Genomic DNA, 271,298 nt, shown 5'->3' with positions numbered 1-271,298 from the left:
GTAGAGAGAGATTATACAGTCCAGATTACAATTTGCAGGGGCAGCAAAGGTGACAGAGAAAGGGGGTGCACCATGCAACCCCCTCTCTCTCTGTCACCTCTGCTGCCCCTGGGTGACAGCAGGGGACTGGGTGACAGAGGACTGGGTGACAGGGGACTGGGTGACAGGGGACTGGGTGACAGAGGGCTGGGTGACAGAGGACTGGGTGACAGAGGACTGGGTGACAGCAGGGTACTGGGTAACAGGGGACTGGGTGACAGAGGACTGGGTGACAGCAGGGGACTGGGTGACAGAGGGCTGGGTGACAGGGGACTGGGTGACAGAGGGCTGGGTGACAAGGGACTGGGTGACAGGGGACTGGGTGACAGGGGACTGGGTGACAGAGGTCTGGGTGACAGAGGGCTGGGTGACAAGGGACTGGGTGACAGGGGACTGGGTGACAGCAGGCTGGGTGACAGAGGACTGGGTGACAGAGGAGAGAAAACCATACATTTTAAAGAAACATTTAAAGAGCGTATTATATAAAGATAAGACAGATATGAAAGCACATAGGGCTAGGGAGATTATATATATATATATATATATATATATATATATAATGTTACACAGTGGAACCTCGGATAACGAGCATAATCCGTTCCAGGAGAATGCTCATAATCCAAAGTGCTCACATATCAAAGTGAGTTTCCCCATTAAAGTTAATGGAAACGAAAATAATTTGTTCCGCATTGGGGGGCGCCGGAGAGCATCGGAGACACTCGGAAATGTCACTTGCCACCAGATTCAGCATGTCACTTGCCATCCGTCCCCTGCCACCAGATTTAGTGTGTCACTTGCCACCTATCCCGTCACCAGATTCAGCGTGTCACTTGTCACTTGGACTGGGTGACAGCAGGGGGACTGGGTGACAGCACGGGGACTGGCTGACAGCAGAGGACTGGGCGACAGCAAGGGGACTGGGTGACAGAGGACTTGGCGACAGCAGAGGACTGGGTTACAGAGGACTGGGTGACAGAGGACTGGGTGACAGCAGGGGGCTGGGTAACAGAGGACTGGGTGACAGCAGGGGACTGGGTGACAGAGGGATGGGTGACAGGGGACTGGGTGACAGCAGGGGACTGGGTGACAGAGGGCTGGGTGACAGCAGGGGACTGGGTAACAGGGGACTGGGTGACAGAGGACTGGGTGACAGCAGGGTACTGGGTAACAGGGGACTGGGTGACAGAGGGCTAGGTGACAGCAGGGGACTGGGTGACAGGGGACTGGGTGACAGAGGGCTGGGTGACAGAGGACTGGGTGACAGCAGGGTACTGGGTAACAGGGGACTGGGTGACAGGGGACTGGGTGACAGAGGACTGGGTGACAGGGGACTGGGTGACAGGGGACTGGGTGACAGAGGGCTGGGTGACAGAGGACTGGGTGACAGAGGACTGGGTGACAGCAGGGTACTGGGTAACAGGGGACTGGGTGACAGGGGACTGGGTGACAGAGGACTGGGTGACAGCAGGGGACTGGGTGACAGAGGGCTGGGTGACAGGGGACTGGGTGACAGAGGGCTGCGTGACAAGGGACTGGGTGACAGGGGACTGGGTGACAGAGGACTGGGTGACAGAGGACTGGGTGACAGCAGGGGACTGGGTGACAGAGGACTGGGTGACAGCAGGGGACTGGGTGACAGAGGTCTGGGTGACAGAGGACTGGGTGACAGGGGACTGGGTGACAGCAGGCTGGGTGACAGAGGACTGGGTGACAGAGGACTGGGTGACAGCAGGGGACTGGGTGACAGAGGACTGGGTGACAGCAGGGGACTGGGTGACAGAGGACTGGGTGAAAGAGGGCTGGGTGACAGAGGTCTGGGTGACAGAGGGCTGGGTGACAGGGGGCTGGGTGACAGGGGGCTGGGTGACAGCAGGGGACTGGGTGACAGAGGGCTGGGTGACAGAGGTCTGGGTGACAGAGGGCTGGGTGACAGAGGACTGGGTGACAGAGATCTGGGTGACAGAGGGCTGGGTGACAGGGTGACAGAGGGCTAGGTGACAGAGGGATGGGTGACAGAGGACTGGGTGACAGAGGGCTGGGTGACAGGGGGCTGGGTGACAGAGGACTGGGTGACAGAGGGCTGGGTGACAGAGCACTGGGTGACAGAGGGCTGGGTGACAGGGGACTGGGTGACAGAGGGCTGGGTGACAGAGGGCTTGGTGACAGAGGACTGGGTGACAGCAGGGTACTGGGTAACAGGGGACTGGGTAACAGGGGACTGGGTGACAGAGGGCTGGGTGACAGAGGGCTTGGTGACAGAGGACTGGGTGACAGGGGGGTGGGTGAGGGGACTGGGTGACAGAGGGCTGGGTGACAGAGGACTGGGTGACAGAGGTCTGGGTGACAGAGGGCTGGGTGACAGAGGGCTGGGTGACAGGGGACTGGGTAGAGAGAGATTATACAGTCCAGATTACAATTTGCAGGGGCAGCAAAGGTGACAGAGAAAGGGGGTGCACCATGCAACCCCCTCTCTCTCTGTCACCTCTGCTGCCCCTGCAAATTGTAATCTGGACTGTATAATCTCTCTCACCATTGCATTGTCAACCCTGCACCTACCTTTTCTGCCCCTGCTCCAAGGAAGGCCGGCGCCATACACTTCTTTTCCTCTGCGGCTCTCTGCCTTCACACGTGGAGAAACATAGTGGGCGGTGCTGGCGCCGCACGGGACGATGGGACGTTCGGTTCTCCTGCTCGGCTCCTCCCCTCCCTCAAACAGCATGATCGCGCCAGTCCACACTTGACAGCGGCGCGGGAAGGAAAGTGTCAGTGAAGCGGCGAGCATGGCGGCCGCAACGCGCCGGCGGGCGGCCCGCCGCTGCTTTTTATTAACATAACGTGATGTCATAGACATCACACTGGAGTAAATGCAGCTAATCATATCACACGCAGGGGTACAATTGTAAAGTGCGGCCGCGGCCCAGAGCTGACCTGATAAATTTGACTGACAGCAGGCGGCCTACCGGGAATTTTCCCAGTATCCCAGTAGGCCAGTCCGGCCCTGGCTGGTAGTGGTACTCTTATAGGCAGTACCAGTGGGGAAGCTAGACATTATTTCACCCGGGGCAAAGAATCAGTTTGGTGCCCCCCCTTATGGGACATGATTAGACAGAAGTGAGAAACTCCCAGGCCATAGCTGTTGAGTCAGCTGTCTGTCCCCTCCCCCCTGCTCCTCTGTCTTCCCCCTGCTTCTTTGTCCCCCCAGGTGAGTGCTGCAGGGAGGGAGAGACAGAGGAGCGGAGGGGGGCGGTGGTCCGCTGTCACTGAAGCCAGCCCACTGAGCCATCGGCCCACCGGGAAACTCCCTGTAGTCCCAATGGCAAGTCCATCCCTGAGTCCAATAACAATAAAATTAGCATCAAAATCCAAATAAAAGTGCTGGGGTGCAGATATAACCTGCTGACAATAATGAACAATGAGCATCAATTCAAAATAACAGTGCTGGTATGTGTACTAACATCATAATCCAAAATTAAAGTGCTGCAGTGCAACTCAATGATAAAATCGTGCACTGCTACCAAAAGTAAGCATACAACGTGAAATACACAACACACATCAGTGATCGTAATGGACTAGACTTTCATTTAAAAAATCTGGTCACCTTAGTGTAAAGGCAGATGTCCCAATACTTTTGGTAATATAGTGTAAAAGTAAATAAGGAAAAAATTCTGTATATACCCTGTTTCTCCGAAAATAAGCCCTACCCCGAAAATAAGACCTATCATGAGTTTCTGGGATGGCTGCAATATAAGCCCTACCCCAAAAATAAGCCCTAGTTAAAGTCCTTGTAAAAACATGTAATCCAGATTATATAATAATTATATAACTTTATTGTGGAAAATATCTTATTTACAGCACTGCTGGGCGCTCACGTGACCCGCCGGAGCTCTTCTTCTCTCCTCCCGGCTGATGTCAGCTGTTTTTTTTTTCAATAAAACTTTATTAAGCCCCTACCCACTGCAGTACTGAGAGTGGGGCTGACGTCATTGGGGATCTTGGCCCCTCCCTCTGCAGTATTTGGAGTAGGGAAGAAGAGCTCCAGCGGGTCACGTGAGCGGCAAGCGGCACTGTAAATAAAGTATTTTCCACAATAATGTTACACAAGGAGACACACTGCACATGATATCATCTTTTTACAGAACGGATTACATCATTTTATAAGGTCTTTAACCACTTACCCCCCGGACCATATTGCTGCCCAAAGACCAGAGTACTTTTTGCGATTCGGGACTGCGTCGCTTTAACAGACAATTGCGCGGTCGTGCGACGTGGCTCCCAAACAAAATTGGCGTCCTTTTTTTCCCACAAATAGAGTTTTCTTTTGGTGGTATTTGATCACCTCTGCGGTTTTTAGTTTTTGCGCTATAAACAAAAATAGAGCGACAATTTAGAAAAAAATGAATATTTTTTACATTTTGCTATAATAAATATCCCCCAAAAATATATAAAAAAACATTTTTTTTCCTCAGTTTAGGCCGATACGTATTCTTCTACATATTTTTCGTAAAAAAAATCGCAATAAGCGTTTATTGATTGGTTTGCGCAAAAGTTATAGCGTTTACAAAATAGGGGGTATTTTTATGTCATTTTTATTATATTTTTTTTACTAGTAATGGCGGCGATCAGCGATTTTTTTTTCGGTACTGCGACATTATGGCGGACACTTCGGACACTTTTGACACATTTTTGGGACCATTGGCATTTTTATAGCGATCAGTGCTATAAAAATGCATTGGATTACTATAAAAATGCCACTGGCAGTGAAGGGGTTAACACTAGGGGGCGGGGAAGGGGTTAAGTATGCCTGGGTGTGTTCTTACTGTGGGGGGGGGGGGTGGCCTCACTAGGGGAAACACTGATCCTCGGTTCATACATTGTATGAACCGAAGATCAGCATTTCCCCTGCTGACAGGACCGGGAGCTGTGTGTTTACACACACAGCTCCCGGTCCCCGCTCTGTACCGAGCGATCGCATGTGCCCGGCGGCGATCGCGCCCGCCAGGCACACGCACGGGAGTCGGGGGCGGCTGGGAGAGAGGACGTCATACTACGTGCTCTCGCCCAGCCGAGCCAACTTGCCGACGTATAACGGCGGTGGCCGGTCGGCAAGTGGTTAAACAAAGGTTTATTTTTGAGATTACAGAATTTCACAAGGCTGACTCCAGAGCTGACAGGGGGAGAAACTTTTTTGTACATATCGTAAATGAATAAGACATGCCCTGAAAATAAGCCCTAGTGTGTTTTTTGTAGCCAGACTTAATATAAGACCCGGTCTTATTTCCGGGGAAACACGGTAAAAGTAATCTTGGCAGAGTGAGGTTCTAAAATGTTGTGTGTCTATAAGCTCCAGTGATAGGATTTGGCCATGCACAGATATTGGAGTGAAGTCTAATGCCGCGTACACACGGTCGTTTTTTGTGATGAAAAACATAAACAAAGGCCCAGATTCAGGTACATTTGCGCTTTATTTGCGGAGGCACAGGGCAACGATTTTGCCCTGCGCCCCCGCAAATATTTTGCGCTGCCCTCGATTCACAGAGCAGTAGCTCCGTAAATTGCGAGGGCGCGCCGGCAAAATTGCCCGGCGTAAGCGCGTGCAATGTAAATGATCCCGCCGGGGGCGGGAATCATTTAAATTAGGCGCGCTCCCGTGCCGAGCGTAGAGCGCATGCTCCGTCGGGAAACTTTCCCGACGTGCATTGCGGCAAATGACGTCGCAAGGACGTCATTTGCTTCAAAGTGAACGTGAATGGCGTCCAGCGCCATTCACGATTCACTTACGCAAACAACGTAGATTTTAAATATCGCGACGCGGGAACGTGGGTATCCTATAGCATTGGCTGCGCCTGCTATTAGGATGTGTAACCTTACGCGAAACCCGACGTACGCAAACTACGTAATTTGCGTACGCAGGGCTCGCGCAACGTTGTGAATCGGTGTTAGTATGCAATTTGCATACTATACACAGATCACAATTGGAGCGCCCCCTAGCGGCCAACGCAAGAATGCAGCCTAAAATCTGCGTGGTATAAGAGCCTTATGCCACGCAGATTCTAGGCTGCAGTCGGCGTAGCGATGTTCCTGAATCAGGAGCATTCGCCATGCCGGAGCAAGTAAGCAATTGCGCTGTGTAACCTATGGTTACACAGGCGCAATTGCTTCTTGAATCTGGCCCAAAGAAAACGTTTTTTGATTTTTTCTCCCAAAATTCTGGTGGTTTTTCGTTTGTTCAGCAAAAAATTTTAAAACTCAGTGGTGATAAAATAGCAACAAAGAAATGCTATATCTATCTATGATAGAAATGTTTATTTGGGTACAGTGCTGCATGACTGCACAATTGTCATTTGACATGTGACAGCTGAATATTGGCCAGGGCAAGTCTAGGGTTATTGAAGTGGTCTAGTCCCATCATTCCCATAATACAAAGTATATGAGTCCAGCCTCTGAGCTGATGCTTAGTACTACACGTCACTGCATTCCCCATAGCTCTTCAGCTGCAACAAACACAAGTCCTAACCACGTGCACTGCCAAACAAGCACCACCTGATTAATAATTTAGAAGCCAACATTCGACCGCCTATTGGACGACGGTACACGCTGGGGGCGTGGCAGCTTTTACTCCCTGACAAGATCTTTAGGTTACACCCAGGGCTGGCAAGTGTGCTCATTGGACGGTCACCATTGTTCAGCGCTACCGTGCAATATTATTGGCTTGCTGAAAATAGTAGAGGCGGGGCCTCGCTGATAGACAGCCAGGGGGGCGGAGTATCCGGTTGATTGACAGCAGGAAGAAGCTTGGTAAGGGGCAGTTCGCGGGATACCAAACGTGTGGACGGTCAGTCTGGAGATGAGCGCAGTGCTGGTGGCTTAGATAGTGTACGTAAAGCAGCGTGTGGCGTTGTGTGAGTGCTTGTAGGGGGTGCGGCGTGCGAAATACACGCTTAGAGGGTTTCATCGTCATGTGTCTCCATTGCAATGATTGTTTTCCTTCTGTTACTTGCCCGGTGTGTGTGATCATTATGGAAGGACATGTAACCTATGGCAACCAGTCAGTGGTCTGTGAGGTGGGCTGATGGGTTAGCTAATGTTATGAGATGGGTCCTGATTGGTTCCCCAATGACTATCGGGGAAATGTAACCAAGTGCTGTTTCCTGCTTGTCGGATAATTTATTTGTATATCAGCATCTTCCCACGCCCACCATATACCCCCCCCCCCCCTAACTTTATAACTTGTCTTAGGACCGATCCACACTGCCACCTACATGGCACACCACCAAAAAAGTGAGCATGCAGAAATGGTGCTGAATGTTGTCCACTGTGTGCCCACAAGGTTCTAGAGACTAGGGTGTGTGTGTGCGCCCACAAGGTTCCAGGGATGTGTGTGTGTGCCCCCACAAGGTTCCAGGGATGTGTGTGTGTGTGTGTGTGTGTGTGTGTGCGCCCACCAGGTTCCAGGCATTGGTGTGTGTGCCCACCAGGTTCCAGGCATTGGTGTGTGTGCCCACAAGGTTCCAGGGATTGTTGTGTGTGTGTGTGTGTGTGCCCACAAGGTTCCAGGGATTGGTGTGCCCACAAGGTTCCAGGGGTGTGTGTGTGTGTGTGCGCCCACAAGGTTCCAGGGGTGTGTGTGTGTGTGTGTGTGTGTGTGTGTGTGCGCCCACAAGGTTCCAGGGACGTGTGTGTGTGTGTGTGTGCCCACAAGGTTCCAGGCATTGGTGTGTGTGTGTGCCCACAAGGTTCCAGGCATTGGTGTGTGTGTGTGTGCGCCCACAAGGTTCCAGGCAGGCGTGTGTGTGTGTGCCCACAAGGTTCCAGGGATTGGTGTGTGTGTGTGTGTGTGTGCGCCCACAAGGTTCCAGGGATTGGTGTGTGTGCCCACAAGGTTCCAGGGATTGGTGTGTGTGTGTGTGTGCGCCCACAAGGTTCCAGGGATTGGTGTGTGTGTGTGTGTGTGTGTGCCCACAAGGTTCCAGGGGTGTGTGTGCCCACAAGGTTCCAGGGATTGGGGTGTGTGTGTGTGCCCACAAGGTTCTAGGGACTGGTGTGTGTGTGTGTGTCCACAAGGTTCCAGGGATTGGTGTGTTTGCGTGCCCACAAGGTTCCAGGGACGTGTGTGTCTCCACAGGGTTCCAGGGGCTGTACCTTCAATGTGTGCTTTAAACTGCCTTCCTTGTCTCCCCCATCCTATCTATTGTATTGGGACACCTGTATTTACACGCACATGAACTTTAATGGCATCCCAGTCTTAGTCCTTAGGGTTCAATACTGAGTTGGTCCACCCTTTACAGCTTCAACTTTTCTGGGAAGCCTGTCCACAAGGTTTAGGAGTGTGTCTATGGAAATGTTTGACCATTCTTCCAGAAGCACATTAGTGAGGTCAGGCACTGGTTGTGGCAGGAGAAGACCTGGCTCGTACTCTCTACACTAGTTCATCCCAAAGGTGTTCTATCAGGTTGAGGTCAGGACTCTGTGCAGGCTAGTCAAGTTTCTCCACCCCTAACTTGCTCATCCATGTCTTTATGGACCTTGCTTTGTGCACTGGTGCGCAGTGATGTTGGAACAGGAGGTGGCCATCCCCAAACTTTTCCCACAAAATTGGAAGCATGAAATTATCCAAAATATCTTGGTATGCTGACGCCTTAAGAGTTCCGTTCACTGGAAATAAGGGGCCAACCCAACCCCTGAAAAACAACCCCACACCGTAACCCCCTCCACCAAATGATTTGGACCAGTGCACAAAGAAAGGTCCATAAAGACATGGATGAGCAAGTTTGGGGTGGAGGAACTTGACTGGCCTTCAGAGTCCTGACCTCAACACCTTTGGGATGAATTTGGTGTGAGGACTGTGAGACAGGCCTTCTCGTCCACATCAGTGCCTGACCTCGCAAATGTGCTTCTAGAAAAAATGGTCAAACCTTCCCATAGACACACTCCTCCTAAACCTTGTGGACAGCCTTCCCAGAAGAGTTGAAGCTGTTATAGTCATTTAAAGTGGCCAACTCAATATTGTACCCTACGGACTAAGACTGGGATGCCATTAAAGATCATGTGTGTAGAGGCAGGTGTCATGATACTTGGGTAATATAGTGCAGTGTTTTTCAACTCCAGTCCTCAAGGCATACCAACAGGTCATGTTTTCAGGCTTTCCATTATTTTGAACAGGTGATTTGATCAGTTTCACTGCCTTAGTAATTACCACAGTCGTTTCATCTAAAAGGAAATCCTGAAAACATGAACTGTTGGTGTGCCTTGAGGACTGGAGTTGAAAAACACTGATATAGTGTGTTATATTGGTAGCACCGACTGCTGGCACATATGATGGTTATGGACCATGACAATTGTAAACCCTTGACAGATCAAAACCAAAGCGGATGTGACTGTACCTGACAATGACCACTTGCTATCTCTATGGTGTGTGATTTATATATGACCCCTATAATGTTTGTCCATTCACTATCATGATTTGTGTATGACTATCAATGACCGGATTGGCACATCAAGATATGACACTGCTGCTCTTAAGTGCCCTGGCAGTTCTTGTGGTGTCACCTTTCTCCTAACTAGTCCTCTCCATGCTCTAACCCTGTGTACAGGAACAAATCTAGTAAGGATCACAGGGAAATCCTACTGGTTACTAAGGGTAGTTCTGGGATGTGTTTATTAAAAATATGAATTTATTAACCACTTCATTACTGGCCACTTAAACCCCCTCCGTGCCCAGACCAATTTTCAGCTTTCAGCGCTGACGCATTTTGAATGACAATTGCGCGGTCATACAACACTGTACGCAAATTATATTTTTACTCCCCCCCCCCCCCCCCCCACAAATAGAGCTTTCTTTTGGTGGTATTTGATCATCTCTGTGATTTTTTTTTTATTTAATTTTTTTTAATTTTTTGCACTATAAACAAAGACAAAATTTTGAAAAAAACACTTTATAATATCCCAATTTTTATTTTTTTATATTTTTTCCTCAGTTTAGGTCGATACGTATTGTTAAAAAATCGCAATAAGCGTATATTGATTGTTTTACGCAAAAGTTATAGCACCTACAAAATAGGGGATAGATTTATGATTTATTTCTCATTTTTATTTTGTTTTTACTAGTAATGGCGGCAATTTTGGGACCATTCACATTTATACAGCAATCAGCGCTATAAAAATGCACTAATTACTGTATAAATGTGACTGGCAGGCAAGGGGTTAACACTAGGGGGCGAGGAAGGGGTTAAATGTATTCCCTGGGTGTGTTCTAACTGTGTGGGGGAGGGGACGGACTGGGGGAGGTGACCGATGCTGTGTCCCTATGTACAAGGGACACGGCATCGGTCTCCTCTCTTCCTGACGGGACGTGGCGCTCTGTTTTCACACAGAGCTCCACGTCCCTGCTGTCACCGCCGATACCTGGCGGACATCGCGGCCACTAGGCACGCGCATCGGCAACTCATCGATGCGCCGGGCACAGTGTTTCCCCCGCTGTGCACCCCCAGCGACGCGCGGGGAATGCACATAAAAGGACGTCTACCCGGCAGTTAGAGAGCCGCGCTGTGGATGTCTTTCGTCTATAGCGCGGCTCTCTAGTGGTTAAACAAGCTTAAAAAGAACCATGTTCTACAATCAGCTTGGATTGCAGCTTTGCAGTTATCATCTGGAATGGAGCTCTCCTTGTTTTGTATGCAGTTGAGGGTTATGCTGACACCTTGTGTGGTGAGCGGTAGCTGGCTCTTCTATAATTCAGTGGACTTGACATGCCTGTATTTGTACTTTGTTACTTTGTACAGGGAAGCCTTCATTCACTCCATTGTTCAAGGCTTGGTGGCTAGGTTCTCCTGCTGCTGTCTTTTGTCATGTTTGCAGACCAGTCTGGGCACGTGATTTTAGTCCTGGCTCCCCTATGTCAGGGAGTTGTAACTGCAGGGGAGAGGAGGGAGCACAGATGGCAACGGAGCTTTGGGGGCTGTTGAGTGACCTCTTGGATCCCAGAATTCATAGATGTTAAAGGGGTTGTAAAGGAAATTGTTTTTTTTATTTTTCCCCTAAATAGTGTCCTTTATCTTAGTGCAGTCCTCCTTCACTTGCCTCATCCTTCAATTTTGCTTTTAAATGTCCTTATTTCTTCTGAGAAATCCTCACTTCCTGTTCTTCTGTCTGTAACTCCACACAGTAATGCAAGGCTTTCTCCCTGGTGTGGAGAAAGCCTCTTGAGGGGGCGAGCAGGAGTGTCAGGACGCCCACTAACACACGGCTCCTTTCTCTATCTGCAAAGTAGTGTCCCAAATTTCCCATTTGCATTTTGCGAGTGGAAAATGATTGCTTGCGAGTGTAGCTGCCTCAGGGGAGCTGTCTGGTTACACTGCATTGGTGGGCTTCCCCCCCCTCTTCCCCCCCTAATTTTTAAATATGGTCACATTGGCTGTTGGTGTTTCACTGACATGTGTATGTTAAAGGACTTCTTAAATGCCAAATGTCGTGTTTTTATTGGGCAAATGTATGAAAATATCTCGTATCTGGAATGTCTTTTCACAGCAGTCATGAAGACAGTGCAAGACAGCATCATTTGCATCACCATGCAGGAAGCTTTTGGCTGTGCGGTGGAGAACCGCTTCTTACAGCTTCAAGACGATGACTGTGACCCCTTGGATCTCCTGCATCAGGCGTCAATTGAGGTTACCAAGCGTAAGAAAAAGGAGACCCCAGCTGCCAAAAAGTCAGGTAACCAACAAGAAAAAAAAAAGGAATCTCAAAAGGAAAGGAAGATTCAAGTTGCTCCCATTACAGCACCCCCAGGTATGTTAACGGCAATAAATGAGACCTCGTGCTACTGAATGTTGGGGCATTCATTCATGTGTGAAATGTCTCCAATTCATTCTTGCTGATATTTACACTGCATGAATCCGTAGGTTACATTTCTTTTTGTCTTGGGTGAAATCAACAAAGCTTTTGCATTAAAGGCTATTTTTAAGTTCATCCTTTCAAGAAAATTGCCTATGTGGTAAAAAAAAAAAACTGTGCAGTTTGGGTAAATGTTTGATGTGTTGGCCATACCTGTAGACCAGTCGACATCCTGGTTGAGAAAATCAAGCTCTCACTTTGCAGATGTGGAGATCAACCCTGTATAGATGGACCGGCAAAGCTCCGAACTTTACATCTGCACACTGGCAACTCAATCTGGGGAATGTAAAGAGCAGTGGAAGGGGAGTCGTGTGTGTGTGTGTTTTTTTTTTTAACACAAAAGTGCGCTTGTAAGACCGCTGTGCAAAAACGGTGTGACAAAGTATTGCAACGGTGCCATTTTATTCTCTAGGGCAGGGGTGTCAAACTCAAATTCATCAGGGGCCGCATCAGCAGTTTGGTTGCCCTCAAAGGGCCGGTTGTATCTGCACTCCAGTTTTCTTGCGCTGCATAGGGAGCGCAGGGTTCAGGAGTGCGCTGCGTAGGGAGCGCAGGGTTCAGGAGTGCGCTTCCTCCCCCTCCTCTCTGGTGTCCCCCCCTTCTGTCTCTGGTGTCACTGGGGTCACCCTCCTCTCCTCTGGTGTCACCCTCCTCTCTGGTGTCACTGGGGTCCCCCTCTCAGTGACACCAGAGAGGTGGGGGACCCCAGTGACACCAGAAGTGGGGGACCCCAGTGACACCAGAGAGGGGGACCCCAGTGACACTGGTCCCCCTCCTCTCTGGTGTTATAGGTGTCCCCCCCCCTCCTCCGCTCAGAACAGACGGCCATGCTCCCCGGGTGATGGTGTCTCTCCTACCTGCAGGTGCAGATCTCGGATACCTTTTCCTCATGTCTGCTGTTGTGGTCCCGGGTCTAAAATCGGTGAGCTGAGGCGGTGCAGAGTGTCACGCCGTGCACTGGTTACTAGGCAAGCCTGGGGTGGAGCAAGATGGCGGCGGTGAAATGTTACTTCCTGACAAAACAGCCGCCGCCGGGTGTACCAAGATGGCCACTGCTCCGGAGCTAGGCCGAAGCCGGGGACTTTCCTATGGCCAAGGCTGCGGACCGGCTTGTGTGGTGTGCCGATCAGTGACAATCCATTGCACCTGCTGCGCGGGCCACATGGCAAGGCCTGGCGGGCCGGATTCGGCCCGCGGGCCTTGTGTTTGCCACCCCTGCTCTAGGGTGTTAGAATAAAAAATATATAATGTTTGGGGGCTCTAATTAGGGGCAAGGAGATGGCAGTGAAAACAATGAAACGCATTAGAATAGCTGTTTTACTTGTAATGCCAACGGCCAACCACAAGATGGTGCCAGATCACAGAAGGAAGCTTAGGCCTGCAGAAGGCCGCAAAGCCGTGGCCTCAATTACCGACCGGCGTGCCAGGGGCTACGGTCCTACTCGGGTGAGTCCAGTAGTGATCACTGTAGGCAATTGCTGGCTCTGAACAGCCACCTGTAGGTGGCTGAAGCGGCAGAAGGAAATGGCAAATTTTTGCCATGCGTTTCAAACTGGTGTTAATCGTCCATACTATTGTATCCTAATGCACTCATAGGAGATGCCAAGTCTTAAAATGTACTTTTCCTATTCACTGTAACTTCTTACCATCTCCCTACTCAGGTGCTGCGTGTCAAATTTGAATGATCAAAGGTTTAATTTTATTTTCAGTAATTCAATTCAAAAAGTCAAATTTTATATTGTATAGATTTATTCGCGTGATATATTTCCAAGCATTTCTTTTACTTTTTGTATGGCTTATAGCTATTGAAAACCCAAAATTCAGTATCTCAGAATATCTGAATATTGCATTACTTTTCATCTTCAAGTAGGTAACAAAATAAATATTGCACTGGAGATAAAATCGCTGTAGCTACATAAACTGTAAAAAATGGTGCGAGTAATACCAAACGGTAGAAAAAGCAGTCATAAAAACATTTAGTCAAGTATGATACTGGTATAAAAATGTGTGATGCCACTACTGAATCCAGATGAGGGGTTAACATCAGTCTGTCGGCATGTAGATGTCCCGTGAAGGTAACTATCACAACTCCCAGTGGATGGCTGTAGAATCCCAGGTTGATAGTGGCAGATGGTAAGGTTCCGTCGGAATGCAGATATGAAGGCACAGCAAAGGAGCCCTTCAGATGGACACGGCAAGCCCTGCTGGTGTCCGTGACATCACCGATGGAACTCCTGGAAGCTGGCGGAGAGGAGTACGATTAATCGAATACCGTATTTTTTCCCCCATAAAATCAGGGGAAATCGTGGGTGCGTGTTATACGCCGATGGCCTACCTTGGAGGGGAAGGGGGCAACGAGTGCCCGCTGGAAATCACCGAGCCATCATCTCCTCTCGGCTGTCACGTCACACACGCACAGTACCGCCTCCAGCATTGGACCAGTGTTCTGTCTATCACAGAAGATGGTCCAATGCTGATGGCGGAGGCGGGACTGTGCGTGTGTCATGTGACAGCCGAGTGGAGAGATGACGGCTCGGTGATTTCCAGCGGGCGCTCGTTCCCCTCCGAGGTAAGTGTACTCCGTACACTAAGATTTTACTAGGTGGACGGCCAATCCTTGCCACTGCGATCAAAACCTGCATCTGCAGAGAAGTGCCAGAACTCTAGTCTCATTACTGTCCTGTACTTTATGATTAAAGGGTTTTTAAAGCTTTAAGGATTTTTAACTTTAATGCATTAAAGTAAAAAAAAACTGTTACAGACCTGCCCCCTCACCCCCTTATACTTCCTGGACCCCATTGCGATCCTAGCTTTGTCCCTCCCATCTGTCAGGAAAGTCTGAGGGACACCCCAGAGACTGGCTTAGATTGCTTTTAAAGTTGTTAATTAAAAAAATTAGTTTTTCCAGAAAATACCCTCTTAAAATTGGGGTGCGTGTTATACACCGATAAATACGGTAGTTAATTTCCACAGCCCTAGTAATTATATTTATAAATTGTTAGTCAACCAACATTTGAATTCTTCTATAGCCTATGTGCCGAGCATTTGACCGGAAATGTAAGATTGCAGCGTCGTACAGTTTGGCTGCTTGTCGCAACTTCTTGGAACATCCGGACGCCATAAGCCTTAAGTGACAGATTCGTATGTTTTTTTTTTTTTCTCTGCTTTGTCGAATCTTCGTCCATGTTGACTGGTCTACCCCAAAACTGTCTCTAATGTCAAATCTTTTCTCTCTATGTAAAACAATCTTGGACTAATAGTTAATGTTGGGCACATTAAACCACAGATTGCTATTGTCGGCGCATGTCAAATCTTATATCTATATCAAACTGTTGTAGCAACGGAAACAAAGCCTTTTTTTTTTTTTTTCTTTTTTCGGATACTACCCTTTTTGTTTGTCCGCATGCATTTTCGTTATGACAAACTAATGCACCTGTACGGTTTTTCTGGACAGCTATCAAGTCGGCAGTCTTCCCCGTGATTGTGTAACCTACTGAACCAACAGACTGTTAAAGGCTCAAACTTTTACAGGTGTTTTGAGTTGGCTGATTAGTGACACCATGAGTCTACAATATTTCACTTTTTCAGAATATTCAAATTTTCTGGGATACTTTAATTTTGGGTTTTCACTAGTTGCAAGCCACAATTAAATTAAGAGAAATGCTTGAAATATCACTAATCTACAGCAAGTCTCACTTTTTGAATCTAATTACTGAAATGAACTTTATCTTTTGAGATGTGTATTTAATTTCTGCTAGATGAAGCCAAAAATTAACCGATGACAAATCTTGACAACGTCTGTGCTGTTGCTTATTTCTAAGAGTAGGGGGTCTGGTGCTGTCTTGCGTTGACCACACTGCTCCTCTGTAGATTGCCTAGTGAGTGTTTATCACCTTATGACAGGGCTTGACAAATTTGCTTTGAATCCTAGGAGCCAACTCGCAATCATTGTTGTTGCCCCTCCGTTACATAACACTTTATTATTTTCAAATTGATTGTTTCATTGTTCGCTGTGAACATTCGCTAAACCTTTCACCTCATTCAGAGTCCCAGGGCTGACCCCTTTGTCTTTTTGTGTACTACTAGGGTTGGCGGGTTCACCCCAGACCTTTCTTTTCATTTTGCCAGTCCTGGGCCTGCAGATGGGCAAGTGGAACCTGGGCTAAATGGCTGGGAGGGAGCATGCAGGCTGCAGCCCAGGTGCCAGGTTGAATCTTCTGGGTGACCTGGTGTGTTTTCACACCCTGCCTTGGGACAAAGTGGTAGTATCACTGGGTACAAATGTGTAAAGCCTGCAAAAAATGCAGCTACCAAATCAGGACTGCTAGGCTGCACTATTGCATTAGTTTTTGGGTGTTTAGAAATGCTTTGTCTAACTAGTTCACCCCCCTCTAGACCAGAAGCGTGCTCCAAAACCAACTTTACAGAAGGTAACTCAGAATGAAAACAACGGCGCTGAAGTGAAAGTGGACAGAACAGAACGCAGGATGGCATTCAGGGAATTTCGTCCAAATATCATTGAAAAAAACATGGATTACAGCAATGACAAGTATGTTAAATGTGGGAGGGTGGGTGATTTTTTTTTTTTTGGGGGGGGGGGGGGGGAATTCTATGCATGTTTGCAAAATTTTGAAGTGGAACTTTTAAGATTATCATTTTTAGCTCCTTTAAGCTGAGATTTACCCAAAGGTGAACCTCTGCTTTTCAGAACCCCCCCCCCCTCCGGTGTCACACTTGTCACCTTTCAGGGGGGTTGCGGATACCTGTATTTGCACCACTTCCGGGTATAGACTCCTGCGGGAGTTCCACCCCTTTGCGTCACCCCCCCCCTATTGTGTTCTGGGAAACGCGGCTCCAAGAACACAGCGGGGACCAGTGAGGATGGTGCAGCACGACTCGTGAATGCGCAGTACAGAACCGGGCAGTGAAGCCGCAGTGCCTCACTTCCCGACTCTCTCACCGAGGGCGGCGGGGAGAGCCGAGCGGTAGCCCGGCTTCGCGGGCGACCTGGACAGGTAAGTGTTTGTTTTTTTGTTTTTTTTTGGCAGCTGCCATATTTGTAGCTGCTGGCTTTTAAAAATAAAAATTTCCGGTGAACCTCCGCTTTTAAGAAGCTTGATCTAGTATGTCTACTAGTGCCAGAGGTGGAAGACTACTAAAGCAGACCTAATATTTTAAATTAAATATAAGCCCTACTTTGTGTTATGCCACCTAGGCAGAGCTTTCTTCTATCTGGAAACTTTGGCATGACTTTCTTCACTAACCTCACATAAAGGAGGTTATAGATTGGCATTTGGTCTGTCTCTCTGTAAATGCTGGTTGCCTGGTTAACTATTTTACCACGGTTTTCATTTTGAGCAAGCTTAAATTCTGAGCCCCCTTTTTTTTTTTTTTTTTTTTAGCACTTTGTAATGCAGCTATGGTGCTTACAGGTTGATCCTCATGACTGTAAATTGGCAGCTTATTTTGTTAAAATAACTGAACATAGAGTAGATGGCTTATTTTTCTTTTCCTTTCCTTCTCTCCCTTCCTCTTTTCCAAACAAAGCTTTGAGAAAGAAAGGCAAGTCAGAAGTTGGGTTTCAAACCAGAGAGGGGGCTCACGTGGCAGAGGAAGAGGTGGATTCCCAAGGAACATGGAAATTGATAACCTAAGAGGCAAGCGCGAGTTTGATAGACACAGCGGAAGTGACAAGGCGTAAGTATGCTGTAAAATTTGCTATCATATTGGGCACTATGTTCACCTTTTTAAAGGAATTTACATTTTCTGATTATACTGTATCAGAATTTGAAGCAAAATATGACCTGTGCAATTGATTCACCTCCTGCCATATAGTTTTGTGGCTGTGGAATGTTTTCCTTAAAAAAAAAAAAAAAAAACTTTGAGCCTACAGGAAGAACTTTTTTTTTTTTTTTTTGCACCCATCCATAAGGTACACATGGTAGGGCTAACTCTGTGTGTGTGTGTAAACTTCTTGTTAATAGTGCTTTTAGGCCCAGTATATGCACCTTGCTAGATGCACACCCATGCATCTACTGAGGTGTAAAGTGCTAAAGGCCCAGTATACATCATGTTGGGTGTACACTTGTGCAACTCTGACAGAACAACCATAGGATTAGCTCGGCCTTTATGAATAAACTTGGGTGTTTTGTAAGGGTTGTATGCACACCACTTGTTCAGTGGGTGCATTTGGAATTTGACTTGCTGACTTTTTTATTTTATTTTTTTAACCTTGCTTTTAAACTGAGCTTCTACTGCATGATACACTTGTAGAATACGAGTATATTTGCCCTCTTGATAGAAATTGGTTCACTGACCTACCCAAGTTGCCAGGAATGTACCCCTGTGGGAAGTGTAGCTATGTTGACTGTTCAAAGGTCTTTACCGACTCTTAAACATGACATGCATATGAGATTAGTTTATCAACTGTGCTACAATGCAAGTCCTCTTTATCCTGGAATGCCTGTGCAAAAACACTATAGGTAAAACTAAATGCCCACTCCAGGGGTCATGTTTGAACACTTTACAAGCATTAAGCAAAAGGAAGATATTCCTATAGCACAACAATACTTTGTTGTCATGGTGGGACATCTACTGGTCTGAAAGTAAAAAAAAAAAGTGTTTTTTTTTTTTTGTTTTTTTTTTTTTGTCCTAAACTTAACTGACTGTAAAGGTAAATGGGACTATTACTTGGGAAAGACAAATCCTGGATATTTGGGCTTGGAACTTTTCAGCTTAAAAATTAAATGAGCGAAGTCTTAAGATTTTCCTAGAGCCCTAGAATAATGTGCCATATGTGGTTCTCAAATAAGGAGCACTGATGGTTTGGCTCCACCTTGTGTGGGAACAAAAAACCTTGACTTAACCTCATTCCAATATCCTCTTATCTCATCTTTTAACTTTTTGTCAGACAAGCCCTTGGTGACATGTTATACCATCCCCATGCTGAACTGTAAAACATATCAAGGTATTATCATACTGATGGCCATTTTCACATACGATCAGATTGAACCATCTTCTATACACTGATACCTTTTCTCATTTCATTGCATGGCCTTTGGTAAATCTGTTCCTCAGCCTTTTTTTGAACAGGACATTCTCTGCCCCTGTATAACCATTTTTACTCCAGCTAGCATTCCTAGGTACCGTAATAATTTTCTAAATCAGGTGTGTGTGTCCCCCTTCTCTAGATGTTCTCCCAAGTTGTTGTTTCTATCTATTTGCTGATGGTCGCTGTGGCTTCTGAATCAGTGGACTCCTCAAAAGAACCTGGAGGGGACTGAACCTGCTAAAAGATGTGGGGCTGTCCCGTGGTGTTGCTTTGACCTGGATTCTGCTGTGGGTGCTCTCCTTGGCCACGTAGTGCAGTGCCCGGAGTTGGCTGCAGGGTGCTTTTACAGGGTGGTGCTCTGCTGAATAAGGAGAGATGTCAGAAGGGGTTAATTTCCATATACAGAATGGAAGCCATTTTTAACATTTAAGTCTAGGGTGCCTTTTGGTCTAGATGTCTACTTTTGGCTACATTGAAACTGCTGTCCACCCCTTCTGGTGGTCCCTTTAGAAAGCAGGGTTAAAGGGGTTGTAAAGGTATTTCCCCACCCCTAAATGGTTTCCTTTCCCTTAGTGCAATCCTCCTTCACTTGCCTCATCTATCAATTTTTTTTTTTTTTAAATGTCCTGAGAAATCCTCACTTCCTGTTCTTCGGTCTGTAACTCCACACGGTAATGCAAGGCTTTCTCCCTGGTGTGGAGTGTCGTGCTCACCCCCTCCCTTGGACTACAGGAGAGTCAGGACGCTTTCTGTTGCAGATGGAGAAAGGAGATGTTGGTGGCTGTCCTGACTCTCCTCTGCCCCCCCCCCCTTAATACTGAAATCCAGAAGTTTTGAGAAAATTCAAGTCTAAAAACGCAACTTTCTAATCATGCCGCACTGGCTCAGGAGACTGTGGTTTTCCATCCTGAATGGTCTGGCTGTGGAGCCTCCATCCCTATCTGTTGTCCCCAGGTGGAGTGGTGGAATCTTGCAGCCTGGTTAAAGGACATGCTGAAGGGCAAGAGTTTCTTGCATTGTTTAGTGGCAACCCTCCTAAGTTGCAGTCGCAGGCTATTTACCAAAGGTGTGGAGACTCTTTGCTGGCTGGTGCGCAGAAAGCGCCTTTGTCTTATGCAGCCCAATGGCAGTGTTGGAATTTCTGCAGTCGGGCGGACAAGAGGCTAGCCCTTATTGCTTTGAAAGGACGGCTATCCGCCTTGTGTGTTCCTGGAAAAGCCGCTAGCAACAGATCCATGGATAGTCGGATTTTAAACTTTAGGCAGATGGAACCCCCTCCCCATGTCCCCATGTAAGATATCTTCTAGGTGTTGCAGGCCTGGGGAGCCCCTTAAGCTGCTGGAGTCTTGTGCGTTTAAAATTGGTCACACTCAAGGCAGTATTTTTGGTGGTGTTCACTACTGCAGGAAGGGTTGGTGAACTCTAAGCTCTCTCTCCATTGGGAATTTTTTATTTTTCCTTGACGCTGGTTTTTAAAATGAATCCGGCCTTTTTGCCAAAGGTGGCCTCTAAGTTTAATGGAGGCAAGGAAACTATTTTGCCTACTTTTTTTTATTTTTTATTCCTGTGAGAAAAAAACCTTTAATAAATTGGATTTTAGATGTGTTCTTCAATACTTGGTATGAAACAGTTTAGGATATCTAATTCATTTTTTGTTTTCAGGGGGCTAGCAAAGGGTCCAGAGCCTCTAAAGTAGTGATGGGGAAACTTGGCATCCCAGATGTTTGGGATGCCAAGGTTCACCATCACTGCTCTAGACGTACGATGGCTAGATGCATGAGGTTGGCTTTTTATTCAGGCCTATGGGGGGTGGAGGAGACCCCAGAAGGTAAAAGGCACATTCCACCAAGGCGATGGCAACCTCTCAAGCAGAGTGGGCTGGTGTTTCTCCAGAGCACATCTGTAATGTGGTCCAGCTTTGCCACCTTTGTGAAGCACTACAGGTTAAATATCAGAAAAGGACCAGGCCTTTGGGTGTAAAGTGCTGCAAGCAGTGGTCCCACTCTAAGGCGCTAGCTTATCCTCTGTTGGCTTTCCTGAGTTACTTACCGGTAACCTCCTTTTCCCAGAGTCTTTCAGGACAGCACCCACCCAAAATATTGGTCCATCTCCCCAGCTGGCCGACGGTACCCTTGATTGTGTATTAAGGATTTGACTAAAAACATAGCTTTTTGTTTAAATACAATATCTTTTGGGTTTTTCTAGTAATTTGTCATCCAAATAAACCTTTAGGTGGACTCTGCACTGTCAAAATGCACCATAACATTGAGTTAAAATGTACGGTAGGCTCCATGGCTGTTGCCCTGAGCCAAGATTACTACCTGGCGACTCTGCTTACCTGTTAAAGCGGGGGTTCACCCTGTTAAAAAAAAAAAAAACTTTTTTTTTTTTTTTTTTTTTTTTATTATACCATTACATTCGGCATCGTAGCGCGAGCTACGGTATGCCGGTCTTACATTTTTATCCCCGTACTCACTGTGCTATGGCTCATTGAAGATTCCGGGGAATGGGCGTTCCTATGGTGAGAGAAGGTGATTGACGGCCGGCCCTGGCACGTCACGCTTCTCCGGAAATAGCCGAAATAGGCTTGGCTATTCACGGCGCCTGCGCATAGCCTGTGCGCAGGCGCCGTGAAGAGCAGAGACCTACTCCGGCTGTCTTCGGGGAGCGTGACGTGCCAGAGCCGGCCGTCAATCATCCTCCCTCTCCATAGGCACGCCCATTCCCCGAGGGAGTCGGATTCTTCAATGATCGATAGCACAGTGAGTACGGGGATTAAAAATTTAAGACCGGCATACCGTAGCTCGCGCTACGATGCCGAATGTAATGGTATAATGATGTGAAGGAGGGTGAACCACCGCTTTAAGTCAGTTACTCACTAGGTGGTGAAGCCATAGGCGGGTCTTTTGTTTAGACTTAATGCTGAATGGAAGAAATATAACAAATTCCCTTACAGATTGGATAGATAAATCCCCTGGTGTGCCTGTTGAATTTTGACAGCCAACCGACATCTGATTGAAGGCTGCTGCTGTTTAAAGTCTACCATCTAGCCCCTCTATTTTTTTTTAAATCAAGGACTGCCAGGTGGGAGGCAGTTGAAAGTGTGAATTCAAGTAGGTTAATTGGACCTTCTCTTTTTAACACCGAATGGGGGTTTCTCTCGCTTTTGAAAAAACCTAAAGGGGGGTTTCTCTACTACTTCAACAGAAGTCTATTGTTAGACCGATCCAACGCTTTTGGATGGATAAGGCAGCTTGTTCTCATGAAGCCTTCTAAAAAGTTATTGCCTTTTTAAAAAGCTCACAAATGGTCCTAGTGCTTCTGTAAACAAAAATAAATTTTAATGAACCTTTAAAAAAAAAAAAAAAAAAAAAATGCAGACTGTTGCAGTGGAGGAGATGCATGTTCATGGGTGTCAGGCTGCATTCACACCTCCGCGACAAGATACGCGGCGTATTTTGCCGCGAGTGTGACTTTTTTTTTTTTTTCTCAACAAAGCCTTCCCATTGCTTTGTATGGCCGAACGCCAATGCCGCCTGAAAAAAAGGGTCCGGGACTTTTTTTCAGGCGTACGGCGTCTATGAGATGTGAACCATCTCATAGACAGCAATGGGAATTCACCCCTCCAGCGGCACGAGCGTCGGGCGTTTTATCGCGGAGGTGTGAATGGGCTCTCAAAGTGCCAGTTGGGCTAACAATGTCTAATAGTGGAGAGCAGAGATCTGACAGGGACCACCTGTCATCTGCCGGCTCAGCAGGGATCAACGGAGCAATCGCTGCTGATCAAGTGGATGAGACATGTACAGATCCTCATGGGATCCGTACATGTGAAAGGGGCTTAAGAGTATTAAAAAAATAAATCATCCAGGATTATTCTGGTTGCATGGTTCCTTGATTTAGTGTTGACTCACTTTAGGGCAGACTCTCCTGAGTCCCTTTAGCAGTTCAAGCTACTTGTGGTGTGTGTGTGTGGGTTTTTTTTTTTTTTTTCTTTCAAATGTCAAGCAAAAATTCACATGCCTCCTAACCTAATAAAGAGGGTACATTTGCACAAAATGCCCATTGCAAACCCAGATATTAACTGGACGCATCACTGTTCTGTACGTAACCTGTGGAGAACTGTGGGTGGGACACATGTCCTACACTACAGGCTGCCTTTAGAAAACTGGGGAGGTGGGCCTGAATAGTCTCTAGGGGAGAGCAGTAGTGACTGGTCTTTAGTACAGAAAGCCCCTGTGCAAAAACAGTCCAGGAGGAGTTTCACATTGGCTTACTGCATATTTCTGGAAGAAATACAAGATACCCACCAGGATTTCAAGTAAGAATACCACACAGCTCTTGTATTTTTGTTTTGTCTAATTTCAGCGCTAAAATGTGACATGTAAAACATTACCTATGATGTACTGGAGAAAACGCACCCATTTCTTACACGACAGTTCCTCCTTCTGCTCTGCTGATCATGTGATGTCAATCTTCCTTTTGCACAAACCTCTATGTAAATACCTAGGTTGGGTTGCATACTCTGTATATTGATCTTTGTCATGTTGCTTATTTCACACTGAGACTGACCATTAGCTTAAAGTCAATGTTTTCTGTCTGTAGTAGAGTAAAAGCAGAAGACAAGAGGGGTGGAAGTGGACCTCACAACTGGGGCTCAATTAAAGATGCTATCAGGTACAGCATAATAATCACACTATTTGGTCAGCTTCAGATCCGCAACCCTCTGTTTAAGTTCACTAATAGAAAATGTATACCTTTTTTAGCTGTTGAGGTACAAATCCAGTGCACCTTGTAGACCAGGGGTGCCCAACCAGTGGCCCACGACCTGCTCTGGAATGGCGGGTTAGCAAGTCCAGACCTGCCATCCCTGAGCATCAGTGTTGTGAATGAACCCAGCAGTAAAGGTAGCGATACCATATGGACTCTGCCTGGGACAGCAACAGCCAGCGATGCAAAATGGAAGAATGTTATTTAAAGGTAAGTTTTTATTACTAAAATTGGTGTGTGTGTGTGTGTGTGTGTGTGTGTGTGTGTAATATATAGGCATATCTATATATATATATATATATATATATATATATATATATATATATATATATATATATATATATATATATATATATATATATATATATATATATATATAGGCATATCTATATATATATATATATATATATATATATATATAGGCATATCTATATATATATATATATAGGCATATCTATATATATATATAGGCATATCTATATATATATATATATATATATATATATATATATATATATATATATATATATATATATATATATATATATATATATATATATATATATAGGCATATATATATATATATATATATATATATATATATATAGGCATATCTATATATATATATATATAGGCATATCTATATATATATATATAGGCATATCTATATATATATATATATATATAGGCATATCTATATATATATATATAGGCATATCTATATATATATATATATATAGGCATATCTATATATATATATATATATAGGCATATCTATATATATATATATATATATATATATATATATATATATAGGCATATCTATATATATATATATATATAGGCATATCTATATATATATATATATATAGGCATATCTATATATATATATATATATATATATATATATATATAGGCATATCTATATATATATAGGCATATCTATATATATATAGGCATATCTATATATATATAGGCATATCTATATATATATAGGCATATCTATATCTATATATATATATAGGCATATCTATATATATATATATATAGGCATATCTATATATATAGGCATATCTATATCTATATATATATAGGCATATCTATATCTATATATATATAGGCATATCTATATATATATATAGGCATATCTATATCTATATATATATAGGCATATCTATATATATATATAGGCATATCTATATCTATATAGGCATATCTATATATATATATATATAGGCATATCTATATATATATATATATATATATATATATATATATATATATATATATATATAGGCATATCTATATATATATATATATATATATATATATATATATATATATATATATATATATATAGGCATAGGCATATCTATATATATATATATATATATATATATATATATATATATATATATATATATATATATATATATATAGGCATATCTATATATATATATATATAGGCATATCTATATATATATATATATATAGGCATATCTATATATATATATATATATATATATATATATATATATATATATATATAGGCATATCTGTTCTGCAGTGGTTAACGGGCTGCTTTCAAACTGATCTGCAGGTGCGGCGCAAAACGCCTGCGGGTTACTTGCACTGAGCCCTAGGCTTCTGTTATTGCCTGCAGGTTTGGTGAGCTTTCAGAAAGTACACACCTGCAGGATATATTGGAGGTCTATGGCAAAGTGCAACTAAGCCACAGGTGCACTACGCCCGCGGTGTGAGTAAACTGCAGCCCATCAGTGTGAAAGTAGACTTGGGCCCCCTTCAAACCCTTGCTTCACTTCTAAGGAACAGCAGACTTGTCCATTTACACCCACCTACCTTCAATCCTCTGAAGTAAAAAACATCCATCCCCCCCTTCCATCTGAGCAGATCGGATTAGAGGGCCTATAGAGTAGAGTGGGCTGTGTCTGCTCTGCATATGCAGAGTATATGCAAACCTTTCATCCACCCGCTTCGCTCCTTGTGGCCCTCGCTCTTCCAAAGGTTGGGCACCCCTGTTGTAGACCATAGGCCTCAGAACAGCTGGAGAGCCACAGATCATCTGGCTCTAATCTCTCTAAATCAGGCGTCTCAAACTGGCGGCCCTCCAGCTGTTGCAAAACTACAAGTCCAATGAGGCATTGCAAGAATGACAGTTACCAGCATGACTCCCACAGGCAGAATGGGACTTGGAGTTTTACAACAGCTGGAGGGCCACCAGTTTGAGACCCTTGCTCTAAATGTATACCGTGCTAGTGTTCCTATAAACAGCAGGTGGCACTGCACTATGGACAATTTGTGTATATGGATAAAAATTGCAGCGCTAATCACATATGAAAATTCATGTAAGTGCAAAATTTGTGTAATGATACAGGAAAATGTAAGTTTGTGTATATGGTAAAACACAAAAATGGTTATCTATATCATAAACAAGTGAAGGATATGCGTTCACAGGGTAAGTGAGCTGGTAATTGTGTCCATGTGTGTTGGATGTTCTAAAAATAATAAATCAATAAATTCTGAGGTTAAAGCTTCACCAAAGGGGTGTGCCACTAATTGGATGAGGGGGCTTACCGGAACATATGAACCCAATTTGGCTTGTATCAAATGGGTAAATACAGGCGGTGGTTTTTAAACACCTGGTAAATCGCCACTTTATCAGAAGAATTGTAGCTGGGGGGGGGGGGGGGGGGTTGCCATCGCTACAGTAAAGTTACACACTGCTATACAGGACCAGCAAAGTCGATTTGAGAGGTGGAATCTTCTCACCATCACTCGATTTAGCAAATGAATCCAAGGAGGGAAGATGGAACAATCAACATGGTGTAAAATTATAGGCAGGTGTTTTATTAAATGTAAAACGCTCACATTTCAGCAGACATGAAAGCACATATTGAGTAATTCCTTGTAGATGGTAGACAAGATGTAATGGTGTAGATGCGTTTCGTGTTGGACATCTAGTGTGTCAAACTGGCTGTCATTGCGTTTATAAAATGACCCCAAAGTGGATAACCAGCCTATTACATGCGTGGGTTCCCAATGCACTTCCTGGATCCTGGTAAAATGGCACAAGTGCATGCGGGTCAAGCCTCACTCTGATACCAAAGCAAGACCACGCGCTATGTGCCTTGCCCTAAAATCGAGGCAAACGGCTAGCAAGATGTTTGCAGTTCAAATCTAGTTATGGTATCGGGGGCAGACAAACTGCTACGTCATTGCCAATTGTAAAGATATAACAAATGTAACGGATCTATGGGATTCAAACCTCGTTTTTATGATATTGGTCACATAACTAGGCTATATTGTCTCTATAAAGGAGATGGTAGTTCCACAGGACTTGGAAAAAATGTAATCTCAGGTTATTAACAGCAGGTCAATCCACAAATGAAAAATAGAAATGATCATTAAATTATAGACATTACAATTTTAAATGGTAAACGGACAATATATGTAAAAAAACTAATATAATTTATTTATATTAATGTCCATCAGTAGATTCATGCTTTATTAATAAAGGCATTAAATGTCATTTTATTTTCTCTGCAATGATTGGGCTCCTATAGGCTCAATGCTGGTGAATTGACCTGTTAACCTGATTTGTTTTTAGAGAAAATACATGACTTTTGTTCTGTGTACAACGTTGCATGACCATGCAATTGTCAAAACGACGCAGTGCCGTATCGCGAAACAATGACCTGGTCATTAAGTGGGTAAATGCTTTCGGGGCTGGAGTGGTTAAACACCACTGCCTGTATTGACTCATTTGGCATAGGCGAATTTAGGTCCATATGTTTCGTTAACCCCCTCATATCCTATTGGTGGTGATCCTTAAACCTTGGGCTTTATTCATCATATTGGATTATTTTCAACCCTCTAACCAAATGCTTGATTGGACTTGTTCACTATACACTTTTTTTTTTTTTTTTTTGAACCAACTTTTTTCAGCTCACTTATCCTGTGAACATGTGTCATTCGTTTTGTTTATGGTATAGCTATTCACTTTTTATTTTATCTATAATTTTAGCACCCTTTTAGACCCCAGTGAAACATTTAACTGCAGTGCTCTCCCTTTTTGTTCTGGGCATTCATCCCTGAGTGATATGGCCCTAAAAGTACTGCACTGTGAAAAGCATTCAGCTCCATCTATCCACTGCCTGCCTTAGACTGACAGGTTGAAGGCAGTGGGGCCGGGTGTGCTAAAACGTAAGGGGACCCACTGCAGCTAGATGGCCCTGTGTGCTAGGGGGTCTCGATGTTCTGTGTAAAGCTGCTAAACACTTAAAGGTTTACATTGGGTTTGATGATAAAATTGTCAGATGTGCAACAAATCTGAATTTGCTTGTGAAGAGCGAGTTGCTCTGTGGCTTAAATTGACAATGGTATGCAAGTTTGAAAACTTTGTAACCTCCTGTGGCAAGTGCTTATTAATAATGCACCAAGAATATAGTATACCAATTGGCATTAGTCATACCTCAGGCTTGTTGGAGTTCATACATTTTTGACACAAACCTATATAGCCTTTTGTATTGCCCATATTGTGTCTTAAAATTTTTGCACAAACTATTTGGGCATCTATAATATACCTGCTCTGAATGTAGTATTGTATGGTGAACTTGCATGAGCATACCATATTTAGCTACATTTTGGTATTGTGTTTAATCTATTATACTATTCTGCTCTACACCTTTATTTTTTTTTATTTTTATTTTTTTGTAACTCCTTTTACATGTTTAAGCTTCTTTGTAAAACTTTAATTTAGTCAGTCTAAAATGACTACAACCAGCTTTGGTGACCTAATGAAAAAGCTGTTAAGTGTCCTTTTTTGTTTTAGGCATAAACCATGCCTCTTGGCATTTTGAATAACTGGCTATATAAATATTGGCATGCTTGTGTTCAATAGGTGGAATGTCTCCTGAAGCTTTCATGAGGTTTTAACTTTATAATTCCTAATCTTCTCTTAGTGAGGAAGAACCTGTGCCTGTAGAGCATGTAGAACATGCTGAACCCCTTGAGGCATCAGAGGAGGAACAAGATGTCAAGTAAGGAAGAAATGTATGACTGCTAATGAGTTTTTCCTTTTAGACCTATGGAGCACTCCATGTCTGTATGTGTATTTGTAGGGTCGCTGAAGATGGCTCTGAAGAGCCTCCTAAGGAGATGTCGTTGGATGAATGGAAATCTATGATGCACCAAAGCAGGCCAAAGGCTGATTTCAACCTCCGCAAGCCTGAAACTTCCATGCCGTCTAAAGCTGTGGTGATCCACAAGTCTAAATTTTCTGATGTAAGTTGTGCAATTCTGTTAACCGCATATCTTTCCAAATGTAAATGGGGCTAATAAGGAAATGGGATTTTCACATAGTTGGCCTTTACTGATCACCTATTGATGGGCAGCACTCTTTTGGCTTACAGAAAATGGAGAAAGTAGTTGCTAATGTGCTTACATCCCCCCCCCCCTAAAATATGGAAAAATCCTCATAATGGGACTCTAACAACTTGATGCCTTTAAAGTCCCAAGTAGAAAAAGGTTGAAGAGGTTTTAAAAGTTGAAAAATTCTTAAACTATACAAAAATTGGAATACATATTAAAATTGGGCTGGAGAGTTTGTACTCAAGAGGAATCGCCAAACTGAAAATGACTATGGAAGACACAATGTGTTTCTAAATAGATTTTTCTTCACGGATGCATAGACCTTAAGAGCAGATTGCCTTTGGAGTAGTGAGCACATCTAGATATAATACCCAAAATTAAAAATGGTCTGCATAACTTCCTCTGGGCATCAATGCCCAGCCATGATCCACTGGGGTCGGATGATTCAACACGAGTATTGGTCCAATTGATTTCAATAGGCTGCACTACAAAGCTTATGGGATATTTTGGCTTCTTGCATGCTTTTTACTGTTTCACCACATTTGCCGCCCATTTTTTCACACAGCGCAATGTGTGTTTGCTTCAGAATTTGGGGAATGGAAATATCCACATGTTTTTTTTTTTTATTGGGCTCTTTTGCATAACTTTTCTTAGAAAAACATCTTTCCTTGCAGTTGAGAAGCAGGTGGAGGCAGATTTGCTGTGGGACAAGCCTATAGAGTCCCAGCAAAGGCAGTCAAAATCCTGGGTGTTGAGTTTGTAAGGCAATGGTTACACAGCACCTTTTCCCATCAGGTCCCTCTCTCCCAATTCTAATCGGAGCATTGCACAAGGATGAACTTTTTATTTTCCAATTCTTATGAATATTCTGCTTGTCCTGCTTTAAGCCCCATACACCTGGGCTGAATATTTGCCAGTTCAATAAAAGAACAGCTGACATTCGGCCAGTGTATGCCAGACAGAAGCCAGTCAAAAAAACAGCTGTCTTGCCTGGATCCTTAAATGGCTGGTGACCGCTCTGTGTGGACAGCTGTGGCTTTCCTAATGGTGCTCGAAACTTGTGAACTCCCACGTGTTTTTTTTTTTTTTTTTTTTTTTTCAGTTGACACTAGTCTCAACTCATAAGGTATAAAGCAAGTTGAGTACCAGAAACATGAGATTGAGAAAAGTTGTCTTTGCAGGACGATGCTGTATTTTAAAGGCTCTAGGTAGATTTGTCAGCAGCTGTGGCCCAGACCTCCAAGAAAAAAATCTTGGCTTGCCGTAAAATAGTTTTTGTGGAGTTCACTAAGGGAGATGTGAGTGTTTAAATTTAATAAAAGCTGACCATTATAAACAACCCTTTCAGAGAATTGGGACAAACCAGTCCAACGCCAGTTTTGCTGTACAGCTTAGTCTGTTGAAGTTGTAAAATAGACTTGGATGTTATGATGTAGCCACCACATACGAGAACTGGTAAACTACAATATTTTTGTTGTGGGGTTTAAGACCGCTATTTCTAAATGTTATGGTATGTCAATTGTGTGTGTTTTAGAATGTTTGGTATTGTGTATCTCCTGTATACGGTTTGCAATAAAATTTACAGAGAAGCCTTTTTGCTAAGATGTTTGTTACCTGGAGAATCCTGCCCATAACGGCACTTCTGCTGCAGGCGCTAAACCACTGCCACGCAATTAGAAACAGTTGTCACCCTGGCATGTGAGTATGTTGGCTAGGCATCCCAAGGCCAACTGATGGGGTGAACATGGCAGGCTGACAATGCTGCGTTTATTGGCATTCGCCAAGTAAACTTTACAGATTTCTTAAGCAAATAATTTTGTGAATCAGTTCTACAGTGACTTAAAGCTTAAGTGTGTGTGTGTGTGTGTGTGTATGTATATATGTGTGTGTGTGTGTGTGTATATATATATATATACACATACACATACACATACATTACTAGGGATGCACTTAAAGGTTTTTTAATAGTTTAAAGTTTTAGGAATATTTTATGGTTTTGATTGTAAAGTGTACAAAACCTTTGTACATTTCCCTGGGTGTGCACTAATTTTTCTATACTTTCAGTACAGGCTCAACTGTTTACTGCTCTAGGATATCGTGTGCCTGTACAATGCCCTTTTTTAGTGGATTATTATTATTTTTTTTTATTTTTTTTTACAGGATATGAAGCATGATGAAGATTACCAGGTTGGCTTCCGCAAACCTGTGAATGATATCACATGCCAGCTGGATATCAATTTTGGAAGCCTTCCCCGACCAGGCCGTGGGGGAAGAGGTGGAGGACGAGGCCGCGTTAGAAGAGAAGAGGCATTTACACATGAAATCCTAAATGTATGTGGAGCTCATCATTGTGGTGTTCTGCTAGATGTAAGAACTTTCCTGTTCTAGGTTTTTGTATCTTTAGAGTAGGTAATGGGTGCATTTCTGCAATGGAAGGATCAGACCTAGAAGGGTGGACTTTCCTGAATCTGGGGCAGTCTTGTTCATATCATCCTAAATCTGGTTTTAGACCGATTGAAAATTTTGCCCAGTTCAGCAGGGACTGTTCCACCCACTTGATCATTAGACAAGCTGTAAAATTGTTAAGGGTGTCTACAGCTGCTGATTACTCATAAAAGGGGCTTGGGGGAACCCTGCCAGAATACAGTAAATTGGTACTTTCTAATTTCTATACAGTATGTTGAATAGTCTTTCACTTTAAGTGTGGAGAAGCACTTGTATTTCCTGAACCAGTCTACAATTTCATAAACCGAACTACACAAACTAGTAGAGTGGTTGTAATGCCAAAAAAGCCTCCTTAAAGCGGGGTTCCAACCACAGTTATCATTTTTTTAAATGTATGTCCTTTCATCATGCGTTTTTTATAATATAAATCCGGTCACTTACTATTTTACAATCCGCCGCCGCTCTGCACAGTTATTCAAAAAAGATTTATAAAACTATGTCCACACTGTTGTAATTTTGCTTGTGGGCATTGTGAAGCCCACAAGCACTTCCTGGAAGTCTTGGATGGGGAGTGATAATTGGGTAGCGCACTGCATCCTGGGAAATTATGACACGCATTTCCCAGGAGCATTAGAGGGAGATGATAGAATCCTAGGTGATTCCAAAGGCAGATTTCATGGGACTGCATAGCAACAGGCATTTCCAGATGAGTAAAACATTTATTTTAATTTTTTTTTTAGGTCTAATGAGCACAATAATGCAAAAAAAAAAATTTGGGATGGTTTATTTTTAGATTTGACAAGTGCACGAATATGATTTTCATAATGTTTGAAAGCTTGGTGCCATCTAAATGTGTTTTGCATCCTCCTAGGTGAATGACTTTGCTCTGAATCCAGAAGATCCTGACCACTTTCCTGCTTTGTGTTAGTCGGACTTCTCTGAAGTTGTTCTGCTGTTCCAAAGACAAGAAATAACAATTGATGTGGGGGAAAAGGTGTGTCCAAGTCTACAGGATGACCGTTTTTTTAGTGTGAACTCCTGAAGCATAGAATATCGGTCTATAGACTACATTGTGCTATAGTTATATTTGGGTCTGGATTGTAAGATATTTAAGGCTTTGATAGAACACCAGGTGTCCACTTGTTTAAGAGGTTGTAAAATATTGTGTATGTAATATATAAAAATTACTGTATGGAACATTTAATAACCAAAGACCTTTTAGAATTCCTGTAGATATGCAAGCAATGCTGCTTTCCCCTGCCTCAGTTTAAAGAACCTATTTTATGCCACTATGCAGCAGTTTTCGATTGTTGGAAAAATAAACTTGCTTATTATGCAAATTGCTTGTGTGTCTTTTTTGCAAGGCCATAGTCCATCCCTTAACCACTTGCCCTTTCTGAAGATTTACCCCCTTTTTGCGATCCAGCACTGTTATTTTAACTGACAATTGCATTTCGTGCAATACTGTACCCAAATGAAGTTAATTTCCCCCCGCGTGTGTGTGTGTGTGTGTGTCAAAATGTCTTCATAAATTTAGGCAAATATGTGTATATATTGATTTACGCAAACGTTATAGCATCTACAGACTATGGTATAGATCAGTGTTTCGCAACTCCAGTCCTCAAGGCGCCTCAACAGGTCATGTTTTCAGGCTTTTCATTATCTTGCAGATTTGATCAGTTTCACTGCCTTGGTGATTACCACAGGTGTTTTATCTCAGGGAAATCCTGAAACACGACCTGTTGTGGGGTGCCTTGAGTACTGGAGTTGAGAAACGCTGGTAGGATTTATGGATTAAAATTTTTTTTATACTAGTGAGATTGGCAACTTTCAGTGGGACTGCAATATTGTATCAGACACTTTGCAGGAACCAGTGACTGCATACATTTTTGGCACTGATCATTGTATTGGTGTCGCTGTACTAATGACACTGGTTGGGAAGGGATTAAACGTGTGCCTAACCAGTGTTTGTGTACTGTGTGCTGCTTTCACTTAAAGACGGACCTCCCTTTTTATAAATGCCATTTGTTATTCCAGACCCCAGGCTAACGATGTGGACTACCTTATCACAGCCTGGGATGAGAAATGGCAATCTCCTGTTTCTTAGTGGAGTATGCAGACGCATACCCTGGCTAATGGCATAAGCTCTGCATTTGCCATTTAAGATTCTTGCTTTTAATAAATCCCCCTTGACAGGTGGCAGTTATTCTCCAAATAGGCTTTGGTCCCTCACTGGCCTGAAATGCTGCATAATCACACTTGTGAGGGAGCAGTGATGGTGTTTTTCAAGCAAGGGAGTGAACATAAGGCTGGGTTAACTTTTTCAGTGTGCTGGGTAATGTTGCAGTGCCATTCATTTGTTACCATGTGCATTGCAGCACAAAACATGGTGTACTAACTAAATGTATTACACCAGAAAAGTGAACTCGGACCAAGTCCTGGAGTTGCCAGAGGAGAGAGATTGTGCTTTACCCTAAGGGCTTTCACAAAAGCATTCATTATGTATACATCTGTCCATTGTTTTCAGATGTTTCTAGACTGAACCACAATGTGAATGTCAGGCTTGGGTCGATCAGTTTGTCAATGGATAAAGAAAATTTTTTGCCAAAAGACCGAATTCAGAGTAGTGGTCTGGGGGGGGGGGAAAGACAAAGCACAGATGCTGAGGACAGGGTTGATGACCACTGCTTTAGGTCTATACTCATTAAATTGGCAGGTACATTGTCCAACAGGTATGGTAATGCAACTCGGTGCACATCTTGTGACATGCGTTCCTCGAGCATCCGATCAAGGGCAAAGGGCAAATACTGCTGCGCAAAATGTGAGCACTTTGCTTCCTTGGAAGCTGAATCTAGGGAAGTGGCTGTTAACACTGCAAAGCCCCTCCAACCTGAAGTGAGCTTGGAACATACCAGACAGGTACTGGCAGGAGCCAACACAGTGGTGGGTAGAAATACAGCCATCAGAAGTTGGGTGACATTTAGGTGGGGTAGAGAAGCGAGGAGGCTGGAACATCCCAATAAGTTTGCCTGGTTTTGTGATGGAGAAACCAGTAACTAAGCGGCATTGCTGGAGCAGAGTGACGTCCCTAGCTGCCAGGGGAAAAACTACAGTGGGGGCAAGGAAAGACAGATCCTGGTGGTAGGGGATTCAATTAAGACAGAGGGGCAATCTGTCTCAAAGACTAAGCGCTGAACTGTATGTTTACAGGGTACTCAGGTTCAGCACATTGCCGATTGGGTGCAACAATTAATGGGTGGGGCTGGGGAGGACCCAGCTGTCATGGTACAACTGGGTACCGCTGACAAAGTTAGAGGAAGAGCTAAAAATTCTGGGTTGCTAAACTCTACTGTAAAATTGCATATAAAACAAAAGGCCGGGTTCACGCTGCAGGAATGAAATTGTGTAAGTTCAACTTGTCGGTCCAGAATTCAACATCTGTGTGGGTTTCTGCACAGATGTCAATGGAAATTGCCAAAAGTAGTACAGAAACCACTTTTGGAAATCTCTAAGTGGCGCTGTAATTGCTGCCGATTTGGCATGCCAAATTGCATTTCTGTGAACCAGGGCCAAAAAAGGCTGAGGGGTCATTTGTCAGCATTTCAACAATCGGAGGATGCAATAAGAAATGAGTGCGCAATCGGGGAGGCTAAAATAGACCACGAAAGGCACATGGCAGAAGAGTTGTATACATTTAAAGAATTTATTTATTTTTTTGAATACCACTGGACTAGAGGATCTCTGCTATGGGGAAAGACTACAATGTATTCTCTTTGGTGAGGGGATATATCAATGTACACTGCTCAAATTAAAGGAACACTTTTGAATCAGAACTCCTGGGAAAATTGATCTGGTCCGTTAAGTAGCAGAGGGGTGTATACAGAGGGGGTTGTTGATTTCAATTAACAGCAAAGCAGCTGAAACTGATTAAAAGGTGCACGACAACAATAAGATGACCTCCAAAACAGGAATGTTTCATATGGATGTGTCTTGACTCCCCCCCCCCCCATATTTTCTGACTGTTTTTTCACTGGTTTTGCATTTGGCTAGGGTCAGTGTCACTACTGGTAGCACAAGGCAATACTTGGACCCTATAAAGGTTACACAGGCACTCCAACTCCTCCAGGATGGCACATCAATTGCCAGAAGGTTTGCCGTGTCTCCCAGCACAGTCTCGAGAGCATGGAGGAGATTCCAGGAGATGGGCAGTTACTCTAGGAGAGCTGGACAGAGCCGTAGAAGGTTCTTAACCCATCAGCAGGACTGGTATCTGCTCTTTTGTGCAAGGAGGAACAGGATGAGCACTGCCAGAGCCCTACAAAATGACCTCCAGCAGGCCACTGGTATGAATGTCTCTAACTAAAACAATCAAACAGACTTCATGGGGGTGGCCTGAGGGCCAAACGTCCTAGTGTGCTCACTGTGGAGCTCGATGTGGAATTTTCCATTGATCACCAGAATTGGCAGGTCCGCCACTGGTGCCTTTTTTTCCTCCTCCCAGATGAGAGCAGGTTCACCCTGAGCATATGTGAAAGGGTCTAGAGAAGCTGCGGAGAACTGTATGCTGCCTGTAACATCGTTCAGCATGACCAGTTTGGTGGTGGGTCAGTGATGGTCTGGGGAGGCATATCCATGGAGAGACGCACATACCTCTACAGGCTACACAATGGCACCCTGACTGCCATTAGGTATCGAGATGAAATCCTTGGACCCATTGTCAGACCTTATGCTGGTGCAGTGGGTCCTGGGTTCCTCCTGGTGCACAACAATGCCCGGCCTCATGTGGCGAGGGCATGCAGCCAGTTCCTGGAGGATGAAGAATTTGATACCATTGAATGGCCCCCACGCTTACCTGACAAATCTAAAAGAAGACCTCTGGGACATTATGTTTTGGTCCATCCGGTGCCGCCAGGTTGTACCTCAGTCTGTTCAGGAGCTCAGTGATGCTCTGGTCCAGATCTGGAAGGAAATACCCCAGGTCGCCATCCGTCTTATTAGGAGCATGCCCTGATGTTGTCAGGCATGCATACAAACTACTGAGGACTATTTTGAGTTGTTGCATTGAAATTTCAGCAACATGGACTAGCTTGCTGCATAATTTTTTCACTTTGATTTTTGGGGTCCATCAAATTATGTGTCATCCTTTTATTCCTAACACATTACCCAGTCCATATCAGTATAGATATCCTGTTGAGAACTGATGTTTTCAAAGTGTTCCTTTAATTTTTTTTGCGCAGTGTACACTTTTCAGGGAAAGGGAATTTAAAAAAGGCATGTGACCATTCACTGAAATTGGAAGAGAAGTGGTTTAACTTTAAACTGTGTAGAGAGTTCTTTACTGTCAGAGCAGTAAGTATGTGGAAAACTCTTCTCTTCCACAAGCAGTGAGTGTCGATCGTTGCACCTTAACGATTGTAAACATACAGGTTATCAATGATGTACCCCTAGGTTCAGTGTTGGAACCCTTACTTTTTTAATATATTTATAAATGATATGGGACTGTCTCCAATTTGCAAGCTGACGGCAATGCACTGTGTAATTGGGCAACTATGTGGCAAATGAGGTTTAATGTTAATAAATGTAAAGTTATGGACTTTGAGGCTAAGAATATGCATCCATCATACATACTATGGGAAGTACAACTGGGAGAATCCAGAGTGGAGAAGGATCTGAGGGTTTTGATAGATCATAAGCTTAATTGCTTGCTTTGGAAACCGCAGCTTGGCATTGCATGCCAAGTCTTTACTTGTATTGAGAGGTATGGACTCCAGAGAGAGATGTCAAGTTGCTCCTGTACAAATTATTAATATGTTCTCATCTGGAATAAGCAGTTCAGTTTTGGGTACCAGTTCACAAAAAGGATATTGGAGAAAGTGCAAGGAAGGGCAACCAAACTGATAAGTGGCATGGAGGAGCTTGGCTACAAGGAGGAATTGAATTTACTCTCTCGATAAGAGATTAAAAAAAAGGGGGGGGGGAGAAGATATGATCAACATGTATAAAAACCATAAACGGTCCATTTAGGGAACTTGGTGTTATTCACTGTAAGCCCATCAGAGAGGACAAGGCGGGCACTCTCTAAGTCTGGAGGAAAAAAGATTTAAATCTCCAAACACAGAAAGGTTTCCTCACAGTAAGAGCTGTGAAAATATGGAACAGACTCCCTCAAGAGCTGGTTCTGTCCAGCTCTGTACAGTACATTGCTTTAAAAAAAAAAAAGGCCTGCGTTATTTCATAAATGTTCATAATATAACTGGATACTAATATTAACCCAGTCATTCTGTGATATAATTTGTGTTCAGTTTGAAGGTCTACCATAATTGCCAAAACTCCTAAAGAGTAGCAAAACTTGAACATTTTTTGTCCAGTGTAACATCTAGAGCAGGGGTCTCAAACTTAAATTACCTGAGGGCCACAACACAAGTTTTCATATCCCATGGGGGGCCGCATACAAACTTTAAAAACAACAGTACTGGTGTCAGTGAATGCATTAATAACCCCCAGCACTGGTGTGAGCGGACGCATTATTTTTTTTTTTTTTTTTTTTTTTCTGATTATTTTGTTTTATTTAGATACCCATTAATAAAACATTATACATTATACAATTATAGCAGTGCTTATTACTTTTAAGATACTGTTGTTGTACACATCTTCATTATATATATATATACAATTCACATAGGTTGACCTTGCCACTGCGTTCTGTAGCGTATCCCCTCTAACCTATGGATGTGATCCTAAACACTCCTACCCATCTGTTAGAGGAGCAAAGAGAAGAAAAGAAAGAGAAAAAAAGATATATAAACCAGAAAAGAGAACAAAACCATAAAGAAAAGGAGGAAAAAAAAAAAAAATTCGCCCATACTCTCTCCATTATCCCACACCCCCATTCCCCCCCCTCAAGCCCTGGAGTCTATAAAAGATTTCCAGGGTGTCCAAATTCTTAAATATCTTTCCTTTTGGTGTTGTGCTGTTTGTATTAATTCTTCTAATTTACTGATTTCTTTTACTTTATTTATCCACATCTCTATTGTGGGTGATGTTGAGGACTTCCATTTTTTTGTTATGCACATTTTTGCAGCATCTAATAGATGACCTAGACTTGTCTCCCTATATGCTTTCTCTTGTATTTGGTTCACATGTAAGAGGTAGAATTCTGGATCTTCCGGTATCTCATATTCTGAGCATATCTGAAGTATCCTTTTAATCTCCAGCCAAAAGCTCCTTATCAAAGGGCAGTCCCAGAATATGTGTAACAACGTCCCTTTATTCCCCAGGCACCTCCAACATTTATCTGACACCTCCGGGAAGATTTTGTTTAATCTTTCCGGTGTCCTGTACCACCTCGCGAATATCTTATAATTTGTCTCCTGTGTCCTTGCGCATATTGATGTTTTATGTATTCGTTTATATATGCATTGTCGCTGTTCCGTGCTAAATACCTTTTTTAGTTCCTGTTCCCAACCCTGGACACATTTCAGAGGATGATTCCTTGACTGTGTCAATATATCATAACATAATGATAGTGTATGTTGTAATCTTCCCCTCTCGCTACACATTTTTTCAATTCTCGTAATTGGTCTTTTGAAAACCCCTGGGTTTGGTAATGTATTCAAAAAGTGAACCATCTGGAGTGCATTCCAAAACTTTAGATGGAATCCCCCCCCTTGTTCCATCAGTTCAGCTATTGTGAGCCATCTTCCCCTTCGTATATAACTCACTACCTGTCTACACCCCCCCTCCCTTAAGTCTCGGAAAACTCCATCCTCATCTCCCGGGGGAAAAAGGGGGTTTCCCAGTACTGGGTATAGTGGAGAGGTCCTAGGGTCCATGCCCATCATGGAAAAAGCTGTTACACATATCTTCACTGTATTTCCCAGTATCGGGTTTTTGTTAAGTTCTTTTGGAAATGAAGCATACCACCATGGTGCCCTTTCTAATGGCGTTTTAGATTGGGATTGTTCAATTTGTACCCAGAGTTTAGTGTCTGCGTGCCTATTCCAGTCTATTAATCTGTTCAAGTGGGCAGCATAGTAGTACTTCCGTATATCTGGCACTCCCAGACCTCCCTGTTGTTTGGTATACATTAGTTGTTTTCTTTGTATTCTGGGATTTTTGTGTGCCCAAATAAACTTGAAGATGACTCTCTGGCATTGTTTGAAAAACTGCGCTGGGATATGGATTGGTAATGTTTGCAATAAGTAAAGGATTTTTGGAAGTATACTCATCTTAATGACATTACATCGGCCTAACCAGGTGTGGAACCCCTGGTTCCACTTATCCAGTAGTATCTTCACCTTCTGAAGCAATGGTGGAAAATTTAATTCAAAAATCTTATCTACTCTCCCTGAAAGTTGTATACCCAGGTATGTTAATGCTTTTTCTGTCCATTTAAAATTACATTTTTGTTTTAAGTGATTTATTAATGTTTGTGGGACGTTAATTCCCATTGCTTCTGATTTACTGAAGTTAATACTTAAGTTCGAGAGAGAGCCATATTTCTCGAATTCCCTCATTAGGTTCGGGATAGAGATCAGTGGTTTCGTGAGTGTGAACAGCATGTCATCTGCGTATGCAGATATTTTGCAATGGTTTTTTCCTATGTGTATTCCTGATATATTTTTATTTAAGCGTACGGTACACAGGAAGGGTTCTAGCGACAGGGCGAAGAGGAGCGGGGACAGGGGGCACCCCTGTCTTGTACCATTCCATATCTGGAAGGGTTCTGATACTATTCCGTTGGCCCGAACTTGGGCCGTCAGGCCAGAGTACATAGACAGTATCCATTTTATCATTTTATCTCCAAAACCTCCATGTTGTAAAACTGCCCTCATATAGCTCCAATTCACCCTGTCAAAGGCCTTTTCTGCGTCTGTATTTAATAGTACACATTGTGTCTGTGTTTTGTTTACAATCTGTACTAAGTTAATGGCTTTTATCGTGTTGTCGCGTGCTTCCCGTGTGGGGACAAATCCCACCTGGTCCAAATGTATCAGTTCTGGGATATATTGTTGTATTCTATTTGCCAGGATCTTAGCGAAGATTTTCACGTCTAAATTTAGTAACGAAATCGGCCTATAACTTTCACACAAACTCAAGTCTTTCCCCTCTTTCGGTATCACCGAAATATAGGCCAGTAAAGTTTCTTTCGTAAAGCTAGCGGATGTCCCTAGTGCGTTAAAGAATTTCGTCATATATTTCAATAGCGATGGGAAAAGAGTTTTATAGTATTGACCCGTATACCCGTCGGGCCCAGGCGCTTTCCCCTGTTTCATTGAATTAACTGCTACTTTGATTTCTTCTTCAACTATAGGGGCATCTAGCTTCTCTTTATCTGCTTCCATTAGTTTTGGTATTGCTGATTCCATAAGATACTGGTCGATCTTTCCTTTGATCGGGGGTTTACTTTTTATATTATAGAGAGAGCTATAATATTCTTGAAACTCTTTCGCTATATCCTTTGGTTTAAAAACTTTCTGTTTCTTTAATGGTTTGATACATGGGATATAGTTACTCGTCTTCTGTTCACGTAATAATCTAGCCAATCCCTTCCCACACTTATCTCCTGATTCGTATGCATACTTTTTACACCTCTGTATTGCTGCTTGAGCTTTATAGTACAAAAGATCTGTAATTTCCCTTCTTTTCCTCACCACCTCTTCCTCTCCTGTTGTAAATCCTGCCTGCTTATGTCTACTCTCCAACATGGCCAATTCCTCCAGTAACTTTTTCAGTTTTTCCGTACGTTCCCTTTTTATTCTAGACCCATGTTTAATTAGAACCCCTCTAATGACCACCTTATGTGCTTCCCAGATAATTCCGGGATCGCACTCCGGGGTATCGTTGGTGTTAAAGTAACATTCCAATTCTTTAATTACCTCTTCTAGAGTTTTTTTGTCTTGCAATAGACTTTCATTTAGTCTCCACTGGTTAGATCTAGTCTGTCTATAATCTTGTATCTCATATTCCAGAAAAATCGGGGCATGGTCTGACCATGTAATAGATCCTATTTTAGCTGATCGTACTGAATGTAATTGGGCATGTGGGATAAGAAAAAGATCTATTCGAGAGTAGGTTTTATGTGGTGAAGAGTAGAATGTATAGTCTTTTTCTTTGTTATGTAGCAATCTCCATATATCAGTCAACTGGTTTTTAAATAGAGTTTGGTTGAGACGATTTCTAACCCCACAAGAGATAGATGACTTTCCCGTTGATGTATCCATCTTGAGATCTAGAAATTTCAGCAACATGGACTAGCTTGCTGCATAATTTTTTCACTTTGATTTTTGGGGTCCATCAAATTATGTGTCATCCTTTTATTCCTAACACATTACCCAGTCCATATCAGTATAGATATCCTGTTGAGAACTGATGTTTTCAAAGTGTTCCTTTAATTTTTTTTGCGCAGTGTACACTTTTCAGGGAAAGGGAATTTAAAAAAGGCATGTGACCATTCACTGAAATTGGAAGAGAAGTGGTTTAACTTTAAACTGTGTAGAGAGTTCTTTACTGTCAGAGCAGTAAGTATGTGGAAAACTCTTCTCTTCCACAAGCAGTGAGTGTCGATCGTTGCACCTTAACGATTGTAAACATACAGGTTATCAATGATGTACCCCTAGGTTCAGTGTTGGAACCCTTACTTTTTTAATATATTTATAAATGATATGGGACTGTCTCCAATTTGCAAGCTGACTGCAATGCACTGTGTAATTGGGCAACTATGTGGCAAATGAGGTTTAATGTTAATAAATGTAAAGTTATGGACTTTGAGGCTAAGAATATGCATCCATCATACATACTATGGGAAGTACAACTGGGAGAATCCAGAGTGGAGAAGGATCTGAGGGTTTTGATAGATCATAAGCTTAATTGCTTGCTTTGGAAACCGCAGCTTGGCATTGCATGCCAAGTCTTTACTTGTATTGAGAGGTATGGACTCCAGAGAGAGATGTCAAGTTGCTCCTGTACAAATTATTAATATGTTCTCATCTGGAATAAGCAGTTCAGTTTTGGGTACCAGTTCACAAAAAGGATATTGGAGAAAGTGCAAGGAAGGGCAACCAAACTGATAAGTGGCATGGAGGAGCTTGGCTACAAGGAGGAATTGAATTTACTCTCTCGATAAGAGATTAAAAAAAAGGGGGGGGGGAGAAGATATGATCAACATGTATAAAAACCATAAACGGTCCATTTAGGGAACTTGGTGTTATTCACTGTAAGCCCATCAGAGAGGACAAGGCGGGCACTCTCTAAGTCTGGAGGAAAAAAGATTTAAATCTCCAAACACAGAAAGGTTTCCTCACAGTAAGAGCTGTGAAAATATGGAACAGACTCCCTCAAGAGCTGGTTCTGTCCAGCTCTGTACTGTACATTGCTTTAAAAAAAAAAAAGGCCTGCGTTATTTCATAAATGTTCATAATATAACTGGATACTAATATTAACCCAGTCATTCTGTGATATAATTTGTGTTCAGTTTGAAGGTCTACCATAATTGCCAAAACTCCTAAAGAGTAGCAAAACTTGAACATTTTTTGTCCAGTGTAACATCTAGAGCAGGGGTCTCAAACTTAAATTACCTGAGGGCCGCAACACAAGTTTTCATATCCCATGGGGGGCCGCATACAAACTTTAAAAACAACAGTACTGGTGTCAGTGAATGCATTAATAACCCCCAGCACTGGTGTGAGCGGACGCATTATTAACCCTGACCACTACACACTGACCACTGAACAATACACACTCACCACTACACAACACACCTCACTGACCACTACACTACACACTGACCACTCACCATCAGGGCACAGACCCCAGGACATCAGGGTACAGGGCACAGCGCACATCAGGGTACAGCACAACAGGCCACATTAGGGTACAGGGCATGGCACATCAGGACAAGGCACATGGCATATCAGGGCATAGCACATCAGGGTACAGGGCCCAGCACATCAGGGTACATGGGGCACATTAAGGCACATCAGGGTGCATGGGGCACATCCACGGTACATAGGGCACATCAGGGTACTTGGGACATATGAGGGCACAACCAGGGTACATGGGGCACAATCGGGGTACACAGAGGCACAATCTGGGTACATGGGGGCACATGTCAGCATTTACTTGTTGTGTTTTTTTCTTCACAAGCAGAGTAGCGCAGGAAGCGTCTGTCATAAGTTAACTTCTCAGTCTCACGCTGCGGCTGCTCCTCGCCCCCCGCCCTCTCTTCTCGTCCATCCCAGGTGATATCACAAGCAAATGTGATTGGACGAGAAGAGAGGGGGGGCGGGGAGCAGCCGCAGCGTGAGACTGAGAAGTGAACTTATGACAGACGCTTCCTGCGCTACTCTGCATGTGAAGGAAATCTACTCCCCCCGCCCCCTGCCCTGTTTGCGGGCCATTTTCAACCAGTCCACGGGCCGGTACTTTGAGACCACTGATCTAGAGTGTTTAGCCACAGGCTGCGGAAGTAATAGCATGTGCATACTTTGTCAATGAGGACTGAAATGATATCTCAAGGATCCTATATAACCCATATTGGTTTAATCATGAACCATGTAAGACAGCAGAAAGCCTGTGACTATTTTTTTTTTTTTTTTTTAATGATAACGTTACAAACCATATAACACTTGTGAGGCCGGGTTCACACTAGTCCGACAAATGCTCAGACATTGGGAGCTCATGTCGCATGACGTGTGAAAATGAATTTTCACTATGAAAGCCGTCTTAACTGGTCCGACACATGTCGGAGCGACTTTGCAAATGCCCCCTATACTACTTTGATCCAACTTCAATGATATTCAATGGAGTGAAGTAGGATCAAAGTCGGAACACAGTCTTGCACGCTCAGACTTTGGCATGTGACTTGTACTCTGCTGATCTTGAGGGGGAACTCCATGCTAAATTTTAACAAAAAAAAAAACAGCATGGGTTCCCCTCCAAGAGCATACCAGGCCCATGGGTCTGGTGCGGATTTAAAGTGGAACCCCCTACACCGAAAAAACGGCGTTGGGGGTCCCTCCCCAAAATCCATACCAGACCCGTATCCGAGCAGAAGCCTGGCCGGTCAGGAAAAGGGGAGAGGACGACTCCCCCCCCCCCCCCCTCCTCCTCCCTTAACCGTGCCAGGCAGCATGCCCTCAACTTGGGGAGGTAGGTGCTCTGGGGCAGGGGGGCACCCTGCGTCACCCCCACCCCAAAGCACCCTGTCCCCATGTTGATGAGGACAGGGCCTCTTCCCGACAACCCTGGTTGTTGGGGTCTGCAGGGGGCCCTGTCCCCATGTTGATGAGGACAGGGCCTCTTCCCCTGTCCTCTTACCCATTCACCTGGAAGAAAATCCGTACCAGACCCGTATCCGAGCAGCAGCGCGGCTGGTCAGGAAAGGGGGTGGCCCCACCCCAATGCACCCTGCCCTCATGTTGATGTGGACAGGGCCGTTGGTTGTCGGGGGGGGGGGGGGATTTTATCGGAATCCGGTAGCCCCCCCAGCCTAGGTGAATGAGTATGGGGTACATCGCCTGGAGGAAAAATGTAAAAAAATAAACACTACACAGGTTTTTAAAATCTTAAAAGTCGGCTCCGGGGGTCTTCTCCGGAGGTATCCTTCTGACTTCTGGGGTCTTCTCCGCTCTCTTCTTCTGCTCTCTGCACTCCCCGGCTCTTCTCCCGCTCTCCGGTGCTTTCTGCCGGGCTGCGCCGCCGATATCTTCTTTGTAGCTCTCTTACTAGCAGCGGCCAGCCGGGTCTTCTTCCGTCGCTTTCTTCCCTCTTCTTTTCTTCCGGTGTTGACTCAACGCTCCTTCCCCCTGTAATGGCGGGTGCACGGCTCGCACCGATTTATATAGGCCTCTTATGAAGTCACGGTCCCAGCATGCTCCGGGTGGTGATGTCACCACCCGGAGCATTCTGGGACTGTGACGTCATAAGAGGCCTATATAAATCGGTGCGAGCCGCGCACCCGCCATTACAGGGGGAGGGAGCATCAAGTCAACATCCAAGAAGAGAAGAAGGCGACTAGGAAGACCGGGCTGGCCGCTGCCACTAGTAAAAGAGCTACAAAGAAGATGGCGGCGGCGCAGCCCATCAGAAGGCACCGGAGAGCAGGAGAAAAACAGGGGAGCGCGGAGAGCAGAAGAAGTCGGAAGACCCTCGGCGCTGACTAATAAAAGATTTTAAAAACCTGTGTAGTGTGTTTATTTTTTTGACACTTTTCTTCCAGGTGAATGGGTAGGGGGCCGGTATCTGGGGGCTCCCAGATTCCAATAAGCCCCCGCAGACCCCAACAACCAGGGTTGTTGGGAAGAGGCCCTGTCCTCAACATGGGGACAGGGTGCTTTAGGGTGGGGGGGGGACGCAGGGCCTCCCCTGCCCCAGAGCACTTACCTCCCCAAGTTGAGGGCATGCAGCCTGGCAGGGTTAAGGGGGGGGTGCTCGCTCATCCTCACCCCTTTTCCTGACCGGCCGGGCTGCTGCTCGGATACGGGTCTGGTTTGGATTTTGGGGGGCCCAACGCCGGTTTTTGGTGTAGGGGGGTTTCCCCTTTAAATCCGCACCAGACCCATGGGCCTGGTATGCTCTTGGAGGGGAGCCCATGCCGTTTTATTTTTTTATTTGGCGTGGAGTTCCCCCTCAAGATTTATATCAAACACAGTGCCTGATATTGGCAGGGATCCAAGTCAGATCCCTGCTCATTGAAAGTCGGACTTCAAGTCGCAGGGCAAAGTCGGATCAAAGTAGTATCCTGTTCATGAAAGTCGGATGGATGTAGGACCAATGTCGCAGAGCAAAGTAGGATGAAAGTCATGTCAGGCTGGGTTCACACTTGTCCTACAAACGGTCCTACATTGGGAGCCTCATGTAGCAAGATGTGTGAAAATCAATGTTTCCCTACGAGAGCTGTCTTAACTGGTCCTACACAAGTCGGTCCGACTTTGAAAATGCTCCCTGTACTACTTTTGGTCCTACATTGATCCTACTTCATTCCATTGAATATCATTGAAGTCGGACCAAAGTAGTATCCTGTTCATGAAAGTAGGATGGATGTAGGACCAATGTAGGACCAATGTAGCAGAGCAAAGTAGGATGAAAGTAGTGTAGTAGTGTGAACCCAGCCTCAGACCCCATCTCGTTAAAGTTTTCAGGTGTTAGGGCCTTCATATTAGTTCTAACTGCAAGGTTCCAAATAATTGACCCTCTTTAGGAAAGAGCATCCTGCAATGGGGAGGCCATTTAAAAAAAACACACAAAGGTCCAACAAAGTAGCAGGTGCCTCCAGCAATGAGGAGCCAGGTCTGATCTAAAAGGTTGACAAGGACCAGCTCCTGCTGTTCCCTATCTAACAAATAGAGACCCCTCTGGGAAAGAGGGATGCCGAGAGGTACCAGGTATTACAGGGGATTTAATGGTACCCAAGCATATAAGCTTCTCCTGAAGAGTTGCATTCCAGGTGGTTTACAACACGAGGTGTCACAGAAGGGGGGTGTCAGAAACAAAATCTGAGCACCCAACTGTCAAAGAGACAACTACCCAGGACTACCTATTCAGACAGTCTGATCAATTAAAATTACCATCAACACAGGACAAAATGGCCAGATCAGCCTACTCAAGATGTTAACAGGACCAAAGGCCCGACTTCCTATGGGCTCAGGAGAAACTCTGCAGGGCAGGGATCACCAAATGTCAGACCACTGTCCAGACACAGACCAAGTGACAGTCCTGTCAAGATCACGACCATGCCACTTTGCAGCAGAGATCGCCCTCTGCTGGATCTTCCGCCCAGTCCCACCATCCTCTTAGCAGCAGGGGGTCAGGAGTAGTAGATCTGCACAGAGAGAGACATCTTTCCAAATTAACATGTCAAGTGGGGCAGCTTTAGAGATCTAGGCAAAGTGTCTGCCCAGCTGTGCCAAGATAGGACTGTGATTGCAAGGGGCTGTGATGTGAAGGTCTCTGCAATGTAAAGAGTAGCTGAGGACACTGTGGGACTGTCCTGTGATGGGGTCTGATGTAAGGGCTCATCCAATACCAGTGTGGGAAACTGGTTGTGTGCACATTTCCACACCACGTTGAAAATGCACTGGGTGTGCAATCAGCCACGGGTGTCAATACATTCCTAACACCACCCCATACACAATGCTCTTGTCTGCACCAGATAGCATGGCATTGATATTTGGTGCAGTGCAATTTTGAAAATTAGTGTATGCACTACTTTGTGCGATCCGACCTATTCAAATGAACGGGCTGAAAAATCACACCACACCATAAATCTCTCAGAAATGCGGATAGTGTTTCTGTGAAACTCGGGTGTGAACACTGATGAAAAAGGGGGGAGGAGAAGAGGAATGTGATGCTAAGGGGGTTTAATATATGAAGGGGGGGGGGGGGGGGGCTGAGGGCATGCATTTAAAGAAAGGGCTAGTATGTGGAAGGGTGGCTAGGGGTACTGACTGAACCTCCATGAATTGAATTGTAATTCAAGATCCTGCTGTAGGGGAGGAGCACAGAGCACGGCTAGCAAGTCGGTTGTTTAACACACAGGGAAAACCTCAACCTTGCGGAGATATTGACCCTACAACAAAAAGGGTGCTGTGGTTTTGGACGAAAAGTGCCGGTTCCTTTCAGGGATACCAATTAAACATTCCTAGAAACACTAGAGTATGGCCTGGGTCACCTGTTGATTAATAGCCAAAAGTTTCTTTGGATAGCGTAGGGGGGGGAAGAAAAAAAACCTTTGCCGGGTTATTTTTTGGCCCTCTATCACGTCCCAAAAATACAACAGGAAATCTCCCATTGTGAAGTTTCTAGAAAAAGGTGTCCTCATTGCAAGATTTCCCATTACCTTTTTCTGGGGACACTTAAAAATGTGAATTTCTCACTTTGCTTTGGTGACAAATGGTCACTAGGTACACAAAAGAGGGACGACTCTTTCCAACTAGGACACTTTTTTTTTGTAATTGCCGACACACACACACAACCTGTAACAGGAGGGGTAACTACACAAAAACTAAGAAAAAAACACATCATTTATTCACATGTTTTAATTTAGTTTATGCAATTACTTTTTCTGGTTTATGTATAAAAAGACACATGTAACCAAGCCAAGATTTTCATACAATACATTTATTTAGCAAGGCAACTTTCTACATCTCATTTTCATAAAAATACCTTCTGCAAAATATCCTCTCAGTAGCTTGGTTAGGTTTAAAAATATGGCTACAAATATACAATTTTCTAAAAATCAAGATGCTTGAAGAGCAGATTCCCATACATTCTTAAGACAGATGAACAAACATAAAAAAAAAAAAAAAGGCACACAAACATTGACAGTATTTTAGGGATGTGAATGAAGATTAAAAGGTGCTTCTGTTTTTATTCAGACAATGCCCATGTTGAACATATTCTTAGATTACACTGTACATTAAACTTTTCTTGCCATTACAAACATTTGAGTTGTTCATACACTTTACATCCCTGAGTTTCTCCTCTCGGTTTGGGCCACTGGAGTCCAGAAAAAAAATGCTAGATTAAGTTGGTAAGCCAGAAATTCCATGTTTTATTATGGGGAAAATCCATGTTTTGGCTATTTATCAGGGGAAAATCTTTTGAGCCGAGAACTTTGGGGTTCGTACCTAAGATTTCTGTCTATGCTGAATAGTTCAGTTATTCAAGTTTTGAAAAATCTCTGCTAAAAAGTAAGCCTTATGAATTCAACAAAGACATATAATGAATAAATGAAAAAAAAGCAGGAGGTGATCTTCAGTGAATCCAGCATGTCAAAAATTCATGCCGATTTACCCGGTATAAATAAATACGTCTGTGCTTCTTTGCACATCGTGAATTACATAATGGTTGGGCAGGCCGACTGAAGACCAGACAAAAGTGAACAAGACCAAGTTCAGCATTTATGGAAAAACCAACATAAACTGCCTATATATGTTCTATGGATTGCTTGGACATGCATTTTCACTGCAGGTTCTTTACTAAGTTTTCATTACCATCATATGCAATTTTAATTGCCTACATAATTGGCAGATTTAAAGGATAAGTTCACACACATTCATCTTTTTTTCATAGACTGACACAGCCTTATTTGACATTAGGGTTATGCTTCTTCCTACCAGGAGATCCTGGTAGGAAGAAGCATAACCCTAATGTCAAAGAAGGCTGTGTTCGTCTATGAACGCAGAGAAATGGATTTTTACAGTGAGTACAAAAATCCTATTTTTTTTTTAGGGACCCAGAAAGCAAACCAATGAGGTCATGCAGGTCTCCTGGAGACTGTCAGCGTAAGCCGTCTGTAAATTGTACGGGCAGGCAGTCTCAGACAGAAAAAAAAAAAAAAAACAATGAACTACCACAGCGCTCAACAGCACAATGGCAGTTCAAGTACTACAAGCTGATAGCCACAAAGACTGTCAGTATTTGTAGTCCATTCATTCACAGGACACTGAATGAATGACATGGCCGGATGGGCTACGTTTACTTTATAGTGCGGCAGCGAGTAGGGGGGAAAGATACCCTGCTCGCTGCCAAGACGGGATGGGGAGGGGGGGGGGAGGGGTGTTAACGTGTTATGCTATAAATATAGGTGCAACATGTTGCAAAAGGTGCACCCATCCTTTAAATGTAGTGCTTTTTTAAATCAAAAGTAGTCTACAGATTCCTTTAGTAGTTGCAAATTCTGCCAAGCCAAACACTCCCCACCTTTTCAAATGATGGTCCAGGCAATTAGCCTCTATGGTGCCAAGCATTGCCTCATGGGAACACAGGAGTGACATGTGTCTAACCATACCCAGAAGTACCAAGGCCCTGACTGAGGGTCTGTGGCTCTAGAGGAATGTCTTGGTACTGGAGGGGGGCTTGGGTCTATATGGAGGGTCTTTTTTTACATTTAGTAGTAGGTTGGATTTAAGCTGCTTACTGGAAAATACTTTTCAATCATGGTTTACCCAAGAATTTTGGTACTGTAAATGTGGACTGCCCTGTTTTACCCTACATACATATGTAATGATACATGTATGAATTTTCTTCAGTTACTTGGGGAAAGTTCATGCATCCAAGCTGTGTGTATATGCTGCTCTGGACAACTGCAAAATGACACAACCCAAGCAATTTAAAATATTTTATCCCTTACATAGCGTTTGCATATCCATCTATACAGTAGAACTGCCGAATATAGTGACAAAATATTTTACATGTATGCAGACATTTCACCACTGTCCTGGCCAATCTTTCTATTCATTTTTTTTTTTTTCAAAAACTAGAACTTTCCTACACTAACCTTCTATACAGATTACCAACTGCTATAGTTTTCAGCCAAGGAAGCTGCCATCTTGGCCTCGGTTTAAACTTTAACTGTTATGATGCTGCAAATGTGATCAGTTAGGTGTCCTAACTTGGTTTGACTCTACTGGTAACTTGTAAAAAGCCTGCTAGCCGCTTGTTTAAAGTGACAGCCAGCACTCCCATTAAAATATGTTTAGCATGCCCAAACTGGAGCCAAATAGTACTTTAAAGTGGTTGTAAAAATATAAGTTTTTAAGTGGATGTAAACCCGATTCATGATATGGGCACATACATCTGCAGTATTTTGTCATCTCTTTTCAAAGAGCCAAGTCCCTTAGCGCTCTCCTAAACTGTTCCTCCATTATTAGCCTAAAATTTGTCCGGGGAGGTTGATAAAATAGGATTAGCAGAGAGCAGGTCCCATTACAAAACACCTCAGAGGGTCTGCCTATGATGAGAGGGGGTGTGTGCGAGCCTTTCCTCCAATCAGCAATTTTAGCCATCTTGGCTGTATGCCCAGGCATCACACTCTGTTAACCAGGAAGAGAAAATCTAACAATCTGAACTTTCTAAACAGTATGTAAATGTGAAGACAGCAGATATACATATAAAACCTATGTAGGGAGGTTGGTTTCATGCCGGTGTATCATTTGAGGCTGTTCACTTCACTGGGTGTATGGAGGGTTTACATCCACTTTAATGCAGAAAATGCATTAAAGTAAAAAACCTGTGTGAAACTCCTTCTTATACATACCTAAACCAGATCCTCTCTCTCTGGCTATGGAGGCAGCAAGGGGAGCCATTAGCTTCTGCTGCTGTCAATCACATCCTGTGAGAAAGGGGCAGGGTCGTCTATGAACACAGCACAGCTTGGGATCGAGCCCGCTCGAGTGTCCCTATAGCAAGAAGCTAGATATTTGGGCAGTTGGGAGTCAGGAGTAGTTTTTCTCTAGGGCTCCATTAACATCTTAGAATATGGGTACGACAATAGCCGTAAAATCACGCAGCAGGGTCATTGTGAACATATAAAGCTCTTCCAATAATGCAGCATTACAGATCTACATGTAATAAAGTTGACGCATAACTTAGACATTGTCATTTTCCCATGGGCACCCCTTCACTTGGACTTAGCACCGTCAAAGTCTTGCTCAGGCAGAGAAACAGCACACAGATGGGTGGACATCTGCAAATGCACACCTTTACTGTGCTGCCCTGCCTCTCCATTGTAAAACTTGGTAAACACCTATGTCTTCCATCTATGGCAAAGCATATAACCTTTTTTCAGTGTTCCGTCCTGAGCGGTAATCACAGGGCTAGAACACATCACGAGGAAGAAAACAGATTAGGATTTAGCACCTCTACAACTTAGCAGGGAAGAAACTTTAAGAACAGTTATTTTTTACACTCCAGGTGTGCTCTGATCCAAGAGACGTGCAGCTGCCGTGTGTCCTCCACTGTCCATTCACAGAAAGCTTTGTATTTTGTGAATATAAAGCCTTCTGTGATTGGTTGAGAGCAGGCACTCAGGAAAACTGTCAATTGTAAAATAAAAGTGGCATATACACCTTGTTGGATTTAAAGCCGATCTCCAGTTATGTCACTTTAGTTTGATTGGACCAAAAGGGTCCAAGTGAACCATTCCCTGCACCAAGTGCTGTATTGGTTCCAAGTGCTGTATGAATCATATATAGCTTTAGCTACATACAGTACTGGTCTCGGCTGTGACCTGTCACACCCAGAAAAAAGTGGGGCTAAGCTGTGCCATTCAGAGGCAGCTGTATATTAAATATGAATACAGAGCTTCAGGCGGAAAGGCAGGCTGATGACATTTCAATCTCCAACTCGTCTAATCAGAGGAAGCTTTGTATTCACAATATACAAGGCTGCCTATGAACGGCAGACCGCCTACATGTAGCTTTAACCCACTGTAAACCAGTAGATTTAAAATAGGAAGGCAATTCCTGGAGTTATTTAGCATAAAGGAAAAAAAATATATAAAAATTGCAGGGATGGGCTTTAAGCCTACCTTTGCCCCATCACGCAGCTTCCAGCAGTGCAGGAATAAGGAGTCTTCAAGACACCATACATCATGCAAGCATGCTTTGAACCTGCAAAATGAAATTAAAGTGGAACTAAAGTTCACAAGTACTCACCTGTGCTCCAGCCGGACACCCGCAAGCTCCTGTGTTGGTGCAACTTGTTTTTTATTACATAAGGGACGTAGGATGTTGCTTCTGCAATAAAGGTCCTGTCTGCTTACAATTTATTTTTCCCCCTCAACAGGAAACCCTGCATGCAGAATTTTCTGATTAAGATCGAAAGAAGCCCAGCATACCTTACAAAACATGCCCTGAAATAAAGCTAGGACATTTGCTTTTGAAAATTATTATTACCTGGAAAACAGCTTTAAGACCAGCAGAACTGATTATTATGTTTTTTACGACCGTCTGTCTTTATATTAAAACAGATAGCTTTAAGCCTTCGGGAAGTGGGGGGGGGGGGGGGGGGGGGGAGATCCTGGCCTTTAGTGTCAAGAATACGGCCATGGTCACCAAGTTTTAATCACTATAGCGTCCTTTGTTAGTTCACGTAAATTGGGACTGTGGGTGGTTGCACTTGATTTCAATATGCACTTGTTACACCGTGCATCACAATCAACCTTAAAGATACTTCAATAATGGAAAGAAAATACACATTACAAATTAATTAGTTAAAACATACATGTGATTTTTTAAGTTATCTGTTGATATAAAGTTACCAAATAAAAGTAACAAAAAAAATAAACTGGAAAAATATTTTTCAGACTGTATAAAAATCCGTGGATAAAATGTCAGTCCAAATATCATTAGTCCCAACTTCTCAAATTAACATATGCCTTGAGTTGAAAGGCTTCCAGTTACATGCAGTTCCTACATAGGGTCCTTAGCAGTTGCCACTGCATGCTCTAGAACAGCAGTGTTCCACCTTCCACATATTTCTATATATTAAAAAAAAAAAAAAAAAAAGGGGGGGGGGGGCAGAACATCCTTTGGTATCATGAGAATTCAAACAAAACGGGGTTATGTACTGTATATATACACACACAATATTGTGAAGAGTCTCCTTTTAAAACAAGGAAAAATAAAATGACAGGACGATGGAATGTGTAGTACGATGTCAAATCCCTTGAGCATGTAGGTGAACGCATACACCTGGTGATATGGTGCTCTGGTCCCACTGAAATACACCAAAAATGATTGCCATCGCTATATACATGCTATATGCTGGCAGTGCTCTACTGCATGCTGGAGCCTGCCACAACAGCTGGAGGATCGAATAAGCACTGGACACGTAGACTGCAATAGGCTAGTGACAGGGATAGTTCTGGCTTGCTGGTGAGGAAGCAGATGTAAAACAGTGGATCCTTTACATGGAGGGTAAATAAAGGCAAACTGAGGTTCTGTATTCTACAATTTGGGAAGTCCGTTTTCTTCCAAAGATATTTTTTTCCTTCATTTTAAAAAGGCGTTCTTCAGCTCCAGCTTGTCTTACTTATCGTAGCACTGTCCGAGCACGAGGAATAGTGTGGCTGTTAAAAAATAAAATATCAGAACCAATTAGAACATAAAACAATTATTAAACATACAGAAAAAGTAATGTTTGGTGAAATTCCAAAATAAAAAATAAAAAAATGAAAACAAAAAAAAACCCAACACACAGACCAAACTAAAATCAAGCAACACACTTGTGAGGCACACTAACACTGAGTAAATAAGTGCAGAAAACAAGAGACTGATGATTTTTTTTGGTTTCCAATCAAATATTGCTGTATTAGTTTAAGAGCGGCACAGACAAGCAGATTTAGGAAGGCTGAAAGAGCCGATCTAGCACATATTGCAAGCAAAAAGCAGCAGAACCCAGCGAGTACCATAATTTCATTAAGCGCATTTGGTGCAAAGCAATCCTTTTCTTCCGCTCGGGAATCACGCTGTGGGGAAAGTAGAAAGAATGGTAACAAGTAATGAAACAAGCGAAAGCCTCATTGTTAGGAGAAATTTTAAGAGGGAGCAAATGATTAATAGGAGGATATCAGATGTAAAAAAGCACAGAAAAAATAAAATTCATTAAACCAAAATAAAAAACACAGCTAATAAAAATTTCACAAAGCATGTAGTTCTAGTAGAAAATTAAAAAAGCACCAGGTTGTGGAAGAGTACCGACAGCGCAAAATAAATTGTTCTATGCTGCTGCCGCCATTTGACATGTTTTAAGTAAGCAGGCCAGAGGATCTGTTCTATAGGGAAAGGACCATATGGATTCGTTTTACTATGAAATATTGCAGAATGCAAACATTAAACCTACAGTATTAACTAGGTCGTCTAAAAAAAGGTTAAAAAAAAAAAAAAAAAAAAAAAATTATAAATAAATATATTTGTATTATTTTTTATTAGAGTCTGCTCTAGTTCAAATTCCACAAACTAGAATATAGCTTTATGACCCTGTTAATACCAAATGTGTTTTTCAACTGAAAGCAAGGAAACCTAATATACTGAAATGCACATACACCGGTAAATTACAGTTAGACGGTTCTACTGTTAAACTGAATATTTGAAGTTGCACGCCAGGCAAATGAAACACATGAATTTGACTTGAGAAGTCACTTGCAATCCCCTATACAGCAGCACTCGGACTGAAAAGGGACAGGCAGGGCCAGGAGCCCATTAGATGTACTGCAAGCAAAGGCACCGACAAGGAACATGGCAATAAGAGAAGCACAATGCATGTAGGGGGATGACTATCAGCCTGCTTCTGCTCTTTTACTGTCCAATCAGAAGGTTGGGTGGTACAAAGAAGAAACTATTGTCTCTCTTCCACAGTCATAACAAAAACGGAAAAGGTTGCATTATCCACCTAGATTTTCTTTGGAAATATCAAGATTGGATGGAAAGAAATTCAAACCCTTTGACCATTAGCAGTTTGCCTGGAGTGCAACTTTAAAGCCCTAACATAATGCATACTGCAGTTTTTATTTGGTTTACTAAAACAGAGCAACCTGTTTTTCGGAAAATTTAATTTAGAGTAGAAGCTGCCCAAAAACCACTGCTGGGTTTGTCTATGGTTTAGAAGGGCTATAGTGTAAAGAAATCATATCATTTATTAAACTTCCGGATAAAACAAAAACCCAGCTGAATGCTTTTCAAAGAGAAGTACAGGAACCTAGATATATGAAATAAACTTTCTTTGAAGCTCTCACTCATACAAGTTTACGTAGGAAGAAATTTATTTTTATTTCACCTACAAAGAAAAGTAACAAAATTTGGGTTCTGTACTTTAAACAATACAAGAGATGAATTTAACATCACGGTAACCCGTGTATCCTCTATAAACCTTTGCGTCATATAGAGGCAGCATGTGCTGGAAGTTGACCATTTTAAGTAGATTGCATCCAAGCATAGTGAAAACTTATCTGTGAGAGTTGCTTGTTTTGCGAAAATAGCTACCCATTATGAGGCTCAAGGTAAAACTGAAGTGTGCATTATAAATCTATGGAGGTGTCCCCCTCCCCCCACCCCCTTTTTTTTAAAAAAATGGCTAGAATCAATGCTCAAACCAGGTCTCCAAAAATAAGCCTCTTAAGACCAAGACCATCGACATGCTAGGACGGGAAGTACAAGCTTACCCTCTCAATGTGCTGCTCCCTGCAGAAGACCTGGTGGTCCTTTTTGTATAGGATGAACTGCCAGTTAAACCTGATCTGGGGTTTTGCACACTGGACTGCAGAATTACTCTGAAAAGTTCAAAATAGAATAAAAAATGATGTGGCCTGAATTACACACACCTTGAGTACAAAGTGCACAAACCGATGTTTTAAATATGGACCAACAAATCTATCATCAGAAATTGAGGCATCCCTATAAAAAGTTGTACCATCAATACATTACATAAATTTTTTTTTTTAAAAAAAGGCTTGATTTTGACCCGATAATAATGTCCCACCAACATTCGAATGCGAGGAGACTACTTGGTGCATAACGCTTCACCAGCACCTGTGTGTTGGGATTATTTCTAAATGAGCTACTGTTACAAATTACTACATCAGGCAAATCAATACTCCCATCCATAACCCTTTGCCATTTCAAAATGGGAGTTCCTAGTCTGATAAAATCCCAATTATGTATTGTGAAAGTCTGTGAGGAGACCTCAAATGGACAGCATTAGCTGAACAGAAGATCCTCATGTGCTTGCATTTTATCGTCGATAAGACAGGCATTTTTACATATCAAAGCTGGTAAAAGTAGTAAGTATTCAAGTCTGCCAGGGCAGCATTATAGGCAAGACGCAAAAGGATTTTTACAAAAAGGCCAGCATCTAGAAAAGGAGGATGATATGTGGACATGACAGTTTAAAGGGTTTATATTGAAGGGAACCCAACTACCGTTTTTAAAGAATGATTCCAGCAAGTTTTTGCAGCAGCGCACATTAAATTTTTTTTTATTATATATATATATATATATATATATATATATATATATATATATATATATATATATATATATATATATATATATATATATATATATATATATATATATAAATAAATAAAAGGCATGTGTTTGGCTAAAAGGAGTGTTTTTTTTTTTTTTTTTTTATAAAAACAAAGTTAGCCACACCCCCCTGGATTAAAATCCAGACAATTGTATACACTGAACCTCATTACAATATCTATCAGCCTTACACAACATACAAGAAAAATATGGGAGCCATCACTGCCGACCCGTTCTTGAAGGTCAAAGTTTTGGCATGGTCATTTATATACTTGCTTAAAGAGTAACTTGTGTGTTTTTTTTTTTTTAAGCAAACACCCCATTTTCCTATGGGTGATCTATGTATATTGTAGGGATTTTGGCAAACTTTGTTGCAGATTCTTACCTTTTGTCATTCTGAAGAAATATAGCTGGTAGTTTGTCTGTGCCCATGTGGAAAGTGACTAATGAAAGTGGTTTTATATTAAAGCGGGAGTTCACCCATTTAAAAAAAAAAAAAAAATCTCCCCTTAGCTTCCTGCTCGTTCGGTCTAGGGGAATCGGCTATTTATATTAAAATATAAGCAGTACTTACCCGTTTTCGAGCTGCATCTTCTTCCGTCGCTTCCGGTATGGGTCTTCGGGAGCGGGCGTTCCTTCTTGAGTGACAGCCTTCCGAGAGGCTTCCGACGGTCGCATCCGTCGCGTCACTCGTAGCCGAAAGAAGCCGAACGTCGGTGCGGCTCTATACTGCGCCTGCGCACCGACGTTCGGCTTCTTTCGGAAAATCGTGACGCGATGGATGCGACCGTCGGAAGCCTCTCGGAAACCTGTCAATCAATCAAGAAGGAACGCCCATTCCCGAAGCCCATACCCGGAAACGACGGAGAGGATGCGTCTCGTAAACGGGTAAGTACTGCACATATTTTAAAATAAATAGCCGATTCCCCTAGTAATAACGAGCAGGAATCTAAGGGGGAAAAGTGCCCTCTAAGGGTGAACCCCCGCTTTAATCAACTGTTGCACATGCAGGGCTTTAATGAGGAAAGTTGCAGGGTCTACATCCATTTAGATGCGATTTCCCTTTGAGTGCATCTCACCAAAAATGACATTTTTGTTGCAGGGGGTGCTTAAAAATCTGACTTGTATCTTAGTGCAGACTTCTGGGAAAAATCTGTGAGCCAATCACACAAGCAGGAACTGACATATATGGGGGTACCTGTGTACAGAACACCTCCAGGTAGCAATAGTGCTTTGCATTTTACAGAAAATTGCAGATTGACAAAGAAAGGCAATTTTCAATAATGTTCAATTACAATATGACTTGTGCTGCAATTGTATACAATATATTATTTGCCATCCCCCCCCCCCCCCCCCCACAAAAAGGTCTAGTTACCCTTAGGTACTGACCAAATAATATGGGCATACCTGGTGTTATTGCCCCGTGTATAAAAGATATTTGCTGCCAACCAATAACTCTAGTAAAAGGCAAAATAACAGCCCTGAAAATTGCTCCTTCAAAAAAACAAGACTTCAGTGATGGCCCCTAAAAGGTTTATTTTCAAAGTCTGCCTGTAATCATAACCCAAACCTATTTGGCCTCTCCCTCCTGCTCTTGCAAAATGTTTCTCCCTTTACTTCTAGGTTTCTCCCTAAAGTCTTTCTACCATTCAAAGTTTCCAAAGCAGTGTTAGAACATGGCTCATTTCTAAAATTCAGACCTACGGCCTATGAGTTTTTTTTTTGTTTTTTTTTTAAGTGTATTTTTGTGCATGTACTCGAGAGGAGCCAGACTGCAGGAGTTGGGAGTAGGCAGGCCTCCCCCAGAGGCAATCTGCCACCTTTCTCCATGTCCCGGTTGGCAATGGCGGGTGTGTGAGGGGGTCCTCCCACACAGCCCGCCCTACCTGCTCCGCTTTGAAGCCCAACAGGGCAGAGGGACTCCCTACAAGGGAGTGAGGATCTAGCCCGCTCAACCAGCCCCGTTAGTCCTTCGCCTCTCTTTTTAGAGACCGCGTGGTCAAAGTGCGTGCATGTTAACCCAATTTCGAGTGCGTGCAAGTGTGGTGTTTTTTTGTGGGAGGGGGGTGGGCGTACTAAGCGCAGGCTTACCTCGCATAGCACACCCACCGGGAGCCGGGCTGAGACCACCAAACTCAATTCACATGTAGCTGAGACTCCGAACTCCTAGCTGCAGAGGTGAATGGCTTGTCAGCGCAGTGCCAATCGCATTGAGCCACCGCAGCTCCTAGCCCATGAGTTTCAATTGAACTTTACAATAAAAAATAAATACCATACATATCACAAGAATTTTTTTTTAAATAAATTACTTTTCTAATATAGATATGCAACATAATCATCACACAGGTGTATCAAACGCTTTCTTTCGTTTCCACGGATGATCAAGGTATTATTCAATGGATAAACAGACTGAACAATGCCGCTTTTCTTATGCAAGGTTAAGATTACCTAGGCAGTGGGGGCTACAGAACGTGGAGCGGAGAAGAACACAAGCTGCCAGCACATGCTACAATCTGCACCCCTGCCTTGATGATGCTGCTTTGGAGGCGGAAGCAGTGGCTGCTGGGGGGGGCTGAAGGCGTAATGATATGTAAATCGGGTTAGCAGGCAACAGATGAGCTGCCAGTAGGTTATGCTCCCTGGTAGACTGACAAACCGCTTTTTACCAGTTGTGTACCTTTCATATACAGGCAGTCCCACAGTTCTATACATCCGACTCATACTTAAACGGAGGGAGACATCAGGAAGTGAGAAAAAAAGAAAAAATCTACCCCTGGGAAACAAAAATAAATAAATCACTCCTGTAAGAGTTATGTCTCCACTGAAGCTTTATCACCAATCCTGGGTTCTACAACAGCCCAAACTTTTCAAAATCCAATACAGAAAGTGAGGCGAAATCTTTTGAACGGGCACACAGACAAAAATAAAACATTACAGGGGTGGCAAAGTGGTTGTAAACACTACACCACTTTTTATGGTCTTTCATGGTACGGTATAGACTTATTTTAATACAAAAATAGTTTAGACAAACAGACCGACATACAATACTAATGAGGATGCCGATTATCCCAATAAGGTAGCACCCTACATGACTTTTCTGACAACCTGGATGAAGAAAATAAATATAAATGGTATATAGTTTCCGCAATGAATTTACGGTAACACTTTTTTTTTTTTTTTTTTAACTGAATCAAAACTCTACAGGTTGCTTCGCAGTGACCCGCTTCTTTAGGAATTTATTTATCAGCACTACCAGCACCACAAAGCCAAAAGAGTCAATCTCCCAGGCGAGTGCAGGAATCGGATAAAGATGCAATACAATAGAGACAACTAAAAAAAAAAAAAAACTTTAGATAAGTGTATATGGCAGGGCGGAAAAAAAAAAAAAAAAAAAAAAAAAAAAAAATTGTCTTCATCAGGTGCAGGGCCTTAATCAAGTAATCAGTAACTGATCTGTGAGATTTAAAGGAGGATTTTCTATTCCAATGGCTCATTATTCATGGGATCGATGGACCACTGCCAACATCCGAATCCTTGGTAGTAAGGAGATGCAATTTAATAGGGGTTTTGTAACGACCACAAATCAAACCAAACATGGAATGATCAAAATGACGACACACCAGTTCTCTGGGAAAGTGGGATATAAAAAACTGTGTTGAGTCTATACCGTACCATGAAAGTCTTAGTTGCCTCTAAAGTTTTTCCACTTTGCATACTATTTTATTATACACTGCGATTGTGTACTTGCCAAATATGATGCAGAAATCTCCCTCCACCAAGTCTGGCTGCATCCATTTTAACTGTGGGCAGCTGAAGCTGCTGCCTGTTCACTTCCTGGATTTACTTCACTAGAGTGAGAGCTGTGCATGATGTCATAGGCCTAGGCTAATGATCAGACAAGAAACAGGAAGTGGGCCGTATAAGGTATTTACTGGCAGATTTTATTTTTATTTTATTTTACTATCCAAAGTTAAATGCAACAAGGGCAGAAGATTTAATAGATGGAAAGATGAAAAGATGCTGCTTTAAGAACAACCCTACAGTCACCTTGTTTGTAACCCAGGGACTGTCTGTATCCATCTAAAAAATTGCAGGGATGGGCTTTAAGCCTACCTTTGCCCCATCACGCAGCTTCCAGCAGTGCAGTAATAAGGAGTCTTCAAGCTGGACCAATAATCATGCAAAAAGCCAAAAACTAACTTCAGCTTTAAAATGGACACTATGCAAAAGTTAGTAAATGTGAACAATGTGCCAATAGCCGCAAATACAAGGCCCTACACATGCATCTAAAACCTGTTTTACTATTTTAATGCAGTTATCCAATACAAAATGGAGGTTATTAGAACCAAAATGGAAGCAATTATTGTGGCTACCTTCCACAGATAAATGCACCTGTATGGAGGGCCACTGCTTCAAAAAGCAAGATCAAAACCACAAACAGAAATTATTAGCAGCGTTTGGCTACAAAAGACCAAGAGGATTTTCAGCTGCACAAAAAGTCAGATTCTGTATGACTAATGTTCCAGCATCTGACAAGAGTGGTCAACAGAGGCACCCTACAGCACTGTGGAATGACAGATGGGTCACAACATTGCCCCAAATTAAAGCAGGATTTTAGAGAAATCGAAGTAAAAACTCTGATCCAATGCAAAAAGGACATGCAGGCGGCTTATGGTGCCTACTCCTTGCTTATGGTGCCTACTCCTTTCTTATCCAGCCCATCGGTCTACTTTAAAATGTCAAAAACATCATAAGTAACACCCAAAGCAAATGAGACGTGAGGTAGCAAAAATAATGTTTTTTAGCCGTTCTGTTAGACCATGAAGGCTATGATGTACATCAAAAGGGTAAAAAGTTTATTTTTAATGTATCCATCCACCAAATACTCACTAAAACAGCGTATTTGTGTCGAAATGTTATGTTTTATGCTTCATCCTAATCTAAAAAAATAAAAAAAAACATAACTCCCCTGCATCCACCAAAACATATGAAAAGGCAATATTTCTTTGGACAGAAGAAAGGGATAGGTCCTCGCCAAGATTTTATTTGTCCGACCCCGCCCAGGAGATCCACCCCTGGTGACCATCACCAAGACCCCATATTAAGCCCTATACACACGATTGTATTTTCCGCAGACAAAGCCTCCGACGTTTGTCCGAAGGGCGTTGGCCATGAACTTTTATTGTATACAAATGGCAAAGAATCGTTGGTCAACAAACACAAAACTATGTGGTTTTTCAGCTCTTTGAGCAGCTTCTGCTAATGTTGCTTTATGGTGAGCGTTGCTTCAGAGCATGCATGTTTGTACTTTGGATTTTTTTTCCCTCCTACTGACTTGTGTACACATGATGGGAAAATCCAACAGCCTGTCACGATTGGATTTTTCAACGGGGGAAAAAAAAAAAAAAAAAAAAAAAAAAGCGTGGTGTGTATGAGGCTTTAGATTTTCTGCAGATTTTGGTTTTCAGATTCACCAAAACCATATAATATGAGGTCAAAGCTTAAGAGTTTCAACTTGTACTGGTTTCTACATTCTACATGGTTTTGGCAAATCTGAAGAATATAAATCTGCAGAAAATCTAATAGTGTGTATGGGGTCTAAGACAAGGTCATAGGAACATTTGAGTTGTTGACACACTTACCAGTCAGTAAACAATAAGCGAGGGTAAATCTAAATTGGGACATGTTTGGTCCATTTGGACACATGTTCCTATAACAGAGCTCCAAGATGGGAAAACTCCAGCGAGAGAAAGAAGGGTTTGGCTTTACATACAATTTAATCCACCCAACGGTTTATTATACCCCTCAGATATTGTTGAAATCTTGACAGGCCTCTTGTGGTCCTCATCCCACTCCCGTTGGTTTGTGCATACAACTTCTATTATGGATGGTAGCTATAGGAATCCAAGGGCTCATCAAATCACCATGAAAAAAAATAGTATACATCACTTTTAGGTGGACTAACCCTTTATGCTGAACAAAGCCAACAAGAAACTATCACTCTGGATTATTGCAATAATTGCCAGTTTTTTTTGTTTTGTTTTTAGCATAACAGCACTACAAGAAGTAACTAAACTGCATCCCACGTTTTAAAGTTTAAAACTCTTGTAAAAAGGTTGGCTTCTACAATTTTTATTCATGGAAACTCAAAAATACACCAATAGATGAAATGTTTAATTCATTCTAGAGAACTCATATTATAATGGTTATCCTGTATAACCTATTTTGCATATATGCATTTTAAAGAGGCATTGTTGCTCTTACCCAACTAAATTGCAATATTAGAGACAAGTCCACTGTCTAATTTAACATCCATAAAAAAAATAAAAAAGTAATCTCCATTTGTCCAGTGTGTTCAATAAGAAAATATACCACTCAATAGCCCCAACGTGTGCCCCACTAGCACTTTGCAATCTCCACAACATCTCCTTTAAATATGGGGTGGTGCAGGCACATAAGATCTTATGAGTTACCCACCAGAAGCAAGATCCAATTAGGAGCGTTACTAGTCATGGACAATTTAAGAGCTTCCTCAGACATGAACATTTTCAAGCTGGAGAGAAAGGTGACGGCCACTACCAAGGATAAATATATGCAAGCCACCAATCACAAGAGTTCCGTAAGACAACGAGCCACAAAAAAAAATAAAAAATAAAGGTTGTACAGTTGACAATCATCCAAGTATAAAGCATATCCTGGTAGACTCCAGAAAGTAGCACATGGTAACTTAAGCAGTTGTTAAAACTTTATCTATTAAAAATTCCATGGACACAAAAAGGTGTCATTTTAAAGGGCAGGACACTTTACATGCACTGAATAATGGATGCCTTGGTAAGATGAGAATGTCTAAGGGTTCAACTGTTTTCTTTAACCTTGACCTTTTTTGCTGAAGTACTCCCTACTAACCTGGCCCCACAGCCAACATTGTTGGCAAATAGGTTAAAAGAACTGATTTACATTAAACAGTGAAAGAAAAAGCAGGAGAAAGCAGACAAAGCTCATGCACTTGACACACATATGACAGAACACATCTAATGGGGCACTTACACTAGCCATTTTACCATGGTCTTGCAGGCTATTATGTTCTTAAACCATCAAAACAGAATAGCAGGAAGGGCAGAGGGGGGCCCCACACAATCCACCAGGTGATTATGCCACACAGTGTAGAGAACAGCATAGCTAGGGCCCATCTAAAAAAGGGGAAAAGATGGAACAAAAAGATGGAGAAGCAGGGCTTGGTATGCTGTGGATGGTGCAATAGCAGTGAAATGTGCTTGGTCTTTAATTGCCAAGTCTTTGAGGGCATCATTATGGCACAGACCGTTCTGGTTAAAGGAAAACTAAACTCAAAAACGAAAGAAATATATTGCAGCTTATCAGTCTTGTGGTGGCTGCATAAGTTCATTTTCCAGGCAAAAAAAAAATCAGAACAAAAGCCTGAAAAACAAATATCTACCAACCATGTCTAAGGCCTCCTACACACAACCGTTTTCCTCGACAGAATCCATCAAGAAACTTGGTGGCAGAGCATTTTTTGCCGAGGAAAACGGTTGTGTGTATGTTTTTCATCGAGAAAACTGTTGTGGAACTCGATGAGGAAAAAAGAAAAAAAAAAAAAAAAAAAGGGAGAACAAGTTCTTTTTCCTCGTCGGGAGTCTCAATTTCCTTGCTGTGTTCCTCGTCGGGCTGGTTTTCAACGAGAAACACGTTCGTGTGTATGCTTAGAAACCCACACATGCTCAGAAGGGTGGCGCCAGTGGAATCAAACGTCCCCTTTAGAGTGCCGTTGTACGTGTTTTACTTCACCGCGTTTGAGAACGACGAGATTTGGTCTTGACAGTGTGTACGTAAAGAAAGCTTGTCAAGATTCGACAAGCCTAACAAGGAACTCGTCGAGGAAAACGATGTTTTATTTACGACGAGTTCCTCGGTCATGTGTATGAGGCCTAAGACTCTGTAAGCTGAAATATATTACCGTTTCATTAAAGCATATATAAAAACACAAAAACAAATAAAAAAATAAAATAAAAAGTCTGGTCTAAAAATTGGCCCTAGCACGTGTGCATATGCATTTGAAAGGGGGAACATGTGTTCCTTGCGTCTTGTCATTTTTCATTAAGCTGATGTTGAATGAATTCTGTAGCATGACCTCACGCACATAGGTCTCAAAATAAAGAGTCTGGAGTCCAGGAGGTTCCAGCTTCAGCAGTGAGCCTTGCAACCATTCTGCACTTCCATATTCAGAAAGACAGTTTTGGTTGGTTTTAGGCAATAATCGAAATATTGAAGCCTAAGCCATCATTAAACTTGTAGCTTTACCCAAAAGACTTCACAAGACCCGTTCTATTGCAAAGCACGAAGCATGCATAAAATAAAATAAAATTTACATATAGACGTCTAGAACCTAGATTTATTGAGCTGTGCCTCAAAAAAAAACATTTATAAAAAAAAAAATAAAAAGCCCTCAAAGAATTGACTGGACAGCAAAGGCCGTCTAAGACCAAAAGCAAAAAGCAAATTTATGGGCCAAAACGGACAATGTAAACAAAAGGACAAAAACACAACTATAATAAAACTTTAAAAAAGTAGAACTGTGACTAAGCCATTTAAGTATAACTAAAAAAGGCAAAACTTGTTTTTTGTTTTGGATACAGTGCAGAGAGATTAGAAATATTTTTTATTGCCTTCTGTGTCCCTGTTGGAAGATTTACTCTTTTCCGTTTACCATTATTGTTACAAGTGAAAGAAAATTCTACATTTTGGGTTGGCCGCAGAAAAGAATATAGGGGAAATCTTCCAATAGGGACACTAATTCTGGGGACATGGGGGCACCAAGGCATTACTATAATTTACATGCATTTCCTTCCACTTCCCGTTTGGCTATGGGATAGGAAGTGAAGGGAAATTTCCGCAATGGGACACAGCACAAAAAATAAAAAATAAAAGTAGTTTTGCCTATAGTTCTACATCAAACTGTTACTAAACCCACAACATTAAAATGAGTCTATATATACACACACAGTAAAGTTAGGGGTAGATTCACGTAGAATGGCGTTTCTTTGTGCGTTATGTATCCTATTTACGTTACGCCTCCGCAACTTTTACAGGCAAGTGCCGTATTCTTAAAAGAAAGTTGCGGCGGCGTAGCGTAAATAGGCCGGCGTAAGCCCGCCTAATCCAAATTGTGAAGAGGTGGGCGTGTGTTATGTAAATTAACCCTGACCCGACGTGATTGACGTTTTACACGCACGGCGCATGCGCCGTCAATGGAATTTCCCAGTGTGCATTGCTCCAAAGTACGCCGCAAGGACGGCATTGGTTTCGACGTGAGCGTAAATGACGTCCAGCCCCATTCACGGACGACTTACGCAAACAACGTAAATTTTTTTTTTAGCGGGAACGACGGCCATACTTAACATTGGTGCGCTGCATATACGCCTCATATAGCAGGGGCAACTTTACGCCTGGAAAAGCCCAACGTAAACGGCGTAAATGTACTGCGTCGGACGGCGTTCGTTCACGAATTTGCGTATCTAGCTGATTTACATATTCTAGGCATAAATCAGCGTGCACGCCCCTAGCGGCCAGCGTAAATATGCAGTTAAGATCCGACGGCGTAAGACTTTCGCCAGTCGCATCTAATAGAAATCTATGCGTAACTGATTCTATGAATCAGGCGCATAGATACGACCGGCCAGACTCAGATACGACGGCGTATCTGGAGATACACCATCGTATCTACTCTGTGAATCTACCCCTAGGTGTTTTACTCGCTGTGGAACCCAAGTGATTACTCCTCTGCATTGTGTAAAAAGGCTCTTTAATAATGTCTTCTCTCATCCTCCCCTCCTTTTACTGTCCAAGCCATTTGTTGATAGCACAGAGCCCTAGGAAGCACATGCTCAATTTGGTGTCTATTGCTAGAGTATTTTTTTTATTTTATTTTTTGGGAGGGCGCATGTGATCAGCACAGGGCCAATGAGCACTGTCCAGACAGTGTCAGGGGTCATGCAGTCTCATAGGACAGCCAGAGGAGAATGTAAACTCTTCTTACAGGCTTTAACCAGTTTTTTGCTGGACACCGTTAGAAGAAGTCACAAGACTGCTATATACCAATAATGAGAAAAGGTATTTAGCGGTTTATATTTACTTAAATGAACGCAAGTGCTTCTGTGAGCTTTGAGGACAAATTGTTCAACAGTGTCTTACACTACAGAGGTCAGTTAGGTCTTGTTTGAAATCATATTTATTGCCTGTTAATTTGTAAAATCGTTAAATGCCCATAGCCTTGCCACAGTTCCACTTTAAACATAAAAGGTTAGTCCGGTTTCAGATTTTTGTTAGTTCACAATTACTCTTGCACAACGGAAAGAAAAGCTTAACCAACAGGTGCACACTCACTGAAACATAAAAAAAATTGTGTTAGTATTAATCCAACAAGAACAAAAAAAAAAAAAAAATTAAATTCAGGATTGAGGGGTCTAAAAAAATAATAATCTGCTTTTAAACGTGACCTAAACGAATACATACTAATATTAGAACATTCGGGAAAAAAATATGCCATAATGTGAAAAAACAAAGTTGTGCATCTTAAGATAAAAAACAGAGGGGTAACAAAGATGGCAAGATTTTTCCAAAAAAATAAAATTGCCTCGCTAAGCAAAAACATTTCTAAACACGTAAATGCCAGGAACCTTGGTGGTGCTAAAAAACAGATGTGTGCTAGTCTTCAAATCATGTCCCATGTCTGTATGCAAGTTTTTTGGAGCCCAGGTCCAGGGCTTTACAAGAGCACATGACTGTTGCCCAAATAGAGATCAAGCCCCATGCCATCCTGAAGTGGAGACAGGAAACCGCTTACATTTAAATTTAGTCAGATGGCAAGGATCCATGAAAAGCCTGGATCTAGGATCCATGGACCTCCATAAGGAGACGTGGATCAGTTTTAAAACAAACACAGGTACTTTCAGGCCACACAGGGTACCCACACTTTAGCACGTATTATCTTGGAAACCTTAGTCCAGATCAGGTTTACTTTACAGCGGATCTCCCACAGCTTAATCGTTTTTTTTTAATGGGCTATTCAAATGTGTATTAGCACTGCTGTGCTAAACTCACGTTTCCGGTGTCTGACCGCCCCTCCGCTGTTAGTCCGTCCATAATAAATACTTTTATTCTTGTTTGCGTTCCGTGGCCATCTTGGCTTTGGGCACTCGATTCCCACAAGGAGCTACTTCCTATTTGCGGTGGATGCTGTCCCAGCATCCACCGCTCGATCTCGTGCATGCGCACTGGCGAAGGTGCCCGGCGGCGTGAGCGTCTGTTGTCATCGCAAGAGAACTGAAGTCGCGCGATGTTCGATATCAGAGCAGAATATTACAATTAGAGAGCTCTGACACTGGCTCCCAGCAGGCGCGGCGCAGGAAACGGCAGAAAACCCGAGGGGGGGGGGGGGGCAGACCGGAAGCATGGCTCATAAATAAGGTACACATTTGCTAATTAAAATCAAAATAGCCGATTCGTGATTACTTTGCAGCGGTAGAAATATGGAGCTATAGTTTAAATGAGGGTGGAGATCCGCTTTAAATAATGTGACCCGAGTTAGGTCAAAAAGCGTATAAGATTTGTGACTGTCGCAGTTTACAAAACTTTACACTTAAAAAGTTCATAAAGTCCATACATCAGGCAGTCACTCTGAATTGTAAAAGTTTACTTATAGAAACTGCAACTTTAAAAAGGGAATCTGTGCCAAGTAAAAATGGAAAGAACGAACATCCATCTTGGAGGCATTTTATTGAACAGTTACCTTGCCCTGGTTAAGCAAAACACAACTAGAATGACAAAATAATTTTGCCTGAGAGAAGCAGACTCAAATAGATGACGCAGAAGTCTACATTCTTGAAATTTCAATTCTTGAGTATCTTAGGCATTTTTAGTCATCAGCTATTGATATTACTGTATATGGGTTTTAAAATTTGAAAACGCTTGATAATCCCAACTATCATTCAAATAATCTCAAACGTTAGGTTAAGAGATCTAAACCAAATAGACACCTCATATTGAAAGGCTAAGGAAAACGGCTGCGTAAAAATCGGTTACCAGATCTTTTATATCAAGTCAGTGGCCACACACACACACACACACACACACACACACACACACAAACCAGGACGAGTCAAAATGCATTATTCCAAGCTTGATCTCTTAAGATTATTCCAGCTCCATAGGATCTAGTGACGGAATCTACCCCTACCCCCGTAACCTACACACACAATCAAGCTTCACTCCCCACGCCACATTCTCCAGATACCTCCAGTAGTAGATACCTTCCAAGCGTTTGAGCTCATAATGACTAGCTTTAGGTTATCTAGGTACAATTTGGAAAACATTCTGGTTGGCTAGACACCGACTAAAGCCTTCAAAGCTGTTCAGGAAGGCAGGTAGGAAACGACATACTTTAATAAAGGACGCATACAATACGACCTTATGTTTGAAATTTGAACTATAGATTTTTTTCAATCTGTAGTGCAAGTTTAAAAATTAATTCTTCATAACTAGCGCAGAACCAGCCTGGCCCAATACAAGCTTGATCAACGTGACAAACTTACGACAATGGAGCTGCCGATGATGTTCTGGTCTGTCGCTTGCACTTCAAGGCATGGAGTTTATCGCCCTGGGTCACACCATTGGCTTCGTCATCACTGTACTGTAAGAAAATTTAAAAAAAGGCATAAAAAAAAAAAAAAAAAAAAAGAGAATGTTACTGCAGTCAAGTATACTGGATTATACGCCAAGTGCACCCAGAAGCATCAGCATGCAAAATGCATATTATGCTACCTAGAAAGGGTAAACTTCCTGACATAGGAGGAATATGAGACGCCAGACCTTCCTCCACAGACCGAGCGCTCTCAACCCCACAGCTGGTCTAGCAGTCCAGAAACTTTAAATCCCAGCATTTCCCCTCCCTCTTTTCCATGCAGGGCTTTTGGGGACTCACCAGACTGATTCAAATTGGTCAGTGTTGTCACATTGAATCGATCTAGTCCATTCTAGAAGTGCTGCACAGAGAAGAGGGTTAAGTACAGCAAGGGGGGTTCCAGTGTTCACATATTTTCTTTATATGTGAACACTACCTACAGTAGGTGACCGCAATATTGTGTCACTCGCTCCTTTTCTCAGCGAGATTGACCACCTACGAGCCCTGTCGCGGGAGCTAGCTCGCCACGACGGGAAAAAGCCGACATAGAAGCGACGGGGATCTGACTTGGATTCCCACCAATTCTAGATGCAGTGTTTGGTATGAATCATGAGGGGGGAGCTCCAAGCCAAATTTTAAATAAAAACCGGCATGGGTTCCCCTCCAGGAGCATACCAGGCCCTTAGGTCTGGTATGGATTGTAAGGAGAACCCCCCCCCCCCTACGCTGAAAAAACAGCGTGAGGGTTCCCCCACAATCCATACCAGACATGTATCCGAGCTGTCCCGGCCAGTCAGGAAAGGAGTGAGGATGAGCGAGTGCCCCCCCCCCCCCCAAGCTGTACCAGGCCTAATTCCCTTAACATGCGGGGGGGGGGTGCTTTGGGGCAGGGGGGCGCCCTGCAGCCAGAAAAATAAAAAAATAAAAAAAAGTTTGTGTTATTCATATGGCCAAGAAATAAATTCTGCCAGGGTATGTAAACTCATGAGAGGCGCCTCTAAGTGTAGCAATATGGTTACATTTAATGAAGGTACAACATTTAGCAACTCACATGGTTGAGGAATTAAAGAGGCACATCCAAGTATGCAGGCACCCGGGGGAAAAACTGTCCACATCCTCTGCACTGCTGGCTTTCACCGCTGTCAGTCTGCAATCGTGATCGTGAAGACTACCCTGCAGTAGAACGATCTGAAAGCGAGGCTTGAAGCGCTCGTGGAAGGGATGACTTTGCCGCCAGTGTGGGGAACGGTCTATGTGGACAGCTTTACCCCGGATGCCTGCATACTTGGATGTGCCTGTTTTAATCATCAGCCATGTGAGTTGCTAAATGTTGTACCTTCATTAATTGTAATCATATTGCTACACTTAGGATGCATTCACACCTCCGCGACAAGATACGCCGCGTACGCGGCGTATTTTGCCGCGAGTGTGCAACTTTTTTTTTTTTCTCAACAAAGCCTTCCCATTGCTTTGTATGGCCGAACGCCAATGCCGCCTGAAAAAAAGGGTCCGGGACTTTTTTCAGGCGGCAGGCGTACGTTGTCTATGAGATGTGAACCATCTCATAGACAGCAATGGGAATTGTCCCCTCCAGCGGCACGAGCGTCGGGCGTTTTGTCGCGGAGGTGTGAATGGGCTCTCAGAGGCGCCTCTCTTCTATTTTATACTACCACCATTTGTGATGCGACGCTACTTGTATAATCAAGACTTTGCTTGTTTACCAAGTCAAGAATGTATATAAAAAAAAAAAAAAAAAATAATAATTTTGCTAGTCTTGCAAAACTCAGTCCAAGTTACTCCAACAATCCAAGGTTTTACTGTATTTATGTAGGGATGCTGGGTTGCCACCCTAGATTGGTCCCATATTATAGACTAGAAACACATGCATCTCCTCTTCTCCATTACAGGGGGGCAGGACAATTGGTAGTTTACATATAATAGCTTGGAAGACAGATATTCTTTATTGCTGTTACCAGAGCACTGGATTTCTGGCAAGATCAAGTATTTTTGGCCTAGGAAAAGAGAAGCCCAATGCAGCCACACTAATGACTAAGGTGCAATATATTAATTACGCATATTAACAGAACATCACCCACAGCATTGAATAGCATAATTCTTGACTTATTCTGCAGTTTGTATTCACAATGAGGATTTTAAAATGGTCTGATCTCATATTTACAGAAGATTACCAGTTCAATGTCTTCTTTGCCAGATGCTTTGCTCAGATCATCCCGAAGAGAAATGTCATCTACTCCAGAGAGTATAAACGTCATTGACACATTGTTTCCATTTTCCTGCTCTCTCTGCTTTTTGCGGTAAATGTCTCCTTCCATCCAAAGGCTCGCTTGCTTGCTGTAAAATGTGAGAAATATAGAATTTAGGAACAAAAATAGTGACCATTAACTCAATTATCTACCCTTGGCATTTGTTTTTTTAATACATTGGTTGGGTTTCCACAGATTATTATTGAGGTTGTGGTAGCTTCATTGACAAGAGCACATAAAAATCAAGGCACATACTATGGGGGCACAGTCCTATGGACCTTAACCCAACTTGCAAATAACTGGTACTTGACCCAACTTGTAAATAATTAACTGGTACTTGGGTACCCCCTTCCCCACAACAAATACAAACCCAATGCCTCAAACCTTAGGCACCATTACTGCATTGTGGGGGGGGGGGGGGGGCATGGCGTTACTTGCAAATTGAGTTCACAGAGTGCGTGTTCTGGCATTGAACATACATGTGAATATTTGAATATATGTTGCCGCAACTTACGCATGCGTTCACTTTTGCGCACAGCTAGAAGGGACGGGGCAATTTTCTCCTTTTTACCACATTTCTATAAAGGCTGTTAGTCATTAGCAAAGTCATACTTCGTTCTAGTCCTCCAAGGGCATAGAGTTGACCCATCTTGCACCCCACTCCCGCTGCCTATAAAAGTGATCCCCTGGATGCTGAATTGCCTGCTGTATATGGCCAAAGACTGTTCAAATCTCTGCTGGTTCAGCAGGGACTGACCGAGATTTGAACCATGTATGGGCAGGCTGAAGGTGCCCAGGTCAATCAACATGTATACAACCAGCCTGCCGCATTTTACATGCAGTTATAGATAGCGGCTGTATTCTCCCGCCAGTAGAACACAACGGGAGGGATTCCCCTGTTAACTGTCTGTTCATGCAGGAATCAACGGATTCTTTCCTAAAAAAAAAATTGCTCCATTTATGGGCAGCCTTACAGGAAGGATAAAATATGTTTGCCTGTTCAAAAAAGGGGAAAACCGAGACCAGTATCGGGATCTTTTAAATACAATTAACAAATTACTGTGTTTAAAAACAAACAAACACACACACGGATAGAAAGGATCAGAGGGGCCCTTGCACACGGAGTCTATCCCTTGTGCTTGTGATCTCTGTGCGATGTGGGAACCTGCACATTTTCAGTGCAGGTTCCTGTATAGCATCTCACTCTCAGGCAGTTCACACTGCCCTCTGTGAACCGCTACGGTGTCAATGTAAAGTTAATGAAACAAAAAAATAAAAAATAAAGGGTCCTGCACCATTTTGGCCCGAACGTGAACACAAAACTGGCCGAATTTGCATTGCACAGACATCGCCTGCGATGTGCACAGCAATGCGGTGCTAATCACGTGCCATGTCTGTGATCGCACTAGTGTGAACCCAGCCTTAATGTACACGGGAGGCACAGGTGCGGAAAAGGATCGAACAGAATGCCCCTTACACTGTACTACATCTACTACACCATTTATTTTTAAAGGAATCAGAGGGCCACTGCAAGTCCTTCCGATGACTGATGTAATGTGCACCCAATCTAGGCATAAGGTGGCAATTTTCAGATCACTTGGCAAGCTTCAATAGAAAACTGAGTAACCAAGTTAGCAGGGATGGCATGGCTAGGGGAATAATTAACTGCATACATTTAAACATTACAAAAAGTAAAACCAAAATGCACTGTGCCCAGAGCTTCAAATTGAGAAAGTGCTCATTCTTCGGCAATACTTACTCCACAAGGTACTGCTGTTGCGGTCCAATCACAGAGCCAGGCCGACATATCCGAATCCAAGCAATGCACTCAGCCGCTGTCATACTATAATGCTTCATCATATAGCATGCAATCAGGGTGCCTGTCCTACCTAGTCCAGCTGAGCGAAAGAAAAAAAAAAAAATTTAAAAAGAAGAAAAATAAATTCTATGAAAAAGTAATGTCTGAACCACATGCCGCATCGAACAAAGTGGGTGACCAATCATAACCATCTTTTCAATAATAACTTTAAAGCACACACATACTGTGTATAGCTTCATACCAAACATTCTATGACAGGATATTAGAAGGACTAAAAGGACTGCATTTAAAATTTTCCCAAGAATTTTTTTTTTTTTTTTGCAAAAACAATCGATTTATGGCTTACCTCAACTGGTATTTAACCCCAAATCTAATTTTTTTTTAGGCTTTTCTTTTTAAACTTTGGTTTTCTCCCTTGTGATCTGACCAGTAGCACACCTGTATTATACAGACACCCCTCTGGAGGAGGAGCATGGGGGCAGATTTGGACATCATCATTGTCAGTCTGGGGGGAGGGTAGTGTTATAAGTAGTAGATTTAAATACACTAACAAATTGAAGCTAGTCATTTTAAGGATACTAAAAAGGAGGTAGAGGGTGAATAAAATGACAGAGGGTAGAAGCTGAAAAAAATGGAACACATGAAAAAAATTCAACCAAAAACCTAAAACTGTGTGGCCAGTTTATATGGCAGCCTATAAAAAAAAAAAAAAAAAAAAAAGCTAGCAGAAACTAGTCTAGGTATTCTCTACCCAGAATGACTCTGCAATGAGCTGGCCATGTAGTAGAAGAAAACAGATTCAGGAATTTATTACCATTCAACACAAGTGGGTGTGTAAAACTTACAGGAGAAAAATGTAAAACATTTTTTTTACAAACCTTTGCAGTGTACAGCTATAGCCCCTTCTGCATTTTCACAGATGTTTAAAAACTTCTTCAATATAGAATCACAAGGAGTACTTCCATCCACAAAGAAAAGGTCATGGTGCTCAAAGCTGGCATCGGTAAACCGCTTTGCTTCGTACATTTTTTTGTTTAGACGTATAATAGTAGAAACGTCACGTGCTCTGAAATATGGGAAGTATGCTTCTGGGGCATGATGGGGGTAACCTGAAAAGAGGAAAAAAAAAAAAAAAAAGAAGGGGGAATGTAATTGCATTGAAAAAGAAAGTGAATATCGCTTGAAAAAAAAAAAAAAAAAAATTACAACACACACACACACACACGTTGCCCACAAATAGAAAACTCTTTAATGCTGAACTTTAGGAGCAAAGGCCAAATGCTTGCCAAGTCGTAAAGAAAATAAAGCTCCAATACTTGCTTTATTCCTCACTCCAGGGCTCGTCCCTTCTCTCCAGCATTCCAGACTGTGGGCAGTCCCTACTGTCCTTACATAGACATTGACTTTGAGGCCGTGCAATGCTCAATCATTCATATTAAGTTTCAAGCCATAAATCACTAGATGACCATACAGCCCATAAGACCAACGTTTCTCAGCCAGGGTGCCAGTGAGGGAAAAGGGTATTTGATCCCCTGCTGATTTTGTACAATTGCCCACTGAAAAAAAAAAGAAAGAAGAAGAAGAAGAAGAAGAAGAAGAAGATCAGTCTAATTTAAATGGTAGGGTTATTTCAACAGTGAGAGACAGAACAAAAATATCCAGAAAAACGCCGTAAAAAAAAAAAAAGTTGATTAGCATTTTATTGAGTGAAATAAGTATTTGACCCATTCGCAAGACATAACCCTTGTTGATAATCAGAGGTCAGACATTTCTTGTAGTTTGCACACATCTCAGGAGGGATTGTGTCCCTCTCCTCTTGGCAGATCCTCTAAGTCATTAAAAGTTTTCAGGCCGACATTTAGTAACTCAAACCTTCAGCTCCCTCCACATATTTTCTATGGGATCAAGGTCTGGAGACTGTGTGCAAACTTGGTGGCCAACTACAAGAAACATCTGACCTCTGATTGCCAACAAGGCTTTTGCCACAAAGTACCAAGTCATGTTTTGCGAAGGGGTTAAATATTTATTTCACTCATTAAAATGCAAATCAATTTATTACTTTTTTGAAATGCGTTTTTCTGGATATTTTTGTTATTCTCTCACTGTTAAAAATAAACCTGGAGCTGCGGTGGCTCAACGCGATTGGCACTGCGCTGACAAGCCATTCACCTCTGCAGCTAGGGGTTCGGATCCTGGTCTCGGCTACATGTGAATTGAGTCCTGGTGGGTGTGCTATGCGAGGCAAGCCTGCGCTTAGTACGCCCACCCCCCTCCCACAAAAAAAAAAAACACCACACTTACACACGCACTCGAAATTGGGTTAACATGCACGCACTTTGACCACGCGGTCTCTAAAAAAGAGAGGCAAAGGACTAACAGGGCTGGTTGAGCGGGCAAATCCTCTCACTCCCTTATAGGGAGTCCCTCTGCCCCGTTGGGCTTCAAAGCGGAGCAGGTAGGGTGGGCTGTGTGGGAGGACCATGGAGAAAGGTGGTAAACTGCCTCTGGGGGAGGCCTGCATACTCCCAACTCCTGCAGTCCGGCTCCTCTCTTGAGTACACGCACAAAAAAATAAATACACTTTAAAAAAAAAAAAAAAATTTTGAATTAATATTAAACCTATTAAAAATTATAGAATAGGCTCATTAGGGCAAATCTTCAAAATGTATTCGATATTAACAAAGTCTGCAAAAGGACCATATACAGGCAGTCCCCATATAAAGCAAACCAGTCCAGCAATGCAGAAATCAGCAATGTCAGTTCCCCATTTATCTGTCAGCTTTACTTTAAACGACAAATACAAAATCACCGATTCTGGCAGGCCAGGGAGATGCACGTTACTTTTGGGCCGATCGCCAACCTGAAACAAACCCTTCCCATGGTGCACCAATCCTGCTTTTTAGTGGGAATGCTTTAATAAGCATTCCCAGTATTGATATTCGTTTTTTATTATTACATAGTGTTCTTTCCTTTATTACATACCATTTTCCATTTTACTCTTTTGATGAGGTCCACTAAAAGCTAGAAATTTTTCTGGGATTATCCAATTGAAATCTCCATTTTCAGCTCTCTAATGAGAAAAATATAAAATGATTATATTAATACAAGAGACTTTACTACCTTTACAGTTTAATGTAATTACAGGAAGGTTGATATCCAGCCAGGGTGCTTTCTATAGAAAATTGTTGGAGATTATTACCTCATAATGCTGGTATTCATCCAGATCAAAGTTCCTAAAATCAAAGAATTGATACTGCAAAGCCTGCACACAAAAAAATAAAATTAAAACAATTTAATGACAAACTACAAATGGTCACCCAGAGCAGCCATTCTCAACCAGGGTTCTGTTGCTAGGGGGTCCCTTAAAGGCTTGGCTGACCAACCTCATTTTTGATGGCGCCTTTATAGTTCCAAAGCCAGCGCAATTTAAAGGAGCCTGCACCAGTACACCAATGATCTTTTAGCCATTTTTAAGGGTGGTAATAACACCACTGTATGGAGCATTCTTCCTAATGATCATCAGTGTAAGGTGCAATTTTCTCACCGACTCCAAATATATTATTGTTTTTAGAAGGGTTTCCCATAGACCGGGAAATTTCAAGGGTCCCTCTATGGAGAAAAGGTTGAGAAAGGCCAATCTAGACTGGAAATATAACCTCTGCATTCATAAAATATTATTAAAGTATATTTTACAGTTCGTGTAAGGTTCGGCTCACATCTTTATGTGCGCATGCAGATCATTGGTAGAGCAGCCCATTCATTTCAATGGATTGGCCTACCGGTAAGAGAGGGAAAGAAATTCCCGACCCCTTTTTGAAATCACACCACACCGACTCACACTGCTTTTGCGCCATGCAGTTTAGCGTTCATGAAATTGGGCTACAGTTGATGAGGCGTGGGAGTGCCATGTCGTATTTATGGCACATCTGCTATCATGCAGAGCATTTCTCTGCGGGTCAAGAACGTATGTTCTCCACATGCAAAGATGTGAACCTAGGCCTAGGGTATGGAGTAGGGAATCACAACAATGGGATTGATTTACTATAACTGGAGAGTGCAAAAATCTGGTTTCTATGCAGAGCGGCACCAATCAGCTTCCAGTTTTTTTTTTGTCAAAGCTTAATTGAAAAGGCTGAAATTAGAAGCCGATTAGCTGCGAGTCAGCTGTACAAGATTTTGCACTCTCCAGTTTTAGTAAATCAAGCCCACTGTTTCAAGGAGAGGGTGCTAGTTTAGTTACAATGCAATACAATATTTATTAAACTGGTCATGTAAGGTATAATTCGCGACAAGTGGGCTGTGGCGAGGTGCTGAAATTGAGCTGCCCAATCAGATGTCAGAAAAGGTCTATAGCCCTAAAAAACCATTGATGATTTGTACAGATTCATTTCTTTTTGATCAACAGGCCCCATTTTTAATTAAGCAGATTATATCTATCTGCTTAATTAAAAATGGGGCCTGTCGATCAAACAGAAATGAATCTGTACAAATCAGAATGGTTTTCGTCTATAGATTTCTAGATATTTGCTTAATTAATGGATGGGATTTTACAGGGTCTATAAACATCCTGTAAGATCGGCTAGGACACACTCTTCCAAACACATGCCTAGAGTACAGAAGTGATTGTAATTGCATGTTTTCATACAGACCAGTGTAATCATAAATAACTGCAGACTTTAGCCTGCTGTTGGCTGAAAACAGGGATACAGGAGTGCAGAACGAACTGCACTTGTATGACCTACAGGAGAAGTATGGTAAAAGTAGCTTTGGCTACACTTCTTTAAGATTGCACTAACACCGCTGCAGATTGCAATGGCAGTTCAATTTAAATACAGTGTGGGAAACGCACACGGATTGTGGCATTAGCCACACCGCATTAGTGTGAACCTAGTCTTAGCCTACTCAGACATTAGATTGGTGATTTTGAGTTACACACACACACACACACACTGCAGCAGGGAAGCCCAGCTGCGGGAACTGACGTATCTGGCCGGCGGACTCTATGTCCATCAGACACCCACAAATGCAGTAAAGGGGCAGATCTGCCCATGTAAACTAGGCAGATCCCCGTTCTCACGCTTTATTGTTTTTAGCACTGATCACTGTAATGTCACTGGTCCACAAAAAAAAAAAAAATGGGAAGCATTTGATCCCCTGCTGATTTTGTACATTTGCCCACCGACAAAGAAATCTACAACATTTTAAACAGTAGGTTTATTTTACCAGCGAAAAGACAAAAAAAAAAAACTAAATTTCAAAAAAGTTAAATTGATTTGCATTTTAGCCCCAGTTCACATTGGGGCGATTTGAAAGGTCAGCCTATTGCCGGCAGCAGCACCGTTCGAATTGGTGCGACGCCACACCGATTTCCAAAAAGTAGTTCCTGCGCTACTTTTGGCGACAATTTTAATAGATATCTGTGTAGGAACCCGCACAGATTCAAATCCTGCAGGGCCCCGCAAGGTCCCCCTGCTCAAAAAAGCACATGTACAGGCCCGTCTGAAGTTTGCTAATGAATATCTGAATGCTTCAGAAAACTGGGTGAAAGGGTCGTGGTCAGATGAGAAAAATCGAGCTCTTTGGCATCAACTCAGGAAGAGGAAGGCTGCCTATGATCCCCAAGAACACCATCCCCACTGTCAAACATGGGAGGTGGAAACATTGTGTTTTGGGGGCATTTTTCTGCTAAGAGGACAGGTCAACTTAAATCACATCATAGGGAGGATGAATAGGGCCATGTGCCATCAAATCTTGGGTGAGAACCTCCTTGAGGTATTCCAGTGTGACAATGACCCAAAACACATGGCCAAGGCAACAAAGGAGTGCCTCAAGAAGAAGCACATTAAGGTCCGGGAGTGGCCTAGTCAGTCTCCAGACCAAAACTCCATAGAAAACATGGAGATACCAAACGTCAGCCTTGAAATCTTAATGACTTAGAGAGGATCTACAAAGAGGAGTGGGACAAAATCCCTCCTGAGATGTGTGCAAATTTGATGGCCAACTACAGGAAACGTCTGACCGCCAAATGCCAACAAAGGGTTTATGTTTTGTGAAGGGGTCAAATATTTCACTCATTAAAATGTGAATCAATTTATACATTTTTTTATATGAGTTTTTCCTGGAATTTTGTTGTTATTCTGTCTCTCACTTAAAATAAACCTACTATTAAAATTATAGACTGATTTGTCAGCGGGCAAATGTACAAAATAGTCACGGGATCAAAAATGTATTCCCTCAATGTAAAAGGACAATCGATTAAGCAGAGCAGGAGTTAATCAACGTCAAGCTATCGAATGTTAAATAAACTAAGCCTGTACCCCACAGATCAGCAAGCCCATCCATAACTGTCTATAGAGTCATTAGACTCGACGATTTTTTTTATTGTTTCTCTCCCCCCCAGCCCCCGCATTCGTCCTGTAGCTTTTTCTTTGACACCTCACCTTGTGCACAGCATGGAAACAGTCAAGAAGAGTTAGATGAAAACTACAGGTACCAAACGAGGCATCCCTGCAAGACACAGCAATCAATCATGTTAGGGATTCATTAACAGACCACTGCTACAAAGCAAAAATTGTTTTACCCTGCCCCTGTGGTTTTACAAAACAAAAACAATTTTAAATAAAGATTGAATGTTGCAAAGCATAATAAGAAGATATTGAATTATAAAGCAATAGTGCCAGGAAACAATGTGTGTACAGAAAAGGCATTCTTCTAACAGGAAAACACAGTATGCATCCAATTTCAATTCAAGCATAAATAAAAACGTTAAGTGTAAATGTTCATTTTTTTTCCCCCAATTATTAAACGTGTTCTACTTATCTGCGCTGTGTAATGGTATCGCACAGAACGGAATTGAACTTCACCCCTTGGGATCCATGCTGGCACGGTATGCCCCTCCACTTACTATGGGGGGCAGATGTGCAGGCTCGCTCCGAAGCCAGTCTGTGTGTGTCCATAGACACACGGCACAGTCCTGTTCCCCGCCCTCTCCTCAAAGATTTGATAGATGAGAGAGCAAAATGTGGCATGTCAGGGGGTCTCCTTCACTTAAAGTTCCATTTTTGGGTTTAACTACGCTTTAAAATGCAATAAGCATTCAAGTTTATACAGCTTGGAGTTGAACAATAAAAATTGGGATTTGGTCAAAATACTGGCCTTATTGTGCACAGTGTTCTTCCGCATTAAAAGCGGTTAAGGGTTTTACTCTCTCCCAACCACTAGTGTGAACAAACCTAACACACAAACCACTTTACAAAGTACCACCAAAATAACCCCCTCAATGCAATTTACTCCTTACCCCTATTCCTCACAATAGAGATCTCCCCTAACTCCCCTTATCCTCCCTCCCAGCCTACTTCTTCTGTACAGACTCCCTATCCAGCACAGACCAACCAGCTTTCCAACACAGAACCCCCCCTTAGCACAGCCTCCCCACACATTAGACTCCCCTTTCATGTGCCTCAATACAGAAAACCCTCATATCCCTTCCCTCCTATCCTCCCACAGCAAAACAGGCCAGCTAGCCTTTCGTTATTCTCCACCCCCCTCCCCGACATCCCTTTTCTTTTGCCCTCGGTCTCTCCTCAGCTTCCCCTCTTTCATTTGTTCATTGCACACCAGTGGACCTTGTATTAGGGGCCTGAGGCCATACCCATCTGTATTATATTACCAATGCCTATCAACAGTTAAACATTACTGTGCCATTGGCCTGCCTGCCTTGTCAATGATTTATCAAATTTTGCACTGGATCGCCATGTACCATCTTCTGAAATAGTAATTACTGAACATAAAATTGTTAAAATTTCACTGAAAGTATCTTTAAAAAAAAAAAAAAAAAAAACACAGGGGGGGGGGGGGGGGCAGAGTCCATGAGGGTTTTCAATCATCCAGGTCACAGAAAATTGGTGATCACAAATCAAGGATTAGTCATTTCAAAAAATATATTCTTACCTAAATGGAAGGTAAACATTGCCCAACTGTAAAATTCTGTACATTTCCTCAGGGAGTTTCTTCAAGTATATTATCTAGAGAATAAGAATTAGTAGAAATATTAACAAAAGAGTACTAAAACCCATCACCATTGCATCAATGTCTGCTCTTTCCAGAGATGGCACAAGGTCAACTATGAGATACGCAGAGCCAAGGATGGCACGGTAAAAAAGAAAAGTGCCAGTACCCGTTTTTACATCACTGCATGTACCAGGCAGATCACATAAAGGTCTATGACAGGACCCAACTACAGTTCAGCACATTAGCAGGATGCAGATTGAAGTACAGAGCTTCAGATCTGATGAATGGTGTGCTGGTCTTCAGCAGGCGAGGCAGCAAGAGTCTGGGGTGGGGGTTTCTTTAAAATCTTCTAGCTCATCTAAACCAAAAGCGTAATGTATTGTAGTTTACCAATCCTTCCTTGTCGTGGCTACATTAGTTTATCCCTTTTTAGCATTATTTTCATTGGTGGTCTAAACACACATCCTGTCTTAGGGTGGCTCCTTTATCTTTCGAGGAGCAATGAAGACACCCTTGGACACGTGGTAGTGTTAGTTGCTTACGTAAAGTCCATATCTAACAAATTAAAGCATCACTGCAGCAAGAACTGTAGTTACAGCAACAGTTTTTCCCCCTTTTGGGATATTTTTTTTTTTTTTTTTTTTTTTAGGGACTTCTTTTAGCATTAAATAATTAATCTCAATCAGCTAAAGTCAGCCATAGACGATTCAAACTATAAATGGGTAAGCTGATCGATCAACTTGTGTACAACCAGCCTGTCGGATTTTACATGCAATTGTCGCAAGCAGCCGTTATAGTCGCTAGCAATCACTGTGCTCTCCTGGCAGGGATGACTTTCCCCATCAAGAGAACACAATGGCTCCCGCAGGAAGGACCCGAACCCCCCCCCCCCCCCCCCCCCAATCAACACTGACTCAGTCTATGGCTCCAGTTTTGCTGCATAGCTTGGCATGTTAAAAGGAAGTTCAGAAAGGACCTTGGTAGCACTTTAACTTGTCCTTTTAAGATTTTGAAATGAATAAACAGCTCCAATTCAACTGTATAATTTATATAGAATGCATTTTTTTGTCAGATTTTAAACCCTCTGTTAAATTTCATAAGTTGGACAGAATCATCCACAAGGCAACCTTAGCAGGTGTCTAGGTGAATGTCCAGGAGGCCCAGCTACATCCTTCATGTTCCTGCAATAAACAGGATTGCATAATTGGTCAAAGCTGTGTACTTGCCCATCACTAGGGAGGAAGTCTTTTCAAGCAGTTGGCATCTCATAGGGAGCGCCGTGTTAGTAGAAAATGCAAAATAGGAGGCTTCTCTGCATCTTTTGCAATGCTTATGGTCAATCTTTAAAGGATGTGGGGCCCAAACCTGCTAACTTGTCTAGGGGCCCTGTTCTGACAAACTCTTGGAGGTTTACACTGTCAGACATCCATCGCCCATTTTACACTACTGTTAAAATGAATGCCATGCCCTAGCAAAAACAAAAACAAGAAGAAGGCCTGGTTGCTACAGCTTGACAAATTTACTTTCAGCAAAGTGATTAGCTCCGAATACCTACTGTGATCACTATGGTATCAGGTGTTAAATCAAAAGGACTTACAGCATAACTTCCTATTAAAAAGGCAGCGTTGGCTTGTTTTTTCTGGTCTTTGTTGGTGTAATGGACAATCTTCTTTGTGGAACAAAAGGACTAAAATAGACAAAAAAAAAATGTAAATCAGAAAAAAAAACTTGAAAAACAGCTTTGCCAGCAAATAGCCAAGTGCAAACCCTAGTAGAAATTAAAAAAGAAGGGAGGTAAGGATTCCAGTAACGGCATGCTATGGACACATAGGATAACATTAGCTGTTTCTACAATCAAATTGCTAAAACTCTTTAAAAGCCAGTGTGCATGGACACTCGCAATTAAAACTATGTCCAGGTATTTCCCCCCATAAGCCAGTAAAGCTGGCCATAAATGGACTTATTTCCCCCCCCCCCTTTTTCTTTTGGAGCGGTCAATATTTTTATTGAGGTATACAGAAAACAAACAGGAAGGTTTATATATGATTGCTTGGTATACGTACATTTTAAACTGTAGCATACAGAAAAGCTTATACACTCGGATCAGTTGGTTTTTATTCAAATAAAGGGGTTGGATAAAAAAAAAAAAAAACACCACAAACAAACAACACCACAAACAAACAACACCACAAACAAACAACACCACAAACAAACAACACCACAAACAAACAACACCACAAACAAACAACACCACAAACAAAAAAAAAATGTAATGATAGCAGTTCTTGAATACTGTGGCCCAAAATAAAGGATGCATGGGCCCATATAGTATACAGAACACCGATGTGGTTATCCTTAGCAGTTACAGACTGCATCCTTGTGTGCATGAGGCTCTGCACTGCTTAGGATTCGCACTTACATGGAATTGTGTCTGAAACTGAATGTCAAGCATTAAAAGCAGGGCTTTTTTTCCAGGGGGAACTCGGTTCCACCACCTTTGGCTCAGACCCTTTGGTGCCTGCTTACCACAATCACTTGTAAACACAAAAGTCTGGTTTCTGTGTTTACAAGTGACAGTTCTGCACTCTGTGTGTAACCCCCCCCCCCCTGAACTCTGCACGCTGTATGTAATGCAATCCTTTAAGACCCTTCTACTGTTTGTGAAATCTGAACAGGGTCGTGGTTGAGTTCCTGCACCTATTTTCTGAGAAAAAAAGCTCTGATTTAAAGCAATACATTTCCTCAGCAACATCAACAATCTATAACAAAGATATTCCAGGTACTGTAGTAGTAATGCCCAGTGATAAGATGACAGCGCTTGTAAACAAAATATGTACAGCAAATGGGAAAGGGAGTTTCTTTTAATAACCAGTCATGCGTTAATAGAGCAGACTGCAATAAAATGTTTCTTTGACATGTCAGACGGAAATGTAAAGTATCCAATACGTAGGCATGGGGACATATTTTAAATTCCTGCACTGCTTACCATCCCACATGGTTCATCAACAGCAAAAAAAAAAAAAAAGTCAAATGGCTCACACAAAAACAGATCCACAAATCAGCTCTGACACGTTCTATTACCGTTTTTTGTCCCGTCAACCTTGCAGCAAAACCCACCTTGATTTTCTTATTTAGCTTGCAGCAGTATTTATACAGCATGGCCAAGTTCAGCGGTCCAAAGTCCGCATAGAAACTAAAATAAAGGAAACCATACAAATATAGTTACAACATGAACAGTGATCAGGACATAGTTTATCACACTGGATCAAAAAGCCGATTTTAATACGCCTGCATTTTCCTCAATCAACATTTTAATATGATCCGATGCAAGTCCATTCGGATATGGAATCTGCCCTCTAATGACATTTATAGTAGACTGACAGACTTTGACATGCAGTAACTTAGAGTGGGCTTTTAGTATTATTACAAGTCTGTAAGATTTACAGACATGTTGAATTATACAGCATCAGTATCATTTTCCAAATAAACTTCTAATATTCATTTTGTGTTTTTTTTTTTTAAAAAAAGCTTAGGAGCCCAGACCAAAATGCAGTTAACCACTTCACCCCCCAGACCATTTTGCTGGTCAATGACTGGGCCACTTTTTGCCATTTGGCACTGCGTCGCTTTAACAGACAATTGCGCAGTTGTGCGACGTGGCTTCCAAACAAAATTGGCCTCTTTTCCCAACAATGGAGCTTTCTTTTGGTGGCATTTAATCACCTCTGCAGTTTATTTTTTGCGCTATAAACAAAAATAGTGACAATTTTGGGAAAAAAAAAAATATATATATTTTAAATTTGAAAGAAAGAAAGAAAGAAAGAAAGAAAGAAAGAAAGAAAGAAAGAAAGAAAGAAAGAAAGAAAGAAAGAAAGAAAGAAAGAAAGAAAGAAAGAAAGAAAGAAAGAAAGAAAGAAAGAAAGAAAGAAAGAAAGAAAGAAAGAAAGAAACGTTTGATTGGTTTGCGCAAAAGTTATAGCGCCGACAAAATAGGGGATCATTTTATGGTATTTTTATTAATAACATTTTTTTTTTTTACTAGTAATGGCGGCGATCTGCAAATTTTTTCGGTACTGCGACCTTATGGTGGACACTTTAGGGAAAAAAAAAAAAAAAAAAAAAGTGAATCCCTATTATCTTCTTTTTTATAATAACACTCACCAGGACATATGGAAGAGGACAAGTGGTTGTAAAGGCAAAATTGTATGCATTAAAATAAGCCTTCTGTGTGCAGCAGCCCCCCCCCTCATACTTACCCGAGCCCCATCTAAATCCAGCAATGTTGCAGGAGTCTCGGCTGTACGGGACTCCCCCCCTCATTGGCCAAGACAGCAGGGCATGGCAATTGACTTACGTTGCTGTCAAAGTCAGTCGGCTAACGAGGTGAGAAAGGGGGGGGTGGGGCCGGGCCGCAGCTCTGTCTGAATGAACACAGGGAGTTGTGACTCGGCTCTGGTGCTTGCAAGCCGCTTGCTGTGGGGGCACGCAACAGGGAGGGACCAGGAGAGCTAAAGAGGGACCAGAGAAGAGGACCACCTTGGCTGTTCTGTGCAAAAGGGACTGTAATACAGCAGGCAAGTATAACATGTTTGTGTTTTTTTTTTAATTATTTAAAGAACACACCACACAAATTACGAGGGCTTTACAACAATGTTAATTTTGGCAGCAAGTTTCGATTTAGTTTTAGTCTGACTAAAAATGGCATTTTAGTTTGTTACATTTTAGTCTTCTGCAAATGTTTTAGTTCACTAAATCTCCAGTACATTTTAGTAGTCTAAAAATCGAATGGGTGTGTGGTTAAATTTGTAACACATTATTGAAGCTCTTCTCTACAATTTCCAAACTCATATACTGCTGGAGTAAAAAAAAAAAAAAATAAATAGAATGTTATTAAAAAAAAGGTATGAACATGCACTACAGACCAGTGTTAATTTTGACGTCAAATTTTAATTTAGTCTTGACCAAAAATGCCATTTTAGTCAACTAAAATAGTATTAAATTTAATGAAAACATTTTAGTCAACAAAATAAAAACACTGCTTTACAATATTTTTAAGCCCCTGCCTAGGAAAAGAAGAACCATTTCCTTAGTCCTCTCCTCCTCAGCAATCAGGCTGTTACATTGTAACTCTGTAGCAAGTCACAAGGTGAGAAGTTGCAGCAAGGGACAAGAACTGCACATGCACCAGGATTTACATGGGTTTGGGAATGTCAGATTTAGAATCTCCTTCCATGAAGTAGATGCTGACCCCGGTTTCCACATGGTTGTTCTGCAGGCCAACATTTTAGCGAAAGGGCTCTCATATGAGCAGACAGAAGAAGACTTTCTGGATATAAAACATAAAAGCCACAAGCCTATCAACACAATAGACTTGGGCAGTGATGGCAAACCTTGGCACCCCAGATGTTTTGGAACTACATTTTCCATGATGCTCATGTACTCTGCAGTGTGCAAAAACATATGGGGTGCCAAGGTTTGCCATCACTGGACTGGGGCAACAGGTGCAAGTTCTAATTTGCAAATAAACAAGACAGCAATGACCGGTTGCAAGGCAGGAGCTGTGAGGGAGAAGTACTTTGGGGAAAGGCGTTCCAGTCTCTTGCCAACAGTGGTATGTCCCCAATGGGAATAATGTTTTTTTTTTTTTTTTTAGGCAATGATCCACTTCTCAAGCATAAAATCCAAAAGGGGATAGGTTATACTACTCATCACCCTCAGCAAAGTGTGCAGAATAAGTTGCAGGCATAGCAGAGATAAACATAGCAACAAGGTACTGCAAAGTGCCAATGCAGGACCCAATGAACTTTTCACATTCGAGTCTTCTCCCCTCAGGTGAGCATACTCCCAATGAAGTCTTCAGGGATAGGATTACACCAGCAGATGTGTCCTTAACCTGTAATGTGCCCAACACAGTACACCAAGTGTCTTGAGTGCACCGCAGGCAGAGGCCAAAAGGTTAGATTACAGACTCCTCCTGAAGATGTCATTACAATAAAATGTACGTCGAGGCGGAGCTACAGGAAGTGGTGCCACAAGTGACACCCACAAGTGGCGAGATACCCGTTATGACCAGAAAAGCAGACCATGCTTGCACCAGTCACAGTGGGGCCAGCCTGTGACATTATACTGTGTTCTCATTGCCGAGATTGCCAGCACTGCCACCTTGGGTTTGGCAGCCAGGTGAAAGTGAGGATAAGCGATATCACTTCTGAGTGAAGGTTTGCTTGAATGAAAGAAATACTTCTTGCTGCATCTTTGGAAAAATCACATCTGTACAACAGGAGTTGATGCCCACAGCACGTATAGAGCTTTGAACACATCTCTCTTCCTTGGACGTGACTATGTGTCAAGTAGAAGTCACCTCAGATTAAAGCATTCGTAAAACTAACATGACAGCGTAATCATTAATCCAGGTGTAATACATTGTTATCGGAGCTGCCAATGTAATGCACTCAATGGCAAATAAGAAACAGGGGAAAGTAAGAACGCAAGCCTGTAGCCAACACAATGAACTAAAAGCAAACACATAGCAGAACACATCTGGTCAAAGCTACATGAAACTTGTTGGACACAGCTTATAAAACATGCAGCATAAGATTTACAAAACATACATTTTACTTTAAAATTATGCTTTGGCTGGATTTACTAAAGGCAAATAGGGTGTTGGCCAGGGAAGTTGCAGTCGAGCTGCATTTTATTGCTGCTTGCCAATCGCCCCCCTTAAGCTGCAACAGGCAGTGAACGGCTGTGATGCTTTGTGCATGGGCAAAGTTCACCTGACACATTCAAGCAATTAGAGAAGCAACATGTTTGTTGGCATAAATGGGGTTAAAACAGGCAGTGGGGAGTTGCTTCCTCACCGCCTGTCAGCCTCTGGAAAGCGATCTGAATGCAGAGGCATGTCTAAATCTACCCCAAGACCCTTTTCACACTGGGGTGGTTTGCAGGCGCTAAAATTAGCGCCTGCAAACCAACCTGAAACAGCAGCTGCCATTTCTCCAGTGTGAAAGCTCGAGGGCTTTCACACTGGAGCGGTGCACTAGCAGGACCGCTCCAAAAGTCCTGCAAGCCGTATCTTTGGAGCGGTGCGTTTACCGCTCCTCCACTGCTTCTTCCAATTGAAAGAAATGGGAAACAGCGGCCATACCGCCAGCAATGACTGTCATCCAATCCAATTTACAAGACAGACGAGGAATGGATCCCCCATTGGGATTTAATGTCAATGGACACGTGTCCATTAACATCTGCTACTCCATAAAGGGCAATGGATGTTTGGATAGGGGCCACTTAGACAGGCGGACCTGATTGGTCCACATGTGTGAAGAGGGCTAAAAAGATATGCACGCAACAGGTCTACAATACCACTAAAGTTTTAGCTAGGTGTAGTAAGGTTTGAGCTAAAGCCCTTTCAGTTGGAACAGAAGTAAATAATACCTAGCTCCTTAAAAATTACCCCTGGCTCCTATATGAGAAAAAAAATAAAAAAGAGGATAAGCCGGGATGCAAAGTTTCCATCAATTCCCTAGTATGTGTGGATTACAGCAGCACAGATAATTGGCATTTTAAAGGATTTGGGAAACGGTTTGTACTTTTACACTCTACAATTCAGTCAGCAAACCAATGAAAGTTTATATTGCGCCACCAATACTTACTTTTCATAGACTAGTTCATCGTCGGTGGAGAAGTAATGTGTGCTTGGAGTGGCCTTTGGTTTACAGCACAGGATGGAAAAGTATAGCCGATCTGTGGGGAAACAAAATAATAGTCTTAGAAAAAAAAGAATCCTATAACAAGCATCCCTAAAACTGACCATACTTTATGCAGTTTTTTACTCAGCAAGCCAACTGAACGAAGAAAGGAAGAAAAAAAAAAAAAAAAAAGGGGGGGGGGGGGGGGGGGGGGGGAATACACACATTAGTGATAGACTGGGGGGCAGCTCTGGTGGTGTGTTCGACAGGTACCTGCTCCCACTTCCGCGGGACTTCACCCGAAGACATGCGGAAATTCGCCCCCTCCTTCCCCTGCCCCACACACAAAGCGCAGTGCACTTTGCGCATGCGAAACAGGGAACTGGCTGTGAAGCCGCAAGAGTTTGTGGGTTGGAAAGGGAAGAGCAGATTCCCCTATTCACACATTCAATGTGGATGGGGCAATCCTTCCCGCTGTGCCATTGTATTCTGCCACCGGAGAGCTTTCACCATCACAAAAACACAATACAAAAATCAAATACACTGATCCATGCTGTCTGCTATAGCAAGTGGGAGAGAGAAAAAAAAAAAAAAAAAAACAGTTGTGTCAATCGACTTGTATACAACCAACTAGCCAATACATGGACTGAAATTCAGCCAGTTCCTGCTGAATCTGGTTGAATTTTGAACTGCGTATGGTTGGCTCAACCGATTCCTTGTTAGAAGTGATCCCGCTGATAACAGAAGAACGTAGAAGCAGAAAGACACAGGGCTTTGGAGAGAGATCAGGAATATTTAAATAATAATAATAATAATAATAATAATAATAATAATAATACTACTACTACACCAAACACACTACAGGGATATGTGCCTAGCTCATATTTCATGAAATCGGGTTTACATCCACTTTAAATTTTATTTTGGATAGGGTGGAGACGGATTTGAACACCTGTTAGGTTTTTTTCAAAAATAGTTTTGGCTTTAGTTGTACTTTAATAAAAAAAAAAGTTGCATACAGTAGATACTGGGTGATATTTTTGGTAATGACACCAAGTTATTTAGTAGTCCTTTATTGTTATGGTTTGTAAATACATATATAAATATGTTGTAGACAATACATGAATTGCTCTACCAAATAAAAAAATAAAAAAAAACACCAGGAAGAAGAATGATAAAAGACAAGTATAAATAATTAACCTCAAGCATTGCACAACAAAGGCAATGTTATTTCACAATCACAGCACATCGACTATTATACTTCAGCAAAGCAGAACATGGCCCTGGAGTACACAGGAGGACTATAAATATAGTGTGAAGGAACCACACCTATACACACACCCAAATACCAGAAACAATACAGAACAAGGAGCAAATGTACCCAAGTAATAAACCATGCTAAATGCACTTCAAGTGCAATAAAATAGTAATTTTATAATCCAGTATACTGCTAAACATGGTTGTATAGGTCATAGGTACCTCAGCCTCACCACCACATGCATTGCACAACAATCACTAGATTTATCACAAGCCACAAACCATGACCTGCTGGAGAGGCCCGAGGATGGGCAAACCAAGTTTTCTATCAGTTTTGCCATTAACCTGTGCTGTAATTGCCAATTCAGTAAAAACACCACAATATATATATATATATATATATATATATATATATATATATATATATATATATATATATATATATATATATATATATATATATATATATAAAATTTATTACACACACACACACACACACACACCTTTGCAAAGTTACAGCCTTTCCATATTTAACCACATTAAACTGTTTACTCTGCTCAGTTTATGAATGATAAGGAGCCTCTCTCTGGGGGTTATTTACTAAAGGCAAATCCACTTTACACTACAAGTGCAAACTTAAAAAGAAAACCACACACAACACTTACAAAGCCATAACATCTGAGGACTGGCAAGCGCAGCAACATATTCTTGTTTTTAGATACCGTAATAGATTTTTAATTAGGAGCTATGGGTGCCATGTGTCCTTATATGAAGTGTGGAAAATGTGCGTAAATCACGATTGGCTGTGCAAGTTACCAATGTTTCAACAAGTAAAACCGTAAACATACAGTATGCATTTCCATTGTGTGTATAACCATTTGCCTAGTCTTTTGCTATACTGTGCGTCTCTAAAAACAAATTTACCTAACCCCTTTGCCTTGAAAGGCAGCAACTTTAGTCCATTCATACGAGTAGCAAAGTGCAGCCAATAGACTACAAGCAGCAAAACATTACACAAACTACAGTTCGTCAGCTAGAACAGTCTGAGGTTTCATTTCCATAAGTGTCAGTTCACACAGGGGCGACCTGTCAGGTGACGTAGCCGTCTGACAAGTCACGCTCCATTCAGTGCAATGGAACCATTCTATCAACTTAGAAAGAAAAAAAAAAAAAAAAAAAAAAAAAAAAAAAGGAAAGGTTCCTTTACTACTTTGGGGCGACTCCAGAGCGGCTTGCTTTGATTTCTATACAGAAGTAAATGTTGGAAGTCATGCAGTACGGGGCAGCTCCAGAGTCGGGCGACTTTGAAGCCTTCAATGTGTGAACCGGTGATCCGACGGTCTGGTTCCGGCCAACGAGCTGGTTCCTGTAAGGACTGCGCAGGCGCAATCCTTGCCGACGGAAATCTCCGAACCTCGGCCGGCATCCAGGGCGACGTGGAATTTGAGGAAAGTGGGCAGCCGGCCTCACTTCGCTTGGATGGCCTCCTGGCTCTTTTTTTTTTTTAAACATCCTCCAATCCACGGGGATGTTAAAGAATGAGCCTGGATGCCGGCCGAGGTTCGGAGATTTGTCAGCAAGGATTGCGCAGTCCTTACAGGAACCAGCTCGATAGGGGAACCTAAACGACAAGTCACCGGCACTAAGAGATCAGAAGAACGCCATGATCCCAGTAAGATTATATTGATCGTTTTGTGTCTATTAAAGATCAGAAAGCCACAGCATCTTTGGAGCATTATACCAACATTAAAGACAAAACACACACAGTTCAATATTTTTTTTTTTGGAGACGACAGCCACACATTACTATTTTTTCTAATATATAAATCAAGCAGCAGTTATACGCCAGGTGAGCCGACTCCCCATTACGCAATTGGCGCTGTTCATTCGGAGGAGGAGTCGGAGGAGGAAAAACAAGCAAGCGCAAGGAAACTTTGTAGTGCCCATTACTACCACTCAACCAGGTATACTTCGATGCCTGACGTTTTCTCTTTTGTTCAACTTCCATAGCCACACATTCATAGAAAAAGTGCTGTACAAATATTTGTTCATCTCTAGAGTATTATTTAGCTTTCCTCATGAATGAAAGCATTGTAATCTAATCAGGATCACATTTTCCTTTTACAGCCAGGAGAGAAAGCAACTTACAGATCCCAACTCGTTAATATTTGTACCAAAAACTTTTCTGGCCCTAATGAACCGGGAAGGCTGGCTTTCCATTCACTGAAGCAGAACAAGGGGAGTTCTTATTACCATGTATCATCTGGGAAATTTGGTTATTTAATGAAAAGATGTTTTATTATACATCTGCAAAAATTCATTGGATGCTATACCAATATGGGAAAAGTAAACTACAATTTCTCCCAAGAACCTAATAATTTCCCTAAAAATAACTTAAAAATTGACAAAAGTAATAACTATGGAATAAACCTTGAGGGATGTCAAACAGACTTTGCTGTAGGATCTTAAATTCAAACAGAAATGTGTATATATATATATATATATATATATATATATATATAAAAAAAAAAAAAGGCGAACAGAATGAAGACTTCTGCACCAGCTTACAGGTAGTTTTGCCCACTCTTCACAAGAAGAGCACTCCAACAGTCTCAGGGCCGAAGGGTGCTTTTGCTCCTTTTCATAGATGTGCAATAATAGTAAGACCAGGCCTCAGAACGGCCATCCAGGGCAGTTGGCTATACTTACATGGACCTTAAAGTGGAACTAAACCCTCCTATCATTTTCAGCCAAGGAAACTGCCATCTTAGCCTCTGTTTAATCTTCTGCGGCCATGATGCTGCACAAGTGATCAGTTATGACAGAGATTGGAGGGTTTGACAGATTGGTTGAGAGCCCAACTTAATCTCACGGTTAGCATCCCGGTGACTTGTCCTTAAGGTTCCCCTAACGGCAAAGTTCTTTCAAGGAATGTGCAGGTGCAAACTTGCCGATGGAAATCTCCGAACCTTGCCCGGCATCCAGGCTCATTCTTCAACATCCCAGTGTATTGGAGGATGTTAAAAAAAAAAAAAAAAAAAAGAAGAGCCAGTAGGCCGAGCGAGCGGTCCGAGCGAAGCGAGGACGTGAGGCTGACTGGCCACTTTCCTCGAAATCCACGTCGACCTGGATGCCTGCCGAGGTTCGGAGATTTCTGTCGGCAAGTTTGCGCCTGCGCAGTCCTTAGAGGAACTTTCTCGTTAGCCGGAACCATATCGGCAGATCACCGGCACTGTTAAATCTATGGGATTACTTCCACTTTAAACTTCTATTTGCAACTTTAGTCACTTGACCATTAAGATGCTTGAACATGGTCTTAAATCCTCTCTTCTTGACGTTCCAGTCCATTTTCTTTTTGATCTCCTCGGACAACTCTCTCCTTTGCTCAAAGGATGAAACCAAACCGTAATTAGAGATATATATATATATATATATACTCTCTATCTATATCACACACACACACACACACACACACACACACTAGGATCCATGTATAATCTTTTCAGAGCAACAGTAAAATAAAAAAAGATGGCCATACATGGATCGAAGTTTACCAGGGAATGGCTGAATTTCGATCCATGGATGGGCAGGGTGGTTGCTCACAATTCAAATATACTTGTGTACAACCAGCCTGCTGGGAAGTGTCCTCTCGATCAGCACCATTGTGGTGTTGATCGGTGTAGGCCAACGGCGGGGAAGTTTCCCTGCTGTTAGAATTAAATAGCTTGGTGGGGGGGGGGGGGGGGGGGAATTCATCGAATGTGTGGATGGAGGACTCTAGCCATTTTCTTTCATTGAACAAAATGTATGGCCAGCCTAAGGGGTAATTCATATATTTTGCCAATTCCTTTGCCACACACACACACACACAATAGACCAATACGTCTGGGATACGCAACAGGAAAGATGGACAATGTTTTGTACAACTGTTCTCCTGTATTTAGACATATCAAACCATTGTTTTCTCCCACACCCTTTATTTTAGTGCCACACCATTTCTTTTACAGTGTTGTTGCTTTTAGGATTGTATAAAAGAATATACCAATGGCTAAGCATATATATTTCTGTATAACTGTATGATCTGCTTAGCTGTAACCCGATTGAATGATATAGGCCATGTTGAGATAAATATGTATACATACACTTCTGTATATGAATATAATTGTTAATATAAGGCTGCATACTGCCCCATAGTCAGACTCTGGCAGTTCACCGATTTGCACTCAAAAAAGAAAAAGAAAAGAAAACCGCAAAAGGCAACAAACTTGGCTAGCGACAGTCAATGACTCACACTTTCTGCAATAGAAACTCACAGAAAGGGAATAGTGATGCGATCCTCTACCCGAGTCCTGCCCCTACGCCAGCACTTCTATTACTCTGCAAATTTAGAAATAACATTCACTGCTAGAAGTTAAAGGGGAGCTCCAGGCTTTTTTTTTTAGGTTTATTAAAAAAGTCAGCAGCTACAAAAAGTGTAGCTGCTGGCTTTTAATAAACAGACACTCACCTGGTCGACATTCCAGCGACGCGCAGCCCAGAGCTTTGCTCCTCTTCCCCCTCTCTGGCCGGCGTCTCCATTCCTAGTGTGGGCACCCGGCAATGACAGCTTTTGGCTTCACGGCCGGGCACTCACTGCACATGCGCGAGCGGCAGGCGATCGCCTACAGGGAGGGGCCGCCGTATCGCCTAAGCGGTCCCTGGGCGGAAGGAGGAAGCGGGACAGGAAGTCCCACTCCTACTGAAGCCCCCCCAAAAAAATTACATGGCATGTAAGGGGGCAAGGAGTGGTTTAAGCGGAAGTTCCACTTTTGGGTGGAACTCAGCTTTAATAGTCAGCAGGACAGTTGATTTTTTCCACAGATACCCTTCAATCAGCGTTGCAGAGTACTTTTTTTTTTAAGCCAGCTTTAAATGGTGCAAAAAAAAAAAAAAAAAAAAGGAATTTCGACACTAGTCTTCGGTTTCCTGGGTCCCCCGTATAACTTAGGCAGGCCATACGCAGTTTGAATCTCAGCTGGTTCAACAGGAAAAAAATAAAAATAGGCCAAGATTTGAACCATGTATGGGCAGGACGAATGTACCAAGCTGATCGATCAACTTGGATACAACTAGCTCGCTAGATTCTCTTGAGATTTTAGCTAGTGACTACTATAGCCGCTGGCAATAATCAGTCTTCCCCTGGTGGGGGTGGCTTCCCCCGTCTGTCCCTGCCCAGAGAAGACAATTGCTGACTCCCCTGTCAGCACTGCCTGTGGTGATGGGGGGAAAAAAATAAATAAATAAATAATCGGGCAAATTTCACAGGCTGCAGGAAAGAAATTTGCACTGTGTATGGCCAGTCTTCGTTTTTTTTTCTTTACCTGAGGATTTATACGTCCTTAGATCAAGCTGTGCAGCAAAAGTGGAATATAGAGGGTTAGGAAACCATTTAACATCAACACGGGTGCTTTAGATGCATGCTTCCAGCTAGGACTAGTCAATGATGTGTGATAACTCAAACACATGATCCTGAAACCTTAATGGAGGCAAGTCGCTCCGGCCTCCTCCCAGCTGCTGATGGACATCTGCAAGAGACTGTGCTATCCCTTGTGCTTTGGTACAGAGTAGAGCTGCATGATTCTGGCTAAAATGAGAATCACAATTTTTTTTTGCTTGGAGATAGATCACGATTCTCGCAGCGTAACAACATCTTTCACATTAAAAAAAAAAAAAAAAAAAAAAAAAAATTGTGCCAACTTTGCAGTTTTTTTTTTTTTTTTATTAATTGAAGTGTATTTTTTCCCCAAAAAAATTGTGTTTGAAAGGTTTAGACTTTAAGTGGTTAAACTTCCTGCATTTACACAGTTTATCCCTTTGAGCCAAGTATGAAGAGTTACAATGTTTCTAGTCATCTACTGGCACAGACATGTTAAAAACTTGGCAGACTGCCAAAGTGAGCAGAGAACTCTACACTTGTTACATGAAAGAATCGGGAAATGCTACAAGAGAGGGGGGGGGGGGGGGGTTGAATCGAGATTGCGAATTTTTTAATGATCAATTGTGCAGCTCTAGTACAGAGTGGGCACTCTTCATGGCAGGATGATTTGATGAGGAGGGAACTGGAGTCTGTGCCAGGGAAGTTTTACAAGTGTAAAATTTGGGCAGCACGGTGGCTTAGTAGTTAGCTCTTCTGCCTCGTAGCAATTGGGTTCTCAGTTCAGCTGACCTTCAGGACACACATAATCAGATTAGAGTTTGCATGTTCTCCCTAGGTTTGTATGGGTTTGCTCCAAGTACTTCTAATTACTTTTTCAAAGGCCCTTTTTTTTTACCCCAGTACGTGTATCCAACTATCCATGTATGGGCAGGGAGGTTGTAGAGAAGTCAATCTACCAATCGACTTTTGTTCAACCACCCCGACGGGTTTTGTTCACTCGATCAGTGCTGCAGGCTATGGCCTAGTTAGAATACAAAAGGCCTGCCGGCTGAATGAAGAAAAAAATAAATAATAATATGACTCATCTATATGAGTCATATTATTATTTATTTTTTTCTTCATTCAGCCGGCAGGCCTTTTGTATTCTAACTAGGCCATAGCCTGCAGCACTGATCGGGGAGCTTTAGTAACCTTTAGATTGAAAGCTCCTTGAGGGCAGGGACTGATGTTAATGTACAGTATGTAAAGCACTGCATTAACTGCTATACAAATACCTGCTTGGGTACATATGTTAACTACATAATGTACTAGGGAATGTTTGACAGGTAGAAGAAAATATACAAAAATACACACAACTTAAAAGCTTAATACTACTAAAAACTCCAGGTATGAATATTTTATGCATAGTTACATTGGTGCAGCTCGGTAGTGCAGTGTAACTATGCATATACCAGATTTGTGGGATCGCCCTGGAACCTGGAAATCACTGCTACTCCAGTGATCTTCACTTGCTTCCAGGTCCTGTGCCAAGCGGCCAACCTGATGCACGGTGAACACAGGTTGCCCACTGGGCATGGGTTTAATTTGGAGATTGCTTTGTATTTTCACAATGAACACAATGGGGGTTATTTCCGAAAGGCAAATCCACTTTGCACTGCAAGTGCAGTCGCTGTAGACCTGAGGGGGACATGCAAGGAAAATAAAAAACAGCATTTTAGCTTGCACATGATTGGATGATAAAAAAAAAAAAAAAAAAAAAAATCAGAAGAGTTTCTCCTCATTTTAGAACTTCCCCTCAGATCTACATCAATTGGACTTACAAGTACACTTGCAGTGCAAAGTGGATTTTCCTTTAGTAAATCAACCCCAATGCATTCTCCAGTTGAATTAGGTGGAGAGCACACCATCACTGACCCACCTCATCCAATCAGAGAACGCTTTGCATTGAGAGCATACAAAAGCATCCTCTGAATGGCACCAGTGCAGAGCGGGCAACCTCCTGTGTTCAGTGCATCAGGCCAGCTGTTCAGCACAGGACACAAAAGACACTGGAGATCACTGTAGTGGTTTATACATAGTCACACGCTGTAAATAGAGAGAGATAGATATATATAGATACGAGTATATAGATACGAGTATATAGATATGTGTCAGGATGGACACAGCATCTACTCCCCATCCAGTATCCAACCTAGCTTCCTAGTCTCTCAAATGTGTACGAGTGGGTGAGGACTTTACACACATACATTTGATAAACTGAGGGAACCCAACTGTACAGATATTGTACAATTAGATTGCAAATGTGTGTGGCCAGCTTTAAAAACCATAGACATATATGGAATCAGTAACTGTTTAATCACAGGGTTTTTCACATGGTCAACTTTGATGCAATATAATAAGTGATGCGCCAAAACTTCTGCCACCAAAAACAACCAAAATTTTGCTGTGATTATGGTGTATTTTCCATAGGTCATGAGTAGAGCTGTGCATCTTCACTGGTCTCACAATTCGATTAATATATCAACTATTCAATTTGATTCTGCCATGCATCACGATTACTGCCCATGGTTTTCATCAAAAACCCATCAGCCTCACCAGTGCCCATCAAATGCAGCCTCACCAGTGCCTGGATGGATCACAGACAGCGGGCAACTCCTGCTGTATCACAGAGCTTTGATCTGTATATCCCAGCGCGCCCATCCTCCTCCAGTGGCCGTTGTAGCAGATTCCCACCTCCTAGACCGGGTCCTGTGATAGATGGAACGTTGATTGGATCAGTGTTCCGTCTATCACAGGACCCGGTCTAGGAGGCGAGACTCTGCTACAGCGGCCACTGAAGGAGGATGGGCGCGCCAGAATTTACAGATCAAAGCTCTGTGACACAGTGGGAGTTGCCCGCTGGGTATGATCCATCCAGGCACTGGTGAGCGGCTGCCCTGGAGAAAATCAGTTACATACAGGCGGAGAGGAGGGAGGGCTCCGACAGAGGCGCGGGGATGATATCAGCGGAAACGTTTAAGGCTGAAATGCGATGCATTGGTTCAACGTTGCATTTTTGATGCATTTCAATGGGGAGGTGCATTTTGGGTGCGTTTTTTTTTATGCACCAAGCAGGATTTTTAGACACACATACTTCAAAAGAGGTGGTGATACATGGCAGACAATAAATTTCATTCTAAATTTAAATTCATGATAATAATTAAATATGTATACATTTATAAAAAGATATATTTTTAAAAAAAACGTCAATTTTAGTTTCGGTCAAGTGCATCCTAAATTTTCGGTTTCAGCACTGGAATTGAACGACGAGGGAAATCTCATGGCTGTCAATGGTGCACATTCTAAACAATGTGAACGGTGCGATTTAGGTTCCTGCACTGCTTTGATGCGATTTACAATGCTACTTTGCCCAATAGATGATGCAAAATTCATAACACAAACTTGCGCTGTAAATTCGCATCAAAGTCACATGGCAGTAGCATGAACTGAGCTTTTCGAGTTGAAATCATCCCCCAGCTCACAGAAATGACATAGCTTTCTATTGACACAAGAGCCGTCACTCAATAACAAATTTACAATGGAGAAAGGAGCATGCAAACATGCTGACGGAGCCACTAAATCAGTACGCACGTCACGTACTTTGTAGTATTAGAACAAGCTTTGATAAATCAGCCGAGTATTTTTAGTACGACTGATGCTGGCTTCTAGAGAGGAGTCAAGGTTTGGAAACTTCTACCGCTGTGAAGAGGGAACAATGGAGGCTTCCAGCGCCAACAAGGGATTTGGAGGAGACTGCAGGGAAAATGTAACCTTAGATTTGGGTTACTATTAAAGCACAAGCTGACATTACTCAATCCCTCACAACTGGGCTGCTACAAGTGACCTTTGTGACACAAGGCATGGAGAGACATGTAGGTGATGATTTTGGTAATTGGGCAAATATTTAACCAATTTCAAACCACACCAGAGACAGCCCAAAAAAAAAAAAAAAACACCTCACAAACACAACACAAGTTTACCCTTGAAAGCACAGTATTATGATCCATTCACACAGCAATCTGTGCATTGACATGCGTTTGTAGGCTGCTTTAAAATTTTACTTTGCACAGCAATACTTTTATTTTCCTTTTAAAACTGCACAAATTTTTTTTTTTTAAATTAAATAATTCAACTATTTTAAAAATAACGTTGAAGGTGTTGTAAAGATAAAAAAAAAAGTTTTCCCTAAATAGCTTCCTTTACCTTAGTGCAGTCCTTCACTTACCTCATCCTTCCATTTTGCTTTTAAATGTCCTTATTTCTTCTGTCTGTAACTACACACAGTAATGCAAGGATTTCTCCCTGGTGTGGAGAAAGCCTCTTGAGGGGGCGAGCAGGTGTGTCAGGACGCCCACTAACACACAGCTCCTTTCTATATCTCCTGCTCGCCCCCTCAAGAGGCTTTCTCCACACCAGGGAGAAAGCCTTGCATTACCGTGTGGAGTTACAGACAGAAGAACAGGAAGTGAGGATTTCTCAGAAGAAATAAGGACATTTAAAAGTAAAATGGAAGGATGAGGTAGAGTGAAGGAGGACTGCACTAAGGTAAAGGAAGCTTTTTAGGGAAAACATTTTTTGTTACCTTTACAACCCCTTTAAGGCAGGTTGCATTGCACTGAAAAAAGTAGGCCACGGTCTATTTTTTTTTTTTTTTTATAGCGCAGAGTAGTGCACACCAACACAAACACGCCAACGTGAATTGCTGCTACTGAAATACATTGCACACCAATAATGGAAGGGGTTCAATGTGGGCACCTCTCCAAGAGCCATCACTCGTCTCTTTCATAAAGCGTACCAATGCATCCACTAGCAAAAAGGGTCACTTTTAGCAAGGCTCTGATCACATCAAGAGGTGCGGCGGAATGCTTGTTTTTTGGAGGCATTTTCAGGCATCAAATGTAGGGCAGCCCAATAATTTTAATAAGCTGCCTTATTGCGCAAGAACACGCAAAAAAAAAAAAAAGTGCCTGCATCACCTTTTTTTTTTAATCACATTGCACCAAATTGTTGACGCATGCAAGACACGTGGAGGTGCCATTAAGAATGAACCTGTATAAGGAATTAAGGCACTGCTGTGTGTCCGCAAAGGGGCAGCACATGTTTGTGGGAAAGCACGCATCTTTGTATTCATTCCCACAACACACTGGTGTGAACAGAAAGTGGATGTAAACCCGATTCATGAAATTTGAGCTGGGCACATATCTGCAGCTTTTTCTTATCTCTCTACAAAGCATTGAGTCCTGTGGCTTTCTCCTGCTCCGTTCTTCTGTTATCAGCATAATAACTTCTGAGACATTCTGACACACCTGATAAAACCAGCCTGAATTTTGTGCCAGGGTGGGTGTTCTAAATAGGTTAGCAGCTCTACTCCCAGTACAGCGCTGAAAGTCTCTGCCTATCTGGAGGGGGTGTGTGCGCTGCCTTTCATCCAATCAGCTGTCTCCCAGTGTAATCCAATACTTCTCTCAGTGTAGAACAGGGATCCTCAAACTACGGCCCTCCAGCTGTTGCGTTACTACACATCCCATGAGGCATTGTAAAACTGATATTCACAGACATGACTAGGCATGATGGGAATTGTAGTTCCTAAATAACTGGAGGGCCGTAGTTTGAAGACCCATGGTGTAGAATGAGGAAGTGAAAATTATAACATGATGTGCACTTTCCAAACAGCTTATAAATCTGAAGACAGCAGATATACATGTAAAAAACGTATGTAGAGAGATTTGTATCATCTGAGGCTGTTCACTTCACTGGGTATATGTGAGGGTTTGCATCCACTTTAAGTCTACGTTCACACTGCATACAGCTTTAAAATCGTGCAACGTCACTTGAAAGGACACGGTTTCAAGGCCGAGTGTCAGTGCGACTTGGCTGACATCTGCAAAAACTTCATGCACAAATATCTATGCAAGACCCCCCCAAAACAAAAATAAATCGCCAAAAGTAGTGTTGGAACTACATTTTAAAATCGGGAGCAGCAGTGTAGCGTTGGCGTTGTATTTGGACAGTTCCATTGCCAACAGTAGGGTGCAACCTGTCATGCGCATGAGAAGTTGCACAGGTGTGAACAGGGACGTCTGCTTTGTTTAGAATGACAAAAATGCATGCTTGAGCTGTTTTTGCTGCCCGCCAACGGCAAAGTTCACCTGACATGCAACGATCAGCAGGCAGCCTGCCTACTGAACGCTACACATTCAAGTAAATGTGGAGCGATGCAAAAGCCCCGCAAACAATGCGCGTGGTTGCGACAAGTTTTCCTCCAAAAATGGCGCTAAAACAGACAGCGAGGAGATGTTGCATCGCGTCCTCACTACCCATCAGTGCCTCTGGAGCGCAGTCCCAAAACAGATCAGATTTCAGAGGTGGGGGGGGGGGGGGGGGGGGGGGGGAGTGCATGTGTAAATCTACCCTCAGAAGATGCTGGGAAGTGGGGCAGGCTCATTGGTCATTGTACTATTAATTTAAAAGTGCTTGTAAACATTAATTTTTTTTTTTTTAAACAAATATATCTATACTTACCTGCTCTGCAATGGTTTTGCACAGAGCAGCCCTGGTCTTCTGGGGACCCCTGCTGGCCCCTCCTCTTCATTGTGTGCCCCCATGGAAAGCTGCTTTCAATGGGGGCACCCATTCAGGCTCGCTCCCGAGTCCCCGCTGCTGCATCCATTGACAGACAACAGGACTTGGCCCTACCCCTGTGTCACAGCTATCGATTGGCAGCAGGGGCTGCTACCAACCTGTCCAATGAGGAAAGCGACCGCGGCTGGAACAGAAGGTTTTTCTCCACTCCTAACGCACCCCTGCCCATTGAAATCAAATCGGCAGTGGCACTTTTTACCCTTTATTCGCCCAGGGGTTCAAAGTGCCCGCTATCAGCCGAAAAGTGCCTCAAACAGTAAAGCGCCGCTAAAACTAGCAATGCTTTCCCCCCCTAACGCAGCAGCGCTTCAAGTGTGAAAGGGCACTTAAAGTGGTTGTATACCCCACTTTTTTACTTTTACCTACAGGTAAGCCTATAATAAGGCTTACCTGTAGATATAAAGAATATCTCCTAAACCTGCACGGTTTAGGAGATATTCCCCCCGCAATGCGCCGCTGATTGCAGTGGCGCATTGCGCAGCGGGAATCCTCGGCTAAAGGGCCAGCAGCCGCCAGACCTTGCCGGTTTGAAGTCTCCCGCGCGTATGCGCAGGAGTGACGTCATCGCCGCTTCAGCCAATCACAGCGCTGGAGCGGCGATACCCGGAAGACACGCCGGAGCAAGATGACATCTCGCTCGGCGTGGACCAGGTAAGTTCTCTTCACCTCGTTTTAAGGTAAGTATTTCATAATGAGCTAGTATGCGGTGCATACTAGCTCATTATGGCTTTTCCTACAGGTGTAAAAAAAAAAAAAAAAAACAGGGTATACAAGCGCTTTAAAGATGCATTTTTAAGAGGATAATAAAGATAACTCAATGTACTCATAAATATAATCTACTGCTCCAATTTGACTTCCTGTCCAGAGCAATCAGAATCGTTTTGATCAATTAGTTATGCTTTAAATCGATTGATGACCCAATAAGTATCGTTTTGATCATGCACAGATCTGATCGCACTACCCGACTCATTTGATCATAAAGTTACATGTATGGCTACCAATGTGATGGTCATACACTAAACATAATCCGATTGTACAATCTCCCCCAGATCCATCAACATCTTATAATGCAAGGCCTGTGATTGGATACAATGTGAATGAACTATTTGGATTGGCTTGTCCTCCGATCACGTAGTTTTGGAAATTCTAGAGGCGATTGTAGCGTCAGCAGATGAGTATCCATCCCTGAGAGTCACATACTTAGGACAACACTTGTTTCATCCATAGCGATCTTACCCTCCAGCACCGTCACCGCACCGATCGGTAGGTCGCTGTCCTCGGTCATGCTGGCAATGAAGGCAGGAGGACGAGGCGTGTGTGGGCCGATCGCACTCAGTAGGAAGACGTATGACAGACTGGCACCCACCCCGACCACAAAGCTCCAGCACCCATCAACTTTCCTCTGCAGGTCACAGGCGATCTCTTCCTCTCCCGCTGCCCGTGCCGAGTCCTTGTCGGTAAATTCCAATGATTTGTGATCAGGAAATCCCTTCGTCACTTAGGAGAGCCTCCGATCCCTATCGGTCCCACTACAAGAGCCGCTGATCACCTCCGCCCCGCACACACAAGCCCAGTTTGTTATGGATCCGTGTGTTGCAAACAAGGAGTCAGGTGGGCGTGGCGCAGCGCTACGCCTCCCTCTTGCTGCCATTAAACTTCTCTATTGGCTCCCCGCCCCAGCCGTTGTTGAAAGGAATGCGTGCAGCCGCCAATAGGGAGCGCCGCTAAAGTTTAAATGGCCAGGCTGGGGGGCGGAGCCAGTCTCCACCCACGTTTAGCAGGCTCTTCCACTCTCTGGACTTGTTCGCACGTCTATTAGGAGGATGTGCGGGACATCACACACACACACACACACACACACACGCCCTGCCTGGAAACTTAGTGCCTTTCCGAACATCAAACTCACTTAGTACAGTTCCCAACTGTGCCTCTTATTATTCAGCTTCAGTCATCCCTATTTGTGTGATCTGATGGGACGATCTCTGATGGGGGTCATACATGGTGCAATAAAACCTAGCCATCAAGGTCCGGTTCCACAAATCCATTCGAATTTTGTCTAATTGGGACACAAATAGCGTGGTGACAGTTTTGATCAGTTGTGGCAGAAAAACCCCCAAAAATGATTGTACAAGGTGGACCGATAGCTAGGGTTGTCACCTTTTCTTCAAACCCGAACACTTTAGAGGCGCACAGCAATTTTATTTATAGTATAAATTATACATAGAGTTTGCTATTAAACAACATTTCTAATCATATGAAGTTAAAAACAAGAGTCCTCCTTTACATCAGAGTCCACAAAGTTCCCCTTTTACATCTGAACTCGCAGAGTTCCCTTTTACTGTAAGGGGGCACTCTGATGTAAGAGAGAACTCTGGGGTCTCTAACATAAGGGATGCTCTGGGAACTCTGATGTAAGGGGGAACACTGAGAACTCTGATGTATAGAGAGGACTCTGATGTAAGGGGGAACACTGAGAACTCTGATGTATAGAGAGGACTCTGATGTAAGGGGGAACACTGAGAACTCTGATGTATAGAGAGGACTCTGATGTAAGGGGGAACACTGAGGCCCCATACAGACGAGCGGACTGTCCGCTGAAATCGGTCCGCCGGACCGTTTTCAGCGGACATGTCCGCCCGGAGATTTCTGTCTGATGGTTGTACACACCATCAGACAGAAATCCGCGCGGACAGACAGCGCGGTGACGTGGCCGCGACGATGACACAGCGACGTGCGCGACCCTGGAAGGTCAATGCTTCCACGCATGTGTCGAATCACTTCGAAGCATGCGAGGGATGGCGGCCGATCGGACATGTCCGGTGAGTCTGTACAGACGACCGAACATGTCCGACGGACATGGTTCCAGCGGACATGTTTCTTAGCATGCTAAGAAACATTTGTCCCCTGGAAACCTGTCCGATCCGCCGGACATTTGTCCGGTCGGCCGTACACACGACCAAACATGTCCACGGAAACTGGTCAGCGGACCAGTTTCAGCAGACATGTTCGGTCGTGTGTACGAGGCCTGAGAACTCTGATGTATGTAGAGGACTCTGATGTAAGGGGGAGCACTGAGAACTCTGATGTGCAGAGAGGACTCTGATTTAAGGGGGAACATTGAGAACTCTGAAGTATGGAGAGGACTCTGATGTAAGGGGGAACACTGAGAACTCTGATGTGCAGAGAGGACTCTGATTTAAGGGGGAACACTGAGAACTCTGATGTATGGAGAGGACTCTGATGTAAGGGGGAACACTGAGAACTCTGATGTATGGAGAGGACTCTGATGTAAGGGGAACACTGAGAACTCTTATGTACGGAGAGGACTCTGATGTAAGGGGGAACACTGAGAACTCTGATGTATGGAGAGGACTCTGATGTAAGGGGGAACACTGAGAACTCTTATGTACGGAGAGGACTCTGATGTAAGGGGGAACACTGAGAACTCTGATGTATGGAGAGGACCCTGATGTAAGGGGGAACACTGAGAACTCTTATGTATGGAGAGGACCCTGATGTAAGGGGAAACACTGAGAACTCTGATGTATGGGGAGGACTCTGATGTAAGGGTGAACACTGAGAACTCTGATGTATGGGGAGGACTCTGATGTAAGGGGGAACACTGAGAACTCTGATGTATGGAGAGGACTCTGATGTAAGGAGGAACACTGAGAACTCTGATGTATGGAGAGGACTCTGATGTAAGGGGGAACACTGAGAACTCTGATGTATGGAGAGGACTCTGATGTAAGGGGGAACACTGAGAACTCTGATGTATGGGGAGGACTCTGATGTAAGGGGGAACACTGAGAACTCTGATGTAAGGGGAACACTGAGAACTCTTATGTACGGAGAGGACTCTGATGTAAGGGGGAACACTGTGGCCTCTGGTGTAAAGGGGAACTTGGGGATGTAAGGGGTGCTCTGAGAACCCTGCTTTACCTTAGTGTACTCACTCAGAGGCAGGAGAGAGAAGGGGGGAGACTTCAGTCACAGACAGGTATGGATGGTGAGCTCACTCACCCCTTGGCAGTCAGCACCTCTCATCCAGATGTATCTGAGGCGGCCGGACTTCCAATTTCCAGCCTGCACTTTCCTTTTCTGAGGCACAGCCCTGGGGATTGAAGTGTGAGCAGACACAGAGTAGGGGTGGGAGGAAAAGGTGTAGATGGAGTCCTCTCTCTCGTCCGTGTGGGGGGGGGGGATTGTTAGTGTTGGCTTTGCGCAGCATGAAGGCGAGTGTAACAGACACTCTCAGCTTAGACAACTGCAGCCAGCAACCCTGCTGGGAGGCCATAGTCCAGTCTGAAACCCGGACGCATGATTCCAAACCCCAACTGTTCGGGTGAATACCGTACAGGTGGCAACCCTACCGATCAATCAACTTTTTCTCCCACCACAGCCGATTGACTTGGGTTCATTAAAACCATCACTATCTGCATCTAATTGCTGCACCGTGCCCTTTTCATTTTAAATGATCAATGTCCAATTTGATCATTTTGTCAGATCAGGCATCAATTATTATCAGGGATGCATCGGTATCAATGCCCAATATTTTCATGCTCCAGATACTGAAACGATACTTTGTGGTGCGATTTGCATCCATACAAAATGAACGGGCGGAAATCACACTGCAAAGAGTCACATGATTTGAACAGGAATACAGTGGGATGCCTGTCCAAATCGCATGCGATTTCCTCCAAAGCTCATGTGTGTGAACCCAGTAAAGAAAGGAAAACACCATGAGGTGCAGCAATAGGCAGTTCCTAAAAATGTTCTAACAACTCACAAATAAATATTGTTTAGGTGCCAGATAGGCTTCTCTGAAGAGAAGGGTTTTCAGGGATCGTCTAACAGTAGACAGAGAAGGATATAGCCGGACAGATTGGGGGAAGGAGTTTCATAGGGTGGGAGAGGCTTGAATGAAGTCCTGGAGGTGAGCAGAGAAGGAGGCGACAAGGGACCTAGAGAGAAGGAGGTCCTGGGAGGGACAAAGAGAACAATTAGATTGGTATTTTGAGACTAGGCTAGCGATGTAGCTGGGGGGCGAGTTGTGCATGGCTTTGTAAGCTGTTGTTAGTATTGTTAAGTTAATTAGTTGGGCGAGCGGAAGCCAGTGGAGGGATCAACAGAGAGGAGTAGCAGACACAGAATGGTTGGTAAGGTGGATGAGTCTGGCAGCAGCATTTATGATGGACTGAAGTAAGGTAATGGTGAGCCAGTGAGGAGGGAGTTGCAGTAGTCTAGAGATGACCAGGGAGTGAATTAGAAGCTTTATGGCGTCATTGGTTAGGAAGGGGCGTATTTGAGAGATGTTTCATGGGTTGAGGCGACAAGCTTTGCACACTGATTGGATGTCGAGCCATGAGGAGCGTTCAGATTCTACGATAACACCTAGCACCTTGGAATGCGGGGATGGGTTGATAATTGAGCCATCAATCTTGACAGAGAAGTCAGGGAAAGATGCAGAGGGCTAGGAAATATTATGAGCTTGGTTTTGGATAGATTGAGTTTGGGGAAGTGACATCCAGAATGATATGTCTGTTAGTAAATTGGTGATGTGTGTGGACAGGGCTGGACTGGGACAAAAATTTGGCCCTGGACTTCATCCAGACTGGCCCACTTTGACAGGTCTCTCCCACAGCGGCCGGACAACTCCCGCACCCCCCCCCCCCCGGCCACTCAAGCCCCCTCTCCTCCTTCACTAGCCACTAGCCATTCTACTTTATTAGAGTAGAACCGCTGGTACTGGTACTCTTATAGGCAGTACCAGTGGGGAAGCTAGACATTATTTCTCCGGGGGAAAGAATCAGTTTGGTGCCCCCCTTATGGGACAAGATTAGGCAGAAGTGAGAAACTCCCAGGCCGCTGTCACTGAAGCCGGCCCACTGAGCCATCGGCCCACCGGGAAACTCCCTGTAGTCCCAATGGCCAGTCCATCCCTGTGTGTGGAGACTGATGGAGTAAGCTGACGGGTAGATCGGTCTGTTTTATCGCAGGGACAGGGACCCAGATTCACAAAAGAGATACGACGGAGTATCTCAGATACTCCGTCGTATCTCTCAGAGTATCTATGCGACTGATTCATAGAACCAGTTACGCATAGATAGCCCTTAGATCCGACAGGTGTAATTGTTTTACACTGTCGGATCTTAGGATGCAATATCGCGGCCGCCGCTGGGGGGAGTTCGCGTCGTAAACCAGCGTTGGGTATGCAAATTAGGAGTTACGGCGATCCACAACGGTTTTTCGCGTTCGCTACGTCGCTGCTACTCTAGTTTCCCGTCGCAAAGTTAGTTGTCGTTTTTGGTGCCCTAACTTTACACAGCACACGTATGTGCTGTATAAAGTATGGCCGTCGTTCCCGCGTCGAAATTTAAAATGTTTTCCTTCTTGCGTAAGACGTCCGGGAATACGGAAGTACGCTACGCACGTCGCCGTTCGAAAAAATGACATCACTTTGCGCAAAGCACGGCGGGAAATTCAAAAGGGAGCATGCACAGTAGGTCCGGTGCGGGAGCGCGCCTAATTTAAATGGCACACGCCCCTTTGAATTACGCGGGCTTACGCCGGAGGCCGCCGGCGTAGGTTTTCATTGCAAGTGCTTTGTGAATCAGGCACTTGTGATGAAAACTTGCGGCGGTGTAACGTATCTACGATACATTACGCCGCCGCACTTCTACGTGAATCTGGCCCAGGGTATGTATAATAACTGAAAACATGTATATAGGGAGATCCGCAAGGTCAAAAATTTACCACCCTTCATTAATAACTAATACACATAGATGATGCCCATAACAGGGATAATTCACAGATGACCCAAAATGTCAATAACAAAAAAGAAAAATATAAACCCATATACAAAATATGAAAAATATCCCAAAATATTTTATTACATAGAAAAATAAAACAAAAATAAACGAATACTGTAATACAAAACCAAAATAAAACATTAATAAGACAAAATTATTTAGAATGTACACAAATCCCGAAATAATGGATCAGTGTCAGTCCAATGGAGAAGAATATCATCTACGTATCTGTGCCACGATTAAACATGGCACGGGTATATAAAGAGGTCCTCCCTGGACATACTGTCCCGCTCCAACTGCCTTCAGGTATAAGTTTGCATAAGTACCTTGTACCTAGAAGAAGTTTGAGCCATTGAACATTAACACACGTGGGGAAATCGATGAAAACTGGAGCAGACAGAATCTGGAGCAGCTGTGCATGCCAAGCAGCTTCTATCTTCAGCTTGTTCAGTTAAGCTTTGAAAATTTAAAATGGAAGCTGGCTGGTTGCCATACACAGCTGCTCCAGTTTTGATAAATTTCTCTCATTGTGCCTTAAAATGAAATCTAGCAAAGATAAAAAATAAAATAAAAATTGTGCTCATGTTCAAAATATCTAGTTCATTCAACAAATGGTTATTGTCCTGGCTCCTTGTTCATGAGAAATGGAGTATAGAGCTTTAACATCCAAACCAACTAATATGCCCTCTATCTAGACCACAGATGCCAAACACAAGGCCCGCGGGCTGAATCCGGCCTTCCAGGCAATTTAGAAGCTGGGGTTTTAGGATAACCTTGTTTTTTTCAAGATTCTCATCCCTATTTTTTCATACTAAATAGCGGTCCTTACAACATTCACCCCCCCTCCCCCCTTTACTTTATGAGGGTTTTTGTGATTCAGGAAGATTATCAGATTTTTTCTGCTGACAAGAACATTTCCCCTAGTCCCAGACAGAGTATACAATATCCTATGGGAGGTGACTAGGAGTGCCTCCTACTACTACTACAAAGGGAATGTGGGTGGATTTTTGAGGTAAAGCCACTTCCACTCTGGGTCTAAATGAGACCACAGATTATGCTTGTTTTTACAAGTGATTATATTATAAGGAATGAAGTACTACATACTGTATATAAAATACTATAAAAGTACCAAGTACGAAGATTTTTTAAAAAAAAAACAACAACTTTTTTATAGTTTGTTATAAAATTTTGGGAACAGATAATTTTTCTCCTTCACTGATGTGCGCTGATAAAACTGCACTGATCTGCACTAATGAAGCGGCACTGATGAGGAAGCACTGATAAGGTAGCACTGGTGGGCACTGATCAGGCTGCACTGAGAGGTGGCACTGATGGGCACTGGTAGGAAGCACTAATGGGCACTGGTAGGCAGCACTAATGGGCACTGGTAGGCAGCACTGATAGGTGACACTGATAAGGAGGCACTGATGGGCATTTATTGTCAGCACAAATAGGCACTTATTGTCAGTACTGGTGGGCATACATTTGCAATGGTGGGAACTGTTTGGACTGCACTGATAAGATGGACACTGATAATCAGTGCCCTAATTATCAGTGTACATGTCCCTTTAGAAAAGCCAGTTATTGGCTTTCTTCTCCCGTCCTCATGCTCTCAGCATGAGGAAAGGAGTGCAAATAATCGGCTTCTATTTACATTTGTGATCAGCTGTGATTGGACACAGCTGACCACATGGTAAAGAGCCGCTGATTAGCTCTTTACCTGCATCTGTGATCAGCAGTGTCCTCCAGACACTTTGATCACAGAGCACGCCGCCCCCCCCCCCCCGATCACAGCAGGACGTCATATGACTTCCTGTTCCAGGTTGTGTGATGTGACAGAGGACTGTCTGTTTCCCTTAAAAATCATTGTGCATGCCTCTCAAAGCGATGTTTGGGATACATACAGTATATTCGCCAAGAAGGGATGAATGTCAGCAAAGAAGGAGGGTGAGGGAGCCAGGGGAGGAGGGAGCTAATGCTGGGGAGGGATAGATGCTGGGGGGGGGGGGGGGAGGTGTTTGAGGCAGCTGGGAACGGTGGATGCCAGTGGAGGTTGCTGGGGAGGCATATGTGTCAATGATTATTGGGGAGGATACACTATAAGAAGGAAGGAAAGGTGGACCAGGGGCCAGCAAGCCAGGGTGTTTGGGGTGCACTGTAAGTGGGTGAAGCAAAGCCTCAGCCCTGCTCAGCAGCAATGGGTGGGGTAGGAGGTGGACATGGGGAGCATAGAAAGGAGGGAATGACAGAGATCTCCCTTACTTTGAAGCAATAAAGCCTGGAACCTGTGCAATAGGGAGCCAGGAACCTGTGCACTAGGGAGCCTTGAACCTGTGCAATAGGGAGCCTGGAACCTGTGCACTAGGGAGCCTGTGCACTAGGGAGCCTGGAACTTGTGCAATAGGGAGCCTGGAGCCTGTGCACTAGGGAGCCTGTGCACTAGGGAGCCTGGAACTTGTGCAATAGGGAGCCTGGAGCCTGTGCACTAGGGAGCCTTGAACATGTGCACTAGGGAGCCTTGAACCTGTGCACTAGGGAGCCTGGAACCTGTGCACTAGGGAGCCTGGAAACTGTGCACTAGGGAGCCTTGAACCTGTGCAATAGGGAGCCTGGAACCTGTGCACTAGGGAGCCTGGAACCTGTGCACTAGGGAGCCTGGAACTTGTGCAATAGGGAGCCTGGAACCTGTGCACTAGGGAGCCTTGAACATGTGCACTAGGGAGCCTTGAACCTGTGCACTAGGGAGCCTGGAAACTGTGCACTAGGGAGCCTTGAACCTGTGCAATAGGGAGCCTGGAACCTGTGCACTAGGGAGCCTGGAACCTGTGCACTAGGGAGCCTGAAACCTGTGCAATAGGGAGCCTGGAACCTGTGCACTAGGGAGCCTTGAACATGTGCACTAGGGAGCCTTGAACCTGTGCACTAGGGAGCCTTGAACATGTGCACTAGGGAGCCTTGAACCTGTGCACTAGGGAGCCTGGAACCTGTGCAATAGGGAGCCTTGAACCTGTGCAATAGGGAGCCTGGAACCTGTGCACTAGGGAGCCTGGAACCTGTGCACTAGGGAGCCTGGAAACTGTACACTAGGGAGCCTTGAACCTGTGCAATAGGGAGCCTGGAACCTGTGCACTAGGGAGCCTGGAACCTGTGCACTAGGGAGCCTGGAACCTCTGCAATAGGGAGCCTTGAACCTGTGCAATAGGGAGCCTTGAACCTGTTCACTAGGGAGCCTTGAACCTGTGCAATAGGGAGCCTGGAACCTGTGCACTAGGGAGCCTTGAACCTGTGCAATAGGGAGCCTTGAACCTGTGCAATAGGGAGCCTGGAACCTGTGCACTAGGGAGCCTGTGCACTAGGGAGCCTGGAACTTGTGCAATAGGGAGCCTGGAGCCTGTGCACTAGGGAGCCTGTGCACTAGGGAGCCTGGAACTTGTGCAATAGGGAGCCTGGAGCCTGTGCACTAGGGAGCCTTGAACATGTGCACTAGGGAGCCTTGAACCTGTGCACTAGGGAGCCTGGAAACTGTGCACTAGGGAGCCTTGAACCTGTGCAATAGGGAGCCTGGAACCTGTGCACTAGGGAGCCTGGAACCTGTGCACTAGGGAGCCTGGAACTTGTGCAATAGGGAGCCTGGAACCTGTGCACTAGGGAGCCTTGAACATGTGCACTAGGGAGCCTTGAACCTGTGCACTAGGGAGCCTTGAACATGTGCACTAGGGAGCCTTGAACCTGTGCACTAGGGAGCCTGGAACCTGTGCAATAGGGAGCCTTGAACCTGTGCAATAGGGAGCCTGGAACCTGTGCACTAGGGAGCCTGGAACCTGTGCACTAGGGAGCCTGGAAACTGTACACTAGGGAGCCTTGAACCTGTGCAATAGGGAGCCTGGAACCTGTGCACTAGGGAGCCTGGAACCTGTGCACTAGGGAGCCTGGAACCTGTGCACTAGGGAGCCTGGAACCTCTGCAATAGGGAGCCTTGAACCTGTGCAATAGGGAGCCTTGAACCTGTTCACTAGGGAGCCTTGAACCTGTGCAATAGGGAGCCTGGAACCTGTGCACTAGGGAGCCTTGAACCTGTGCAATAGGGAGCCTTGAACCTGTGCACTAGGGAGCCTTAAACCTGTGCAATAGGGAGCCTGAACCTGTGCAATAGGGAGCCTGGAACCTGTGCAATAGGGAGCCTTGAACCTGTGCACTAGGGAGCCTTGAACCTGTGCAACAGGGAGCCTGGAACCTGTGCAATAGGGAGCCTGGAACCTGTGCACTAGGGAGCCTTGAACCTGTGCACTAGGGGGCCTTGAACCTGTGCAATAGGGAGCCTTGAACCTGTGCAATAAGGAGCCTGGAACCTGTGCACTAGGGAGCCTAGAACCTGTGCAATAGGGAGCCTGGAACCTGTGCAATAGGGAGCCTTGAACCCGTGCACTAGGGAGCCTGGGAGTGTCATGGTTGGATGGTCATACAAAGGGAGCCAAGAACAATGTGCAGGAGAGACAAGAGTCAGGCTTCTGGGTATTGGAGCAGGGGTTGGGCTGAGGAACCAGCTTCTGTGCAGTGGAGTGGGAATGACTTGTAGGTACAGGAGCAGAGGGTGGGGGGAAGCAAAGTCCGGGGAGAGCTGTGCTGACCAGGAAGCGGTGGTGAGCCGACAACTGTATGAGGGCAAGAGCAGAAATTGGTTTGTGGCTACAATGGGCAACAAACAGAAGAGATGTAGGATCACAAAGAGATTAGACCCCCCAGTGGCAAAACGGAAGTGGGACTTAGGCAGCATATTATTACGGGAAGATATATTTATATAAACGCTAAATGCAGTTTGGTGTTTTTGTATTAAAGAACGTTTCTCCTTTTATGTAACCCCTATACACACACCCCTTCTGCCATCCAATACAGAGCAAGCAACAAACCAACTACTGTTCTTTTTCTCTCTTTAAAGCGGGAGTTCACAGATAAATGCTGTTTTTTACTCTTTTACCCTTAGTCTGATGCTCATTTAGTCTTGGGGAATCGGCTAGTTGTTTTAAAATCCGAGCATTACTTACCGTTGTAGAGGGCGATCTTCTCCGCCACTTCCGGGTATGGGTCTTCGGGACTGGGCGTTCCTTCTTGATTGACAGTCTTCCGACAGGCTTCCGACGGTCGCATCCATCGCGTCACGAGTAGCCGAAAGAAGCCGAACGTCGGTGTGGCTCTATACTGCGCCTGCGCACCGATGTTCGGCTACTTTCGGAAAACCGTGACGCGATGGATGCGACCGTCGGAAGCCTCTCGGAAGACTGTCAATCAAGAAGGAACGCCCAGTCCCGAAGACCCATACCCGGAAGTGGCGGAGAAGATCGCTCTCTACAACGGTAAGTACTGCTCGGATTTTAAAACAACTAGCCGATTCCCCTAGACTAAATGAGCATCAGACTAAGGGTAAAAACAGGATTTTACCAGTGAACCTCCACTTTAAGCCATATTAAAGTCTACTGAATAGAAGTTAGAAACTGTTTGAATGGTGTATGATTTTTGAGATGACAGATAAATCTCAGCCCTCTAGTTGTTTCCAATGAGAGATCATATCTAAGTAAAGCACAGCCCTCTGGGATAATATACACCATTGTCCTAGTGTGGTGACATACACAAGCTTTTCCATAAGGCAAAGAGCAAAGTGCAGAAAGCTATAGCAATAATAAAATGTAGGTATCTGTCACTGATATGGCATTTATACGCCAAAATCTATTCGCCAAGTTTATATTATTGCAATCTGGACATAATTGCTGTTTGCAAAGCACTGAACAACCTTGACAAATACGGCAAGCGTTTATAGACAATATATAGTGGTTTTGTATATATATTTTTATTAAGGTCAGGACTAAAAAGTTTAAATAAAATTGTATGTCTGAGAATTCTGGAATTCTGTAGAACAAACTTTAAATCTTTACAAGTGTGTCTCTTTAAAGGAATCCAGCAACATATTTGCTGCAAGATACCCCTCTATCCATCAAAAATATAAACGTTCATTGTTATACACCTTAACCACCTCCATACCGGGCCTATTCTGGCACTTCTCTCCTACATGTACAAATCATATTTTTTTTGCTAGAAAATTACGCAGAACCCCCAAACATTATATATGTTTTTTTAGCAGACACCCTAGGGAATAAAACGACGGTCATTTCAACGTTTTATCTTGCAGGGTATTTGCGCAATAATTTTTCAAACGCCTTTTTTTTGGAAAAAAATTGTTTCATGAATTAAAAAAATAACAAAACAGTAAAGTTAGCCCAATTTTTTTGTAAAATATGAAAGATGATGTTACACCGAGTAAATAGATACCCAACATGTCACTCTTTAAAATTGCGCACACTCATGGAATGGCACCAAACTTCGGTACTTAAAAATCTCCATAGGCAACGCTTTGAAATTTGTTTACAGGTTACCAGTTTAGATTTGCAGAGGAGATCTAGTGCTAGAATTGTTGCTGGCACTCTAACGCATGCGGCGATACCTCACATATGTGGTTTAAACGGTGTTTACATATGTCGGCGGGACTTGCGTGTGCGTTCTCTTCTGCGTGCAAGCTACTGGGGACAGGGGCGTTAAAAAACATTTTTTTTTTTTTACATATTTATTTATTTTTTTACACTTTTTTTTTAATTTTTTTTTTTTTTATTATCACTTTTATTCCTATTACAAGGAATGTAAACATCCCTTGTAATAGAAATGTGTGTGACAGGTACTCTTTATGGAGAATTTTTTTTCACCGATTTCATGCTTTCCAGCCTGGAGGAGAGATGTGGGGTCTTATTGACCCCACATCTCTCCTCCAGGCTGGAAAGCATGAAATCGGTGAAAAAAAATTCACTGATCTCATGCGTACTGTTGTTTAGCAGCCGCAATTGCGGCTTTGTTTACTTACGGGGACCCGGGCGTGACGTCATCACATCGCACCCGGGTCCTCCGATGGTCATAGAGATGACTGGTGACCATCTGGTCACCAGTCATCTCTATGCTTCCTGCCAGCGCCGGACGATTCGTTCTCCGGGTCCCTGATGGCACGGGAGAGCCCGGAGAACCCCCGGATGGCGGCGGGAGGGGGGGGGATGTCCCCTCCCGCCGCCTGTAAGAACGATCTAGCGGCGGAATCGCCGCTATGATCGTTCTTACGTTGTGCAGAATCGCCGGCAGAAGAGAAGGATATCTGAATGATGCCTCTAGCGGCAGGCATCATTCAGATATCCCCCCCACAAAGCCCAGGACGTCATATGACGTCCACTCTGAACGATAGAGGTTCTTTGTGGACGTCATTTTACAATGGGCCGGTTTTGAGTGGTTAAAGAGGTTGTAAAGGTTTTTTTTTTTTTTCTCTCTAAATAGGTTCCTTTACTCTAGTGCATTGTTGGTTCACTTACCTTTTCATTCGATTTCCCTTCAAATGTTTTTTTTTCTTTGTCTGAATTTCTCACTTCCTGTTCCTCCTCAGTAAGCTTGCCCCCATCATCCAAGCCGTTCTGGCTAGGGGTTAGTCAGCGTGCTGGCCCCCGATGATGGTGGAAAGCTTACTCAGGAGAAACAGAAAGTGATAAATTCAGACAAAGAAAAAAACATTTAGAAGGGAAATCGAAGGAAAAGGTAAGTGAACCAACAATGCACTAGCTTAACCACTTGCCCACCGCGCCATAGACATTTTACTGCTACAGCGCGGTGGAGTTATTCTGGGAGGACGTCCCTGGGACGTCCTACCAGAATCCTTCACTCGCGATACCCCAATACTCTGCAATACCCTGCGCGATACTCTGCAATACCCCAATATTCTGCAATACCCTGCGCGATACTCTGCAATACCCCAATACCCTGCGCGATACTCTGCAATACCCCAATACTCTGCAATACCCTGCGCGATACTCTGCAATACCCTAATACTCTGCAATACCCCAATACTCTGCAATACCCTGCGCAATACTCTGCAATACCACAATATTCTGCAATACCCTGCGCGATACTCTGAAATACCCCAATACTCTGCAATACCCTGCGCAATACTCTGCAATACCCCAATATTCTGCAATACCCTGCGCGATACTCTGCAATACCCCAATACTCTGCAATACCCCAATACTCTGCACGATACTCTGCAATACCCCAATACTCTGCAATACCCTGCGCGATACTCTGCAATACCCCAATACTCTGCAATACCCTGAGCAATAGTCTGCAATACCCCAATACTCTGCAATACCCTGCGCGATACTCTGCAATACCCCAATACTCTGCAATACCCTGCGCGATACTCTGCAATACCCCAATACTCTGCAATACCCCAATACTCTGCAATACCCTGCGCGATACTCTGCAATACCCTGCGCGATACTCTGCAATACCCCCCATACTCTGCAATACCCAAATACTCTGCAATACCCAAATACTCTGCAATACCCATTTTTTTAAAGCGCCCCTGTCCCCGTGTGCTCGCATGCAGAAGCGAACGCATACGTAAGTCCCGCCCACATATGAAAACGGTGTTCAAGCTACACATGTGAGGTATCTCTGCGAACATTAGAGCGAGAGCAATCATCTTGGCCCTAGACCTCCTCTGTAACTAAAAACATGTAACCAATAAAAGTAATTAAAGCGTCGCCTATGGGGATTTTTAAGTAGCGAAGTTTGGCGCCATTCCATGAGTGTGCGCAATTTTGAAGTGTGACATGTTAGGTATCTATTTACTCGGCGTAACTTCATCTTTCACATTATGAAAAAAAATTGGGCTAACTTTACTGTTTTTTTTTTTTTAAGCACAAAACATTTTTTTTAAAAAACACGCGTTCAAAAAATTTCTGCGAAAAAAACATGCGAGATAAAAAGTTGTAACGCCCGCCATTGTATTCTCTAGGGTCTTTGCTAAAAAAGCATATATAATGTTTTGGGGTTCTATGTAATTTTCTAGCAAATAAATGATGATTTTTACATGTAGGAGAGAAATGTCAAAATTGGCCTGGGTGCTTTAGAACGCCTGATGGTGCTCCCTGCATGTTGGGCCTCTGTATGTGGCCACGCTGTGTAAAAGTCTCACACATGTGGTATCGCCATACTCAGGAGGAATAGAAGAATGTGTTTTGAGGTGTAATTTGTGGTATGCATATGCTGTGTGTGAGAAATAACCTGCTAATATGACAGAAACTAGATTTATTTATTTTTTTACAGAATTTTCAGTCGTTTTTCTTTTATAGCGCAAAAAATAAAAAACCCAGAAGTGATCAAATACCACCAAAAGATAGCTCTATTTGTGTGAAAAAAAGGACAAAAATTTCAAATGGGTACAATGTTGCATGACTGAGTAATTTTCATTCAAATTGTGAGAGCACCGAAAGCTGAAAATTGGTCTGGTGAGGAAGGGGGTTTAAGTGCCCAGTGGTCAAGAGGTTAAAGGAACCTATTTAGAAAATAAAAACCTTTACAACCCCTTTAAGGCATCCTATGCCTTAAGGTGAAAAAACTTCTTCTAGTAACCGGCCCCTTAGCCCCCCCGTTTTACTCACCTAAGCCCTGGAATTTTCCTCGCCGGAAATACGCTTTTCGTCTGCCAGGCTCTTGACTGGATAGATTGATAGCAGCGCAGCCATTGGCTCCCGCTGCTATCAATGAAATCCAAGTCCTACATTTGGCTATGGACTCCGAATGCTGGGCTCGGGAGCACGGCCGCAAGGTAACCCCCCTGGATAGTGCTTCTAGGTGGTTATACGATGCGGGGAGGAGCCGCGAGAGACGCTGAGGGACCCCAGAAGTCGAGGATCGGGGCCACTCTGTGTAAAACGAACTGCACAGTGGAGGTAAGTATGACATGTTTGTTATTTAAAAAAAATAAAAAAGTAGCTTTACAATCACTTTAATGCTGCCAAAGCCTACATCCCAGCTATGTGGAAACAGACCTTGCCTCCCATGAAGATGCAATGGTTGGCCAGGATTCCAGAGATCCAACACATGGAGAACCTTACTATGGCCAAAAAAGACCAGGAAGACATTTACTTGTAAACCTGGACTCCCTGATTGTTCTACAAACATCAAACACCTCTAGCTTCGCAATACAGTATATGAGAAAGTTATGCATCTCTCTCTTCCCCCTATCGCCACTCGTTTGTTGCCAGTGGATTAGACATTAATAGCTGTATGTTGAGTTATTTTGAGGGGACAGCAAATTTCCACTGGTATACAAGCTGTACACTCACTACTTTACATTGTAGCAAAGTGTCATTTCTTCAGTGTTGTCACATGAAAAGATATAATAAAATATTTACAAAAATGTGAGGGGTGTACTTACTTTTGTGAGATACAGTAAAACCTGGTTTGAGAGTAACTTGGTTTGAGAGTATTTTGCGAGCTATTTTTTTTTATAATTTTTGACTTGATATACAAGCGATGTCTTGATACAAGAGTAGTGTCATGTCACAACTGAGTATAAAAGAGAAGAGAGGCGCCTCCAAGTGTAGCAACATGGTTACATTTAATGAAGGTACAACATTTAGCAACTCACATGGTTGATGATTAAAAGAGGCACATCTAAGTATGCAGGCCACATAGACCATCCTCCTCACCTCTGTCATCCCTTCCATACTGCACTCCAAGAGTGGTTCAAGCCTCGCTTTCAGATCGCTCTACTGCAGGGTAGGTCATGATTGCAGACTGATAGCGATGAGAGCCCGCGGTGCGGGGACGGTCTATGTAGATCGCTTTACCCCGGATGCCTGCGTACTTAGATGTGCCTCTTTTAATCATCAACCATGTTAGTTGCTTTTAATAAATGTCACCATATTGCTACACTTAGGCCCCATACACACCATCGGATTGAAATCCGCGCCGAATTCCCATTGCGGTGACGTGTCGCGCCATTGCCGCGATGATGACGCGACGACGTGCGCGACGCTGTCATATAAGGATATCCACGCATGCGGCGAATCATTACGATGCATGCGAGGGATGGGTTCGGACGGATCGATCCGGTGAGTCTGTACAGACCACCGGATCGATCCGCTGGTGCCGATTCCAGCGGATAGATTTGTAGACATGTCTACAAATTTTTATCTGCTGGAATTCGGAAATATCTGCGGATAAATATCCGCTGGAACGTACACACCAGGGGATCTATCCGCTGAAACCGATCGGCTGAGATTTTTCATCGGAAGGATCCTCTCGTGTGTATGGGGCCTCAGAGGTGCCTCTCTTCTCTCTTATACTCTGTAGCTACTACTGGATTTTGCTTCTAATCCCCTTGTGGAAGCTTCCATTTGTGGATGGACATTTTATAGTTACACAACCTATCACATTGCCATAATCTTTTTATATGAACTATAAACTGAAGGACCTATGAATAAATGGTTGTGGAACGAATCATTTGAGTTTCCATTATTACTTATGGGGATATTCGCTTTGATATACAAGTGCTTTGGATTACAAGCATGTTTCCAGAATGAATTGTGTTTGCAATCCAAGGTTTTACTGTACTGTATTTTGGATCTGCTGGTGTTTGGGACTGTCTAAATGTACATATATTATATAGTCCCCCTACTACAACTAACAGTTTGTGGGGCTCTAAGTTACATAGCAACTGAGAATGTACTATAAGGTATCCAAAATCTAAGACCATTTTTCTAACATATCCTTGTGAGCAGTTGGCTATACCAGCCCTCAAAATTTCCACTCGCCTACTAGCATTTGGCGAGTGGATTTAAGCTGGGGGCGAGTGATGACAGGGCTGCATGACCAATCTCCCTCCAATCTGTGCCTACACTTAGAGTCCCGATGAGATTGGCGGCCGAAGAGGAAAGGTGCATGCTCCGGAAAAGTAGTCTGTTGAGCCGCGCACAGGCAGAGCAGTACACAGGTGCTCTCCTTACAATTCTCATTAAGCCATGGGACCTAACAGTATGACCTCTGTGAGCCTGCCCCCCTCCCCCGGGCCCCGACCAATGTAGATGGAGAGCAGAAAGTAATGAGTGAGGTGGAGGATTGCAAAAATTACCACTCCGGTGCAGCGCTTACTGAAAGTTGCCCTGACATGAGAGCGGCAGCCTTCTAGTTTGTGCAGTTTTCTTCTCCTTGTGCTCTATGTAAGTGTCCAACAGTTTAGCCTGAGCACTGTGAACAGACTGGTCTCAATGTGTGCTGTGCGGTGTCAGTGTGCGCTGTGCTATGGTGTCAATGGCTGTGCAGTTGTGTGGATCTCAGCGCTGGATTGTACTCCCTCCCGCTGTGCTGCAGCTCCTCTCCTCTCTGCCAGCCTGAATAAAAGGGGGAAGTGGGGACATGCAAGCGTGGAGCCGCACACACAGGCTCCTGATGATGAGATGAATGGGAGAGAGAGAGAGGGTGGATGGGAGTTGCAGAGGAGACGGCAAGAGAATGGGGAAGAGACCCAGTTCTAGTGCCCTGTCCCTCTGGTCTGCCCCCAGTGCCCTGTCCCTCTGGTCTGCCCCCAGTGCCCTGTCCCTCTGGTCTGCCACCAGTGCCCTGTCCCTCTGGTCTGCCACCAGTGCCCTGTCCCTCTGGTCTGCCTCCAGTGCCCTGTCCCTCTGGTCTGCCACCAGTGCCCTGTCCCTCTGGTCTGCCACCAGTGCCCTGTCCCTCTGGTCTGCCTCCAGTGCCCTGTCCCTCTGGTCTGCCACCAGTGCCCTGTCCCTCTGGTCTGCCACCAGTGCCCTGTCCCTCTGGTCTGCCTCCAGTGCCCTGTCCCATTTTGTTAAAGTTGTTGTTGGTAATATTGAATTTTGTAACTTGATTCTGCATAAAACATTGTCATTCCATGAGATAATCTACGAGGGCGTGTTTAGGGGTGCAATTAGGCGCAGGGCAGTGTATGAATTAGGTGGGGCAACTGGTGGCGAGTAACTCTTGAGGCCTGGCTAGTAGCTCAGGACTTGAAATTTTGAGCCCTGGGCTATACCACCAACATTTATTAAGGACCTAGCTGCATGAACTTCTGTTAAGAAATATGAACCGAGTTAACTGAATGGATCCTTCTGCTGGTCCATTTACCAAACAGTGGCCCCGCCATCATATATCTCGATCCTATCACTGGCAAATCATTATTCGTGTTGTGCACATTTTGAAACTCTAGACTTCATCATATAGTCCACATGAAAAGAATGAGGTAGCCAGATTCAGAAAGACTGGCATAACTTTGAGGCGGCGTAGCGTATCGCATATACGCTACGCCGCCGTAAGTCAGAGAGGCAAGTGCTGTATTAACAAAGCACTTGCCTCCTAAGTTACAGCGGCGTAGCGTAAATGGGCTGGCCTAAGCGCGCCTAATTCAAATGAGGAACAGGGGGCGTGTTTTATGTAAATGATTCGTGACCTGACGTGATTGACGTTTTTAACGAACGGCGCATGCGCCGTCCGTGGACATATCCCAGTGTGCATTGCTCCAAAGTACGCCGCAAGGACGTATTGGTTTAGACGTGAACGTAAATTACGTCCAGCCCCATTCACGGACGACTTACGCAAACGACGTAAAAATTAAAAAATTCGTCACGGGAACGACGTCCATACTTAACATTGGCTAGGCCAGCTTTTTGTTCGACTAACTTTACGCCTGAAAAAGCCTTACGTAAACGACGTAAAAAAATGCGCCGGGCGCACGTACGTTTCTGAATCGGCGTATCTAGCACATTTGCATATTCTACACCGAAATCAACGGAAGAGCCACCTAGCGGCCAGCGTAAATATGCACCCTAAGATACGACGGCGTAGGAGACTTACGCCGCTCGTATATTAGCCTAATTTAAGCGTATCTGGTTTCCAGAATACGCTTAAAGCGGGGGTTCACCCAAAAATAATAACATTACATTCAGCCGAGTTGTCCTAATGACAATCGGCTGTTTTTTTTCGTACATACCTTATTTCACCGCCGCTTCCAGGTATGTCTTTTCCGGGACTGGGCGTTCCTATCTCATTGACAGGCTTCCGACCGTCGCATACTACGCGTCACGAGTTGCCGAAAGAAGCAGAAGGTCGGTGCGGCTCTATACGGCGCCTGCGCACCGACTTTCGGCAACTCGTGACGCGTAGTATGCGACGGTCGGAAGCCTGTCAATCAGATAGGAACGCCCAGTCTCGCAGAAGACATACCCGAAAGCGGCGGTGAAAAAAAGGTATGTACGGAAAAAAAAAAAAAACAGCCGATTGTCATTAGGACAACCCGGCTGAATGTAATGTTAAACATTTATTTTTTGGGTGAACCTCCACTTTAAATTTACGACGGCGTAGATTCAGAGTTACGACGGCGTATCTACTGATACGCCGGCGTAAACAACTCTGAATCTAGCTAAGGATGTATTTGTAAAGCAGCTACCTAAAGTCTTGGTGCAAAGTTCTGAATGGTGACTACATCATCAGATAATTATGTACAGTATGTATCCTAAAACATGTGAGCTTACACTAGCATAGTTGTACTATGATTACACATGACTATATTCAATAACAGATAAACTGCTTATATAACCGAACATTCCATTCAGACCGTACAACATTGGTCAATAGTATAATATGTGTATATATATGTATAATATATATATATATATATATATATATATATATATATATATATATATATATATATTTACAGGGCTTTTTTTCAGCTGGAACTTGGCGGAACTCACCTCTGGCTCAGGTCCTCTGCTCCCTGCTCACCACTGTCACTTGTAAACACAGAAGTCCAGCTTCTGTGTTTACAAGTGACAGCTTATGTGTCCCAACGGCTCCCCCAGATCTGATCTCCTGAGCAGCTCCCATTGAGTGCAGGATGGGGACAAGGAAGATGCAGGTGCCCAGGTTGCAGTGTGAATGCTGATACCCCCACTGGACGATCTCCCTGTAAGTGAGAGAGTACGTTTGTTATCTCAACACTGAAGAAATGGCAGCACTCCAAGATTCATCAAAGTTCTTATTTAATAGGTGAGCATCCCAAGTGTTACAAACAGTTCAACACTGTAACACGTGGGATGTTCGCCTATTGAATAAGAATTTTGATGGATCTTGGAGTGCTGCCATTTCTTCAGAGTTGATCGTATGCGGAGGCGAGCCGAGGCAGGCACCTGTGATATCATTAGGCTTCCTGTCTCACCTGGAGCAGCAAGTTCTCTTGATTGGATATACATACTTAATCTCCCTTCTCTCCCCGAACTCTGCACTCTACACATAATGCACTCCTAGGCCCGGATTCTCGTACGAGTTACGCCGGCGTATCTCCAGATACGCCGTCGTAACTCGGAGTCCGAGCCGTCGTATCTATGCGCCTGATTCTTAGAATCAGTTACGCATAGATTTGTATTAGATTACGCCGTCGTATCTTAACTGCATATTTACGCTGGCCGCTAGGGGCGTGTACGCTGATTTACGCCTAGAAATATATAAATCTGCGAAATACGCGAATTCACGAACGTACGCCCGGCCGACGCAGTACAGATACGCCGTTTACGTTAGGCTTTTCCCGGCGTAAAGTTTGAATTTTGAAAATTTTACGTTGTTTTCGTAAGTCGTTCGCGAATAGGGCTGGGCGTTCACGTCAAAAGCATTGGCTTCTTGCGGGTTAATTTGGAGCATGCGCACTGGGATACTTTCACGGACGGGGCATGCGCCGTTCGTAAAAAGCATAATTTACGTGGGGTCACATAAAATTTACATAACACACGCCCACATCTACCACATTTGAATTAGGCGGGCTTACACCGGCCTATTTACATTACGCCGCCGCAACTTTCGTTTGAGAATACGGCACTTGCCTGTAAAAGTTGCGGAGGCGTAACGTAAATAGTATATGTTACGCCCGCACAAAGATACGCGATTCTACGTGAATCCGGGCCCTAGTATTTAATGCCTCTTTAGCCCAGATTCATATTGGTTTAAGTTGACATGTGATTTCACATGTCAAACCGCATGCCAAATCCCTATTGATGGCAATAGCCCCGCCGAATCAGTGCAACACCGACTTTGTGGCACCGCATCAATTCCCAAAAGTAGTTCCTGCACTTCTTTTGGCAACTTCGGGGGCAATTTTAATAGACATCTGTGCATGAACCAGCACAGATGTCTGTCAAATCGCCCCCTAAGTCTGACTGCATTGCTGTGTTGAAATTGTGCAAGTTCGCATGATTTCTAACCCGCAGCAGTGTGAACCTGGGCTTAAGACCTACCCACTGTTAGTGAAATTTGACCACACCCACTATTTGATGCGGTTTGGAGGGTGTGTGTGTGTGTGGGGGGGGGGGGGGGGTTGTGGTTGAGTTCCTGCACCTATTTTCTGAGAAAAAAGCTATATATATATATATATATATATATATATGCCGTTTAGACTGAAACAGTCAAATCTGCCCAACGTATGGAAACTCGTATGGTTAATACATATGGTAAGTTTTATATATGGTCCTAAATGGTCACTCATCCAAAATTAATATTTTAAGTATACAAGGAGGGCTGGTAGGGTGGCTTAACATGGTTGTAAACCCTTACATATACCCAGTGAAGTGACTGGTCTCAGGTGATGCACAGAGAAGAAACACATCTTCCTTCATAAGTTGTACTTGTTTATCTACAGCTGTCTTTCCCCTACATCTATTCAAAGAGCAGAATTTACACAGGATCTCTCAGCTCTGAAAAGCAGGGGGCAGAGAGCTGACATTACACCAGTAAGGAAAGCTCCGAGAGCTGATTGGAGGGAAGGGACACACCTCCCTTCACACAGCAAGCATGAACAATTGCTGAGGATGCCAATCACTGACTGTGCCCTCCCGTCACCATATTTCTCTTTAGTCAGGAAAACGTATTAGAAGTGACTCATGCCTATAGCAAAGGCTGTAGAGAAAAATGAAATGTAGTGCTCTGGATTGAGACACACAATAGAGGGATAAGGTACACACTATAGACTAGAGAAGGGATCTCCAAACTACGGCCCTCCAGCTGTTGCGGAACTACACGTCCCATGGGCATTGTAAAACTCTGACATTCACAGACATGACTAGGCATGATGGGAATTGTAGTTACTAAACAACTGGAGGCTGGTCACTAGAGGGATGTGCTTTGTTCATATTTCATGTCTAAGGTTTACAGCCACTTCAACTCCTGTCTTCAACTATAGTCACACATCTTCCCCTCCACTTGAGAATTTGTTGACAAAAATGTGTGTGTTCCCCCATTCCCTGCAACAATTTCCATACTATAAAAAATATATACAGGGAGAGTACCAACCCATGATCAAGGGACATGGGGCCGGATTCATGTAGATCTGCGGATCTTTAGATCCGCTAGATCTACCTGGTTTACGATCCGCCGGTGCAATTTAGCGAGGCTAGTGCATGATTCACCAAGCACTTACCTCGCAAACTGCACCGTCGGATCCTAACTCCCCCCGGCGGAATGCAAATTCCGCGGCTAGGGGGAGTGTACAATTTAAATCAGGCGCGTTCCCGCGCCGATTTAACTGCGCATGCACCGCCGCGAAAAAGCCCAGTGCGCATGCTCCAAATGACGTCGCTAGGACGTCATTGTTAGCGGCGGGTACGTCAATTGCGGCCATCGGGATTCCAGACGGACTTACGCAAACAACGTAAAAATTTAGAATCTCGGCGCGGGAACGGCGGCCATACTTAACATTAGCTACCCCTCATATTAGCAGGGGTAGCTATCCGCCGGAAAAAGCCGAACGCAAACGAGGTAGAAAAAGAGCGACGGGCGGGCGTACGGACGTGAATCGGCGGTTTTCCTCATTTGCATATGCGACGTGTAAAAAATAGCGACGACACCTAGCGGCCGGCGGGAGATTACAGCCTAAGATTCGACTGGTGTAAGTCACTTACACCAGTCGGATCTAAGGGAGATCTATGCGGAACTGATTCTTATGAATCAGTTGCATAGCTCCGACCGTCGGATCTCACAGATCCGACCGTCGGGTCTCACAGATACGACAGCGGATCAGGAGATCCGCCGGCATATCTATTGATGAATCTGCCCCTCGGACATAAAGATCTCACCTATAGAGTCTCAAATAGATAAAATACCCTGTCAGGTGATAAAACTTGATTATACGCTCCAGTATCTACCAAAAAAATAAAATAATAATTTTGTGTGGATTGACCCATTAAATGATCAATAATCTATGGTACATTTTTATTTTGTCAGTTAATGCTGTAGGTTAGAATGGCTTTCTTCCCTGGATGAGTCTGACCACCTTTGCTGCAGGTCTCCCCACACAGGGAATAGATACTAGGGGCCAGATCCACAAAGAAGTTACGCTGGCGTATCTATTGATACGCCGCGTAACTTCTAGGATGCTCCGGCGTACCTTTTTTCTGTATTCAGAAAACAAGATACGCCGGAATTTAGCTAAGATCCGACTGGCGTAAACCTCTTACGCCGTCGTATCTTAGTTGCATATTTACGCTGGCCGCTAGGTGGCGCTTCCGTAGATTTACGCGACGAATATGCAAATTAGGTAGATACGCCGATTCACAAACGTACGTACAAACGTACGTACGGCGCCTTTTTTTTTACGTAGTTTACGTAAGGCTTTTTCCGGCGTAAAGTTACCCCTGCTATATGAGGCGTACGCAATGTTAAGTATGGACGTCAGGCCACCGTAAAAATGTTTACGTTTTACGCCGTTTGCGTAAGTCGTTCGCGAATATGGCTGTGCGTAAGTTACGTTCACGTCTAAAGCATTGACGATTTGCGGTGTAATTTGGAGCATGCGCACTGGGATTCTTTCACGGACGGCGCATGCGCCGTTCGAAAAAAAAATTCAAATACGTGGGGTCACAATTATTAGTTAGCATAGAACACGCCCCCAACCAGCCACTTTTGAATTAGGCGGGCATACGCCGCCCGATATACGCTACGCGGCCGTAACTAAAGGCGTAACTTATTTGTGAATACAGTACTCGCCTTTCTAAGTTACCGCGGCGTAGCGTTTCTGAGATACGCTACGTCCGCCTAAAGATAGGCGCATGTACGTGGATCTGGCCCCCTAACTGGAAGCCGACCTAAACACTGCATCAAACAATAATAGGTTTATGTACATTTTACTACATAAAAGGATCCTTGAATATTTTTTGAGTGCCGTGAAAAGTGGGTTCACGTTCCGCCATTATGTGCAGTGCACATGGATTGTGGATTTTCTTCGGGAGTAGGAAGCATAATAAAGCAATGTTACGTGATACAAATTCATGATGGAGAGACAAGTCTAGACTTCAGTCTGTTGTCACAAGATGAAATACACCCATATTTTCTTCTTCAGCATAGAGAGCAAACATACCAAGGGCTCATTCTGGCACTCACTTGGATTCAAGCCTTATATAAAATCATTGTTTATATAAAAAAATTTGAAAAAAAAATCATTGTTTATATAGAGTTTCGCAAGAAAGCAATCCTTGGTTGGAAACACAGGTGCAAGATTAGTAATGCACACTAATTGAAAAGAAAATATGGGAACACTTTCATGCCGTCAAGACTCATTCTGAGGCATATTTATAAAGCAGTAAATGTGACATTCACCAAACAATCACGGCAGGTGAATGGTTTACCAAAATGTAAAACACATGCACCAGGAAGATACATCCGCAGTAAATGTTTGGTGAATGCCATATTCATTGCTTTATAAGTATACCCCTAAGGTCCAATTCACACTTGTGCATTAATGCATCTTAATGCTTGATGCTCTCAATCAAGTTACTATGTGATGCCTTGACCAAGCTAAATCCTCCTTCCTATAGCCTGGTACACACGATCGGTAGGGATGAGCCGAACACCCCCGGTTCGCACCAGAACATGCGAACAGGCAAAAAAATTGTTCGAACACGCGAACACCGGTAAAGTCTATGGAACACAAACATGAAAAATTAAAAGTGCTAATTTTAAAGGTTAACATGCAAGTTATTGTCATAAAAAGTGTTTGGGGACCCGGGTCCTGCCCCAGGCGACATGTATCAATGCAAAAAAAGTTTTTAAAACGGCTGTTTTTTCAGGAGCAGTGATTTTAATAATGCTAAAAGTGAAACAATAAAAGTGAAATATTCCTTTAAATTTTGTACCTGGGGGGTGTCTATAGTATGCATGTAAAGTAGCGCATGTTTCCCGTGTTTAGAACTGTCCCTGCACAAATTGTCATTTCTAAAGGAAAAAAAGTAATTTAAAACTACTCGCGGCTCTTAATGAATTGTCGGTCCCGGCAATACAGATCAAAGTCATTGAAAAAAACTGCAGGGGTCCCCGTCCGTCCCAGTCCATTACCAGGCCCTTTGGGTCTGGTATGAATATTAAGGGGAACCCTGAACCTAAAAAAAAATAAAAAGCCTGGGGGTCTCCCCCAAATTCCATATCAGGTCCTTCAGATTTGGTATGGATATTAAGGGGAACCCCGCGCCATTTAAAAAAAATAAATGGCGTGGGGTTCACCCCAAAAATATATACCAGACCCTTCAGGTCTGGTATGGATTTTAAGGGGAACCCCGCACCAAAATAAAAAAAAATGGCGTGGGGTTACCCCAAAAGTCCATACCAGACCCTTATCCGAGCATGCAACACAGACGCAGGAAAAGAGGGGGGGGGCGGACGAGAGAGTGCCCCCCCCCTCCTGAACCGTATCAGGCCACATGCCCTCAACATGGGGAAGATGTCCCCATGTTGATGGGGACAAGGGCCTCATCCCCACAACCCTTGCCCAGTGGTTGTGGGGGTCTGCGGGCGGGGGGGCTTATCGAAATCTGGAAGCCCCCTTTAACAAAGGGGAACTCCAGATCCCAGCCCCCCCCCTATGTGAATTGGTAACGGGGGGAAATTGTATCCCTACCATTTTACAAAGAAAGTGTAAAATTAAAAAAAAACACACAGACACAGCTGGACAAGTCCTTTATTTAAAAAAATTAAATAAAATAAAAAATAAAAACCAGCGATGTAATCATGTCTCTCGATGTCCAACGATGATTCATTCTCCATCGACGCTGCAGTCTCCACTCATTCTCCAGCGAGGAACGAAACCCCCATGACGCGCAAGAGGGGGCGGGATCACCTGTCCACATCATTGGGTAACCCCCGGGGGCTGGGGTTTACCCAACGACGTGGACGGTGACCCCGCCATGTTACATGTACAGTCTACATGTGGGTGACAATATTGATCTGAATTCAGGAGCAGTGCAGCAGTGTTGTCACCCCATCACAAAGAAGCAGCATGAGTTTGACTTTATTGGCAGGTTCAAATGAACTTCAAATTACTTTTTTTGTTAATAGAACACCATTACTATTTTAACTTTTGGTAGCTGATTTGTAATTTTTTGTTAGCTTAAAAAAATCCCTCTCGTCCCAGATAGTCTTTCTTATGTTCGGATGCTCCCGTGGACACAAGCAGGAATCTTCCAGCTCCGAAATCTTGTGCATCCACTCACCTACACGCTTTTATCTTTTAACGAACTACTGCGTAAATATCAGATTCCTAAGCATTTGTTTTACTCTTATCTCCAATTCAAACACTATTTTTCCTCTAAATCCCCTACTTTAACCCTAGATAAACCTACCTCATTGGAACTATTATGTGCTCAAGGCCCATACCAAGCCCATCTTATTTCGGATACCTATAGATACTTGCATGAAGCTTCCTCACTCTCCGACACATTTCATTCCTACATGCAGAAATGGTCCCAGATTATTAAAGAGGGGGTTCACCCTATAATTTTTTTTTTCTAGCATTAAATTAAGCATAGTAGCGCGAGCTAAAGTATGCCTTTATTTTATTTTTTTTGCCCCGTACTCACTGTTTAATCCTATAGTGAAGATTCAGACTTCCCGCGGGGAATGGGAGTTCCTATCCAGAGGGAAGATGATTGACGGCCGGCTATGGCGCGTCACGCTTCTCCGGAAATAGACGAAATAGGACTTGGCTCTTCACGGCGCCTGCGCATAATCTGTGCGCAGGCGCCGTATAGCGCCGTGAAGAGCCGAGACCTACTCCGGCTATCTTCGGGGAGCGTGACGCGCCATAGCCGGCCGTCAATCATCTTCCCTCTGGATAGGAACGCCCATTCCCCGCGGGGAGTCTGAATCTTCACTATAGGATTAAACAGTGAGTACGGGGCAAAATAAATAAAGGCATACTGTAGCTCGCGCTACTATGCTTAATTTAATGCTAGAATGTTGTTATTGAGGGTGAACCACCGCTTTAAGCGACCCATCCAACTCCCTCAATGGCAGAAGATTTGGGAGACCACTTCCAGGTCTTCAAGGTGTGTGGAGCAGAGGGAGACGACCTATAAGATATTGCTTTTTTGGTAAAGGACCCCAGAGATCTTACATAAATACGACCCCAAAGCTTCCCGGGTGTGTTGGAGGTGGCGGGCTGACGTTGGGTCCCACTTCCACATTTTTTGGGAGTGTCCCATGATTCAGCCTTTCTGGTCCTCCATTCAGACCCATCTACAAGAGCTTTTTGAAACTACTCTCCCTTTGGACCCTTTCCACTATCTCTTGAGTTTGCCGTTCCCTGATATCCCCAAACATGCCCAAAGGCTGATCACCTTTTTTCTCCTGGCAGCAAAAAGGGCTATACCTCTGAGATGGTTGTCCTCCTCCCCACCCACCCTTGCACAGGTTTTGCAAATATTGGAACAAATCCGCAGGATGGAACACCTGACTGCGACGGTCCATGATACACTCCCTCAATTTTCCAAAACTTGGGACTTGTGGGATCAGTCGAAGCTTAACCCAAGTGCCATTTCACTACCCCTCCAGTAGTGCAGTACACTTTTAAGCATAGGTGCTAAGTTTTATGTTTCCTTAGTCCTGTTAGCCTGCTCTTTTTGTGATTCCATGGTGCTCCCTCCCTTTCCTCCCATATACAGTTGAATTATTTTGCTCTTACGAATTTTGTAGCATTGTAGCGATATACCTATGGTTTTAACACCTGTTATATGCCTTTTCAATTAACATTCTGAGGCCTCGTACACACGATGGAGAAACTCGACGGGCGAAACACATAGTTTTGCTCGTCGAGTTCCTTGTGAAGCCGTCGAGAAACTCGACAAGCCAATTTTCTCCATTCCCGTCAAGGAAATAGAGAACTTGCTCTCTTTTTGGCTCGTCGAGTTTCTCGACAGTTTCCTCGACGAAAATGTACACACGACCGGTTTCCTCGGAAAAAAAATATCTCCCAGCAAGTTTCTTTCTGTTTTTTGCCGAGAAACTCGGTCGTGTGTACGAGGCCTTATAAGCTGTACTGCATGTTTGGCAACCATAACACATAAACAGTATCTCACACTCTAGAGAGTTCTTTGCCATGAGGTGCTATGTTGAACTTCCAGTGAGAGAGTGAGAGAGATAACACCAAATTTAACACACATGCTCCACATTCACACCGGAGACCTTGTAACTAGGGATGAGCTCAGGCGTGTTTGCACATTCCCCGTGCAGAGCCCGCCAGGAAGTCGGCACGGCGCTGCGCTAAATACAGACAGGGAGACATTGTCCCGATGCGTGGCTGCAGAGATCGGTAAATGTCTCCCTGCCTGTGATTAGCGCAGCGCAGTGTCGACTCACTTTTGTGAGCTAATGTATATGTGGGCGTTATCCTTAAAACAAGGTAAAACTTTCTACCCACCACTATAAAGAAACAAACAAAAAGAAAAGGTTTTCTTTTTTTTCTTTTTGCTACAAGTGTTAGGCCCCGTACACACGACCGGATCTATCCGCTGGGATTGATCCACGGATCAGTTCCAGCAAATAGATGCGGTCGTGTGTACGGCCTAGCGGACATTTTCAGGCGGATAAAAATCCAGCCGACGGATTCCCAGCGGATAAAAATTTCTTAGCATGCTAAGAAATCTATCCTCTGGAATCCAGTCCAGCGGACTGATCCGGTCGTCTGTACAGACTCACCGGATCAGTCCGTCCGCTCCCATCCCTCGCATGCGTCGTAATGATTCGACGCATGCGTGGAAGTATTTACCTTCCAGGGTCGCGCACGTCGCTGCGTCATCGTCGCGGCCACGTCACCGCGGATGTATTCCGCGGGGATTTCGATCTGATGGTGTGTACAGCCATCAGATCCAAATCCGCCAGAGGATTTATCCGCTGGAAACGGTCCGGCGGACCGTTTCCATCGGATATCCTCTCGTCTGTACGAGGCCTTAGGATTTAGGAACATACTCAAAACATCTTTTTTTTGGACTTTCGGGTGCAATGAGGCATGGTTGGATCTGATGTCAGATCCTTATTGTAAACTGTGATTCTATTTTCTATATACTCATCATGGCTATGACAGACAGGACTCAATCAAAGAAAAAGGTCCTCATCATTGTTTCAGACAAGAATTGTAACATGCTCTGCAGGTGTTCCTCATTACCTGAAGATGACATTTTTAAAAAATGTACTTTGGGCTTGTGCACACTAGCATTGCTCTCTGAAAAGGGATACACATTCAGATCACTTTTCAGAGAGCATTTGACAGGCATTGAGGAGGTGTTTTATCACTTCCACACTGCTTGCTTTAACCCCTCGAAGCCTGCACTAGAGCAGGGCATTACAAGAGCGACCCTATTCACTTGCCATTGCTAGTGTAAACAAACCCTTTGAGTGCAGCTCTGCCTATCTGGTCCCTTGCTATGTTTAAATTTCAGTGTTCCTTATCAGTGTTGCCTGACACAATCAAACATGCTTCGTTGCTTACCTGGCTTGTATCCCAACTTCCCTACCTGACTGACCTAAGTCTGTCAATTGACTGCAATATTGTCTGTTGTTCAGGTATACCGAGTTTTCCCCGAAAATAAGATCGGGACTTATATTCATTTTGGTTACAAAAAAGACCCTAGGGCTTATTTTCGGGGGATGTCTTGTTAGTATCAGTATTTTGACATAATTTTAATCTCCCAAAAAACATCTTGATTAAATTACTTTTAAGATTATGTAGTCCGTTTTGTGGGGGGATTGTGCTGGTATAGGGTGCAGTGTGTCTCCCTTTGTGGCTGTTTTATGAGAAGTACCTTTTTACAGCAGCCCTCTGCGATCATGTAACCTGTCTGAGCTCTTTTTCTCTGTGCCGAGATTCCCGCTGAAGTCAACCCGCTCTGAGCACTGCAGAGGGAGGGTCCGGGAGGAGAGGAGAAGACCTCCGGTGGGTCAGCGATGGCTGTGGATGGGGTATTTTGCATGATCATTGCAGGGGACACACACACTGCACCGTATGCAAGTGTGGACGTTTTACAAAGCGTATATTAAACATTTTTTTTACTTTACTAGGGCTTATTTTCTGGGTAGGGCTTATATTGCAGCTCTCCCGATAATCGCACTAGGTCTTACTTTCGGGGAAACATTGTAGCCAGGGCCGGACTTACCATTGGGCTTGACTGGGCTCAAACCCAGGGGCCCCGCCCAATGGGGGGCCCCTGCCTGCAGAGGCGGCTCTGTAATTAGGCAAAGGCTGGCGGGGGGTGAGCCAGTGTTCTGTCAGATTAGCCCAACAAAAAGGACATTACCGCTGACATACATTAAAAGTCCCCCCCCCCATTACACCCTCATCAGCAGCAGCAGCCAATAGAAGGCTCCACCGCTGTCCTAGTTGGCACCACATTGCATGATGGGAAATGTAGTTCTCTACAGCACACACTAGACTCGGGCCAGGCTGTGCCTGCAGGCTGCAGAGACTGCACCTCCCACAATGCACTGCAGGGCGGGCGCTCAAAGTGGACAGTCGACTTCTCCTGAGTCCTGCTTGTAGTAGGGGACAGAAGACTCGGAAGAGTGATCAACTGTCCTGCCCTGGCGTCGGCACCGTGATTGTCTGTGGCTCTGACTCCAGTGTTTGGCGGGGGCTGCTGCTGCAATGTGATGTTATTACCTTGATAGTCAGGTGAGACAAAGTTTGCTTGTCATTACCATGACCACCCCCTGTATGTCCGCACAATCCCTGACCACCCCTGTATGTCCGCACAGTCCCTGACCACCCCTGTATGTCCGCACAGTCCCTGACCACCCCTGTATGTCCGCACAGTCCCTGGCCATCCCTGTATGTCCATGCAGTCCCTGGCCATCCCTGTATGTCCATGCAGTCCCTGAACACCCCTGTATGTCCGCACAGTCCCTGACCACCCCTGTATGTCCACACAGTCCCTGACCACCCCTGTATGTCCACACAGTCCCTGACCACCCTGTATGTCTGCTAATTTTGTTTAGTTGTTTGTTCAGAATCGTGATCTCTATTTTTATTCTCAGTTTATCCAAAATTGTGTAGCTCTAATACATAACTTGTGTATGTATCATTTTGTTCTATTTAAAGTAATGTATAGAAGGTAGGGCCCGAAAGTGACTCAAGCCCATGGGCCCCCACAACCCTAAGTCCTGCCCTGACGTCATCGCTCGCGACCTGGTGCGCGTGCCCGGCAGCTGCGATGTATGCCGGGCACCCACGATTGCTGGCAATCACAGCAGGAGTGTGAATCTGTGTGTGTAGATCCACCTCCTGTCAGAAGCGGGGAGACCGATGTGTGTTCCCAGTACAGGGGAACACACATCGGTCTCCTCCCCTTGTGAGTCCCCCTCCCCCTAAAGTTAGAACACACTTTAGGGAACATATTAACCCCTTCAGCGCCCCCTAGTGTTAACCCCTTCACTGCCAGTCACATTTACACAGTAATCAGTGCAGTTTTATAGCACTAATCGCTGTATAAATGTGAATGGTCCCAAAAACGTGTCAAAAGTGTCCCATATGTCCGCCGCAATGTCACGATCACAATAAAAATCGCAGATCGCCGCCATTACTAGTAAAAAAAAAAATAAAAGCTATAAATCTATCCCCTATTTTGTAGACGCTATAACTTTTGCGCAAACCAATCAATATAAGCTTATTGCGATTTTTTAACAAAAATATGTAGAAGAATACGTATCGGTCTAAACTGTTTTTTCAAAATTGTTGCTCTTCTGTTGTTTATAGCGCAAAAAATAAAAACCGCAGAGATGATCAAATACCACCAAACGAAAGCTCTATTTGTGGGGGGAAAAACATAAAGATTTCATTTGGGTACAGTGTTGCATGACCGCGCAATTGTCATTCAAAGCGCAACAGCACTGAAAACTAAAAATTGGTCTGGGCAGGGGGTGAAAATGCCCTGTATGGAAGTGGTTAAACATGAAATAGGAATAACTTCATTCAAGGTGCTAGGCTCAGAATGATTTAATATCAATATATAAATATGCTGTATATTTGTATTAACTGCGTGACTGTCGCCATAATCACACTGCTGATTCACTGTCCAATTAGAGCATACAGGTGATGTAGCTACAGTATAAAGCCGAAAAAAAAAAAAAATAATAGAGTGGCGTCAACTTCCTAGCTATGCCAGATTACATTATTTACTGCAGTAAGATCACTGAAAGATCATTGGTTTAATTGCAGTTACAAATGCACTTTGTGCAGCACTGCTTTTGTTATGCTTAATACACAATTTAATCGGCGTGACTTCCCATTTTAGAAGAAGCTATAGTTTGCTGGTTTTTGATTTACAAGTTCTTGTGTTTTATCAAAAGCAGCATGATCTGCCAGCATCTATAACCGGTCTCTTCAAATCTGTTCCACTTACATTTTCTCCTCTGCTTTTTAAAATTTATTGCCATATCATGGTGAAAAGACAAGGCATAAAGGTTCCATTGTATTTGATGTGCAATAAGCACTCCTGAATACTAATCTGTTCCAGATCAAGCTGTGATTAAATTATATCAAGGTAATTGTGAAGATGTATTGTGTTAATTAGAAGATAATTTGATAATGCTGTAAAGAGCCATCCCAACATTATTAAAAGTTGCCTATTAACTTTCTGAATAGCAATATTTTCTGTTGAAATGGCTGACAGCTTTGGTGAGGCTCATAAGTCTTTGCAATAATCTAGAAGTGTAAGAGGGATGATCTTTTTAATGAAATCACCTTTATGATTATTTAAAGGATATAAAACAGCATTGTGACAAGCGGTGTTTATTCACAGCAAGTCTCACAAAAAGCCAATGTAATTAACTTTGGAAATGATTTTCTAAAATGCAAACTTAAGACCGCCCTCAAGAAAAATATTAAACTATGAAATTAATCAAAGCAGTGTTTGGACAGTTTAGGGCAGGGGTGCCCAACCTTTTAAAGAGCAAAGGCCACTTAAAGGGTCACTAAAGGAAAATATATTTTTTGCTGAAATGACTGTTTACAGAGTATAGAGACATAATAGTTAACTGATTCCTTTTAAAAATGATTAAAAATAGATAAAAATCAATCATATAATGTGCCTGCAGGTTAGTTTAGTTTTTGCTGTTGTTTCCTGGTTCTCTGATGTACAGAGACAAAGAGCCAATAGAGGGCAGCAATGCTTTGTCTAAAACCCCTCAGAACCAATCCAGTTTCGTTTTACAAACAGTAATCACACCTCCTTGATTAGTCACCACAGTGAGAATTCTCCCAGTACTGTGGTGATCAGGAAACAGACAACCAGGAAGTGTCCAGAACAGAGAGGAATTACAGCCACATCAAAGCAAAAACGAACAATGAGGACATGAAACCAGGACTGCAGTAAGGTAAAGGAAGCTATTTAGCTAAACATTTTTTTTCCTTTAGTGACCCTTTAAGACAGTGGTCATCAACCGTGTCCTCAGGGCCCACTAACAGGCCAGGTTTGCAAGATAACTGAAATACATCACAGGTGATATCATTTGCTGCTCAGTGATTGCAATATTCTAGACTGCATCTCCCCATGGTAATACATAAAACCTGGCCTGTTAGTGGGCCCTGTAGGGCAGGGTTGATGATCACTGCTTTAAGAGACTTGGTAACTGGTCGCGGGCCACAATGAGCGGAGCGAGTGGATGGCAGCCCACTTGGTTCTATAGAGCCCACTCTACTCTCAGCACACCAAACTCATAGGTAATAGAAGTCTATGGCTCAGTGCAGGTAACCCCCAGGTGCACTTCTCTGCACCTGCGGATCCGTTTGAAAGCAGCCCAGTAACCACTGCAGAACACCCATATATACACTGTGATTTTAGTAATAAACGTACCTTTTAATAGCAGTATTCTATTCTATTTTATTCCATCCCAGAGCAGGAGGTCGCGGGCCACATCAGAAAGCTCCACAGGCCACTTATGGCCCCTAGGCCACTGGTTGGGCACCCCTGGTTTAGGGGTTAGGCCTGCTTGTTTTTCTCCTTCATGCAGAGCCCATGTGTCAAACACAAGGCCTGTGGGTTGAATCTGGCCCACTTGGCCCTTTCATGTGGCCCTCGCACTCCCCTTGTCTTCTCTTCCACCTTGTTTCAACAGTCGGCAGCAGAAAGGACGACAGAACTCCTCCGCCAGATCCTGCACTTCTCTGTGCAGCCATGGAGAGGCTCAATTCTGTCCACACCCCCTATCTCAGTTTTTTTTTTACCCATAAAGACTGTACTATATGAGTCTATTTGTATTGTATCGTTACTAAATAAAATGTATACATTTTTAATGGCATTTCCCTGGATTCACATACCTAAAAAGCACCTTTAAAATCCTACTAACTTCTAGTAGTTGTCATCTATTTATGTTTTTCTTGAAATGGAAAATCAAACCTTACTTTCTTGAAGTTTCCATACAGTCAAAAATAATAAAAAAGGAAAAACACCACAAATAGCTTTGTAACATTTGTAAAAAGAGATTTTATACATATACACACACATTTATATGTATTGTAACGGAATGACCCGGGACACCCAGAGACTTTGCAAGGATGAGGGGTACTCCGTGATGGAAGGTCGTAAACGGCGGTGACCGTTATATATATATATATATATATATATATATATATATATATATATATAAAAAAAAACAGTGGGCCAGATTCAGAGAGATCGGCGCATCTTTAGATAGGCGTAGTGCATCTCATATGCGCTACGCCGTCGTAACATTGAGAGGCAAGTACAGTATTCACAAAGCACTTGCTCCCATATGTACGCCGGCGTAACTTAAATGGGCCGGCGTAAGCCCGTGTAATTCAAAGTATCAAGGCAGTGGGCGTGTTGTATTATAATGAAGCGTGACCCCATGTAAATGCATGGCCGAACGAACGGCGCAAGGCGCGTGCATGCTCAGAATCACGTCAAATTTACTCCCTAAGATACGCCGGCTCCATTCATACGACGTGAACGTAACCTACACCCAGCCCCATTCACGTACGACTTACGCAAACAACGTAAAATACGACGGCTGTTTCGACGTTTCCGACATCCATACATTAACATGACTTACCCCTGGTTTATGAGGGGTAAACTTACGCCGGACATACACCTTACGTAAACAGCGTAGCTTACTGCGACGGGCGCAAGTATGTTTGTGAATCGGCGTATCTAGCTCATTTACATATTCGATTCGTAAATCAACGGAAGCGCCTCTAGCGGCCAGCGTAAATATGCACCCAAGATACGACGGCGTAGGAGACTTACGTCGGTCGTATCTTCCCAAAATTCAGGCGTATCTGATTTCCTGAATAAGCGTATAGATACAACGGCGCACATTCGGACTTACGACGGCGTATCAGGAGATAAGTCGTCGTAAGTCCTTTCTGAATCCGGGCCATTGTGCCTAGTGCATATAGCTCAATCAGTCAGACTGAAAATATGTAAATTCTGGTAAAATTTATTTAGCATAAATATGTGTTTTTTTGGGGGGATTTTTTATTGTTAATTACGTTGTTTTATTATTTTATCTAATTATTGACTGTAGATATGTATGAGTCACAGCTGAGCTGAGGGGATGTTTTCCACTATCCATGCACGGAAATTGTTTACGTAGGCATTTAAATTAAATATTAACACCATGCACAGACCAGTAATTCTAAATGTTTGTCATTTTTTTTCCTATTGTATTTTGTGCCCATTGGCTTCTCTGTGCCCTGTTGAGTTGCCTTTCTGCCCACCTCCCCTTATAACTCCAGAACAAGAGATTTTCAGAACAAATCTTGACTGCCTCCAAGTTATGGTTAAAAGTTGACCGCAAAGGCACCTCTCAATCACAAGAATAGCAGGTCTTTCGTACACAAAGTACAAAAGGTTACTCTGATATCACAGACAGTAAGCCATAACACAAGTTTATATCCGCTGTATAATAATCTCTCTGGTATTGTTGCCTGCTGCTTAACTGTGGATTCAAGAGCAGAATTCAGCAGGATAACCTTTCTATGTGCTCGTACTATGTCTATATGTGTAATCTTTCTGTCTATGCAGCAGACATAAAAAACAGGTCAGCAGTGATAGGTCAACACCACAGTGGTTTAGACTGCTTCAAAAAGGCATTGATGACTCTCTGTGGAGCATATCTATTCTAAGGTACTTGTACTTGTTTCACAAAGGATGATATATATATAAAAATAAAAAAATAAATTGGATTTTTTGGTACAAGTACAATGCAAATAAATCGGTGTCCAGCACAATACATAATTCACAAAGCTGAACTCCATTCAGGAAATAAACATAGAGTTTGAGTTGGGGAGAAATATGGAAAAAAATCAACACAATAAGCTATGTACAATGGCGATATGTAGTTCAGTGCATCACAAAGTGCAGAATTTTGGAGCTTTCTGTAGAAACCCACTGAGTATAGCTAACTTTCTGACAAGCGTTGCATTCCCTCTAAAAACATTACAGCAGATGTGAACACTAATGCCCTGTACACACGATCGGTTCATCCGATGAAAATGGTCTGATGGATTTTTTCATCAGATATCCGATGAAGCTGACTTTCATCAGTCTTGCCTACACACCATCACTTAAAAAAACGATCGTGTCAGAACACGGTGGTGTAAAACACAACGACGCGCTGAGAAAAATTAAGTTCAATGCTTCCGAGCATGCGTCGACTTGATTCTGAGCATGCGTTGATTTTTAACCAATGGATTTCGGTTTTTTAACCATCAGATAATTTTAAAACAGGTTCTAAGTTTTTTCACCGATGGGAAAAAAAACGATGGGGCCCACACATGATCGGTTCGTCTGATGAAAATGGTCCATCAGACCGTTTTCATCAGACGAACCGATCGTGTGTACGCGGCATAACTGGATGACATGTAGTTTGCTAAAGCACAGTATATCACACTATCTTCAATTTTTTTTTCATCTTTTTTAGACCTCAGTGCTGTTGATCTTGACCGGCCTCTTTTAGTCTCCTGCCTGATGGCAGTGTTGCCAACCGTCCGTATTTTTACAGACAGTTCGTAAAAACGGGCACTTTTTTCCCCCGTTCGTAAATGTCCGTGGTTGCGGGAATGTGCCAGTAAAAATGGTCGAGATCGGTTCGGCCTGGAACTGCGCATGGAGATTGAAGGCAGGGGGGGGGGGTGATTGGAGGCAGGGGTTGATGGTGGCTGTGGTGGCACCGCAGAGGGGGATGGATGCAGGGGGCAATGGAGGCAGGGGGAGATTAGAGGCAGGGGGAGATTGAAGGCAGGGGGTGTTAGTGGCAGGGGGTGATTGGAGGTAGGGGGTGTTGGTGGCTGCGGTGGCACCGCAGAGGGGGATGGAGGTAGGGGGAGATTGGAGGCGGAGGGTGTTAGTGGCAGGGGGTGATTGGAGGCAGGGGGTGTTGGTGGCACCGCAGAGGGTGGGGGATGGAGACAGGGGTTGTTGGTGGCACCGCAGAGGGGGATGGAGGCAGGGGATGATTGGAGGCAGGGGGTGTTGGTGGCACCACAGAGGGGGATGGTGGCACTGCAGAGGGTGGGGGATGGAGACAGGGGTTGTTGGTGGCACCGCAGAGGGGGATGGAGGCAGGGGGTGATTGGAGACAGGGGGCCTGGGGGAAATTGGAGGCAGAGGGAGATTGGAGGCAAAGGGAGATTGTGGCACCGCAGAGGGGGATGGAGGCGGGGGGGATGTGACTAAATAATTTGCCCTTATTATATCGAAAATATCAAAAATATGTGTTTTTACCTTAATATCTACCCTAAATCGCATTGCTATTTGCCTAGCGTACTTGTTTGTAGCCTAAATACTGAAATTTGCACCTAAAAATTTAATTTAGTAACTTTTGTGAAATGCCAGTAAAAACGTGGCTGTGCAAGTAAATTTCAGGGGTCGTGCCAGTAAATTTCAATCTGGTAGGTTGGCAACACTGCCTGATGGTGACAACAGTAAGCCATGCCTGAGCAATGAGAATCTTCATGGCTACCAAGCAGTGGCGGCTGGTGTTCAATGTTTTTTTTTTTTGGGGGGGCGCAAACCAGCACCATCCCACAGTGGGAGAGGGACGGGAAGCCGATGATCCAACCCCCCTCCCCGCGGGAGACAGGCAGAAAGGTGGCGACCCCCCCACTGGAGATTCACGGGGTAGGGCTACTGCTCCTCGTTCTGGGGCCATTGCTTCTCCTCCCGGCCAAACATAAAGTGAGACCCTATTGGTCGGGACTAGCTTCCTGATTGGCTGGGAGGAGAATCAGAAAGACAATAGTGAATATGAATTCGCTATTGTCACACAACTGGGTGGGTTTAGGGCACAGTGCTCTGCGCCCCAAGCCCATCCTTTTATGAAGCCAATTAGAGCCATAGGCTCTAATCACGTGCTTCAAGAAAAAAAAAACCATTGCAATCCATGCGTCCAACACCCTGCATGTAGATTAGGGGCCAGACGCATAGATTAGGGGGCCGTATAGATGGGCCGCCACTGCTGCCAAGCATTATTCCAATAAAAGCTTCAGTTTTGAAAAGAATGAAAATTATATTTGAAATGACATACAAGCATGTGAAAGATTATATAAGATTTTACTGATTGCGTTTTGATCTACTCTGAAGCCTCGTACACACGACCGAGGAACTCGACGGGCGAAACACATCGTTTTCCTCGTCGAGTTCCTTGTCAGGCTGTCGAGGAACTCGACAAGGCAAGTTTCTCCATTCCTATCGATGAAATAGAGAACTTGCTCTCTTTTTGGCTTGTCGAGTTTCTCGACAGTTTCCTCGACGAAAATGTACACAGGACCGGTTTCCTCGGCAAAAAAATATCTCCCAGCAAGTTTCTTGCTGGTTTTTGCCGAGAAACTTGGTCGTGTGTACGAGGCCTGAGTCAACAAGGATTGATCTCTGCACAGCACTTAACTGGGTCTGAATAAGAAGACAGACTTGGAAGAGAGGTGGGAAAAGACCATTGCCTCTTTCATGGCATAAATAGGTTTTCTATCTGCTAAGCAACTCATGCTCAGAGCTGATTTAGAGCCCCTAGTTACATAGATGATAGGCATGAACCCAGTAGAATCTAACATTGCAGTAAAAAAAGGTGGGTATCAGCAGAATACTGGCACTCCCTGAGCCCCTGGGTGCACAGGCCCTCATACTTATTAGGTTGTCTGTTTATAAAAAATGACAACGATGAGCGTTATGTTTGTTTTTGTTGGCAAGAAAACACGCTGCTGTCATTGCAGAGACATATTTTTAATATGACACGCTAATTGATTATATAACCCTACTTATTTACACATGCTTGAGGCACACGTGTGTTCTGATGATTGCTTAAGCCACTGACATAATACTGTATGATCAGGTGCCCAAACTAGCAGCACTGATGAAGAGTATTTAAGTAATGCAGCCACGTGTTGATAAGCAACATTAGTCTTGCAAACAATGTGTCAAATAAAACCTCAGCACTCCAAGCACCTGGTGCAAGCGCCTCTTGAGTGATCCCCCCGGGGACCAAAGCAGACTGCCATGTTTTTGTACATGTCTGCCTAATGCTAGCTGTGTAGGTGGCACGAGAGTGTACATTCAGTGCAGCAGCACAGCCACGCATGCATGGTATATAGAGCAAGCTGCTGTTAAGAATTTGATAGCAGAGGTGAGCTTTTGGTTAAGAGGGGTGTAGAGGTGAGTAACCAAAGTATACTATTTTTGCTGGCTCCTTCTTTTCCTATTTAGGCCATTGGATTAAAACATTTATGAACCGTGGCTTGGGAAAAAAAATAACTAGAAAGATCATTCAGTTTGCCTTTTTTTTAAAGTGAACCTGAATCAGCGCTACTTACACACTGGTATATGGTCCCAAAACGTTTGGCAAAGTACACACCCACTTTTCAGGTACAGGCATACATTTCCAATCTTTCTAAGATTATTTTAAATAACACACACCCAAAAAAACATCATCACAGTACACATGAAATGTGTAGCATTCCCAATCCTTCTGCCTTGCCACTAGGGGTGTTGAATATAATCGTAGCATCGATGCATCACGATTCAGCGGTCCATGATTCTGCATCGAGGCTACAACCAGCATAATCGATTGGCAGATGATGTCATCTTGACTTGCCCTGCCTCTCCTGGGAGAGCGCTCCCAGCGTACTCTCCTTACAGGTGTTAAACGAACTGTGTCTTATTGAATCCCGTCTTAGGCCTCATACACACGACCGAGTTTCTCGGCAAAAACCAGCAAGAAACTTGCTGGAAGATATTTTTTTGCCGAGGAAACCGGTCGTGTGTACATTTTCGTCGAGGAAACTGTTGAGAAACTCGACGAGCCAAAAAGAGAGCAAGTTCTCTATTTCCTCTACGGGAATGGAGAAACTTGTCTTGTCGAGTTCCTCGACAGCCTGACAAGGAACTCGACGAGGAAAAGGATGTGTTTCGCCCGTCGAGTTCCTCGGTCGTGTGTATGAGGCTTCACAGTACATTAACCTCTCTAGCGGTAATCCAGAGTGTGGCTCAGAGTAAATTTTAATTATCAAAAGCAATAACCCCCGAGCCACACTCGGGACTGCATTGCAAGATCCAGGCAAAGAGTTACTTACCTTGTCCCCAGGATCCTGCGATGTCTCCCCGCTGTGTGTGCAAGCTGTGTCCTCCGCTCAATCTATCACAGTAAAAAACAGAAAAAACACTCCAGCGCTAAATGGGTTAATGGGTGTGGGGGTAATATAAACTCATGAACAGATTGATCATAATCAGTGAAGAGAACAATTGTCCCAGAGCTGCTGGAAAAAATCGTTCCAAAAAACAACAATAGAAAAAACACCACACTGCATTCCTGTGCCCATGAGCGCAGGAATGCAGTGTGGTGTTCAATCTATCACAGTGCCAGGCTCTGTTCCCTTTGAGCATCCCAAACGCTCACAGGGAACAGAGCCCGGCGCCAAATTCAAAAAGTGCAAAAAGCATAATTTATACAGTACACTGTAATCACATTACTGTATCAAATTATTTCACATCCCTTTTGTCCCTAATGCATTGTGTAGTGCCCTGCATGTAGTTTTATATTATATATACTGTTCTTTCTGCCTGGAAATTTGGGAATGTCCATGGCAACCAGAAAGTGTCCCTTTACGTCAAAAGCGGTTTTAGACCAGCTAGAAAACAGCGATAATTAGATTCACTTGCAGAATTGAGCGATAGTGATTTGTCGGGAAATTCGTCATTTTTGATTTATTTACATTATTGAATACATTTTATTATTATTATTTGTTATAATTATTTATAGTAATTTATTATATTATAATGTATGATTTTGTGTTTCAAACATTATCATACAGGGGATGTCTACTAAACTCTTGTTTGGTCAGATTTAAATGAGTTATTCCTAAGAATTACAGGCCTACAATATACAACGCAAAATTTCCATGCAAAACAATGTACTGCTTTCAGCATCAAAAATCTGACATAATCATACCGCCAGGGAGGTTAAGTGCTTCATTGTACATGCTTTTAAAAAAATATGTAGCTATGTACCACAATTTAGAGTGTCCTTCGGTGCTCATGTGACTGGCTGGCCCGCCGGTCTTCTCCGGATCTGACAGCGGGCGGGGCTGAGAATCCCCCGATGACGTCAGCTGGGAGGAGAGAGGAGAGCAGCAAGCAGCGAAAGGCGGGCAGGACAGTCACATGAGCAACAAAGGACACTCTGAAATGCGGTATATAGCTACATATTTAAAAAAAAGCATGTACAGTGAGGCACTTAATGTACTATAAGACGGGATTCAATAAGACACAGTTTGTTTAACAGCTATAAGTAGATATGAGTTTGTACTCTACTTACAACTCGTACTGGCTTTGTGCTGGGAGTTCCGCTCTGTCTTGCCCATTCGCACCTACCACTGTGTTAACTCCTAGTGTGCTAAAATGTGCAAACGGGGAAGCTGAGCTGAACTCCCAGCACGGAGTCAGTACAGTGAACTTCACAGGGCTGTTCATCAGCTGTGGATTCTATCACTCCTGTCCTCACAAGTGGTGCTGCACTATACTGATTGTATTTTTTTCACCTGTGAGAAGTTTTGGTGTAGAGGATTGCACTCGCCTGAGAGGAGGGCCGAATTTTAGGACTGCATAAATTTCTCTTAATGAACTGTACAGTGGAACCTTGGATTACGAGCATAATCCGTTCCAGGAGAATGCTTGTAATCCAAAGCACTCGCATATCAAAGCAAGTTTCCCCACAGAAGTCAATGAAAACAAAGATAATTTGTTCCGCATTGACTTCAATGCCGCATGAGACCACGGGTACCGGAGAGACTCGGAGACCGTTCAGATGCAGTTGTTATGACTAAGCATTGTATAACAATGTGAAACGCGTCAGCTATATAATCCCACCGTTTGCTGTTTCTCTGTTTGTGCAGTGTTTTTTTACTGGATTAAAGGCTTTTATTGTTTTTTACATTTATCGGAGTGCGGCTGTCCATACCTTTTTGCTTCTATTTATGTTCAGATGCAGTTGGAAACCCTCGGAAAGGCTTGGAAACACTCGGTAATGGAGTATTATCAGAGTGTTTTTAGTATTTCCAAACGGCTCCGAGTGTCACCGGCGCCCCCGCACCTCTTGAACCCTGCTTTCGAGACAATACTCGCAAACCGAGTCAGGATTTTGAAGAAAAAAAAAAAACCTTGTATTACAAAACACTCCTTTTTACCACATTACTCGCAATCCGAGGTTCCACTGTATTCCCTATCATTAGGATAGGACAATAACTGTTTATTTTTAAGGTGGATCCCTGTATATACCTTTTCTATACTTCCTATAACTGTATAACAAGTGTAGCGTGGTGCATTATATTAACATGTAAGTAGAGTACGCTGGGAGCGCTATCCCAGGAGAAAAGTGATGTGTGCGCTTGAGTTACTTCCAAGCTCGTTCCCTGGTGTGCCGTTACAGCCATGGCAATGGGTTATTTTATCTGGACTGTTCAGTTATTTTTCAGGAAAAAAAATGCTAAATAATAACTGGAGGCCAGTTGAGTGTCAGGAGAGACAGAGCTTGGCATTGTGGTAAGAAGAAATAACAACAGGTAATGCCAGCACCCAAGCCCACTATCCTGTTTGGGCAGAAATACATTTTGCCTGTTGAAACAATCCTTTTCTGTTATCCTGGTATCTCCTGTCTGGATAAGCCTGCAGACACACAGAGGAGGAAGCTGCCCATGCACGTGCCTTGTGCTTTGTGTTCTGAATAGAATGGGAAATTAAAAAATTACAATGGAATGGAACGCATACCACATGGCTATATTACTTCTTTTTTATATCCTTGTGTTTGATAAAACACATGGTAAAATGTCAGTAATAATATTTAATATTAATTAACAGTGGGTGTGTCTATAGAAAGCAGAACAAACAGTGTGAAGGTCCTCATTTTATGTTCTGCCTACTAACTTAATTTAGGCAAAAGAAGGAACAGGGATCCATGCTGTGTAAAAAAAAGCATAACACACTTAAAAAACTAAATCCACTCATACGCCCATTATATATTCTTATAGCAGACCTCTGGGAAATTGATCCCTTGAAGTGGGGCTTCCAGTGATGACTGGCTTATTAGACATTTCCCCCAAATATTTTGGTGAAAACCATGGACAGTAATTTTGATGCATCGTGGAATTGAATCGTTGACCAGGTAATCAAATCGAATCATGGGACCAGGGAAGATGCCCACCTCTACTTGCTACCAGGAACCCCTTCCTACTCCCCAGCAATTCTCAGCTCTGATAAATCAAAGCTGGATTTGCTGTGTACACAGAATAGCTATATCAACTGCTGCTGTCAAAAAAACTTCTGACTCCTATTTATCAACATAACAAAATGTTCAGACCAGAAATAGAAAGATACAAAGTAACAAAGTTACTTTTGGATCTATTCTGTTCATTCATCTGCAGATCAAAGGGGTTAAAGCGGGAGTTCACCCACTGCAGTATGCTGGTCTTTTTTTTTTGGTACTTATCGTTTTAGCAGTATTTCTTCTATGGCTCCGAGCGGGGATTACTTCCTGGTATAAGCGTTCCCGGAAGACAAGCAAGTTGATTGACAGCCTTCGATAGCGCGTCACGGCTTCCGAAAATACACACAAGTGACACTCGGCAATTTACGGCGCCTGCGCAGTCAGCTCTACACGGCAGGCGCCGTAAACAGCCAAGTGTCACCTTGGTTATTTTCGGAAGCCGTGACGCGCTATCCAAGGCCGTCAATCAAATTGCTTGCCTTCGGGAACGCAGGATTCCCCGCTCGGAGCCATAGAAGAAATACTGCTAAAACGATAAGTACCAAAAAAAAGACCAGCATACTGCAGATGTCAGCAGTATGCTGGATCTAACTGCAGAAAGTTGATGTTTGGGTGAACTCCCGCTTTAACTTTGATTAGCAGATTTCAGTTAAAGCAACCTGAGGCCCCGTACACACGTCCGAGGAACTCGACGGGCAAAACTAATCGTTTTGCTCGTCGAGCTCTGTGTGAAGCCGCAGAGGATCTCGGCGAGCCAACTTTCCTCATTGAACAACGAGGAAATAGAGAACATGTTCTCTATTTGGCTCGACGAGGAACTCGTCGGCTTCCTCGGCCGAAAGTGTACACACGACCGAGTTTCTCGGCAGAATTCAGCTCCGACCGAGTTTCTGGCTGAATTCTGCCGAGAAACTCGGTCGTGTGTACGGGGCCTAACAAGTTTTTTTTTTAAAGTTTTTGTCTGTTTAACCCCTTAATAAGCCTAATTTTAATCTCATCACCCCTAATTAGCTTTTTATTCCCCATTCAATTATTATTTTCTTTCTGTTCATTTCTATTTTATTAACCATTAATATTTAAACTGTTGCTTAATATATTTGTACATTTAACATATATTTACACGTTTTCCATTTAAAAAAACAAACAAAAAAATTTTGGGGTTTATTTACTAAAACTGGAGAGTGCAAAATCTGGTGCAGCTCTGCATTGAAGCCAATCAGCTTCCAGGTTGTTTATCAAATCCTAATTGAACAAGCTGAAGTTAGAAGCTGATTGGTTTCTATGCAGAGCTGCACCAGATTTTGCATTCTCCAGTTTTAGTAAATCAACCCCTTTATTTCATTTGTAAATAACTTTGCAATGCTTTGTCCCAGAATCATGATTGTAGTTACATAGTTGGTAAGGCTGAATAAAGACAACAGTCCATCTAGTTCAACCCGTGTAGGTGTGTGTATAGAAAAATAATTTCCCATATCCCGTATATTGTGTTCGCTAAGATGCACATCAAAGAGTCTTTTAAAACTATCCATACTTCCTGCCGACACCACTGACTATGGAAGAGAGTTCCACATCCTTAGCGCCCTGACACAGCTTAAAGGAGTTCTCCAAGCTAAAACTTTTAACCCCCGCTGTGCCCGGGCTGTAAAACTATACAAAATAAACTTTCACTTACCTGCCTACGATCCCCCGTTGTTCCGATATCGCCGTCCCGTTCTCCGGTCCCGGTCTGTTCCACTTTCTGCGGGTCGGTGACTCACAGTGCGCTCAGCCTATCAGCGGCCGCAGCAATGTCCCGTCGCGGCCGCTGATAGGCTGAGCGCACTGTGAGTCACCGACCCGCAGGAAGTGGAAGAGACCGGGACCGGAGAACGGGACGGCGATATCGGAACAACGGGGGATCGTAGGCAGGTAAGTGAAAGTTTATTTTGTATAGTTTTACAGCCCGGGCACAGCGGGGGTTAAAAGTTTTAGCTTGGAGAACTCCTTTAAAGGGATTGTGGACCCTCGTGTTTTTTCACCTTAATTCATCCTTTGCATTGAAACGGAGGTTCCGCCGCCAAACGTTTTATTTTTTTTGGTGTGCATACAATGGGGATTTCAATTACAATTAGGTACTCACTTGTTCGGTGACAAAAACCATCCCCCGTCCGTTTCCGTTGCAAAGATAAACAAGCACTGACTTCCGGATTTTGATATGCCCTCGTCACGTGACCGGTTTGAGGCGTTACGTGACTCGAGAAATCTCAAGAAATTTCGCTGGACGGCGTTCCGCATTGTCTCCTGGGAAGCATGACACTATGCTCCCAGTAAACTGTGGCGCCGGGGAAAAGAGTAGCAACGCCTACTCCCGCACGAGAAATAAACGGAAGTTGAACTTCAATCAGCAATTGCAAGGTATTTAAATGAGAAAAAAAAATCCACTTGGCATATGTATACGTATGTGGTGAGCAGATCAGGATAAGATAGTGTTGCTACGTAGGGTGAACCTCCGCTTTAAGGTGAAAAAAGTTCTGACAGTGACCGGCCCCCCCCCCCCCATTTTACTCACCTGAGCCCTTTGATCCCTCGGCGGAGATGATGTGCTGTACCTCTCTGCCCAGGGTTCTCGGTTCTTGATTGGATAGATTAATAGCAGCGCAGTTATTGGCTCCAGCTGCTGTCAATCAAATCCAATGACACAGGCGTGGCTCTCTCTCTGGTGGTGCTGGGCAGCAGCGTGGCTCTCTCTCTGGTGGTGCTGGGAAGCAGCGTGGCTCTCTCTCTTGTGGTGCTGGGCAGCAGCGTGGCTCTCTCTCTGGTGGTGCTGTGCCAGTACATGTGGAACCCTTCAGGTATAACAGGCAGCAGCGTGGCTCTCTCTGTGGTGGTGCTGGGCAGCAGCGTGGCTCTCTCTGTGGTGGTGCTGGGCAGCAGTGTGGCTCTCTCTCTGGTGGTGCTGGGCAGCAGCGTGGCTCTCTCTCTGGTGGTGCTGGGCAGCAGCGTGGCTCTCTCTCTGGTGATGCTGGGCAGCAGCGTGGCTCTCTCTCTGGTGATGCTGGGCATCAGCGTGGCTCTCTCTCTGGTGATGCTGGGCAGTAGCGTGGCTCTCTCTCTGGTGATGCTGGGCAGCAGCGTGGCTCTCTCTCTGGTGGTGCTGGCAGCAACGTGGCTCTCTCTCTGGTGGTGCAGATACAGCATGTCTCCCTCTTTCTCTGGTGGTGCTGGGCAGAAGGGTGTCTCTCTCTCTGGTGGTGCAGGTACAGCGTGGCTCTCTCTCTGGTGGTGCGGGTACAGCATGGCTTTCTCTCTGGTGGTGCGGGTACAGCATGGATTTCTCTCTGGTGGTGCGGGTACAGCATGGCTTTCTCTCTGGTGGTGCGGGTACAGCGTTGATTTCTCTGGTGGTGCAGGTCTCTCTTTGGTGGTGTGTGGAAAGCGTGGCTATCTCTGTTGGTGCGGGTACAGCGTGGCTCTCTCTCTGGTGATGCTGGACAGCAGCATGGCTCTCTCTCTGGTGGTGCTGGGCAGCAGCGTGGCTCTCTCTCTGGTAGTGCAGATACAGCATGTCTCCCTCTTTCTCTGGTGGTGCTGGGCAGAAGGGTGTCTCTCTTTCTCTCTGGTGATGCAAGTACAGCGTGGCTCTCTCTCTGGTGGTGCGGGTACAGCATGGCTTTCTCTCTGGTGGTGCATGTACAGCATGGCTTTCTCTCTGGTGGTGCAGGTACAGCATGGCTTTCTCTCTGGTGGTGCAGGTACAGCATGGCTTTCTCTGGTGGTGCTGGTCTCTCTTTGGTGGTGTGGGGAAAGCGTGGCTCTCTCTGTTGGTGCGGGTACAGCGTGGCTTTCTCTCTGGTGGTGTGGGTCTCACTCTGGTGGCGCAGGTACGGTACAGTGTGGCTCTCTCTCTGGTGGTGCGAGTACAGCATGGCTCTCTATCTGAAAATAAAAATCCAGGCAGCCCAGAGTTGCTGCCTAAACCTAAGTGGATTACTGTACAGTACTATAAACTTCACTCCTTAACCCCCCACCCCCACTAAGCCCATGGCCCTCCACTATAGACCCTGACCCCCCCACTACAGCCCCTGACCTTCCAGAAGTGAAAAAAGGTATCGCTTTACTTTAGGTACATTTTCATTTTACATACATGCTCTGGTCCCATTGTGTACTTAAAGAGGAGTTCCACCCAAAAATGGAACTTCCTCTTAACCCACTCCTCTCCCCCTTACATGCCACATTTGGCATGTAATTTTTTTGGGGGGGGGAGTGGGGGCTTCAGGAGAAGGGGACTTCCTGTCCCACTTCCTCCTTCCGCCGAGGGGCTGCAAAGGCGATACGTCATATCGCCTTTTGGCAGCCCCTCCCTGTAGGCGATCGCCTGGGACACGTGACAGGTCCCAGGCGATCGTCTGTCCAATCAAACAGCGCAGCGCCGGGCCACGCCGCGCGCGCATGCGCAGTGCCGCTCGCGCATGCGCAGTGGGTGCCCGGCCGTGAAGCCGAAAGCTGTCACGGCCGGGTGCTCACAGTGACAATGAAGACGCCGGCCGGGGAGGGGGGGAGAGGAGCGGACCCCCGGCCGGCGCGTCGCTGGAACGCTGGAGCAGGTAAGTGTCAGTTTATTAAAAGCCAGCAGCTACACTTTTTGTAGCTGCTGACTTTTAATAAACTTAAAAAATGGGTGGAAAACCCTTTAAAAGTGGGGTATGCCTGTATGTTAATACCTTGATGATATTGCTGAATAAACAGATTCATAGCAGAACTATAAAAATAGTTCTGGTCCATGGGGGGTGAATAGGTGTGAGAGGAGAAGTGGTTACATAAGACTGGAGTTTATCTTTAAGATGTACACGCCATGCCTATACTATTTCACTGTTGTACGTCCTCGGGGGGGGGAAGCCTGCATTTTTTTTCTGACAGTTAAGGATTGCTGCAGCTTTTATAAAATATGGTCGCACTAGACATGACAGTGGTGCACAGCAAAGTATTTATCACTGAGCAGCATAAGGCCATTTTAAAGATGCATGCCTTCAACCTAACTTCTAAATCTGGCTCTCCTGCAATCAACTAGACTGTGAAGGTAGAAAGTCCTTAGAAGATGACAAATATTCTGCACGACTCTGTGACCTTCAGCCAAGCTCTATGTCTTCCTGTATCTGATGTGCACGGACGCATCATTTATATATTTCACAAGTAAAAAGAAGGGCAGCCAGTGTTTTTGCTTTGCTATATTTTTCACCACTTCCGAGTACAATAAGCAGACTGGTTAGGAGGAAAACACTCAGCATTGTTCAATTATATTTCACACTGTAACATTTGTCAATTAATTGCACTGCTAGCTCTTTGGTACTAAGAAGACCCCATGTTTTTATAAATCATAATGTCCAGAAATATTAATTTGTGCTAAATTGATCATCATTGAGCAATGTGCAGAAGAGATACAAAAAAAAAAGCTAGTTACAGTAGGCCTCAAGCATGCAGGGAGTCTGTCTGCTTAATAAACGCACCTAAAGCTGCTCATTGCCATACGTTTAGGCACATCTGGGTTAATGCATTACATTGGCCACAATATGATTTTTTGTTCTGGCCTTGGAACATTGATGCTCATACGCTAGACGGGTCTGGAATTTAGGCATGTTTAGACGCGTTTAGGTGCATCTAGTGTTTATTCTGCACTTTAACTTCTCTCCTGAATGTGCTTTTGGTGTTTTTCTTTTATTTTTTTCAGCCTGTAAATGCTCCTCTTCTAATACACCTATAAATGGCTATGGGCACATAAGCTTACACAGAGGTACTTTACAGGCTGAAAAAAAAGCCAAACACCTGTAAAAGTGTCTCAGTGTGCATGAGACCTTAGAGAGGTGACAGGCAGGGTGTCATTTATTAAAGCTGCGCCAGCAGGACAGTAAAAAAAGTCCTGCTAGCAGAATCTTTGGAGCGGTGAAGGAACGGTGTGTATATCACTCCTCCACGGCTCCTGCCCATTGAAATCAATGGGGCACCGGGGCTATACCACCGGCAAAGCACCTCTGCAGAGGCACATTGCGGTGGTTTTTAACCCTTTCTCGGCCGCTAGCAGGGAGTAAAACTGCCCTGCTAGCGGCCGAATAGCACCTGTAGGTGAACTGTCTGCCGATAACTTGGCAGAAAACTCGAATGAATCTCTCTGTCGCTGCAGTGAAAACACTACACAAACAGAGCCTGTATATAGGCAGGGAAAGTTTATATTTCCTATCTATTTTCCCAACTGTTAACCCTCTCAAACACAGGGTGTTGGTGGTGGGTGTGCAGGCATAGGAAGCAAGTGCAAGCAGATCCAGCTCTACACACCATTTACAAAACAGAGCAGATTGCTTCTAAATAACAAAGGGGCTTGTGTCCACTTTGTTAACTAGAATCGGGTCCTACTCTGTTTTCTCAGTTTAGAAGAGTGGTGCAGGCTTTATGCCCTACCCTATGTTTTAAACGAATACCCATAAGAAAAACTCTTAATTTGCTAGACAGATAAGTAATTTCTAAGGCTAGCCATACATGGGTCAGTTTTATTTGTTCAAGCAGCTAGTTCAAGGTGGATGGGGAAATCCTGCTTGTGGCACTATTGTATTCTGACAGCGAGGAGATTTTCCCACTGTCAAAATAAACAGATCAGCACTGCAGCCTACTACCTGCGGTGCTGATCAAGCACCTTTATCAGACAGGGCGATCGGTAGGTCAACTGCAGTGGCCACACATGGATTGAAATCTGGCCAGTATGCTAAAATTACTGAATTTAGATCCGTGTATGGCCAGCTTTAGGGAAGTGGACATATGGATTGCTTGCTACTGTGACAGGTTGCACTGTGTGAGAGGGGTGCCTGAGGACAGGTAGTGTAAACACCCCCTTATTCTTACCTGAGCCCGATCCAGCGATGTACATGACAGCAGCGGCTCTCACTGCTATCTCCCTCTTCATTGGGCAGATTGATAGCAGTGGCAGCCATTGGCTCCCACTGCTGTCAATCAAAAGCTGTAACGAGGGAGCGGTGGGTTGGTCCGAGTCTGGGCGGTTTGGGAGCAAGATGCGCGGGTGCCCCCAGGGAAAGTGGCTTTCCCTGGGGGCACTCTCCAAAGAGGAGGGCCCTGGAGTGCCGGCAGGTGGACCCCAGAAAAGAAGGATGGTTTTGCACAGAGCAGGTACGTATGACATGTTTGTTATTTTAGTTTTAAAAAACCCAAAGGTTTAATATCGCTTTAAGGCAAAAACCCTTCTGTCTTTAGAAGCACTTTAATAGCTTCAGTGGAAAATACGAGCAGAGAACCACATTGAGCAGGTTTTACTGACAAAACCCCCAAAAATTATAAAATGTTGCCAGGGAAATGAATTCCATTTGAAACATGGGTTATGGATGGATTTATTTTTTTTATATTTCAGTCTCTACAATGATACTAGCCAGTAGTCTGACTTCATAGTGTTCCAAGGCAAAGCTAACAAAGATTACTTGGATACAATTAGGCATAGTTGTGCTCCTAGCAGGTGTAACATGTACACTATGTCCTGAAGGTGACGGTGCTGTTTAGATGTTTCTGTGCTAGCAGCTTCCATACAGAAAGCTCTAAGGCAGCACCCACTCATCATTATTTCACAAGTGTTGCTTGTTATGACAACCTGAGCAATCGATACAGAATTCTCTAGTGATACTTCTATTCACATGTAGAGAATGAGTAGCAAATCAAATCAAGTGAATGTGGATAAGAAAAAGAATACCATTAAGGGTGCATTCACACCACGATTTTATCATCCTACTTGTTCTCACGATTTTTAGTTTTTAAATCGTACAAATTTGTATGGCAAAACGTATCCATTCACTTCCATTCATTAATGTAGGTCCCCAAGTGCATCCGATTTGATCCGCATCAGATTTGATCCGATTTAAAATCGTATTAAAAAAAAACTTTTTTGACCACGATTTTTGGTCCTGATTTGAAATCGTATTAAAATCGTGTCCGTTTTTTTTTTGTATTGTGGTCAATCTAAATCGGATCTAAATCGGATGACTGTGCATTTTTATCCGATAAATCGTACCCGATTTTTTATTACGCATGCGCACTAGACACTGAAACGAGCTAGAAACAAGCTTTTTTTGTACAAAACCAAAAAAAAAAAAGACATTATTTAACCACTTCCATACCAGGTACTTACGCAGCTTCCCGCCCAAGCCAATTTTCAGCTTTCAGCACTGTCGCACTTTGAATGGCAATTGCGCGGTCATGCTACACTGTACCCAAACAAAATTGGCGTCCTTTTTTCCCCACAAATAGAGCTTTCTTTTGGTGGTATTTGATCACCTCTGCGATTTTTTTTTTTTGCGCAACAACTAAAAAAAGGCTGAAAATTTGGAAAAAAAAATTACGTTTTTATTTTTTTCTGTTAATTTTTTTGTAAATAAGTTTTCTCTTTCAATTACGGGCACTGATATGGCGGCACTAATGGGCACCGATGAGATGGCACTGATGGACATCGATGAGGTAGTACTGACGGGCACAGATGAGGTGGCACTGATTGGCGGCGCTGGTATGCGACACTGATGGGCACACATAGGCGGCACTGATGGGCACACATAGGCGGCACTGATGGGCACACGTAGGCGGCACTGATGGGCACACGTAGGCGGCACAGATGGGCACTCATGGGCGGCACAGATGGGCACTTATGGGTGGCACAGATGGGCACTGCTAGGTGGGCACTGGGCATGGATGGGCACTGTGGGGTGGCACTGATGGACACTGGGGTGGCGCTGATGGACACTGGGGTGGCGCTGATGGACACTGGGGTGGCAGCACTGATTGTTGCCAGTCAGTGCCCATTTGTGGGCACTGACTGGCATCTTTTTTCTTTATGGTTTTTTTTTTTTTTTTTTTTAGATTTTTTTTTTTTTTTTGGCTTTTTTTTTTTTTTTGCCCACCCTGGTGCTCCAGGGTGGGCATCCCTGGTGGTCCAGTGTGGCGATCCGAGGGGGGGCTGCGCTGATAAACAATCAGCGCTAACCCCCCCTGTCAGGAGAGCCGCAGATCGGCTATCCTCTACTCGCGTCTGTCAGACGCGAGTGAGGAAGAGCCATCGGCGGCTCTTCCTGTTTACATCGTGATCAGCCGTGGTTGGACACGGCTGATCACGTGGTAAAGAGTCTCCGCCGGAGGCTCTTTACCGAGATCGGAGATGCAGGGTGTCAGACTGACACCCCGCATCACCGATCGCCGCGATGCGCGCCCCCACGGGCGCGCGCGGCATGAAATCCTGCAGGACGTTCTAGAACGTCCTGTCAGGATTTCATAACCACTTCCCGGACGTAAATCGGCCATAGGCCGGGCGGGAAGTGGTTAAAATCAGGATCCGATTTTTTTGTGAAAATCGGATGCATACGATTACATACGATTTTGTCATATACGATTACATACGATTTAACGGTCCGATTATCGGATATAAAAATCGTGATGTGAACCTAGCCTAACAAATATTTCCCCATACCTTGCTGTAGCAGACTGAGCAAACTTAGCACTTTGGGCACCCGTTATAACTGAACACCAATTATAAATCATTTTGACATTCTGTTGCAATCATCATTTTGCAGCTCATAAGCCATCTTTTCCTGTTCTCAAAGGAGTTGTAAAGGCAGGATTTTTTTTTATCTTACTGCATTCTATGCATTAACCACTTGACCACTGGGCACGAAAACCCCCTTAATCACCAGACCAATTTTCAGCTTTCGGTGCTCTCACATTTTGAATGACAATAACTCAGTCATACAACACTGTAACCAAACGAAATTTTTGTCCTTTTTCCCCCCACAAATAGAGCTTTCTTTTGGTGGTATTTGATCACCTCTGAAGTTTTTTTTTTTTTGCTATAAATGAAAAAAGAAAGAAAATTTTGTAAAAAAATGAATTTTTCTTCATTTCTATTATAAAATTTAGCAAAAAAGTAATTTTTCTTCATAAATTTGGCCTAAAATGTATACTGCTACATATCTTTGGTAAAAAAAAAAAAATTTGGTTATTATTTAGTCTGGGTGAAAGTTATAGGGTCTACAAGCTATGGTACCAATTACTGAAAATTGATCAATTTGAATCACACCTGAAGTACTGACGGCCTCTCTCGTTTCTTGAGACCCTAACATGCCAGAAAAGTACAAATACCCCCAAAATGACCCTTTTTTTGGAAAGAAGACATTCCAAGGTATTTAGAAAGAGGCATGGTGAGTTTTTTGAAGTTGTCATTTTTTCCCACAATTCTTTGCAAAATCAAGATTTTTTTTTTCACAAAATGTTCATATTCGCAGGTTATTTCTCACACACAGCATATGCATACCACAAATTACACCCCAAAACACATTCTTCTATTCCTCCCGAGTATGCCGATACCAAATGTGTGAGACTTTTACACAGCGTGGCCACATACAGAGGCCCAACATGCAGGGAGCACCATCAGGCGTTCTGGAGCACCGAGACCAATTCTGACATTTCTCTCCTACATGGAAAAATCATCATTTATTTGCTAGAAAATTACATAGAACCCCAAAACATTATATATGCTTTTTTAGCAAAAACCTTAGAGAATACAATGGCGGTCGTTGCAACTTTTTATCGCGCACGTTATTTTCGCAGCAATTTTTCGAATGCGTTTTTTTTGGAAATAAAACAGTTTTGTGCTTTAAAAAAAAAAACATTAAAGTTAGCCCAATGTTTTTGCATAATATGAAATATGAAGTTACGCCGAGTCAATAGATACCCAACATGTCACCCTTCAAAATTGCACACGGTTGTGGAATGGCGCCAAACTTCGCTACTTAAAAATCCCCATAGGTGACGCTTTAAATATTTTTACTGGTTACATCTTTTTAGTTGGAGAAGAGGTCTAGGGCCAAAATTATTGCTCTCGCTCTAACGTTCGCAGCGATACCTCACATGTGTAGCTTGAACACCGTTTTCATATGTGGGCGGGACTTACGTGTGCGGTCGCTTCTGTATACGAGCACACGGGAACAGGGGCGCTTTAATTATTTTTTTATTGTTCATTTTACTTTATTTATTTTAGTTTGACATGTTTTTCCCCAAAAATAAATGTTTTGATCACTTTTATTCCTATTACAAGGAATTTAAACATCCTCTGCAATACAAAAAAAAAACGATCCTTGCTTTAAATCGTAGCGGTGAGTCGGAAGAAGCACCGGAGGGAGAAGGGATGGGGGACGTCCTCTTTCGCCTCCCGTAAGAACAATCAAGAGGCGTAACAGCCGCCATGATTATTCTTATGGTGTAGAGAATCGCCGACTGAAAAAGAGGATATCTGAATGATGCCTGGTAGCTGCAGGCATTATTCAGATATCCCTGCACAAAGTCAAGGACGTCATATGACGGCCGGCGGGCAGGAAGTGGTTAAAACGCATTTTTTTCCCCGGGTATTGCAAAGTATTGTGCGGGGGTATTGCAGCGTATTGTGCGGGGGGTATTGCAGAGTATTGGTGCGGGGGAACTGCAGAGTATTGGTGCGGGGGAACTGCAGAGTATGGTGTGGGGGTATTGCAGAGTATTGGTGCGGGGTATTGCAGAGTATTGGTGCGGGGGTATTGCAGAGTATTGATGCGAGGGTATTGCAGAGTATTGGTGTGAGGGTATTGCAGAGTATTGGCGCAGGGGGTATTGCAGAGTACTGGCGCAGGGGGTATTGCAGAGTACTGGCGCAGGGGGTATTGCAGAGTATTAGCGCTGGGGGTATTGCAGAGTATTAGCGCAGAGTATTGCAGGGGGTATTGCAGAGTATTGCAGGGGGTATTGTAGAGTATTGCAGGGGGTATTGCAGAGTATTAGCGCATGGGGTATTGCAGGGGGTATTGCAGAGTATTGCAGGGGGTATTGCAGAGTATTGCAGGGGGTATTGCAGAGTATTGCAGGGGGTATTGCAGAGTATTGCAGGGGGTATTGCAGAGTATTAGCGCATGGGGTATTGCAGGGGGTATTGCAGAGTATTGCAGGGGGTATTGCAGAGTATTGTAGGGGGTATTGCAGAGTATTTCAGGGGGTATTTCACAGTATTGCAGAGTATTGCACAGTATTGGGGCGAGGGTTGCAGGGATGGCTGAGCAGGGATGGATGGATCTGTGACTGCAATAGTCACAGATCTATCCACATCGCTGCTGACACCCGCGCTCCCCCCTCTCACACTGTACCGATCGGTACAGAGAGAGGAGGGAGGAACCGGCGTCATCAAATGATGCCGGTTTGTTTACATGTGATCGCTCCGTCATTGGACGGAGCAATCACGTGGTAAACGGCCGCTATCAGATGATGCTACCATGATGCGCCGGGTACTCACGGACACTCCCGTGTGCGTGCCCCAAGTGGTTAAAGCGGAATTCCACCCTTAGATCGAACTTTTCGGAAGCCCCGAGCATGCGCAGTAGGGAACCAGGCATTGAAGCTGCAATCCTTCACTTACCGATTCCCTCACCGAAGATGGTGGTGGCAGCACCCGAGGGCCGAGGGACAGATCGGCTTCGGGTGCTGACATGGCGGGTGCTCTGGACAGGTAAGTGTCCGTATTTTATTTGCAGCTGCTGACTTTCAAAAAAAAAATTTTTGACGGAATTCCGCCTTAACCACTTGCCCACCGGGTTAATTTTGGCACTTCTCTCCTTCATGTAAACATCACAATTTTTTTGCTAGAAAATTAATCAGAACCCCCAAACATTATATATTTTTTTTAAGCAGACACCCTAGGGAATAAAACGGCGGTCATTGCAACTTTTTTTCTCGCACGGTATTTGCGCAATAATTTTTCAAATGCCTTTTTTTGGGAAAAAAAAACGGTTTCATGAATTAAAAAATAACAAAACAGTAAAGTTAGCCCAATTTTTTTGTATAATGTGAAAGATTATGTTACGCCAAGTAAATAGATACCTAACATGTCACGCTTTAAAATTGCGCACATTCATGGAATGGAGACAAACTTCGGTACTTAAAAATCTCCATAGGTGACGCTTTAACATTTTTTACAGGTTACTATTTTCAAGTTTCAGAGTAGGTCTAGTGTTAGAATTGTTGCACATGCTCTAACGCATGCAACGATAACTCACATGTGGGGTTTGAACGGTGTTTACATATGTGGGCGGGACCTGCATGCGTGTTCGCTTCTGCGTGCGAGATAACGAGGACAGGGGAGTTTTGAAAAAAAAAAAATTTATTTTTATTTTACTTACTTTTTTTTATTTTTACACTTTATAAAAAAAATAAAAAATTTGATCACTTTTATTCCTATTACAAGGAATGTAAACATCCCTTGTAATAGGAATCAGTTTCACTTCCTGGTTTCACTTCCTGCTTCCCTCACCGAGGATGGTGTTTAATTAAATGCAATCCATTTCTATGCAATTTCACAGCTCTGCGAACCAATTTGGGGGTGTCATTAACTTTACATTGACACCCGAAGCGGTTCGTAGAGAGCAGTGTGAACTGCCTGCGAGTCAGATGCGATGCGGGAAGACACACACAAATCGCGCTGGTTCCCACACCGCACCAGTGTGAGCCGGAAAAAATGCCGCATACACACGATCGGATTTTCCGTCAGAAAATCCTTGGATGGGTTTTCCAATGGAATTCCGCTCAAGCTTGGCTTGCATACACACGGTCACACCAAAGTTCTCAGAAACTTTAGTCCGCCTAGAAACACGGTGACGTACAACACTACGACAAGCCGAGAAAATTAAGTTCAATGCTTCCGAGCATGCGTCGAATTGTTTCCGAGCATGTGTTGGAATTTTGTGTGTCGGAATTGCTACAGATGATCAGATTTTCCGATAGGAACCAGCTCTCAATCTTTTGCTGGGGGAAATTCCAACAGATAAAGTCAGATGGAGCATACCAACGGTCGGAATTTCCGTTCAAAAGCTCACATTGGACTTTTGCTGTCGGAATTTACGATCGTGTGTATGGGGCATTATTCGTGAAATAGATTCAGCTTTTATTCACATTTCTTCAAGCAGTTTTGCTGCTGTTGAGAAAAGAACTGTCGTCGGACACATTGTTTATGATCACCATTTAGAAAGATACAAAGTAACATTATTGTATTTACCTGCAGATCAAAGGAATACACTTGTCTACAGATGCTGTCAGTTAAAGCAATCTACAAAGTAATAATGTTTTTTTTTTTATAAAATTTGTTTTATTTAACCCCTTATTATTTTTGTTTACCCTAATCAGCCCTAGGTAATGCCTTCTTCCACTTTTTCTTTTAAATATTATTTTCCTGCTAATTAATTTTTGTGTGTTTATTTTTCTAACCATTAATATTTAAAAAAAATGTTTTTGTTTTTGTTGTGTAACATTTAAAATATGCGTAAACTTGAATTAAAAAGAACTTTATTCTATTTGTAAATCACTTTCCAGTGCTTTGTACCACAATCATAACGTTACTGTAATTTTAAACAGATCTAGAAATCAATGTATAGTTTTTATTGACAGAAACACTCTTTTTTTTTTTTTTTTTTAACTAACAGTATTTTCTTTATCCAGCGATTGAATTAAAAATTTTTTTTTTGCAAGACAATATCGTGAAAAGAAGGCATTGTTCATCCTTAAAAAATGTTTCTTGAGAAATTACAAATCCAGTAAATCCCCCGGGTTTTTAGTTTGCTCACCCTGCATGATGTGCACAGCTCCCTTCACTTCTCTCATATACTGGAGACCTCACCCAACCTTGTTTCCTGCATAGTTTCCAGGTGACCCCTTGCTGGACATACTAATCTTAATTCATTGGACCCTGCACAGAGTAGAGTACTGTTGTTCTGTATGCTTGGTGTAATTCTCAGTATCTTTTCTAATTCTGTATGTATGGATTCTGCACAGTAACATTTCTCTTTTTCTGTATGCCAAGTGTAAAGCCACGTACACACGGGCCAAAACATTGTTTTTCCTGACGAGATTCTTGGCAAGAATCTCTTGCCGTCCGAGTGTACAGACACTCCTTTCAAAAGAACCACGGTTCTTTAAAAAAGGCAAGAACGCGGTGACGTCATTGCGTACGATGAACATGCGCTCGTCACATTCGATGCCGCCGCCATCTTGCTTCACCCTACCTATGCCGTGGAAGCTATCGCGCATGCGTCAAAGTCATTTCGAGCATGCGCAGGTTTCCACGGCGACAGGTAAGTATACAGACGCTCGGGTTTCTTGTCGGGAAACAGGACGACGGGTGATCTGTCTATCAAGTTGCAGATCACCCGTCCAATCCCGAGCAAGGGGGAGTGTCTATACGTGGCGCGGCAGGGAACAGACAGCTATTCAAATGAAAGCTGTAATGTTCCCCGCACGCTGATTAACGCGGCGGCATCATCATCTAGGTATTGGGGACATCATGGCTGCATATGTGGGGGACATCATGGCTGCATCTGTGGGGGACATCATGGCTGCATCTGTGGGGGACATCATGGCTGCATCTGTGGGGGACATCATGGCTGCATCTGTGGGGGACATCATGGCTGCATATCATGTGGGACATGGCTGCATATCATGTGGGGGACATGGCTGCATATATGGGGAACATGGCTGCATATCATGTGGGGGACATGGCTGCATATGTGGGGGACATGGCTGCATATATGGGGGACATGGCTGTATTTACCAGAACGAGCGCTCCCGTCTCATAACTTGCTTCTGGGCATGCGCGGGTTTAAAACGTCGTTTTAGCCCACACACAATAATTTTTTACAACCCGAAAAACAACATTTTTCAGAAGACGAAAAACGATGTGAAGCCCACACACGATAATTTTAAATGACGTTTTTAAAAAATTAGTTTTTTTTTCATGCCGAAAAACGACCGTGTGTACGCGGCCTGAGGCTGGATTCACAACTATGCAGTTTTAGTGCTTTTTGCAGATTTGCACTACAGTCCATTTAAGATGGTTTGCTATGAAACATGTTCTGTAGTGCAAATCTGCTAAATGAAAAAAGTACTAAAAATGCCTAGGTGTGAATCCAGCCTTATGGCCCTATTCTGTATGTCTCCTGACCTGTAATTATAGAGTCAGCACAGTACCACATCACTTGTTTTCTCATGTACTTCTCAGTATATATTATCTTGTCATCAAGGACACAGGATGGTTGTTCATCCTGTAAATTATTCTTGTCATCTGGTCTTATTCACTAAGTGACCTGAAGTATTTCCTGTAGCTGCTCAACATTTGTTTTTAGCGTGGCAATAAACAGTTACAGAAATAATAACGAATACATACAAACAAGCCTCTGTCTCTAGTGCCCCCCTAATACAGGATAATAATTACAATATAGAACTCATATAATACTAAGCCTACGGGGCTGGTCCCTCAAGTATCTAGGCCGTCATTTACAATTATTAAGTACCATGTCTAAGTCAGCGAGTGTTTAACCACTTAAGGACCGCCTCATGTACATATACGTCAGCAGAATGGCACAGGCAGGCACATCAACGTATATATACGTGCCCTGCTTGACGTGGGTCGGGGGTCCGATCGGGACCCCCCCCCGTACATGCGGCGGTCCCCGTGGCTTCAGGAGCGATCCGGGACGACGGCGCGGCTATTCGTTTATAGCCGCTCCGTCGCGATCGCTCCCCGGAGCTGAAGAACGGGGAGAGCCGTGTGTAAACACGGCTTCCCCGTGCTTCACTGTGTCGGCGCATCGATCGCATCATCCCCTTTATAGGGAAGACACGATCGATGACGTCATTCCTACAGCCACTTTCAGCTGTGAGAACTCTAGAAATAATCGTGACATGCTGTTTTGAAGATCAAGAAGGGAAAAAGATTGCGATCTCGATTCTTAACGATTAAGCGTCCCACAGTACACAGAACATGGAAATTATTTTAGTAAATAAAAAGCTAAATACCTTCTCTCATCAGCAGTATATAGCAGTCTTGTGACTTTAATCAGTGTCTGGTTGAGCACTAGTTAATGCTTGCAGGAGGAGTTTTCATTCTACTCTGACTGTCCTATGAGGCTGCATGACCCCTGACCCTCTGCCTGGGTCTGCAGCAATACACACCAAACTGAGCATGTGCAGAGTGTCTCAGAGGGCTCTGTGCTATCAGGAGATGGATTGGGAACAGAAAAAGCAGGGGAAGGTCAGAGAAGACAGGATCAAACAGCCTTCTTACTAGAGCTGCACGATTAATCGCGGAAGAGATTCGCAATTTCGATTCTCCCCGCCCGCGATCTCCCCGCGGGATGACCGGCGATTCTTCTGTTTTCACCGCTGGTTCCACGTAACCAGCGTGGAACGCAAAAGCCGCCAATATCAAAACCGACGTCAGCAGCCTGCAGTAGTTTGTATCCATGCACCACCCAGTGGTTGCCGGCGGTACTGCTTGTGATGTATTCATCCTTCTCACAGTTCTGTACAACTGTGTGTATCCATGCGCCACCCAATGGTTGCTAGCAGTACTGCTTCTGATCTATAAAAAAAATAGACCAGTGATATGTCTATAATGTTAAAGACCATATAGCTCCTATGAAAAAAGCAGAATCAAAGTTTGATTTTTTTTGGGGGGGGGGGGGGGGTTCTGGCATAATTTTTTTTTTGGGGGGGGTTCTGGCATAATTTTTTTTTTTGAGAGAATCGTGATCTTTAGTCTAAGCAAAAGAATTGTGATTCTCATTTTGACCAGAATCGTGCAGCCCTACTTCTTACACAATGCAGAGGATTAGCAACCTAGGTTCTACAGTGAGTATACAGTGAGTATAACAAAGATGCTTTACTATATATACACACTGATTTTACTGTTGATTTTACTGTTGCGGGTTTAGCAACACTTTAAATGAAATGAAAAGGCAAACACAAGCAATGGCCCATTGAATATTTTACACTGCTTTGTTACTTCCTTGCTCTAAAAATAGCTCCATAATTATCTTTACTTTCATGCTTTATGTGAGCTCAGGTGACAGCAAACCCTCTGTTCTGGACTTTTGAAGGAGCTGATGTAAAGGCTAGTCCAAAAGTATTTGTGTCAGAGGACGCATCTGGCATGTCATGATGTATGCAAAGAATGAAAAGGGGAATCTGTCAGGCACTGATGGAGCTGGGCCATTCTTTTGAGAAGCAGGTATAAAATGTTGGTGCTCCAAAACCAGACCTCACTTGCTTAACTGGGAACAGGCAAGATCAAGTAACGTATATACTCTAGTATAAGCCGAGTTTTTGAGCACATTTTTTTTGTGCTGAAAATGCCCCCCTCGGCTTATACTCGAGTCATCTTTTTGCGCCTGATTTTCTGGACCCTAAACTTGGCACACATGTAGCCTCACTCTTTCTCTACAAGTGTGCAAAGTTTGTTGTCTGGGGGACCTACGACCGGGGAGCACCAATTTTTCAAAGCCAGGCACCCCTTCTATAGACTCCCATGTTAAACGGTAATTTCTCCGGTGAATTTGGGGAGCCGGTACCGAACTTGGCACATATGTAGCCCAATTTCTCCTCTACAAGTGTGCAAAGTTTGTTGTCTGGGGGACCTATGATTTTTCAAAGCCGGGCACCCCTTCCATAGACTCTCATGTTAAACATCAGTCTAGTCATGGACACAACGAGGCATGGACACAGCGAGGCATGGACACAGCGAGGCATGGACACAGTGAGGCATGCAGATGGACACCCTAGGCTTATACTCGAGTCCATACGGTTTCCCAGTTTCTTGTGGTAAAATTAGGTGCCTCGGCTTGTATTCGGGTCGGCTTATACTCGAGTATATACAGTAATTGAAAATTTCAAGTAGTACAAAGGAACATCAGTATAATATGAATGTTTATTAATTGTTGAGAAATAAGCACAAAGTGATTTTAATTTTTGAGTGGGAGTTCCACTTTAATTAGCAAAATTCATTAATGGTAAATTCACGCTATGGATATTTCAAACAAGGTCAATGTCATAGCAACAGTGATTAGGCAAGGAGGGGACTTACATTGTGATATTCTGGCCCTAAACTACAACGAGCCTGGCAATGCCCACACGTATATTTAACCTGCTAATTTTTAGAGCTCCTCTGCCCTGCAGCCATTAATTACTAACCACTACCACGCACATTTCTTAGATGTGTCTGTGACGCCATGTATACTGTTATTACAGAATTAATGGCAAATAACCTCTTTGATAAAGAGGCATTTGCATAGCAGTGACTCACATACATCTGCTCGGCCTAATGACACTCAAACGATGCTTTTTTTAATGTATAAATCAATTATAAGAGTTCAGCAATATTACTGGTAAAATAACATGAATCATCAAATGCAAACAATGCTTCGCTATACTCTAGCTACTGTCAGATTTAGATATTTAATTGGAAATCATCTCCTGCATGGAGGTAATAGAATTTACTATACATAATACAGATAAACGTACATATATTTTCAAGCCAAGTAAAAACAATACTACATATAACCAACCCTTTCTTGTATGCCCAACATATCAATCTCTCGAGTTTATAAATGGCAAAGCTTTGGATAATGAAGGTTCTTGTTGCATATGAAATGTCAGTTTTTCTACAGCTCTACAGCAGTGAATTATCTGGAACAAGCTGAGCGTCTTTGTATTTTTACTATCTAAAGAAAAAGAAAATACTGCATTATTACTTAAAACATTATTGGATGTAAATATCCGATTCTTTAACAGAAAGGTTTCAGCATTCAATATAATTTGGACGAGCGTGGCATGCAGATTTAACTAGTTCCAGACATTGGCTAGCTAAACATGCCAAAAAAAGGTCATCAAAGTTGTACACAGGGAGTGTGTAGCATGTCCAATCCTGCCCTGCTCCCCCCTTCTATTACACAGCTATTTGTCTCTGATTATTCATAGCCACATTGTTGTGTACACAGAGAATGTCTGGGAGCTGCTGCTGTAAAAAAAAAAACAGTCAACAAGCTGCTCAGACTATACAAAGATACAATATAACATATTGTTACATTTGTATCTTTTCTGTTCATTCAGCTGCAGATCAAATGGATAAACTTCAATCTGCAGATTATGTCAGTTAAAGAAATGACAAGTAAAAAAAGTGTTATTCTTTCAATAAAATGTCCCTCAGCTAACCCCTTATTAACCCTGAAGCCTCGTACACACGACCGAGGAACTCGACGGGCGAAACACATCGTTTTCCTCGTCGAGTTCCTTGTTAGGCTGTCGAGGAACTCGACAAGGCAAGTTTCTCCATTCCCGCCGAGGAAATAGAGAACTTGCTCTCTTTTTGGCTCGTCGAGTTTCTCGACAGTTTCCTCGATGAAAATGTACACACGACCCGTTTCCTCGGCAAAAAAATATCTCCCAGCAAGAGAGGGAGACACGGATGTGTGTACGAGGCCTTAGTTTACTCTATTCAGCCCTAATTAACTCTAATTAATTAATTATTTCCTTATTTATGCAATTGTTATTTCTCTGCTGGATTTTTTCGTTTGTTTCTATTTTACTAACCATTATTACTTAAAGCGGGAGTTCACCCATTTAAAAAAAAAAAAAAAATCTCCCCTTAGCTTCCTGCTCGTTCGGTCTAGGGGAATCGGCTATTTATATTAAAATATGTGCAGTACTTACCCGTTTTCGAGCTGCATCTTCTTCCGTCGCTTCCGGGTATGGGTCTTCGGGAGCCGGCGTTCCTTCTTGAGTGACAGCCTTCCGAGAGGCTTCCGACGGTCGCATCCATCGCGTCACTCGTAGCCGAAAGAAGCCGAACGTCGGTGCGGCTCTATACTGCGCCTGCGCACCGACGTTCGGCTTCTTTCGGAAAATCGTGACGCGATGGATGCGACCGTCGGAAGCCTCTCGGAAACCTGTCAATCAAGAAGGACCGCCCATTCCCGAAGCCCATACCCGGAAGCGACGGAGAGGATGCGTCTCGTAAACGGGTAAGTACTGCACATATTTTTAAATAAATTGCCGATTCCCCTAGTAATAACGAGCAGGAATCTAAGGGGGAAAAGTGCCCTCTAAGGGTGAACCCCCGCTTTAAACTTTTTTACTTTTGATTTGTTTTGTTCACTAATATTTTTACACATTTAACATATATTTTCACATTTTAAAAATAAAAATAAAAAAAACACTAAATTGAACAAAAAACAAAAACACTTTATTCATTTTGTAAATAGCTTTGTAATGCTTTGTACCAGAATCATAATTTTAGTGTCATTTAAAAAAAAGAACGAATTACTGAACAAAATGTTCACTTTGTATCTGCAGTAACACTATTTATATTTAAAAAAACACTGCTCAAAAAAAATAAAAAAAGTATGCTTTGTTTAGTTTTGTTACATGTAGCGTAATGCCGTTTGGGGTGCCATTAAAGTGATACTAAAGCTTTGTTTTTTAAACAATAAAAAACACAGTGGTACCTTGGATTACAAGCATAATTAGTTCCAGAAGAATGCCGAAGCCACACGGAGTGTTTCCAAGTAGCTCCAAGTGCATCCAAGTGGCTCCGAGTGTCACCGATGCCCCCGCACCTCTGGCCAAATGGGGTACTGCACACCCCACTGGCTTGAATCCTGTTCGTCTTGCGAGACAACGCCCGCAAACCGAGTCAGGATTTAAAAAAAATAATAGCTCATAAACTGTGTTACTCGCAATCCGAGGTATAACTGTACTTACCTGCTCTCTGCAGTGGTTTTGCACAGACCAGGGTTGCCAACTTTCTTTAATTCTACGAACAGTTTGTAAAATATGTACTTTTTGCATCTGTCCTTGAATGTCCTTTACGGACATGTAGGCTGCATGTCCGTAACTGACATTCATGGACAGATTCAACAATTATGGATTTTACAGTTTGTTTGTAAATTTGCTGAAAGTTGGCAACCCTGGCACAGAGCAGCCCTGATCCTCTTCTTTTCTGGGGCCCTCATCGGCGCTCCTGGTGCCTCCCACTTAAGCAGTGCCCCCAGAGAAAGCCACTTGCCCTGGGGGCACCACTGCCTGCTTGCTCCTGAGCTGTGGCTGTGGTTTGGCCCCCCCCACTCTCTCCTCATTGGCTCACTGAAAATCGCGATCGGCCAATAAAAAGGCAGAGTCCCCATACAACTGAGGCCATTGTGAACATCGCTGGATCGGAGGGGGCTCAAGTAAGGATTGGGAGGGGTCTGGGGGGCTGCTGTGCACAAAGGGTTCTTTACCGTCATAGAATGCATGAAAGTAAAAAATCTTCAGCCTTTATAACCACTTTAAGGGTTATTGGCAATCAAATGCGCATTGTGCAGTGATCACCACGCAATCTGGAATCATAGGCAGAATCACAGCCATTCTACCCGGGATTCTAAATCGCAAAGTGTGAATGGAGCCTAAGGGGCCAGATTCTCAAAGGACTTACGCCATCGTAAGTCCGAATGCAAGCCGTCGTATCTATGCGCCTGATTCTTAGAATAAGTTACGCATGAATTTGGCCAAGATACAAGCGGCGTAAGTCTCCTACGCCGTCGTATCTTGGGTGTATATTTACGCTGGCCGCAAGGGGCGCTTCCGTAGATTTACGCGTTGAATATGTAAATTAGCTAGATACGCCGATTCACGAACGTACTTGTGCCCGCTACGCCGTTTACGTTAGGCTTACGTCCGGCGTAAAGTTACCCCTGCTATATGAGGCGCAGCCAATGCAAAATATGGACGTCGGAACAAGCGTATCTTTTTACGTTGTTTACGTAAGTCGTACGTGAATGGGGATGTGCATAGGTTACGTTAACGTCACAGGCATTGAGCCGGCGTATCTTAGGGAGTAAATTCGACGTGATACTGAGCATGCGCGCGCATGCGCCGTACGATCGGCGCTTCATTTACATGGGGTCACGGCTCATTTGAATGCAACACGCCCACCTCTTCCAAATTTGAATTACGCGGGCTTATGCCGGCCCATTTACGCTACGCCGTCGCAACTTACGGAGCAAGTGCTTTGTGAATACTGCACTTGCCTGTCTAAGTTGCGGAGGCGTAGCGTAAATAGGATACGCTACGCCCGCACAAAGTTACGCCCAGATACGTGAATCTGGCCCTAAGGTGTATGGCAGTGTAGCCAACTGCCCTGGCCACAAGAGGAAAATGATCCCAGATTGAAGAATAGGATAGTGGGAATGGTAGACAAAAAGCCAAGAAAGACTTCCAAAGAGATACAAGCTGAACTACAAGGTAAAGATACATCAGTGTCTGACTGCACTATACATCACTTTATGAGTGGCAGAGGACTCAAAGAAAGAAGAAACAGGAGGGAAAAAAAACGAAACTAAACAGCCTGGAATTTACTAAAATTAATATTGACAAAAAAAACAATACTTCGGGGAGAATGTTCTTTGGAATGATAAGACAAAACTGGAGCTTTTTCAGCGACCAACATCAAGTCACAGATGAAAAAGGAAGCTTTTAAAGGAAAGAACACTGGGCCCACTGTAATCCATGGAGGAGGCCCAGGCATGTTGAGACTGCTTTGCTGTATCTGGCATGGGGTGCCTTGAATTTGTGCAGAACACAATGGAATCTCAAGACTATTGTGGACTTCTGGAACGGAATGTACTGCAGTGTCAGAAAGCTGTCTCATTCGCAGACCCTTCACCGGGATAATGACCCAAAACGCAAAGCTAAAGGCGTCCAAGAAAAGAGGCATGACTGGGAATCAGGAGCGACATTTTCATCAGCCCCATAGCTAACTTTCTTTGAGCTTTTAGCAGTTTCAACTGTGACAATGTAACCGATCGTAGCATAAAGTATGCCGAAATCAAAGACTTTTACACTATGCGATCCGGTGCAATGCGGCTTTTGGGGTGTCGTTAACTTTTACCAACCCTCCACGGCAGATTGCAAGGGCGGTGCAAATGCAAGGAAGCTGCACAAAAACGCAGGTCTCCCGCACTGCATTCTAGTGTGCACAGGCTCTAAAGGATTTAGCAGGGGAGAAACTCTGGAATTTATGACTGCATTAGACATAAAAAGTTCATTCCACTTCGTAAAAGAAGTGCACACCAGTGCGATTTGTCATGCGATTTGACAGTTCCAAATCGCATGACAAGTCGCACCCCATTGCCGGCAATGAAACTGTTCAAATTTCCGCAATGCTCCTGTACTTCATTTTTCCCGACTTCATTGCAACTTGCATTGACTTCTGTTACACTACACTTCTAAAACAGATAAGCAAATGTTCCTTGTTGCAGGGGAACTTGTGACTAGCAAGGATCCCGAGCTCCAAACTCAGCCCCTATATACCAAAAGCTTTTACAATTTAAGCAGAGCTTCACCCAAAAGGGGACGCTCCGCTTGTTTGCACCTTCCCCCCTCCACTGCCACATTTGGAACTTTTCTGGGGGGAGCGGGTACCTGTTTTTGACAGGTACCCGCTCCCACTTCTGACTCAGACTGCGGCTGTCATACTAATATAGATGTCACCCTTACCTGTCCTACTAATATAGATGTCACCTTTACCTGTCCTACTAATATAGATGTCACCCTTACCTGTCCTACTAATATAGATGTCCCCTTTACCTGTCCTACTAATATAGATGTCACCTTTACCTGTCATACTAATATAGATGTCACCCTTACCTTTCCTACTAATATAGATGTCCCCTTTACCTGTCCTACTAATATAGATGTCCCCTTTACCTGTCCTACTAATATAGATGTCCCCCTTACCTGTCCTACTAATATAGATGTCACCCTTACCTGTCCTACTAATATAGATGTCACCCTTACCTTTCCTACTAATATAGATGTCCCCTTTACCTGTCCTACTAATATAGATGTCACCCTTACCTGTCCTACTAATATAGATGTCCCCTTTACCTGTCCTACTAATATAGATGTCCCCTTTACCTGTCATACTAATATAGATGTCCCCCTTACCTGTCCTACTAATATAGATGTCACCCTTACCTGTCCTACTAATATAGATGTCCCCTTTACCTGTCCTACTAATATAGATGTCACCTTTACCTGTCCTACTAATATAGATGTCACCCTTACCTGTCCTACTAATATAGATGTCCCCTTTACCTGTCCTACTAATATAGATGTCCCCATTACCTGTCCTACTAATATAGATGTCACCTTTACCTGTCCTACTAATATAGATGTCACCCTTACCTGTCCTACTAATATAGATGTCACCCTTACCTGTCCTACTAATATAGATGTCACCTTTACCTGTCATACTGATATAGATGTCACCTTTACCTGTCCTACTAATATAGATGTCCCCTTTACCTGTCCTACTAATATAGATGTCCCCATTACCTGTCCTACTAATATAGATGTCACCCTTACCTGTCCTACTAATATAGATGTCACCTTTACCTGTCCTACTAATATAGATGTCACCTTTACCTGTCCTACTAATATAGATGTCCCCTTTACCTGTCATACTGATATAGATGTCCCCTTTACCTGTCCTACTAATATAGATGTCCCCTTTACCTGTCATACTAATATAGATGTCCCCTTTACCTGTCCTACTAATATAGATGTCCCCTTTACCTGTCATACTAATATAGATGTCCCCTTTACCTGTCATACTAATATAGATGTCACCTTTACCTGTCATACTGATGTAGATGTCACCCTTACCTGTGATACTGATGTAGATGTCACCCTTACCTGTGATACTGATGTAGATGTCACCCTTACCTGTGATACTGATGTAGATGTCACCCTTACCTGTGATACTGATGTAGATGTCACCCTTACCTGTGATACTGATGTAGATGTCACCCTTACCTGTGATACTGATGTAGATGTCACCCTTACCTGTGATACTGATGTAGATGTCACCCTTACCTGTGATACTGATGTAGATGTCACCCTTACCTGTGATACTGATGTAGATGTCACCCTTACCTGTGATACTGATGTAGATGTCACCCTTACCTGTGATACTGATGTAGATGTCACCCTTACCTGTGATACTGATGTAGATGTCACCCTTACCTGTGATACTGATGTAGATGTCACCCTTACCTGTGATACTGATGTAGATGTCACCCTTACCTGTGATACTGATGTAGATGTCACCCTTACCTGTCATACTGATGTAGATGTCACCCTTACCTGTGATACTGATGTAGATGTCACCCTTACCTGTGATACTGATGTAGATGTCACCCTTACCTGTGATACTGATGTAGATGTCACCCTTACCTGTGATACTGATGTAGGTGTCACCCTTACCTGTGATACTGATGTAGATGTCACCCTTACCTGTGATACTGATGTAGATGTCACCCTTACCTGTCATACTGATGTAGATGTCACCCTTACCTGTGATACTGATGTAGATGTCACCCTTACCTGTGATACTGATGTAGATGTCACCCTTACCTGTGATACTGATGTAGATGTCACCCTTACCTGTGATACTGATGTAGGTGTCACCCTTACCTGTGATACTGATGTAGATGTCACCCTTACCTGTGATACTGATGTAGATGTCACCCTTACCTGTCATACTGATGTAGATGTCACCCTTACCTGTGATACTGATGTAGATGTCACCCTTACCTGTGATACTGATGTAGGTGTCACCCTTACCTGTGATACTGATGTAGATGTCACCCTTACCTGTGATACTGATGTAGATGTCACCCTTACCTGTCATACTGATGTAGATGTCACCCTTACCTGTGATACTGATGTAGATGTCACCCTTACCTGTGATACTGATGTAGATGTCACCCTTACCTGTGATACTGATGTAGATGTCACCCTTACCTGTGATACTGATGTAGATGTCACCCTTACCTGTGATACTGATGTAGATGTCACCCTTACCTGTGATACTGATGTAGGTGTCACCCTTACCTGTGATACTGATGTAGATGTCACCCTTACCTGTGATACTGATGTAGATGTCACCCTTACCTGTCATACTAATATAGATGTCACCCTTACCTGTGATACTGATGTAGATGTCACCCTTACCTGTGATACTGATGTAGATGTCACCCTTACCTGTGATACTGATGTAGATGTCACCCTTACCTGTGATACTGATGTAGGTGTCACCCTTACCTGTGATACTGATGTAGATGTCACCCTTACCTGTGATACTGATGTAGATGTCACCCTTACCTGTCATACTGGTGTAGATGTCACCCTTACCTGTGATACTGATGTAGATGTCACCCTTACCTGTGATACTGATGTAGGTGTCACCCTTACCTGTGATACTGATGTAGATGTCACCCTTACCTGTGATACTGATGTAGATGTCACCCTTACCTGTGATACTGATGTAGATGTCACCCTTACCTGTCATACTGATGTAGATGTCACCAGGGCCGTCTTTAATATGGTTTGGGCCCAGGGCAAACATTTTTTTTGGGCCCCCCTCCAGCTTATTTTGGGCCTGACTGGTTCACATGTATGTTTTGGCGGTCCTCATTTGTGCAGGTACAGCAGCCCATTCATTTGAATAGGCCGCCATGCCTTTGTTTCCTGCAGAAAAAAGGTGCATTCAGCATTTTAAAAATACAGTTGCCTTGAAATCCATTCTGCTTTTGCACCATGCTACTTACCTGCAGTTCTTGCACACACAAACGCACTGTGTTTTTAAAAGCGTGACCTAAACGTCTAGAAATGCAGCAAGTTTGACAGTTCGGGAACTGCAGATAAGTCACAGCAGACAGCAGAATGGACAGACAGTGCTGTATTTCAGTGCTTGATGGGCATAGGCGTGCCGTGTGCGCAGCCTATTACATGAGGCATGCGCTTTTCTTTGCAGGAAACGCAGGCATGGCGGCCCATTCAAATGAATGGGCTGCTGTGCCTGCGCAAATGTGGGCCGCCAAAACACATACATGAACCAGCCCGGCCCAAAATAAGCCCATCAAGCAGTTAAATACAGACAGTAATGTCATGTGCTCTGAGGCTTTACTCAGCCTGGACTGCAGGTCTGGTCTGTGATTTAAAGAGTTCCTCTATTTTACACATGGCATGGCATGGGTCCCATGGTGCTAAAGCAGAATGGACAGACGGTGCCTTGACCCCATGCCATGCCATGTGTAAAATAGAGGAACTTTTTAAAACACTGACCAGACCTGCAGTGAATCATCAAATATTATAAAGACTTTGGGCACACTCTACAGAAAACTTCAATTTACAATATAGATTAGCAAACAGTGACATAATACCTTGAGGAGCAGGACATGAAGAAGTCAGCCTCGGGAAGAGCAAACTGGGGATGTTATAAAATCACATTCTAATTCACTTTTATATACAAGCAGCACCCAGTGGCAGGAAGGGAGAAGTGCACGTCTAAAGGGAAGCCAGGGGTGCTGTACATTTTAAAACACTGGGAAGGGAAGCAGTACTGTCACTGGCTGCATGCCGCTGATGATTTTCAGCCTGATTTGTGGGCAGCAAAGGGGCTTAACGGGAGGCAGGGCCGCCATCAGGAATTATGGGGCCACTTACACAGCTTCAGGCCTGGGCCCCCTGGAGCAGAGAACCGGGATGGGGGGTGCTTCCGCCTGAAATTGAGAAGCAGGGGGGGGGGGGGCTGCCGCGAATTTAGAAGCGGGGGGCCCTTTACAAAAAAAGAAATAAAGAAAAATATATATAAAAAAGGGGTGTAGCCATCCGGGGCCCTGGGGACCTCTGGGCCCTTTAATAAAAAGAAAAAAAGAAATAAAAAATATATATAAAAAATATATTTTAAAAGGGGGGTGGCCATCTGGGGCCCTGGGGACCTCTGGACCCTTTAATATTTTTTTTTTAATAAAAATAAATTACAAAAAAAGGGGGTTGCCATCCGCGACCTCTGGGCCCTTTAATAAAAAATATATATAAAGAAACATTTATATAAAAAAAGGGGGGGTTGCCATCCAGGGCCCTGGGGACCTCTGGGCCCTTAAATAAAAAAATAAAATAAAAAATATATAAACAAAAATAAAAAAATAAACATTTATAAAAAAGATAAAGGGTGTTTGCCACATGGGGCCCTGGGGACCTCTGAGCCCTTTAATAAAATAAAAAAAAATATATATATATATATATATATATATATATATATATGAAATAAAATATATAAAAAACATGTTTTTTATAAAAAAAAGGGGGGTTGCCATCCGGGGCCCTGGGGACCTCTGGGTCCTATAATAATAATAATAAACATACATATATATATATATATATATATATATATATATATATATATATATATATATATATATAAATAAAGATTTTTTTTTTATAAAAAAAGGGGGGTTGTCATCCGGGGCCCTGGGGAACTATGGGCCCCTGGGGACCCCCAGACCTCTAAAAAAAAATTGTCCCTTTAATAAAAAATAAAATAAAAATTTATTAAATTGTCCCTTTAATAAAAATATATAATTTTTTTTTTAATTAAAAAAAAAAAAAAAAAAAAAGGGGGGGTTGCCATCTGGGGCCCTGGGGTCTTCCGGGCCCCTGGGGGCCTCCGGACCCCTAAAAAAAAAAAAAAAAAAAAATTTTTTTTTTTTTTTTTTTTTTTTAGGGGGTTGCTTTGGGCCCCCAACAGTCACAGGGCCCAGGGCACCTGCCCCATTTGCCCTGCGGTAAAGACGGCCCTGGATGTCACCCTTACCTGTGATACTGATGTAGATGTCACCCTTACCTGTGATACTGATGTAGATGTCACCCTTACCTGTGATACTGATGTAGATGTCACCCTTACCTGTGATACTGATGTAGATGTCACCCTTACCTGTGATACTGATGTAGATGTCACCCTTACCTGTGATACTGATGTAGATGTCACCCTTACCTGTGATACTGATGTAGATGTCACCCTTACCTGTGATACTGATGTAGATGTCACCCTTACCTGTGATACTGATGTAGATGTCACCCTTACCTGTGATACTGATGTAGATATCACCCTTACCTGTGATACTGATGTAGATGTCACCCTCCAGCTCTTCCATGTCCTCCTGGCCGTCGTCCTCGCACAGCACATTCCTCGCCTTCTTCCTCCAGCCCTGGTCCCTGTTCCTGCTCCCGGTTGTCTTCCTTTTCATGGTCCTGGTCAGAGTCTGCTCATGTCAGTGAGTAGAGGTGAGTGTGGGCCAGTACTTTGCTGTGCGGTAGGTGGCCCTTGTAGGACACACTCCAGGAGAAGTATTATCATGCACGGTGGTGCAGTTGCTGGTGACAGAGCCGTTCCCTTCCAGCTGCTGTGTGCTCCCCCCTCCTCCTCCCTTCCCTGCTGTTGTTTTGCTGTGTTAGAAGACCTCCGGCCAGCATGCCGCTGTCTCTCTCTCTCCTCACACGCCCCTCGCTGGCCCCGGAGCGCTCTGCACATCCATAGACCAGGGCCAGAGTGGGTGGGAGCGAGGAGACCTGAATGCGAGGATTGGCGGTGGGCCGGTGACGTCACTTGCAGCGTGTCACTTTGTTGTGCATGTCATGGCAACGTGATCTGTGTCTGCAGAGAGATGTAATGTGCATCTGCAGGATCACCATGGAACTCAGCGCAGCCTCTCCTACCAAAAGCAGAGACCTAAGGGGTTTGTTCATAGCATGTCCTCTTACAAAGGTGTACTAAACTACTCCATTTCCTAGGCAGTTTTCTTATTGTACAGGGAATGTGACTACATGTAATAAGAGCATTCAGTGTATTTATTCCATTATTTATATGTTATATATTTATATACAGACCAAGCTGTTTAACAATGTGACAGTGGGATGGGGCAATGTATAAGGCACCATGCACAATGGAGGTTTGGCCCCTGACCCTCAGATCCCCACTGACACCAACAACGGGAAACTATTCCACCCACTGACACCGACAACGGGAAACTATTCCACCCACTGACACCGACAACGGGAAACTATTCCACCCACTGACACCGACAACGGGAAACTATTCCACCCACTGACACCAACAACGGGAAACTATTCCACCCACTGACACCAACAACGGGAAACTATTCCACCCACTGACACCGACAACGGGAAACTATTCCACCCACTGACACCAACAACGGGAAACTATTCCACCCACTGACACCGACAACGGGAAACTATTCTACCCACTGACACCGACAACGGGAAACTATTCCACCCACTGACACCAACAACGGGAAACTATTCCACCCACTGACACCGACAACGGGAAACTATTCCACCCACTGACACCGACAACGGGAAACTATTCCACCCACTGACACCGACAACGGGAAACTATTCTACCCACTGACACCGACAACGGGAAACTATTCCACCCACTGACACCGACAACGGGAAACTATTCCACCCACTGACACCAACAAAGGGAAACTATTCCACTCACTGACACCAACAACGGGAAACTATTCCACCCACTGACACCGACAACGGGAAACTATTCCACCCACTGACACCAACGACGGGAAACTATTCCACCCACTGACACCAACAACGGGAAACTATTCCACCCACTGACACCAACAACGGGAAACTATTCCACCCACTGACACCAACAACGGGAAACTATTCCACCCACTGACACCAACGACGGGAAACTATTCCACCCACTGACACCAACAACGGGAAACTATTCCACCCACTGACACCAACAAAGGGAAACTATTCCACCCACTGACACCGACAACGGGAAACTATTCCACCCACTGACACCGACAACGGGAAACTATTCCACCCACTGACACCGACAACGGGAAACTATTTCACCCACTGACACCAACAACTGGAAACTATTCCACCCACTGACACCGACAACGAGAAACTAGTCCACCCACTGACACCAACAACGAGAAACTAGTCCACTCACTGACACCGACAACGGGAAACTATTTCACCCACTGACACCAACAACGAGAAACTAGTCCACTCACTGACACCGACAACGGGAAACTATTTCACCCACTGACACCAACAACGGGAAACTATTCCACCCACTGACACCAACAACGGGAAACTATTCCACCCACTTACACCAACAACGGGAAACTATTCCACCCTCTGACACCAACAACGGGAAACTATTCCACCCGCTGACACCAACAACGGGAAACTATTCCACCCACTGACACCAACAACGGGAAACTATTCCACCCACTTACACCAACAACGGGAAACTAGTCCACCCACTGACACAGACAGCGGGAAACTATTCCACCCACTGACACCAACAACGGGAAACTATTCCACCCACTGACACCAACAACGGGAAACTATTCCACCCACTGACACCAACAACGGGAAACTATTCCACCCACTGACACCGACAACGGGAAACTATTCCACCCACTGACACCAACAACGGGAAACTATTCCACCCACTGACACCGACAACGGGAAACTATTCCACCCACTGACACCAACAAAGGGAAACTATTCCACCCACTGACACCGACAACGGGAAACTATTCCACCCACTGACACCGACAACGGGAAACTATTCCACCCACTGACACCAACAACGGGAAACTATTCCACCCACTGACACCAACAAAGGGAAACTATTCCACCCACTGACACCGACAACGGGAAACTATTACACCCACTGACACCGACAACGGGAAACTATTCCACCCACTGACACCGACAACGGGAAACTATTCCACCCACTGACACCAACAACGGGAAACTATTCCACCCACTGACACCGACAACGAGAAACTAGTCCACCCACTGACACCGACAACGAGAAACTAGTCCACTCACTGACACCGACAACGGGAAACTATTCCACCCACTGACACCAACAACGAGAAACTAGTCCACTCACTGACACCGACAACGGGAAACTATTCCACCCGCTGACACCAACAACGGGAAACTATTCCACCCGCTGACACCAACAACGGGAAACTATTCCACCCACTGACACCGACAACGGGAAACTATTCCACCCACTGACACCGACAACGGGAAACTATTCCACCCACTGACACCGACAACGGGAAACTATTCCACCCACTGACACCAACAACGGGAAACTATTCCACCCACTGACACTGACAATGGGAAACTATTCTCCCCCATTGACACCAACAACGGGAAACTATTCCACCCTCTGACACCAACAACGGGAAACTATTCCACCCCCTGACACCGACAACGGGAAACTATTCCACCCACTGACACCGACAACGGGAAACTATTCCACCCACTGACACCAACAACGGGAAACTATTCCACCCACTTACACCGACAACGGGAAACTATTCCACTCACTGACACCGACAACGGGAAACTATTCCACCCTCTGACACCAACAACGGGAAACTATTCCACCCACTGACACCGACAACGGGAAACTATTCCACCCACTGACACCGACAACGGGAAACTTTTCCACTCACTGACACCGACAACGGGAAACTATTCCACCCACTGACACCGACAACGGGAAACTATTCCACCCACTGACACCGACAACGGGAAACTATTCCACCCACTGACACCAACAACGGGAAACTATTCCACCCACTGACACCGACAATGGGAAACTATTCTCCCCCATTGACACCAACAACGGGAAACTATTCCACCCTCTGACACCAACAACGGGAAACTATTCCACCCACTGACACCGACAACGGGAAACTATTCCACCCACTGACACCAACAACAGGAAACTATTCCACCCACTGACACCGACAACGGGAAACTATTCCACCCACTGACACCGACAACGGGAAACTATTCCACCCACTGACACCTACAAAGGGAAACTATTCCACCCACTGACACTGACAATGGGAAACTATTCTCCCCCATTGACACCAACAACGGGAAACTATTCCACCCTCTGACACCGACAACGGGAAACTATTCCACCCACTGACACCGACAACGGGAAACTTTTCCACTCACTGACACCGACAACGGGAAACTATTCCACCCACTGACACCGACAACGGGAAACTATTCCACCCACTGACACCGACAACGGGAAACTATTCCACCCACTGACACCAACAACGGGAAACTATTCCACCCACTGACACCGACAATGGGAAACTATTCTCCCCCATTGACACCAACAACGGGAAACTATTCCACCCTCTGACACCAACAACGGGAAACTATTCCACCCACTGACACCGACAACGGGAAACTATTCCACCCACTGACACCGACAACGGGAAACTATTCCACCCACTGACACCGACAACGGGAAACTATTCCACCCACTGACACCTACAAAGGGAAACTATTTCACCCACTGACACCAACAAAGGGAAACTATTCCACCCACTGACACCAACAGAGGGACTTACTTTTTCACATAAAGCCAGGCAAGTATGGACAGCATTTTTGCCTTAACCACTTAAGGACCCCCTACCGGCTATATACGACGGCAAAATAGCACGGCTGGGCACAGGCACGTACAGGTACGTCGCCTTTAAGAGCCCAGCCGTGGGTCGCGGGCGCGCACAACTGACCGGGTTCCGCGCCGGCACCCCCTACAGTAAGAATCACTCTCTTAGGGCACACATAACCCCTTAGCGCCACCTAGTGGTTAACCACTTCACTGACATTTTCATTTTCACAGTAATCAGTGGCATTTTTATAGCACTTTTCGCTGTGAAAATGACAATGGTCCCAAAAATGTGTCAAAAGTGTCCGAAGTGTCCGCTATAATGTCGCAGTCATGGAAAAAAATCGCTGATCGCCGCCATTACTAGTAAAAAAAAATTATTAATAAAAATGCCATAAAACTATCCCCTATTTTTTAAACGCTATAACTTTTGTGCAAACCAATCAATAAACGCTTATTGCGTTTTTTTTTTACCAAAAATATGTAGAAGGATACGTATCGGCCTAAACTGAGGGAAAAAAATGTTTTATATATATTTTGGGGATATTTATTATAGCAAAAAGTAAAAAATATTGCATTTTTTTCAAAATTGTGGCTCCATTTTTGTTTGTAGCGCAAAAAATAAAAACCGCAGAGGTGATCAAATACCACCAAAAGAAAGCTCTATTTGTGGGTAGAAAAGGACACCAATTTTGTTTGGGAGCCACATCTCACGACCGCGCAATTGTCAGTTAAAGCAACGCAGTGCCGAATCGCAAAAACTGGCCAGGTCCTTTACCTGCATAATGGTCTGGGTCTTAAGTGGTTAATAAATGAAACCATCATTTAAAAACTGCATTTTGCATTTATTCTGGTTATTTTTTTTTAAGTGTAGCTGCTGACTTTTAATAAGGACACTTACCTGTCCTAGGCGCCCGCGATGTTGGCCCCCCGAGGCCGACCCCTCGAGCCTGAAAGGTCCCGGCGCCGCCATCCTCACTAAGGAAAGCAGGCAGTGAAGCCTTGCGGCTTCACTGCCCGTTTCCTACTGCGCATGCGCGAGTCTTGCAGTGTTTTCTGAATGGGCGGCTGCTCTCTGGGATACACATAGTTCCCAGAAGGCAGCGCACCCCATTACCCAGAAGACACCGTGAGTAGGACGAGGAGAAGACCTGCAGAGGACTAGGAAGAGGCAGATTAGGAACTTCTGCATAGCAACCGCTATTTCTGTTAAGTAAAACATTTTTTTTTCAATTGGGCACTTTTCCTACCACTGACACCAACAATGGGGCACTGTTATTCATACTGACACCAACAATGCCACACTATTGCTCTCATTGACACCAACAATGGGGCAGTATCCTTCCTACTGATATTAACAATGGGACATTGTTTCTCCCACTGATACCAATGATGGGGCACTGTTCCTTCCACTGACACCCAGGATCGGGCATTGTTCCTTCTCCCACTGATAACAGTATGTTATTTTTTACTCCCAGAGATGGACTTAGAGTATGTATAGCCAAACCATTTTCCAAGCTTGCGGGGGAAGGGTTAAAACCCCAATAAGGTTAGTTTTTATGGAGAAGTGAATCTATCAAGCAGACACACAGATTGCAATAAAACCCTGGCATACGATTTAACCATTTATCTGCACATACTTTAAAGTAAATGATGTGTGTCAAAGAGAATAACAATATTTTTTATGGCTATAAAGCTATATTCATCAGGAAATGCCATAGGCTCTATAAACGGACCTGAACTCAAAATGGGATTTGCTATCTTATAATGAAAAGGGCCCATTTATATCAGTGCAGTCTGCCAAAGCGCAGTGTCCAGGCAGAACGAATGTACCAACGTGCTTACTGCTTGTTACTTGCTTGTGAAAAATAGAAGTGCACTTCTTCTGCCTATGGCCTCATACCTGTATGTCTGTAATGCGTGTTTTCCTTTACATACACTTTAATTGATAAAAAAAATTCACAATGCTGATCACATTCATACTTATATCTAGAACACCCAGTAATAAAAAAAAAAAATTGCGTACAAAGCTGTCATCTTTCATTCCTTAAAGCCCATCCCCAGTTTTCTTGGATCTGCGAAACTGATATGTCCATAACAAAGGTCCAATATGATGTACACTGCTGCTCCAAAAAATTAAAGGAACACTTTTGAATCAGAACTCCTGGGATATTGATCTGGTCAGTTAAGTAGAAGAGGGGGGGGAGGGGTGTATACAGAGGGGGTTGTTAATCAGTTTCAGCTGCTTTGCTGTTAATTGAAATTAACAACAGGTGCACTAGATGGGCAACAATGAGACAGCCTCCAAAACAGGAATGGTTTTTCAGGTGGGGGTATCTGACTTTTTTTCCCCTACTCATCTTTTCTGACTGTTTTTCACTAGTTTTGCATTTGGCTAGGGTCAGTGTCACTACTAGTGATACTTGGACCCTATAAAGGTTGCACAGGCAGTCCAACTCCTCCAAGATAGCACATCAATACGTGTCATTGCCAGAAGGTTTGCCGTGTCTCCCAGCACAGTCTCAAGAGCATGGAGGAGATTCCAGGAGATGGGCAGTTACTCTAGGAGAGCTGGACAGAGCCGTAGAAGGTCCTTAACCCATCAGCAGGACTGGTATCTGCTCCTTTGTGCAAGGAGGAACAGGATGAGCACTGCTAGAGCCCTACAAAATGACCTCCAGCAGGCCACTGGTGTGAATGTCTCTGACCAAACAATCAGAAACAGACTTCATGGGGGTGGCCTGAGGGCCCGACATCCTCTAGTGTGCTCTGTGCTCACTGTAGGACACTGTGGAGCTTGATTGGCATTTTCGATTGAACACCAGAATTGGCAGGTCCGCCACTGGTGCCCCATGCTTTTCACAGATGAGAGCAGGTTCACCCTGAGCATATGTGAGAGACGTGAAAGGGTCTGGAGATGCTGCAGAGAACTTTATGCTGCCTGTAACATCGTTCAGCATGACCAGTTTGGTGGAGGGTCAGTGATAGTCTGGGGAGGCATATCCATGGAGGGACGCACAGACCTCTACAGGCTACACAATGGCACCCTGACTGCCATTAGGTATCGAGATTAAATCCTTGGACCCATTGTCAAAAACTACGCTGGTGCAGTGGGTCCTGGGTTCCTCCTGGTGCACAACAATGCCCGGCCTCATGTGGCGAGAGCATGGAGCCAGTTCCTGGAGGATGGAGAAATTGATATCATTGAATGGCCCCCACGCTTACCTGACCTAAATCTAAAAGAAGACCTCTGGGACATTATGTTTCGGTCCATCTGGTGCCGCCAGGTTGCACCTCAGTCTGTTCAGGAGCTCAGTGATGCTCTGGTCCAGATCTGGGAGGAAATACCCCAGGACACCATCCGTCGTCTCATTAGGAGCATGCCCTGATGTTGTCAGGCATGCATACAAGCACTTGGGGGCCATACGAACTACTGAGGACTATTTTGAGTTGTTGCAATGAAATTTCAGCAAAATGGACTAGCTTGCTGCATAATTTTTTCACTTTGATTTTCGGGGTGTCTTTGAATTCAGCCCTCCGTAGGTGGATAATTTTCATTTCCATCAAATGATGTGCCATCCTTTCATTCCTAACACATTACCCAGTCAATATCAGTATAGATATCCAGCATGAGATTTTTGCCCGTTGAGATCTGATATGTTTTCAAAGTGATCCTTTAATTTTTTTGAGCAGTGTATAATGCAGGGGGTTCTGGAACTTGCAAAGATGGGTTGGAGTACTCAAACTCAATTTGTACAGGGGCAAAATTATGTTTCTCTCTCTGGAGTCTTCACCTTGGCATTGTGATGCTCTTGATTCATTTGAGCAGACCATAGCGTGTAATTTCATAATACCAGAAAAGAACAACAAAGAATACAATTGTACAAAACATACATTTTATATAAAAATGTCCACAATAGCTAAGTTAACAAGTAAATTAGAAATAAAATAGTATTTGAGCAAAATATGGCTTCTGGATTGTCGTGGAATTATATCCATTTGTGTACTTCAAACTTCTAACATCGGCCGTTGATGACCAAAATGAATTGTTTGTACTCCTGCATATCTAAGAAGAGAACTGATGGGAACATGGTCATATCTGTTCATGTCACGGTGCAGGAAATGGACCCTGTTACCTGTAACAAAACACAAAATACTTGTGAACTAATATCATTTTTAACATTTCTTAACATTTCGTAATGCGGACCGGAGAGGAAGTGGTCTCTGTATCCAGAGCCCCTTCAGACTAGCTGTTTGCAGTGTGAAGTGAACCAGATCCATGGCTGCTACTAGGATTTCCTCTGCCTGGCACCATGCTGGTCTGCTGGTTTGCATCCAAGTGCAAATTTCAACTGAACGGTATAGTGGTCCTTTAAGCTGGGTACTCCTAGATAGTAGGTGGTGAACCCAGAAGCTTGCTTAGGTCACAACTAAGTTGCAAATAAATAAAATGTTGCAACATTGAAACATGTTCCAGTGATTGATCTTCAAGGTGGGGAAGTGTTGCAAAGTAAAAACACTTGTATCAAGTGTAGGGGCCCAGAATTAAGTACAGTAAAACCTTGGTTTGCAAGCATAATTCGTTCCAGAAACATGCTTGTAGTCCAAAGCACTTGTATATCAAAGCATTTTTTTAAGGGTATAAAAGAGAAGAGTGGCACCTCTAAGTGTAGCAATAAGTTGCTAAATGTTGTACCTTCATTAAATGTAACCATATTACTACACTTAGAGGCTCCTCTCTTCTCTTTTATACTCAGTTGTGACATCACGCTACTTGTATATCAAGACATCGCTTTTATATCAAGGCGTAATGTATTAAAACATTTTGCTTGTCTTGCAAAACACTCTCAAACCAAGTTACTCTCAAACCAAGGTTTTACTGTAGTAGTGCCCCAAGTTTATTGTGTGTCTTCAAGAAACCACTAGGCTGTAGCTAGCCTGAGTTTTGGGATTTACTGTTCTCTGTGCTGGAAAAGTTCCTAAGTTCCGGTTGTTAATTGATTCTGACAACTATTGTTAAATAAGATCCAATAGTCTGTGTGAGAAGAGTTTAAAATGAATGTTATTTTCCTCAGGAATTTACCAAGGAGTTAGCCCAGTGGTGTGAACTGGGGGAAGGTGATAAATGTTCTAAGCAACTTTTTTGTTTGTAAAAAATAACAAACATGTTATACTTACATGCTCTGTGTAGTAGTTTTGCACAGAGCAGCCCAGATCCTCCTCTTCTTGGGTCCCTGAATGAAGGGCAAAACATTTGTGTACATATCTTGTCTGTATTTTTTATGGTAGGTTTATTTTAACAGTGAGAGACAGAATAGCAACACAAATATCCAGAAAAACGCATTTAAAAAAAGTTATAAATTGGTTTGCATCTTAATGAGTGAAATATGTATTTGATTCCCTAACAATCAGCAAGATTTCTGGCTTCCAGTTGTCTTCTATATAGGTAATGACCTGAGATTAGGAGCACTCTCTTAAAGGGAGTGCTCCTAATATCAGTTTGTTACCTGTATAAAAGACACCTGTCCACAGAAGCAATCAGACAATCAGATACCAATCTCTCCACCATGGCCAGGACCAAAGAGCTGTCCAAGGATGTCAGGGACAAGAGATTATAGACCTACACAAGGCTGGAATGGGCTACAAGACCATTGCCAATCAGCTTGGTGAGAGGGTGACAACAGTTGATGCGATTATACGCAAATGGAAAAAACACAACGTAACTGTCAATCCCCTTCGGTCTGGGGCTCCGTGCAAGATCTCACCTCGTGGAGTTTTAATGATCATGAGAACGGTGAGGAATCAGCCCAGAACTACAAGAAACGTCTGACCTCTGTGATTGCCAACAAGGGTTTCCACCAAGTACAGTACTAAGTAAAATTTTGCAAAAGGGTCAAGTACTTAATTTACTCATTAAAATGCAAATCAATGTATTTCTTTTTTGAAATGCATTTTTCTGGATTTGTTTTATTGTTATCCTGTCTCTCATTGCTAAAATAAACCTATCATTAAAATTATAGACTGATCACAGCTTTGGCAGTGGGCAAAAGTACAAAATCAGCAGGGGATCAAATACCTTTTTCCCTCACTGTATGTGTATTTATATATATATATATATATATATATATATATATACATATATATACATATATATATATATATATATATATATATACATATATATATATATACACACACAGACATATATATATATATATATATATATATATATATATATATATATATATATATATATATATATATATATATATATTATACACATACATACATACAGTACACCCCTCACATTTTTTGTAAATATTTTATTATATCTTTTCATGTGACAACACTGAAGAAATGACACTTTGCTACAATGTAATGTAGTGAGTGTACAGATTGTATAACAGTGTAAATTTGCTGTCCCCTCAAAATAACTCAACACACAGCCATTAATGTCTAAACCGCTGGCAACAAAAGTGAGCACACCCCTAAGTGAAAATATTAAAATTCGGCCCAATTAGCCATTTTCCCTCCCCGATGTCATGTGACTCTTTAGTGTTACAAGGTCCCAGGTGTGAATGGGGAGCAGGTGTGTTAAATTTGGTGATATCACTCTCACTCTCTCATACTGGTCCCTGGAAGTTCAACATGGCTCCTCATCTGAAAAAAAGAATTGGTCTTTACATAAAGATGGTCTAGCCTATAAGAAGATTGCCAAGACCCTGAAACTGAGCTGCAGCACAATGGCCAAGACCATACAGAGGTTTAGCAGGACAGGCTCCACTAAGAGCAGGCCTCGCTATGGTCGACCAAAAAAGTTGAGTGCACGTGCTCAGCGTCATATCCAGAGGATGTCTTTGGGAAATAGATGTATGAGTGCTGCCAGCATTGCTGCAGAGGTTGAAGGGGTGGGGGATCAGCCTGTCAGTTCTCAGACCATACGCTGCACACTGCATCAAATTGGTTTGCATGGTTGTCGTCCCAGAAGGAAGCCTCTTCTAAAGATGATGAAAAAGAAAGCCTGCAAACAGTTTGCTGAAGACAAGCAGACTAAGGACATGGATTACTTTAACCATATCCTGTGGTCTGATGAGACCAGGATACAATTAGTTGGTTCAGATGGTGTCAACCAGGTGAGGAGTACAAAGACAAGTGTGTCTTGCTTACAGTCAAGCATGATGGTGGGAGTGTCATGGTCTGGGGCTGCATGAGTGCTGCTGGCACTGGGAAGCTACAGTTCATTGAGGGAACCATGAATGTCAACATGTATTGTGACATACTGAAGCAGAGTATGATCCCCTCCCTTCATAGACTGGCTGCAGGGTAGTATTCCAACATAACGGCCCCAAACACACCTCCAAGACAACCACTGCCTTGCTAAAAAAGCTGAGGGTAAAGGTGATGAACTGGCCAAGCATGACTCCATATCTAAACCCTATTGAGCATCTGTGGGGCATCCTCAAGGTGGAGGAGCGCAAGGTCTCTAACATCCACCAGCTTCATGATGTCGTCATGGAGGAATTGAAGAGGACTGCAGTGGGAACCTGTGAAGCTCTGGTGAACTCCATGCCCAATAGGGTTAAAGCAGTGCTGGAAAATACTCACGGTTTAGACATTAATGGCTGTGTGTGAGTTTTCTTGAGGTGACAGCAAATGTACACTATTATAAAAGCTGTACACTCACTACATTACATTGTAGCAAAGTGTTTGTCACATTAAAAGATATAATAAAATATTTACAAAAATGTGAGGTGTGTACTCACTTTGTGAGATATTATTATTATTATTATTATTATTATAATACAGGATTTATATAGCGCCAACAGTTTGCGCAGCGCTTTAAGATACTGTACACACACGCACACACACACACACACACACACATTATAAATACCTTTTCCCCCTTTTTTTAATAAGTGACCACATAACCTCTGTTCTAAGCTGTAGAAGGAACCCAGAGAGCTGGGGGAGGGGGAAACAGCAGTACAATGGTCTTCCCAGTGAATGACTGTGTCGGGGGAAGGGTATGTCAGCACTAGTCTGATCATTGGAGGAGAGAAGAGAACTGACCACGCTGTGCTGTCGTGCCTAGAGTGGTCAGTTTTTAAAAATAAAGCAGAGGGACTAGCAGGATCACCAGGTATTTCACAGAAAGAGAATTATACGAAGAGAACAGGATACTTTGGAATATGAATTGGGCGCCAAGAATCCTGCACTAAAGCTAGCTGTACACTTTTAGTTTTCTGTCATTCAGCCAGCAGGCTAAATAAAATAGCAGATTCCTCCATCCAAACAAACAAGGTAGATGAAGGAATCCCCCCGCTGGGGCATTGTATTCTGACAGCAACACAAGCCTTCCACCTCGATGCAACACTCTTCACTGTGCAGTCCTGGTCAGTGTCATATATCCTTTACAGCAAATACAACATATGTGCACGCGGGTCTGCCATGGCCCTATTCATTCTTATATGAACCCAATGAGACCTGGGAAGATGCCTTGAGATACCACAGGAAATGTGTACAAGACCCTAATGCAGGGTTTGACAAATTTGCTTGGAATCTAGGAGCCAACTAAAAAAGTTAGGAGCCAGAAAACGCACCCCGTCCCGACGAGCTTGTGCCCAGAAGCGAACGCATATGTGAGTAGCGCCCGCATATGTAAATGATGTTCAAACCACACATGTGAGGATCGCCGCGATTGGTAGAGCGAGAGCAATAATTCTAGCCCTAGACCTCCTCTGTAACTCAAAACATGCAACCTGTAGATTTTTTTAAACGTCGCCTATGAAGATTTTAAAGGGTAAAAGTTTGTCGGCATTCCACGAGCGGACGCAATTTTGAAGCGTGACATGTTGGGTATCAATTTACTCGGTGTAACATTATCTTTCATAATATTAAAAAAAAAATGGGGATAACTTTACTGTTGTCTTATTTTTTAATTAAAAAAAGTGTAATTTTTTCCCAAAAAAGTGCGCTTGTAAGACCGCTGCGCAAATACGGCGTGACAGAAAGTATTGCAACGATCGCCATTTTATTCTCTAGGGTGTTAGGATAAAAAATATATATAATGTTTGGGGGTTATATTAGAAGATGGCAGTGAAAATAGTGAAAAATAGTGAAAAATGACATTAGAATTGCTGTTTAACTTGTAATGCTTAACTTGTAATACCAACGGCCACCACCAGATGTCGCCAGCTCACACATCTGGTGGCAATAACTTGTAATACCAATGGCTCACCACCAGATGGCCCACCTTCCAAGCCAAGTCGCCAGGACGCTATTTCTAGTCGCCATGGCGACCTGGCGACCGGGATTTGTCGAGCCCTGCCCTAATGTGTTTTATAATGGAAGCTTAGAACCAGAGACAGCACATTGCAAAACAACAAGGGGAATACAAATAATAAACAGGGAATAGATTTAACAGCAACTACATACTTGGCAATCAATTGATGTGGACATAATGTTTGTAAAGGAACTTTATATTGTTTATTTTGTTTTACATACCTGGACCTACTATTAATGCTCCACCCTGCTGTGCTGGGTCACCTTGAAAATCAAATGCGGGACTTGTAATCGCTCTCCATATACTTTTAATACTCCCAGTGATGACGTTTGATTTGACATGGGGACTCCCAGCTAGAGCATTATATAGGGATGTTAGAGGATTTTCAAGCAGAAAATGACTGCACACAAGATACATACAAAAACAAATAGAACCAAAATTCCTGCTATTAAGATTATGCCACTGGTATATCAGCTTTGCTAATTTTTTTTTTAATTGAGTAGGAACAGTTATTACTGTTGTCAGATTGTTTTTTGTTTTTGCTGTCCATATCTTGTTTTTCCTAGCTGCAACATTGTTATGGCAGCAGGAAGTAAAGGAAAGTCTCCAGCAGGGACACACAGAGCTACAAAAAGTCAATAGAGAGTCTGGGCCATATTCTCGTACTTTCTGCGGCGACATCGCGTAAGCTATTTACACTACGCCGCCGCAACTTACTGGAGCAAGTGCCGTATTCCTCAAGCACTTGCTCCGTAGTTTGCGGAGGCGTAGTGTAAAAGGCCCGGCGTATCCCTGCGTATTTCAAAGGGGGCGGCTTATATTTAAATTAAGCGCACCCCCGTTTCGATCGAACTGCTCATGCGCCGGGCTAAAAATAGCCCAGTGCGCATGCTCCAGTTCTCGGCGGAAAACGTCAATGACGCCGACGTGTGCGTCATTGACGTAAAGTCGTATTCAAAAACGACGAACCCGACGGGAAAAGACGACGCGGACCCGATGCCATACTTAACATGGCATACGTGGGACTGGCGTAAGGTTACCCGTCATATAGCAGGGGTAACCTTACGCTTACGCAAACGACGTAAGCGACGGTTACGCGACGCGATTTCGTTCGTGAATCGGCGTATCAGGCTCATTTGCATAAACAAATGAGACCTGAACGTGAACGCCACCTAGCGGCCGGCGGCAAATTACATTTAAGATCCGACAGTGTAAGTGACTTACACATGTCGGATCTTCAGCGTATCTATGCGAAAATGATTCTAGGAATCACTCGCATAGATCCGCGGGTCAAAAAAGAGAGATACAACGGAGTTTCCTGAGATACTCCGTCGTAACTCTACTGAGAATATGGCCCTCTAACCTACCTCTACACTACCAACATTCTTTTTATTGTCATTGTGCCCAGATAACAGAGGTTTGAGAGAAGAAATCTAAAAAAAATAATTATAAAAATAGCAATACACAGCAAAAAAACAAAACAAAAACAAAAAAAAACTCACAGAGGTTCCTAGCATCCCCTACTCTTCCTAAAATGTAACAGAATGTTTTTGGGTACAGATTCACATACCTGCAGCAGCATTTAATATTCTCTGCAATGTATCAGCTTATAATAGTTTGCAACATATTTATACACTACTGGTGGGCATTAGGATGAGCCCAACTTTAAAAAATGTTTGAAGATCATCAAGACTAAATGAAGAGACAGGCATTATCCATTTTGTAAGTTATGATTTCCTTTTTTTTTTTTATGCAAGAATACAGGCTGAGGTTTTAACCTTGTAAAACAAGCTAAAAGGCTTCTGCTGTCTTTTCCCTTTAGGTAACCCATAGTGCTCTGGGAATTATTTGTCATTTGGTAAATGTTTATTTGTAAAATAAAATATACCGTATACAGTATAGTAATAAAAAACATCAGTTTGCTTATAAACCTTTAAAACATTTTAATACATTTGAAATATGCAACATGATTTCAGCTTTCATCTGTCTGTGGCAATACTTAGTACTGCATAACAACAATACAGAACACATTGAAAAACATTTAACCTAACGTATTCTGTAAACGGAATCTGGAGTAGCTTTGCACAGTATCCAATCAGCTTTTAGCATGAGCTTGTTCATTTAAGCTTTGAATAAAAGCTAGAAGCTGATTGGTTACCATAGTCATGTGCTCCAGTTTGTTTTAGACTTACTAAATTCCCATCAATGTATTTTAAGTCCTACATCAAAATGCTGCATAGTCCCAGACACTTAAAATGTTTCTGTTTTTGGATAAAGAAAAAAAATTGTTCGACATTACACATGCAGGGGAAATTTAGGCTGGCCATAAATTATAAAATTTTCTTGTACAACATGCTCTAAATTTCGCGTTGTTTTTCACGTTGTCGTTTTTAACGTTGTAAAAAATGATCGTGTGTAGGCTTTAATAACATAAAAATAACATGCATGCTCAGAAGCAAGTTATGAGACAGGAGCGCTCGTTCTGGTAAAACTAGCATTCGTAATGGAGATAGCACATTCATCACGCTGTAACAAACTGAAAAGCGCGAATTGTCTCTCACCAAACTTTTACTAACACGAAATCAGCAAAAGCAGCCCCAAGAGTGGCGCCATCCGAATGGAACTTCCCCTTTATAGTGCCTTCGTACGTGTTGTACGTCACCACGCTTTGCTAGAGCATTTTTTTTTCACGATCGTGTGTAGGCAAGGCCAGCTTAACAATAATCAGGTTGAAAAAAAACGTTTTTTCTAGACCATTAAAAATGGTTGTGTGTATGCGGCATCACTCTATGTAAACTGCTGCATACCAAAGTGAAACTACTATTTCAATTGCCTTCATATTACATAAGCATCACTCACCTGTTAATTAGATGCTTTACTTTCAGTCTATGTAGCTGGGAAAAAAAATATGCCCAAAAAATTTGATTTTGAAATATTTAAATAGACTTTTTAAAAAGTTTAAAACTTCTATAGGGTTTTATTGCAATTTGCATTCCCGTTAGGAAAGTTTCCCCTCACTCCATGTTCAATGACTGGTTCCACATGGGGCAGCAAGTGAGATGAAAAAAATGATAATATGCTATTTTTAGTAAAACGGGCAAGAGTTAGAGCCTCTGTAATTTTTGTGATGCCTGTGACTGCATGTTTTTTTTTTTACTTCTAATCCCTTCCCTAATCTGTCCAAAACCAGGAGTTTATGGGCGATCCTATAACCAATACCATTTTTTGCTTCTTTATATCCTCCAACTAATGCAATCTGGCAGTATGAGTGGGAAAGCCAATAACATTTTAAAAATAACTGATGTGTATATCTAGTAAGCACCTAAAAGTGTGGAATATTAGACAAGAAAACGAGTGCTAAACTGAAAAATATCACAATATTACTGAAATTACCATTACCTGATGAAGTTGATGTTTCTCCCCTTTTCATTCCCAGCTTGCTATATACTTCTCTGTCATTATCGACATATATTTCATGATGATATCCTGTTATGGAGCAAAAATTCTGAAAAAGACAAGTGCATAGTATGAGTTTAATAACCAGGCACCCTATAATAAATCTTTCTTTGTTGTTGTTCTGTTCATGTTTTTATTCATTTATTATTTATTAGAAAAAAAAAATTCAAACCAGATTACTGTTAAAAAATTAAAAAGTTAATTAATGGTTCATGTCTCATATATTCATCAGGCTCAAATCATCAATCAGGGTATAATAAAGAGGAAGATAGGACAAAATTAAATGGGAAGGAAGGGGGGCATCAATTTTCCTATACCCAGACATTGGGCCAGATTCAGAAAGACTTACGACGGGCGTATCAGTAGATACACCGTCGTAAGTCCTAATCTGAGCCCGCGCAAATTTAAGCGTATGCTCATAATGAGATACGCTTAAATGTTGCTAAGATACGACCGGCGTAAGGCACTTACACCGTCGTATCTTAGATGCATATTTACGCTGGCCGCTAGGTGGCGTTCCCGTTGTTAAATATGCAAATGAGCAAATACGCCGATTCACGAACGTACGCCAGGCCGGCGTATCTGTTTACGTCGTTTGCGTAAGACTTACGCCCAGCGTAACGTTACCCCTGCTATAGTGAGGCGCAGCCAATGTTAAGTATGGACGTCGGGACAGACGTAATTTACGTCGTTTGCGTAAGTCGATTCACAATTGAGCTGGGCGTAAGTTATGCTCACGTCGCTTTCATTGACAATGAGCGACGTGATTTGGAGCATGCGCACTGGGATTCAGTCGCGGCCGGTGCATGCGCAGTTCGTTCGGCGCGGGGATGCGCTTGATTTAAATGATACACTCCCCCTACCCGCCAAATTTGAATTTGCGCCAGGTGATTTACGCTACGCCGCCTCAACTTTACAGGCAAGTGGTTTGTGAATAAAGCACTTGCCTGAAAAACTTGCGGCGGCGTAACGTAAATGACATACGTTACGCCAATATAAAGATCCGCTCTCCTACCTGAATCTGGCCTATTGTCTTCAAGATAGGAGTAATATCCCTGTAGTGGGCAACTATATATAAAAAAAGAACGTCTAGTCCATGGGTCATTAAATCATTAGCTCAAAGGCCTGAAAGCTTGTAAAGAGTCTATAGTTGTCTTAAATTCCCTCCAGCGATCCCAAATATTAGACTTGAGAGGATGTTGACTATAACTTGATCATAACTTGATCATATCACAGCATGATTTGATCTGATCTGATTAAACTATGCGCAGGTAATCACTTCCAATGTAAAGTTTGATTGATTGGGATTGATTTACCAAAGGCAAATATACTATACACTGCAAGTGCACCTGCAAGTGAACTGCAAGTACAGTTGCTCTAGATCTGAGGGGAACACGCAAGTAAAAAAAAAAAAACTGCTTTTTTGCTTGTCCATGATTGGATGATAGAATTCAGAGCTTCCCCTTAGGCCGCATACACACGATCGGTTAAACCGATGAGAACGGTCTGATGGACCGTTTTCATCGTTCCAAACCGATCGTGTGTGGGCGCCATCGATTATTTATCGGTTCAAAAAAATCCAACTTGTTTTAAATTTAACCAATAGATTCCTAACCGATAGAAAAAAAAACGATCGTTACTAGGCACAACCATCGGTTAAAAATCCACGCATGCTCAGAATCAAGTCGAAGCATGCTTGGAAGCATTGAACTTAATTCTTCTCAGCACGTCATTGTGTTTTACGTCACCGCGTTCTGACACAATCGTTTTTTTTAACCGATGGTGTGTAGGCACGACTGACCATCAGTCAGCTTCATCGGTTAACCGATGAAATCGGTCCATCAGACCGTTCTCATCGGATGGACCGATCGCGTGTACAGGGCTTAAAGCGGTGGTTCACCCTCCATAACAACTTTTTAGCATAAAATGAGGCATAGTAGCGCGAGCTACAGTATGCCTGTCTTTATTTTTTTATCCCCGTACTCACTGTGCACTGTGCACTCGTAGAGACAAGATATTTTTTTTGATATATTTTATTGGGTTGATGATCCCTCAGCCTCAAGCTGAATTAGATACTATCAGTTAGGACTTGTACACACGGTCGGACCAAACTGATGAGAATGAACCGAAGTTCAGTTTCATCGGACCAAAACGACCGTGTGTATAGGCCGTCGGTCTGTTTTCCTTCGGTCCAAAATTTTAAAACATGCTTCAAAACCGAACCGATGGACCGCTGCCCCATCGGACCAAACCGATGGTTAGTACAGAAAAGCATCGGTTCAAAACCCGCGCATGCTCAGAATCAAGTCGACGCATGCTTGGAATGCATTGAACTTCGTTTTATTCAGCACGTCGTGTGTTTGACGTCACCGCGTTCTGACCCGATCGGTTTTTGGACTGACGGTGTGTACACATATCAGGCCGTACGACCACTTCAGAGGTGAACCGATGAAAACGGTCCGACGGACCAGTCACATCGGTTTTGTCCGACCGTGTGTACAAGGCCTTAGGCGCAGTGCCTTTCCTGCATATTCTTTTACTTTACACAGTGTCATTGAAAACGTTCTGTGGATAGTCTGTTACAGCCAGGGCTTTTTTTCAGGGGGAACTTGGGGGAACTCAGTTCCACCACCTCTGGCTCAGACCCTTTGGTGCCCGCTCACCACAATCACTTGTAAACACAGAAGTCTGGTTTCTGTGTTTACAAGTGACAGCTCTGCACTCTGTGTGTAACCCTCCTGAACTCTGCGTTCTGTATGTAATGCAATCCTTGTATTTAATGCCCCTTTAAGACCCTTCTACTGTTTGTGAAATCTGAACGGGATCGTGGTTGAGTTCCTGCACCTATTTTCTGAGAAAAAAAGCTCTGGTTACAGCATATCAGAAAGAACTAAGATCAAAACGACAGAAAAGGGTCCTGTATGATAGGGACAAGGCCTATTTGTTTCATTTAAACATTCCAGATATTATCTACCTGGTAAAGTAGACAGATGGACACCAAGAAGAACACTTCTCTTAGTTTATTTTTTTATACCTAACACATGATATTTCATTTTTTTTTACATGGAGGTATGCATATTGCTGCATCTATCCAGTGGTCAGCACAAAATAATATACAAAAAGATCAACTTTCCTACTAGGTCTAGGTGGCTGCTAGGTAACTGGGGTTGGAGAAGAGCCCAACAGGCCAGAGCGTGTGTGGGCTGGTTAACAGTTTGGAAGACGATCTCATATAAGGATAGGATAGGCCATTAAGGCGCAGTTTAGGAAAAGACGATTTAATCAAGGAGTCCTAAAGATTATTGTAGGACATGGCCATCCAATTTATGTAAGTATACATCTGATGCAGGATGTATCTCTATATTTATCTATGAATTCATATCAATACACTCAAAATTGTATAAAAATATGATATGAAATATGTTACCTGTATATGAAGATATGAGGATTGACCAATAACAATAAGTCTGACATCAGCTTTCTAAACAAACAAGAAAGATAGGTTAGAAGTACACAAATAAGAATATGCAAAGTGAAAATCATGGATGATGTACATGCTGGCAGAACTATCACCATAATGCGTTCCTTGCAGTGGATAGGGGGCACAGTCGAGACCCTTGAACAGAGGATTCATGTGCTGAAGGAAGCTCCACTTTGTCTTAAACCTTGTACACACGACTGAGGAACTCGACGGGCGAAACACATAGTTTTCCTCGTCGAGTTCCTTGTTAGGCTGTCGAGGAACTCGACAAGGCAAGTTTCTCCATTCCCGTCAAGGAAATAGAGAACTTGCTCTCTTTTTGGCTCGTCAAGTTTCTCGACAGTTTCCTCGACGAAAATGTACACACAACCAGTTTCCTCGGCAAAAAAATATCTCCCAGCAAGTTTCTTGCTGGGTTTTGCCGAGAAACTCGGCCGTGTGTACGAGGCTTAAGGATCCGGGACACTACAGATCAACTGCTTGATTTTGCTGTTCAGCAGTGGTAACTCAGGCATTGCAGGGTTGGAATCTGCAACCCAGGATGCAGAGCAGCCACAGATGCTTCAGCAGCACAGGTACCCGCTAGCGAGTGAAGTCCAGTTCTACCTCTCCAGGTTATTTGACCTGTCACATGAATAAAGAGGGGATGAAAGGGAAGTTTGACTTCTTCCTCCTGTGGTGTGTAAGCACTGACAGCAGGTATGACAAAGCTGGGGGTGCACAATCTCTGCATCACAGTGCACCTTATCCTTCTGTAGAGCCCCTCAAAGTGCCACATAGTCTGCTGGATCAGCTGTGGGCAAATAATTTCCCTGCCCTGCAGCTCAGTGTAACAAAGGATTCCCTGGTGTGGAGAAAGCCTCTTGAGGGGGCTTCAAAACCGAACCGATGGACCGCTGCCCCATCGGACCAAACCGATGGTTAGTACAGAAAAGCATCGGTTCAATCAAGTCGACGCATGCTTGGAAGCATTGAACTTCGTTTTATTCAGCACGTCGTGTGTTTGACGTCACCACGTTCTGACCCGATCGGATTTTGGACTGACGGTGTGTACACATATCAGGCCGTACGGCCACTTCAGAGGTGAACCAATGAAAACGGTCCGTCGGACCATTCTCATCGGTTTTGTCCGACCGTGTGGGCGTCCTGACACTCCTGCTCGCCCCCTTCCCCTCAAGAGGCTTTCTCCACACCAGGGAGAAAGCCTTGCATTACTGTGTGTAGTTACAGACAGAAGAACAAGAAGTGAGGATTTCTCATAAGAAATAAGGACATTTAAAAGCAAAATCGAAGGATGAGGTAAGTGAAGGAGGAATGCACTAAGGTAAAGGAAGCTACTTAGGGAAAACATTTTTTACCTTTACAACCCCTTTAAGGTTAAACTCCAAAACCTAAGCATTTCAGCATGTCATCATATCGTGCATCAACTATCAACATAATATACAATTATAATGAGATGCAATATTTGCTATTAAACTATCGGGAAAGAAAAAGAAAAGGATGGAAAGAACAGAAAAAGGAAAAATAAAGGAGGGTAGGAGGCCTCCAATAAAGGAAAGTGGCCTGGCCACACTTCCAAGTTTGTTATATAAGAAAGGGACCTATATATATGAATATATACACATATGTAGATGTCTGTAAGTATGCATTTGTCTAATACTTTGAGGTATCTGACCCAAAAGGTCAAAAAAAAATATACCGATTTAAAAAAGGGGTGCCATTATTAATTAACTCATAAAAGGATAAAATATTAGACATGTGCACACTGAAATATTTTGTTTCAGAATTTCGTTTTTGTCTGAAAAATAAATATATTTAGTTACTCCCAAAATATGTTTTTATTTATTTTGTTTCGTTATAGAATGCATTAGTCTGAAAATCCAAATTAATTAAGGTCGAATCTGTCAATTGAAGGCTTATTGTGTCTGTCGAAAGTTCTAAGAAGATTCGACGGAGCAGCTAAACTGTACAACTCCGCAATCATACATTTCCGGTCAAATGTTCCACCTACAAGCTATAGAAGAATTCCAATGTTGTATGACACTAGTAATAATTATATTTATTAATTATTATTACTAGTCAACCAACATTCAAATTTTTCTATAGCCTATGGGCCGAGTATTTGACCGAAAATGTATGATTTCGGCGTCGTACAGTTTAGCTGCTTGTCGACTCTTCTTAGAACTTTCGACAGACACTATAAGCCTTCAATGACAGATTCAAGTTTGTATGTTTTTCTCTGCTTCGTCGAATCTTCGTTGTTTATATCGAATGGTCTACCCCAACACTGTCTCTATAATATTGAATCTTTTCTCTCTATGTCGAATCTTGTAGAATAGTTAAGGTTAGGCACATTCGCCCACAGGTTCGACACAGATTGCTATTGTCAGCGTCATCTCGAATCTCCTATCTATATCGAACTGTTGTAGCAACGAAAATGAAAAGAAAGCATTTGTTTATGGCGGAACTTTCGGATTTCAGATTCTGCGCGCTCGTTTTAATTTGTTAAAATGATAACGAAAATACCCGAAATTCGGACGAAAATGCATTTGGACAATAACGAATGCACATGTCTATAAAATATAGGAGATTCAAGAGAGTGCATCGTGGGGTCCAGATCTCCTAAACTGAAAATATTTTCGTTAACTGAAGCTACCAGCTCTTCCATGTGCATGGTATAGTTCACTTCTGCAACCATTCCTGTATTGTTGGAATTACTGCCGATTTCTAATATCTGGGTGTCAAAGCTGGCTGCTATCAATAAAAATTTAAATATTTCCTTTTTAATGGATATGATTGAACCCAGGATCAGAGATAGAAGGGCAACCTCCGGGGGCCTCTCGCCAGCTTTTACCCGTGATCAACTGACTTAGGCAGAATATGGCAGCCCAATATGGTTTTATTGCCAGGCAAGACCACCACATGAGTACCACTAGGCCCACCACATCTCCAGCATTGGTCTGGTAAGGTCGAGTTGATTTTATTTAATAGGGCTGGACAGCGATACCATCTAGAGATGATTTTATATTTTTTCTCTTGCGAATCGGAGGCTAAGGTTGATGTAAATGTAAGAAAAAATATTTAATCCCATACCTCAGGAGGCAATTCATGGCCTAGCTCTCGCTCCCAGTCTCGGATATAGAAATGGCGATGGGGGAATGCGTGAGATAAAAGAATTACATACATTTTAGATAGGATATGTGTACATTTTTGACCAGAAAGACACAGCTCCTCAACCTTAGTCATATCCCTACAAAGCCGCCCCTTGTCCAAACCATTATAAAAATTACGTAATTGGAAATATTGGAACCAATCTCCTTGTCTAACTCAAGTAATAGAACTACACTTAGGGGTTCCAGACCCCTCAAGGTGAATAGGAAATGGATATGGTGGTTGCCAACACAGAAAGCTTAGCTCCTCACTCCTAATGACCACCAACACTGGAACATTTTCCATTACTGACCATTGCCTTTTTGTCTTACCTTTTATTTTAAGAATATGAACTATGACCATCCGATTCTGAACCATTAACCTGCACTGTTAGGGAGCCCATTAAAAAGTTTGCAATGGAGCCTTGCAATTTCAGTTTTTGCCTCTGGAAGTACATCAACCTATTGCAACAATCAGATTCCATCTCGGGTCTCTTTAAAACTGAAAGATGATTGAGGCAACAACCCATATTAAACGGCTATTACACATTACTTTTACTGTGCGTTTACTTTCATCAGCCCGGAACAATGTGTTTACTTAAAACACCCAGTCAGGCTGAAGGTTTTTCTTCAAATTGTATTTACTTTTAATTAACTAGCTGAATCTTTTAAGTGAAAGCAGAGGGTGGTATATAACATGGCTGCTTTAGTAAACAATCATTGATTGGTTCCAACCTGTGCAGTGTGTTTTTGGGCTCATTCATTGACATTTAAAATGCTGCCTTAAGATGTGCACAGCATATAGTTCCATATGCATTTAAACACACTATAGGAATCAATAAGGTCATACACAGCTGCGTCTACAAATCAAAAGCTGTGCCATGTCTACAGGTATACAAAAAGACTAGGATATAGTTGCATCCAGGGCCATACATATCTACAGATTTAACATGTGTAAATGTGTACATACATGCGTAAAGTACATAGAAGAATTGTAAGTGTCTATACGTCAGTATCTAAGGGGGATGGTTTACGCAAAATCTTCTGACACCTCTGCCAGCAAGAACCTACATTTCATAAAGAAAATACACATATGCCCGTGTGAATGAATCCTTAGGCCAGGCATACACAAAGCAAATTTATTTCCTGTAGACAGTGATTATCCGCAGCTGCAAGATAATCCAGCAGGCTGGTTTTACCCAAGTTGATTGATCAATCAACTTGGTACAACCAGCCTGCCCATTAACGGTTTGATTCGAACCGTGTATGGACGTCCTTAGGTGTGTCCCTATTGAGTATATATAATGTTTGTTTTTATGAAATTGCATTAACCACTTGTCGACTGCGCTATATCCAAATGATGGCTACAACGCGGCCGGCTAGTTCTGGGAGGCCATCATAGTCCAGACACTGCTGATCACAGATTGAGGTAAAGAGCCAATCAGCGGCTCACATGATTTACCACATGATCAGCTGTGACCAATTACAGCTGATCATGGATGTAAACAGAAGCTGGTTATTGGCATTCCTTTCCTTACGCTGACAGCATGTGTAAAAGGGACATGTCCACTGATAATCAGGGCACTGGTTTTCAGTATCCTGATTATCAGTGAAGTCCCAACAGTACCCATCAGTGCTGCCAATCCGTGCCCGCCAGTTCTGCCAATCAGTGCCCACGAGTGTCTCCTCATCAGTGTCACCAATCAGTGCCCAGCAGTGCAGCTTCATCAGTGGTGCCTCATCAGTGTTCATCAGTGAAGGATAAAAACTAAGGGCCAGATCCACAAAGCAAATGCGCCGACTTAACTCGAGATACGCGGCGTAATTGAAATTTACACGGCGCGTATATTTGCGCCTGATCCTCAAAACGAGATACGCCTTAAAATCCTGTTTTTCCGTCCTACCTAAAATAATTACACCGGCGCTTTTCTGTGCGCAAATTACGCTAGAAACGCCGCTGTTTTGATAGGCAAAGATGCAAATGAGGGAGATAGGGCGATCCACAAAATTAAGTGTGTGCGCCGTAGATTACGCCCTGTGCGCTTCTGTGTGTTTCAATGTGTAAATTTACACATTATAAAAGGTGCCCTAATTTTATGCCGTGTAATGGTCAGCTAAAGCAACACCATTAAGGAAGAGCTGAGCACACACACTTGCTGGACTACAATCTGTATGCCAACATGCCAGGGGCATCCATGCCCATAGCTAGACTAGTGACTTCAGTGACCGAGGGTACCCCCTCTTTTGAAGGAACAGCAGTCAGGAGACGCCTCGCAGAATGCATCTTTGCACAGTAAACACACACATTAATCATGTCACAATGAGAATGCATAAATGCACACCCACTGTGGTCCCTAGCACAGACATATCACATGCACATCTAATTGGATTAGATCCAAGTACCCCCCCCCATTGGTACTTGGGAGCAGTAACGCCCCGCCACGGCTCCAATCCTGTTACTGTGCATTCATACACCATTCAGGAACCTGGGATCACTTCTCCCTGGTCCTGGGGATCCCTTCTCCACCAAAACTGAGGATGACACCCTTATTTAATCAGGAATGCCACCCCCCCACATTCACACATCATTCACACACATAAACCAAATCATAAGTACAGTATAATAAACAAAATCATAAAAAAAAAAATCAAAAGTACCCCTGCAAATTAATTTAAGGGAGTATCTTCATGGGGGGGGGGGGTTAGCAGGGGAGGGAGTATCTTCATGGGGGGGTGGGTGAGCAGGGGAAGGAGGAGCCTCCCCTGGTGTCTGTCCTCCTGCTGGCCTGCCCTCCAAGGCCACTGCTATCCTTGTCAGACAGTTTGTGAGGGCAGTCGCATTCGCCTGGCCAGCCCAGGTATTGTCCTGCACAGCCTGGGTCAGGGCAGTCACCTCCTGGGCCACGCCTGTTGTGGCGGTCTGCAGCTCACACAAACATGTGATGACCACCAATGAGTTGGTGGCCACATTACCGAGTGACTCCTTCATTACACCCAGGCTGTGCTCCATCTGGGTCAGAGTGACTTTTATCTGACCCAGACTGTGGGTCTGCCGGGCATTGTCCTTCTGAAGACTGGCCGGCAGTCGCTCGGCCACCCCCCTGGTCTCCTGGGTCCCCATCCTGCCTGCCCCTGAGGCTCATCATATCAGAGGCCAAAAGGACTTCCCGGCCAACCTGCTGATCTTCTTCCTCCACCCCCTCATCCTCCTCTCCCTCAACCTCCTCATGAGGGGAGGTTTGGCCACTCCCCTCCCCTGGGGACTCCTGCCCTTCTTGGGACTCATCAGCTGCCTCTTGTCCTTGGGGTGGTGCAGCAGCCTGGCCTGATGGGCCAGCAACCTCCTGGTTATCTGTGGAGGACACAAAACAATCACAGGTTTGAGGATCCACACACTTGGCACATCTTCCCTTCCCCCACCCACACATGCTAATCACCAGATAGAAAAACCAAAAACGTACCTGGCCCCACAGGAACACCTGTCTGATATCCACGCAGGCCCACCACCTGCTCTGGCTGGAAACACCGGGCCACTGCCCATTCCTCCTCACTCAGACGGATGGGGCAGGGTCCCCCTCCTCCAGTGCCCCTGGTATGGGCAGTGATCTTAGCCACCTTGTTCCGGACCACGCTCTTCAGATCATTTATCTTTTTTTGTATGCCAGCGGGGGTCCTCGTCTCCCCCCCCCCCGGCCGCATTGATCTGATCTGTGATCTTTTTTAGAATCGCCTTCCTTTGGGCCGGGGAGGTGTTCCGGCTCTCAGGCCCATGTAAATAGCGCCCATATAGGACGATGGACCTAGCAAGGATTTGCTTCTCAACCTGATTAAAATTGAGCTTCCTGCGCTTGGGTGCCATCACAGACACCACTCAGCAACAAGAAACTCACAGGACAAACAAACAAAAATACACACACAACAAACAAACAAAAACACTCAGGCCCCATACACACGACCGAGTTTCTCGACAGAATTCAGCGAGAAACTCGGAGCCGGATTCTGCCGAGAAACCCGGTCGTGTGTACACTTTTCAGCGAGGAACACGTCGAGGAACTCGTCGGGCCGAAAAGAGAACTCTATTTTCTCGTTAGTCAATGGGAAAAGTCGGCCCGCCGAGTTCCTCGGCGGCTTCCACACTGAACTCAACGAGGAACTCGATGTGTTTGGCACGTCGAGTTCCTCGGTCGTGTGTACGGGGCCTCACAGAAGAAACACACAAAAAGCAAAACACACAAGCAGACAGCTACTACAAATTCAAAAACAAACACGCAAAAAACAAACACAAAATACAATCAGAAAAAAACAAACACAATATACAATCAGAAAAAAAAAAAAAGACTCAGAAAAAAACAAACAGAAAATACACTTAGCAGAAACAAACACCAACTACAATCTAATACACCTCCAAAACTTCTCTATCACACACAACTCACCAACAAACACCGACAAACATTCAGAGCAGAAGCAACTTGCTCTAGGAAGGGTAACACAGGGAAATACTTTTGCAAGGGAAGTGTGTTTGACTGGGGCTATTTATACACAGGGCGATCCTCAAACTAAGTACGCTTGGCCTTTTACCTATCTCACTGATTGCGCCGAGCAAAGTTCTGCACATGCCCAGTGAGAAGCAGATTCGTGCGTGCATGCGCAGTACGGCCGGACCTTCATTTGCATGGGGTCACGGCTCCTGTTTGTGGATCTGGCCCTAAGTTTGCAACATTTTATAACAAACTATGAAAAAGATATAATTTTTTTTCTACATTTTCGGTCTTTATTCGTTTATTTGGCAAAAAATAAAAAACCCAGTGGTGATTAAATACCACCAAAAGAAAGCTTCAGGGGTCAAGAACCCCTGAAGATGTCAGACATAGGCTGACAAATGCCGTTGGGTGGAGTTTGAGATACATCATTTCTGGTCAGCTGGAACACAGGTGGAGCGCTAATGGGCGATTCCTATACAATACATGCCAATCCTTGTCTTCTTTGCTGTAAGTGCAAATTATTTAAATTACTGCACCATGAGAGTATCCTTTCCTCTCCCTCCCTCTCTTTATGGCAAAACTGAAGTTTTGATTACGCTATATATATACACTGAATGGATCACAGCAGTGGTTTAGATTCATTCCTGTGACCTCTTGTATGACATCTTGGATTTTTCCATAAGCGCAATTTGACTCCCTGTAATAGGGGTCAATTAAGTCTGGTGAGTGCATTGTGTCTGCATGCGGGTGGAGAGGAACCTTTCTTATAGTCACAGAGGACGTTATTCACGTGTGGGATCTATACATGGACCTCACAATTTTTATGTATTTTTTATAATTCAAATTAAGATTTATTTGTTTATTCACTATGGTAATTTATGATATGTAATTTATGATATAAGAGCGCTGTTCCTTTGTTTTTTTTTCACGTTTTGGGAACTGCCTAACTGCCATTGGCATCTCTATTGACACTAATATCAGTGCAAATAATATACACTGTCACTAATGACACTGGCTGGGAAGGGGTTAACAGCTAGGGACAATCAAGGGGTTCAATGTGTGCCTGTCCGTAGTGGAGAAGGATCTAGGGGTTTTGGTAGATCATAAGTTCAATAATGGCATGCAATGCCAAGCTGCGGTTTCTAAAGCGAGCAAAGTCCTTTCTTGTATTAAGAGCGGTATGGACTCCAGAGAGAGAGATATCATTTTGCCCCCAGTACAAATCATTAGTAAGACCTCATCTGGAATATGCAGCTCAGTTTTGGGCACCAGTTCTCAAAAAGGATATTGGGGATCTGGAGAAAGTGCAGAGAAGGGCAACCAAACTGATAAGAGGCATGGAGGAGCTCAGCTATGAGGAAAGATTAGAGGAACTAAATGTATTCACTCTTGAGAAGAGGAGATTAAGGGGGGGATATGATCAAGATGTACAAATATATAAGGCCCCGTACACACGACCGGATCGATCCGCTGAAACTGGTCCGCCGGACCAGTTCCAGCGGATAGATCCGGTCGTATGTAGGCCCGAGCGGACAATTGTCCCGCGGATCGGACAGTTTCCAGCGGATAAAAATTTCTTAGCATGCTCCGCTGTCCGCTGGAAACCTGTCCGTCGGACGTGTTCGGTCATCTGTACAGACTCACCGGACACGTCCGAACGACCGCCATCCCTCGCATGCGTCGTACTGATTCGACGCCTGCGTGGAAGCATTGAACTTCCAGGGCCGCGCACATTGCCGCGTCATCGTCGCGGCGACGGAGCGGCCATGCCCCGCGTATTGTTTACGCGTGGATTTCTGTCTGATGGTGTGTACAACCATCAGACAGAAATCTCCGGGCGGACATGTCCGCTGAAAACGGTCCGACGGTCAACACTGAGGACAAGGGGGCAGAGGAAAAGAGATTACATCTCCAAATACGGAAAGGTTTCTTCACAGTTAAGAGCTGTGAAAATGTGGAATACCCTCCCTCCAGAGGTGGTTCTGGCCAGCTCAGTAGATTGCTTTAAGAAAGGTCTGGATACTTTCCTAAATGTACAGAATATAACTGAGTACTAACATTTATAGGTAAAGATGATCTAGGGAAAATCTGATTGCCTCTCGGGGGATCAGGAAGAAAATTTTCCCCTGCTGTAGCAAATTGGATCATGCTCTGCTGGGGTTTTTCACCTTCCTCTGGATTAAAGAGGAAGTAAACCCTCTTGTCAAAAAATAAATAAAATAAAAAAGACAACCTGCAAGACAAAGGCATAATGAGCTAGTATGCATAGCATACTAGCTCATTATGAATTACTTATCTGAGATCGGAGTCCCCCCAGCGGCCCTCATTCGCCTCCTCCGACGCCGCCATGATACCCGCTGGCCGGAGCAGCGCTGATGTCACTCGCACGCATGTGCCGTAGACATCGGTGCCGCTATTTTTTGCAAATATCTCCTAAACCTTTTAGGTGTTGGAGATATTTCTTGCACCTACAGGTAAGCCTTAAACTAGGCTTACCTGTAGGTTAAAGTGGTTGTAAAGGGTTTACAACCACTTTAACTGTGGCTATAGAATTGGGTATATGGGATTGTACAATATTTTATTCATTTTTATGGTTGAACTAGATGGACTTGTGTCTTTTTTCAACCTGACTAACTATGTATCTATATGTAACTATGTAACAATGTGCACTGTGTGTCAAATCTTGCCCTGGCTATAGGAAGGAGTTTTTCATCCAAGATTTGACGGTACATGGCCCTACCCATCGTTCCTTTGATACAATGAAGTTGTCCTGTCCCCTTAGCAGAAAAGTACCCCCAAAGCATATTTCCTGTTTTTCATTGCAAAGTTTGCTAGAAAGGGTATATAGCAGTGTGCAGAGGGTTATGTAGAGTTAACATGCGGTCACACCCCTTTAGCACCTGGTAGATTATATGCACGTACAAGCTATTGGGCTTTGAGCACAGGTACAGTATATCTTGTTTCTGTGGAAATATAATTAGGATTGTTTACACTTCGGCAATTAGGCATTCCAATGCGACTTTGCTGTGATTGACACATGGCAAAACAAGCAAAAATCAGGGCAAAACTCAGGGGCAAAAATTTGGTCCCTGAGCTTCTTTGCCTTGACAAACGTGCATTCAAGTGAATGGTCTGCCCTGTATGTGACACGTGGAATCATGTGAAAATTGTGCAAACAAAATCGCAATTAGGAACGTGAGTTCCCGCTACCCAAAGTGTTAACGGGGCCTCACTGTGAATCCCGTCCTTTGTTCTGCAGATAAGTAGCAGAACCACAAAGAAGCTCAGCGTGATGCATAAAAAGAGAGCCCATGCTGTGCACTTGTAATAATATAACTGTAGCAATTGTAGTGATCTGTACACTTTGTACAATTTTATTACAATTGTAGTTGTTAGCACTAGACTTTCAGCTATACCTGTAGAAAACTTTTGGGAACCTTAGCCAGATCTTCCACGTACTCTTTACAAGTGTAGCACAGGAAATTCTACAAAGACAGTAACAGAAAAACCTGTCAGTATCCTAGCAACCGTATACACAACACACACTGCAAACATAATAGTACAACTCAACAGCAAAACTACATCCAAATTCAAAACAAAGTATAAAGCAAACAAAGCACACTTTAATTACATAACTACACATAATAACAATAACACATAATTGTGACAAGACCAATATACTATGGGCTAGATTCAAGTAGCCTGCCGTAAGTTTGTGCGGGCGTAGCCGCAACTAACACGGGCAAGTGCAGTATTCACAAAGCACTTGATCCATAAGTTGCGGCAGCGTAGCGTAAATGGGGCCGGCGTAAGCGGGCCTAATTCAAATGAGTATGAGGGGGGCGTGTTTTATGTAAATGGGTGGTGACCCGACGTGATTGACGTTTTTCCCGAACGGCGCATGCGCCGTCCGTGGAATTTCCCAGTGTGCATTGCTCCAAAGTACGCCGCAAGGACATCATTGGTTTCCACGTGAACGTAAATTACGTCCAGCCCTATTTACGAACGACTTACGCAAACGACGTAAACAATTCAAAATTCGACGCGGGAACGACGTCCATACTTAACATTGCGTACGCCTCATAATAGCAGGAGCAACCTTACGCCGAAAAAGCCTAACGTAAACGACGTAAAAAAATAGCGCCGGGCGTACGTAAATTTGTGAATCAGCGTATCTAGGTCATTTGCATATTCTACGCCGAAAATGACGGGAGCGCCACCTAGCGGCCAGCGTGAGAATGCACCCTAAGATACGACGGTGTTTGACCTGACGTGATTGACGTGTTTTACGAACGGCGCATGCACCGTCCGTGTACATATCCCAGAGTGCAGTGCTCTCAAGTACGCCGCAATGACGTATTGGTTTCGACGTGAACGTAAATTACGTCCAGCCCTATTCGCGAACGACTTACGCAAACGACGGAAAAAATTCAAATTTCGAAGCTGGAACCACGTCCATACTTAACATTGGCTGCGCCTCCTAATAGCAGGAGCAACGTTACGCCGAAAAAGCCTTACGCAAACGACGTAAAAAACTACCGCCGGGCGCATGTACGTTTGTGAATTGGCGTAACTAGGTAATTTGCATACTCTACGCCGAAAACGACGGCCAGCGGCCAGCGTGAGAATGCAGCCTAAGGTACGACGGCGTAAGAGACTTATGCCAGTCGTATCTTAGGCTAATGTCGGCGTATCTTGCTTTCTGAATACAGAAAGAAGATACGCCGGCGCAGCTTAGAATTTACGCGGCGTATCTATAAATCAATGCTAAATCTAGCCCTATATGTTATGATGGCCATACGTTCTTTGATAAATGATCAATTTCTATTTCGAGAGATCTTTTGAGATAGGAATAATCAATCTTTAGTGAACAACCCATTCAATCGATATGCCACACATGGGGAAATTCATTTTGATTACTAGTTACAAAAAATGGTCGTAACTTGCGATTGTAAGTATCTTATCTGTGTTGCTACCATGTAATCTCATGATCTGATCACTCAAAATAGGATCCTCCAAAGTATCAGTTCATCAATTTACACCCTTGGCCGATCCACTCGGGCTGATTGAGTGTAAATCGATCGGAAGAGAAGTTAAGGCTATTGTTTGTTGATTCGATAGAGTTAATAAGGTTGAATTGTGTATGGCCACCATTAGGCTACATTCACACTAGCCCCCTGCATTTGGTTTGATGAAACACAGGAGAATGCAGAGAATTCCGTTTTCTTTACATGCACCTAAACGCAGGAAAACGCACAGTGTGATTTATACCGTTTACAATGTCATGTTCTTTTGATCGTGTGAATGAGGCCGTAGCGTTGAAGTAACTTTTTGCTCCATTCAGAATAAACAGATGGCATTACATTTGCAGCTCAGGAATATCACTTACCCTCACAAAGATTATGATTGCCGCCTTCTCCTTGTAAAGGTCTCTGAACTCAAAGCTCTTCCCATTCCTGTCCCTCAGCAGACAACTTGCAGCTATCTCTAGATCTGGGTGGTGGAGTGTATGGGAGAGATCAGCACTGCTCCACTCCACATTCCTGCCTATTTGCTGGGTGACTGGGGTGCTGTCTGACTCTGAAGCCATATTATATTCCCTTCCCAGTCTGGGACAGAGCCAGTCCTTCCTCCTAGACACTGAGTGGAAGCAATGTGTAACTGACATGTGGGTGGAACTTCCCTGAGAGCAGGCTGTGTACAGTACATGTTAACCCTGAAATGCCTGTTCTCCGTCGTCCGCTGACTCCTGGCATGCAATATCCCTTACTAACACAATTCATAAGTGTCAGAAGCAGAACTAATGCTGCAAATAAAGTGTATGTAAACTCTATCAACCACACTTCTTTTACTTGCTCCCTTTTGGTCTGTTAAATATACCACTGAAAGAGTTTTATTATATCTGTTCAACAACTGGTCAAATAAGTAGCTGTTCATCCAGCCAGAAATCTTGTGATCAGATAACTTCCTGTGCTTTCTGGGCCATATTCTGGTACTTTTTAGGCGGGCGGCGCGTAAGCCATTTACACTATGCCGCCCCAACCTACAGGAGCAAGTGCTGTATTCCCCAAACACTTGCTCCGTAGTTTGGGGCGGCGTAGTGTATTTGGCCCGGCGTATGCCCGCATAAATCCAAGGGGGCGGCTTGTATTTAAATTAAGCACGCCCCCGATTCGAACAAACTGCGCATGCGCCGGGCTTTAAATAGCCCAGTGCGCATGCTCCAGTTCTCGGCGTAAAACGTCAATGGCGCCGACGTGTGCGTCATTGACGTAAAGTCGTATTCAAGAACGACTTAGGAAAACGACGTACCCGACGGGAAAAGACGACGCGAACCCGACGCCATACTTAACATGGCGTACGTGGGACTGGCGTAAGGTTACCCCTCATATAGCAGGGGTAACCTTACGCTTACGCAAACAACGTTAGCGACGGTTACGCGACGCAAATTCGTTCGGGAATCGGCGTATCAGGCTCATTTGCATAAACAAATGAGACCTGAATATAAACGCCACCTAGCGGCCGGCTGGGTAATTACATTTAAGATCCGACAGTGTAAGTGACTTACACATGTCGGATCTTAAGCGTATCTATGCGAAAATGATTCTAAGAATCACTCGCATAGATACACTGGCCAAAAAAGAGAGATACGATGGAGTATCCTGAGATACTCCATCGTAACTATACTCAGAATATGGCCCTCTGCCTCTGGACTGTTAGGCCCCTTTCAGATGGAGCGGAATCCATCCAAGTGGATCCGTCTGCTCCCCCATCGCATTTGATCCCAACCGCTAAAAACATCAAAACATCTCACTGCAGATCCCTGCTGAGCAGGTGGATGACAGGTCCATGTCCGTTTCCGCTCCGCTTTGCAGCTCCTTGTTCTCTATGGGGCGGTCAGATGGAAAAGCACTGCCTGTCTGCTTCCATCCAATTGCCATTGGTTCCGATCAACCGGATGGATAGGCAGATGTTTTTAGCAGATGGGATCAGATGCCGACGGGTGACTGCGGACACATGTCCGCTGACATCCTCTGCCCTGTAGAGAACAATGAGTGGTCTGATCGGGTTCCGCCTAAAAAATAGACAGGTGGACCCAATTGGTTTGAATTATTCCCTGCTATCTCCATGGAGTACAAAACCACTCCCCCTGTTATGGAGAAGAGGAGATGGAGGTGTTATGTAGTCCTAACACAGTGTTACGTAGCCCTAACACACTGCCTGCTCTAGGATGACAGTGCTGATCAGTTGTCACCTTAGGATCCACCTGACTAAGCTCCAGCGGGCAGAGTGAAACACGTTGGGGGCATGTCCTGGCGAGAGCCCGGGCTGAGGTTGTCTCCCTCATACCACCATAGGACTTTGTGGATGTGCGGCATAAGGGATCTTTCCCTTCTTCCTTCCAGTGACTACAGGAGCTGGGACAAGCTCCATCCCTTGTTGCCACGCCTGCAGTGGTTGTAGCATCACCCACACTATTTCCCATAGTGATCGAGCCTGAGCGGCACACTAAACAAACCGTGGACCCATTTGGTCTGCTGGTGTGAAAGGGGCATTTTTGGTTTGAATTATTCCCTGCTATCTTCATGGAGTACAAAACCAGTTATGGAGAAGTGGAGAGGGGGGTGTTATGTAGTCCTAACACAGTGTTACATAGCCCTAACACACTGCCTGCTCTAGGGTGACAGTGCTGATCAGTTGTCACCTTAGGATCCCCATGACTAAGCTCCAGGGGGCATAGTTGAATGCGTTAGGGGCATGGCCTGGTGAGAGCCCGGGCTGAGGTTGTCTCTCTTATACCACCATAGGGCTCCATCCCTTGCTGGCACTCCCTGCAGCATCACCCACACTATCCCTATAGTGATCGAGCCTGAGTGGAAAACTAAACATACCGTGGACCCAATTGACCTGCTGGTGTGAAAGGGCCTCATTGGTTTTAATTATTCCTTGCTATCCCAATGGAGTACAAAACCACTCCCCCTGTTGTGGAGAAGAGAGGGAGGTGTTATGTAGTCCTAACACAGTGTTACATTGCCCTAACACACTGCCTGCTTTAGGGTGACAGTGCTGATCAGTTGTCACCTTAGGATAGGAAATGTGTCAATGGCGGGATCACCAAGTGTAAATAATGGGGGAAAAAAATTAAACTAATGCAGCCACCACATCTAAGGACTGGTAATGGTAAGCTATAATGCTAATCCGTTTTTTTTTTTTTTGGGGGGGGGGGGGGGGTAGGTGGTTGACTTTAACCACTTGAGCTCCAGAAGATTTTACCCCCCTTTATGACCAGGCCTTTTTTGCTATTCCTAAGCCAAAACAATATCTGCGCTTGGATAAACATTTTTTGTTAGCAGCCAGCACCAATAGGCTGTTTACACATCATGCACAACATACATAATACAGAGAGGATGCATCGCTAACTCAATGTTCAAAAGTCACTAATAAAAAATAATTACATGAAAGTCCACATATAGAAAGATATAAAATGATAGCGAGAAAATCCCCACATGACTTCTGTGAAAAGGATGTGCATGCACACTAGTCACCTCTGTGAAGGGGGGCCAGCCTGCTTACCAGAACCTATTGACCCTCATATTATAGAGAGGTCAACAGCAGCATACAAGGAATCAAGGGCCGGATGGAACAGCCAGAACCCTGCAATGATCTTCGCACCATCCGTTACTACAGGTCACTAGAGTATGTAGTTTGCGTAGTCAACTAGCAGGAAAATCCCCACTTCCAGCGGTGTGAACAGTGCCAGCGGTATTATGAGTTTTTCTGGCAGAATCTTCAATAAATAGAGAAGATGGCCCGGATTTGCATATTTATGCCGGCGTAGCATATCGAATATACGCTACGCCGACCCAGCGCAGAGTTTCAAAAGCGTAAGTCATCGTAAGTGGAAGTGGGCGTTAGCCATGCAAATGAGGCGTGACCCCATGCAAATGATGGGCCTAGCACCACAAAGATACGAATAACGAACGGCACATGCGCTGTCCCGTGGATGTATCCCAGTGCGCATGCTCAGAATCACGTCGGAACTACTCCCTAAGATACGACGGATCACTGCCTAAGACGTGAACGTAACCTACGCCTAGTCATATTCACGTACAACGTTAAAGACATAAGATTCGACGGCTTGCGTTCCCTGGTCCATACCTTTGCATGGGTTGCGCCTCCTATATGGGGAATAACTTTACGCCAGACGTACGACTTACGCAAACCGTGTATATTATGCGCCGGGCGCAAGTAGGTTCGTGAATCAACGTATCTCCCTCATTTCCATATTTAAATAGGAAATCAATGGGAGCGGAGCGCCTCTTGCGGCCAGCGTAAATATGCGCCCACGATACGCCGGTGGACTGAAGCCTGTCTTAAGGCGTATCTTAATTCTGTGGGCACTGCGCACAGATACGACGGCGCATATTTACACTTACGCGCCGTATCTCGAGATACATCGGCGTAAGTGCTTTGTGAATCCGGGCCGATATGTCTTCATCTACTCCAACTTAATTTTTTGCAATACATGTACAGGCCCCAGTATCTTCATAGCGCATACTAGAAATATAAAGTTCACTTTCATTGGCCAGCAGGTCAAAGTCAGACTTTGGAGACTTCATACTACATCAAGATCTCCTTGCTGCAGACAAAAAAATTCCCATAATTATTTGCTATTCAGCACTGCACCACTTTAACTAGTAATTGCACAGTCATGCAATGTTGTACCCTAATGAAATGTACTGTATTTATCGGCATATAACACGCACAGGCATATAATACGCACCTTCATTTTAAGAGGGAAGTTTCAGGAAAATAAATACAATTTTAAGCAAAATAAGGGTCAGCGCCCACCAATGCAGCCTGATCAATGACCATCTGGAGCCTCAAAATTGCCCATCAATGCAGTTTGATCTATGCCCATGTGCAGCTTCACAATTTCCCATCAATGCAGCTTGATCAATGCCCATCTGCAGCACCACTGTTTTTTTATTGTATGCAACATAAACCAAAAAAGACCCAACATTTTGAAAAAAATAAAAAAAATAAACCAGTATTTTCTAATTTCTGCTATAAAACATATTCAATAAAAAATAAATAAATACATCTTCATAAATGTTGTCAAATGTATTCTGCTATTTGTCTTTGGAAAAAAAAAATCACAAGTGTGACATTACCAGTAACACTAATAACTAATACAGTGATGAGTGATAATAATACTGTCACTGTACTAATGACACTGGCTAGGAAGGGGTTAACATCTAGGGCAATCAAGGGGTTAAATGTGTGCCTAACAATGTTGCTTCTGTCTGGTAAACAACATGGGGCTCTCTTCTGTTATTTTTTTTTTTCACTACTCTGACTGTTTTATACTCGTTTTGCATTTGGCTAGGGTCAGTGTCACTACTGGTAGCACAAGGCGATACTTGGACCCTATAAAGGTTGCACAGGCAGTCCAACTCCTCCAGGATGGCACATCAATACATGTCATTGCCAGAAGGTTTGCCGTGTCTCCCAGCACAGTCTCAAGAGCATGGAGGAGATTCCAGGAGACTGGCAGTTAATCTAGGAGAGCTGCACAGAGCCGTAGAAGGTCCTTAACCCATCAGCAGGACCAGTATCTGTTTCTTTGTGCAAGGAGGAACAGGATGAGCATTGCCATAGCCCTACAAAATGACCTCCAGCAGGCCACTGGTGTCAATGTCTTAAACCAAACATTTAGAAACAGATTTCATGAGGGTGGCCCTATGCTCACTGCCCTCCACCGTGGAGCTTGATTAGCATTTGCCTTTGAACACCAGAACTGGCAGGTTCACGTCCACCACTGGCGCTCTGTGCTTTTCACAGGTGAGAGCATATTCACCCAGAGCACATGTGACAGACGTGAAAGGGTCTGTAGAAGCCTTGGAGAATGTTATGTTGCCTGTTACATCGCTCAGCATCAGTGGCGTAACGTGGGGGGGTGTGGGGGGGCGTGGCACCGGGCGCATCATTTAGGGGGGCGCAATCTCCTCCAGTATGTGTCACAAATGCTGCCTCCTAAATGTACTTTCCTATGTCTCTGTGCTATGCTGCCATGTTTAGTCTCAGGCGCCCTGTGATTGGGCGTATGGGGTCATGTGCGGCGGGGCTGGCCGGTCCACGATCGCGGTAGATCCCGGAGTCCCGCCTACGCCCATGTTCAGTCTCCGGCATTGGCATTGTGATTGGGCAGGAAATGATGTATCTGGGAGGTGTTCAGTACACATTCTGTATACAGAATTCCAGCATTGCATTTACAGAAAATTACAGCGGCTGCAGATTGAAACGGAAAGGTAATTTTTAATAACATTCAAGTACAACATGACTTGTGTCGCAATTGTATATGTTATATTTTTTTTTCTGTATTTGCTATTTTCTTTTCTCTACAAAAGTGGAGTTACCCTTTAAGTTAGAACGGAACCTGCAATCAGTCAAAGCTGCTGGGCATTGTATAACTATCACCACCTAATTCAAACCAATGATTGTTCCTGGCAGAGGGAATTCATCTAACACCAACTTCATTAGCAGCTTACAGTTCTTGCAGATGTTACCTAAATGAATGCAGAAAGCCTATAGACAACATTTGTATGTACCACCTCCACATGGTATCCCAGATCTTATAATATGGCATGAGGCTCAATTCACAAAGCTTAAACACAATATTAAGTATTGTTATTTGGAACACTTGAATGTAATTTTAAATTTTCAGTGGACTCAACTGAAAATAACGGTCACTTTTTGTTTTGAAAATAAGGATAATTTTGTTAGCATTGTGAATTGGGCCTATTTCTACTGTATCTGCATAAACAGTGCTGTAGTGTAGGCGATGGACAAATAAACCTAATGCCGCGTACACACGATCGAAAATTCCGACAAGAAAAGTCCGATGTGAGCCTTTTGTTGGGAAATTCTGACCGTGCGTATGTTCCATCAGACTTTTTCTGTCGGAATTTCCAACAACAAAAGATTGAGAGCAGGTTCTCAATTTTTCCGACAACAAAAGTTTCTATCGGAAAAAACGCAAAATCTGCAATTCCGACACGCAAAAAAAACCCACACATGCTCAGAATCCAGCAGAAGAGCCTATTGAACTTCCATTTTCTCAGCTCGTAGTATGAGTGAGTGAGTGAGTGAGTGAGTGAAAAACGTATATAGCGCTGCACATGCGAACTAAATCGCCTCTGGGCGCTCGTTTGTCCATTTCTCCTTTGAACTCAAAAGAGATGGGTTTTGATCTTTCTCCTAAAGGTCAAGTGATTCTCCTCCAACCGAATGCTGGCTGGTAAAGCGTTCCATAGTCTGGGGCCCTGGAGCGCAAATCTTCGTTCCCCCTTGGACTTGTAGCTGGCTTTGGGTATTTGGAGTAGATTTTGATTGGTGGATCGCAGAACGCGATTGGAGTTGTGAGCTTTTAGTTTTGTACGTATCGTTACCGCGTTCTTGACGGTCGGAATTTCCAACAAGATTTGTGTGACCGTGTGTATGCAACACAAGTTTGAGCCAACATTCCGTCAGAAAAAATCCATGGTTTTCTTGTCAGAATTTACGATCATGTGTACGCGGCATAAGAGTGCTTTCACACTGAAAGCTACCGGACTTCGGTGGTAAAACGCCGGTATTTTTTAGCAGCGCTTTACCGTCGTTCTTGCATCGCTTTTTTGGCTGCTAGCAGGGTGCTTTTAACCCCCTCTAGCATGCGAGAAAGGGTTAAGAGCGCTCGCAAAGCGCTGCTGCCCATTGATTTCAATGGGCAGGAGCGCTTTAGGAGTGGTGTATTTAGGTGCCAAGGACTCTATCTCCTTCCGGCACCCGGCGATCGTTAGCAATACACAAAGAACTGGGGGAAGGGGTGATCCTGTGTCCCTGCAAAGCACACAATGCACTAGCATGCGTTGCAGGGTACATTGGGGAGTAATTCAAATGAATGTCAACGCATCACACCAACACAATTATTGTACCTGTGTGTTGTGTCATATTGTGAACAGGCCATCAAACAAACAATGCAGGAATCAAAAGGACATTTTTACAAGTGCCTATACTCCCTCATTCTTATACAGGAGGATTCTTATATTTCTGTCAAGATTTCCAGTCAATAAATGCTAGCAATAAAGAGATGCCAGTACCTGCAAAAAATAAAATGGGTCATAAGCATTGCAATGTCCTGTACTGCAAGGCTGTGTCTATAAAATTTCTTGATTACAAGAGTCATATAATTTGGCTATAAACTTCCTCTGCATATGGAAGAAGGTACACCTACTGACCATATGTCTATTGTCCACTTACAGAAACTATAAATGTGTTTGGAAAAGTAACCCTGTAACATACTGTACCAACAAAAACCTGAGTATTACATAAATCCAACTCCAGACAAAACCATATATCTGCCATTTCTTGCAGAGGGACAGGAAATGAGGTCATCAGAGGGACAGGAAATTAGGTTATCAGAGGGACAGGAAATGAGGTTATCGGAGGGACAGGAAATGAGGTTATCGGAGGGACAGGAAATGAGGGAAAAATCCCCTCAATGAGGACACACACAGTAAAAACTTGACAGAAATTCTCACTACTAAGCGTACACAATATCAGACAAACAAAGGAGCCCCTTACAAAAGTAACAGTGCTTGCAAATGTGCTGTTGGTGCCCCCCTGAATATTCTGTGCAAATACAGACTTACTAAAGGACAGAAGTTCTATAATGCTAGGAACTCCCATGTCTCTAGTGTGATAATGCTTAGGCCTGGTGATACTTTACTGCTGTTCACACGGGTGCTGCTGTCTAGTAACTCCCCTGATCCAGCAGTCAACTTCTTCCTTAAGTCCCTTTCATACTAGCAGACCACATATTATTCTCTATGGGGCAGCAGATGTCAGCGGGCATGTGTCTGCTGTCACGAGATCTAAACAGACCCTCATGTCTCATTTTTGAGACATAAATGGTGATATTGAGGAAATAGCCTTCAGTCTCTATTTATGTGACCTCAGCTGCACAGAATGAATGAACAGGGAACACACAGGGGGGCCTAGACAGCAGAAGGAAAGGGAACCTGGAGAAGAGGGGTGGTGGGGGTGACATTTACTGGAACCAGTCCCCTGCTGTTCCCCCTTGCAGCAGCTGAAAGTGGTGGGAGGGAGAGGAGGAGAAGCCGGCTTTCAGCTATTTCAGGGGGGAACTACAAGGGATTAGTTCCAGTAAATGCAGCCCCTCCTGTTCAGGTTTCCCTTCATTCTGCTGCCATCAGTTCAACGGGGGCCTGAGCCCTGTACAGGGGGCATCAGTTGTACCCCCTTATTGGTGGCCCTTACTAGGTTGCAGTACAGAACAGTCTCTGAGAAACTTTAAAGGAACAGAACATAGAGGCCCAGATTCTGGTAAATCACCGCATCTCTGCGGCGGCGTAACGTATCTCATTTACGTTACGCCACTGCAAGTTTTACAGGCAAGTGCTTAAATTCACAAAGCACTTGCCTGTAAAGTTGTGGCAGGGTAGCGTAAATCCTCCGGCACAAGCCCGCCTAATTCAAATGATCCGGGTAGGGGGCGTGGATCATTTAAATTAGGCGCGTTCCCGTGCCGATCGTACTGCGCATGCGCCGTCCCTAAAATTTCCCGACGTGCATTGCGCTAAATGACGTCATTGGTTTCGACGTTAACGTAAATGACATCCAGCGCCATTCACGGACGACTTACGCAAACAACGTAAATTTTTAAATTTCGACGCGGGAACGACGCCCATACTTAACATTGGCTGCGCCTCATATAGCAGGGGCAACTTTACGCGTCGCAAATCTTACGTAAACGTCGTAACTTCACTGCGTCGGTCGGGCGTACGTTCGGGAATTCGCGTATTTTGCTAATTTGCATACTCGATCGGGAAAACGACGTCGGCGACACCTAGCGTGAAAAAAAAAAAATTCAATTAAGATCCGACAGCGTAAGAGCCTTACGCCTGTCGGATCTAATGGTTATCTATGCGTAACCGATTCTATGAATCAGGCGCATAAATACGACGGGCGGACTCAGAGATACGACGGCATATCAGGCGATACGCCGGCTATCTCTTTTGAGAATCTGGCCCAGAGAGTTACTTGCGTTTGGCCCCTGGGCAGCTTTTTTCTCACAGTAGGCTATGCTGGCTCTGGTAGTCCAAGAAAGTGCCTTGAAAGATCTTAGGATCAGTTCCACAGCTGAGTGCCTGGGGGTTGTCTCTTGACTACAAACAAAGACAAGTGGCTAGAGACACAGGGTGGCCTCCCTTGAAGCAATATACTCTGGTAGCAGATGGATACATACCATTTTCAGTGGCTGGGTGTTCCATAAATGTTGTGTGCTATTGGTCTCCTGCCCACCTACCCATGTGCCGGGTTTAACAGTACGGGTCAATATGCCTGGCTGCAGACCAAATGCCTAGCAACCTCGGCCTCATCAGGAATGGTCTCTCAGAGCTGAGGGAAGGAAACAGAGTAAGTTACATTGCTTGGGTGTGACCAAGAGTTTATGGCCCTGGTGCCCAACAAGTGGCCCTCCGGCTGTTGGGCAAACCTTCTGCATACAGATCCCCCAACCCTCCTAAAAACCTGAGCCCAACTTCGATCCAACAATGTGCACAAGAGCAGCAGCTCTCTCAGCTCTCTCTCTCCTTACTGGACAGAGAGGCAGCAGCAGGGAGTCATTGGCTCTCGCTGTTGTCCATCACAGACTGTAAGGTGAGAGCGGGGGTGAAGGTCGAGCCATGCTTTGTGTGTAAAAATGGACGCATACAGCCAGCTTGGGAGTGAGCATGCACCGGTGCCCTCATAGCAAGTGGCTTGCAATGGGGGACATTCTGCAGGGGGGAGGGGCCTAGAACACTGGTGGGGAACCCCAAAAGAGGAGGATCGTAGCTGCTCTGTGCAAAGCCCTTACACAGAGAAGGTAAGTATAACATGTATGTTACTTAAAAATAAAAAATACATCAAAACCTAGGCCCGGATTCACAAAGCACTTACACCGACGTATCTCGAGATATGCCGCGTAAGTGTAAATATGCGCCGTCGTATCTGTGCGCCGTGCCCACAAACTAAGATACGCTAGAAAATAGGCTTCATCCGACCGATGTAACTTGCCAACGCCGGCGTAGAGTGGGCACATATTTAAGCTAGGTGCATTTGCCGCTCCCATTGATTTTCTAGGCACATATGCAAATGAGGGAGATACGCCAATTCTCAAACGTACTTGCGCCCGGCGCATAATATACGAGGTTTGCGTAAGTCGTACGTCCGGCGTAAAGTTATTCCCCATATATGAGGCGCAACCCATGCAAAGGTATGGACCAGGGAACACAAGCCGTCGTATTTTACGTTGTTTACGTTGTACGTGAATATGGCTGGGCGTAGGTTACGTTCACGCCGTAGGCAGTGATCCGTCGTATCTTAGGCATTCGTTCCGATGTGATTCTGAGCATGCGCACTGGGATGCGCACAACGGGACGGCGCATGCGCCATTCGTTATTCGTATCTATCTGGCGCTTGGCCCATCATTTGCATGGGGTCACGCCTCATTAGCATGGCTCACGCCCACTTCCACTTACGACGACTTACGCCTAAGAAACCCAGCGCAGATTTGGCAGCACTGGCTTTGTGAATCCAGTGCTTGCCTCTCTGCGCTGCGCCGGCGTAGCGTAAATAAGATACGCTACGGCGGCATAAATATGCGCCGATGTATGTGAATCCGGGCCCTAGTGTTTTTAAGCCCTATAGCATGCGTTGTCAGTCTTTTCACATTAAAATAGAACTAAATGTAAAGCTTTTTTTTCCATTTTTTATAAAACAAGGGAAGGTAAAATCTCTGTAAATTTTTTTGTCATCTGTGGGCCACTGGGGAGATTTCTCTTCACTTCCTGTCCCATCACCATAACAGGAAGTGAGAGGAAAGACTACCAAACCAAGAAAATAACTAGTGTCCCTATAGGAAGGCTTCCTCTCTATTCAGTGGGACAACACAGAATTTGTGATTTTCTGTTAGCTTCATCCTAATACTGGTAAATTTGACAGATAGAAACATAACAAATAGAGGCCAAAACAAAAAAGAAAAATACGTTTTGATTTTAGTTATATTTTAAAGATGAGTTTTATTTACCCTTTAAGATCTTTAATTCTTACAAAACCCAAATGCTGCTTGGGCTGTCATGGAAAGCTCAAGTTCAATGCAGTCACACAGTGCGATAATTGCTGGAAAGAATTTTAAGTTGTGGCGCCTACTGTTTTATAATCAAGAATAAGAAAAGGGTCACGAATTGAAAAGACAGAGTAATTATCATATCTACAAAAATAACATGTCACTAGGGGAATAGCAAGTCATTTAAATTTCCGTGAAATGAATTACATTTGACTATAATACATGTGGCCACTAGAGAGCAGTAAAGTACAGCAATTGCAATAAAATATTCTTCCAGAATTGGTATAATTCAGTCAAACAGTATGAATTAAAAGCTAATCTGGTTTGTATTTAATATGGAGCTGAAGGAAAAATAGATTTTTATCTCTTTTTCAAGTTTCCAGCATCACTCTACTTTATTGTATCTTTGATTTGAGCTGTTAATTTTTTGTAGCTCCCTTTATTTTTATGCATATCTTTACACGCAAAAATATTGGAGCAATAAACCAGACCATTTTTCAAAGTTTTCTAAGGTAGTTAGTTGTTTTCTGAGGTGCTTAAAAGAAAAAATGGCCGAGCTATATGTTTTCAATGCATGTTTGCAATTCGATGTTTAAAGGGAATCATTTTAAAAAACACAAACTTAATGTGCTACAAAGGCATAATATTCACGCTAGTAATCAGGCTAATTAAAGGAAATGTACACTTTTATTGAACATTCTTTCTAAAAACCTATTGTATGGTGTCCTCAGTTTTCTGGAGAACAAGTGCTACAATGACATCTGATCCCATAGAGTGCTCTTTTCATATCAGCATAAGGGAATGTATACATATGATATTTAACCAGTACCCAACCGCATCACACATATATGCATTAGCAGGAAAACTGGGCTTAAATGCCCAGCCATCGCACATATGCGTCCATGGTGGAAATGCTGTGTCTTGGCCTAGGCCAACAAGGCCCAGGCCTAGGGCGGGTGGGTGGCCAAAAAAAACGCCCCCCCCCCCCACACGGATAAAAAGCCCCCTCCTCCCGAGTCTAGGCTCCTGCACACAGGGCCGCAATCAGGGGGGTACAATACAACACATGGCGTCCCTCTGTCCTCCTCCCATAGCGTCCCTCTGTCCTCATCCCACAGAGTCCCTCTATCCTTTTCCCACTGCGTACCTCTGTCCTCCTCCCACAGCATCCATTTGTCCTCCTCCCATGGCATCCCTCTGTCCCCATCCCACTGTGTCCCTCTGTCCTTCTCCCATGGCGTCCCTCTGGCCTCCTCCCATGGCATCCCTGTGTCTTCCTTTTATAGCGTCCCTCTGTCCTCCTCCCATAGCGTCCCTCTGTCCTCCTCCCATAGCGTCCCTCTGTCCTCCTCCCACGGCGTCCCTCTGTCCTCTTCCCACGGCGTCCCTCTGTTCTTATCCCATGGTGTCCCTCTGTCCTCATCTCAGGACGTCCCTCTGTCCTCCTCTTACAAAGATGGCTGGGCGGGTCTTAAACAGTAAAGGGGGGCCTTGACAGGCCTTGACAGGAGGGGAGGTCATATTTAAAATAGAGGGTGTACGAGTTTAGTCAGGCCTAGGGCAGCACAAAACCTAAATACACCACTGCATGGGGATCTGAGGTTGTATGCTGAGAGCGCACTCACTGTGGCACACTTACTGAGCTGTGCCCAACAGCTCTCAACGACAGTCACTGAAGTCCACTTAAAGGACTGCCGGCAGCTGTCAGAAAGGACCGCGCTACCCATACTGCACTGTGCCCGGCGCCCGACGCCCGGACTCAGTGCACATAAGAACCTTTTTTGGATTTTTTTTTTCCTTAAAGGGACATGTTTAACCACTACCCCACCGCGCCATAGCGAAAATACTGCTACAGCGAGGTGGAGTTATTCCCTGGGGCGCGCTCCCGGAATCATCTGTGAGCGCCGGGTCTAGAAGACCCGGCGCATCACAGATCGCGGTAAATCGCCGCTGATAGCGGCGGTTTACCACGTGATCGCTCCGTCAAATGACGGAGCGATCACTTGTAAACAAACCGGCGTCATGTCATGACGCCGGTTCCTCCCTCTCCTCTCTGTACCGATCGATACAGTGTGAGAGGAGAGGGGGGAGAGCGGCAGCAGCAGCAGCTGCTGTGGCTGGATCTGTGACAAATGCAGTCACAGATCCATCCCTCCCTCCCTGTGCAATACTCTGCAATTAACCCCTCATACTCTGCAATTAACCCCCATACGCTGCAATTAACCCCCATACACTGCAATTAACCCCCATACTCTGCATTTAACCCCCATACTCTGCAATTAACCCCCCATACTCTGCAATAACCCCCCCATACTCTGCAATAACCCCCCCCCATACTCTACAATAACCCCCCCCATACTCTGCAATAACCCCCCCATAATCTGCAATAACCCCCTCTATACTCTGCAATAACCCCCCCCATACTCTGCAATACCACCCAATACTCCGCAATACCCCCAATACTCCGCAATACCTGCTAATATGACAGAAACTAGATTTTTTATTTATTTTTTTACAGAATTTTCAGTGTTTTTTCTTTTATAGCGCAAAAAATAAAAATCGCAGAGGTGATCAAATACCACCAAAAGAAAGCTCTATTTGTGGGAAAAAAAGGACAACAATTTCAGATGGGCACAATGTTGTATGACTGAGTAATTGTCATTCAAATTGTGAGAGCACCGAAAGCTGAAAATTGGTCTGGTGAGGAAGGGGGTTTAAGTGCCCAGTGGTCAAGAGGTTAAATACATTTTTTTTTTTTTTTACTCACTGGGGGAGGGGGGGCGGCTCCCAGGCGCCCTTTATGGGCGGGCCGCCACTGGTTGTTACCAAGCATAATTAACAGGCTCGCTGCAGTCAGCAAATACAGCTTCCATAAAGCTAATATCATTGTTACGGGAAGTGGCAAGAAAAAAAATGAACATGCAGAGTTTCTCTTCCAAGAATAGATGACTCTGCCTTTGTTCAGTTCTCCAAGGGTTCAGCAAATCCTCTTTGAATTTTGGCAAACCTAAATGGAGAGGTGAATCCAATTGAAGTCTATGGGGTTAAATCCTGTTGTTAAATTCTGGCCTTTTTTTTGGGCTAATAGGCAAACTGCTGTCAAAAAGGCATAGGAAGCTGGGCGTTGTTATGAGGAACATGTAGCAATGCAATGTTTTTTTTAAAAAAACACTGTACAGTGGTGTTACAGAAAAGTAGGATTTTCATAGACATTCTCAGTGACTGCTTATACATGTAACCGGGATATGGCTGGTAATACTAGCTTAATACCCACTGGAATAAACAAGCAGGTGATTAATTGCAAAATGATGTCCAAAAAACAGCCCCACATTTACAGCAAGACAGCATCAACTAGCAGTCTGTATATGCCACAGATAGTTCCAGTGTCTACATACAGCTGTATAATATGTTAAAAATCCCACATGGTCTACACTTATGCCGCGTACACACGATCATTTTTCGTGTTGTAAAAAACAAAGTTTTTTTAAAATGTCATTTAAAACGATCGTGTGTGGGCTTCAGAGCATTTTTCGGGTTCTGAAAAACGGGCAAAATTTATTTCGAACATGCTTTTTTTTTTCACAACGTTTTTTTCGGGTTGTAAAAAATGGTCGTGTGTGGGCTTTAAGGATGTGAAAAATCTGCGCATGCTCAGAAGCAAGTTATGAGACGGCAGCGCTCGTTCTGGTAAAACTACCGTTCGTAATGGAGTAAGCACATTCATCACGCTGTAACAGACAGAAAAGCGCGAATCGTCTTTTACTAACACGAAATCAGCTAAAGGGTGACGTCATCTGAATGTAACGTCCCATTTATAGTGCTGTCGTACGTGTTGTACGTCACCGCGCTTTGCTAGAGCATTTTTTTTTTCACGATCGTGTGTAGGCAAGACTATTTTAATGATCAAGTTGAAAAAAACATTGTTTTTTCTAGAGCCTGAAAAAACATTGTTTTTTACAACCCGAAAAATTATCGTGTGTACGCGGCATTACAGTTTAGCAGTCTTCCAAGTCCCCTGGATATACAGGCTCAACAATTCACGTGTTTATTATCCCAGTCACTCGGGTCTCCTATATCAGTGGTAGTATCAGCAGCAGCAGCAGTAACATTAAAATGGCTGTCTCTTTATATTCCACAGAAGTTGGCATCCTTAATTCTGAACCTTTTTGCTGTTCAGTGCAGTAAAATGCTCTATTGCTCCTTTTAGGGTCCTTTAGGGAATGGCTCGGGGCCACAACTCTCTGCCCACTTCATCCATAATAACATTTTCAGAGGCTCCATTTTCAGGGACGTCCCTGCCAGGACCAGAATCCTTTTTTCTAGCACACATGTAGAGCACACATTCCCCCTTCATGTATGTAGCACCCTCCTAGTATAGGATACAAGATACATTTCGTTTTTTGGCTTGCTCTGAAATCAAAGGAGCAATAATCATTTTGTCTTGGTCTGTTCGTGGTTTCACAGGCTAATGCCTCGTACACACGATCGGTTTTCCCGTCTGGAAAACTGCCATGTTTTCTTTTGGCCGGGAAAACCGGCAGTGTGTATGCTTCATAGCAGTTTTCCCGACAGGAAAACTGCGGTGAAAAAAATTAGAACTTGAAATCACGTCAGTATTTTATCGCAGTTTTCCTGTGGGGAAAAAACATTTTGAGGGATCATATACACGGTCGGTTTTTCCGGCCAAAGATCTTCTGGCAGTTTTCCTGTCGGGAAAACTGGTCGGGTGTACAGTGGAAAAGTGACCGAGCCGGTTCTCGGTTTTCCCGGCGGTCTTTTGACCACCGGGAAAACCGATGATGTGTACAAGGCATAAGAGTTTGATTGTTTCCCTCTGCCTCTGGGAGAAGCTTCCAGAAATTAGGGTGGCAAATTAAAATGACTTGAACATTTATTATTCCTTGGGCTATCCCTGGGGAGGTGTGCCAAGAAGGTAGTCTAGGAGGAAGTAAATAGCCTAAAGCCATGAAAAGATTGTCTTTTCCCCATCATGGATAGATCTGTGAGATTCAGGGGGCTGCCTGCTCTTGAGACACTGTTGAACAGTGTGTTGGACCTCTCTACCAGGGGACAGACTCCCTGGACGCAGCAGCTTTGGGAATTGTGAGTAGAAGGTTTTGACTTACACCCTGCAATGGTACAGCACTTTAACCCTAACTTGTTGCCATTAGGTGCCAGAAGCATGGTCCCCAGCTATGAGACTTTAACCACTTAAGGACCGGAAGGATTTGCCCCCTTAATGATCAGGTCATTTTTTGCGACACGACACTGTGTCGCTTTAACTGACAATTGCGCAATCGTGTGATGCTGTACCCAAACAAAATGTATGTCCTTTTTTCCCAATAGAGCTTTCTTTTGGTGGTATTTGATCACCTCAGTGGTTTTTATTTTTTGCGCTATAAACAAAAAAAGAGCAACAGTTTTCATTTTATTTTTTTTTACTTTTTGCTATAATACATATCCCTCCCCCTCCCCAAAAAGTTTATGCAACAATCGCAATAGGCGTATATGAATTGGTTTGCGCAAAAGTTATCGTGTCTACAGACCACAGGATAAATTTAGGGACTTTTTGTATCGTTTCTACTGGTTATGGTGGCGATCTGCGGTTTTTAGCAGGACTGTGATATTGCGGCGGACCCCAAGTGACACTTTTTGGGGACCAGTGACATTATTACATTGATCAGTGCTATAAAAATGCACTGATCAATGTAAAAATGACACTGGCAGGGAAGTGGCAGGGAAGGGGTTACCTCTAGGGGGTGATCAAGGGGTTACCTGTGTTCCCTCAGCGTGTAGGGGGGATGGGCTGCCTGGGACATGACAAAAATCACTGTTCCTGATCACTGGGAACAGTAGATCTCTGACATGTCCCCTGTCAGAATGGGGATCCGCCTTGTTTACAAAGACAGATCTCCATTCTGCCTCTCCTCACCAAGATCGTGGGTCGCCGGCAGATATCGAGTCTCCCCGACCCCAGGGCACGCTCCCGCAGTGTGCAGCAGGCGCGAGAGTGCGCCGCCGCAGGCGCACGCAAGCCTGCAACTGCGCCTACGCGAGCCGACATACAATGATGGCGATTCTCGCAGGAGAGCCATCCTGCCACAGTACAACTATTCTGAAGTTATCTCATGACCCCAGCTATGAGACTTTGAACTATTCCAAGCAACCTCTTGGCCCCTAGTTATGAGACTTTAAACTATCCCGAAGCAAAGGTGGCACTGTGCCACCTTTACCAAGAGAAGAGTGTCCTCCATTTAAAGTGTTGAGTGTTTTGGGGTATCCCATGCTCTCATTCCTGCCTTGTTACAAGTTTTACTAGCAATAAATCACAAAAACAACAAACCCCCTAGCATAGACTGTTTATTGGAGCCAGAGTGAATACATTGTTGCTTGTTTGACTGACGGCATCTGCACTGTTTGGAAAGGAACTATTAAATTCAGCGGCCCCTGCGGGGGTAGAACTACATGTAAAAAAAGCATCCAGAATAATTTCTTTTGGAAACTTCACTTCTATCCTTTTCTCAAGGGACAGAGAAATACCTGTCCGGTTATACACTGGCAGTACATATTTGGCTGTGGGATTGATTTTTTCTTTTAATATTAGCTTGGCTTATATACAGCAGCAACACCACAATCCGCTTTATTGCTGTTTGAAAAAGGAGTTTTTTTTTCAGGTAGATTTAGCATGCTTTTTTATTTAGCTATAAATATACCCACTTTAATCAACAGATAATATAATTGGCAATTGGCCATTAGTTTACTGCGGCTGTCTCTGCTCTTACTTATGCAAAACTATCCTGCTGCTGGCCAATTTATAGCAACTATCATTAATGTCTCTCAATAATGTGTGGTGTCCCAGTACAGGTATTTGCTGTAGGCCCTGTCAGATTGAGGCCCTCGGCTTGTGGGGTCTCCCCTGCAGGGACTCAGCTAGTTATGATGTGATTTATACTGTTATGGTTGATAATACGTTTATTAGGTGTGTATAGCTTTAAGAGGTTTAGTCAGCCATCTCATGTTCAGTCAGAGTGTATTACCATCTCATGTTCAGTCAGAGTGTATTAGAGTCGGGAGGACTAAGTGCTAGACAAGACCTTATTGTGTTGTGTTATACTACAGGTCAGTCTCTATGATCCACAGCTCTCAACCAATGGGCTTCAGTCTGATCAGGCCCTTATAAGGGATTGTACTTCCTGTTTAAGCCAGTCTAGATATACACAGTTCCTGGCAGAACAGAGCAAAACACAGTCAGAGAAGAAGTGCAGGCCAGAAGCCTCCAGTTCAGGAGAAAATACAGCAAAGAGTGGAGTATCCCTAAACATTACAGAACCAGTACTTCAGCTCATTTATCGGATCAATCCGTTATTCCGGCGAAAAGCCTCAAGTCTACAGACACTTCAGTAAGTGTATCTATTTTTCAGCCTAGTTAAGCATAGGCCCTGAATTACTAATCCGGCTTTTGCAGCCGAGTATATATATATGATCAGCTAAGCTCAAGCATTATCAGCCGTGTGATCCAGAGACTGCCTGCAGAACATTTTGACACTCTGTTTAAACGCTGTGAAGATTTTGACACCTGCCTTCATGCCAGTAAAGCCTTCGTTGTTTTAACCCCTGTTGTGGACTGTGTTATTACCATCCTAACTAACGGGGATACGGAGGCCCCCGGAGCTGTAGTTTCCCGGGGGATTCCAAGACTACCGTGGCGTCACGTGACAGAGAGGGTTAATACCATCTGGCCCTCACTAAGGGTTAATACCACCTGACCCTGGGCTCCTAGCCCCAAGAACCAAGTAGCTAACCATCAAGCGCATGTGTGTGGCCGTGGGGCTCACCCTCCCCGGTCACCACAAATGTTTATAGCAATTAGAAAACTCTCAGTCATTATCAGTGACCCAGCACCCAGAAGCAGTGTTTGAACCGGCTGGTACATCTAACAGGAGCATGTGAGCATTGCTGCTTTTCAAACTCTCTTTGTTTTACTATAAAAATTAAGAAACCACAGATGGCACAGTAGTGTAAAATTGACCAGCATCAAGGCAATTTTAAATGGCAAGGCTAGGCCCAAAGTTACAAGAGACAAATAGAACAGGCTAGGACTTTAAAGTGATAATAAACCCCTTACATATGCCCAATGAAGTGATTTGTTTCAGGTGATACACAGTGATTATTTAAAGCGCATTTAATCTTAATAAAGAACTGCAAGTGGTAGCTCTTAATAACAAACACTTATCTGCTTGCTTACAGTCTTCTAATGAACGTGCAGCTCAGTATGCACTCCTGAAAAACACACTCCGGCTGTGCCAAAATGATGGACTACTGTGCGAAAACATAATATCCCCACTGGCCAATCAAGAGGCTGAAAATCTGGCACCCGGAAGTAGCTGGGAAAAGGTTACAGTGGCCAGTAAGGGTTTTAAAAGGGTTGTAAAGACTCTATGCATTAAGATAAATTCTATGTGCAGCAGCCTCCCTCAGCCCTCCTAATACTTACCTGCTGAGTCCCATCTCTGTCCAGTGATGTCCAGGACTCTCCCTCCAGATTAGCTAAGACACAGCAGCAGTACCATTGGCTCCCGCTCCTGGCAATCAAAGTCAATTAGCCAATGAGGAGAGATAGGGGGCGGGCCAAGCTGTATGTTTGTGTCTGAATGGGCACAGGGAGCTGCAGCTTGGCACGGGAGCCCACATAGCAAAATGCTTGGGAGGGAGGTGCCAGGAGCACAGAAGAGGGGCCCAAGAAGATGAGGATCTAGGCTGCTCTTTGCAAATCCAATGCACAGAGCAGGTAAGTATAACACGTTTGTTATTTAACCACTTCCATACAGGGCACTTATACACCTTCCCGCCCAGACCAATTTTTAGCTTTCAGCGCTGTTGCACTTTGAATGACAATTGCGCGGTCATGCTACACTGTACCCAAACTACATTTTTATCATTTTGTACCCACAAATAGAGCTTTCTTTTGGTGGTATTTGTATCACCTCTGGGATATTTATTATCTGCAAAAAAAATCAAAAAAATCAGAAAATTAAAAAAAAAAAAAAATCAGTGATGCCCATTGTGGGCACTGATTGGCATCCATTGCGGCACTGATTGGCATACATTTTTTTGTGTCATTGTCATCCCTGGTGGTCTAGGGTGGCATACCTTTTTTTTTGCATCCCTGGTGGTCCAGTGGGCATCCCTGGTGGTCCAGTGGGCATCCTCGGGGGGGCTGTGCTGATAATCGATCAGCACAAACCCCCCCTGTCACAGGAGCAGCCGATCGGCTCTCCTCTACTCACGTCTGACAGACGCTAGTGAGGAAAAGCCGATTACCGGCTTTTCCTGTTTACATCGTGATCAGCCGTGATTGGACACGGCTGATCACGTGGTAAAGAATCTAGAGACTAGACTGACTGACACCCTGCAACAACAACAACGATCGCCGCGATGCGCGCCCCGGGGGCGCGCAGCGGCTCAGAATCCTAAGGACGTCATATGACGTCCACTCAGGATTCTACAACTACTTTTCTAACGTCAATTTGTCATTGGCGGGTGGCAAGTGGTTAAAAAAAATTACTTTACAATTGCTTTTACTTTAACTGCCGCATCACTGGAATGAGGAGGTGAATATTTCTTTGAGTTTAATTCCGCTTCAAATCTTCCTACATAAGCTGTACCTGCTTATCTGCAGCCCTCTCTCCTCTACAAATTTCCAAAGTACATAGTTTAGACCCAGCCCCGTGTCGCTAAATGTCAGTGATGAATTCACGTGCCCCCGGCCTGCGCACATTTTAAGTAAGAGCAGAGCAGGGAGCAGGCAGCAGAATGAGAACACGGGAGAGACACACAGCAGCTCTGATAAGACAGCTGGAGCTTCCGGAGTTAACTTTCCAGGTGATTGGTTGCTACCTGCTCCTTGCTCCGCTCTGCATGGGACAAGGTAGGAAAGGGCAGAGCTGCGTAGTATTCAGGGGGTGTGTGTAAGGGGGGCTGTGTAATATGCGGGGGGGGGCTGTATAATATGCAGGGTGTGTGTGTAGGGGGGGCTGTGTAATATGCAGGGTGTGTGTGTAGGGGGGGCTGTGTAATATGTGTAATATGCAGGGGGGCTGTGTGATGTGCAGGGGGGACTGTGTAATATGCAGGGGGGTTGTGTAATGTAAAGAGGTCCAAAGGTGCGGGGGCTTTGTAATGTAAAGGGGTCCAGATTATTTTCTTATTTTATTAGAAGGTGAATGCAGTCCTCCATGCATTCACATACATTGAATCCAGCCTTAAGTGGAAAAAGTTTGCTGACCCCTGGTTTAGATGGTATTTCTCAGCCTTCAGAAGGCAGGGGGGTAGGAATCTGACGTCACATACTGCACATCACAGAGCAGAGAGCTGAGTGTAATTTGACAACTATGTCCCCCCCCCCCCCCCCCCTATATGCAGCCTCACTAGAAAACATGCACCTTTGAGGCTGTCAATCACCTGCTGTGTCCTGGGGGGTCATTCACAATGGATTTTCAGAAGTAACACACCCAAAATGCAGAGGAAGGAGAGAGCAGCCTAGTTGCTATGGACTGAGGTTAATAAACACTATATGAGATTTCAGAGGTTTACAACCACTTTAATACAAAATGTAAGATATTGCAGAGAATACAGCAGGGTCTAGTTAGCCATTATCAGGACAGTTTTAATCATGCATAATAGACCTTAGTGGTATAAGCCTGACTTGTATTTTATCTGTTGGGATAGGGTAGTGCTGTGAATGAAATAAGAAGGTGGTTTAGGAACACTTTTCTTGCTCTTAGGGCCAGATTCTTAAAGGGCTTACGACGGCGCAACGCCATGTACGCAGTCGTAAGTCCTAATCTGGGCCGTCGTATCTATGCGACTGATTCTTAGAATCAGTTACGCATAGATATCCATTAGATCCGACAGGCGTAAGGCTCTTACGCTGTCGGATCTTAAATGCAATTTTTTTTTTGCCGCTAGGTGTCGCCTCCGTCGTTTTCCCCGTCGAGTATGCAAATTAGCTAGATACGCGAATTCCCGAACGTACGCGCGGTCGACGCAGTGAGTTACGACGTTTACGTTAGGTTTGCGCGGCGTAAAGTTGCCCCTGCTATATGAGCGGCAACCAATGTTAAGTATGGCCGCCGTTCAGTACGTTCAGCGCGGGAACGCGCTTAATTTAAATGCTCCACGCCCCCTACCCGGCTAATTTGAATTAGGCGGGCTTGCGCCGGGTGATTTACGCTACGCCGCCGCAACTTTACAGGCAAGTGCTTTGTGAATAAAGCACTTGCCTGTAAAACTTGCGGCGGCGTACCGTAAATGACATACGTTACGCCGCCGCAGAGATACGCCGGATATACGAGAATCTGACCCTTCGTTTTTTACCCTCAAGTGATGCAGCCGTGTGCTGTGAAAAAGGCCCCATTAATAAATTGTAAAAACCAATATACTCCAAAAATAAATGAAACATTCAAAGTACCACCCCCCCTCGAAACAAAATATTTTTTTTATACATCAATCTGTTTATTCAGAAATTTTCAAAGCATAGTATAAAGAAAGAAAAGTACCGTATTTATCGGCGTATACCGCATATTTTTTTGCCCTTAAAATCACTGCAAAATCGTGGATGCGCGATATACGCCGATACTCGCTTCCCGCACTGTGTTTGAACCACTCCGCCGACATATACCGAGCGCAGTACACTCGGGTATACTCGGGCAGGCTTGACTCCACTCGCGGTCACGTCCTGTGCGTCCTGTACGTCTTTTACGCGAGAGAAGCCGAGCCTGTCTGAGTATATCCAAGTGTACTGCGCTCGGTATATGTCAGTGGAGTGGTTCAAACACAGCGCGGGAAGCGGGGATCGGCTGAAAAACACCACGATGGCCGCAGAAGGCCGCCGGACCAGACAAGGCCGCCGATGGACGTGGGGCAAGACACCGACGAGGGGAATCCAAACTGTAAGTATTTTTTTTTTTTTCAGGAATTTTTCTTCTAGGTTGGGGGTGTGCGCTATACGCCGGGGCGCGTTATAACATTCAAAATTAAAAAAAAATACTGTATAGTCCTGGAATTGGTCAATGCAACACCATAAGGATAATAATCAGCAAAGCCATGAATGTACATTCATCAGGAATATACAGTATATGCAGTCAATGAGAATTGCAATAAAGACACGTGACCATGGGCGTCCGCTCCATAGGGCAAGGGGGGTCAATTGCCCCCCCCTGGAAGTCAGAGTGGACTGCACTTTTCAGGCTCCACATGGATGCATTCCACACACACACCATTTCTTATTAAAAATTATTATTTTTAATAATGTGGAATACTTTCTATGTTGAACCTGAAAAGTCCCAGTATATTTCTGACATTGTCATGAGTATAAAGAGACATACAGAATACAGCCTACCTCCAGGAAAGGGAAAATTCCACCCTTGCACTGCTGGGGGGAAATTACCACTTGTACTTCTATGTTTCCATGTTCCAGCCAGCCGCACTGCTCTCCTCCTCAACCCAAAGCCTCAGCATCATTGCATACCATACAGGAACATTAACCCTGTATGGTACAATGAGGATGATGGTGTGCCACCACAGCCTGTCATAACTTTCACAGAAGCTGCAGGGGACCAGTCACAGAGATTGAGGGAATCAGCAAAAGTTTGGTACACAGAGAGTATATTTGTTCCAATTTACTATGTTTATTATGCCTCAGAGAAAGGAACTGTAGAATTCACACTCAGCTCACTTTCAAAAAAATAGAAATGGACTATCAGGGGTCTGTTTAGTCCCCTAATATTTCACCAAAGCCCCCCAACAAGACTGTTAAAAAATGTAAAAATAAATAAATTTGTAAAAAAAAAAACGGCTGACACCGTCCACTGCCCTTCTAACACCGCCCACTGCCCTACTGACACCATCCATCCTATTCGGCTGCTGGGGGGGGGGGGTTAAACCCCAGCTAGTGGTCGAAGACAGGGTTAAATGTGACTATGTATTGCCCCTGCCGAAGCGCCCCCCCTTGAAAAAATTTCAGCGGACGCCCATGCACGTGACCAGCAGGAACATAAATCATTGTTTGATCTGCAGCATGTCTATAGAAAAAGTATAGGAGATCTATACAGGTGTAAAGTGGCAAGGGTAATAACGGTAGGTGAGGCCTTATTATAATAGGTAGAAGGGAAAGGGGAATTAAAGAGAGCAAGAATAAAAAAAAAGAAGAAGAAAGAAAAGTTTAAAAAAGAAATCTCCAGGGTCCCGCTAGTCTGTTGTCAAGTATTGAATCCATGGATGCCATGTTTTGTCAAATAAAATTTGGTGGCATTAAGGGCACATGGAAACGTATCAATAATCATGATCCAGTTTAATTTCTGTTCAACATAATCAAAAACCACAACTGACTGATTTCAACAACGTACAAACGCAATTCTGGCAAGTCATTTCAAAAGTTTGGGAAGCTCAATCCCCTTAGTATCCAGTTGTTGAAAGAGGGCAACTTCAGGGATCCTAGGTATGTTCACACTCCTTACGAGCTCATAATTTTAACCTAAAATGTAGTCACTTTGTTTGGTGGCAATGTAGAACATTGCCACCAAACATGAAACATAGGCCCAGATTCTTAAAGGACTTACGCCATGTACGCCGTCGTAAGTCCTAATCTGGCCCGTCATATCTATGCGACTGATTCTTAGAATCAGTGACGTATAGATATCCATTAGATCCGACAGGCTTAAGTCTCTTACGCCGTCGGATCTTAAGTGCATTTTTTTTTGGCCCGCTAGGTGGCGCTTCCCTCGAAATCTGGGTTGAGTATGCAAATTAGCTAGATATGCAAATTCCCGAACGTACACGTGGCCGACGCAGTAAAGTTACAACGTTTACGTTAGGCTTTTCCCGGCGTATAGTTGCCCCTGCTATATGAGGCGCAGCCAATGTTAAGTATGGCCGTCGTTCCCGCGTCCAAATTTATAAAAGTTACGTAGTTTGCGTAACTCGTCCGTGAATGGGGCTGGACATAATTTACGTCCACGTCAAAACCAATGACGTCCTTGCGACGTCATTTAGAGCAATGCACACTGGGATATTTTATGGACGGCGCATGCGCAGTTCGTTCGGCGCGGGGACGCGCTTCATTTAAATGATGCACGCCCCCTACCTGCCGAATTTGAATCCTGCCGGGTGATTTACGCTACGCCGCCGCAACTTTACAGGTAAGTGCTTTGTGAATAAAGCACTTGCCTGAAAAACTTGCGGCGGCGTAACGTAAATGAGATACGTTACGCCCGCAAATTTTTGCGCCGATCTACGTGAATCTGGGCCATAGTGCCTTCCTTCTCATGTGCCTAGTGTCTTAAACTAAATGAACTAAAAAATAAACTCTAATGCCTTGTACTCACGATCAGAATTTCCGATGGAAAAAGTCAGACAGAATTTTTTCATCAGATATTCCGACCTTGAGGTTCCACTCAGAACAGGCCTTGCCATGATCGACCAAAGAAATTGAGTGCACATGCTCAGTGTCATATCCAGAGGTTAACTTTGGAAAAAAAACATTTCAGTGCTGACAGAATTACTGCAGAGGTTGAAGGGGTGGGGGTCAGCCTGTCAGTGCTCAGACCATACGCCGCACACTGCATCAGTTTTGTCTGCTCACTGTGCGAAGAGCGGACACGGACACAGTCCCACTCTCTTCGATGGGGAAATCGGGTGAAAATGGACTGCCTGTCTATTTTCACCTGATCATATCCGATCCACTAAAAGGATGAAAAATAGGGTCACCATCCGTATGTATTTTTGCGGATAAGATCGGATTGGATGGCGGCAGATGTCAGCGGACATGTCACTGCTAACACCCATAGGGGAGACTGCAGGTTCCGATCAGGTCCGTCTGAAAAACTGACAGCCTGTGGGAAAGCGGCCTTTGATACATTGGTGTGAGAGGTGTGAAACACAGGCTGTGTAAGCAAGCTCCCAATAGAGTAATACAATTTGTAAGGTCCACTAGCTCTAGCCCTGCCAGCAGTGGGACACCTTAGGTAGTGGGCTAGAATATAAATAGTTTTGGAAGGGAGCCATCATGGGGAAGTGTGTGAGAACCAGAAAACATCAAAAATTTAAGCTGTAAGGCCCCTTTCACACGGACGGCTGTTCTGCCACAGTTAAAAGCATGTTTATGTTTTGCTGGAATTCAAGACTCCAGGCACAGCGGTCAGCTGCATTTGTACAGTGCGATTAGCTGCGGTTGCGCTTAGCCGTGGCACGATATTGAAGGGTGTCATAGCAAAGCATTGTGTGCTTCTAGCTGTGGTAAAATCCGCAGCTGAAAGCACCATTCTATCCGTTCGTGTGAAAGGGGCCTCATGCTCTATCCTTAAGAGCTTGCCCTTTGGGTGGGGCAAAGGAAGAAAGGTATAGGATTTTTTTTTACTCTCCAGAAATATTCTGTTTGCAGCTGAGACTTGTATCATCACCTGGGATCGGTTAACTAAAGCATGTAAATATGATTATGACTGATTATTCAAGTAAAGCAGTCAACAGGTTGAAAAGGCTTTCTGTTTCTGGACTCTCCAGCTTATAACCTCTCTTTGGGATGTCTTCTGGTAACGGGCTTGTGTGGACTTCTGTGGGACTCATTTCTGTAGTGGGTATGTGAATGCTCCGGTAGAGAATACTGCTCTGGGCAGGCCAGGTCTCTTTAAAGGTGTAAGCCCAGATGGAGGGGGTCATAGCATAAGCCAAAGTCCCCGGGTACCCCAAGGAACCCTAGGCCCAGTAGATCACCCTGTGCTTAGGGAAACCACTCTCTTGTTCAGGCATGAATAGGTTAATAGCAAAGTATTGTGACCATTAAGTCTAGCACATGGAATCCCACTGTTACACAACAGCTGTAGGTATTAACTCTTCTGTCTCAATCAGTTCTATGTGTAAATTTCATGTTCAGCTATTGAGATCTGTAAGTAAACCTTTTTCTAAACTAAATCAGTTAAGGATAGCCAAGTAAGGGCCCTTTCACACGGACGTGTCCGTGTATGTGCTCCGCTTTACTCAGCGGGGATCACTCCGTCGATTCCCGCTGAGCAAGCAGATGACAGGTCGGTCTCTGCACACTGTGCAGGGACCGACCTGTCAAAGCGCCGCTCTCCCCTATAGATGATCAGATGAAGACGGACCGTAGAGTCAGTTTTCATCCAATCCAATCCGACAGACGGATGGAAAATAGGGTTTCTATCCGTCACACTTTAGCGGATCGGAACGGGTGGGATGTCAGTGGGCATGTCACTGCTGACATCCCTGGCTCCAAAGACCTGCGCAAAGCATCCTACCAGGTCCGCCTAAAAAACTGTCCGCCCGTGTGTAAGGGGCCTAAACATGTAAAAATTAGCTTGGAGCTCCCCCTGCTGGCTGAAAATGTAAATATAAACTATTCATATGCAGTAATTTATATTGCCTTGGTGCTTTTCTGATTTTTTGCTATAGCTTGCTGCACCTCTTACCTCCATACACAAGCTAAGTTAATGAATCAGTATGCTTTGGCTCCATGTAATCTCTGAGCCTGGAAAAAAGAAGACTTGGACCTGCCCTAAAATCACATATAAATTAAAGTGGTTGTTTTGTTGCCATTTAAAAAAAAAACTATACTAATACATTATCAATATGTACAGTTTTCAATGTTTTTTTATTATGTAAAGTATAGTGTATTTATAAATACATATTATATGCACTGTTATAGCTGATGAAGAGCTTCATTTAGTTGCACAGCAACATTTTGATATTGATGCTTGACCTATGGTTCTTTCACAAACGACTATACAATCAGGTCTTATAGTACAGAGAAAAAACTGCGCTAACCAAAAAAAAATAATAAAGTAAACCAGAAGGCTGCAATTAGGTGGTATAAATACGAATAATATAAGTAGAGAAAGACTGCGCCAGCAAAAAAAAATGTACTAGCAACCGGAGGCTAGATAAAAAAAGGAATACAAATAGATATAAATATCAACCACATAAATGGATTAAATAAATAATGTCCCAATTTGTGTTGATTAAATCTCATTGGTGTCCACAATCAAGACAAAAAACACCACAGTGAGCTTGACATCCGTGAGAAACCGCCACCACATGGAAAGCTTACCAAAATGACAGGCTTAAACAGCATTGAAAAATGTAGTCTCCGTCCACAAGTTGATCACAGGAGCCCCAACAATGTATCTTCCGATCGTGAGGATGCTACACTCTTTTCATACATGTGGTCCGTGGATCATAAATACGAAAAAAATGGACCATAGCATAATACCATTTTGGCCAATTTATTATAAAAAGAATATTGTTTTTACAAACAAAGACTTGTAAAAGCGTATAAAAACAAATGCCGGCCGGCACTATAGGAGCCCTTCCTCCTTCACATCGAGCGCGGTGATGTCACTGTATGCCGTCCCAGATGCGTTTCGTCATACGTAGACGTATTCAATGGGGATGGGCAGTACATTGACTCACTGCAATAAATAGCCAAACCTCATTCTGACATAGAAGGAAGTGGCAAAGGAAAAAACGCCATATTGACTATGGGAAAAACAGCCAGTCCAGCCCACAACGGCACTGGGACAGCTCACCATTGGAAGTTAGCTGTGCACCGTTCATCCAAAGGGATACTATTCTAAATAAGGAATGGCAATTACTAAATAAACTGGGCAGATTACTAGCAAAGAACCTCCCTAATTACTAAACGACCAAAAACATAATTTATTTAAACCTAAGCAGCAGCAAAGCTAGCCCAATGCCGTGCTATTATCTAGCGGCCCCTATTGGAAAACCTATTATTTACCTCATACCGAATACAGGTGTTTTAAACATGGACCAAAAGTCTATTTAATATAAACCTAGTGCATATACTGCCGTGCCTATGGAGAGCATATGACCATACAGTATATTGTTCAAAAAATTGTAATATGCAAAAAATTATAGAACCAATGGAATCAAACCATTGGTATAAATAAACCAGTGCCAATATTAGGCCAGCAACCTAAGCAGCAGCAAAGCTAGCCCAATGCCGTGCTATTATCTAGCGGCCCCTATTGGAAAACCTATTATTTACCTCATACCGAATACAGGTGTTTTAAACATGGACCAAAAGTCTATTTAATATAAACCTAGTGCATATACTGCCGTGCCTATGGAGAGCATATGACCATACAGTATATTGTTCAAAAAATTGTAATATGCAAAAAATTATAGAACCAATGGAATCAAACCATTGGTATAAATAAACCAGTGCCAATATTAGGCCAATAATTTAATTACCCATATCACTGGGGTGGTAATTGATATGTGATATATAAATAGGACCCCTAAAAGAGGGGAAGAAAACAAAAAGGGTAAAAGGAAGGAAAAAAAAAAAGGGGAAAAAAACGTTAAAATTTCCACCCTAATTACCCAATACGTGAATAAAAAATAAAAAAATATTTTATCTATATCATATGAGGTTAAATGAAAAAAAAATTATATATATATATATATATATATATATATATATATATATATATATGTATATATATATATCAAAAATATATAAAAATCAAGTAAATTGAATTACATAAATTTAAAAAATTAATTTATATAAACAAAAAGCCCATCCTTGCATGACACAACCAGGTATCAAAAATACAGTATGTAACATCATTATATTTAAGGGTGTAACATCCTTATGTAACCGCATAGCACCTAATGTCCTGAACCCCCCGGTTATTAGTAGGGGTTTCTTTGATCAACTTACTGGTTTTTACCAGTGCAGACGTTGCAGGGTTTGTTCTCAGTATGGGGTAAATAATAGGTTTTCCACTAGGGGCCGCTAGATAATAGCACGGCATTAGGCTAGCTTTGCTGCTGCTTAGGTTTAAATAAATTATGTTTTTGGTCATTTAGTAATTAGGGAGGTTCTTTGCTAGTAATCTGCCAATTTTTTTTAGTAATTGCCATTCCTTATTTAGAATATTATCCCTTTGGATGAATGGTGCACATCTAACTTCCAATGGTGAGCTGTCCCAGTGCCGTTGTGGGCTGGACTGGCTGTTTTTCCCATAGTCAATATGGCGTTTTTTCCTTTGCCACTTCCTTGCATGCCAGAACGAGGTTTGGCTATTTATTGCGGTGAGTCAATGTACTGCCCATCCCCATTGAAAACGTCTACGTATGACGAAACGCGCCTGGGACGGCGTACAGTGACATCACTGCACTCGATGTGAAGGAGCAAGGGCTCCTATAGTGCCGGCCGGCATTTGTTTTTATACGCTTTTACAAGTCTTTGTTTATAAGTACAATATTCTTTTTATAATAAATTGGCCAAAATGGTATTATGCTATGGTCCATTTTTTTCGTATGTATGATCCACGGACCACATGTATGAAAAGAGTGTAGCATCCTCATGATCGGAAGATACATTGTTGGGGCTCCTGTAATCAACTTGTGGACGGAGACTACATTTTTCAATGCTGTTTTAACCTGCCATTTTGGTAAGCGGCTTTCCATGTGGTGGCGGTTTCTCACGGATGTCAAGCTCACTGTGGTGTTGTTTGTCTTGATTGTGGACAAAAATGAGATTTAATCAACACAAATTGGGATCATTATTTATTTAATCCATTTATGTGGTTGATATTTATATCTATTTGCATTCCTTTTTTTACCTAGTACATTTTTTTTTGCTGGCGCAGTTTTTCCCTATTTATACAATCAGATCTGCCGGTCAGTTTCACAGGTGGACCATATTTGGAAGCTCCATGTATTCCCTTTATGTTTTCCCAGACCTAAACATGATGGATTGGAGGTAGCCTGATGTAAGTGAATTTAAGTCTATATTTTTTCAGCCGCCCATTGATCGAATACAGGTCTGCCAAAATGCAAAAAAAGTAACATCTGTCCTGTTTTTCTCCAGTTCAGCAAGGGATCTATGCACGTGTCCCTGGTGAATAGGCTGGATAGGAACCATATGAAAGAACTTTCTGCTGAGGATGCTGTGATGGACACGTAAAAGTTTTCAGCTCTCATACTGAATTACCTCACTCATGAACTGCAGTTATGATGTGTTTTCCCAATTATCCAGGCAAGAATTTCTTGTACTAGAAGGGTGCACAATAACATTGCTTTGCATTTATTTTACACTTCTTTGAGATTCATGGGTCTCACACTGCACACCCTTAGGGCACAAAGGTAGAATATAGCTTGCTTTCCTGAGAAATAACTTGGTAGGTCTGAAATATATTTAATTCTCTACAGTACAAGATGACTGATATTGAAAATTGAACAATGTCAAGTACTGCAGGCAAAGACACAGCTAGATAAATAATACCAAAAAAACCTCTAAGCATGTCTGAGTAGTAATCTTATCGTATGCCACAGGGGAACAACTCATTATGAGACAGAAATATTTTAACCATTGTTCTTACATGGCTATTTAAGTCCAATCCACTAAATAAGTTCATATTAAAACACTCACACCACCCAAAACTGAGAGTTAAGATTTTGTCAAGCCCCAGCAGGCTTTATTACACATTAGCCTATCTATGAGCAACTTTCTGGCTAACCAACATTTCCTGCCATAATGGCGACTCTCAAAGCATATCTAAATCCAAAAACAAAAATGTAACAGTCTTTTGATTTACATTTTTTTTCTTCACCCTTTATTTTCACCTGGTGGTCTGTCCAGTAACAAACTTCTTGTCTTAGTGCGGCTCCTCTAACTATGGAGGAGCAGCAGGTACACACCTGGATAGCAACATTATCTGGAGAGGTTAGTGCTAGATAGACTAGTAAATTTATGTAGCGCCAGTCTCCCAACGAGTCGGGTGTTTTTGTAAATTTAGGGGTGTCTGAGCCAATAGTTGGGCTCAGACTCTGTTAATTCTATTTAAATTAGCCTCTGTTCTGGCTATGGTTGTGCTTGGTAGAAGTTTTCCCTTGTTGCCTGTAGGTGGCGTTACCTCTTCAGGCCCATGTTGGAACTCGGGCAAACCATAGTGTGTTGAGTAACCCTTCTCAGCAGCAGCCCAGTGGGAGTGGTGCCCCGCTGTGCATGCTGGGAGGGGATACTTAAGGGGCAGACGCCGTTTTCCCAGGGTCCTTCGCCTCGTGGCCCTCCTGGCGCAAGGTGGGTGTGCGTGATTTCAGTCTCGGGACCACGTTGGTCTGAGGCTGTGTTCCTATCAAGTAGGCCCAGCTATGCTGGCTGGGGCCTATGGTTCTACAAGGGATCCCAAGCTGTCCGTCCAAGTGGAGGAAGCTTCTTAGCGAAGGAAACCAGGGCTAGGACCTGCCCTGGAGGAGACAAGCAAGGCAAGCTGATGTCTCGGGATAGGCCTGGTAACCTCGTTAAGGAAAAGGGCCACTACGCAAATTGTCTTACAGTCCGCCGGATTGGCTTAAAGCATGCAGATATAAGTTTAACAATTCCTGACAACATGCCAGGGGATATTTACCATTAGCTGGCATCAGCAAATCTTTGTTTTGGGGTGTATGGTGAAGGGTCAGACCCTGTCAGATTGCTTGTATGTTTGGGGGATTTCCCTACACTTCCTTCCCCAATGATGGTGGTCACTGAGACAGTGTCAGGACCTGGATTGCCTACTGGTGGCACCATGGTTCTCTGGGTGGAGTTTTGTAGTTCCAGTGTCCACCAGCAGGTGTCTCCCAGCAGCTAGCAGTTTCCAGTAATCATTCTCCAACTTAGGCTGCTTTCACACTGGGCGGTGGAGCCCCGGTGACGGTATAGCCGCGCTATTTGTAGCGCCGCTATACCGTCGTATTTACCGCGATATTCAGGCGCTAGCGGTGAGGTTTTAACCCCCGCTAGCGGCCGAAAAAGGGTTAATACCGCCCACATTGCGGGCGGTATTACCGCAGTTACCCATTGATTTCAATGGGAAGGCGCGGTATAGGAGCGGTAAACACACCGCTCCTATACCGCTCCAAAGATGCGGCTAGCAGGACTTTTGGAGCGGTCCTGCTGCCGCACCGCTTCAGTGTGAAAGCCTTCGGGCTTTCACATTGAAGCCTGCAGGGCATGATTTTTTCATGCGGTATAGCAGCGCTATTTTTAGCGCTGTACCGCATGAAAAACGCCTCAATGTGAAAGGGGCCTAATGCTGGTTTCTGGGAGGGTATTTAGGTCCTCCTCTTTTGGTGCCTCTTGCTTCAGTGTTTTGCTCTTGTTGCCAGTAAGCCTGATCCTGCTCCTGTCCTATACCTTGTACTGAGTACCCTGCTGCCTTGTTCCAGGTTTCCCTTGTTCCTTTACCCAGTTTTGTTTGCCCCTTCCCATCTGCTCCCTGCACCTCCAGTTTTCCTTCCTTTCTGTTAGGGTTGCCACCCTTTTCTCAATCCAAACCTGAACACTTTAGCGGCACATGGCATTTTTTTAAGGGGGAAGTCATACTATCTCATTATGCCTTTGTCTTGCAGGTTTTTATTTTTTTATTTTATTTTTTACAACCGCTTTAAAGCATATTCAGCTGGTCCCAGTTTCTGGCAATCTCTGCAGCTGACAGACAGGAAGCGAGGGAAAATCTCTCCAGCAGCAAAAATTTGTAGTTTGTAGCACTCTTTACAGCACATATGAGGGCAGGGTCTAGTTTCCCTTTGCATGTGGGCAAACACCTCACCCAAAGGTGTGCTTACCGATGCCCGGAACCAGGTGGAGGCTGCGGTCATGCGAAAATTCAAACATTAAGGCAAGCTCCGACTCAGAGGTGAGCCACTTGCATGCAGCACTAATGTACAGAGTTCCTTCGTTATATATTTTGTCCCACGACACCACACACAAGGGCTCTGCATTTAGAGGGACATGCAGAGCCCTTGCCCACTCCACCACTCCTAAGTTAACTCTCTTCTTCCTGTACCTCATGATCAGGCCTTAGATCTATGTAAAGCTTGTCTGCTTCCGGTGAAGATGGACAGCTTGGAAGGGAGTCAGAGCACCGACCCCCTCACTACCGGAGGATACATTACCTAACCAGGTATCATGCCAAAGGACTGGTTGCTGTAGCTGTTCTTCCTTTCGGTAACCCATGGCAACTACCTCCTCTTATTAGCCTTGAAAGTTAACCTTTTGTAGCGGTGTTATACATACCCCATAGTGCTATTACAGACAGTTATTTAGGAGTACACCAAGACCCAGCATGCACCACTTGAATACCTTTAGACCAGGTTCAAGGCAGTTTAACAACTTTTATCAAAAATTCTGAATAACATGGGCAACAAGAATGTCTATTCCTTAACTATCGGCTGCCACAGCATACCTAAATATGTAAAATCCTTTTGGGTTTAATCCATAATTGTAAGATCTCAAGTAGAGGTGTCCATAGTTACAGCAATCCCAATGAGTTGGTGCTCCAACAGTGGACCACAAGTCCCAGCAAGCTTCTGCAGAGTTTACATTCTCCTGTCTGCTTTATAGCCCCCCTGGGACCCAAATCTCTTTCCTTTTATATATCACAGAAAGGAAGGCTGGACCCCAGAAAAAGCCTGCGTACAAGATCAGGGAAGGCGGCAAAAACATTAAAGCCTCATACAAACGATCGGATTTTCTGTGGACAGAGTGTAGGACTTTTGTCCGAAGGGCTTTGGCCAGGAAATTTTATTGCATACAAACGGCAAAGAATTGTTGGCTAACAAACACGAAACAAAGTGTTTTTTCAGCTCTTTAGCGCCACCCTTTGGGCAACTTCTGCTAATGTTGTTTTATGGTAAGTAGGGATGAGCCGAACACCCCCCTGTTCGGTTCGCACCAGAACCTGCGAACTCACCAAACGTTCGTGTGAACTTTAGAACCCCGTTAAAGTCAATGGGACTCGAACGTTTGAAATCTAAAGTGCTAATCTTAAAGGCTAATATGCAAGTTATTGTCCTAAAAAGTGTTTGGGGACCTGGGTCCTGCCTCAGGGGACATGTATCAATGCAAAAAAAATATTCCTTTAAATTTCGTACCTGGGGGGGGGGTGTAAAGTAAGCATGTGAAATAGCGCATGTTTCCCGTGCTTAGAACTGTCTCTGCGCAAAGTGTAATTTCTGAAAGAAAAAAAGTCAAGCCAGCACTCAAACAAACAAAGTAAATAAGAAATAAGCAACACTAGTGCAGCGCTAAATGTGTTGTGCACAATTCTTATAGTGACATAAGATCAAAAAATCATATAAACATTAAATCGCAAATGAATGTGAAAAAGTCCATATCAAGACCACACACGACAAACAATGCGATGTTGGATCAGTGAAACAATCACACAACCTAATGTGTGAAATAATAGTCCATAAAAAGAGTGGCTTTCCAATTATTGACATATGATGTTGAATGTCTAGTTGCCTGAAGGGGTCACCATGGCATCAAAATATAGATATGAATATAATGAGGTACTCTTACCATAGGGTATGCCCCTGGTGACGGCTCTCTAAGCCGAAACGCGTCGGGTCCCGCTTTAAAGCATCCCATACATCCCATACTGCTTTTATCATTTATGTGATCACTTTTTATCTGCTCATTTTTGTTATATGAATTTTTAAATAAAACCTGTCACGGTTTATTTTTGACCTGCACCATTTGGAGCACTTTTTTTTTCTGTCTTTTCCTGTCGCTCTGTGAGCTAGTTGGAATTTTTCTATCTGCATCCTGCATTGGAAGGTCCATCTGTCCGGTTCCTGTTGCCTTTGGTATTCATCCCATCGGAGAGATTGCAACACATACCATCATCTGGAGAGACCCTTTTTGCAGTGATCCAGGTCTGTCGAGACCATCAAGCATATGAGACTTAGGCGGCGTACACACGATCGGTCAAAACCGATGGAAATGGACTGAAGGACCGTTTCATCGGTCCAAACCGATGGTGTGTGGGCCCCATCAGTCAGTTATCCTTCGGTCTAAAATTTTAGAACTTGCTTTAAAATTGAACTGATGGACGCCTAACCGATAGGTCAAAACCAACTGTTAGTATGCAAAAGCATCGGTTAAAAACCCTCGCATGCTCAGAATCAAGTCGACGCATGCTTGGAAGCATTGAACTTCATTTTTCTCAGCACGTCGTTGTTTTTTTTATGTCACTGCATTGGACTCGATAGTTTTTTTTAATCGATAGTGTGTAGGCACATCAGACCATCAGTCCGCTTAATCGGTTAACCGATGAGAACAGTCCTTCGGACCGTTTTCAGCGGATGGACCGACCGTGTGTATGCGGCCTTACTGTTGTCCACACCCTATGGTAAGAGTACCTCATTATATTCATATCTATATTTTGATGCCATGGTGACCCCTTCAGGCAACTAGACATTCAACATCATATGTCAATAATTGGAAAGCCACTCTTTTTATGGACTATTATTTCACACTTTAGGTTGTGTAATCGTTTCACTGATCCAACATCGCATTGTTTGTCGTGTGTGGTCTTGATATGGACTTTTTCACATTCATTTGCGATTTAATGTTTATATGATTTTTTGATCTTATGTCACTATAAGTATTGTGCACAACACATTTAGCACTGCACTATTGTTCCTTACTCAGAAGATTCATTTCATGTCATATTTAGTTGTATAGTCTCTCATATCCCTTCGAGACACAATTGTCTGTGATGGCCTTAGGTATATCGGCGGAGAAGCAAAGTTTCTCATTATTTTCAAATATTAACAAGTAAGCTGTAGTTCAGACACCACATCTTGTTTTTCTCAATGGATGATTACTTATTATATTTGATGTGGTATTTTTCTCCCAAATTGCAGCCAGTAGGTTCAGTGAAGTGCCCATTTCTGATGTGTTCTCTACATTTTTAGCAATGTAGTACAGTGAGATAAAGCAATAACCTTTCTGTACATACAAAATAAAATTCTGTGTTCTGTCTTTCCCTCCAAAAACTGATAATTGGGGCTTAAGGCAAAGAATCCCTTAGTTCTGTCTTTTGAGGCTACTTTTGAGGGATTTCGGGTGTAAATTACAGCGAGTGGCTTTATGGACCGTATTATTGGTCTGATGATAATTAAGGCTGTGACCAACACCTTTGGCGTTTAATATATTGTCACAATACAAAATGTTCGGGATATTGCAGTTATATAAAACGGTAAAATATGTTGTGTCCCAATTAGTGTCAGAGACTAATCAGAACATAAAACTTTGAGTGTGTCTGCTTTTCAGGAATGGCTAGGAGCTTGTTGTTATTTATGGTTTGCCAATTGGAAGACAAGACCTATCTCTACGGACCTTCCAGAGGATAGAGGTAGTTATATATATCACCTCAGTGCCATCCACTGTCATTACGCATTGTTCAAATCTCTTGCTGTGGAATGAAATGGACTCTTGATAATAATTTCACTTATCATTAGAATTAATTGCTGCAGTCCGCAGAGGGTGGCTCTTTTCACAAGAATTTCAGAACTTGTCATGACAAACCTTCCCCATGATAAGACACATATCCCAGAATGTGAAGTAATTAAATCCGATGATTCAGTTCCATGGCCAATATAATTCACAACTGAAGTGTAAATCCAAGCTGTCTGAATAAAACTCTGAGCGTACAGTAAAAATAAAAGTAGGGTTTAACCACTTGCTGACCGCCGCACGCCTATTTACATCGACACAATGGCACGGGGCAAGCAGATTGGCGTACAGGTACGTCCATTTAAATCTACCGCCTCGCGAGTGCGGCCGCAGGTCCAGGGAACTCAATGTTCTCGGGAGCCCCGCGATTGCGGTTGGCAAGAGCAGAACAGGGGAATGCGTTTGTAAACAAGGCATCCCCCTATTCTGCCTAGTGACACTGGGCCATATTCTCAAACAAGTTACGCCGTTGTATCTACTGATACACCGGCGTAAATCGGATTTCCCGCCGGCGTATCATTGTTTTGTATTCACAAAACAAGATACGCCGGATTTAGGCTAGGATCCGACTAGTGTAAGTCACTTACACTGTCGGATCCTAAATGTAATTCGCCGCCGGCCGATAGATGGCGTTTACGTTCAGGTCTCATTTGTTTATGCAAATGAGCCTGATACTCCGATTCCCGAACGAATTCGCGTCGCGTAACCGTCGCTTACGTCGTTTGCGTAAGGTTACCCCTGCTATATGAGGGGTAACCTTACGCCAGTCCCACGTATGCCATGTTAAGTATGGCGTCGGGTCTGCGTCGTCGTTTCCCGTCGGGTACGTTGTTTTCCTAAGTCGTTCTTGAATGCGACTTTACGTCAATGACGCACACGTCGGCGTCATTGACGTTTTCCGCCGAGAACTGGAGCATGCGCACTGGGCTATTTTTAGCCCGGCGTATGCGCAGTTCGATCGAAACGGGGGCGCGCTTAATTTAAATATAAGACGCCCCCTTTGAAATACGCGGGGATACGCCGGGCCTTTTACACTATGCCTCCGCAAACTACGGAGCAAGTGCTTGAGGAATACGGCACTTGCTCCAGTAAGTTGCGGCGGCGTAGTGTAAATAGCTTACGCGAGGCCGCCGCAGAATATTGGAGAATCTGGCCCACTGTCACTGATGAACGTTCCCCGTGATCGGGAAGGTCATCAGTGACGTGTCACATGTAGCCACGCCCCCTAACAGCAAGAATCACTTCCTAGGGAACACTTAACCCCTGCAGCGCCACCTAGTGGTTAACCCCTTCACTGCCAGTGTCATTTTTACAGTAATCAGTGCATTTTTATAGCACTGATCGCTGTAAAAATGACAATGGTCTCAAAATGGTGTCAAAAGACATTCCGCATTGTTCAAATCTCTTGTTGTCTCGCTCTGTAACGAGTGATGTGTCCGCCATAATGTCGCAGTCACGATAAAAATCGTTAATCGCCGCCATCGCTGATCGCCGCCATAACTTGTAAAAAATAAAATTATTAATAAAAATGACATAAAACAGTGCCCTATTTTGTAGAAGCTATAACTTTTGTGCAAACCAATCAATAAACCCTTATTGTGATTTTTTTTACACATCGGCCTAAACTGTGGAAAAAAAACGTTCTTTTTTTAATATATTTTTGGGGGATATTTATTGTAGCAAAAAGTAAAAAATATAGAATTTTTAAAAAAATTGTCGCTCTATTTTTGTTTATAGCGCAAAAAATAAAAACCGCAGAGGTGATCAAATACCACCAAAAGAAAGCTCTATTTGTAGAAAAAAAAGGACGTCAATTTTGTTTGGGAGCAGCGTCGCATGACTGCGCAAATGTCAGTTAAAGCGACGCAGTGCCGAATCGCAAAAAGTGGCCTGGTCTTTGACCGGGGCTTAAGTGGTTAATGTGCTCCAGCTTGGACCGATGCAAGTATGGATATCTCATACCTGACCAATGCCGTGTAAGCTGCAAATTACTGTAGTAGTCACTGCTACTACAATGACAGCGACAGTCTTCCGGGTCCAGTACTAAGCAGCTGCAATTCTGCATAGTAACCATATCGGGACACTTTGCTCAGCACTTCTGCCAAGGTGGAGAGATGGGACGTTGACATCATGATCTACAGCACAGGGATCGTTAGGGATGAGATTTGCACACTTACCTTGGTCCAGACTGGGCCCATGTTAAGCACCTGTACACATGATCGGAATTTTCGACCGTGTGTATGCCCCAGTAATTTCATCGGAATTTCCGATGAATTCCATCAGAGTTTAGATAGAGGACATGTTCTCTTTTACTCCGATGGAATCCCGTCGGAATTCCGATGTGATTTTGGTCGGACAAAGGTCCGATCGTGTGTACGGGGCTTAACAATGCAAAAAAATAAAAAATTCAACCCTAAACATCAGCTTTAAGTCAATAAGAACAGTCCACAAAATGTATTGATGGCTTTTATACTGTATATACTGCAGAACTCCAAACTGACCCTCACGTGGAGATACTGGCCCATATTCTCTGTAAATGTCCGCGGGCGGCGGGTAAGGCATTTACACTCCGCCGCCCCAAACTACAGGAGCAAGTGCTGTATTCCCCAAACACTTGCTCCGTAGTTTGGGGCGGCGGAGTGTAAATGGCCCGGCGTAGCCACGCGTATCTTCAAGGGGGCGGCTTCTATTCAAATTAAGCGCGCCCCCGATTCTAAGTAACTGCGCATGCGCCGGGCTTAAAAAAACCCAGTGCGCATGCTCCAGTTCTCGGCGGAAAACGTCAATGACGCCAACGTGTGCGTCATTGACGTAAAGTCGTATTCAAGAACGACTTAGGGAAACGACGTAGCTGACGGAAAAACACGGCGCGGACCCGACGCTATCCGTAACATGGCCTACGTGGGAAATGCGGAAACTTACTCCTCATATAGCAGTAGTAAGTTTCCGCTTACGCAAACGACGTTAGCGATGGGTACGCGATGCGAAATCGTTCGGGAATCGGCGTAGCAGGCTCATTTGCATAAACAAATGAGACCTTCACGTAAATGCCATCTAGCGGCAGGCGGCGTAATTACATTTAAGATCCAACAGTGTAAGTGACTTACACATGGCGGATCTTAAGTGTATCTATGCGAAAATGATTCTAAGAATCAGTCGCATAGATACACGGGGCCAAAAAAGGGAGATACGATGGAGTATCCTGAGATACTCCATCGTAACTTCTCTCAGAATATGGCCCACTGACTGTCCATCTCTTGCTACCCTGTCCCTCTGTGATCCTAAGTTGTCCCTGTTTTTAGTATGGATGTATATACCTGTATAAAAATAAACGCTTACTATTTACAGTAAAATTGAACTACCAAAAGTTTTTACTGCACTAAACCTTTCATCTAACCTCTAAAATATTGTATTTGCTATTTTGAAAGCTATTATAAAAGAAAACCAATCATTTTCTGTGCATTAGTTCTTAATGGTCCGTGTAATGGTGGCATTAGAGGGGGTGTTTTTCTTTTTCCTATGTACTTTGAGCAACAAAGTGTCCCTCTTTCCTATCTCAGAAAGCTGAGGAGGTATGATTATTGTTGTAAATCTTCACCATAGGCAACAGTACTTTCCCTTTACCACAAATTCTTGGCGCTTTCACATAAGGATGCAGATTCAAACTATTTTAAGGAAAATCTCTGTCGAGAGAAACTCTTTTGCCACGTACACACGACCGTTTTTCGGGTTGTAAAAAATGAAGTTTTTTTAAATGTTATTAAAAACGATCGTGCGTGGACTCCAGAGCATTTTTCACGATGTAAAAAATGGGCATTAAAAATTTCGAACATGCTCTAATTTTTATGCGCATGCTCAGAAGTTATGAGACGGGAGCGCTCGTTCTGGTAAAACTAGCGTTGGTAATGGAGTAAGCACATTCATCACGCTGTAACAGACAGAAAAGCGCAAATCGTCTTTTACTAACAAAGAATCAGCAAAAGCAGCGCAAAGTGTGGCGCCATCCGCATGGAACTTCCCCGTGTTGTACGTCACTGCGCTTTGCTAGAGCATTTTTTTTCACGATCGTGTGTGGGCAGAGCCGTTTTAATGATCGGGTTGAAAAAAACTTTTAGCTAGATTCAGGTACGTTGGTGTAACTTTGCGGCGGCGTAGCTTAAGGAATTTAAGCTACGCCGCCGTAAGTTAGCGAGGCAAGTACATGATTCACAATGTACTTGCCTGCTAAGTTACGTCGGCGTAGCCTAAATCGGCGGGCGTAAGGGCGCCTAATTCAAATGTGTGGGAGGGGGGCGTGTTTTATGTTAATGGTGCTTGACCTCACGTTTTTTACATTTTTCTTTAGTGCGCATGCGCCGGGCGCCTACATTTCCCAGTGTGCATTGCGGCTAAGTACGCCGCACGGGCCTATTGATTTTGACGTGGACGTAAACGACGTAAATCCCGATTCACAGACGACTTACGCAAACGACGTAAAAAATTTGAATTTCGACGCGGGAACGGCGGCCATACTTGACATTACTATTCCAATAGAGCCTAGCTCTAACTTTACGCGGCCTATCTCTTACGTAAACGGCGTAAAAGAACTGCGTCGGCCGGGCGTACGTTCGTGAATCGGCGTATCTCCTCATTTACATATTCTATGCCGACCGCAATGGAAGCGCCACCTAGCGGCCATCCAAAATATTGCAATCTAAGATAGGACGGCGCAAGCCGTCGTATCTTAGATATGTTTAAGCGTATCTCTGTTTGAGCATACGCTTAAACATAAGTCGGCGTAGATTCTGAGTTAGGTCGGCTTATCTACTGATAAGTCGGCCTAACTCTTTCTGAATCTACCTACTTGTTTTTTCTAGACCCTTAAAAACGTAATTTTTTTACAACCCGAAAAACGGTCGTGTGTACGCAGTATCTGGCTGCTACTTCTGACTTTTTCCAAAAATGCTGGTTGCCTGACTGTTAATGATTCAAAACAATTATGCAAATAAGGACATTTAGAGAAAAGTCTAAGGGCCTAATCCACTAAAACCCGGCGCAACGTATTTCCCATTTAAGTTACACCGCCGCAAAATCTCTACCTAAGTGCCCGATCCACAAAGCACTTACCTAGAAATTTTGAGCGGTGTAACTTAAATCTGTCCGGCGCAAGGCGTTCCTAATTTAATGGGGCAAGTCCCATTTAAATTAGGCGCGCTCCCACGCCCGACGTACTGCGCATGCTCCCAAAGTCATTTTCCCGACGTGCTTTGCGCGGTTTTACGTTGCGCCGGGTTTTGAGAATCGCGACGGGCGTAAAGAAATAAACGAGTTGCGGCGGGAAAAAAATAAATAATAATAAAAAAAACGACAGCGACGCGGCATAGAAGGGTCTACTTTTACAAGGTGTAAACAGTTTAGGCCTTGTAAAAGCAGCCCTAATTTTGTGACGGCAAACTAGTACTTACGGAGAAAAAACGAAGCGTAAAAGCTTCGTGGATCTCCGTAAGTGCTAATTTGCATACCCCCCGAAGCGGCATTTCGACGAAAAATGCCCCCAGCGGCGGCTGCGGTACTGCATCCTAAGATCCGACAGTGTAAGTCCCTTACACATGTCGGATCTCCTGCCTATCTATGAGAAACTGATTCTGTGGATCAGTTCCAAAGATAGAAACAGGGATACGACGGCGTATCAGTAGATACGCCGGCGTATCCCTTTTGTGGATGAATTTACAGCACCCCCTGGTGGATATCAACAGAATTTTATCCCAATCACCCAGCGATATATAAACCAATAGTCTCAACTACAGTCCAATTCTGGAAAAATCGACCATGTTACCCATCAAGTTTGTATATCTTTATGTGTTCAATGTCCCAAACTCTTATCAAAATTTTCTGACCCATTTAAAACAAATGAGTGCAATAAAGCTTTATGTCCATGACACAAAAACAAACACATAATAGTGACATACTACGAGGAATTGCAGCTCTTGAGCGCCACCCTTTGGGCTCCTTCTGCTAATTTCGTGTTTGGTGAGCGTTGATTCCAAGCATGCGTGTTTGTACTTTCAACTTTTGTGTGACGGACTTGTGCACTGACGATACGAAAATCAGAAAACAGACCGTTGTCCGCCAAAAATTTACTAGCCTGCCATCCAACATTTGTTGGCCGAAAATTGGACAACAATTGTCAGAAGGAACGGACAGATTTTAGGACAGCAGTCTGTCAACAGATAATCCCCTGCCAACAATCGTATCATGTATATGAGGCTTTAGTTTATATAGTTCTGGGTGATTAGGATCAAATTCTGGGTCAGTTTTCTGGCTGTGCTGGAATAACAGCCTTTCTGTCTTCTAATGATCAGACGTCTTCTAAAACATTCACCCCTCTCCTCCCCCCACACAGCCATTCACTGGGAAGGTCAGTGTAGTGCTGCTTCTCCATCTCCACCTCTCTAAGCATCCTATGTAGTTGAGAGCAGAGATTATGTAATCATTTCATTTTTTTTAAAAAGGCACCATATTTTTTCCTCCATAAGACACACTTTTCCCCCCCAATAATATGGGGGAAAATGTCTCTGCGACTTATTGAGTGAATATACATGGCCGCCGCCACCTTGTTAGTGCCAGAAGAGAGGCAGAAGAGTGGAGGACAGACATCCCAAGCCCCTGCAAGCGCTGAGAGATCTCCCAGCTGGGCCTGACACTGTTGCTGAGACAGAAGACAGAGAAGCCCGATCGGCCAAATGGAGTACAGCCACAGCGGCCGCCTCGAGCTGCTCTGTCTTCTGTCAGGCAGATGTGATGACATCACGTAAGAGTATTTTTGGCACTGGTAAGGCCGCAATTATGGCACTGGTAAGGCTGCATTTATGGCACTGGTAAGGCTGCATTTATGGCACTGGTATGGCTGCAGTTATGGCACTGGTATGGCTGCAGTTATTGCACTGGTATGGCTGTATTTATGGAACTGGTAAAGCTGCATTTAAGGCACTGGTAAAGCTGCATTTATGGCACTGGTAAAGCTGCATTTATGGCACTGGTAAGGCTACAGTTATTGCACTGGTAAGGCTGCATTTATGGCACTGGTAAGGCTGCATTTATGGCACTGGTAAGGCTGCATTTCATTTGCACTGGTAAATATTTTAGTACGCCATTTGGTTCAGAATATTTTTTTTCTTGCTTTCCTCCTCTAAAACCTAGGTGCGTCTTATGGTCAGGTGCGTCTTATGGAGCGTCTTATAGATTGTTATATATATATATACAAGTTTTTTAATATTCTTTTTTATTTTAAGCTGAATGTGTTGCTTTAAAATGTAAGGGTTCACATATACTTTAAGGCCTCATGCACACTAGGTTTTGAACTCCGATGTATGGGATCCTGATGTTTAGGTGCAGCTGGAATGCACAGGTGCCACATCTATCCCAGATGCTGGCAGCCTGGAAAACTGTATGAGGCTGAAAGCTGCTGAGGCTGGAGGAGACTGGGCATTTAAAGCAGTATGAATGTTGGCATTTGTCTTTGGGTGCATACTGCCCTATATGTACCACTTGGTGCACCATTCAATCAGATAGACCCATTACATTACATAGCGGGTAAATCTTAAGGGGATTGTACAATCAGATTTTAACATGCTATCTGTAGTTTTAAAACTACTAATTGTTGTTCACTATTCAGATATAACCAAGCTTTCTGATCACTATTAGATTAAAGATGGGCACAGTAAGAAGATGGATTCAAACATCTACAAGCAAACTAAGTAGGAGCAGAGCCAGACTTCAAAGATTTCTTGCTGACTCTACTGGCGGAGTGGATCAGGGACCGCTAAGGGAAAGTACCCTTTGAGTAGTAAATGCATATTTGTATTGTACTGACAGTTCTGCTTAGAGTTATACTTGTAAAAAAACTATTTGTTACTGCTGGCGATACCCTTGTTTTCTTTCACCAGCTTGTAAAAACCATTTAAAGTGGTTGTAAACCCTGTTATACCACGTTTACCTACAGTTAAGCCCAGTGGCGGCTGGTGCTCAAATTTTGGGCAGCCTTACTGGGCCCATCAATTATCACCACTGTGCCATGCCATCAAAACGCAACCACTGTGCCATCAAAACGCAACCACTGTGCCATCAAATGCAGTCACTGTGCCATGCCATCAAACACAGCCACTATGCCATCAATTGTCACCACTATGCCATGCCATCAATTGTCACCACTGTGCCATCAATTGTCACCACTGTGCCATCAATTGTCACCACTGTGCCATCAATTGTCCAAACTGTGCCACCAATTGTCACCACTGTGCCACCAATTGTCACCACTGTGCCATCAATTGTCACCACTGTGCCCATCAATTGTCACCACTGTGCCCATCAATTGTCACTGTCCAGACATCCATCCACCTCGGAGCTTTATATTATAACCTGCTGGGACTTGTAGTTCTCCATCGTCTCCTGGGGCTCAGGTACATGCAATCCACCATATTTGTTCAGTTTTTCTCACTGCTGGGACTTGTAGTCCCATATATGGTGGATTGCATGCACCTGAGCCCCAGGAGAAGATGGAGAACTACAAGTCCCAGCAGGTTATACATACAATAAGGCTCTGAGGTGGATGGGTGTGGATTGCATGCACCTATCAATCCCCGGGGGGGATAACAGTGTTATCTGATAATGCCCCCCCCCCCCCTGGGGATTGATAGGTGCATGCAATCCAAACCCATCCACCTCAGAGCCTTATTGTATGTATAATCTGCTGGGACTTGTAGTTCTCCAATTTCCATCTTCTCCATGAGAAGATGGAGAACTACAAGTCCCAGCAGTCTAACTACAATAACAGGCTCCGAGGTGGATGGGGATCAAGCAGTGCAGGATTGGCTTGATCGCCCCCCAAAGTCATCAGCCGTGACGTGACACAACCCAGGCATCCATCGGCTTACCTAGCCGTTCCCGCTCGGGCTGTATGAAGTGATGTGAGCTGCCACGTGACGTCACTTCCGCTTTTCGTCTGAAAGATGAATGGCCGGAAGTAACAATGCTCCCGCCTCCCAGCGCCCATAGAAGCACTGTCAGGGGGACGGGAAGCTCATCAGCGCTTTGCAATGCGCTCGATAGGCGGGGATTGAAAAGCCCGCATATGAAGCACCATGTATGCAATCTAAAGATTGCATTGACATGGCGCTTCATAGGGCAATGGTGGCCGGCGCTCAAAAAAATTTTAAGTAAAGGAATTTTTTTTTCCAAGTTTCTTAAAGGGGCCACTGAAAAAAAAAATATATATATATATATATATATATTTTTTTTTGTGCCTACAGGAGGGGGGGGGCGGCGCCCGGGCGCCCCCTATGGGCGGGCCGCCACTGGTTAAGCCTATAATCAGGCTTACCTGTATTTACCATGAATATCTCCTAAATTTGCACAGTTTAGGAGATATTCACTGTATCCACATGTGCCGACGTCATCGGCACATGCGCACTGAAGAAACGGTCCGCCCGCGCTGTGAACGGCAGGAGTAACATCATCGCGAGGCATGCACGGGAGTGACGTCACAGCTCTGGCCAATCACATCGCTGGAGCCCATGAACCCGGAAATAACTCTGGGAAACATGTTGTCGGTCACAGCGGTGTGTGGGGACCGCTGCAAAAGCTTTGATCTAAGCTAGGTATTTTTTATAATGAGCTAGTATGCGATGCATATTAGCTCATTATGCCTTTGTCTTGTATTTTTTTATTTTTTTTTTGGAGTTTACAGCCAGCAAAAGCCTGATTTTCCGACTGTGTGTATGCTCCATCAGACTTTTGCTGACTGAATTTTGAAAGTTTGAAAGTAGGTTCTCAATTTTTCAGACGGAAAAAAATCCTATCGGAAAATCCGTTTGTCTGTATGGAATTCTGACGGGATAAAAAACATGCATGGAAAAAATTTGACGCATGCTCGGAAGCATTGAACTTCTTTTTCTCGCCTCATCGCAGTGTTGTACGTCATCACGTTCTTAACGCTCTAAAGTTCAGAAAACCTTTGTGACCGTGTGTATGCAAGGCAAGCTTGAGCAGAATTCCGTTGGAAAAACCATCCAACTTTTTTCAGATGGAAATTCCGCTCGTGTGTACGGGGCATAACAGTTTGTAATTCATGTCAGTGCATCTAACTCATCTCAGTCAAGTTTTAAAATGACCTAAAAAGGCAATTTTGCAAAGTTCATGCTTTCAAAGGGGGATCAGGTAAGTAAAAGAGATTTTTCTGGTCCCCCACACCCACATGATCACTTAAAGGGTCACTAAAGGAAATTTTTTTTTTGCTGAAATGACTGTTTACAGGGTATAGAGACATAATAGTTAACTGATTCCTTTTAAAAATGATTAAAAATAGATAAAAAACAATCATATAATGTACCTACAGTTTAGTTTCGTTTTTTCTGTTGTTTCCTGGTTCTCTGATGTACAGAGTCAGAGAGCCAATAGAGGGCAGTGAAGGTTTTGCAAAACTAAACTGGATTGGTGCTGAGGGGTTTTAGACACACCTCCTTGATTAGTCACCACAGAGGAGGGTTTAGGACAGAAGTGCACCTTTGTACTCCAGAAAAGGTACATAACAAATAGAAAACAACTACCATTTTACCAAATTAACATCTTATTTTCTTCCCCTTATTGAAGGATTAAAAAAACTATGATCTACATAAGATGAATACAACGTATAATCACCAATTGGACATTAACTTTTACTGAACCCATGCAACCCGAACCAGTAAAGGGTGATATCTGATTGGTGGCCACAGGCTACGATATATCTGTGTTATTTGCGACACTTTATTAAAGAAGGTTTTTCATCTTTGGATTACACAATCAGCGAAGCGTGATTAGATTGCAGTGCCTTGAGAAAATCATCGCTCACCCAACCGCCTGAGAAAATGGTAATGGCGCCATTAGTAAATTGTACTTGCCTACAGGTAATGTTTCACCTGACATTTGACAATAACAATTTCTAATGGGTGCCCTGTCACAGCATAAACATCCTTCTATTTCAGGCAGGAATTCCTGTCAGTCTTTGCTTTGCCTTTCCGATGGACTGGCTATTAGGATAATGGCTTACATTAGCTTCCTGGTCCTTTTGTTGTTTTTTGATAAAATACACATAACAATTACATTTGTATGATTCAATACACAAAGTTTGAAAACCACTTATGCTACAGTCTCTTTGTATAATTTCCATGTTGATATCACAACTTACTAAAAATTCAATTTTCTCCAGTCCAGTGCAGGCAGTAAAATGTTATACTACAGTAGTTTTCCTGTGAGTCAGTATAAAATTAAAGTACAATTCCCCTTTCAATTATAGGAAATGTTATTAAGCAGCATCAAGCACTCCTCTCTAAATTATTACTATCATCTTTCAATTATATACAAGCTACACATCCCGGAATGATTGTGTGAAGAGGAGTTCAAGCAAGAGAAAAAAATATGCATCAATTGTAATTTGCTGTCATGAACAGGTATAGAAATTTGTATTAAAAGTTTGGAAAACTTTTGTTTAAAGGGAAACTAGAATGGTTTGAGGTCAATGTTATTTTAGCTGTGTTTATTAAAGTGAACCTGAACTGAAAAGGTGGAGATTTGCTGTCATATATGGGAGATCTACAGATTAACCACTTGCCGCCCGCCAATGACAGATTGACGGCGGCAAAGTGGTTGTAGAATCCTGACTGGACGTCATATGACGTCCTCAGGATTCTGAGCCGATGCGCATCCCCGGGGGCGCGCATCGCGGCGATCGTTGTTGCAGGGTGTCAGTCTGACACCACGCAACACCGATCTAGGTAAAGTGTCTCTCACGGAGACACTTTACCACGTGATCAGCCGTGTCCAATCACGGCTGATCACGATGTAAACAGCAAAAGCCGGTAATCAGCTTTTCCTCACTCGCGTCTGTCAGACGCGAGTAGAGGAGAGCCGATCGGCTGCTCCTCTGACAGGGGGGGGTTTGTGCTGATCGATTATCAGCACAGCCCCCCCTGAGGATGCCCACTGGACCACCAGGGATTCCACTAGATCACCAGGGATTTAAATCAAAGGTATGCCACCCTAGACCACCAGGGATGACACATAATGGATGCCAATCAGTGCCACAATGGATGCCAATCAGTGCCCACAATGGGCATCACTGATTGGCAGGCATTGTTTGTTAGTGCCCATCTATGCCCATCCATGCTGCCTATCAGTGCCCACCCATGCCACCTATTAGTGCCCATACGTGTCGCCTATCCCTGCCCATCCGTGCCGCCTATCCCTGCCCATCCGTGCCACCTATCCCTGCCCATCCACGCCGCCTATACCTGCCCATCCGTGCCGCCTATCTGTGCCACCTATCCGTGCCGCCCATCAGTGCCCATCCGTGCCGCATATTGGTGCCCATCATCAATGCCACCACATCAGTGCCACCTCATCGGTGCCCATCAGTGCCACCTTATCAGTGCCAGTCAGTGCAGTACCATCAGTGCCCATTAGTGAAGGAGAAAACGTACTTATTTACAATGTTTTATAACGGAAACAAAAATTATTATTTTTTTCTAAATTTTCGGTCATTTTTTTATTTTTTTTTGCAGAAAATAAAAATCCCAGAGGTGATCAAATACCACCAAAAGAAAGCTCTATTTGTGGGTACAAAATGATAAAAATTTAGTTTGGGTACAGTGTAGCACGACCGCGCAATTGTCATTCAAAGTGCAACAGCGCTGAAAGCTAAAAATTGGTCTGGGCGGGAAGGTGTATAAGTGCCCTGTATGGAAGTGGTTAAAGCACCAAACCAGCAAAAAATGTATAAAATATCTACTCCTGCAGTATGCCCAAGCCACCATAGAGTTGGGGATTTCATAACAGTAGGTATTACTTACCTGTCTCCCCACTCCAAGTGGCTCCCACACTCCGCGCCTCAGCACAAAGCTCCAAACTGTTGGTGGAGACTCAGCATCATCGTTTACCATACAGAAACTTTAAAGAGGAGCAATCTGGAAAAAAATATCATAAGCAAGCAGCTACAAATACCGTAGCTGCTGACTTTTAATAAACATGCACTTGCCCAGTTCCAAGCCAGCTGTGACTTCCTGGTGCTTCACAGCCTCCTTTTTCAACTGCATATGCGTGAGTAGTGCTGTGCTCTCTCAATGGGCCCACACATAGGTGTGCGCAGCATATTGCATTAGGGTGTGCACAAAGTTTAAACGCACATAAATGCCACCTGCTGTCACAGGAAGGAAGCTCCGGTGTTGGGAGACAGTTGATTGGGATCATATTATGTTGCACCCTAAAAACAGGTGTAATGTGTTCCTAGGGTTGAACCTAGCCTTTAATATAATGGGGGGCATTTACACTGGCGACTGGCACCCCATCCAACCACCTGGTGCCGCCCCTGGATAATGCTACAGCACATATCGTGATTAGGGTGTGCCCAGACACACCCGGCACATCCTGTGCGCACACCTATGGGCCCACAACCTCTCAGGACCTGTGACATGTCCCCGGAGGTTGCCAGCAGTTATGGGAGCTGGGAACTTGGAACCAGTATCTGTCAGAAATAGATACCTGCTCCATGAAAAGAAAAAAAAAGAAAAAATCTAAAAGTAGTGTGAGGGGAGCGTTTTTTTCCCTTTTCAGGTGAAACATCACAGGTCCTAGGAGACTGCCAGACCATTCAGAAGGCGCAGTTAAAATGCTGGTGCCAGAGAAAGGTGCTGTATTGTCATCATATTGTCATCATATTGTCATCATATTGTCATCTATTGTCATTGTTACCGGTCCCAAAATATAGATTAAGGGAACCGATGATTGTAGACGTACTAATGTGATGTGATCATCTCGGCGGGTACTACAAAAATACACGAACAAGAGAATATATGACCATGCTTCTTTATGACTAAAATGTGTTTCACTTTTACATAACAATACATACAGTTTTTTATAGTTACATGTTCATAATTGCCAACATAACAACAGTACAGATTGGACTGAAATACTTTAAAACATAGCTGCAACAATGAATACCATTATATTTTAATAAACATACATTTCCCTTTTATTTCGTGTTATAGACACTTATCTTTATCTCTATGGCACACTCCAGCTGTGTCATAATGAGAATTACACTGCATTGCTTATAAATATATACATTCTGAAGCAATTCTCTCTTTTGACCACTAGATGGCGCATCTTGCATAAATGTACAAGCAGTGTATAACCTGTCCATGTGGCTATTAATCCTATATCATTTTACCATGTGCTTCTAATATATATAACTTTGCATAAATCAGGTTGAAATATACCCATATATAACAGTCTAGTGCTTTCAATAAACAGTTGCTCCGACCAGTACAATAGTCCTAGGGTTTTTCGCTATTTTCACTGCTCTCAACACATGCTGCTTTGAAAGTCTAATTACAACAAAACTATTGCACAAAATCTACTAAAACTTTCTCCTGCAACTGCTCTAGATGTTTAGGAATCTTTCTGGTACAGTTTAGTAAGAATGAGAATGGTTTAAAGTACATACCTACAAAAATACACGAACAGGAAAATATATGACCATGCTTCTTTATGACTAAAATGTGTTTCACTTAGTCACATGGTGCATGTGGCCTTATATAGACTCTGTTCGGGTACCCTCTCTGCCATCTACTGGTTGTTTTATAGAATAGCAGGATATCAAAAATAAACAATAAAAATAAATGAATGTAGGCTATGGGGTGCCTGTTTTGTCTTTCATGTGATACCCCAGCCCGTCACACTCTCCCCTCCTTTAGTTAATGGCTCCTGACATTACACTTAATTGTTCTCTGAACTCTATTGAGTGATTTAAGAAACCCAAATAGGTACTTGCTGCCACCACGGAGCTATGTTAACTACCTGGTATGTCATGGGAGTAGCTAGCATTGTAGGAGTTTGTACGGTGTGAACCTGACTTGGTCTGTAGGTTGGCTGACCTAGTGTATCATATGTAAAGATCTCTTTAGACTTTGTTTGCCTGGTAGATCTTCTTACAGGAGTTGAGTCTTCTCCATCAACATCATTCTCTCTTAGCATATCTTGGCTCACCGGTAAGTCTTGACTTAATGGGTGTAATTCTGCAGTGTCTAGTTCCACCATGTCTGAAGCCCAAACTTGGTCGCCAACTACTGTTCCATCATTTTGTTCTTGTTCAAGATTGAGTGTGGTAGTTGTAGGATAGAACTATGGAGCAGAAATTCTTAATGGCGGTTTCTGTACGTTTTGAGAGTTTTGTTGAGGCACAACGTGATCATGACTTTCTGTAGTCTCCGGTACATAAGAATAATACCATCCTTCATCATCGGAACCTTCCTTCTCCTGGTTCAGATCCATGCTAGTCTCTTTCCTGTTACTTGACTGTCTTTTGTTCATCGGTACTCTTGGAATGTGTCTTTCAATGGGTAGGTCATTTACTGGTAGTAACAGATTTCTGTGCAGTACTCGATTAGTCTTTTTACCACTTTCAGGCTGAATTTTGTACACAGGCCCATCTTTGATTCTTTCTACTACTTTGTGTACTGATTCTTCCCAGTATGAACGAAGTTTACCAGGACCTCCTCTTTCAGAGAGATTTTGTACTAAGACCCGATCACCCGGTTGGAGAGGTGCTCCTTTTATCTTCTTGTCATAGTACTTCTTCCCTTTGGCAGATGATTTTTGGCTATTCTCGGATGCGATCTTGTAAGCTTCTTGCATTCTGGATGCCCATTTCTGAGTAAATGTTGGTTGACTCTCTGATTCCTTTTCCAAATTTAGATTGAACATTAGGTCAATCGGCAAACGAGGAGATCTCCCATACAATAGAAAGAATGGCGAGTATCCAGTGGCTTCATGCCTGGTGCAATTGTATGCATGAACCATGTGTGGAAGATGTTCTTTCCAATCTGTCTTTTTCTCTTCCTCTAAGGTACGAAGCATCTGTAACAAAGTACGGTTCAGTCTCTCCACTGGGTTACCCTGTGGATGGTATGGGGTAGTTCTTGAGTGAGAAATCCCTGCCAATCGTTGCAATGTCTGAAACAAGTTGTTTTCAAATTCTCTTCCTTGATCATGGTGGAGTTTCTCTGGATATCCAAAACGTGGTATGAAATCTTGAAAGATCTTTTCTGCTGCCGTTTTTCCAGAATTGTTCTTAGTTGGATACGCTTGTGCAAAGCGTGTGAAATGGTCTACCATTACGAGTATATACTCATATCCTCCTTTGCTTCTCTCCAAGTGGAGGTAATCAATGGATACTAGCTCCAAGGGTGAACTGGTAGTAATCCCACCCATAGGTGCTCTTTCTGGGATATTTGGACGCTTTTGTTTGATGCAGTTACACGTCTTCAGCACATATTCATCAATGTCTCTTTGCATAAATGGCCAGTAAAACCGTTCACGTGCTAGGTGGATTACCTTGTCAGTGCCAATGTGACCCATGTCATCGTGAAGGCTTCTTAAGACCAATGGTTTTAGCTTTTCTGGTAGAATTAGCTGTTTTCGGGTTCCAGAGTGTCGATATAGGATTCCTTCCTCCACTATGAGTTTGTTCCATTCGTGTATCAAACGTCTTGTTTTACTGGTCATACTCTCCTTTTCTTTGTGGTTTGGAGTCCAATTGTTCTCCTTAAGCCAGACCACTTCTCTAATGTTGGTATCGTCTTCTTGTAATGCTCTGATATTCTCCTGAGTCATTGGGCAGATTGTCCGTCCTTTCAGAAATTCTTCTGCCACATGACTTTCTGAGTGAAGAGTCAATGAGGCCACCCATGGTGCCTCTTCTTCGTTGACAGCTTTGCTCCCTTGCCACATAGCTGACACAACCTCGAATGGTACAAGCTCTGTATACTCACTCAGATTCTCAGTGAGTTCCACCGGAAATCGGGACAGTGTATCCGCGTCAGCATTCTGTTTACCTGGCCTGTACTTGATATCAAAGTGGAAATCGGCCAGCTCACCAACCCAGCGATGACCCACAGCATTCAGTTTGGCGGTACTCAAGACATATGTCAATGGGTTGTTGTCTGTATAGACTGTGAATGTTGGAGTGTAATACAGGTAATCTCTGAATTTGTCACAGATTGCCCACTTAAGAGCTAAAAACTCAAGTTTACCAGAGTGGAGATGGTAATTGCGTTCCGCTGGGGTCAATGTTCTGGAGCCAAATCCAATAACACGAAGGTGTTCTCCTTGTCGTTGGTACAGTACAGCACCTAGGCCTTCATTGGAAGCATCAGTGTGTAAGATGAAGGGTAAGTCAAAATCAGGGTATGCTAGTATTGGTGGATTGGTTAGCATGTCCACCAATCTGACTACCACAGCTTGATGTTTGGGTGTCCATTGGATCGGTGTTTTAGATGGCACTTGTGTTTTATTCCCGTCTCTCTTTGTCGGTTCCCCGCGCCGGTTTTTGGTGATGGATGTAGCAGATTCTTTCTCAGTGTTCTGCAAAAGTTCATACAGTGGTTTAGCAAGTCGAGAGAAATCTTGAATGAAGGACCTGTAGTAGCTCAGGAATCCTAACAAAGTTCTGACTTCTCCAACTGTTTTTGGTTCTTTCTTTTTCAACTGCAATACCGCTTCAAGATCATTTGGGTCAATTTTTATGCCTTCTTCTGACACCATTCGCCCAAGGTATCGAATCTGTCGTTTAAAGAGTTCAGACTTCTTTGGTCTAAGTTTGATACCATGCTCACGCATTCGACTAAGCACTTGCCTAAGATCATCGACATGCTCCTGAAAAGTTTTGGAGTAGCAAAGCACGTCATCCAGGTATGGAGAACAACATTTGTCTCTGATGCCCTCTAGTACATTCTCCATGCATCTCTGAAAAGCTGCTGGAGCATTAGTTAATCCGAACGGAATACGATTCCACTCCAGGAGTCCCCAGGGGGTGCTGAAAGCTGTCAGGTGTCTGGAGTCTTCATGCACAAAGCCTTGATGATACGCACTACCCTGGTCCAGGATTGAGAACCATGTAAATCCTCCTAAGCTATCCAGCAGATCTTGTATTCTAGGTAGTGGATGTCTATCTGGAATAGTCTTCCGGTTTAACTCCCTAAAGTCCACACATAGTCGTAGGCTCCTGTCCTTCTTCCGAACACAGACAACTGGTGACGAGTATGCGGAAGAAGATTTCGTTACCCAACCTTGGTCAAGAAGGTTTTGGACATATTCTTTCACTTCCTGATATAGGGGTTTCGGTATCGAATTGTAGCGTTTCTGGACAGGAGTTTCATCTTTTAGATTTATCTTCAGTTTCAGGTTTGGAATGCTTCCTATGTCTCCCTCATCTTGAGCAAAGACATCTGATTCGTCATATAACATTTGTCTCGCTATCTCTTGTTCTTCTTCTGAGAGATTATCCAAATTGACAGGTGGGTGCCACTTAACAAATTCGTTAGTGGGTAGCTGATTTTCAGCGTTCACTTGATTCAACTGGTTTACATGAAACATTCTTTTCTTCTGGTCAATTCCCTTTTCATCGTCTTTATTTGGAGGAAACGGTAGAATCTCGGCTGCTGGAGAAATGGTACCCAATACTGTTCTGGGCGGAAGGTAGATATCATGTTCAGCACGGTTCAGTATGGGTATCTTCACTAGTTTAGAGAAACCGTTTGGTACATCTACCACTGAAGGAAATAGTTCAAGTCCTTCTTCAACTGGATATTCTGGAAGTGGTTCAAATGGCATGATTCCTCCTTTCGGCCATGCTCTAATTCTGCATTTGACTTCACCAAGCTCGCCTCCTTTGATCTGGAGTCCTTTCTTCCCCACTTTGACCACACGACTATCGGATATTTCTCCTGGGTCAGTTGCTTGACTGACAGCATTGACAATGTTATTCGCTACACTCTGTCTTACTTTCATGGCTTCACTTAGCAAGATAGTCAGGTTTTGGGTGCTGTTTGATCGGTCACGGTTTTCTCTAATCAATTCTTCGATAACATTAAATCCAAGAAGTGGATTGTCGTTACAGCAGTCGCTCACCAGTATTGGCACATGGATGGCTGAGTTTCCATGTCCACTACTTTCCAATTCCAGGAGGACTTCAATCCATCCAATGAATGGAATGATAGAACCATTTGCAGCTGTAATGGATAAGTTGTCGTCACAAAGTAAATCTTGTATGTGTCTAATAGAGACACTGGGTAGAAACTTTTCTAACCATGCCTTCCCGACAATGCTGACCTGAGCTCCTGTGTCCATCAACATGTCAACCGGAACACCATTCATCCGACAAGACAATAGGCATTTTCCTCCAATTAATTGTGCTACGCGTTGTTTGGAGCATCCATTCTCTTTTGGGAGTGTTCTAGTTGACCGGTGGGTGAATACCCTATTTACCTTAGCATGGGACAGATTATTTGAGGTGGTCACTGGTTGTCCCTTTCCCAGTGACCGTCTATCGTTTCCCGACTGCCTTCTTTTCTTCAAGCAATCAACTGCTCTGTGTCCTGTCCAACCACAGTAGAAACAATGGTAGCAGTTCTGACTCTCTCGTTTGATGCAATCATCACACCTGGGCTTGCAGTGAGCTGTATCTGGAACTTGAACATTGGTTAGTGGCTTAGTCATTCGGTTTTCAACAACAGGAGTTTGCTTCATCATCTTCTCCAGGTTCTTCGTGAGAGCCGAAACCTGTGTTGTTAGTTCCATTAGTGCAGTGTGATTTGCTCTAGCATCTCCCTCAACTCTCTTTTGCACTGTTTCTTTTTCACTATTCCCTGGTGTCTGTGACGAATGAACAGTAAGATGTTTATGTTTAGGTGCACTGTTTAAGCGTCTCTGCCTTTCTGTTTCTTCATCAACTGATCTGGTGACCTGCTCTATGACAAAGTCATCAGTTACTGTCAAATCAGACACGTAAGGCTTGATATCTTGTCTGACATTAGAATTTTTCTCGTTTAGTCCCTGATACAGTGTATGAAGGAATACGCCTTGCACTAGTTTTTTGTCATAGTTAAACTCTAGCCTATCATGTTGTGATGTAGACAGATTTTTTTGTTTTAACCCTGCTAGCCTGTAAACAAATTGTTGTGCTGTCTCTTTTTCTTGCTGTGTAGCATTGCTAAGTTCCTGGAATAACTCAGTACCACTTCGTTCTCTCATATGTGACTTCAAAAACTTTTTCAATTCAGCAACAGTAAGATCCTCTTTGTCAGTCAACATATCTTTAAAATGACCAGGTTTGATTATTCTCAACACTGTGCGTATAATTTCAGATTCAGGGAATTTTTCACTTAGACCCTCGTCAATCTGACGGCACACGCTACTGTAACTCATGTCCGAACCATGATCTGAAATTACACCACCATGCATTTTGAATTCTCTACGTGGTAATAAAGCAACAACATCAGTTAATCTCACCACCTCCGATCCCTGTTCAGTCCTTGCAGTCCCACTACTCATTTCTTTAGCAGTGGCTGCAATGTTCACAGTTGGTGTACTTTCCTTATTGAGTTTTAGTTCATCGATCTTGTCTTGGATGATGAGCAGGTAAGACATGCCTTGATCTTCTAACTTCGCCAGCTGATCACTTCTCATGTAGTCTTCAATAAATTCAACGAATTCCATTTCGTTTGCACCAGTCACTGATGGAACGTCCACGTCTCTTTCATCATCCAGCGTAATAGCGAGGCTATACAGCTGTTCTTTGCTCAGCAGATGAATTTGTTTCCGGATATCCCACATCAGCGCACGACGAGGGGACGCCATCTCTGTTGCACTCACAC

At 43.7% G+C, this 271,298-nt stretch overlaps 3 protein-coding genes across 9 annotated transcripts; 1 reads left to right on the top strand and 2 right to left on the bottom strand.

The window, feature by feature from the left end:
• The first annotated feature begins 6,776 nt into the window (after positions 1 to 6,776).
• On the top strand, positions 6,777 to 32,918 carry HABP4 (hyaluronan binding protein 4). Its single transcript, XM_040355457.1, has 9 exons — positions 6,777 to 6,834; positions 11,563 to 11,823; positions 16,324 to 16,477; positions 17,476 to 17,625; positions 23,582 to 23,653; positions 28,729 to 28,806; positions 28,888 to 29,050; positions 31,298 to 31,468; positions 32,454 to 32,918. The coding sequence occupies exons 2-9, from the start codon at positions 11,568 to 11,570 to the stop codon at positions 32,508 to 32,510; spliced, it is 1,101 nt and encodes a 366-aa protein (XP_040211391.1). The 5' UTR covers positions 6,777 to 6,834; positions 11,563 to 11,567; the 3' UTR covers positions 32,511 to 32,918.
• Positions 32,919 to 53,879: 20,961 nt separating this feature from the next.
• On the bottom strand, positions 53,880 to 179,274 carry CDC14B (cell division cycle 14B). Of its 6 annotated transcripts, none has more exons than XM_040355437.1 (15): positions 178,841 to 179,274; positions 89,833 to 89,923; positions 85,298 to 85,373; positions 83,778 to 83,867; positions 82,121 to 82,194; positions 80,611 to 80,677; positions 77,370 to 77,432; positions 77,153 to 77,240; positions 75,049 to 75,279; positions 74,111 to 74,249; positions 72,277 to 72,439; positions 69,999 to 70,096; positions 56,526 to 56,633; positions 54,774 to 54,833; positions 53,880 to 54,434 (listed from the first exon to the last, which is right to left on the bottom strand). In XM_040355437.1, exons 1-15 carry the CDS (start codon positions 178,971 to 178,973, stop codon positions 54,398 to 54,400), a joined length of 1,518 nt encoding a protein of 505 aa, XP_040211371.1. In that variant the 5' UTR covers positions 178,974 to 179,274; the 3' UTR covers positions 53,880 to 54,397. The 6 variants fall into 6 exon arrangements, with proteins under 6 accessions (XP_040211371.1, XP_040211335.1, XP_040211378.1 ...); XM_040355401.1 differs by lacking the exon at positions 178,841 to 179,274 and adding an exon at positions 174,547 to 176,059; XM_040355444.1 differs by lacking the exon at positions 178,841 to 179,274 and adding an exon at positions 104,459 to 104,896.
• A 7,826-nt stretch (positions 179,275 to 187,100) lies between these two features.
• On the bottom strand, positions 187,101 to 212,734 carry PRXL2C (peroxiredoxin like 2C). 2 transcript variants are annotated; one of them, XM_040355377.1, is made up of 6 exons: positions 212,466 to 212,734; positions 210,493 to 210,561; positions 199,393 to 199,446; positions 195,909 to 196,014; positions 192,731 to 192,862; positions 187,101 to 187,362 (listed from the first exon to the last, which is right to left on the bottom strand). In XM_040355377.1, the coding sequence occupies exons 1-6, from the start codon at positions 212,664 to 212,666 to the stop codon at positions 187,235 to 187,237; spliced, it is 690 nt and encodes a 229-aa protein (XP_040211311.1). In that variant the 5' UTR covers positions 212,667 to 212,734; the 3' UTR covers positions 187,101 to 187,234. The 2 variants fall into 2 exon arrangements, with proteins under 2 accessions (XP_040211311.1, XP_040211319.1); XM_040355385.1 differs by lacking the exon at positions 210,493 to 210,561.
• Between the last annotated feature and the right edge of the window lie 58,564 nt (positions 212,735 to 271,298).

This window comes from Rana temporaria, chromosome 1 (genome assembly GCF_905171775.1).
Source record: "Rana temporaria chromosome 1, aRanTem1.1, whole genome shotgun sequence".
Lineage (NCBI taxonomy): Eukaryota > Metazoa > Chordata > Amphibia > Anura > Ranidae > Rana > Rana temporaria.
This window is presented reverse-complemented; position numbering and strand designations above follow the sequence as displayed.

Excerpts from the sequence above, each read along its gene's own strand:
- PRXL2C (XM_040355377.1), bottom strand. The coding sequence starts at position 212,666 with ATGGCTTCAGAGTCAGACAGCACCCCAGTCACCCAGCAAATAGGCAGG. Across the intron at positions 199,447-210,492 it reads TTCCCAAAAGTTTTCTACAG|AAAGCTGATGTCAGACTTAT; the intron begins GTATAGCTGAAA and ends TTGTTTGTTTAG. Across the intron at positions 187,363-192,730 it reads AGCATTAATAGTAGGTCCAG|GTAACAGGGTCCATTTCCTG; the intron begins GTATGTAAAACA and ends GTTTTGTTACAG.
- CDC14B (XM_040355401.1), bottom strand. The coding sequence starts at position 176,053 with ATGACAGGTAAGGGTGACATCTACATCAGTATCACAGGTAAGGGTGAC. Across the intron at positions 85,374-89,832 it reads GATGAACTAGTCTATGAAAA|TTTCTATGCGGACTTTGGAC; the intron begins GTAAGTATTGGT and ends CCTTTATTTTAG. Across the intron at positions 75,280-77,152 it reads AAAGAGTAAAATGGAAAATG|GTTACCCCCATCATGCCCCA; the intron begins GTATGTAATAAA and ends TCCTCTTTTCAG.
- HABP4 (XM_040355457.1), top strand. The coding sequence starts at position 11,568 with ATGAAGACAGTGCAAGACAGCATCATTTGCATCACCATGCAGGAAGCT. Across the intron at positions 11,824-16,323 it reads TCCCATTACAGCACCCCCAG|ACCAGAAGCGTGCTCCAAAA; the intron begins GTATGTTAACGG and ends ACCCCCCTCTAG. Across the intron at positions 28,807-28,887 it reads GAGGAGGAACAAGATGTCAA|GGTCGCTGAAGATGGCTCTG; the intron begins GTAAGGAAGAAA and ends GTGTATTTGTAG.